The sequence below is a fragment of the Sus scrofa genome, chromosome 7 (genome assembly GCF_054392235.1).
Source record: "Sus scrofa isolate SSC_HxYL_T2T_F1_AM1 chromosome 7, Sscrofa_HxYL_maternal_Yorkshire_Landrace_v2.0, whole genome shotgun sequence".
Classification (NCBI taxonomy): domain Eukaryota; kingdom Metazoa; phylum Chordata; class Mammalia; order Artiodactyla; family Suidae; genus Sus; species Sus scrofa.
Window position 1 is genome coordinate 77,685,799 of NC_139389.1, and position 288,358 is coordinate 77,974,156.

Below are 288,358 nucleotides of genomic sequence, written 5' to 3' on the forward strand. Positions count from 1 at the left end.
AAGAAAGAAGATGTAGAGATTTTTAACATGACAGGTGACTGAGAGGCATTTGTGGATTGTGAGCAGATGAGTGATATACTGAGATCTGAAGTTAGATCACCCAAATGGCAATGTGGGTGGGGGATAGACTGGAGCAGGGGATTTGGGGCAACTGATATTACAATATTCTTAGCAAACAGGGTGATGACTACAGAGATAAAGGAAAAGGAAATAAATATTTCAGGCATAATTAGGAGCCTGAACCAACAAGACTTAGATGGATTGGTTACAGGCAGTGAGGGAGAGAGGGGAATCTTAGTTGCATGCTTGGATTCCTTTGCCAGCATAGGAAACATGGAAGAAAAAGAAATTTGGGAGGAAAGATTAGTTTTGGACCCAAAGAGTTTCAGGTTCTTAAATGTTCCATTATGGGTACAGAAGTTAGATTACATTATAAATTCTAGGAGTTCAGAAACTATGTCAGTTTAATCACATAGTTCACCCTAATGTTGGTGCTTGATAAATTCTTTTGATGGTATTGATAGAACACCACATTGCCAATACTGCACTGCCAATTTATCTTGGGGAACCCCTTTACAAGAAGCATGTGCATTTATTTACTCACTCCTGTGGGGGCTTTATGACTAGGTTGCCCTTTAGTTGAACATTATCTATTTTTGAAGATGCTGTTTAAAATTGATTAGTTCTCTGACCCGCCCACTGAAATCACCCAACCTATTGAAGAAGCAGAATGGGATGTGGATTATAGGGTTTCAGATAACACCAAGTCCCTAGTGAAAGGTATGTTATTTCATTGCTTTGTTCTGCTTTTGGAAAAGTGTAGCTGTGTTTTCTTTTCTCCAACTGTATAGGTCACAGCAATTTTTTTTTCCACTGGGAATTACAAGCTATACGGAAGATTTCCAGAGTAGAATCAGTCTCACAGAAATGCTAAATACAACTAATCAGGGCCTAGAAGGTACACACAGAGGGTAATTACTAGGTTATATTTGGGTCAGTACTAAGGTCATTTATGAGATACAAGAAAACAGACATTTTGCCTTTCTGCAGGGAAAAAAATGAAAATATATTCATTTTTTTGCTCTGCAGTATATGCATTAAAATGGGTGAAAGGCATTTTGGAATTTCATGTGCATATGTATCTGTGTGTATAAGACAATTTTAAAGAGTAACCTGAAACAATGCACTGTATTCAAAAGAATATTAACACTGGTAACAAGAAATTGCATAAATTTATGCTTATAACTAATGTCAGAAATAAAAAAATAGGACTCTCATGCTTAGCTCAGTAGGCTTTCTGCTACTAAAAAGTTATTCACTTGATAAGCTTAAAGCCATCATTGTACAACTATAAATAATGAATTCATGAAAATAGAACACGACTATAGTGGATCTTAGTTTTCACAGCTTTCGTGGATTTTTCAGGGCTTCCCTATTATAAACACCACATGAGAAGAAATAATGTTAACTCAAAGTATAAAGGTAGGGTAGATATTTAGGAATCATTGAAGATAGTGAAGGTTATCAAATGGGTGAATTACGGTAATGGACTAAAAACAAGAGCCAAAAAATATCTTCTTCACACATTCCTATGAGTGATATCATCTACATCCATTGCTTCATCCACCATTCTTATAGAAGCAGATTTCATCCCGCCTTCTCTCTCTAGGTCAGACCTTCTCTCCTGAAGAACAGATCCACAAATCCAATTGCCTTCTATATCTACATCAATTTCTGTCTAAATCCATAACCCTATCAATCAGTGTATTTACCTATGTCTATATTTATAATGTGTTCAAAGTTAAGCTCTTTATCTTCTTGCATAAACCTTTCCTTTCTGATGAGGTTTCTAATAAATCAAATGTTCAGTCCTGAATTGTTATCCTCTTCTCTTATTTCTCTCTCATTGCTGGTGTCTAAACAGTCACTTCTTAGAATAATTTTCCTTATAAATATCTATGGAAACCATTCCTTTTATCCCTTTTTTACTGCCACTATTTTAATTTGGGCTTTCATTATCCTTCCCCTGAAAGATTCCAATAATTTATTAATGGGTCTCTCAGCTTCTGGTCTTTTCTGTTCTTCTCTCTTTAATCCAATCCTTGAATCTACCAGAGAAAGTGTTTCAAAACACAAACCTATATGATCCAGCAATCTCACTTCAGGGCATATATCCAGAGAAAACCATAATTACAAGATATACATGCATCCCAGTGTTCCCTGTAGCTCTATTTACAATAGACAAGACAAGAAAACAACCTAAATATCCACTGAGAGATGAACAGATTAAGAAGACATGGTACATATATACAATGGAATACTACTCAGCCATAAAAAGAATGAAATAATGCCATTTGTAGCAACATGGGTGGACCTAGAAATGATCATACCAAGTGAGGTAAGACAGAGAAAGACAAATATCATATGAGATCACTAACATGTGGAATCTAATAAAAACTGGTACAAAAGAACTTACAAAATAGAAACAGACTCAAAGATTTTGAAATTGGAGTTCCCGTCGTGGTGCAGTGGTTAATGAATCTGACTAGGAACCATGAGGTTGCGGGTTCGATCCCTGGCCTTACTCAGTGGGTTAGGGATTTTGCGTTGCTGTGAGCTGTAGTGTAGGTTGCAGACTCGGCTCAGATCCCACTTTGCTGTGGCCCTGGTATAGGCTGGTGGCTACAGCTCCAATTGGACCCCTAGCCTGTGAACCTCCATATGCCGTAGGAGCAGCTCAAGAAAAGGCAAAAAAAGACAAAAAAAAAAAAAAAAGATGTTGAAATCAAATTTATGTTTACCAAAAGGAAATGTGGAGCAAGGGGAGGGATAAATTAGTGGGTTTGGATTGACATATACACACTACTATATATAAAATAGGTAACAAGCATCTACTGTATAGCACAGGGTAATCTATTCAATACTGTATAATAACCTACATGGGAAAATAATATGAAAAGAAATGGATAAATGTATAACTGATTTACTTTGCTGTACACCTGAAACTAACACAAATTTGTTAAGCCAACTATATTCCAATAAAAAGTATGTAAAAAAAATACAGATATGGCCATGTAACTCTTCTCCTTAAAACCCCAGTTTGCCTCTCTTACCTTCAAAAAGTGACCATTAATTTCTACTTCTCACATAAAACAGAGGCCGTTAAGTATGAACTTTCTTAACTCTTACTGTGTTTGTTTGTATTTGCACTAATCCCATCTTTGCCTCCTCAATTTCCTTATTTTTGGCCAAGGGCAAACTCTAGGCCCATGATCTGTGTCCCTTTGCTTTCTGCCTTCTTGGGGCCCTCAACCCATAATTGATAGCCAATTCTCCTCATCTTCTACTTCTCTACAGCCTTGCTACCCTTACCACATAGACATGCCCAAGTTTTCCTGATCAGAGACAAACAAAAATCAATCCTTAGATGCAATAGTTGAAACAGAACTCACCATTTTCCCACACCATCTGTGGTTAAATGTTTTTGTCCTTCAGAACTCAGCTAAAGTTATATTCCCTGCCCCTATTCCCACTCTCTGCTATCATGTCATCTTGAATATTTATCAAATAGTTTCCATATCATAGTTAAGTATTTGCTTGCTTATCTTCTCTATTAGACTGTAAACCTCTATAGGAACTGGTATTATATCATTTTTACCAGCAATTAAGTAGTGAGGATAATTGTCAAAACATAATCTCAGGTCTAGACACACTTATTTTTCTAAAATTTCAATTTTTAGCTCTCTTTTTGTCAGAAACTAAATAATCAATCAGGTTTCTTAGCCCAATTTATCCCCCCCCCAAAGGCTGTGTGTAGATGCCAAGCAAGTTATGAGGTATTGAGATGGTGGTATTAGGGCTTGGGATATGTTTTGTCCCATGTTGCCCAGGCTACATTCCCAAGACTCCTCACTCCTGCCTGATCTGAATGATTTACCGTGCATTCATACGGCTATACCCTCTTGATCCAGAACACAAGCTACTCTGACTTTCTCTATCTCTTCTTAGAAAACATTTAACTGGAGTTCCCATCATGGTTCAGTGGTAATGAACCTGACTAGTATCCATCAAGACGTGGGTTCGATCCCTGGCCTCGCTCAGTAGGTTAAGGACTTGGCATTGCTGTGGCTGCGGTGTAGGTCGGCAGCTGCAGCTCTGCTTTGACCCCTAGCCTGGGAATTTCCCTATGGCATGGCTGTGGCCCTAGAAAGAAAAAAAGGAAAAGAAAACATTCAACTGGAATTTCTCTTGTTCCCTTTCTTCTCTGAGATTAGGACTGGGGTTGAGCAGAGAGTAGGATATCTTCTCAGGAAATACCAATGCCTTGGTTTCCTGAAGCATTGATAAATTAGGAACTAAGTTTTCTTTCTTTCTTTTTTTTTATTATTTTCTTTTCTTCCCTCTCTTCTCCTCTCTCTCTCTTTCCCTCAAGGAATCAGTGTTTAGATCAAATTGACTTTGACCTCTTCTTCCAAATCTGTTGGCATAAACTCTATGCTCTGAGTCTTTCAGAGATTAGTGTTTAGAAACCCCAAATCCTAGTATAACAGTATATGATTTCTACTGCAAAAATCAGAATACCTAACTAAAAGGTAGCCTCCACCATAAAAGACTTTAACAACCTCACATAAGAGAAGGTTCAGAGGTAGGGACAATTCTTGGGTTGGTTTACAGCATAGCAGAGTCAATAATGATTCAGGTTCTTCCTTTTTCTCTGTTCCCCTATATTTTGTACATTGGCTTAGTTCCAACATTGGCTTGTTTTCTCATGGGCTCAAGATGGCCACTTCTCTCTCTTATCATTAAGGAGGAATATATATCACATTATACTTTTAGCCATATGAAGACATTGTAGGATCAAGTCATCCATGGTGTGGAAGTGTATATAAAATGTTTCTAACCCTATCAAACAGGAAAATTAAATGATCAGGGCAACTTCAATATAACAAATTACATAAGCATAAACAACATTTCTAGATTTGTCTTAAATCTGGAGGTCATGTATGAAGGATGTTATTTAGTTGGTTTACAAAAAATTTTCTGAAAAATACACGTTAATCAACTGCTATAAATGCTGAGAATGTATACTGGTAGTATATAATAGTCAACAGAATCACCAGAAAAAAATAAAAAAAGGAGAGAAAGAACTTGTCTAATATATAACCTTGAAGCCTTAAGCATCATGAACTCATGCTTCTATGTGAAGGTTCAAATGTCATGCTTTAATTTAAATAAATACACTGGTTTTCTGGAGAAAACTTTTACTTTTCTGGAGAAAAGTAAACTCATCAGCTTACTTGGTTTATGATAAGCTTGTCCTCACTTTTGAGTACTTACAAAGCACTTTATTTGTATCTTTTAGCTCTCTTATACTCATCCTTATCTCATCGATGACCAACTTACAGGTTGCCAAGCTAGGCCCTGTAGCAGCCAAAAATCAAAGCATCTGATCTCTTTTCACAATCACATTGGATCCCTGGATAGCTATGTATTTTACTCCAGAAGGAGGAAATTGTTTATATCTGGCTCTCCTCCCTCCTTGTTTGCATTATAACCAGAAAATTATGCACCCTTGAGTTGAACCAGCTCACAAAATAACACATGAGTAATGATAGTTGGCTCTTGTTTTTCTTTTTTAATTTTAAAGGACATAATGTGTGTTATCTCAGAGAATGTCAGTTTGCTGATTCAAATTTGGCCATGTGGTTGAATCCAGCCATCCTTTATAACTCTACTTTTTATATATTTTAAATTTCTTTCACATTCCAAATAGCATAAGTGAATGCACTTTCAAGGCCAAAACTGGGATTTCTGCTTGGATTCTTGTTGAGAACTATTCCAATCTCAGAACGAGCTTCTGTAGGCCATGACCTTTTTCTTCATATACTCCAGAATCTTAAAATCTGCAGCATGTGGGATCCTTACATATCACCTGCCAAGGAGACTGTCTAGCTGAGAATGAACTCAATGCATGTATTTTTATAAAGTTTCAAAAATGAGCTCCTAATATTATCCTTTGTCAATCACCTACTTATTATTTGATTTCTATAGTACCTTTTCTCCAAAGCACTCAATATATCTTAAGCACATGTTACAATGCACTTTAAATAGGTGTTACCAAATTTGGCATTACATATGAGAAATAGTGCTAAAATTATGAATTCCAGCTGCAGATCATTCAAAGAATGAAAGGAAATTTAAGCATCATTAAAAAATTTATATATATGTATAAAATAAATAATATGTTTTTTTTTCCCAGTCCTGTTAACTCTGTCAGAACCTCTTTCCAAAAGAATTGCAGGGTTAGTTTTGAAACAGTGAATGTTACCTAGAAATACAGGCGCTTAACTCATATTTGAAATGTTAGGCACTTTTCTTGTTTGCAAAGGTTCTGATGTTTCCTTTGATTTCTACAACTACAACAATAGCTATTTCTATCTAAATGTCAAGTGACAGGCCCATCAGGCCCTAGATGTTTATTAGGTAGGACTTATAGGGGTTTCCAACTCTTTTGCAGTTAATATGCTATTTCTTTTCTTTTTGCCATCAGTGTTGAAGCCTGAATACAAGGGAGTTGTCATCAATGAGTTCTGTCCCCTCGACAGCAGAGGGAGTAGAGTGTGAGGGTGATGGAAGCAATTACTATCTCTCTCTTCTTAGAAGAGGGAAATAAACACATTATAATCTTTAAGTTAGAGGTAATTCAAAAAGTCAGAGGCAGGCAATGCCTTCTAATTTAGAGACATTTTCTCTTTCTTTGCCACTCCTCCCCAAACTACAACAGTAATAAAAGAAACCCCACAATCAAAGAACCAATTCCAACCTCCTCATCCTAGAAATCCCAAATTGGGGGCTTTAGTTGCATTCTGCCCTGTTCTTTTCTTTCCTCTCCTTTTTACTCAGGTGGATTGCTTTCAGTTGGGGCAGTCTTCATTCCACATGAGCTTTGAAATCATATCCTTGGATCTGTATAGAACGGCAGTAGTTCAAAGTATTAGTAGCAGCCTTCCATAGTAATGCTGCCATTAGATCAGTATGACTATTCTAATGTTCTGCCTGTGAGCATGGCATGAATTTTATATTTGGAAATAAAATCCTCCCGGGATACCACAAAGCTGCACGCTGGCCTTGCCCCTTCTCGCAGGCCGTTAGGATTGGCTGCCCTACCTCTGTCTTGTGTTACGCAGGAATAAGTCCTGCCGTGATTGTTTCACATAAGAGCCCCTTCAATTTGTTTATAATGATCTGAATGATATTATTAGGTGAACAAAGCCACTCAATGGTGACATTTATTAACCAGTCATATCATCTGTGTTTAAATCTCATATTACATTTCAGGGAAATTGTGTGAACCTAACTCCAGTATAACTTTTCTTTGGGGACCACTGCTTTGTATTGAGTTTGAAATAAAATAGAACATAGAAAGCAGGTTTTATTTCCAGAGAGCATTTCACTTAAGAGGTTTAGACTGAGCCAGATTATGTATAGAGGCCCACAGAAAGGTGGATGCTGGAACTCTTCAATCTAGTACTGGCAATATGTCTACCTGTATGAGTTTCCGGGTATGATTTATTTCTAAAGAGGGATACAGGAATTGAAATGAACAGTACTTGGGAAGTAAAACAGAGGTGTAATGGAATGAATGGAAGAAAACCATATCTATAAAAATGAAGTACTTGTGTGTGGGCTTTGTGTGTGGGAGAATGATGGATATGCTGTGACATCTCCACGAGGATGAGTGTGCATTTGTGGGAAAATGCCTGTTGTCTGGGAAGAAGGTATGCAGATATTGGTGGCTGTGGTTAGGTATGTGGGTGAATTAGAATGTGGAGAATTTAGAACATGATTGAAGGAATCTTCTTGTGGTCCAGCATGTTAAGGATATGGTGTTGTCACTGCAGCAGCTCAGGTTGCTGCTGTGGCGCAGGTTCAGTCTCTGGCCTGGGAGCTTCCTCAGGCCCTAGGCGCAGCAAAAAAAAAAAAGAAAGAAAAAAAAAAAAAGAACATGATTGAAGGATGATAGCCTGTTTATGTGAGAATAAGGAATGCTGGCATGTGTGTATTTGAATGATCATGAAATTATGTACTTGAAAATGTTTTTATTTTGGAAAATCTTAAATATTACCCAAGAGTAGAAAGAATAGTGTAACAAACACTTATATACCTATCACTCAGCTTCAAAAATGAACTCAGAGTCAATCTTGTTGTATCCACACTTCCCCTTACCCCCTTACTGCTTTGTTAAAACATACCATATCTTTACATCCATATCTATAGCTGTTTTACAAAAGATAAAGAATCTTTAAAAAAATCATAAATGATGGTACCATTATCGGACCTATAAAGTTAATAATTTCTTAGTATCATCAAATACCCAGTCAGCTTCCAAATTTTTCTGATTGTCTCATATTTTTTTTTTTTATCATAGGTTTGTTCAAATCAGAATGGCAACAAGGTCCACACATTACATTTAGTTATGTCTCTTAAGATTTTTTCATCTTTATTTCTCTTATTTTTATTCTTGTGATTTGTTTATAGAAATAAGTCTTTTTCTCTTATAGAGTTACCTACATGTTGTATTTTGCTGACTGCATCTCTTTTTTATTTCCTATGAGAGAGTAACTGGATTTAGAGGCTTCATCTAACTCAGGTTTGATTATTGACAGGAATACATTGTAGGTGGTATGGTGCACTTCCACTGAGGCACATAATATATGGTTATCTCTATTTTGGGGGAAATTAGCAGCCTCTTTATTGCCTGGAACCACTGTCATTAAGAGTTTGCAACATGGGATTTTCGTTATTTCCTTGCTGAGCTATGTCTACAGAGAGAAACTTTTCCTTAACAATCATTATTTCTCACTGAGGAACGGTTTACAGAAGAAAGGCGAACTAAATGCTTGACTGTCTCTCTTTATTCAGGTGGTCTCCTAATATTCTCTAAGATCAGTGAAGTTTGTTTTTTCTAGAACCATTATGAATGTATGGATTTTAACATATTTGATATGTTTCAATTCACAGCACTTATCATCATCATCATCATTACTATCATTTTTGATGATCAAGTTGTTTCATCTTTGGCCAGTTGGAGACTTTCCAAATAGGCTCCTTAGTTTTTTGACAAAGCAGTGTTTGAGAACTTCCTTGCCTTTTGGCATAACTGGATGTTCCAGGCTCAACTTTCATATTTCCTATACAATGCCCAGAATCAACCATTTCTGTCTTTTCTTTTTTTGTGTGTCATTTTGCTGTTTCTTGGGCTGCTCCCGCGGCATATGGAGGTTCCCAGGCTAGGGGTCGAATCACAGCTGTAGCCGCCGGCCTACGCCAGAGCCACAGCAACGCAGGATTGTTAACCCACTGAGCAAGGGCAGGGACTAAAACTGCAACCTCATGGTTCCTAGTCGGATTCGTTAACCACTGCGCCACGATGGGAACTCCCAGAATCAATTATTTCTTTAGGAAATCTCGGTTCCTTTTAGTGGGAAATGGAAATTAGGGGTGGTCATCACTTTCAGCTTGTTTGTGGAATTGTTTGCATTAGGGCCAGTATTTCTGAAGGACAGTGTGTTTATTCAAGTCATATTTGTTCAGTGGTGATATTTACAATTGTATCAGGATATTCTTTGCTGGAGAGAAGCGTAAATCTGATCCAATCTGACATGAAAGGGATTTCCTTGGTACAACCACTATGGAAAACAATATGGAGGTACCTTAGAAAACTACATATAGAAATACCATATGACCCAGCAATCCCACTCTTGGGCATATATCTGGACAAAACTTTCCTTGAAAAAGACACAAGCACCCACATGTTCACTGCAGAACTATTCACAATAGCCAAGACATGGAATTAACCTAAATGCCCATTGACAGATGATTGGATTAAGAAGATGTGGTATATATACACAATGGAATAATACTCAGACATAAAAAAGAACAAAATAATGCCATTTGCAGCAACATGGATAGAACTAGAGACTCTCATACTAAGTGAAGTAAGTCAGAAAGAGAAAGGCGAATAAATATCAGATGATATCACATATCTGGAATCTACTACATGGCATAAATGAACCTGTCCACAGAAAAGAAAATCGTGGACATGGAGAACACACTTGTGGTTGCCAGGTGGGGGGAAGGGAGTAGGAGGGACTGGGAATTTGGGGTAAGTATATATGCAAACTATTGCCTTTGGAATGGATAAGCAATGGGATCCTGCTGTATAGCACTGGGAACTATGGTAACTTGTGATGGAGCATGATGATGTGAGACAAAAGAATGTATACATGTATGTGTGACTGGGTCACCTTGCTGTGCAGTAGGAAATTGACAGAACACTGTTAAATCAGCTATAATGGAAAAAATAAAAATCATTATTTAAAGAAAAAGAAAGGGAATTTCCTTTTCTTTTATGGCCACATCCAGAGATGGCAAGAAATTCTCTGGAACCACTTGAACCTTCTAATAGAAATTAAGACTGTTGGAAAGGGAAGGAAGGAAGGGAAGAAATGGATGCTGGAAAGGAGCCAACAAATACCCACTATTACAATACAGTATTTTTTTTCTTTTATCTATCTATCTATCTATCTATCTATCTATCTATCTATCTATCTATCATCTATTCAGCTCTTCACGCTATCTGAGGTACTATTTTAAGCATTAGGAGGCAAAGAGGAATAGAGTTTAATCTTTGGTCTCAAAGATTTTGTAGACCAACAGAGGTAGACATATTGCCCTTGCAACAACCACGAAAAAATGCTATACAGGGTCTAGTGAGGTCCCAGGGAGGAAGTAATCACTTCTCTTTGGGCAGCAGTCTTTTCAATTGCAAAGATTTCATGATTCTGTGATTACTTCATGATAGATTTATTATATTCCATGGAATCTACATTGGGAGGCTCAAATATTGAAATATTATGAAAATAGTATTCTTCTTAGTGATAGATTCATCAAAAAAAGTCTTTCCCATCTACAGTAGGAAGCTACCAGCCGTCTAAGAACTAATGCAAGGGATTCTTTTCCCACATGGCTCTTCTAGAGATGAAAGAAACTCATGATGTTAGTACAAAGCTGTTTGATCTTTCTGAGTTGGTTCAGATATCGTCAAAATGTTATGTATTTATAATTAAAAAGAAAACAAGAGGCCAAATACAGATTGTTCCTTTGGGCTGACCATTTATGTAGGCACGCTATTTTGAACTACACTGCTATGACGTGAATTACAACAGAGCAGAATTTGGATGAACATTTCTTAATCCCATCTAGGCAAGTCTCATTTTATTTATTTATTTATTTATTTTTCTGTTTTTTTTTTTAAGGCTGCACCTGCAGCATGTAGAAGTTCCCAGGCCAGGGGTAGAATCGGAGCTGCAGCCGCTGGCCTACACCACAGCCATAGCAACGCTGGATACGAGGTGCATCTGCAAAGACCTTCACCATGGCTCACAGCAACGCTGGATCCTTAACCCACTGAGTGAGGTCAGGGATAGAACCTGCATCCTCATGGCTCCTAGTTGGGTTCATTAACCACTGAGCCATGAAGGGAATGCCCAAGGCTCATTTTAAAGAGCAAAAAATGTTCTCTGTGGAGAAGTCTCATAGCAAAATCTCTGGATAAAGGCCAAGTGATCAAAAGATCATCAACAGAAAAAAATTCAAAAAAGTGTGATCTAACTTAGTATAGATGGTATGGAAAAGAGACCACTAACTAATTTAAAATCAAACATATTTCCAATTTCTCTAACTAAATACCATTATGAAATACTCTAATGGTGGTTACATTTTCTATTTTATCAGCTGGTTTGAGAATCTAACAACAAATTACAATCACAACTTACAGTATAAAATAACAACTTCATCTTTTAAATCCATGAACTACTTCTTAATCATCAAAGTGATCCATGAATTCCTTTCTCAACCTACTTTCATCATTAAAATGGTTGGTACTTGTTAATTGACCATACCCCGCTTTAGTACCCTGTTCTCATTTGCTTTTATGATTTATTAACAGTATCTTAGAGACCCACCACATTGTACTGCATAAGGCTTACTGTGGTCAAGTTTGCCCTTGAAAAAGCCCTGAGGGGATAAATAAACAAACAAAGCCAACAATCTTAAACCCAAACCTAATCATCTGTGCTGTTTGATGGGGCGTTCCTGATGTGGAGCATTAGTACTGGCTGAGAGTTACCACAGAGTACAATTGTTTATGCTGTGCCACTGTGTAGAGCAGACAATACCACACAATCAAAGCCTTCACATTCAAACAGACATCACACTCTGTAATTATATTTGTCTGACAGATTATTATAATTGTACATGGCAGGTAGTGTAAAGCAGCTTCTTTTTACAGCCTAAATAGTGTGGCATATTCTGCATACTCTAAATCAACCTTGCAGAAGGTAAATTATGAAAGCTAAATGCATGTTGAGTGTTTTTATTTACTTTTCCAGTTAGCATCTTATGTGGTGCTAGACAGCAAAAGAGCATTACCTTATTTGCTGGGTAGTATTTCACTTAACACTTTGTTGTGCAAAGTTCCTTTCTAGAAGACAACTTCTTTCATTTTGGCACACTCAGGGCTGCTCTGGAAATGATTATGTTTAGTTCTTTTCCTCACACTCAAACTGACCAAACACCAGATCAGCCTGTGCTAAGTCAGAAGGAGGATAAGATGAATTTCTTAAAAATTTTTAAAAAATTATTACAAACGTAGTTCTATGGCTTCTTTAACAATAAGAATAAAACCCATTTGTGGAAAGGGCCATTTAGTTGTTTGCAGAATTTAAGAACTTTCTGATAGCCTTCTAGACAAGGAGACATGCCTTATGATAGAGCTTTTTAGTGTTCACAGTGTCTAATTTGCTATTCATCCAGGTAAATAGGAGGATTACATTTCTCTACCACCTTGCAGTTAGATGGGGCCTTGTTGACTAGTTTTTGCAATCGGTTTTAGGTGGAAGTGATGTATGTCATTTCCTTTACCCATGTGGACTTAGCAGCCTGAGACCTTCTAGGGCCCTCTTACCCTACTGGTGACAGAGGAGTCTGCATGTAGCAGAAAGAGCACCTCTGTCAGACTCAACCTCTGAGTAGCTGAAGTTGACCACTTGCAAGCTGGGTTTTTCATTTGTTACTTCAGCACTTCAGCATAATTTAGCCTATCATGACGGAAACATGGCTCTTCAATACCTGATTTTTCTAAGTTGGTCACATTTTACATTAGTGATGTTATATCAGGTTGTCATAGATTCTATACTATGATGATTCTGTTCCAAAAATATACTTAATAAAATTATAAAAGTTACTACACATTGAGTGTGTGACAGATATTGTCACTGTGTAACTTTTGCCTACGATGTGGCTAATCCTCATAAAAAATTAGAAAATGAGATCTCTTAGATTAAAGGCAAATGATTTTCTTTTCTTTTTTTTTTTGCTTTTTAGGGCCACACCTGAGGCATGTGGAAGTTCCCAGGCTAGGGATGGAACTGGAGCTGCAGCTGCTGGCTTAAACCACAGCCACAGCAACGCTGGATCCTTAATCCACTGAGCAAGGCCAGGGATTGAACCTGCATCATTAAGAATACTAGTCGGAATCGTTACTACTAAGCCACAGTGGGAACTCCAGCAGGTAACTGATTTTTAATGTCCATGCAGGGCTTTATTGTTCAAAATCAGTCCTGTCTAACTCTAAAATCTGTACTTGTTCCATTTCACTATACTGGCTCATGTTATTTATTCCCTGAAATAGTGAAATAGGTTAAAAAATAAAAGTATAAAAAGTAAATATGGAAAAGTAAAGCTATTTATATTTCCCAACATTTATTTTTTGCCTGTATTGATGTGTGGGGTTAGATGCTGTATATGGCTAACTTAAAAAACAAAAATAGTGTTATTCTAGGACAAAGACACGAAACATATATAAATGCATTCAAATAAAATGGCTGGTATTTTAAACGATCCATCCAACGGTGGAATTTTGACACATTTGCCTATGAACTTCTTGGATGTACTGTTAGGACTGAAGTCAGTGACGTGTTCATATCTATCTGCTATAGCATATAACATATCACATGTTCTAACCCACTTGTGATAGTTGCTGCTACCGAAGTCATATTCACATTTTCCTGATATCTCCAAGTTTGCCCATGGATCTAGTTTTTCATTTAGAGGATAAACTCACTGAGGAGTTTTTTAAAGTCAGTTTATTATTAATTCATTCACAGACACTCTCACCACCAAAGTTTTCCTGAAATAACACATCAAAGTATAAAAAAATGCAAAACTCCACATTCTGCTTTATGTATTATGCTTCTCCAATCTGTACTATTTGATATGAAGCTGCCCCAAACTGCCAAGTTTTCTTTTATGGTACCCTGCCCCTGGCTTCATTTGATTAGATTAGAGATGGAATTCTAATTTAAGGGGAGTCAGTCCACAGACAGCAAGTCATAGGTAATTTTGGCCTGGTTGGAAAGACGATCTGGGCCAATCAGATTCATTTCTAGGAGTTAAAGATTAAAAAGAGTCTAAGAAACAAACAAACAAACAAACAAACAAACAAAAAAACCAAAACCCCTAAGCCAGTCTTAATGGTAACCAATATATAACAGAACATATCTGACTCCCCGATTTGTATGGAGAAGCAAATATTATAAACTTCACTAGCGAGGAACTTCCTACAGTGTCCAAAGGTAATATTAAGTTAGGGAAGGTATGTTCTGACTGAGAGTGGAAAGCACTTTAAGGCAGAGAAAAAATGTTCTATGGAAGGTGCAGCAACAACTTAACAGTTTATGAACATTAGATCACATTATGAAGACAATTTCTCTTACTTTGGGACATGGAATCTGCTAAACTTTTATCAACAGCCTAGAAAGTGGGCCAAGAATGATCTGAGCAGATACCTGGATCTATGACTTCTGCTAGAAAATGAGCAGCCTGGTAGCATATAATTGTACTTATAGTTCACATTTTTAGAAAGAGTTTGAAAATCTGACTTCGACCCAACTGAGGAGATTAAACGATTTAGAGAAAAAGATTCATTAAAAGTTAGAAATTATTGATGTGTTTGATTCAAGCATCTTTATTACTTGCTTTAAAAAAATTATGGTCCACACAGTTGGAGAAAAGTCAATAGTTGCTCACATTTAATTTGATAGCCCACCACAGAAAGCTTGATATTCAGAAGTGTGGAGGAATTGTACTAGATAGACTGAGAGCCAGAAAATCAGATTGTGTGTTCAACTCTGTTTAGAACTTTGGTGTGGCCTCAGCAGTCATTCATTCTTTCTTTCATGTACTAATTCAATTATCTATCAATCTCTAACCAGGATATTTGGATTTGAATTCCATCCCTACCACTTACTAACTGTGAGACCTTAGGCATATTACTTAATCTGTTTCATCATTTGTAAGTGAGGATAATACCATCCAACTCATAGTACTGTTGTGAGTATTAAATACATAAATATATTCAGAGAAGAAGTTAATATGCAATAAAATTTGGGTTACAGGTGAGACTAGGGTAAAGCAGGGGAGCCATCTCCAATGAGAAGTTTAAGGTGGCCCTTATAAAACTCTGAGATTGCCTCCTTAAATCTTGTCCCCCAGGTCTCTCCATTGTCCTACTCTAGTCCTGATCCTAGGTTGAGGTATTATTATTCATTCATTTATGTATATTTTATTGTGAAAAGGCATAAGGAGGGTTTGGTATGCACACAAAAGCAGGGATATTTAGAGTTCCTACCCTATGAGTTTTTATGAATATCACATGTGAGATAATTCACATAAAGAGCATAGCACAGTGTCTGGCATGTAGTAAATAAACGTTAGCTTTAAAAAAAAGAACGTGATGAACTAGGTAACCTCTAACTTTGCCTTCCACCTTTAAAAGTCTGTAGACCTAGCCAGTTAAAATGTAATTACTGATAGCTGCCTTGAAGAAAGGTGGTATGAACATTTAGCAGTGTGACTCTGTGGGGGTGGGATTATTATAGAATGGAGAAAAAAACATGTTCTCAGTCTTTAGGGGCTCACAATCAGGCTGAAAAAAGGCAGGTGAATAAGTAAAACATATTCTCATACATATGTAACACCACTATCTATATCCAAATACACTTTCCATGGGGAATGGCATGATTTTGAGATGGAACTCTTTGGAAAGCTACTTTTCATTCTAATCAGTCAGGAATTATTTTGAGAAGGTGGCCAGCTTTGAGTGCTCTTTGAAGTATTCACTGGGAGAGGGCCATTGTTTAGTCTGATGGGAGTTTGGAAGGACTGAAGGCTGGGAGATAGGATGGATGGAATGTTAGGTTTAGAGCTGAATCAGTGAAGAAATGAGAAGGTAAAAGTGGACATACTAAAAAGTGAAATGAGTGGGTAAAGGAACACCTTTTAGTACGAAGATATGCAACTGAGGTCTTGGATGATCTTGATGTACAGGTACTAAAACTTCATGGGGAGGTGATGAAACTCTTAAAGACTACTAATGTAACTGCTCATTTGCCCATCTCATTTATCAAGGTGAGCCTCTTGGCATAACTGATATCTATTAGCTGTTATCTAAGGGCCCAAAGAAGTATAGAACTGCTGAAAATCCTCATGATTTGGCCTGAAGTGGTACAGACTATACTTCTGTTATTAATAGAATTTCTTGTTATTAATTAGTTAACAAGCTGAAAAAAAGTCACGTTCCACTCAAAAGTAGAGTGACATTTTTATATAACATAAATTAAGTACTGCTTCTGATATTTGAAATTATAGGAAAAATATAAACATTCTCTGGTAGCTTTGGCTTTGAAATAAGGACATACCCAGTGTGGATGGTTAAATATTTCTGCCATGGAATATGGCATAGTGCAAATTTATAGAGTAAGTGCTCAATAAGTAGCTGGTGAATGAATCAACCAATAAATTAGAAATGTATTGGATTGGGTGGAAATAATTGTATAGTGCTTAAATGTGTATATTATTTCATAATTTCTTCTAAGGATGATGTTGCAGAAACAAATTACATGAAGCACACATTGTAGAATTATAGAAGTAAAATGTTAGTTGATGTAGATGCAATTATTTTGAGGGGCTTTATTTTGAGGCAAAAGAGAGTGTGTGTGTGTGTGTGTAACATATCCTTAAAATTACATGGAAGTCAGTAGAAAACTCTGAGTTACTACATTAATTCAGAAGAGTCAGAGGCTTTAACAGCTGCATAATGCCTTGTGAGGAGTCCAGATGGACAGCCTTAGGTATTCAAAAAGAATTTTCTATAAATTCATCACCATCTTAATTGAGTTGTGAGGCCAACCCAAATGTCCAACCACCGGCAACACAGTGTTTCTTATGGAATATTATGTAGCTATTAAAGTGTTACTGTAGTTGGAGAATATTTAATCACATAGAAAGTTGTTAAAAAGACATTACATGAAAGAAAAAAAAGAAGCTTAAAAATCAGTGTGTGCCAGATTAACTCATTCAAACATGCACAGAAAAGGCCTGGAATAATGAGAACTAAAATCAATAACAAAATCATTTCTGATAGAATCATTGATTTTTTTCTTCATGCTTGTGTGTATTTTTGATTTTTTTAATAATGGAACTAGAATTTTAAAAATTCTATTAAATCATTTCTTAAAATGAATAAGAGACCCAAAAGGACCTGCTAAAATTGGAGACACTACCCTCTGTTTCCATGCTGAACTCAGTGTCAACCTCCAGGTGCCTCTGATCTTAGCATTACCTATACCAATGATTCTCCTTCTTGCTTGTACATGGATTTAATATCTCCTGCTATTTTAATACAGTCACATCCTACCCAGCCCTGAATTTTACTCCATGAAATAGATTTATGGGCTAGATACCACACGTGCTTTCTGGTACTTGAGTGTATTTTTGGTTACTATGAATAATCATGAGTACAGCTCATAGTAGCCCCACTCTGCTCCATAGCCTTCAGTAAAACAAGGGCCATCTCTGGAATAATAACGCCATATGGTCTATGAAGATAATACCTTTTGTTGATGGATGGAATAAAAGACAGAAAGGTCAGAGAGAAGACTATTATAAAGGACCATTTCAGAACTGACCAGGGCGTGCAGAAAGGTCAAATTAGGCTGCTTGGCATTTTAAAGAAAATGATTTGTTAGCTTAATACAGTATAAGTACCACTGTCAACACATACAGTGTTTTAACATTATGAGCTTATTAAAATAGTAAATTGGTGGAGAACATTCAAATCTTCACACAATTATGCCTGAACCTAATGTACAAGTGAAAATGGATGATGGTAATAACATCATACAACACTGGAGACAATTTCTTAGCCTGCAGGTACAAAAAATGTTACTGATTGCCCGAGCTTTGTGCCAGCTCCTTTTTATCTGTCTGCTTGCTGTTTTTCATTCAAATTATAACACCTTTTCCTGCAAGATAAATTAACAGTTTTTTCTTTTTTTTTTCTAGTTTTAAGTTTAGATCCTTCGAAAAGCTTAACATAAAGTAGAGTCATTAGGCTTTGGTAAGAGGCCAAATTTAGGCAAAGCAGATACAGAAATACTTCATGTAAAATAAAAATTCAAAAATGGGATGCATGCATGGAGTTGCCTGATTGCTGTATTTATGAGGGCCTGCAGGTTTGTTTTAATTTCTTTCTGCATTCATGAGGCTTTGCTTTTATTTTTTTGCTGTCCTCTCTCTTACTGTGAGGGCTTTGCATTTGGGTTTCATTTCCCCTTCCTGGTCCTTTTTTAAGGAAGAAATTAATTTTTTTCTTATCATTCACTAGATTTTTTTTGAAAGGTGAAAAGTATACTCTCAGGCAATCATTAATTTATCTAAGGCAGAATTACATCTTCCTGACTTTGATGAGGTATAGGTGAGCATCTTGGTTTTGAGGTACAGAATAGAGAACATGAAAGAAGAAAGTTGGTGAATAATAACTAGTTGGAGCCCAAGGCTTCTCATTTCAGAGGTATAAAGGCCCACACAGCAATGACTTTCAAACAGGTATTGTCTTTAAAATGTGTGTAGGGAAGGCAGTTGGGAGGCAAATGTTATCCCAGGTGGAGGACATTTCAGTTCCTTTCCTGACAATTAGTTGGATATGCTGCTATTACCCCAAAGTTCTAAAGGATCCATATATAAATCAACATGTATTATTAAATATCCACTACATGCAGTGCAATCACTTAGGATACGTATATAAAAGCAAGATGAACAGTACTGCTTTCAAAGTGTTTGTAATCCAGATGCATTAATACCATACCATTTTAAAAGACTTTGAAGATTTATTAATTTGATGCTCACTATAATCATAAAATGTAGGAAAAGCAGATATAATGATTTTTAATTTATAAATAATAAAATTGGCTCTTATAAATGCTAAGGATCACACAATTAGTAAGTGACAAAGCTGGGACCTGATGTCAAATCACTTGATTGTGAGTCCGGCCAGCTTACCTGGGATGAAGGTTCTCATCTGGGATGAAGTGGGGATTAAAACTACTGAGGTAATATTTTAAAATGCTCATTACAGGTGCCTTCATACATTCCAGCATGCAATCTTAGGGTTTACATAACCACTGTTTCCTCTACATGTATTAGACTATGGGGGAGGGCGAAGTGAGATGGGTGGGAGGACAGTCTCATAAATGTAATATTTAAATATATATATGCATTTCTTCTCAGATGTTTTTAATATTCCTGCTTTACACAGCTGAACCTACCTATTAAGAGGTACTGAGGTAAATATTTGCAAGAGAAAAGATAAGACTATAAGCCAGGGTACAGTAAGTATCACTTGGATAACATACAGGGGGTTGCATTTTTGTCCTGCCTTCTATTTGAAAACTTGTCTTTATATCTCTGCAATACCTGGTATAGGACCTTATTTTATTAGCTTCCAAACAAGTTTTGGGCAAAATGAATACAAGTCTTGATGTTCCTTTGGAATCTGACATGATCAGGCCCAGACCCTAAATTAGTTCCCTTGAATTGGGGACTTGCTCCAATCACTTGGGATTTTTCTCTAATCTGTAACAGTTACACTAATCGGATTTAAAACTGACTGAACACTTTTATTATAGCCTGCCAGAGGTATGCATTAAAATTTAACACTGTTTCCTCTTTGAACAGAAAGAAAGTACTTATGGTGTGATTATATAGGATTAGAATTTTTCATTAAAAAGGGTTTTAAACACTTCAGCAAGTAAAAGGCAGAATCCTATTTAATGAGTTTTTAAAGGTAGCAAAAGTAAGCAAAGTTTAACAAAACCGTTTTTCCTCCCCTGACATAAAGCCCACCTTTCACTGTGATGTACCATGCATAAATCATGGCCTTATGACTTGTAAAGGATTGCCATTTGCACAGAGCAACAAAAGACAAAGCCTGTTATAAAACGATGGAGAGATTATACAGAAATCTAAGAGCAGATCAGAATGCTTCACAGCCTTGAGTTTAGAGAATATCTGAATTATAACTATAAAGTGATTTTATACAGCCCTCACTTTGAACTGGTGGAGGTACTTGATGGTCTGTGATCACTGTAAGAGGCTTACTGCCTGGATTCCAAAATAAGTTCAAGGTCCAGGAATATGAAGGCAGTTAATGATGTTTGGAGTCTTCTGTGTGGCTCCCAGTGGTGGATGGCTGCCTGGGACCTTCCCTGTGGGGCATGGCTCTCATGGAAGTTGGCAGATGTGCTGTTATTTAATACTGCCCCAGTTGCCACGTGCAAAAGCAGAAGCCACTTAATACAAAGCCCAGGCCTCTGGAAACAGGAAATCTAGCCAAAATATTTAACCAAGTAATTTTATCACTACCTTTGAAATGGCTATGGTATGCATTTTAGTTTGGTTCAGGAGCACACGTATCTCAAATAAAGAACCTGGGTTGAAATAAATCTACCTCAGATCTCTTTACCCAGTAAGATCTAAAGATTCCATTTTCCAACTATTTCTGAAATAGGAGTTGTTGGAATCTGAGAAAAGCAGCTCAGTGGCAACAGTTTAAGTTTTCTCTGATGTGAACTTTGATAGGAACAGAGTGGCTATTGGAAATGTTGTGTGTACATTCTCATTTATGGCTAATTAGAATTTTTGTGACTGGATATGGGGAAATATGTCATGATGTCAGCATACTGCATTGCACAGTTAATAAGTATTGGCACTAAAGCCACATGTATCATACTTGGAATCACACTTTGATGAAGACGCAGTTTCAGAATTGTTGTGTATACATTCTCATTTATAACTAATTAAAAGTATTTTTTATCTGGTATCTAGGAAGCGTGACATTAATGTCAGGAAAATGTACTACACTAGCAGTTGAATCTCATTTAAGAAAAAAATAGATCACCAATGTGAACTTGCATGCTTCTCGAGGAAGTGAGGTGGCCAGGAAGCTGCGAAGGGAATCCTTTAGGATAGGCCAAACACCTGGGAAGAGGGCAGTTTGTTAGGTCTATCCTGTCTCACCAGCATTCAAGTGGAACTTTTGGGGTAATTTTCTCTCTTTCCTTTTCCTTCTTTCCTTGTTTTTGTTCTCTTCACCCTGTCTCTCTCCACCCTCTATTCCTTCCTCTTTTCTATATTTTTTTCTTTCTTCCTAGAAGCAGAAGCTGCCTTAGTTGCAGAAGTGGAGTGGCTATGTGTCAATGGTTACTGCAGGCATGATGACAGTGAGGCATATCTCCTCTTCCTGCCTAACTAAAGCCTGTAGCATCTAAAACTTTAGGTATTTTTCTTTCTATAATCAATTATAAAGAAATAATAATAACTACAATTTCTACAGCATTTATTATGTGCCAGCCACCACTTTAAAGCTTGACCTATATTTCCCATTTAATATTCTTAATAGCACAATGAAGTAGGTACTATGTTATTATTATCTCCATTTTATAGACTAAGAAACCAATTGTGATAGAGCCAATATTTGGATGTAGTTGTCTAGCTCCAGCGTCTGTACTCTTAAACAATGGGCCAAACTGTCTCTTCATTTTTTGCTTTGTTTTGATATTTACTGATTTAATGTTTCCTGATTATATAATCAATCTATGCTTATTGTAAAACTTAAAATAAGAAAAGTGTGAGGAAGAAAGTAAAGTGCTACCTGAAATCCCATATCCTGGAAATGATTACCATTAGCACATTGGTGCCTGTTCTTCTTTCATCTGTCATAGACATGTCCCTATATTAACATGGTTTTACCTGAATGGAATAATAATATTATGTCATCTGTGTGGGTTTTTTTTTTTTTTTTTTTTGTCTTTTTTTGTCTTTTGTTGTTGTTGCTATTTCTTGGGCCGCTCCCGCGGCATATGGAGGTTCCCAGGCTAGGGGTTGAATCGGAGCTGTAGCCACCGGCCTACGCCAGAGCCACAGCAACGCGGGATCCGAGCCGCGTCTGCAACCTACACCACAGCTCTCGGCAACGCCGGATCGTTAACCCACTGAGCAAGGGCAGGGACCGAACCCGCAACCTCATGGTTCCTAGTCGGATTCGTTAACCACTGCGCCACGACGGGAACGCCTCTGTGTGTTTTTTTTTTTTTTTTTTTTTTTTTAAGTGAGACCTCTTTTTCTTTGTTTCCCTAACCTCATCCTTTCCATTCCCACACCCCTAATCATAACCATGTTTAACAAGCTAGTATGTATCCTTTTTAAAGCTTATATATAAGAACAAATGCTGGTATACACGCTTTACTTACATATAGATATAGGGATTTGAATGAGGCTATTTTTTGTTTTATTTCATATTACATAATTGCTCCGCATCCTGCTTTTCTTTCTTTCTTTTTTTTTTTTTCTTTCTGCTTTTCTTATCAAACAACATGTCATGAAAAGTTCTCACATTAACTGGACTGACACCTCACTCTGTTTAAAGGTTGCATACTATTTCCTTGTATGGTCTATTTTACATACTCCAATAACAAAAGTCTGCCTAGTATTTTCCTTCTATAGAGAGTACTTTAGTCAGGTTTTCTCCTCCAAAGTAACGCCTGAGACAAGGGCTTGCACGTGAGTAACTCATTAGGGAAGCGATCCAGGGATCCGGAGGGAGAGACGAAGGAAATAGAGAAGACAGGAAAGTCAGTGCAAACATGCCTCGTTGAGTTGGTGACTGCTGTGAGCCTTCTCTGAGGGGCCTTACCTACTGAGCCTTAGAACTCTCGGGCTTTTATCCTCTGGCCACAGTCCCGGCGGTGGCGGAGAATTGCTCCTCTGGACAAAACCCGGCGTAGAGCAGGCTGCGCATGCGCAGGTGCTGAGCCGCCCTGCAGACCGGAAGTCAGTGTGGTGCCGGCGTGGTCCAGCTCCACTAGGGCTGTCAGACCGACCGGTGCTAGGCTGGTTGGTGCTCCTGGGGCCGGAGTAAAAGGTGGACTGAGAAAATGGGTTGTCCTATATAGAAAGAAACACCTGTTTCGTCATCCCGAGGATCCACGGTTTTCACGCAAGGGACAAAATCTTACCGTCTGTTGTAACGGTATCAGAAATAATTGTGTACTTCATCTTCCGCACCAACTTTGTACTCAGTGCTTTACGCAGCACATGCCGGGCTTTGCAACAAGTCACATGAGGTAGGTATTTTACATAGGGGACCCGGTAGTGGGGAGTTGGTGCTAGGGGGATGGGGAAGGCCCAGACAGATGGTGAGGGGGAAACCATATGTGCCCTGTTCCTCCTATATTCCCAGAGGCTAGCTGCCTTGCTGCCTCCAAAACCTATGTGTCTTCCATTAAACCAGTGGTCTTAATTTTTTTTTTTCCCCCTTACATACACCCTAAAAGAATTGTGTAAAACTTCTTGCACATTTTAAAGCTGAATATATAAAATTGTTCATCCTGAACTTGAAAGTTTACTCTTTAATATGAGAAGAGAAATAATAAACATTTTATACAATGAAATAAGATGAAGATAGACTATACTTAGTACACTTAGGCAATGTTTGTATTATGATATGATGAAATGAGTTGTTTTAATGTCTCATTAAAACGTTATGAATTTTATAAAGTTTTTATCTGTAGATTTTATTACATATGGCTTAGAAAATCTTGAAAACATTACAGGTACATTTAAAGGAATCAGCATCACTACCCTAAACTGCTTTAATTCTGAGTTCAGAATATTCTGTCATTGGCCAAGCGTCCCTCATACAGAGTGGTGTTTAAATTGGGGGAAAATTAGGACACTCCATGGGTTTAAGGTTCAGCAATTAATCATTATAGGATTAGAAACCCATATATCCCGTCATTCTTTTTTTTTTTTTTTTACTTTTGATATTTTTCCCTCTGTAGAACAATATACCATTATAAGGTTTGGGATGGATAGAGGGAGTTTCCTTTCTTTTGAGACATTATCTTCCTAGATCTCAGGGCCTTTTTAAAACCTCTTGACTACACATTTGAAATATATTCTTTTTCTGACTTTTTAGTTTGTTTTTATTTTTTAAATAGATGAGACATGTTAATGACAAAAAAATTAAGCCACATAAAAGTAGAAAGAATACAAAAACATCTCAAATCCCACCATCCAGATAGAGTAATGTTATCCTCTCCTCTGCCTTTGGCCTGACATTATCTTTTTGTGGTTCTTCTCCTCCCTCCCTTGTCTTTTGGCTAACTCTTCTTTCTTCCCAAGTCTAACTTTATTCCTAAATGAACCTATTAGTTGGGTGCAGAAACTGCTCCCTTGATGTCAGCAAAGATCTCTGCATTCTGTAACCTGTGTTTGTCAGGTTAAGTCTTTTGTTTAAACTTCTAGCTGTGATAACTTGCATGTAGGAAGTCAAGGGCTGGCATTTCTGTCTGTAGAATTTGAGGATGGGATTCTCTTGAAGAACACTTTCTCTCCAGCTTTTTTTTTTCTATTAGACAACAAACAAACAATAGAAACTTTAGTGTGGACAATATGCACATCACAGTAGGTTGACTTTGAAAAAGACTTTGGGCCAGTGTGGTTTGAGGATAAAACCAAACTGAGTACTGATCAAATCTCCCTTATCCCTTATTTCTCTCTATTTGTTGTAGGGTTTTTTGTTTGTTTGTTTGTTTTTTGTTTGTTTGTTTTAGTTCCCCCTGGGGCATGTGAAAATTCTCAGGCCAGGGATCAAGGCAGTGACCCAAGGCAGAGACAATGCCAGATTCTTAAACCGATGCACCACACCAGAAACTCCTCTTGGGTGTTTTTTGGTTTGTTTGTTTTGTTTTTTAATTTGTCTCATTTCCATGAAAGTATATTATGATATAACAAATGAGGAATACTCAAAAAAATGCATTATGTTTCCAAAACTTACTGTATTCTCTTTTTTTTTTATTTTTTGGTCTTTTTGCCATTTCTTGGGCCGCTCCTGTGGCATATATAGGTTCCCAGGCTAGGGGTTGAATCCGAGCTATAGCCACCGGCCTACACCAGAGCTACATCAATGTGGGATCCAAGCCGCGTCTGCAACCTACACCATAGCTCATGGCAATGCTGGATCCTTAACCCACTGAGCAAGGCCAGGGATCGAATCCACGACCTCATGGTTCCTAGTCAGATGCATTAACCACTGAGCCATGACGGGAACTCCCTCATAGTCTTTTAAAGTTGAGTGTACATTGAAACACATATAATTAAATTGAAGAATTAAATTATATTTGGAAACTATTAACTAAAAGGGCCTACCTTTATGTCTTTCACCATAATTCTTAGGGCTTACAACAAAGAATGTATTTCCTTATCTACACGAGAGCAGGGCTTTCTGTGTGTTTCTTCTGAAGTGAAGAGATTTACCTTATGACTTTTGAAAACAATGTAGTAACTAAGGAAATTAAAGGGAAAATCAAAGTGTGGGCTCAGGGTGTGTTGCTTAGTTCTGGGTTCCAGCTGGTCCATGAATTATGAGATGCTAATATACTAAAGGATTAGTCCTTCCTTAACAATGTGTAATCAATTGGGAAGACTTGCTCCACAGGGCCACACACCACTGATTGTCTTGCAGAAATGGTCTCAAGTCACACATTTAGAGTTATTTGGAGAAGACAAATGCTCTTCCCTACGCTTGAATGCATTGAGTCATGCTAGACAGAACAGCTTTCCATCAGTGAGTACATGCCAAAAATTCAGGAGCCTTAAAAGCTGAAGCAATCCATCCCAGGCACCTATGTGCCTGTACCTATTATCTATTTCTGCATAACTCACTACTGCAAAACAGCCACCATTTTATTGTATCTCACAATTTTATGGGCCAAGACTTCAGACATTTCTTCTATTCTTTGTTTGGCATTGCTTGGTGACATTCAGCTGGTGTCTGGGCTAATCTAGTGGCTGCAAAACAGCTTTACTCACGTATTTGGTCCCTTGGCAGGCTCAACTGGGTCCCTCTCCCTTTCCATGTAGTTTCCAGGCCTTGACATATGTTCTCTCTGTCAGAATAGTTGGACTTATGCATGACAAGTAAGTGGAGATGGATGCTGCCAGTCTCTTAAGGTCTAGGCCAAGAAATGGGCTCAGCATTATTTCTCCTGTATTCTGTTGGTCAGAGCAGTCATGGAGCCTACCCAGAATCAAAGGGACAGGATGAAGGGATGTCTCTTAATGGTAGGCATGTCAAAGAATTGGGCACTGTCTTTAATTTGCCATAATGCATTCTTTCCCCCACTATTAAAATCTAGGAAAAGGGCAGAAGGCAAACATGAGGAAAAGCAGCCCCAGACAGACTCCTTGCCTGGACTTTCTCAGCCTTGGGGAAAGAATGGAGGACTTCAGCACACAGGTAAGCTGAAGGAGTGTATTTACTTTAACTTGCAATGTTAAAATACAGTCAGCTGATATTTCCCAAAGTAAGAAGGCTCTGATCCATTTCCTTAACTTGGAAGGCAGCGTGGCCCCTTTGTGGAACCTGATAGTGATAGCTGATGAGTAGGAGCATGGCCACATGGCTTCAGAAAGAGCTTCCCACCACAAAGGGGTGATCCTCCTCACCTTCATCTTCTGAGGAGGAATTGTTCCAAGGTGTGAGGAGGGAGAGAGGGTCAGTAGAGCAGGATAAACATACTAGTTGCCTGCCTCTTCTTATGAAAGGAAGTGGGGGAGTTCCCATTGTGGCTCATCAGGATAAGGACCAAAAACTATCTCTATGAGGATGTGGGCTTGATCCCTGGCCTTGGTTAGTGGGTTAAGGATCTGGTATTACTGCAAGCTACTGTGTAAATGGCAGATGCAGCACTGATCTGGTGTTGCTGTGGCTGTGGTGTTGGCTGGCAGCTGCAGCTCCTATTCAGTCCCTAGCCTGGGAACTTCCATATGCTGTAGGTGTAGCCCTAAAAAGGAGGGGGGAAAAAAAAGCAAGCAAATGGAATTTAGGGATGAATTCTACTATTTTCCTTCAAGATGAGTTTGTGTCAAAAGATAAGAACAGAGAACATTAACCTAAACCAAGGCGTTACCTCAGCATAATTGGTGCAAAAATATCTTTGCCCAATTTCATTATAGTGTTGGGGATGAGAATGTGGTCTCTGAGAGGGGAGGTCAGACTGCCTGAGGTTGAATTCCAAGCTCAAAAGTTGCAGCAGTGTGAACCTGGGCTTTCTTTGGTTCCCTCATTGGTAAAAGGGGAGTAGTCATAGTATTAAATAATAATAATGGTAACAACATGTACTCACTTCATAGGACTGATATGTGCATTAAATGAGATGATGCATGGAAAACCCTTAGTACAGTGCCTGATGCTTAAATGGTTACCACATAGAAAGTGTTCAATAAATGTCAGCTTTTATCACTGTTATTATAGCAATAACCCCCACTCTGGTAGTGGAGCATGAGTACAGTGGGGGACTGAAGAAAGGGAAGGATGAAAACCCAAGTAAGACTTCTCATTCCTCTCTCTCCGGTTATAGCCACTGGGGTATAATGTGATCTATAAACTCTTCTGTCTGTTGACATGCCAGCAAATGATACGTCTCTCTGATCTACTTAGATTTTCAAGCTTAATGTAAGGGCCCAGGTGCTGGCAGCTCGGAGCAGAGAGAGAGCTGGGGGCTGGGGGCTGTCCTGGCCTTTACAAACCATTGCCACTCTAATAAATAAAGCATTCACTCAGAGAGTCTGAGAGCTGGGGAGCCACATAGCGTGCAAATCCAGATCAGTGGCTGAGCTTCTTCCAGGTTGAAGCTAATCATAACTGACATGTTAGAGTAAAACTACTTTATAAAATCAATATTAAATTTACAACCTTTGACATCCTGGGACATCAAAGATAAGGGGGAAATAAGCCATAGAGTAAACAGTCCTCCAGCTATGCCAGCTGCTCAAGGAGGTGGGGAGATGTGGGAAACCAGAAGCCCAAATCATACACTATTAGTCTTGTTTTTATGTCAATATCTTGACATCAATAAAAACATTAAAAAAAAAATCACACAAACATTTACACACAGCTAAGAAAGGGAAGCAACAAGGAGAGCTTCACCAGCCCATCAGACTACCAGAATCATTCCAGAGTGAAATAGTTAGATTCCTTCTCTGACAATGAGACTTGATTTTTCTGGACAGTAGAATGCTGCAATTATGGGGCAAACATCATTTTATGAGGCTGGAAAATCCCCTGCTGAAAATCCTAACCTATCTAGCTAGGGACTATGCTCTAATAAAAACCTGCACCTCTCTGGCAGGTCCACCGTGTAGGCACTAGGATTCAAATATAGTTGCAAAGGACACTTGGAAGAAGAGTGAAACTGTAAAGGTCATCACGAGGTGAAGAATGTGTTTCTCTGAGTGCTCCTCAGTGAGTACTAGATCTCAGCTGCTCAAGTCTGGTTAGGATTCCTATGTATGGAAAAGAGATTTAACTTTTGACCTCTAGAGGCAGAATTGCCATAAATCCTACCAGGAGGAGTGGGCAGTGGCTGAAGACCCTGTAACATCCAGCATGGGCAAGATGATGAAGGGCCTTTTAGTCTTTTGCATCAGAAGCATTTTGTCTCAAGGACTGGTCACAGAACTGTCTTACCTCCACTGTGAGTCTGAGTACCTTGAGTCCATTTTATATAAAATACCAAGTGCTCTAGGAAAGGTGGGGCAAAGAAGACAAGGCTGGGTGGCTCTCCTGGTCTAAGCAGACTCTTCTGTAGCACTTCCTCTTTTGGAAGAACAGCTCAAATGTTTGCCTGGGCTCACCTGCACTCAGTGGTGAATTTGTATTGAATTCAGTGTTGAATTCAGTATTTCCATCTATGAAAACTTTGAGGGGAAAGCAACAGTGCCGTTCTCTCCCCTCCTTGTCTCCCATCTCACCCTCAGAAGTGATGAATTTGACCCTCTCTGCTTTGTGGCCATTGTGAGGTTGTAGTGGTGGTTTTTTTTTTTTTTTTTTTGGCAGAGCCTTTGGATTTTGTATGGTCCTATAATCAGGGACAGGCACATTAAGATCAAACCCATCAGTAACATTCAGTTTCCTTCTCCTTCCTGAATGCAAAACAAAGGTAATATTCTCCATTTAGAATTCCATAGAAACAAAACTCACTGGTCAAAGGCAAGATGATGTGCTTCCTGATGTATATTAATCAATGTGTGGGATCCTATAGCACAATGATTGAGAAACACAAATGCCTCTTGAGTCTGGTATGTGCAGAACGTGAAAAATTATTGCAGTGCATAAAATGATTTTGCTCCTTTGATTAGGCTATAAACTCCATGAATTCCTAGAATGATGTCTGGCAGAGAATGTGTTTTTTGTTTTGTTTCTTTCTGTGAAAGAAATGAATTAGAATTTCCTAGATAAATTGTGGAAGGAAACTTATATCTGTTTTGGACTGAATCTGTGCCAGGTACTGTGGTAGACCCTCTACTTATGCTTTCTTCCATCACTTCTGTATTGGTTTTTTATTGCCATTGGAACAAATGATCACAAATACAGTAGTTTTAAACAATACACATTTTTGGTATTATAGTTCTATAGGTCTGACACAGCTTTTACTGGGCTAAAATCAGGTGGTCAGCAGAGCTGTGTTCCTTTCTGGATGTTCTAAGGGAGAATTTGTTTCCTTGCCTTTCCCAGCTCCCACTGACCATCTGCATTCCTTGGCTCATTGCCACCTTCCATCTTCAAAGCCAGTAATGGCAGGGCAAGTCTTTTCATCCTGCTGTTTCTGTGTTTCTTATTCCACTGCCACATCTCTTCATGACCACAGCTTGGAAAGGATCTCTACTTTTAAGGATTCATATGATTAGACTGGGCCTAGAATAATCTCCCAGGATAAAGAGACCAAACCCTGCCGTCTCTTTTGCTTGTAAAATATCATATGCAAAGATTCTGGGGCATGGTATGTGGACATCTTTGAGGGCCATTATTCTGCCTACCACAACCTTTGTAAGATAGGTATTATTAATTCCGTTACAGAGAAGAGGAAACTATCTCAGAGAAGTCAAGTTACTTGTTCCAGATCATACACTAATGTGATAGAGTTGAGATTCCAACCCAGGTCTGTTTGTCTCTGAAGCCCAGGCATTTCCTACTGTGCCACACCATTTCAAGCCATAAAATAGTATGCTGCTAGATGGGGTTGTCCTTAGGGCCTGGTGGGGTGGGAGCTGGAATAGAAACTTGAAGGTGAAGTCTCATAAGAGACAGGTCAGAGAATCAGGGAATTGAATTCTATTGGAAATGCTCCCTTGGAAGAAGAAATAGATTAGCACTTAAAAAAATAAATTCACTTTTTCTCAGGGAAAAGTTAGGTTAGGAGGAGGGAATCAGATCTGAGACTTAGAGAACTGTCTTCTTACCCAGGGCCTCAGGGAACCTAGAGATTCCATATCCTATGTTGTCCTGTCCCCACTTGGAAAGGGATTTACCAAGTCAATTCCTTCTGAACTGTAGGGATTCAAAATGCTACCCTTTCCAAGAGTTTTGCATATAAATAAGATGCTCCAACCCAAAGGCAACACAGAATTCCAGCGTCACAGAAACTCTAGAATTCTTAGGTTTTTGGATGAGAAGAGGCTGATCAGGGCACTATGAATTGGCATTTGTTATGAGCTAAATTAGTTACTTTTTATAATAGTAGACTTCCAATTATTATGGCACCTGAGTCAGGAGATAGTCTTGGTCATGGGAGCTTTCCAAGTTCCAAATTGGTCACCACCTGTTCTGTATGCTTGAGGAAAATATATGGGTAATAGAAAAATGAAAAAAAGATTGGTATAAAATTCAAAAGAGGAGTTCCTGTCATGGCACAGTGAAAACAAATTCCACTAGGGACCATGAGGTTGTGGGTCTGATCCCTGGCCTTGCTTATTGGGTTAAGGATGCGGCATTGCTGTGAGCGGTGGTGTAGGTCACAGACGTGGCTCCGATCTGGCACTGCTGTGGCTGTGGCGTAGGCCAGCAGCTGTAGCTGCGATTAGACCCCTAGCCTGGGAACCTCCATATGCCGTGGGTGTGACCCTAAAATGACAAAAGACAATAAATAAATAAATAAAATTCAAAAGAAAAAATAGTATTGGGTATTTGCTCATAACATAAAACCAGTGGGGGACATACTTGATTGCATGAAGAAAGGTGGTTTGAGGGGAGCTCCCATCATAGCTCAGTGGTAATGAACTCAGTATGGATGAGGACTCAGGTTTGATCCCTGGCCTCACTTGGTGGGTTGGGGATCTGGCATTGCCACGTGGTGTGGTGTAGGTTGAAGACACAGCTCAGATCTGGTGTTGCTGTGGCTGTGTTGTAGGCCAGCAGCTGCAGCTCTGATTCTACCCCTAGCCAGGGAACTTCCATATGCTGTGGGTGCAGCCCTAAAAAGACCAAAAAAAAAAAAAAAAAAAAAAAAAAAGAGGAGGTGTTTGAGGATTTGGGTTGATGGGGACCTTTGCCAGAGATTAGGTAGGTGGTTACTCTAATAATTGATGCTCAACTTCTTTTCCATTTTTGAAGATTGAAAAATAATAAAAAACCAACCTTCCTGAATTTCATTCTCTATTGCTAATAGGACAGAATAGCAATGACAAAGCACAAAAAATAAGGATATGATTTACAGGTGAACGGGATGGTTCCTATCTCATCTCATTGAACTATTATCTTTTGAAGAGTTCCTTTTTGTGGATTATAAAGAGAATGTAATCACTTTAGAAATCCCCAGAGAGTTTTATAATGAACCCTACTTACATTGTGTTGACACTAATAGTAACTATAACCATGATCTTCAAATCCCCAGGTAGGAGGCAGAGTTGTTGAAATTATAGCATGGGCCAGTAGTTCATTTAAAAACATACTTAAAAAAATAAGCTTTGTGCTGACCAAAAGCCCACTTAAACCAGTTTCACTTACAGGTATGAGATGCTATATTAATAATGAAATCAATATAGTTTAACTCATGAAAAATAACATTTTGCTGACAAGTTTTGCCCCGCTTAGTCTCATACCAAATTAAGAAACTAAGTAAACCAAACATTTATGTGACTGACTCATACTGTGAAAAAAATGTGATCACAGCTTCATATCACAAAACTATTAAGTTCTGTTCAAGTAATTTCCTCTCAGCATTTCCTTTCCTCATTTAAGCTTTCCTTCTTAACCAAAAAGCATCAAATTAGGAAGCTTAAATGACTGAAGTATTAACACTCTCAGGAAAAAAATGATTGCCTTTCAGAATGGGGGGGGAAAACCCTCACTAACCTACCTTACCAAGGCAAATGGTTATAAAGTAACAGGAACAGAGGGTTTTTGTTGTTGTTGTTATATTCTTTTCTAATAGTTTGGTTTTTGATTTGAAGTTTCTTTAAAATTAATCCTTTAAAATCATTTCCAGCAGTGAGCAATTCAGCAAGTTCAGAGAACAAAATGGCCAGACCTTTGTATCCTTGAAGATTGGATTTAGACTAGTGGGATTTTATTGAAGTAACTTTTCCTATTTAAGTATTATAAATTATAACTCATATAAATTCAGATAGCATTCCTGTGAATAAATCTAGCACGTCCCTCTATGCAATCTTTGTTTAATTTGATATGCTTTGTTCATTTTCACTGTATCTCTGAATAAGAATGAAATTTTGAAATTTTGCCTCTTCTCAAAATTTATATTTATTTATATATAAACATCCCCTTCACCCCACCACACACACAGAGAATAATTTAAGTGAAGCTGATGTATATTAAGGTGGCAAATCTGTAATACTCTCATTGCAGGTATAAAAAAATCTTTTACATGGAATTTGGACCTCAGTCTTAAAGTTCTAAACACATTGCCCTAGGCAGCTATTACCAATTAACTGAAGTGGGCATTCAAGTCAAAACCTTCATCATAGCATTTAGTTCATAAAATAGAACCTGCTTTAAATACATTCAGCTAAATGGGATGTAATGCAGTGAGTTAGATGCTCACAGAATTGCTGGAAGACCAAAGAAGCTGACTTGAGGCCTAACCTCCAGGGCTGACTCCCAGAACAGTACAGAACTGAGTCCTCAGTTACTCTGCTGCTATTAGAAATGGAAGGAATCAGTAAACTTCAAATGAAATTCTGTAGTTCCAGAACACACTGCTATAGCTGCAACCCAAGGGTCAGAAACCTGGGATCTGAAGGCACCAACACCACCCAGGAAGCTGTTGGCAAGATGGGGAACAGAGAATATGACAGCTCCCCCTACTGACGTAGCTGCCCTTTGATACCCAGGAGGCTGGGGACTGGATTCTGGACACAAAGCAGAAAAACCTCATGCTACCACGGCCTTTCTTGCCATCTTTTAGATATGAGTAACTTAATTTGGGGAAGTGTAGTTTGTGTGCAGAATCCTCACTTCAAGAAAGCTCGAGAGATGTAGTTTTCAGTCTCGGAAGGCATGTGACATCAGAACGTATACAGAAGGTACATCCTTGTTGAAACCTATTTGTTCTGTCTCTTCTTATTGGAGCCTCATTGTAAGGAGATATAGAACTTGTATAGAGAATAACAGGAAAGTTTGAGTAACTGGCTTTTCTTAGCAGATATGCCAAAACTAAGGGGATTTGATCCCTTCTACTTAGAGGATACAGATAGTGACAATTTTAGCTTTTTATATTTAATTTCTCCTTTCTTCTCATCAAGTCATTTTGCTCAAGAACTTAATTCTAAAATTAAGCAACTTGATGCCTTTGAATTACTTAGATCTTTGTATCTGCTGCTCCTGTTTTTTTCCTCTCGCAAAAAGAGAGGGTACTTCCTATCTTTGTTTATTACCAGAATTGATTAGGGACTAACTAGCTCTGTAGTATAGTAACAGCTTACTAATGTTCAATTAAGGCCACTTAATATAGAGCAAAAATAAAATGCAAAATAGGGAAATATATATGAATATATTACCCAAATATATATTTGGCATAGAATGTGCTCTTAATCTAAAGTTGTCAGCAACATCCATACTCTCCTAAGAAAAAATTTGATTCAGTAGGAAGCAAAAGAGTACAAGCACAGCATTGAAAATATTTTGACTCTGTCATCCATCCATTATGGCCAGATGGGTAAAATGGCTAACTTTTCTCAAGTACCCAAGACCTTGATTCTCAAGGCATTCCTGTAAGCATATGTGATAGGATCACCATGGTTACACAACGTGTTTCAGTCATGGTATAGAGTAGAACTCAAACCCAGGCCTTTGAACTCTCAGTAAAATTGTTTTCTGCTACACTAAGGAAGATCACTATTTTTCTTCTTAGGGGTGTGTTGGTATACTTTGTAAACAAGTATTTAATTTAATACACCTAGAAAAGAGGAAATGGCTGAAAACAAATACCCATGAGCATACTTTTACTTTTGCAATTTTACATAACTGGCAGAGGGATAGTTATATGACTTGCATCGTTGGAATATGAGTTTTTAATCTATTTTAAAGTATAATGTCCATTTAGACACTACAGTTTAATGGCCATTTTATTTTTTTTAATGTTTAACAAAATTTTTATACTTTTCTTGGTCTTTTTTTGGGGGCCACATCCATGGCGTATGGAAGTTCCCAGGCTAGGGGTCTAATGGGAGCTATAGCTGCCAGCTTATGCCATAGCCACAGCAACACCAGATCTGAGTTGTGTCTGCAACCTACACCACAGTTCAGGGCCATATGGGATCTTTAGCCCGCTGAGCGAGGCTGGGGATAGAAACTGTGTTCTCATGAATACTAATTGGATTTGTTACTGCTGAGCCATGATGGGAACTCCTAATAGCTACTTTAGAGCAACTATTCATTCCTATAGGAAATATCTCTTTTATAGGAAAAATGTATAAGGAACATGGCCATGGAGTTATTTTTTTTAACCAGAGTCTCATTGTAGTAGGCTCACCCACTTGTTTGTGTCCCTATGCAACTATTCCTTTCAAGGCTGCTCTAAATAGCTCTCTCCAGTCCTGTCTTCTTTCTTTGGTATCACCCTGTAAAGCTTCTTTTCACTTGCTACATCTTACAGGACCCAACTGCATTTTAATAAGTTCTATGTCTAGTCACACTTACCTCGTACTTGGTCATAGGGCAAGCACATTATCACACAGCTTATCATTCCAATATTCTTTTAAAGTGACTTCCTTCTGAAGGCAGGTGGGTGTGAAGGGAGGCTCCTCAGTCCTAAACTATTTGATGTGAGAATGAAATACATCTTCTTTAGGTTATTAGGTCCCATGAAAAAAGATACAGTTTTTAAGCATAGGAGAGTTAAAAAACACAATGGAGACAACCCAAACGATTTTCACAAAGCAGGGCTAGCTTTGAATATAAAAGGTAAATCACATAACTGAAAAAACTATCAGAAATATTTCTATGTTTACATGTTATTTGTTTAAGTTCTTAAACTATCTCTACTCTGTTACTCCCTCTTTCTTTGTCAGGAAACTCCACAAAGAAAGTCACTCAAATAAGTTAACTTAGAAAAATTTCCTTGCTTTCATTTTTTTTTTTTTTTTCCTTTATGGTAAACATAGCTTGCTTACAAGTGCTCTCTCTTTAAAAAAGTGTCTAGAAAGAAAGAAGTAGGATGACTAGCTTTAGGTCAGAAGTCATTTGCATCCAAGAATCGAGTAAGTGCCTGATAGTTAGTAGGAATGAGATTCTGGGAGATGTGATAAATGGACCAAGGAGTGCTCTCAGGTGACAGTTCCTGACGGGTTATAAGAACACATCATGTCCTAGTTTTTGGTCTCTGCTAATAATCTATTGTGATGTACAGCAGGTTCTGATATACAGAGTAATTCAAGTGCTCTTCTGTTGGGCATATGGTGCTTTTAAGAACACTCCAAGGGTTGATTTGACTGCTCCTGTTGATAAAGGATGGCACAGTGGGAAGAAGGGAACAAGCTATGGATGGTGCGTGGGATTCAGAGGAGGAAGGGATTCGTATGAGAGCAGAGCTGCTAAGGAAAACAACATGAAGTGACTTAATTAGAAAACCAGTTTTGCCATTATTTAAGTTGAGTTCCTGCAAGTGTCACTGTTTCTTATGGTAAAATCTAATGATACATAAATATATGCATATATATGTGCATAAAATATGTATATTATGTACATGTGTATTTTATGTATTTAAATATGTATGCACATATACATATGCATATAATAAATAGCAAACTCATGTGAAGTAGCAAAAGGACAGGATTTAACCCCAGCTGTTGAACTGGGAGTCGGGGGGAAATAGGAACAAAAAGAAATAATTCTAGAGGAAACTTTTTGAGTAACAGAGAAAAATTTTCCAGGAAACATGGCTTGGCACTCCTTTTTTTCCCTTTTAAAGACAGGGAAAATAATACATTTTTCTCATAGTATCACCAACAGATCCCATTCATTGGCAAAAGGAGTAATTTTTGTATATAAAGTTAACAGGGTAAGTTTACACTTGAAGAGTGTCCCCCCAGAATTTTCTGTTATAGGATTTGTGTAATATCAAGCAGAATCAGAAATGGTTAGAACAGTAGGAATATGGCAGACCAAATCTGTGCAGTTGTAGATATCCCTAATGCCAAATTTGAGTGATTTCAGGCATAGAGCTTGAGAACACTGCAGTGAGGCAGTCAGCCCTGATGCAAAAACTGACCCAGAACCAACCAGGATGGAACAGAGGGAGAGGACTCAGGACCTCATAGGACTAAGGTGTCAAAATGAATATGCTTAGAGCAGGGCCATGGTAGATATTAACTAGCCATTCGCACCCAATGTTTTTTAAAAAACATGGCTGTCCAACATATGGTCTGTGAACCAAATTAATCCTGTCTGACATTAGATTGCAATTCACCTGTGATTTTGAAGAAAAAATATTTCCCCCAATTATCTAATTTTTCCATCCTAACCAGCTGACAAGCTTAGCTCTTAAGCTGACTGCTGCTGGGTTTTACACAGAAGGCTAAGATCAGTAGTTGAAATTGAAGCCAAAGTCATTAGTTACATACTTGTGGGTTGTTCAGTTTTAAATCTGTACTATCATGTTGTAAAATTTAGATATTTTAGATGATTGTGGAATAAAGCAAATTTAGCAGAAATAAGAGACCACGCATGCTTGAGTTGAGATCTCTATTCAGTAGACTCACTATTACTAGCTAAATAAGTGAGTAAATAAGTAAATGATGTCTACTGTTGAAGACATGAGTGTGCTCCTAGATTAGAAGCAGAGAAGAAAGAAAAGGGGAGATAAACTTAAATGTCCCTTTTATGCCAGGAATGGCTCTAGGAGTTTTTTATTTCTTTCTTCTTATAATGCCCCCCAAAAGCCCATGATACAGCTCTCCACCTTGCAGACAAGGAATATAAGGCATAGAGAGCTTACTTATCTTGACCAAAGTTCTACAGTTTGATGAGGAGCATAGCCAACTCTTCAAACCCATGATTCTCAAGTCTGTATTCTTAATTATGCCTATATATTATTTATATTTTGTTACATGTGTATTATGGATATATTAGTTGTTTCTTAAACCTTAGGTAGTTTAATTAATTAATGTAAATCCTAGTCTTCTAAACTATAATTATAAAGCAACATAAAATGTTAATGAGATCATCAATAACTTTATTTATTTAGTTTTTTTTTAAGGGCTGCACCTGTAGCATATGGCAGTTTTCAGGCTAGGGGTCGAATCAGAGCTATAGCTGCTGGCCTGCACCATGGCCACAGCAACAAGGGATTCGAGTTTCATCTGCGACCTATACCACAGCTTGTGGCAATGCCAGATCCTTTACCTACTAAGCGAGGCCAGGGATTGAACCCATGTCCTCATGGATACTAGTTGGGCTCGTTACCACTGAGCCATGATGGGAATGCCTATCAATAATTTAAAAATATATTATTACATGTAATTTTAACAGTATTCAATGAAGGAATATTTTTGTTCTCTAGAAAATTATAAGTTGAAAGAATTCAACTAAGTTATTAAGATGATTACCTCAGGGAGTTCCCACTGTGGCTCAGTGGATTAAGAACCCGACATAGTGTCTGTTAGGATACAGGTTTGATCTCTGGCCTCACTCAGTGGGTTAAGGATCCAGCATTGCAGCAACCTTCAGTGTAGGTATAGATGCAGCTTGGATCTGGCATGGCTATGACTGTGGCATAGGCTGGCAGCTGCAGCTCCAATTCAACCCCTAGCCCCTGCATGTGCAGCCATAAAAAGAAAAAAAAAAAAAAAAGATTACTTCAGGGAGTTAAGTTAATGGGTGACTTTTAGTTTCTCCTTTTGATCTTTTTGTATGTCCTCTTTTCTGTGATGTTCATAGATCACTTTTTCTAAGGTATCATTATGTAGAGCCACCTGAAATAGATGGATTCAAATATAATTGTAATGACCTTCTTGGATACCACTAGTAAACCAAAAAAGCATATCTTGCTTGAGCAGTGTTTAATCCTTTTTCAGTGTTATTTCTTAAATTTATTTGGTCAATGTTCTCATTTCCAAGTTCATTTCAAGGACTTTTGTACTCAGTTCAATTCAAAAGACTTGTTTAGAACAGACTATGTAGAATGTGGTAAATGGTAGGCTTATATTTGGTCCCAATTTTTAACTCGAAGCTGAGTATCAAAAATACTAATTCAGCCTTATGAGATTTTTGGAAGTTATACATATGTTTTATCCCAAAGTGTAGTGCAGTCATTGATGCAGGAGCTCTAGGGCTGGATGGTTTAGGTTGAATTCTAGTTCCATCATTGGCAGGTGTATATGTGGTGAAATTTTAAATCTCCCATGGCTTTTCTGAGTTTTTTTGGTCAGATGGGACTAATTATGGTACCTATACCTCTTAAGTGTAAATTAAGTAAATTGATATACATAAACCATTCAGAATGGTGTAGGATACTTAGTAAGCAATCAATAAATATTAACTATAATTTAGCCCAGATGGACATTTATTACAGTAAGGAAAGAACTAGCTCACAAATTTCTACAAAGAGTTGTTTTATATAAAAACTAAATAAATAAATTGAAAGACTAGATTTTCTCACACTGCACTTAGAATGAAATAATTTGAAAGCACATTATCTATCATGTTGAACTCATGTTTGATATCTATACCTTACCTCCAGGCAGGAGGTGTCTCTATAGGAAGTCTGTCCTGAGCCCCAGGATGTGAGAGACCATCTTATAATTATATTTTGTTGTCCTCCTTTTCTGTGTTAGGTAATATGCAATGGTTATCATGAAGTTAGTATTACATCTTTGCTTTATTTTATCAGTAGTAGAATGTTGAAAGTGTGTGGGAAGAGTGCAGGCAGTTGGAGGTTTGGCTTTTGAATGCCTAATGATAATAGCTGCCAATAAATTGAGTGCTTTACTATGAGCTAGCACTGATAAAAACAATGTCCAATGGTTAATTTAATCTTCTCAGTAAACCTAATACATGCCATCATATATGTATTTTACAGATGAGGAAACTGATCTCCAGAAATTAGTAATACAACTAAGTAAGAAATGAAGCTGGGATTAAAATCTAAGCAGTTAAAGATAGGTCTGTCTTTCCTGTCAGCTCCATCTGGTCCAACAATGAACATAGTAGAAAAAGTGAACATAGATACTGACTTCAGGCACAGAGGGATGATATTCAAAATATTCACCAGCTGGTCAGCTCAGGCACAATTCTGGCTAATAAGAACGGATGCCAGCTGTGAACAACTGTCATGGCTCTTTGGGTGTGAACTGTTTGAATATCAGCTCTAATTTTTTAGGGAAAAAATTAATTGTAAAACATATCACCCAAAGTCTTCAAAAAGAAAGTTGACCAAACTATAAGCAGTCACTGAAGACCATGTCAAGTTTAATTTATAAAGCAGGTGAGTTCCTGCTCCTGCTACACACATTCTCACTTACCATCAGTATATTTGCAAGATGGTAGAATTTTTTGACTATCTTCTTCCCCTGAACAATGCTGATCTCCTTGTTGGTACCATGAGCCGGTGGTATCCAGGCTTAGGGTGGAAAGAATGGTCTCGAAGTGACTCTTTTTTTTTCCCCCTCTAAATCCATCTCACTGCCTGTCTAGGAAGAATAAGAAGGGATTTTTATTTTAAAGTCATTTCCTTGATCTGGCTTCTGTTTGGTATTATATAGATAATAGATGATTAGTTTAATGTTACATATCTGGGTGGCTAAAGATACTGTCCACCCAGAATCAAATGATAAATAAGTTAGTGGACTCCTCCTTGATGCACTTTGATAAATATACCCAGCTTTAGAGCTGTTACTTTTACTGCAACAGTATATGCAGACTTTCCTAGGAAGGTTTTCCCCTTATAGTGGATAAACCAATTGCTTCTGGCACTTAGAGTTTGAAATGTAAGATTAAGTCATAGAAGCAAAAGCATCTAGGTCCTGGTCCTGGACCTGCTTCTGACAGGCCTTGAGCAGGACAGCTACTATGTAAAACAGTTCCTCCCCTCAAGTGCTGTGAGACACTTTAATGACATCAAGCACATAAAGCTAATACTTCCTTTCTGGTACACCAAGAACAAAAATATTGAAATATTGGGAATTCCTACAGTCTCTCGACCCTAGAAAGTGAAAGCACCATAGTCCTTAAAAATACTTACGCGTCTTTTAGAATTTTTGTTTGTTTGTTTGTTTTTTAGTTATTCTTATATCCTTGGGGAGAGTTACTATACTGTGTAGCCATAATTAAGATAACCACTGTGATCTGGTTGCTGCCTTGTGTCTCCTCTCCATTTTGTCCACCCAGATATGTTCCTGAGGCTCAGTTTGGCATGCCTCCCAACTCTACCCCTGTCAGAAGGAAATTATATTTAGAGTCCAAGAAGCTTATTTTACATTTATAGCTAATGAGGTACATTTCTTTGTTTCAGTAAGGATTCTCCCATTCAGAGTTTTGGATTCCTTTATAGTTTTTGAATAAAATGCTAGACCCCAGCATTTACACTTCAATATTCATCTGCTTAGTTTTCTTCCTCGTCATTTTCTTTTCTTTTCTTTCTTTCTTCCCCCCTTTCTTTCTTCCCCCTTTTCTTTCTTTTTTTTGTCTTTTGTCTTTTTAGGGCTGCACCTGTGGCATATGGATGTTATCCAGGCTAGGGGTCTAATTGGAGCTGTAACAGCTGGCCTACACCACAGCCACAGCACGCCAAATCCTTAACCTAGTGAGTGAGGCCAGATACCAAACCCGCAATCTCATGGTTCCTAGTTGGATTCGTTTCCCCTGTGCCATGATGGGAACTCCCACCTTGTCATTTTAAATAGACACCTATAAATGTTTTAATTTTTGACATTTTCACCTCCCAAGTTGCAAAGTACCAGCAGCCACAATAATTTACTTTACCAGGCATCCAGAAACAGAAAGAAATGATACTTCTTTTATTATTGCTACTCTGTGCATTTTAAATTCCTAATTTTCAACTTTTGAGTGTTCTTTTTTATTAATTAAAATTACTGTGGGCTTACATGGATGATGATCTCGGTTTATGTGTGGTGGAATGGTGGAATATACAATGAAAGCAACAGATAACAGGAGAGCCCTGAGGGACTCTACGTAGGCCAGAACAGCTCATGGAAGATAAAACAGAAAAAAAGTGCACTGGAAGCACAGTTTAATTTTGTCAGGTTCTTGGCACCTGGTTTTTCAATTAATGCTGTTTCTTGAATTTTGAAAGAAATCACACACATTTTTGCTCTGAGAGCACTTAGAGCAAGAACAGCATCACCCATATCTAAAAATATTTCCCAGTGGATAAACTGTTAAGAAAACATGTTTGTGTTCACACTTTGAGTAGCAATATTTACTATTCAGACTCTGTACTTGAATTTTTTTTTTTTTAAATTGAGTAACCAATTTGGCTTTTTTGAAATGATGACCAAAATCAGGGCACTGGGTTAACATATTTATAGCCAAAGCAAAGGATCAATAATTTCAAAACCTTGAAATTACCTCCATTGAATCAGCTTATGTTGTACTGAGTTCTGTTTGTTTTAATTCAAGAGCGCAATATTTCAGGAGGAGAACATCTTAGAAAGTAGTTCCTAAGAACCTGAAAGACAATATGTATTTGATGATATTTTGAAGCTTTAATGAAAGCCTTTTGCATTCATTAAAACATGAGTTCAGACTGTTCTAGTTATGTGGATGGTGTCTGATCTGATGGGTTTAATTAATGCCACTATTGCTTTTCCCTAGTCAAACTTATTCACATTCAGTGTGTACTTTTTATGAAAAATTTTTTTCAGGATAGACCAGATATTTGGGGGGTCATTGAAGTCAGATAACTTAATGACTTGATTTACCAAGTTTTTACTAGGTAGCAATCAACTATTTTAAGTGTTTACCATCAAGCCTATATTTAGACTTTTGACTTCTTTAGTAAGTGACTCGTCTTTAAAAGAGGACAATTTACCCATTCTGGACAGTTGTTAAGGATCAGGGAAACTATTGCAAATAGTTTAATTTATTGTTTTCTGGCAACTTTAGAGTACGGTTATTTAGAGTAGGACATTTAACAGAATTTTTTTTGCAGTTGTTTTTGTTTTTATTGCACATATCATCACTGATTTTTACTGCTTAACTGTTCAATGTCTAGCTCATTCAATGCTGCCTGATTTAAAAAAAAACTACTTTATTTCCCTTCACTTTGCTGTCGTGAGATGATTTCCATGAATGATAAAACCGAGGATGTTTGAGAGACAAATGCAGGAATATAAGCTGGATTGCTTTTTGACACTCAACACCTTGATGTGGTTTCTAGGTAACAATAGCTGTCTATGGAGTCATTCTTGATCCCAACATCTGAAGTGTGGGGGGGCCTGGGGGGGCTCCCATGCAACGTGGGCTGGTCAGAAAATTGGGAGCAAATTGGTAGTTAGTCATCATTTCCTTTTTCTGTTGTTTTGGGGAAGAATTTTATCTGTTTCACCCCACTTTAGAGAATTTTAGAGAAAGGATATTTCTACATCATTTAGCATGGAAAACCTTTTGACATAGTTTATATTCAAAATTCTGTATGCTTCCTTACATTATTTTTCCCCAACATTGGATTGCACCAGGATTTGTGCTAAGTTCTGAGAAACAGATGGAATGTTCTTCTACTGGTTTACATCTTCATTTGAAAATAAATTTCTGAAGGGAATAATTAAGATTAATTGATTAAATAATTAAGAGTTCAAGCTATCATGAACCCTTCATGTTGCTTTTAAATGGCAGAAGTCCATTTAACATGTTTTCCCCCCTTTTGTACTTCCCAGTCCCTCCCTTTGCCCACCTTTTTTGAGGTCAAACTGAGGTAGTAGAACAAGGAAAATGAGAAAGGATTGCAAGTGTTCAGTAACATGGCTTCAGCACTCTGCATAAATACAATAATAGACAAGCAGGGAGCCAGAGACCCAATGGCCAACTTCTGGACTCTAGCCATTCTTGTCAAGCAACTCTAGCAAACCAGAGGCACAAAGTCAATGTTCTTAAGTACTCATCAAAGACACTAGAAACAAGCTTTGAAAACTATTCTTCCATTCTTGCTTCTTTTCCCTTTCTGTCCATTCCTTATTTTTGGCAGGTACTTTTATTTTTCCTTATCCTTTCTGTCTAAGATGCAGGTTGCTTGACTTGGAAGGGGTTAAAAAACACAACAAGTGAATTTTTAAGAGCAAGGAGATGAAAAGAATGGCCATAGATTAGGAAAGAGATAACTGGGAGAAACACAGTTTGTGATTCCTTCTTAAACTCTGAGAGTCTTGATCAGGGAAGAAATAGTGGCTTCAATATGCAGAAAAATTTTAGTTAGGACTCTGGAAGTAACAAATGATACATCTTAATGTTCAGAAAATGTTAGAAATTTTAAAAATAAAAATAAAATACCTTAGTTTCATATAGTAACATGACAAAATATAATCAGATCATCTATTAGAGATAGGAATAAATGGCATGCATTCCATCATAAGTACCAGAGATCTATTGACTAATTAGAAAAAAAGTTAAAGGGCCTTAGTATGGCAACATGACTTTTTTTTTTTTAAGTATTGTGCTAGACATTTTATTTTTTAAAATTATTTTATTTTATTTTTTGTCTTTTCTAGGGCTGCACCTGCAGCACTTGGAAGTTCCCAGGCTAGGGGTCCAATCGGAGCTGCAGCCGCTGGCGTACACCACAGCCACAGCAATGCAGGATCCGAGCCATGTCCGTGACCTACACCACAGCTGATGGCAATGCCAGATCCTCAACCCAAGACCAGGGATCGAACCTGCAACCTCTTGGTTCCTAGTCAGACTCATTAACCACTGAGCCATGAGGGGAACTCCACTTTTTTTTTTTTAACTCATTTATTTATATATATATATGTTTTTTTCTACAGTACAGCATGGTGACTCAGTTACACATACATGTATACATTCTTTTTTCTCACATTACGTTTTCCATCATAAGTGACTAGACAGAGTTCCCAGTGCTACACAGCAGGATCCCATTGCTAATCCATCCCAAAGGCAACATTCTGCATCTGTTTACCCCAAGCTCTCAGTCTCTCCCAGTCCCTCCCCTTCCTCATTGGCAACCACAAGTCTATTCTCTAAGTCCTTGAGTTTCTTTTCTGTGGAAAGCTTCATTTGTGCTGTATATTAGATTCCAGATATAAGTGATATCATCTGGTATTTGTCTTTCTCTTTCTGACTTACTTCACTCAGGATGAAAGTCTCTTGTTCCATCCATGTTGCTGCAGATGGCCTTATTTTGTTCTTTTTTATGGCTGAGTAGTATTCCATTGTGTATATATATCACATCTTCCTAATCCAATCATCTATCAGTGGACATTTAGGTTGTTTCCATGTCTTGGCTATTGTGAGTAGAGTTGCAATGAACATGCGGGTGCATGTGTATTTTTTAAGTAGAGTTTTGCAAAAAAGAAATATAATAGGATCAGTCATCCAATTTATTTTGTATGCTGTCAACTTAAAACAGAAGTAAAATAAACATTTCTGCTAAAATATATCATCACAAAGGGACAATGGATTGACCTAATTACTGGCTCTCTAGTGACATGGGGAGTAGTAACTTAGAACTTTACTTCTTCTACCTTCCCCCCATCTTTTTGAGATGACACTTGAGAATCAATAGGTCTTTACAAAGAATAATGTACTGATGGTGAAACACTTTTCATTCCACTAAATAGTTTTTGAAAATAGAAATTCACTAGAACTGATAATTTCAGAGATCCTGATGCCAAGAATGGGTGACATCAGCCAGGTTTTTGTGGGAATATTGTCAATGGCTGTTCAGGCTTTTGGGGTTTAGCCAAAGCCAAAACATGTTCTCCATGCTGTTGCATTTTACGTTTGGTTAGTCTGACTACATGCTCTATAAAAGAGGTGGAAAAGGCAAGGGATAATCCAACAATGGGAAATAAAGTATTTGACTACTATTCTCTGTATGGTAACCATCTTCAGGGTATATAGTCATAGAAAAATGATAGAAACATCAAAACAAAAATAGGATGAGAAACTCTAAGTAGGCTCAAGAGTGGACCTTTATTCAGTTCTGACACCTGTTCAAATGTTTATACCTACGAGCATCATGAATAATGCCATATAGTGTCAATTATTAATCTTTGTTGAATAAGTGAGTGGCCAAGCAAGGACACAAGCTTGTCTAACTCACTAAAGGAGCTATTTGCTGAGCCATTTGCCTGGAACTACAGGAAAATGAAGGAAATAAATGTAAGATATGATATCTTTCCTTAAGCTAACATCTGCCTCTGAGAAATTTGGGGGGTGGTCTGTTGTCTTGGCTTGATTTGATTTTTCACCCTTTTTGCACAATCCAAAAGTACTTGATTTATGCTAGTAATGACAATGCTAGTAATAAATGACCATTTCCCCAAACCACCCATACATACATTTATTAAGATATTAAGTAGGATTTTTTTTAACATATCACAGCTTTGAAATAGCAGGCACACATTAGCTTGAATCTACATGTTATCTGGATATGGAACTCAACTATAAATTTTAGGTTTGTATGGGGATTTGAGAACCCATACAAAAGGAAGGTTCCTTTTCTTGATGAAGCATTATTATTTTATCTACTCTTGCCTTGCATTATTTTCCTAATTTAAGAGGGCAGCTTTCCATTGCTTCCATGCATTTCATTTCATAGGATAACCAATTAGGGAGATGAAGGGAATATTTCTTTATGAGGAGGGAGTTTGTGCAACTAAATCACTTATCATTAGCCATCATAATGTCTTTGAAAGTGTAATATTTTGAAATGGACTCCTTCTTTGGGAAACTGCTTCTTCCTCTCAGTTCTTTTAACTGCTGCTAGAATCTCAAAGATAAATGGAATCTCTTCATTTTTGTGATTTTAAATCACAAAGTTATGTGATTAGATGAAATACCACTTACCTTTGAGCACCAGGAAGGCACTTGGGAATTTATCTGAAAGGACTCAGGAGGGAGTTACGTTAGGTATGGCGACAGTGCTAAATTCTGCAGTCAGGATGACAAGGTTGTAATGTCAGTGAATCTAAATTAAGAGTTTACATCTGTAGAGATTCAAACACACATAGAGAGATGCTTCTGGTTCTCTGTAGTTAAGAGTATCCTGCCAGAAACTTATATATAAGTTAACCAATGCCTTGGGAATGAATAACCAATTACTTAAGAGTCATTTTATTCCCTTGCTTGACCAATATGTGTAAGAATATATTTTAGATTGACTTCTCATGTTGAATCATTTCAATAGTATGAATCCATTCTCAAGATTACAGTGAAACTTTATTCTTTTCTTTAGAATGTGTAGTTTCCATAGGAAAAGGTAAATAATGCACTCTGTATGGATTATAAGCCAATTCAAAGCCATGTAAGTCTCAAGTCAAATCCAGTTACTATTCTGAACACATAAAGAGATAGGGTAGGCAGATGGTAGGTCCCAAGACTATAAACCTTTAATAAGAGGAGCTCAGAGGGCTTATAAATAACTCAAAGAAAGTAAGAGTTTTATTCATATAACAGGAATAAAAAGAAAAAAGAAGGAATATGGTGAGCAGAATACAAAATGACTCATCAGCATAACTTTGACTATAGTATTGTGTACACCGGTTGCTACTTAAGTTTTGAGCACATGAACACTGCTGTGAGTGCACATGAGCTTTTTTTGACCTGTACGGGCATTGTGATAAATTACCTTACAAGTACTTGATAAGAAAACTTTGTCATTGTAGCCCTAGAGGTAATATTCAGACCATGAACTGAAAAGACCAGGAAGAGTCCTGAGAGAATGAGGGTCAGGTCCAGTTGTGGATGCAGAATGAGGTTAATAGCAGAATGCCCTGGAGATCTGTACCAGAAAAGATTTTTGTTGTTGAATATATTTATTAACCATTTATAAGATGAGGTGAATAAAGGAGTGATATTATTCAATGACCCCAAATTTTCAGTCTGATAAGGACCACAGGGGACTCCAGCAAGACTTAACCAAACTAGGTAATTGGACAATATGATGAAGATGAAATTTGAAACAGGCAAGTGTGAGGTGATGCACATCTGAAAGAACAATTTAAGCTAATCATACACAGTGATGGATATTGAATTAGCCATAACCTTCCAAGAAAAAGATCATGAGCTTTGCTCAATGTGCAACAGTCCTAAAAATAAGTCACTGGAAGAGGAGTGAGAATAATGTGGAAAATATTAAGGTGCCATTATATAAATTGACAGCCTTGTCTAGAATATTATGTTGAGTTTTTGTCACCTCATCATAAAAATGGAATGGAAGAAACAGAAAAATGCTCTGAAGGCCAGCTAAACTGATTAGAAATATAGGATAAGCTTCATTATGAAGGAAATATTTTTATGCCACATTTAAAGATCTCCTGTTGCAAAAATCCTATAGTGATATAAAAGACAGGCATTTATGACTCTCAATAGCATCTGAGGTATGCCCATTAAAGAGAAAATAAGCACTCACATTTTGCACTGTAGTTTCTAGGCTTGAGTAATCAAGACATTTTTATCCTCAAATAGTGTCTTAAGTCCACTGAAAGTACTGTAAGTTGGTGGCATCTTTTGGGGAAAAAAGAATATCTCTGTAGAAAACCTCTTTTATCTGGGCCATATTTGATGCTTATCTGTGCTTCACTATTATAGTGATAATTGGTGTTCTTAATGATGATTGTAGGTCACTGCATGATTCTTAAAACACTTTCAAAATCAGAAAAAACTAAACAACCAAAAGCACAAACAAGTTTTATTCAATATGACTGAATGAATAAAATCTGACCTATTTTCCTAAAACTTAGGCACTGATTTTTGGTCAGTATACTAATTTACTACTATAATATTTATTCAGCACATTCCATCCTTGGTCATTAAAGGTAAGTTATTGTAGTTGTTCTCTAGTTTATGTCTAGCCTGAGAACTCCATCCAAGTTAACAACACAAATGAGAAAAATATAAAACAACACAAATGAGAAAAATATAAAACAACACATGTGACTAAAGAAAGGAAAGGTCAGGCACTGATGCTTTTCTCTCTGGTGTGGGGATGGGGGAGTGAGGGTTTCTGTCTCCATTATTATCTTTGTATGTACACATACAGCCCTCTGACTGTTAGAACTTGCTTTGGAAGAGGAACTGAGAAACAATTTACAAGATGAGCTCAAAAAGAGCTGAATCTAGTACTTGGTAGCAGAAGTAATAATCAAGTTGGGCTGACTTAAGAGATGTTATGATTGTCTACACTAGCTTGGCTCATACTTTCTTTTCTTGGGAATTCTCTTTATATGATAAGCGGCATCATGGGAATGGTTTCTTCCAGAATGACGCAAACTCTTTTTTTCATTTGTTTGTTTTTTGTTTTTATGGCTGGACCTATGGCATATGGAAGTTCCTGGGCCAGAAGTTGCATCACAGCTGCAGCTGGGGCCTGTGCCACAGCCATGGCAGCACCAGATCTGAGCTGCATCTGCGACCTGCACCGCAGCTTGGAACAATACTGGATCCTTAACTCACTGAGTGAGGCCAGGTATTGAATCTGCATCCTCACATAGAGAACATCTGGTCCTTATCCTGCTGAGCTATCCTGGGAACTTCCAGAATGATATAGACATTAATGCTTCAAAGGGTGCTCTCTAACCAGCGTGTAAGCTCAAACCATCATTTCCATAAACTAGATGGAATGTATTTCATTTGTTTTTCTGTCTCTAAAATATCATCTGGGTTACTCTTAAAGATATAATGAAGACCAACTAAGTAAGAACAAGCAGAGGCCATTTATTCAGATGTTGCTAGAGTGAGAGATTCTGCCACTTCTGTCATTTGTGTTTTGGCAAAGATTTATTTATTTTATTTATTTTTAAAATGATTTTAATTTTTTCCATTATAATTGATTTACAGTGTTCTTTCAGTTTTCTGCTGTACAGCAAAATGACCCAGACACACACACACACACACACACACACTTTCTTTTTCTCACATTATCTTCCATCATGCTCTATAATAAGTAACTAGCAATAGTTTCCAATGTTATGTAGCAGGATGTAATTGCTTATTCATTCCAAAGGCAATAATTTGCATCTACTAACCCCAGATTCCCAGTCCATCCCATTCCCTTCCCCTTCCCCTCCCTCTTGGCAACCACAAGTATGTTCTCCAAACCCATGAGTATCTTTTCTGTAGATAGGTTTATTTGTGTTATATATTAGATTCCAGATATAAGTGACATCATATGATATTTGTCTTTCTCTTTCTGACTTACTTCACTTAGTATGTGAATCTCTAATTCCATCCATGTTGCTGCAAATGGCATTATGGTTATTTTTTATGGCTGAGTAGTATTGCACTGTGTATATATACTATATCTTCTTAATCCATTCCTCTGTTGATGGGCATTTATATTGTTTCCGTGTCTTGGCTATTGTGAATAGTGCTGCAATGAACATACCAGTGCACGTGTCTTTCTCAAGGAAAGTTTTGTCCAGATATATGCCCAAGAGTGGGATTGCTGGGTCATATGGTAGTTCTATATTTAGTTTTCTGAAGTACATACTGTTTTCCATAGTGGTTGTACCAATTTACATTCCCACCAACAATGTAGGAGGTTTCCCTTTTCTCCATACCCTCTCCGGGTGTGGACTTGTTACAATGATGGCCATTCTGACTGGTGTGAGGTGGTACCCCATAGTAGTTTTGATTTGAATTTCTCTAATAATCAGTGATATTGAGCATGTTTTCATGTGCTTGTTGGCCATCTGTATATCTTCTTTGGAGAAATGTCTATTCAGGTCTTTTGCACATTTTTTTCAATTGGGTTGTTGGTGTTTTTGCTGTTGAGTTGTGTAAATTGTTTGTATATCTTAGAGATTAAGCCTGTGTCAGTTGCATCATTTGAAACTATTTTTTCTCATTCCGTAGGTTGTCTTTTTTTTTAAATTTTTTTTTATGGTTTTCATTGTTGTGCAACAGCTTGTCAGTTTGATTAGGTCCCATTGATTTATTTTTGTTTGTATTTCTGTTGCCTTGGGAGACTGACATGAGAAAATATTCATAAGGTTGATGTCAGAGAATGTTTTGCTTATGTTCTTTTCTAGGCGTTTGATGGTATCTTGTCTTATATTTAGGTCTTTAAGCCATTTTGAGTTTATTTTTGTGCATGGTGTGAGGGTGTGTTTTAGTTTCATTGATTTGCATGCAGTTGTCCAGGTTTCCCAGCAATGCTTGCTGAAAAGACTGTCTTTTCCCCATTTTATGTTCTTGCCTTTTTTGTCAAAGATTAATTGACCATAGGTGTCTGGGTTTATTTCTGGGTTCTCTATTCTGTTCCATTGGTTTGTATGTCTGTTTTAGTACCAATACCAACTGTCTTGATGACTGTGGCTCTATAATATTGCCTGAAGTCTGGGAGAGTTATGTCTCCTGCTTGGTTTTTGTTCCTCAGGATTGCCTTGACAATTCTGGGTCTTTTGTGGTTCCATATAAATTTTTGGATTGTTTGTTCTAGTTCTGTGAAAAATGTCGTGGGTAATTTGATAGGGATTGGATTGAATCTGTAGATTGCTTTGGGTAGTATGGCCGTTTTTACAATATTAATTTTTCCAGTGCAGGAGCATGGAATATCTTTCCATTTCTTTACATCCTCTTTAATTTCCTTGATTAATGTTTTGTAGTTCTCATCATAAAAGTCTTTCACCTCCCTGGTCACGTTTATTCCCAGGTTATTTAATTTTTGGGGTTCAATTTTAAAAGGTATTGTATTTTAGTATTCCTTTTCTAATATTTCAGTGTTAGTATACAGAAATGTGACTGATTTCTGAATGTTAATCTGATGTCCTGCTACTTTGCTGAATTTGTTGATCATCAGATAGTTTTTGGGTTGAGTCCTTAGGGTTTTCTACGTATAGTATCATGTCATCTGCATACAGTGACTGTTTTACCTCTTCTCTTCCTATCTGGTTGTCTTTTATTTCTTTTGTTTGTCTGATTGCCATGGCTAGGACTTCTAGTACTATGTTGAATAACAGTGGTGAGAGTGGGCATCCTTGTCTTGTTCCAGATTTTAGTGGGAAGGCTTTCATCTTTTCTCCATTGAGTATTATATTTGTTATGGATTTGTTGTAAATGTCTTTAATTATGTTAAGGAATGTTCCCTCTGTACCCACTTTGGTAAGAGTTTTGATCATGAATGGATGTTGAACTTTGTCAAATGTTTTCTCCACATCTATTGAGATGATCATGTGGTTTTTGACTTTTCATTTTTTAATGTGGTGTATGACATTGATTGATTTGGCATATGTTGAATCATCCTTGTGTACCTGGGATGAATCCCATCTGGTCATGGTGTATAATCTTTTTTATATGTTGTTGGATTTGGTTGGCTAAAATTTTGTTGAGGATTTTTGCATCTATATTCATCAAAAATATTGGCCTATAGTTTTCTTTTTTGGTGCTATCTTTGTCTGTTTTTGGAATTAGGGTGATGGTGGTGTCACAGAATGTCTTTGGGAGTTTTCCTTCTTCTTCAACCTTTTGAAAAATTTTAAGGAGGATGGGTATAAGTTCCTCTTTGTATGTTTGGTAGAATTCACCTGTGAAGCCATCTGGTTTGGACTTTTATTTGTAGGGAGTGTTTTTATGACATATTCAATTTCATTTCTAGTAATCGGTCTGTTCACTTGATCTGTTTTTTCTTAATTCAGTTTTGGCAGGCTGTAAGTCTCTAGAAAGTTGTCCATTTCTTCTGTGTTGTCAAATTTGTTCGCATACAGTTGTTCATAGGATTCTCTTATGGTTTTTTGTATTTCTGTAGTATCTGTTGTGATTTCTCCTTTTTCATTCCTCATTTTGTTTATTTGAGTTTTTTTCTCTCCTCTTCTTGGTGAATCCAGCTAGAGGTTTGTCAATTTGTTTACCTTTTCAAAGAACCAGCTCTTGGTTTTATTGATTTCTTCTATTGTTTTTTTCATCTCTATTTTGTTGATTTCCTCTTTGATCTTTATGATTTCCTTCATTCTGCCGACTTTAGATTTTGTTTGTTCTTCTTTTTCTAATTCATTTAGGGGTTGGGTTAAGGTGTCGATTTGAGATTTTTCTTCTTTTTTGAGGAAGGCCTGTATTGCTGTGAATTCCCTCTGAGCACTGCTTTTGCAGCATCCCATATATTTTTAGAGGTTGTGTCTTCATTATCATTTGTCTCGAGGTATTTTTTAATTTCCTTCTTGATTTCCTCATTGGCCCATTGGTTTTTTAGTAGCATGTTGTTTAGTCTCCAGGTGGTCCATTTTTTTCTCATTTCTTTTCCTGTGGTTGATTTCTAGTTTCATGCCATTGTGGTCAGAGAAGATACTTGAAATAATTTCTATACTTTTAAATTTGTTGAGGTTAGCTTTGTGCCCCAGGATGTGATCAATTCTTTAGAATTTTCCATGTGCACTTGAGAAGAATGTATATTCTGATTTTTTTTTTTTTTGGATGTAATGTCTTGAAAATGTTGATGTCTGCCCTCCTTGTGGCTGAAGTTGGTAATGGGGCTTGCTGTAGGCTTCCTGATGGAAGGGGCTGATGCCTGCCCACTGGTAGGTGGAGCTGATTCTAATCCCTCTGGTGGGTGGGGCTTAGTCTCTGGATGGGATTAGAGGCAGCTGTGTGCCTGAGGGGTCTTTAGGTAGCCTGTTTACTGAGGGTGAGACTGTGATCCCACCTGGATTGTTGTTTGTCCTGGGGCTTCTCAGCAGCTGACTGATGGGTGGGGCCAGATTTTCCCAAAATGGCCACCTCCAGAGAAAGGCAGCTGCTGAATATTCCCGAGAGCTTTGCCTTCAATGTCCCTCCCTCACAACAAGCCACATTCAGCCCTGTTTTCCCAGGATGTCCTCTAAGACCTGCAGTCAGGTTTGACCCAGACTCCTATGGAGACTTTGCTTTGCCCTGGGACCCATTGCATGTGAAAATCTGTGTGCGCCTTTTAAGAATGGGGTCTCTGTTTCCCCCAGTCCTGTGGAGCTCCTGCACACAAGCCCCACTGGCCTTCAATGCCGATGCTCCAGGGGCTCTTTCTCCCAGTGCCAGATCCCCACACATGAGAGTTTGATGTGGGGCTCAGAACTCTCACTCCTGTAGGTGAGTCTCTGTGAACCAGCTAGTTTCCAGTCTGTGGAGCTTCCCACCTGGGAGGTTTGGGGTTGTTTATATCACGAAATCGCCCCTCCTGCCTCTTGATGTGTCCTCCTCTTTTTCTTCTGGAGTGGGATGTCTTTTTTAAGGTTTCTGGTACATTTGGGTGAAGATGGCTCAGCCTTTAGTTGTGAATTTTGTTGTTTTTAGGAGAGAAGTTGAGCTCCACTCCTTCTATTTGCCATCTTAATCCCATCTCCCTGAAAATGTGATGAAATCTAACTTTTCTATTGTGTCCTTTAGGATCTCTGTTGCCTTATTGATTTTCTGTCTAGAGGATCTGTTCATTGGTGTGAGTGGTGTGTTAAAGTCTCCTACTATGATTGTATTCCCATCAATTTCTCCTTTTATGTCTGCTAGTATTTGTTGGAGGTATTGGGAACTCCTATATTAGGGGAATATATATTGACAATTATAATATCCTCTTCTTGAATGGATCCTTTAACCATTAAATAGTGTTCTTCTTTGTCTTTTTTTATGGCCTTTGTTTTAGAGTCTATTTTTTCCGAAATGAGTATTACAACTCTTGCTTTCCTGTCTTGTCAATTGGCATGAAATATCTTTTCCCATCCCCTCACTTTCAATCTATACGTGTCCTTTGCTCTAAGGTGAGTTACTTGTACACAGCAGATTGAAGATTTTTTTTGCTTTTTTATCCAATCTGACACTCTGTGTCTTTTGATTGGAACATTCAGTTCATTGACATTTAAGGTGATTATTGATAGATATGTATTTATTGCCATTTTAAACCTTGTTTTCCAGTTGATTCTGTGTTTCTCTTTTCTTCTTTCCTTTTTTTGGTTGGATGGTTTCCATTTATTTTTATGCTTGAGTACTTTTCTTTTCCACTTTTGTGATTGTAATGTTCGGTTTGATTTGTGTTTGCCCTGTTTTTTAAGCATGTTAGGCCCTTCCTATATCTGCTTGCTTTAGCTTGATAGTCATATAGGCTCAAACAAATCATTAAAATAACAAAAGAATCTATTTTTTCTTACTTCCCTTGCCCACACTATATGATTTTGATGTCTTTTTTTTTTTAACATCTTCATGTTTATATCTGTATGCTGTCTTATTTAAGTGACTGCTTTACAATTGTGGTTTCCTCCATCCTAATTCTTCTTTTCTCTTTTTTCTCTTTTTTAATTTAGAGAAGCCCTTTCAGTATTTCTTTTAGAATGGGTTTAGTATTTCTGTACTCTTTTAGTTTTTGTTTTTTGGAGAAATTCTTTATTTCCCTTTCTATTTTAAAGGATATTCTTGCTGGAAAGAGTATTCTAGGTTGCAAATTTTTTCCTTTCAACACTTTCAATATATCTTGCCACTCCCTTCTGGCCTGTAGTGTTTCTGTAGAGAAATCAGCTGATAGCCTTATTGGGGTTCCCTTATAACTAATGCTTTGCTTTTCTCTGCTGCATTTAGAACCCTCTCTTTATCTTTAACTTTTGCCATTTTTGTTATAATATGTCTTGGTGTGAGCCTGTTTGGGTTCAACTTGTTTGGGGCCCTCTGTGCTTCCTGTATCTTGATATCAGTATCCTTTAGGTTTGAAAAGTTTTCAGCCATAATTTCTTCAAATATATTGTCAATTCCCTTTTCTTTTTCTTTTCCTTCTGGAATTCCTTTTATGTGTTGATTGGCCCTCTTTATATCATCCCATAGGTCTCTTATATTGCTTTCATGTTTTTTTAATTTAGTTTTCTGCCTGCTGTCCTGATTGGGTGATTTCCATTATTTTATCTTCCATGTCACTAATTTATTTCTCTGCATTATTCATTCTAGTCTTTATTGCCTTCAGCTCAGTTTGTTTCTCTGCAAATGAATTTTCTAGTTTTTCTTGGCTCCTCCTTATATTTTCTAGTTCCTTTCTGAGGGAATCTGCATTACTGTTCATATCCTCTCTTAATTCCTTTAGTATTTTCACTATTTCCCTTAGGAATTCAAAGTCTGTCAGATTGCAGAGGTCTGTGTCATTGTTCACTGCTTTAGGTGAATTCTCCTGTTCCTTTAACTGGGAATGGTTTCTGTGCTTCTTTGTTGTGCTTGTGTTTTTCTTTTTTCTGTGAGTTTAGGGGAGCCAAACTGTAGTCCTGTAAGGCTACTTCTATGCCAGAGCACCGCTTTGTATTTTTTTTGGGGGGGGTTACTATTTATTTTTGGTGTGGGAGTTTGAAAATTTGCTGTCTCTTTCTTCAGTGTGAGCAGGCTGTTATTCCCAGGATGCTCAGTGTGTTTTCAGAGAGAAGGAGGTAATGGGTAGGGCTAGCAGTCAGTGCTTGGTTTTTGGGCTCTCAACAGCAGCAAGGACCTGTGGTATAGGCTACTCCTAGTTGCAGGGACCTGGGAAGTGGTAATAAGCTCTAGGTAGATCTTCAAGGTGACCAGAGCATTTGGCAGTAGCAACAGCAGGGTGCATGAATTGCCAGGGGAGTGAGAGCAGCAACAGCTTGTGTTTGATTGTAATGCCCTCCTCTGAGGTGATTGGAACTGAAGGTGGTGCCTGTTCAGGGACCCCTATTGGGAGCAGGCCATGACCATCTCTAGAGTCAGTGATAACTGTGGTGGTTTTCCCCCACCACCTGTAGACCATGCATGAAGCAACCCGTCTCATTTAGCCCACATATGAGGTGCTATACAGGGTGCTCCTAGTTGCAAGATCCTGGGAAGTGACAGAGATCAGTCATGTGGGTACTTCCCAGAGCGTTTGGCAGTGGCAGCAACAGGGTGGGTGTGTTCCTGGGGGTGCGAGAGCACTGACAGGTGGTGTTTGGTCACAATGCCCTCCTCTGTGATGCCCTTTAGGTGAATGGGGTTGCAAGTGATTTTTTTTCCAGGTATCTCCAATGGCAGTGAGCCACACTTGCCTCTGGAATCAGGGATAACTGTGGCGGTTTGCCCCTGCCGCCTGCAGACCATGCAAGAAGCACCCTGTCCCACTTAGTCCATGCAGGAGGTGCTGTACCAGCTGCTCCTAGTTGTAGGGTCTTGGGAAGGGACAGTGGCCAGGTGTCTGGGCACCACCCAGAGCGTTTGGCAGCGGTAGCTGCAGGGTGGCTGTGTTCCCAGGGGAGTGAGAGCAATAGAGTATGGTGCCTGTATGCAGTACCCTCTTTTTTTTCTTTTTTGCTAACCCCTGAGGTGACTGGGGTCACAGGTGGAGCCCACTCACAGGCCCCCAGTGGTGGCAAGCCACGCCTCCCTCTGGCCTCTGAGATGACTGCCACAGTCTGCCCCTGCAAGAGGCACCATTCACCTTAGTCTCCTTATGCTCTTAGTCCACACAGTAGGTGCCTGGCCACTGGTAGCCTGCACAAGAAGTGCCTAATCTCCCCTAAACAAGCAAGAGGTTTCTGGCCATCTGTAGCCTCTGCCGAGCTGCTGTGCCCTCTAAGCCCATGGGAATTTACACTCTGGAGCAGGGAGTTTCCTATGGCTGCCTGTCCTTCCTCCTCCCCCCTCCCCAACAATGGCACCTTGCCTCTCCTGAGGATCCGGACCTGGTTCCCTCTGCTGTGGCTTTCCCCTCCTTAGCCTGTGGCACACTGCTTCTTAGCCCCTCATGCCATCCAGTCCTCTCCCCAAGATTGATCTCCAGTGCCTGATTGTCAGTGCCCACTCCCCACCCCAGCGTCTCAGGCTGTGGTGTCCTGGCTGGTGCTTCAGATGATCTGTGCAGCTCTCACTCTGCTGTGCTGTTCTCAGTCCAGCTGCTGTGCTTTTCTTGGAGACCTTGAGGTCCTGCTGACTGGGCTGATCTTTCATCAGTTAGGTGGCTTCCCAGAAGGTGGGTTCCTTTTCTCCTTCACAGCTCCCTCTCGGGAATGTTAATCCCATCCTGATTCCTTTTCTCTTTCTTTTTTTTCTTTTCTTCTACCCAGTTATGTCAAGAGTTTCTTGCCCTTTTTGGAGGTTTAAATTCTTCTGCCAGCATTCAGTTGATGTCTGTGCGAGTAGTTTTACATGTAGATGTGTTTTTTTTGATGTGTTTGTGGGAGAAGGTGTGCACAACCTCTTACTCCTCTGCCATCTTGCTCTGCCTCCCATATACCATTTCTTCTGAATCCTGTTGTTGTTGATGGACGTTTAGGTTGTTTCCATGTCTTGGCTATGTGAATAGTGCTGCAATGAATATGCGGGTGCATGTGTCTTTCTCAAGGAAAGTTTTGTCTGGGTATATGCCCAGCAGTGGGATTGATGGGTCTATGTATAGTTTACTGAGGTAACTCCATACTGTTTTCCATAGTGGTTGTACAAATTTACATTCCCACAAACAGTGTAGGAGAGTTCCCTTTTCTTCACACCCTCTCTAGCATTTGTTATTTATGAACTTATTAATGATGGCCATTCTGACTGGTGTGAGGTGGTACCTCATAGTAGTTTTTTTTTATCTTTAATTAATTAATTAATTAATTTTTTTCTATTGTACAGCATGGTGACCCCATTTCACATACATGTACACATTCTTTTTTCTCACATTATCATGCTTCATCATAAGTGACTAGACATCGTTTCCAATGCTACACAGCAGGATCTCATTGCTAATCTATTCCAAAGGCAGTAGTCTGCATATATTAACCCCAAGCTCCCAGTCCATCCCACTCCCACCAAGTTTGATGGTATCTTGTCTTATATTTAAGTCTTTCAGCCATTTTGAGTTTATTTTTGTGCAACCACAAGTCTGTTCTCCAGGCCCATGATTTTCTTTTCTGTGGAAAAGTTCATTTGTGCTGTATATTAGATTCCAGATATAAGTTATATCATATGGTATGTGTCTTTCTTTTCCTGACTTACTTCACTCAGGATGAGAGTCTCTAGTTCCATCCATGTTGTTGCAAATGGCATTATTTCATTCTTTTTAATGGCTGAGTAGTATTCCATTGTGTGTATATACCACATCTTCCTAATCCAATCATCTGTTGATAGATATTTGGGTTGTTTCCATGTCTTGGCTATTGTGAATAGTGCTGCAAAGAACATACCAGTGCATGTGCTTTTTTTTAAGGAAAGTTTTGTCCAGATATATGCCCAAGAATGGATTCCTGGGTCATATGGTAAGTTCTCTATAGATTTCTAAGGTATCTCCATACTGATCTCCATAGTGGTTGTACCAGCTTACATTCCCACCAGCAGTGCAGGAGGGTACCTTTTTCTCCACAGCCCCTCCAGCATTTGTTATTTGTGGACTTATTAATGATGGCCCTTCTGACTGGTGTGAGGTGGTATCTCGTGGTAGTTTTGATTTGCGTTTCTCTAGTCATCAGTGATGTTGAGAATTTTTTCATGTGCTTGTTGACCATCTGTATATCTTCCTTGAAGGACAGTCTGTTCAAGTCTTTTGCCCATTTTTCCATTGGGTGATTGGCTTTTTTGTTGTTGAGTTGAATATAAGGCAAGACACCATCAAACTCCTGGAAGAAAACATCGGCAAAACTTTCTCTGACATCAACCTTACAAATGTTTTCTCAGGTCAATTTCCCAAAGCAGCAGAAATAAAAGCAAAAATAAGCCAGTGGGACCTAATGAAACTGACAGGCTTTTGCACAGCAAAGGAAACCAAAAAGAAAACAAAAAGACAACCTACAGAATGGGAGAAAATAGTTTCAAAGGATGCAACTGACTAGGGCTTAATCTCTAAAATATATAACCAACTCATAGTTTCGACTTGCATTTCTCTAATAATCAGAGATAGTGAGCATTTTTTCATGTGCTTGTTGGCCATCTGTATATCTTCTTTGGAGAAATGTCTATTCAGGTCTTTTGTCCATTTTTCCATTGGGTTGTTGGCTTTTTTGCTGTTGAGTTGTATAAGTTGTTTGTATATTTTAGAGATTAAGCCCGTGTCAGTTGCATCATTTGAAAGTATTTTTTCCCATTCTGTAGGTTTTCTTTCTCTCTCTCTCTCTCTTTTTTTTTTTTTTTTTTTTTTTTTTTTTTTTTTTTACGGTTTCTGTTGTTGCGCAAAAGCTTGTCAGTTTGATTAGGTCCCATTGATTTATTTTTGTTTGTATTTCTGATGCTTTGGGAGACTGACCAGAGAAAACATTTGTAAGGTTGATAACAGATAATGTTTTGCCTATGTTCTCTTAGGAGTTTGATGGTATCTTGTCTTATATTCAAGTCTTTCAGCCATTTTGAGTTTATTTTTGTGCAAGGTGTGAGGGTGTGTTCCAGTTTCATTAATTTATACACGACTGTCCAGTTTTCCCAGCACCACTTGCTGAAAAGACTGTCTTTTTCCCATTTTATATTATTTTCTCCTTTGTCGAAGATTAATTGACCATAGATGTCTGGGTTTATTTCTGGGTTCTCTATTCTGTTCCATTGGTCTGTATGTCTGTTTGGTACCAGTACCACACTGTCTTGATGACTGTGGCTCTGTAATATTGTCTGAAGTCTGGAACAGTTATGCCTCCTGTTTGGTTTTTGTTCCTCAGAATTGCTTTGGCAATTCTGGGTCTTTTGTGGTTCCATATAAATGTTTGGATTGTTTTTTCTAGCTCTGTGAAAAATACCATGGGTAATTTGATAGGGATTGCATTGAATCTGTAGATTGCTTTGGGTAGTATGGCCATTTTTACAATATTAATTTTTCCAGTGCAGGAGCATGGAATATCTTTCCATTTCTTTACATCGTCTTTAGTTTCCTTGATTAATGTTTTGTAGTTCTCATCATATAAACCTTTTGCCTCCTTGGTCACATTTATCCCCAGGTGTTTGATTTTTTGGGGTTCAATTTTAAAACGTATTGTGTTTTTGTTCTTTTTCTAATATGTCAAATAGCATAACCTTTGAGTCAAGTTTTGGTGTGAATAATGCTGTCTTGAAAGTTGTGGTAACAATTTCACACCACTAGGCCATGGTTTTCAAAGCTGTTTCAGGGATCCTAATGATATTCTAACAGGCCAAAGAGACTTATATGCCTTAAGTGCCCTAGCTTTCTCTGAGGGATACAGTGTAAACCAGAATGATCTTCATTAGCAATAAAGAACCCTTGATTGATGGATTTTACAATATTTAGTATCATAGGCTGAATGGTATTTGAGCCAGTAGAAAGAGCTAATTTTTTTTTTTTGAGGTGTTAGTACTGACATTTAGCCACGTGTGATATACTAACACAATTAACTAAAATATACTGTTTCTGAAATGTGCTACAACCAAATGCACTATATTTTTCATATGATTTGCAATTTCCATGGAGAGCTCATTTGGATTACGTTTATAATATTCATTTAGCAAACTCCATTAGCAATGTTTACAGGTGCTTATGGATCTGGTAAATGAGTTTGCGGATGTGCTGTGAACGAAGCTAAATGCATCCGTTTGTGTATGGGATCTAATTCGTAAACTCATTCCAATCAGGTAGGGTGTATAACACATTAAACTCTAACCTGGGAGTCTGGATTCCTATATAGTTCCTACATGGTTTCTTAATATGACTGAATTGATTAACCTTTTGTTTTCTTGATTTTCCCTGATGGAGAAGACTCATTGAAAAACTGGATTAACATGAACCACTGAGCATAATAATCTTCAGGCCAACAAACAAGCAAGTAAACAAGTAGAAACACAGAACAGAGCGATGTTTCATTCTCTTCCTGGTTGTAAATTAGGTTTTAGTGGAAGACTGTTTTAGCACACTCAGGTTTTTAGAATGTTTATCACATTAATGAGAATGTTAACTTTCTGAATTATCCTGGTGACCTGAAAAGCTTTCTGCATCTTGCAAAAGGGCATAACCTAAACACTGCAAGTGTTCATATTTGGAGTGGCTGATTCTTTGATGGGCAATGTCTAGAAGCCTGTTAGAAAGGATAACAAAAGTCCTTTGTTAGACCATTGATGAGCTGCATGAACTATGGATTTACTAATTCATGAGATCCAAATTTCTAGGTCATTGTTTACACTAGGCCAGCATAGGCATGGACATGTGGGGCCTGGGGAGATAGTAGATCAGTGATACCCAGACCTGTATAGATCTTCCAAGATTAGGTTGAAAGCCTATAATAATAATAGCTCACATTTATTGATGTTTATAGTAGGCTCTAAGCACTAATCCTTACAACAATCCTGTGAAATTAAGTATTATTTTTATCTTTGACAGTTGAGGAAACTGAAGCTTAGAGAAGTTAGGTAATGTATCCTAAGTTCATATGGCTACAAAGCAGCAGTGCTAGAATTTAAACTCAGGTGTTCTGACTCCAGCCCCCTTGCTCTTTATCACTATATGGCAGATAACTGATATTTTCCTTAGAACTTACATTGAGATACAAATCTGGCTGGAAATAGAAGAATCAGCAGTCTTTCCCAAGGTTATGCCCTTGTTCTTTTGTATAGAAGTTCTAACTTTGGTTTACTGAAGACATAAAGTAAAATTCCCCATCTTGAATCTTGTAAGTATCCAGAAATTTGAGTCATCTTTGATATGATATGAAACTTATCAAACAGTGCCCTCCAACGAGGATATTTTCTTGTCTTTTTTAAAATCAAGTTGGAAGTTTCAGTTATTATTTAAAATTTTTTTTTCACAAATATAGTTTTTTTTTTTTCATAGAACACAGATGCTCTTAACTCCCTAGCAGTCACCATCTGTACCTCAATTTACATTTCCCAAAACACTGGTGACATCTGTTTAAATGCCAATCTCTTTCCAACTTAGTAGGATTTTAGCCCAAAAGTGATATTCTGTGAGTGATTTGGAATTTCAAAGTTTAACTGATTTTAATCAAAATGCTCAATGGCTACAGGTATGCAGGCTTTATCTGCCCCTTTTTTGAAGGTTTCCGCAAAATAGAGGCAATATTGAAAGTGGTTTGTCATTTCCAGGGGGAATGTGGGATCATTTTTGCCAGGTTAGGCTTTTAAGTTATGGAAAACAGAAGGGAAAGTTTCCAAGCTGTCATGGAGAGAATTCTGGGTAACTAGGAATTCTCCTCAAGAATCACTGCCCCTGATTCCTTTCCATAGGTTGATGCCCCTTTCATGTGGGGATCTCTGACTTTCTTCAGTGAATCATTATGTGAAGGGAGGCTTAGAAAATATGTCTGGGGATAGACACAGTATGGGAATAGGGATGAAGGCTGGTTCAACAACGGGACTGAGATGTTTTGCACTGTGGGATACTTTTTTTTTTTTTTTCCAAAGAACATACAGGAGTTATGACACTTAGTGAGCATTACTCCTTCATGGTAGGTACCCAGGGAAACAGTAAACTTAATCCAGTGGTGCTATAATTATTCAGAACATTCTTGGAGTTACTTTGAAGTCAGGAGCACATTTTTGAGGGGAATTCTCAGTGACATCAAATTTTTATTTGAGAGAAAATTTGATTTTTTGAAAAACGCAAACATCTACATTTTGGAATGAAGTGTTGCTATAAAGTGGGTTTAAGGGGGCAAGTTTTCTAAGTGGTTTACAAGTTGATTCTAAGAAGGCAGTTTCCAAAGATGAGCTTTAGAGAAATGGTAAACAATGGAAGCATCAGGGACTAGCTTTGTAATACCTTGAAAAGAATTCTTTATTTAGAAGTATAAATTTGGTCTTGTTTGTTTGTACTTTGAAATCCAACATATCTATGCTTTAGATCTGGCTTCATATATATTTCAAATGTGTGACCTGGGTTATGTAACCATTTTAGGCCTTGGTTTTCCCATGTAAAACAAAATTAATTATATAGTATCCACCTGGTGGCACTGTAAAAGTTAAAGAGAGTAGTGTCTGTAAAGCAGACACCAAATAAAAGTGATGCCACCTTATATATACCCTCCAGGTAGATATATGGATTCTAATCTCATTGGGTTGCAGCGTGAGATATTAGAAGGAATTGGAGCTATGTTATACCATTTGTTTGGCTATAATGGTCCTAGGGAAGTCATTTAACTTGTATAATTCTGACTTCCTTCTTTGTAAAGTGAACATAATAGTACTTCTCTTTCTAGATTTTCATGAATGTTAAAGATAATGTACATAAATAATTTAGAACAGTAATTATGATTATTATGGAAAGGAATCTTAGGATAATAACCTTTTAATGAGGTTCAGATTGTTCTACAAAGATGATAGCAAGTTTAACATGTACTAATACTTGCATTTTAAAACTGACAAAAATTTGAGTTACAGCTTGGGAATTTTTCAAGATGGAGATATCTTTGGGTATGGTTCCCTCATACCTGGACTTGTTGGCTTCTAGATTATCATAGGTTGGTTTGTCCTACTTGAATCTCCAAATGGATTTCATAGTATTCTTAGTATTATCAAGGCCTTAGTTAACTGTGGAGCCCAGTGGAATATCACTTCCATGGTTAGAACTTTTTCCTTAACTACTGTCTAAAGCCTGGGAGAATAGCTTCAGTTGTGAAATATTTAAATGCATCTTTTAAAATGCAAATAAAAAATTTTAATAGAGCTCGGGCATTACTCTCTCCCAATTATCAGCATTAAATTTTCCCAAGAAATTCTTTTTTTTTTTTTTTTTTTTTTTTTTTTTGCTTTTTAGGGCCTCACCCGTCACGTATGAAGGTTCCCAGGCTAGGGGTTGAATCGGAGCTGTAGCCCCCAGCCTACACCACAGCCACAGCAATGCCAGATCCAAGCTGAGTCTGTGACCTACACCACAGCTCACAGCAACACTGGATCCTTAACCCACTGAGTGAGGCCAGGGATTGAACCCATGTTCTCTTGGATCCTAGTCAAGTTCATTAACCACTGAGCCATAATGGGAACTTCCAAGAAATTCTTATAACAAAAGAAAATCAGACCCTGTAGCAGCATCTATCTTTCAAGAGAGTATTCATATTTTCAATTTATTGGACAGAAATGTCTCAGTTAAAACAGGATGTCTGACTCATTTCTACAGCCAAATATTTCTGAAATAAAAGTTTGGAGTTACAAAAAAAATAAATCCAGTTCAATTCTGAAATAGGCTTAAAACTTGCTGATTTAAATCAAACCAAAATGTTTAGAAAAAAATCTGTAGTTAAATAAGTAGTTTTCAAAAAAGATTTAAGGGAATAGAATGTTTTCCTCAAATTGGATCTTACAAAGAAGTCCAAAATGAGAAATGGATAGAAGCAAGGCAACTTGAGTTAAAGAAGCAAGAGCTCTACCCTTCACTCCCCTGATTTCTCCTTCCTTCCATCCTCCATCTCCTATGATCATATGACACCTTCCCAGAATCCTTGGAGTTCCCAGAAACAGTTTGGGATTCCCTGGTCTAGCTGTTCATTTGGTTTCATCTATTGGCTTTTTAAACAATAAAAAAATAAAAAGGCGGTCTTTCATGCATCACACTTAATCCTGTCAACTTGAGGAGGCAGCGGACAGATGTGTTTATACTCTGACAGCTTAGTTCTCCCTGTGTTGCCCAGTGTTTGGGAGCAGAGGTTCTGAAGATAGATAAGTCTGTCTACAAGTTCAATTTCTGGTGGTGGTGAAGTTTCTCCTGGTTGAATTGGCCGATTTTTTCTAATGACTTTCAAATCACAAGGACAGGTGCCCCAGTCTTAAAAAGTAGCTCTCCTGGTGTTGGCTGACATTAGCCATGCTGACACTTTGTCAATGTACATTGTCAAAGTGGGGTGGGAACTTGAATACTCTTAGAAAGAACACTGACTCTCTGCAGCATGTTCTATCTGGTTGGGAAAGATTGTTTTGCCCTTGGTGAGGCAGGAGATGGCAAAATGTCACCATGACATGACCTCTGTCTCATGCCCTATAAAGTGTTGATGTGGCTTGCACCGATTCTCCAAAGTGTCATTTAATTGACACCTGGATTTTAGAATCCAACTGCCAGAAATCATCCCACTCAAGGAGTATAACTGAAAGTACTGTATAGAGTGATAATGCCAGACTACAAGGTAGATAGAAATTGCTTGGGACTGATACTTCAAACTGGCCTGAGAGCGTGAGACCTCACTGACAGAGGGAGGGGATGGTGAAGGAGATGCTGACATAAATAATGAACTGAGCTGCTGGTTCATCACTTCCTGGCTCAGTGCTAGTCAGAAACCTAGAGGTTTATATCACAGCCCCTAATGGGGCATTCGAAGAGAGAAGCCTACAGCAGAAGTCTATAATTTCAGTACCTAGTGTTAAGAGGAAGGTGACTATGGCTCTACTTTCCTTTGGGCAGTTAACTTAACCTCTTTAATTACACCTTTATTCTCACTGTTGTACAGAAAATTCCAGTTTTTCAAACTGCTGAAGGGCTAGGTTTTTTAAAAAATTGTTTTCCCAACCCATCTATAGACCGATGCTTTTGTAATATATCATAAAAAAAGAATTCATAGAAATACTTAAAATTTTCATTCCTAAATTCATAATATAAAATTATGCTGTCAAGTTGCTTTTAAAGTTTTTAGACATTTGCTCTCAATTTCTGTAGTATTTTATTGCAGATCAGTAGCAGTTTATGGACTGACCTCATTTGTAGACCAGACTGAGTATCATTGGTACAAACGCTAATGGTACTCACCTTATGTGGGAGTATAGAGGCTGGACAAAATAGTACATGTATTTGGGAACCATTTTCACAATTTTTGTATTTCCTGTAGGTTTAACCCTTGGAAAGGCATTTACTACCAACCCCTACTTTTATAAAGTCATAACAAAGAGGTTTTCACAAAGAATACACTGGAGGAAAGAGAAGGAGTGGTTCAAATCAGCCTCCCTTGAGAGACTAAGAAATGGTAGTTCTTGAAACACCAGATGAAGGTTCAGGTTTTGAAGCCCATCCTCTGGCCAAGTATAATACCTGGAACTGCTATTAAAAATGTGAACTGAAGACCTCCCAAACAGGCCTCCAGTTTGGGGGAGAGTCATGCCTGTAGCATGGTCAGCATGATGCGCCAGCGATTAGGAGGGTTCTGGCTTTCATTTCCCTTGCCAAAGCTACTGGGCAGCTGAGCAGCACAAGATTTAGTGCTTGGGCTTGAAGGCACACAGGCTTGGGTTTGAAGTCTCCTGCTTATTGCCAGTGTGACCACAGATGAGGTTATTTATGCTCTCCAAGCTCCGATTTTCTTCTGTGTAAAGTGGGGACTAATAATAGTGCCTGCTTTTCTTAGGGCTGCTGAAAGGATTAAATGAAATAATTCCTATTAGTACTCCATAATTTTTGAATGAGTAATGATAGTTATAAGGCCAGAGTGAGCAGTTCAATTTTAGCCAAGCTATACTAGCACATGGCCAGATTTTACTTGGCATTGTGGACCAAAGGGGTCGCTCTCTTGGACACAGTAGAGGAAAAGAACCCAAAGCCTCAGTACACCACTTTTAAAAGGTTTCTGACCCTTAAATTATGACTTTCCCTATAGCTATCTAACACTCTCTCTCCTTCCCTTCACCCCAGCTGTGAAAGAGATGGTTATAATATGGAAAAATGAATCAAAGTCTTGAATACATCAGCCAAGGTGAGGAAAACTGCAGGGGTTGAACAGGAGTCTGGGGAAGTAGCAGCCCCCTTTTTTCCTCTGTCTTATACAACATGCAGAGAATATCCATGATTAAAATTCTTAACACGATTTCAAAGCATCGTCTTCCTAGGTAGATGACACGCAAAGGCAGGCATGGAGTTTGAGGAACCATCTGACTCAAGTGGCTCGTTTGTAGGAGCTTGAGTAACACTCCATAATGAATTTGCTATTTACTTATATAGCAGTGCATTCATTTGGCATTAATGTTCAGGCCCAATGTACAGTCATAGTTATTTTATTTAAATTCAAGCTTTGGTACTAGACAACTAAATTACTGCAGAAGGAAAGTAACATGCCAGTTTCAAAGTGCTTATTGCCACACTGTCTAGTAGCTGAAGAATAGAAAGAAGATATGAAAAATAAGATGAAACTATAAATGCTAACTAATGATGACAATGATGGTGATACTAATAATACATTTTATTTGAAAGGCACAATTAGCAAAGGAAGATTTCCTGAAAAGGTATTGGCCCACAAGGGGTGAATATAAGTTGCAAAATGGCCCAGCAGCTCTCAGATTTCATCAGATATAAATTTTGATTTAGCTTCAATAGGCTTTAACTCTCACCCTACCCTCATCCCCAAACTCCTTAGTCATTTCTAGGGTCCTCAAGGCCAGGTAGTGTCTTCTATGTACCCTAGGATGAGCCACTTCAGATGTTTTTAGTCTCCTTGTCTAAGGATCTTGACATTGACCCTGTCCTGGTGGTCTCTGTAAGAATCCTTTCCTGCCAGTACATCTCCCCTTTCTGTGGGAGGCTGTCTTGACCCTGCAGGCTGTGATCTGTGGCAGAGCTGAGATGGTAGTTCATCACATGGTCTTTCATAAACCTAGATCTCCCATTTTGTTACAGTAAACTCTCTTATAGAAGCTCAAAATCAGGCCATCAGGCTGCATTTTGTGTATGAGGCAGGAAATTGGATAAAGATAGAGATGGTGCCATTCCCTGCATCAACGTCTGACCCCTCTCAGGGACTCTCTAGGCAGTCCCTATGAATAGTACTCACATTCATAAACATTGGTGGAGTGGAGAAAACCATCCAGTTTCATTCTCCAAAAGCATCTAGATCCTGGCTTCAGTCCAGAGAAGAGCACCCCAAGATAAGAAAAATGAGTAAGTCCTATCTTATCATTTATACCTTCACATGTATGAGTTTCTAAGATACTTTTCTAGGCACACACTTGAATAGCACAATAGTTGTTGAATATTGGTTGCCTGAGATGGAAAGGATTGGAGTCAGGGATAAAACATTTAGGGCACTAAAGCTCTGATGACTTTTTTTTTTTCAGGTCTGCACTTGCAGTATAGGGGAGTTCCCAGGCTAGGGATCAATTTGGAGCTACAACAGTCGGCCTACGCCACAGCTGCAGCCACAGCAACTCAGGATCCAAGCTGCATCTGCCACCTATACCACAGCTCATGGTAATGCTGGATACTTGACCCACTGAGCAAGACCAGGGATTGAACCTGCATCCTCATGGAGCCTAGTCAGGTCCCTTAACGACTGAGCAATGACAGGAACTCCAGCTTTGATGACTTTATAGTTGTACTTTAAGATGGCCCTGCTCGCTCTCACTATTAGCAAAATTTAAGACAGTCAGGGGGCCAGAGTTCCTCCCTTTGTTATCACCAAGGTCTTTTTTTTCTTTTTCTTTTTTAAGCTATGACTGTGGCATGTGGAAGTTTCTAGGCCAGGGATTGAACTCATGCCACTGCAGTAACAATGCCAGGTCCTTAACCCACTGCACTACAAGGGAACTCCATCAAACTCCTTTTTTTTTTTTTTTTTTTTTTGTCTTTTTGCCATTTCTTGAGCCGCTTCCTGCGGCATATGGGGGTTCACAGGCTAGGGGTCTAATTGGAGCTGTAGCCACCGGCCTGCACCAGAGCCACAGCAACGCGGGATCCAAGTCGTGTCTGCAACCTACACCACAGCTCATGGCAATGCAGGATCCTTAACCCACTGAGCAAGGCCAGGGATCGAACCCGCAACCTCATGGTTCCTAGTCGGATTCGTTAACCGCTGAGCCAGGACGGGAACTCCCCAAACTCTTTTTAAAGACTGATTTCGCCCACTCAGGGACTACACACTTTAACAATTTTATTTACCAAATAGAATTATCAAAGTACTGATTGCTTTATTTTCCTTGTTTATTAGGATAAGCTAGGGATAACTGCCAGTCAGAGTTTTTGATTGACATATGATAGCCAGGGTTATTGATTTACTGTAATGCCATAAAAATTAAACAAAACAAAAAGAAGAAAACCTGCTGTGTATATTTATGTTTATTTTACTTATGTATATATTTTCCATTAAGTTTTCAAAATACTACATGTAATTCACAGATGCCTGTTCTGCCTTTACCTAGTTTCTGAAAAATGCCAAAATTTAGGAGAGCAGGATGGAAAAACTTTCTGGATCTACTAGGGTTGGTATATGGCGAACCATGTTGGCAGGTGGTAATTGTAAAACGGAAAAGAACTGAAATATAGCAAAACCAGATGGCCTTACGTGGGAGAGATTTATAATTAGACATTCTCTAGGCCACAGTTGATGGCCCTAAAACAAAGATAACCTCATGAACCTCAAAGCTTCAAGATAAACATAGCTGAAGAAACTGTTAAATTTTAACAATATCACCTATACCTTCCTCTTCATATTTCCATCAGTACGTGACTAAGACCCTACTCCTTACATATATAAGAAGCCCCTTGCCTGTACAGCGGGGAGCCTGAGTCTCCTCTTGACTCTGTGCTCCTGGTCACTATGCTTGGTCAATGAGCTTGCTTGAGATTTCATGTTCCTTGGTCTTTGGCCTCTTGTATTCTAACATATGTCATGCCTTTGGAGACTTTTTGTGGTTTTTGGAATTCAGCCAACATTTTAGGATGAATGATAGGGGGTACACGTACTTCTTAGGTATGTTCTGGTTTAAAAGTTTTGTCCAAAGAGCTGATGGCTATTTTCAAGCAACCTGCAAGACTGGTTGTTTAGCAGACTGTCTTTCTAACTATCACGTTTTATTTATGTTTTCAGCCTTGACACCACAGAACAGATATTGGATTAAATTGGTTCTACCCAAAGTTATTGAGCTGTATGGGCAGATTCAACCTGTGTGACACTCCTGACAAGTCCTTTATTCATAAATCTCTTAGCAAAAATAAATATACCATTTTAGTGAAATGTAGGGGCCTGAGGAACTATGTGGAAGAACATGGGTATCACTTCAGCTGTTTTCGTAGGCACCTGTGTTAAGTTCTCATCTGCATTTGCCAAATGGAAGAGTGAAAGTAAAATTAATAAGTTCATCAGTTGGCCTCCATCAGGGAGATGTCTTTTCAGGTTTTTGTACCCTATGAGCAGCTTTGAGGACATTCATCTATTAGACTATACCTACAGAATCTTAGGTCATCATTAGGGTGATGATGAAAACAGGGTATAAAGTGGGAAAGTAACTTAGATTATGTTATTTTAGAGAGGAGAGTAGATCCATTAAATTACTGACTCTTTGTAGTTAATTAATCCAAGTAGGAGACTTCCCATATGAAAGGTTAAGTTAATAAAATATATGTACCATGCAAATACACATAGAAGACTTTTTGTAAGCAGTCACGGCTCAACTGCCTATTTAAACCAAACATACATTTGATTGTTTTTAAATATTGATGCCTTTGCTGTTATTACAAAACACTGAGTAGGAGTTCACACAATGAGGGCGACATGTGAATGTGTCAAGCTAATGTCAAAACAACAGCCTTGAGCAGCATCGCAGTCTGACAGGTTTCAGAATGGAGTGACTGCTGACTGGACTGCTCTGAGGCTGAATTAGGTCTCTCCTCGTAAGGACTTTGCTATTTTCTTGGGTGTCTGCAGCCTGGAGTCATGTCAGACTTTACTGATTGTACCCCTGTGCAGAAAGGGGGGCATGAACTTTGCCAACAGGAGGGATGAATATGTATAGTGTTTTTCTTTTGGATCAGGCTGACTGCGACCTCTGCTGAGAGGGATTGTGTGACAGTATGCTTGACTTTCTTAGCATGAGACCTGCCAAATAAAGCATCTAGGTTGCACCTCTTATATAAGGACAATCAGCCAGCCAAGGCTGTGCTTTTGAGTGCCTAGAAAGTACTTCTTTTACTGTAGGGCCACTGAAAATCCTATTTCCTTTGCCTGAGTAGTTTTGGCTCACTCTGTACACTGATGCTGACATCTACCCATGGTATAAATCTTGGCCGAAATGTTGTTTCTTCAAGAGGCCTTCACTGATTTCCCAAACTAAAGGACTCTTTAATATATGCCCCCATATCATCCTTCATTTCCCCATTGTAGTAATCAGGGTTCTCCAGAGAAATAGGACCAAGAGGGTGTGTGTGTGTGTGTGTGTGTGTGTGTGTGTGTGTGTGCGCACGCGTGCACGCGCGTGTATGAGTGTGGAGAGGTAGAGAAAGAGAGGGAGAGGTATAGATTGATTGATTTTAAGGAGTTGGCTTACTTGGTTATGGAGGCTTAGAGACTCCAAAATCTGATGGGGTTGGTTGGCAGGCTAAAGACCAGGGAAGAGCCACTGTTGTATTCAAGTCCAAAGGCTGTCTGTTGGCAGAATTACTCTTTAGTTTGGGGAGGTCAGTCTTGGTTCTGTTAAGATTTTCAACTGATTGGATGAGGACTGTCTAAATTATGGAGGTAATTTGCTTTGCTCAAAGTCCACCAATTTAAACACTAATCTTATCTAAAAAACATTCCCACAGAAACATCTGGAATAATGTTTGACCAAGTATCTGGGTACTGTGGCTCAGCCAGCTTGACACATAAAATTAACCATCACACTCATATATCACTGTCATATCTGTAAATGTTTACATATGTGAATGTTTACATTCCTCCCTAGGCATGAAGACATAGACTATGTTTGTTATGTTTTTGATATGTTCCCAAAACTCAGCACATGATCAAACACAGAGTAGACTCTCATTGAATATTTAATTGAATCATTATTTATTCAACAAATATTTAAGTACCTATCATGTGCCAGGTGCTGCTTTAGTTGCCTGGCGTAAGCAGTAAACATAATAGGCAAAATCTTTGCCCTCTTGGAGCTTCCATTCAAGTAGGAAAATCTAAAAGTTGAGTTTTTTTTTTTTTATTTTTTATTTTTTGACCAACCTGAGGCATGTGGAGTTCCCAGGCCAGGGGTCAGATCCAAGCCACAGTTGTGACCTACACCATAGCTGTAGCAATGCCAGATCCTTAACCCACTGTGCCGGGCCAGAGATCAGACCTGCTTCCCAGCACTCCAGAGATGTCACCCATCCCATTCCACCCATAGCAGGAACTCCTAAAAGTTGAGATGTTTTAGCAGGGATGTGACCTCATCTGATTTTTGTTTTAAAATGTCACTTTGATTGCTGTGTGAATGGTCTTTTAGGGTGGGAGGGGGGAATATGGCATCAAAGACCAGGTAGAAAGCCCCATTGCGTGAATTTAGGTGAGATGTGATGGTGGCTTGGACTAGGCTGATAGGAGAGGAGGCAGTGGGGAGGGTTCAGATTAGGGACATATACTAAATGTACATATCTCCATAACAGAGCTTGCTTTTTGATGTGGCTGTGCAGTATGTGTGGGAGAGAAGTCAGTAGTGAGGCCTAAGTTTGGGGTCCAGGTAACTTTGAGAATGGTGTTTCCATACACTGTGTGGGAAGCTTGCAGGAGGCGCAGGTTTGAGTTTGAAATTAAGACTTGTGTTTTGACTGTGTTGAGCTTAAAGTGGGTGTTTGATATCTGGCTGGAGAGAGTGAGAGGGTCATTGAATATTGAAGTCCAGGTGGAGGGAGATGCCTGTCCTGGAGGTGTAGACTGCCCTGGGATGGGGGATGATCATGCAGGAAGCATGCCGGGATATGAAGATAACAGTTCCCAGGACCACGCTCTTGGACACATCATCCTCCAGGGTTTGAATAGAGGAGGTAGATGTGATAAAGGGACAGAGGAGAAACGGGCCTCAGGTGGGAGGAAGAGCAAGAGAATTTGGTGGCTACAAGCCTAGGGGAAAAAGTGTTCTAAGCAATAGGCAGAGATCATCTGTCTCTGAAGCTGAACAAATGAATTAGGCCCTACAGTCTGTGAAGCACTCAAGTAACCCAAAGAATTATGAGACATGATACTGTGTTCTTGAGCCTGTTTGGGGCGATAAGTCACTCACATTTGGCCATTTGGAATATTCCTTGAATGTTATAGTGGAGAAATTGGCTGGGGGAAGTAGGATAGCAGGAAGGGATTTCTTTCTCTCTTCTAGGATTAACCACCTTGAGAGAAGGGAGCAACTGTGTTTGCTTATTTTAGCATTTATTGAAAGCCAATTATGTATGGGACATTATTTAACCCTCACAATAATAATTATATGAGTTAGGTCTGAAAGTCAAGCTTTCACAGCAGTTTTACTTTCTTCTTTGTCTCCAGTTCCATTGCAAGAAGCAACTTATGTACTTGAACTGAAAAGAAAACAGAGAGGTCTGCTTCAAAAAGTATGCAAGAGAAAGAAATCCAAAGTTCAGATTTTTTTTTCTGTGATTTCATATTAAAAAATTTTTTTTTGGGGAATATGATTGACAACAAAGTTTTGTTAATTTCAGGTATATAGTAAAGTAAATCAGTCTCTCTCTCTCTCTCTCACACACACACACACACACACACACACACACACATCCATTCCTTTATCGTTTCCTTTTCAGATTCTTTTCCCATATCAGTTACCACATAGTACTGAGTAAATTTCCCTGAGTTAGGCAGTAGGTCCCTGTTACCTGTCTCTTCCATATATTTTGTAGTGTGTATATACCTCAACCCTGTAACTTGTCTCCTCCCCCATGTTTCCCCTTTGAGAAACATAAATTTGGTTTTGAAATCTTTGAGTCTGTTCTGTTTTGTAAGTTATTTTGGATCAATTCTGTTCGATTCAACGTATTAGTGATCTCATATGATATTTGTCCTTCTCTGTCTGACTTATGAAGTTCAGAGTTTCAATTTAAGATTAGTAATAAATTGAGAACAGAGTATATCAGTGGAATATGGGGCTGGTGGAGGATAAAATATCATTAGGAGCTAACATTTATTAAATAATTACTGTGTGCTAGCCACTTGCTGAATACTTAGCATTTACTAATTTATTTAATATTTACGATAACCTGAAATAAGCACTATTACTGTCATTCCCAAATGAGGAAACCGAAGCACTGACAGATGAAGAAAATGGTTCCAAAAAATAGCTTATAAGTGATTAAGCCAGGATTTTGATCTAGCTGTCTGGCTCCAGAGTCTGCATGCATAACCATTATGCTCCATTGCCTCCGGTAACCACATGGGACAACCTCCAAAACAAGTGTGAAATGGTATTGGCTTCCGGGTCCAGTTGAAGGTCAAGAGAATGATGAAAGCTATCATGGAGGTGGAAGCAAGATCTCTGACATTTGATGGATGACAGAGAAGACTATAAAGTCTTTTTAATAAATAGAGATCTCTGAAGGGGTGAATGGTGTGTGCGCGTGTGGTATGGGAAAAGCAGTAAAGTCTGTCCACGCCTGTCAAGGTGTTTTAGTAATGCAATTGCTGCTCTGCCTAACATGTGCTCTGATACTTTGAGGTAGAGTACAGAATTCTTGAAGGAGGCAGGGTGATGACAGCTGAATTTCCATATTACATGAATAAGGGTTTCTCTGAGACAGGAATAATACTGACAGCTTGGTCCATCTTAGTTTTTTCTGAAAATTTCTAAGCATGGTCCACAAAAAATCTGTGCGGTTCTATTTTGATGTAGTTATCAAACCAGCAGGTTGATAAGATTGCTAAGAAAGAATGAGAGGAATAATAGGGAGTTCCATATAAAGAAGAAACCAGGGACACCTACTTGTTAGGAATTGGCATCGCCCCTCCTGCTTTTGTCCACTGTTGCTTCCCCTCGCTGTGACTGGGCAGGAAGGATAGAGTCCACCTTCCTGGGCTGCCATTCCTCAGTCCTGATGCCAAGAGGTATGCCTGCCTTGTCTTTTCTGTATGGCAAGCTTGCGGAAAAACGAGAACAGGCCTCAGAGGACTCATTGCAGCTAAACAAGACTCTATTGCCATATCAAAGAAGATAAAAATCATGGTCTCCTCATATCAATGTATGAAAGAAAAAAAACCCACTTAGCTATTTATTTTTTTAAAACAGGGAAAAGAGCTTAGATGGTTAACTAAGTGTTACCAGAATTTAAATAGGTGATAATTGCAAAAGAAAGTCTAAATGGGCTTTTATTTTACATTGAAGAGTAAAAAAGCCATTGGTGTTCAGAATCATAACCCTTTGTCTTCCAACATGCAGCAGAATCGTTTGGACTTCTGAAGAGCCTGACCTATGTTGGGTTGAACTGACCTAGCCATGATTTCCCCCAGGTTCCTTTTATTCATAGACAGTCTTCACTTGAGCCTCTGGTACTACTAACAGAAAGCGCTAATTGTATTCCGCAACAGCATGTGCTTTGATATGATGAGCAAGTGGATGCCTTACTCTATGGTGGTATCTTTAGTACAGTTCAGCTGACTTTTTTATTGGCCTCTAGCTAGATAGGTGCATGGCAGTCTCAGTCCTTAAACAGGATAGAAGGTCAATTTTGCTTCTTAATCTCCCATGCTTACTGTGTGTGGGGGAAGACAAATGTACAAGTAGTTTTGGCATAAGGCAGAAATGTAGGTGCATGCTAAGTGCAATGAAAATTATGTGTAGTGATAATATAAGAAAATGCTGGGAGCATTCATATATTTAATAAAATTCTATGATGATGGACCTATAACATGGGAGTAAAGACGAGGCTTGAGGAATATTTGGCCGAAAATAACTAGTATTGGATACATATCATACTTATATTTTGGCTGCACCTATGGCATGCAGAAGTTCTCGGGCCAGGGATTGAACCTGAGCCACAGCATTGACAATGAACCACAGCAGTGACATGCCAAATCCTTAACCAGTAGGCCACCAGCGAACTCCAGTAATTTCTCTAACCTAATAATAGCCAGCAATTTTGAGTGCTTATTATGTGTCAGGCCCTGTCCTCAGTGGCTTATATAGAATATTCTATTGAATTCTCATACTTTTTGAGATAGAAACTGTTATTGCTCCATTGACAATTAATTAACATGCTGAGAGATTAAATCAATTTCCAGTGCCACATGCTAGCAACGGTGAAGCTGGAGTTAGAAACTGGGTTTGACTTTCTCTTAAAAGAACTCCATGTTGCACTATTCCATATCTGTATGTATGGAATAGATGTATCAAGATGCACTGATCCCTAGTGAGAAATACACTCTGTCCCAGTAAGTGGTCAGAGTTGTGACCCCAATCTATTTATTTTTCTTCAGATTTCCTCATATCACAAAAGAAAGAAGTTGTCTTGGGCCGAAATTTTTAGTTTTTTTGCGGTGATGCTTTTATGCTAGGAATGGCACTGTTAGATACATGAACGTGATCTGGGTATGAGATACTGTTACCCGATCCAAGCTTTCCCCATGGCAGGACAATAAATTGAGAGTCAAGGTGTTGGGGCAAGAAATAGTGACTTTATTCAGAAAGCCAGCAGGATGACAGCACAGTGGACTAGTGTCTGAAAGAACCATGCACAGGCAACAGAGCACAAGGGTTAGATATAAAGGAAGAGATCCAGTGTGGAGCCAGGTTTGTTCTTCTCTGTTGCAGTACTGGTTTTGGCTATTGATTTTTTTGGTAGCTCATCCGTGCAGAGCCTGGGAATTCTGGAAGAAGTAGGGCATATAGCAAACAATGTGGTAGCAAGTAACAAAAGGAAAATTCTATAACTTCCTTCAATTAATAAAATATAGGTCTTCAAATTTGCTTAAAACAAAAGTAATTTATCCTGTGAAATCAGATTGTTATGATCATTATACAACTGTAGATGTGATAAATTCATTTGAGTAATAAAAAAAGTGAAAAAAATAAAAAAAATAAAGTGGAACATTTATTTATTTATTTATTGGCTGCACCTGTGGTGTACTCAAATTTGTGGGCCAGGGATCAAACCCATGCCGCAGCAGTGACCCAAGTCACTGCAGTGACCATGCCAACACTTAGCCTACTGCACTGCAGGAGAACTCCAAAAGTCATTTAAAATGTAATTCTGAACATGAAGGTGTGGAAGGATGTCCATTGGAAAAGTATTGCAGTATGAGATTTGGACTGACTGAACACTGTCATTTATAAAACTGACTTAGTTGTGTCCAGTGCTGTCTGAGGATATGGTGAGAAGCTTCTCGCTAGTTCATGCAGAAATTATGAGGTGGGTTAGTGGCTCAGCCTTCAACATAAAAGTAGTCTCTGGTCTGCCTGTAAGTCAGTAGTTCAGGATTTACATTTTAACTTTGCCAGTAGTTTACATTTGTCAGGTTCTCTCTGTTTCTTCCTCTGTCCAGTGGATGTGAGAGTGCTCTAACTGTGACTTTGGAAATCATGGTTTATTCAGTTTAGGTCTTTTTACTGCTTCACTGCATCAGCCACTGAGAGGAAGATCATCCTGTGGCCAAAAGCTCAGCCTCGATATGCGAATATCAGTACCTATCCACCCACAGCATTGTTGGGAGTTTTCAGTGAGGTAGTATGAAAGCTCTTTAACCAGGTCAGAGTACCCTTAGTGTGGTGTTAGGTGCATTGCCTATACTAATTTATGTTTATATAGCATCTTCACAGATTTATGTTGTTTTATCCTCACAGCACCCCCTGAAGTAGGAAAAGAGACAGTATCAAACCTGTTTTACAGATGGTGAAACTGTGGTCCAGAGTGGTTATGTGACTCATTGGTAGTTACAGAGTAAATGAGCAGAAAGAACCAGAACTGGACCACAGCTCTCCTGCTAGTTACCTTCCTCTCTAAATGTGACATATTTTTAGAGTAGTTTTTCAGATGGCCTGAAAGCAAAAAAAAAAAAATTTTTTTCCATTTAAAGCAGATTTTTGTAGACTCGAATTGATTATAGTAAGGGCTATTCAGGAGGTAATTCCTCTTGGTATTTGATTTTATTTTTTTGATGGGCAATTGCATTTTTTTTTTTCTCTGCAGTAGGAAAATATTACTATTGTAAGTGAGGGTTGCAAATGTGAAAACAGGCTCTCAAATGAAAATCGTACGGGGAACTTAGCATTCTGAAAAGTATTTGAGTCATTATGTTGGAGTTCTAAAATTGAATCAATGCTATATTTAATAAGACACAACAGGCCATGAATTATTGCACATTAATTCATACCCAGTGTGTTGCTAGGCACATGGCTAAAAGCTTAGTGCAGTCAATGCAACTAAACATGAATACACCATAATTCACACACCAGAGGGTCCCACTGTAATTATAAAATGCTATTATAAAGGGTTATTTTAAAATATTTGTATATGTTAAGTTTTATATCATGATATATAGTGTTCTTATAAATTCAGCAGCTCTCTCCCCTTTTCTAGTTCCCATAATTCTAAGATTTTCATGTTACATCCTGGATCTCCATTTTTCTTCAGTAGACTCCCTGAGATTAGAAATCTTATCCTGTAGTTTTCAGTTTTCACTTGAGAAGAAACAGAACTTTCTCTTAAACAAGAAGTTCATGCCAAGTTGTGTGGAGCAATGTTTTAAATAATAGGGAATAGGAAAAGGCTAGAAATTCTATGGCATTTTCATTGAAAAGAAAATGATGGTCAGGATAGTGGGTGTGGCTGAGTTCCTAGGAGGATGCTGTGGGGCACTGAGGCATGAGAAACAGAAGGAAGCCCTGATATTGCTAGTTCCAGATATCACCAGGAGGCTGGTTAAGAGTAAGTTAAAGGCATGATTACTTTCGGCTGCTTGTATTTTTTAACTTCACAAACTATGGTTTTTGGTAGGAAGATTGCATTTAATATTGGTAATTGTTGATGAGATACTTTCAGGAAAATCCAAAACATTTGCATCCTCAGGAACAACATGGGCATATTTCCAGTGACCCAGATGTGTAACAGAGGTTGGTGGGATTCTAGAGCAGAGAGCTCTGAGTTCTTACCCTCATGCCTAAACATGTTTCAAAATAAATGTTGCTGTAATGTGTGCAGTAAAATTTTATTTTTACATAATGGTTTAAAAATTATGGTATTTATGAAAGAGGAAATGGTTGACAGGATCATAGGAGATTTTTATGCTTTTATTGATACTTGTCTTGCTTACTTCGTTCAAATGAATAAGGAGAAAATTGACCTTTCACCTTCAATCATTAGTCAAATAAGATTTTCCTTTTAATAATTACATAGAAAAAAAATCCTGACCTCTATTTTTTTTCTGAAATCTATTTTGTTCTTTCTCTACCATATTAAATTGTAATTTTATTGTCTATATTATTATTATTATTAATTTCATTTTTTTAAGGGCCACTCCTGCTGCTATGGAAGTTCCCAGGCTAAGAGCTGAATTGGAGCTTCAGCTTCCAGCCTACACCACAGCCACAGCAATATGGGATCTGAGCCCCATCTAGGACCTATATTGAAACAAGAGTGAATGTTCAATTTAAAATTATCACAATTAAAATATTTCTTATACAAATTGAAAGAAGAATATTCAACATAGGATTCCTTCTAAGTCCTGCCCTTATGGGCATTAGTAGGTCGAAGGCTTTTAATCATAACGTGTATATAGACAGTTTCTGGTTTATGAATGGCTTGTTTTCCAAAGTCTGTTGTTTCTTTTTGAATGTTCCACAGATGGGAGAACCAACTAGAAAAAAAAAAGTGCCTGTTAAATCCATATGCAGCTAAACCACAGTACCATTTGAGCTCTTATTTTCCACTACTTCTAAGGAAATGTGTTTCAGGTTAATAATAATGAAAATTTATAAAGCAGCTTAAAATGTCCAAATTGCTGCATATGTTTTGTCATTTAATCCTCACAATAATTGTATAAGAAAGATTTTAATTGTGATAATTTTAAATGTGTGTTCTGCATAAGGTCATACAGTCAATATATGGAGTCAGAATGGAATCCAGGCTTTTTGTCTCTAGATGCTGTCCCCATTCCACTTACCATGATACATCTTCTAAGTGTCACCTAGGATGTTGAGGCTCTAGGGACTATGCTGTAAGCCTCAACCACTGCACCTAAATTGGGTTTTTCACTTTTCTTACCTGAATTTTCTGGGTTAGCACCTATTGCTCTTGGCCCTAGAGTTCCTGTTATTCATTTATACCCAATCCTTGATGCTTTTCTACTTTAGCTGTCCTTATTAGATTTGACCTGTAGCTCACTGGGGTGACTTTGATTTTTCCTCTCTGGCAACTAAAGTCCTGTTTTAATCCGAAAGATTCAAGCTCAGCATAGAGTAATAAAGACAATTATACTTAATGTCAACAGGGGCTTCTCCAGCTTTGATTCAGAAAGTTGGCCATTATGCCAGTGGACTAAATAGATTCCTGGTGTCACTGATGAATTTAGGGAAAAGTCACATCATCACAATTATAGCCATATGTGAGGTCCCCACTCTTAATTCAGAGCACCAGTGCATAAGCATATGATTTAAAAGTCCTTTAATTTTTGATCAGTCAAGAATGGAGAAATATTAGGTGCTGGGTGCCAACTGAAGATGCTATTCTAACAAGGCACATTCCTGACATTAAGAACATTCCAGGTTCATAGTCATCAAGGCTGTGTTTTTTCCATACACCTCTTAGATAATGTAAAGATGACTTAACTTTCAGTTGTCCAAAATGCCATTTTGGAAGACAAGTAGGGTGCCCAGCAGCCTCAATTAGCACAAATGAAGATACATACCATTAAGATAAAGAAGAATACATGGCATGTCTGTCTGACTAAAGAAATGCCAGTGATGAAGGCAGAACTGTGCCACTAGAAACAAGGGGGCCGAGGTTGCCTTCAGGCCCATGGAGAGTTAATATTAGCCCTCTTCAGACATGAAAAATAATAATTAAACACTGCTTGTCAATTAATGCCAACTTAAAGAAAGGCCCTACATTTAGATTAAGTGAGGAGCATGGGTTGCTTGAGAACAGCAAGAAAGGAGGAGGGAAAAGGGTATAAAATAATGGAAGAGATAAGGTAGAAAAAGAGAATAATTAAACACACATGTACTTTCACAGAGTTGGGGCACTCATATTTCTAATTAGAATTTCAATGCAGGAGCCCAATTTAACCTTAGGGAGTCTTTATATTCATGTCACTGTTGTACACAGCAATCAATTCAACTCTGGCATCTTACTTGCAAGTTGAATTTTCATATTACATTAGTGGAGTCCCAGTCTCTTTGTATTTTTAATGGATATTTTCTTTTTTAGAGCTTTAGTATGTGTTTTGTCTTCTAGAAAATTCTATGCTGAGAGGAACAATAACCATTTAGATACTGTAATTCAAAAGAGTCAGGGGTTTCTTGACATTAACCCATTTCTTTCTTGACAAATGCAGTCATGGTACTTTTGGAATCATCCTCAATCATATCTGCTTGAGTGAATTTAGAAGAATTATCAATGTATGTTCAACAGAACAGCCTGGTGCACTCGGCAGTGGGTGGTAATAAAAGAATCTGGAATTTGTCTCCTGTGACTGGCTAGTGATTAACAAGCCACCTCACAATCGAGTTCTTCCCAGATGTTTGAAAAGGCATTTTGATTTTGTCCTCCCCTTCTGTTGTCTTCAGCAGATTCACGTTTAACTAGCAATTTCTAATTTTATAGCATATTACAGAACCACAGCCTATTGCTCTATATAGCTGAAAGGTCAGTAGTTCTATTCTTCCATCTTACCAAATAGAAAATTGAAGTTAGAGAAGTTAAATATTTCCCCCAAATCAGATGTTTCAGTAGGAAGTGATTTTAACTTATACCATGTAATGTAGAACTCAGCACATCATTAACTCCTCTCAAGCAGAAATTTATGATTTCCATGCTGTTACTTTTTGGACAATTTAACACTCTTTATTGGGTAAGATGTTAGCTTGTTTGTCTCTGACAACATGAGTAAGAAGGTATTTTGTCCTGACTCCTGCTTCTTCAAAGTCCTGATTTTCATCTAAGATCTCAGAACGTAAATGTGTGTTGTCTTGTTCATCTCAATATATACATGGATTTGTCTGCTAGCAGTATGGGGCCAGAATCAGGAACCAATATAGACCATCAGTGAGGCTGCCAAGTTAGAGCAGTGATAGTCTGTAGAAAGGTGCATCCTGCATACCTGGGTGTCAGCCATAGATCTAGAACAAACAGATCTATCTGCTATCCTGATTGTGAGTCAGGATAGCAGATAGGAACTGATGGGGAGATTGGCAATTAACCCATGACACCCTCAATTTATCAGTCTAAAGAGACTGAAGGAAACATTAATCATTACCTGGATATGTGTGCTAGGCAGCAAGACATAGGCAGGGCTAGTGCTGGATCCAAGCGTTCAAAGAGTTTACAAATTCTAGTGAGTCAAATGCAAATTAAAATAAAGATTTGAAGAAAATGTTGCAGAGGAATGAATGTAGTAAGTTAAGTCAGACAAAGGACAGGGGAAGACTTCATGGTAGAGACATCTGAGCTGAGCCCTGGGGGATAAATAGGAGTTGGAGAGGAGATGGAGTGGGAAAGAGGAAAAAAGAGTAAGATAAGCCTAGCCAGAACTTGGAAAAATGCTAGGCCATAATTAAAAAGTGTCCTAAGAGGAGGTGTGTGTGCATGAGTGTGTGTGTGTATATATGATAAATTCATGAAGCTGTATGGGAAAACCTTAGATCATTTGATTTCAGTAAATAATAAGAATCACTCAGTCACAATTATACTTTAGTATAGTACCTGCCAACAGTATACCAAATTAAATAGAGAAAGAAAAGTCAATTATGAAGTTAATGAATAAATTTAGGCTGGAGGTAATAAAGGTGTGAAAAAAAGATATGATTGCTGGAAATGTAGAGGAAATGGATTCAAGAGATAATGTAAGATTTGCAGTTAAAAAATTACTTATAATCCAAGTGAAAGAGAGTGATAAGGAAGAAGGGGTTATCAAAAATGACTGATATTTCGGTTAATATGAGGCATTAACCGAAATAAGGGAAAAACGAAAGTTTCAGGGGTTTTAAAAAAATGACTACTTACCCACATACGGAAGGATGGAACTTGAATCAGTAGGTATTTCCTTCCTTGTCCAACTCCACTTTAAGTCCAGTCACCTCTGCCATACCGAGGAGTTGTTTGTCTGTGACATAGATATGGAAGGTGTGAGCAAGGCCTCTACCAGGGTTGGAAGGAGAGAAAGCACAAAGTCTTGGTCTCTCTGGGCCTAAAGAGATTCTGCAGATTGCAGCAGAACACTCAGGAGTGATGATCAGAATGGTGTGCATTCTGGAGAGGGCTCAGCTTGGATACCCCCACCCACTTCCTGAGAAAGGGCAGCAACCTCAGGAAATGGTCTTACAAGCTTCTAGGAGCTGAGAGGAAGTGAGTTAGGTGAATGTAGGCACTGTACTTTGGAGGCTGGAGGAACTCTACCCTTGACTGCAGGTGAGAACGGGGAGATGAGCATCTTTCTTTCAATGCCCAGGTATCAGACTGTCAAATTGACTACTGTAGAAGCAGAATACTTCTCTTTAGGGCATCCCAAACTCTGGATATGAGGTCTGAGAATGATTTAGAAATTGGCAAAGAGAATGAGGGGATTAGAAGTGATAGAAGAAGAACAGCATTTGGCATATGTAGCTCCTAAGAGCTCTTCTCGTAGGAGAAGTAGAACTGCTAGTGGAGACTGAAAACAACTTGAACAGAAAATAGTAAGAGATCTTGAGGCTCAAATACAATATAAAATTTCTCAAATTCTTGGAAATAAAAACTCAAAATTTTCAAATTAAAAAAATCAATACATGAATTGAAGAAGATAGTACCATTGAATTTTTTTTTTAAATTTTTTAAATTGTTATTTCCCCAAAACAGTTTTTTTTTATACTGTATAGCATGGTAACCCCATTACACATACATGCATACATTCTTTTTTATCCCATTATCATGCTCCATCATAAGTGACTAGACATCGTTCTCAGTGCTACACAGCAGGATCTCATTGCTTATCCACTCCAAAAACAATAGTTTGCATCTATTAACCCCAAGCTCCCAATCCATCCCATTCACTCCCCCTTGGCAACCACAAATCTATTCTCCAAGTCCATGATACATGAAAAAATGCTCAACATCCCTGATTATTAGAGAAACACAAATCAAAACTACCACGAGATACCACCTCACACCAGTCAGAAAGGCCATCATTAATAAGTCCACAAATAACAAATGCTGGAGGGGGTGTGGAGAAAAGAGAACCCTCCTGCACTGTTGGTGGGAATGTAAGCTGGTACAACCACCATGGAGAACAGTGTGGAGGTACCTTAGAAAACTATACAGAGAACTACCATATGACCCAGCAATCCCACTCTTGGGCATATATCCAGACAAAACTTTCCTTAAAAAAGATACATGCACCTGCAAGTACCATTGAATTCTTAATCACCTGGAAAATTAAGTAGGGAAAAAAACCACCTCAGAATAGAAATGAGACGGTAGAGAAAACAGTAGAGAAAAGATAAGTGATTTTGGAGAACAGGTACATGGCACTCAAGATACAAATAGGAGTTCCAGAAGGGGAAGTAGGATTCACTGGGAAAAAGGCAATAATTAGACAAATAATAAAAGAGAGTTTCCCTGCTTTGAAGGGAGATTTGAGCCAGAGATTGAAAGGGCTCACTGAGTTCCTGGCATGATTGTCAAGGAAAAAAAAAAAATGTCGTCCTAGCCCCAGAATCTCTCTGCGCCCAGAGAATAAAAGAGAAGTTGTATTGACTCCCAGAGAGAAGGGACAAACTTTTAAAAATAAATGAGAGTCAAACTAGCAATCAGACCTCTTGTCTACAACATTGGAAAACACAACATAATAGAGTGAAATCCAGACATTACCAAGAGAAAAAAAGAAGACAATTCAAGAATTCTACATCTAGCCAAGATACCCCTTACTTGTTTGGGAAAAAAAAAATAACCCCAAGGAGGTATAGAATTCAGAGAATGTATTGTCTACATACCTTATGTAGGGAGAATATCCAAGAAAATCTCTAACAGAGAATTGAATAATTGAGTGAGAGAAAATGAATGTAATAGTGTGTGTACTGTGTGTGTGTGCATTATTGTAGCATAATGGGAACATATAGTGTAAGCGATAAATCAAGATTCTTTAAATAGAAGTAGTATGACTAATAATGCAAAACTTTAGGATTAAGGCCTGGCCTGATGGGGTGAGGAAAGAGGGAAGTAAAAGTATTCTAATGAACATTGACTTTCTCTAATCAGCATAGATCCTGTTTTATTTATAGTTTTGACATTTGTTTGTCATTACTTTTTGTATATAATTATGATTTTAAAAATATTGCATTAAAATATCATTTATTTTGATTGATGAGTTCTTTTGATACTCCCTCACGTGCCTTACTCTAGTCCCAGCCCTGGCAACAAAAATAAGGAAATGGAAGAAGAGAAAACAGGAGAGCCACAAAGCCAAGTAGGAGCAAAGTTTTAAGAAGGACATCAGTGGAGGTGGCATAGGATACAGTCTTTGTGGAGTTCATAGGGTTTTGTGCTAGGCCAACTGTGGTATCAGCTGTAGTAATTTAGTAGAGGTAGAGTCTAAATGGGCAGTTAGGAAGTGGAGGCCACTGGTACAGAGAATGATTAAGCAAGGTATTGCTTTTATAAATGAGAAAGTCACTGGTTAACAATTCCGATAAGCTTTTGTACTTGAGAATGACATTGTGAAAATTTTCTCTGAAGAAAATCACTTGGACCTAGGGGATCACCAAAAGCAAACAGCTCCTGCTTATCTTTGGCTATTGAGACAGCTCTGGGATGAAGATGGGCTTTGAAAGAAACTTCCTAGGAAGTCCATGTCTCCTTGGATGTCTCATGAAAACAACATGGGCTTTCAGAAATCACTGTCATCTCACTCTCACATGGATAGGCATGACTGCGGAAAATGCTATGTTCTCCTTTCTTATACATCCTTCATTACACGCATGCGCTTCTGAAGGAATAAAAATAGGGAACTTAGGCTCTTTTTTTTAATGGCCCTCTAAGACCAGACTCCATTTAGGACCTGCTCTTCCTGTACACACTTTGAGAAGGGTTGCCAAGGAAACCTGAAACAAAGACGACTTCATGCACTCAAAGCAGGAAAATGCATCAGCACTTCAGATCTTTATGCATTATTGTGGATTGACGGTCTCCTTCTTTTCTCTAACTGAAGCTTTAAAGAACAGCCTTAAAGCACTTCACTTTTTTTAAAAAAAAAATCTAGGATACAGTTGATAGGGAGTTTTTCTCTTTATCTTTTGGCTACTTTTCAAGTGTTTTTGCCATTATTTCACAGTTTATATATTCAAAAGTAAACATTACAATAATAGCAACTCTTCATTTGAAAAAAACGAAAAGCTTAAAGAAAATGTAGTTTTCATTCCTTATTGATTTCTATAGCACCACCTTTAACAAGTATCACTATAGTTTCTATGTTAATTTTAGAACTCCCAAGGCTAGTGTAACTGTCAGTAGAACAGATCTGTTGCTTGTCAGAGTATATAACCCAGTAACCTGCTAACACCTTGTATACAATTGGCTAGTAATATGAGTTAATTGTCATATCTGAATAAGGGTCATTTTTAACACTGCAAATTGATATATCTCATTAAATTATCTTTTGCATCATTTTATTAGAACAATAAGAATGCACTGTATTAAGCAAGAGTCTTTGAGGGGAAATAAAATCCTGTTACTTGACTAGTTATGTTTACAATGCATATCTAGACAAATATAAACAGATTTTTCACTTAAAAAGGGGTATATTGTATAAGCAAAGGGGTAAGTGGGTGGCAATGATACAAAACTAAGGAGGAATGAAGGCATATAGAGTAAGAATGTCCATTTGGGGTTTGGAAAGAATGGTCACTGAAGTAGAATCTGAATCTGTGTGTGTGTGTGTTTTTCCAAAAAACCACATTTAACTTTCCCTGTGGTTGTCTTGTTCTGAAAGGCACTGTTTTCTTGACTGTACCTTGCTTCAAGGTATTATTTTTGAGAAATTACACAGCCTCCAGGGAAGAGACGAATGTGATGTTGTGAGAAGCAGAGGGACTCCACACCAGCCACCTGAGTCAGATGGAGGCAGCCCAGAGAGGTAGTGCTTCAGGACGTGTGGCAGCTATCATGTGATAATCATATCCTTGGAGAATCACAGATCCAGAGCAGTACCTCTTGCCTCACAATGCCCTAGGGTGTGATTATCTTATGATAACCATCTTAAAGATGTCTTTTTTGCTCAATTAACACATACTTCCATGAAAATGAGCTATCAAGATGAGTTACAAAATACAGATATTTAACATGACAGGTTAAAATAGTGCAATGTCTTCATCTAATTATTGCAATTTGCACTCTGGACAAGGAATACTACTTGGATGAGTGACTCATCTTGCTAACATGTATAGGTTTTGTAATTGTATATGATTACCAGATTTCTTCATATTGTGCAAACTCTGTATCTTCACCAATAGAGCTGTCTTTTTGAAAGACAAACCCAGGCAGGGTTTATGTAAGCATCTTAAGCTCCCATCAATTTGTTCTGTTTGGACCTGCCCTTTTACAAAACTTCCCCAGGGATCCCAATACATTTTCTCATCCATTCTGTGGCATGCAATGAGAAGGAGCCAGGCCATTTGCTTTTTGAATATTTGCTGGCACAGAGTAAAACACACTTGTCATGAATGCACATGGGCTGGGAATATTTCTTGAGGATAAATGGGTTAGCAAAATGAAGAAAAGTTTGTGCATTGTTTAAGAAGTTGGTACTGATCTGAATTCCTTCTGGTTCCTGGCAGAGTGCTATAATACCTCTATGGACTATGAGTTCAGTCCTTGAAAGTGAGCAGATCCATTCAGATAATCTTTATCTTTCTTACAGCTTTAAAATTCTGTGCTTCTGCTATGCTTCTGCAGTGAAAATACATCTGATCTCCTGATAGATGAGGATTCCAAATGGTTAGGCCTTTCCTAAACTGTCTGTGGAAGTAGTTCTTAACCAGAGACAGGGATAGATGACCATGTCTGGAGATATTTTTGATTGTCATACTGAGGGGGAATGTTAGTGTCATCTAATGAATAGAGGTCAAGGATGCTGCTAAATATCCTACAATGCATAGGATACCTTCTCCTTCCTCCCCTCCCCCCCCAAAAGAATTATCTAGACCTAGATGTCAGGTGGTTAGATTGAGAAACCTTGTCTAGGGTAAGTTCCTTAACAACTCTAATCCTTAGTTTCCTCATCTGTAAAAAGGAGATGATAGTACCAACCTAATTGACTTTCTGTCAGGATCCACTGAAACAATGCACATAAAACAGTTAGCACTGCCTGACATGTAATAAAAACTCTCTAAATTTCATCTATACTCATTAATTTAAAAATTAATAGTGTCAATAATATTTTAAAATATAGTTGCTATATATTTGGAAGAAAAATTCTTTTAGTTTTTCAAGGACTATTTAATCAAGTAAGCCAACAACTTGAGAGGCTTCCTGGACCTCCGAAACAGTCTATCGCAGGTGGTTCTTATGATGTGGGCCCTGGACCTGCTGCATCAGAATCACTTGGGAACATGTGAGAAATGCAGATTCTCCAGCCCCATTCATAAATTGATGGTGGGCCCAGTAAACTGTGCTTTAACAAACTGTCTAGGTGATGCTGATACAAACTGAAGTTTGAGAACCACTGTTCTCACATATACCTTGGGAATAATTCCTCAGAGCAGGGACTGGGTATCATCCTTTTAATTACTCCAGACACCTGGTTGAGTGCCTTGTCTGTGGTAGGTACTTGGTGACATGATTGAATGGGATGAAAAGCTAATTCATAAACAGGACCTGATCCTACATTTTTGACAATTGTCCCTGCAGCTTGTCATTGACTGATGTTGACAGACATAACTGAGTTATACCCCCAGGCCCTAATCTTTCCCTGTCTGCCTGTACCAGGTGTAAGGCAGCATGCCTGTGGGCTAAAGAGGCCACTTGTGCTTACAAGTTGAGACCTGCCGACACAGCTCAAGTGATCCTACACCTTAGTTAGGGACAAACAGAGGGAAAGGTTTCATTACAAATAATTAAACTCATATGCAACAAACCCCAGAGTTCAACAGACCTACACCTGTGGCTGTCATCAAATCATTCCTCTATTGTTTATATTGGAAGGATTTTACAACTCGTGGACAAGTGTTTTGGGGTTGATTATATGTATATTTGGATTAATGATATAAATCTCATTTTCTGAATTATCTTTTCAATATTCAAAATTGAATGACCCTGAAAATATAAATCACATTGTAGAAATATGGAACCAAGAAGGAAATACATTAATTTGAGCTTAAATTCATCCTCAGATTGGTTGCAGATATATAGAAGAGGGATTCAGATAATCATAGTAAGACTTGTTGAGACCCCAGTGGTATATGGGTCAACATGTCTTGTGGTAGGTTTTTAAATTATAAACATGGAAACTAAATATGAAGATGGCAGCATATTTGGCAGATAGTTTTTAAAAACACATTTTTAAAAAGTTTCAGAGTTCCCATTGTGGCTCAGTGGAAACAAATCTGACTAGCATCCATAAGGACACAGGTTCGATCCCTGGCCTTGCTCATTGGGTTAAGGATCTGACGTTTCTGTGAGCAGTGATGTAGGTTGCAGACATGGCTTGGATCTGGCGTGGCAGTAGCTGTGGTGTAGGGTGACAGCTGTAACTCTGATATGACCCCTAGCCTGGGAACTTCCATATGCTAAGGGAGCGGCCTAAGGGAAAAAAAAAAAAGTTTTTACTACATAAATTATATATAACTTATAAAGCGTAATTATAAACTAAACACCCCCAAGAGGCTACCATTACACTTAAGCAGTAGACTATCACCAGTGTTATTGAGGCTTCCTTTAAATCTCTTGTTCATTGCAAACCCTGGCTGCTATCTGTCCTTCATCCTGGTAACACTGTACTGAATTGTGCTTAAAAATAACTTTAATACATATGTATTTATCCATAACTTATTTTTAGGGCTTGCTTCTTTTTGAACTTTGTTACAAATGATGTCACTCTATATGCATTCTTCTGTGGTCTACTTTTCATTCACTATTATTCATAGTTGTGAATTCTCTGTTGAATTATTATAGTCCATTTTGTGACTGTATTAAAGTTTACCCATTCTCCTGCCCAGTTTCGGATTATTTACTAGTTTTTTTTTTTTTTTTTTTTTTTTTGTCTTTTTGCTATTTCTTTGGGCCGCTCCTGCGGAATATGGAGGTTCCCAGGCTAGGGGTCGAATTGGAGCTGTAGCCGCTGGCCTATGCCAGAGCCACAGCAACGTGGGATCCGAGCCGTGTCTGCAACCTACAGCACAGCTCACGGCAACGCCAGATCCTCAACCCACTGAGCAAGGACAGGGATCGAACCCGCAACCTCATGGTTCCTAGTCGGATTCGTTAACCACTGCGCCACGACGTGTTTACTAGTTTTTGATGTACTAGTACTAATTGGAAAAACTCTCTTGCTTGTGTATATAAGCCATCCTCCTCACTGGGAAAACACAGTAGTTCAATCAGTTCTTTAAACCTTGGAGTCCAAGGCACCTTCCAAGTCCTTGCTTTTTGGTGACTTGTGCTCTTTATATACATGTATTTTATCTACTAGATGTGAGTTCTTTGTGGGAAGAAATATGTCTATTTCTTTCCTTTTTTTACCTAGCACCTAAGTTAGAGCTTGACCAATAGTAGATGCAGAAGTGGGAATGGTTGTAAGCTGCGGAAAAGCAACTCAAACTAGATTCATTTTTTTTTAGAGGAATATATTAGTTGGTGTCCCTGAAAAATCTCAGAGATGACCTCAAGAAACTTCAAATCTCCTGTCATCACAGCATCCAGCCTCTAAGAAGAGAGAGACTCTCTTTGTGGCTCCTGCAGAAGTTTTTGTATCCACTCTCAATGGCTTGAAGTGGCTCATTTGCTCATCCTCGTACCCATGATTGTGGTTCCAGGTTATGAAATACTATGAGTTCCTTATACTCAGGTCACATATTCCACCCCTGGGATGCAACCCAAACTGTCTTTGCTAAAAGTGGGAATAAAGAATTTCTCTCCAAGCAAAATTAGGGGGCCTAGAAGTAGAGAAATGGGTGTAAAAACAATAGATGTCCACTATGATAGATGTTTGATAAATTCTAGTTGAATTAAAGTGAGAGAATAAATAGAAAAGTAAATTTAAAAAAATCACAGAAATACAGAGTTCCTGTTGTGGCTCAGGAAAAATGAATCTGACTAGTATCCATGAGGATGCAGGTTCAATCCCTGGCCTCGCTCAGTGGGTCGGAGATCTGGCATCATAGTGAACTGTAGTGTAGGTCGCAGACACAGCTCGGATCCTGTGTTGCTGTGGCTGTGGTGTAGGCCGACAGCTATAGCTCTGATTCGACCCCTAACCTGTGAACCTCCATATGCTGCAGGTATGGCCCTAAAAAGCAAACCAACAAACAAAAAACCCCACTCAAATAGAATTTGATCAGAGGCTATAGGGATTTAGTAAGAATTCGGTTTATCAGATGATCCAAGGGACACACTTACAATGGAAGTAGAGAAAGGGAAAGGGAAAACAATAAGAATTATGATTATTTTAGCAAAGCAAAAATAATTATGATTATTTTAGCAAAAACTCTGGGGCTGTGGACTGAGTTCTTTGGAGATGCTAGAGGTAATGAGACAATTAAACAAGTGGCCTGGAATGGCAAATAAGTATTGGTGGGATATAGAGAGAGGTTAATAGAAAGCCTAGGCTTAATGGGATTCATTTGGTGTCAAGAAGAAAGTTAAATATGTAGAAAGAGGGAGGTACAAAGAGTGCAGGGGTTACCAATGCCAGTTTAAAGTTGACACATCCAATTAGATTTCATTGGAGGAAATGATTTTTATCAGTTTCAAATTCCCTACTTCAGGGATGTGAGAACCTTTCTCTTATCAAAGAGGCAGAAGATTAAGGTATAAGAAATATTTTCTTCTTGAAGTAATAATATGCAGTGGCTTAAAAAGAGTTACGTGCAAGGCATAGGTAGTTATCTCTCTAGATATCACCATCATCAGCATTATTTGGTAATAAACATAGAACAATCTCTGCATCCTTAAGCATAGATGTAAGAGGTGCTTCTATAGTTTAATTTTCATAGATTCAGAGCGTGAACTTAAGACCAAGTTAAGTCTTATATTCAGAGGGGGTATTTATGATTTCTCCACAGTGAGAAAAAGTCATGAAAAGCATAGCAACTTAAGGAAGAATTTGTCTTTCTCTTAAAGCTATGGATTTCAATTAAGTGGGATTTTTCATAGGAAATAAGGTGGTACTTAAGAATGGATGGACGTACTGGGCCTGGGTGACTCTCACATGATATTGTCCACTTCTCACACCAGTTGGTTTCTTCTTACTTTCTAGCTGTTTGTGCTCTTTATTCAATGGGATTTCCTAAGTTTCATTCTTGGAGTCATTTCTCTTTGTCTCCTCCTCTTTCCCAGAAGTCTTATCTGTTCCTTTTTTCTTTATCTATTATCTCTATACAGATAATATCAGATTGTCATCTCCAGATATACAGTTTTGAGTGCCAGTAGGATGTTCTCTAGATACCTTAAGCGCAATATATCCAAAGGCAAGCTTTCTCAACACTGCATGAGAATTGCTTATTGTGGCTTTCCTATTTTATTTAATGTATCAGAGTTTCCTAGACTTGAAACAGAGTCATCAGTCACCTTTTACAAATACTAATATTTAAATTATTTAATTTTTATCATGAATAGATGAGTGAACCTTTCTTCCCTTTTTCATTACTATTGCTGCGGCCCTAGCTAAGTCTCTTACTACTGCTGGTCTCCCTTTTTTGCCTCAGATTTTCCTCACATCTTTTCTATTCTATCATTAATCCATCTTTTGCACCAAGACCAGATTAATTCTCCTAAAATGCAACTCAATTTAACCTATGTCAAGGTTAAAGGCAAGAACAAAAAGCAAAATCAAAAACAAAACTTCATTGGCTCACTACTTACTGTGTAATTTAGAATGAACTCTTCGGTATTTGATTCTCTCTCCAATAGACTATCAATTTGTTTTTCTAATTTTATCTTTTACTATCCTCCTGTTTTTGCCTTCATTCCAGCCAATTATTCATCATTTGATGCACATTTTCTTTTACCATGCCTTTGCTCTACACAGAATGTTAATAGCTAAGTCTTTTTTTAAGACTTACTATGTTCCAGGCCATAATCTAAGCACTTGTGCATAGTAATTATTCTAAGAGGTATGTATTATTACTAACTCAATTTTTTAAAATAATGAAATCAAGATAGGAGAGTTTAATGACTTGCCTTAAATCATATAGCTGATTGATAGTAGAATTGGAATTGGAATCGCAGGGAGTGCCCATGCTCTTAGTCACTATGTTCTTTTTGCTTCTCTTATCCTAACCATGCCTCCATGCCCATAAAAATCCTCACCATCCATCAGGGCCCATATAAACACTGCTTCTTCAGACTATTTTGGTCTTCACAAATACTGGTGATTTTCCCATGCTTTGAACAGCATAGCAATTTGTTTTCTACATTTCTCTCACTATGTATACCGTGAATGGTAATTTAGTTTCTCTACTATTTTAATTCTTCAAGTAAATAGATAAGATCCTGTTCTTGCTCTCAAGGAGGTCATAGTCCTGTCTCTTGAAGCATCTAGCAAAGAAATGTCTGATATTTAATTAATGTTTATTGGCATTAACTAATGAAACTGAAATCAATAAAAGACTCATTCCTAAGCCCTGAAATCAAGTCAGATAAACTTAAAATGTTTAATGCACTTTTTTAAAAATTCAAAATTATTTGTGATATCATATAGTTGCCATCCATTTAAGACAACATTTTAGCATTACTTTATATTGAATTTCAATGCGTTTCGACTTTTAATTCCATACCAGAGTTATTTAGCAGTTCAAAATTATGTATAAAATAAGGGGATTTACTCTGATTTTTGTTAAATCTTGCTAAACTTCACACCTTTACATAAACTTCAAATAAAGCATTTTTGGAAACCCTTCCAGGAAAAAAACTAAGATAGGTTAAACACTTGATTTGTTCTTTGCTTTATAATACTTATAATACTTACTGACAATAAAGCATTTTTTGGAAACCCCTCCAGGAAAAAAGCTAAGATAGGTTAAACACTTGATTTGTTCATGGCTTTATAATACTTACTGACAATCTTGTTCATGGCTTCAAGTCCTTTGAGACATACTTTTTAGAGAGATTCAGTGCAATAAATATTTATACTTGTTTGGATATTATGTAGAATAAACACAAAAGTTTTTAAATTCATTTTTCAACTTTATGTGTCACCATTAACATAACAAATTCCGGAGTTCCAACTGTGGCGCAGCGGGAACAAATCCTACTAGGAACCATGAGGCTGCGGGTTCGATCCCTTGCCTCTCTCAGTGAGTTCAGGATCCGGTGTTACCCTGAGCTGTGGTGTAGGTCGCAGATGTGGCTCGGATCTGATGTTGCTGTGGCTGTGGTGTAGGCTAGCAGCTACAGTTCTGATTCGACCCTACCCTGGGAAGTCCATATCCAGAGGGTACAGCCCTGAAAGGACAAAGACAAAAAAAAAAAAAAAAAATTTCCTACAAATCCATTAGCAGACTGGGCCTTCAGGTTCAATTTAAGCCCTCAATATGGAGCAAAGATAGAAAATAGCAGAGAGGAGTTCCTGTCATGGCTCAGCGGTAATGAACACGACCAATATCCATGAGGATGTAGGTTTAATCCCTGGCCTCACTCAGTGGGTTCAGGATCTGGCATTGCCTTGAACTGTGGTGTAGGTCACAGACACGGCCCGAATCCTGCATTGCTGTGGCTGTGGTGTGGGCTGGCAGCTGTAGTTCCAATTCGACACCTAGCCTGGTAACTTCTATATGCCTCGGGTATGGCCCTAAAAGACAACGCCCTCCCCGAAAAAAAGATGAAAATGGTGGAGAACCAGAAATCAGTTTTTCAGACGAGGGTACCTAATCTCCCAAAGGTTAAGCCTTCATTTGTGGGATTTGCCCTAATCAGATCTTTATTCTGTCTCCCTACTTCTCTTATTAAAAAAATTAATATTTAACTGTGGATTTTCTTCCTGGAACTGTTTTTTTCAGGTAATCAGAGTATGTATATTTCTGTTTGTCACTCCATCTATAATGAAAGTGGAAAATGTTTGAAAGTTGCCAGGATCAGTGGGATCATTTCCTCAGTCCCATGCTCCACTTTGTGGATCATGAAGTTAGCCTTAAATGCACAGTGAGCAGAGAAGACAGTCACTAAGGTAGGATGCACAGTCATGCTAATAAGATTGCCATTAACACAAGTTGAAGTTGAGATTTCTGCATGTAAATGAGGTAAGAAGCAATCAGGCAGAATCTACTTGAAATCAATTTGCTAGAGGCTCTGGGTATCTAGTAAAATTATATTCTTTTATCAATGGATTTTAATTTCTAATTTTGAACAGTTTCTTTAATAGTAAAGCATGTATGTGAACTTTGGCTACGGTGAATCAGGCAACATTTGTATTAGAGGGTGGCTCCCTTTTCTAGAAGTTGTATTATTGACCCACAGCTTTAAAACTAAAGATTATCATAGAGTCTCTCAACTACAGAATATTCTGGCTGAAATTACATTTAAGTCTGTCCTTTTAAAAGAAGAGACCTTTAGAGATCAAGACATAGAAGAGATAGAATCGAGGAGTAAGTTTATGGCCAGGAATAGTTTTTTGTAGACTAACTCACCTGTCTGGGAAAGTCATCCTTTACGATGGAGTCTATAGATTGCAGTGTGCTCTTCACATAATTATGGGTAAAGGGCTCTTCTTGGCCAGTTAGGTCAGTAGAATCAAATTAGGTCATCAGTAGATGACAGATGTCATGCCCAGTTCAGAATGCCATTCGGTTGATGGTCAGTATGCCATTACAATATTTGAAGACTCCAATACCATATAATGGAGTTGCATGTTTTCTATATTTTCAAATTAAATGTGTCAGTTTTTTTTAGCTTTATTAGTTAATTTTATTTAGGAATATATATACATGTTATATATGTTATATAATAATATCCTATTTTTCCTAAAGAGAATTTTGTTTGAATAAATGAAATAACGTAAGAAGATGGTGAATCTTAAAAAAGTTACATGGATCCAAAATATTAACTAAATATTTTAATCATAAACATGAGTGCTTCCTAGGAACAATGATTTAATTTCATTCAAGTCAATTTAACGTGTGTTTATTGAGTTCTGACTAAGTGCCAAATAGTGTATTAAGTAGATACCATGATGCTGAGCATCGGCAACTTTGCAGTAGGGGAGAAGGCAAACATTTATAAAGTATAGTGATGCACAAGGAATTTATTATCAATGTATGTAATTGAATTAAATATATTTAGCATTAGTCTTTGAAACTGTTGTCAGTGGAGGGGGTCTTGGTCATCATTATAGCAAATATAAGAACATTGAGTACATGGCAGTTTCTCAGTAAGTGTTTGCCAAATGAAAAAGTGACTGTCAGTTTACTACCTAGTGGGCATAGTTAGTCTCAATCATTTGTAAAACCAAAAATCATTGTATCTTTTTGAACCTTGACACTTTTTATAGAAAAACAAAGACAATAGTTATTATTCTTATTTTTAAATTTTTTTTTTTATTTTTTGCTTTTTAGGGCTGCACCCACGGCACATGGAAGTTCCCAGGCTAAGGGTTGAATCAGAGCTGCAGCTGCCGGCCTGGCCCACAGCCATAGCAACGTGGGATCCAAGCTGTGTCTGCGACCTATACCATAGCTCATGGCAACACTGGATCCTTAACCTGCTGAGTGAGGCCAGGGATTGAACCTGCATCCTCATGGATACTGGTCGAATTTGTTTCCCCTGAGCCATGATGGAAACTCCCAATAGTTATTATTTATTTAGTGTTCATCCAGTGTCAGGCATTATGCTGATAGCTTTAAATATATAGTCTTATTCACAGTAAGCCTGAAAGGTGGATGCTTTTTTTTTTTTTTTTTTGTCTTTTTAGGGTGGCAGGTGTTACTTTATAGGTGATATAGTTTAGCAAAGTCCAGTAACTTGTCTAAGATGCCATAGCAGATAAATGGAAGGTTTAGGATTTAAATCCAGGTTGTCAAACTCCAAAGCACACTCTCTTGACTGCTACAGAGTAGTGGTTAATACTCATTTAAAAAGTCCAATAACTTTGAAGAAACAATTTATTAAGTCTTCAGAGTTTTATTTCTATAATAAAAATTACTAAAAATTATGTTGAAAGTATTTTAGTCAGTGATACAGAATAGTATTGGTGTTGGCAAAGACTCTCAACCCATCTGGTTGGACAGGACAGGCTGCAGTCTCATTCCCACAGTGCTGGACAGGAGTGTAAATTTAACTGGGGAGCAGAGTGTAAATTTTAACCGGTGGGGTTGGTAAGCCCAGGCACATTTACAGAAGAGCAGGGCCCAACATGGGTGTTTACCTTTGTGGGGAGACATGAAATCTCTATAAGCACAACCAAGACAATTGCCCCCTTTTTTTAGCCTCCTTCTGGCTTTGCCATACCTTTCCTTCTTGGCATGACTCTTTAAATGATGGCTCACTCCTTCTACATTAATGTAGAGCTGTGGGGGTGCTGTGAGGTTCTAAAATTTTACGAAGGTGGTGGCAGGTGTAGGAGATACTGGTTGTAGTGCTGTTTCTTTCCTAGTGTACTTGCATCTTTAGCATCATTAGGAGAAGCCCAGCAAGACACAGTAGGACTCTGTGTGAAATGGTCACAGCCAAAGAGTTCTCCTTGGGACAGAACTCTGAGGCAATGCATAACTTAATTAATAGCACTCTCTGCTTTCTCTCATAATAGGATGCCCTCAACTTGAATTAGTATGGTTTAGTGAAAAAACCTTCAAGGCAGGAGGCTTTGGTTTCTGGGGCATTACCACTAACTGGATTAGTCACTGTACCTCTTTAGGGTTGTTTCTTCATCTGTGTCATGTGTGAATTAGATTAGATGATTTCTAAAACTCCTCATGACCATTGGAAAGATAAACTGAAGCTGGAAACAAACTTGCCTTAAAGTGGTTTCAAGTAGCTTTGCCAGTTTATTAGCTGTGTAAATCTAGGCAATCATTTTACAAACACACATACCTATACACACATAATATGATATTGGAATATGAACCTTACTCTCTCTACCTTGTAATGTTGTTGTAATGATCAAATTGAAATAATGTTAATGAAAGTATTTCGTAAACTGTGAAAGTGCTTTGCAAAATTAAGGTACTCTAAAAATTTTACGTTTATTCTCCTAACCACACATTCATATTGTTTGTGTAACTGGAATATGTTATTAGATAGTATTTGAAGAGCTAAGATTCAGCCACTCTCATTTTGTCCTAAGTCCATAAAACAAGTTCATGGACATATTAAAGTGTCAAGCAACACTCTTGACAAATAGTGAAATACACTCCTATACATGATAAGGTCCAATAAATCCATGTAAAATCTGATGAAAAGAGATTTAAAGAATTTCTGAGAGTTTAACATTGATATTCCATTTAGCTGTTCACATATATAAAATGATGTTAAATGAAGTATACCTTTTTTGGAAATCATTAAAGAATGTTCATTTTTAAAGTAAGGCATTATATTAGAGAAAGGAGAGGAAAAGTTAAAATGATTTGTACAGGGTGACAGAATCTGTAAATTTGCAGCTTAACCCACATGAAACTGAGGCATATGCCTGTGATACCTGCTCATTTCTTTCATTGTATTGGGCATATTCTCAATTTTATATTGGCTTAGCAGTAGTCACATTTACTCTTTTCTATTACACATCTTTATGTTATTTTATTCATATGTTAAAATTATCCTTGTCGCCCACAGATTAATTTGGTACATGAATGTGTACTTGTTTGAGCATTTATAAATAGCAGATATTTAATTCTTGCCATCCCCAATAAAGACTGCTACATTTTTTTTTTTTTTTTTTAAATAATGGCTCTACGCATGGCATATGGAAGTTCCTGAGCCACGGATTGCATTCAAGCTGCAACAGAGGCCTATGCCACAGCTGTGGCAACGCTGGATCCTTAACCCACTGCCTGGGGCCAGGGATCCACATCTGCAGTGACTGGTGCTGTTGCAGTCTGATTCTTAACCCATTGTGCCACAGCAGGAACTCCTCTAAATTCTTTTCATGGCTCTAACTTGCCATGAGGAACCTAGGGCAGTTACCCAGGACATGGACGTGATGGTTGGAGGTCAGCAATTGGAGTGACTGATTATCCCTCTTCTCTAGGTTCTAAGGGAGACAGAGCATTGTGATGGCAAGAGCATGGTCTGAATGAGACCTGAGTAAGTCTCTGGGTCTCAGTTTCCACATTCACATAACAGGGGTGTCAATTGTTCCAAGAGGCCTTTGAACCTAATTAGGAAGTAGGGAAAAAAGAGAATGTAATGGTTGGTGGTGGGACTGAGGTGGGTGATGGAATTGAAATTGTTAAACTCACTGGGTTTGAATCCTGACTCCACACACTTATTGCAGTGTGGGCTTGTTATTAACCTCTTGAACCCTCCATTCCTTCGTCTCTAATAGGATAAGGCAATAACTCCTTCACACAGTTGTTACAGGTAAATGAACCAACTCTGTAAAGTAGTTGGTTTTCAATAAACTGTAGCCATTATTGTGTGATCTTAAGCAAGTTATTTAACCTTGCTGTGTGTCAGTGACTTCACCTGGGAATAGGACCAATATTGATTTATTGTCTTTTAGGGCCGCACCTGTGGCATATGGAGGTTCCCAGTCTAGGAGTTGTAGCTGCCCGCCTGTGCCATAGTTACAGCAACACCAGAGCTGAGCCACATCTGTGACCTATACTACCAGCTCATGGCAAGGCCAAATTCTTAACCCATTGAGCGAGGCCAGGGATCAAATCTGTGTTCTCACGGATACTAGTCAGATTTGTTTCTGCTGATCCATTACGGGAACTCCCACATTATTGATACTTCACTAAAATCATTGTTTTGAGAATTAAATTCACCAATACATGTAAAGGATTTAGAACAATGCCTAGCATGTAGCAAATGTATTTAATATTAGAGGAAGAAGGGAGAAACTCTAATCAGCAGCATCAGGGAGGGTGGCATTTAGATGAAATAAATTAAAGGATAATTAGGATTTTGATACACTGGAAAAAATATGGTCATTCAGCCCATAGGAAAGAGCACTAGCAGAAGAATCCCCTGAAAATTGTGACGCATTGGGTGACCCTTGTTTTTAATATGTGGCAGGAACATAGTAATTATGGGCATATGTGGTAGAAGATGAAGTTGGCATCAGAGCTTGGGCCTAGTGTGGGGAAGATTTTGAGTGTCATGCTCTTATGTTTGCACATTTTCGATGGTTTCCTGGTTAGGTAGTTTGATTTCCAGCCTTATCATAAGATGTTGAGCATCTTTTCAAACAAATATCATCTATTTTCTTCCTTCTTCTGTGCACCTTTGACATGTTGTACCTAGAATATTTTTTTTGCTTTTTATTGCGGCAGGGCATATGGAAGTTCCCAGGCTAGGGGTCCAATTGGAGCTGCCGCTGCTGGCCTCTGCCACAGCCACAGCAATGCCAGATCCAAGCCACATCTGCAACCTACACCACAGCTCATGGCAACACCGGATCCTTAACCCACTGAGCAGGGCCAGGGATCGAAACTACATCTTCATGGATTCTAGTTGAGTTCATTACCACTAAGCCACAACATGAACTCCCTAGACTATTTTAATTGTATAGAATGATATAAAATATCATAGAATGTTTTAGTTATTTGTTTTAAATATATCTCACTTCTCCACTAGACCATAGGTAACTTGGAGGCAAGAACCACCACCAAATCATATTTATATAAACAGCACATAATAAACCCTGGGCCCAGTGCTTTCTTGAACAAGAGGGCCAGGTTCCTTTCAGTGAGACATCTAAGCTGACTGAGACTGGAGACTGGCCTGCAGGATTTTGTTTTGTTTTGTTTTTTTAGGGCCACACTTGTGGAATTTGGAAGTTCCCATGCTAGGGGTCAAATCGGAGCTACAGCTGCCAGCCTCTGCCATAGCCACAACAACACAGGATCTGAGCCACATCTGCAACCTACACCACAGGTCACAGCAACACCAGATTCTTAACTCACTAAGCGAGGCCAGGGATCTAACCTGAGTCCTCATGGATACTAGTTGGGTTCATTACTGCTAAGCCACGATAGGAACTCCTGGCCTGCAGGATTTTGATGGGAGGTGTATGAGCTAGGTCTTCAATGTTGGATCATTAGGCAATGAATAAACACATTTCAAATTGGTCAGAATATACCTGATACACACCTAAGTAATTTTATTACTTCACTATTCCTTTAAATGTCTTTTTTTTTTTTTTTTTTTAGGATGACCCAGAATTTTATTACTTCATTTGTGTGTGTGTGTGTGTGTGTGTGTGTATGTGTCTTTTGTCTTTTCTAGGGCCTCATCTGAGGCATATGGAGGTTTCCAGGCTAGGGGTCTAATCGGAGCTGTAGCTGACGGCCTGTGCCACAGCCACAGCAACACGGGATCTGAGCCTCATCTGCGACCCAAATCACAGCTCACGGCAATGCCTGATCCTTAACCCACTGAGTGAGGCCGGGGATTGAACCTGCAACCTCATGGTTTGTAGTTGGATTCGTTAACCACTGTGCCACAATGGGAACTCCTTATTACTTAATTATACTTGCTCAATATACTCAGTAAACTCAATATGCTCAATAAAGCTCAATAAACTCAATGCTGAATCTAGGCCTGGCATTTTCCTTATTACTTCTTTATTTAATCAGTATTTTTTCTTCTTTTTTCATATTTTAAATTGAAGTGTCATTGATTTACAATGCTGTGTTAGATTCAGGTGTACAGCAAAGCAGTTCAGTTATACATACACACATATATAGATATAAATATATGCATGTTGCTTTTCATAATCTTTTCCCTCATAGGTTATTATAAAATATTGAGTATAGTTCCCTATGCTCTATAGTAGATTCTTGCTTGTTATCTATTTTATGTATAGTAATATATATATATATATTTTTTTTTTTTAATCCCAAACTCCTGATTTATCCCTCTCCCCTTGGTAACCATTAGTTTTTTTTCTATGTCTATGGGTCTATTTCTGTTTTGTAAATAAGTTCAAAATAAGTTTGTTTCAGTTTTTTTTTTTTTTGGTTCCACACATAAGTGATACCCTATGATATTTGTCTTTCTCTGTCTAGTATGATAATCTCTGGGGTCATCCATGTTGCTGCAAATGGCATATTCTTATTCTTTTTCATGGCTGAGTAATATTCCGTCTTATATACTTACCGCATCTTCTTTATATATTTTTCTCTTGATGGACATTTAGGTTGCTTTGATGTCTTGACTCTTGTAACTATGCCACAGTGAATATTGGAATGCATGTATCTTTTTGAATTTTAGTTTTCTCCAGATACATGCCCAGGGGTGGAATTACCCAGGATAATATTGCCCAGGATCATTTTTGGATATTGAAAATTCATTACATTCCTGGGATAAGTCCCACTTATTCTTGGTATATGATCCTTTTAATGTATTGTTGGACTTGATTTACTAGTATTTGGTTGAGGATTTGTCTATGTTCATCAGTGATGTTGGCCTATAATTTTCTTTTTTTGTGGTATTTTTGTCTGGTTTTGGTATCAGGGTGATGGTGGCCTTATGCGTTTGGAAGGTTTTTCTGATATAGTTTCAGAAGGATAGGTGTTAAATTTTCTCTAAATGTTTGATATAGTTCGCTTGTGAAGCCATCTGGTCTGGACTTTTGTTTGTTGGACTTTTTAAAATGACAGTTTCAATTTCAGTACTTGTGATTCCTGTTTATATTTTCTATTTTTTCCTGGTTTAGTTTTAAAAGATTGTATCTTTCTAGTAATTTGTCCATTTCTTCTGGATTATCCATTTTATTGGCATATGGTTGCTAGTAGTAGTCTCTTATGGTCCTTTGTATTTCTTTGGTGTCAGTTATAATTTTTCCTTTTTCATTTCTAATTTTATTAATTTGGACCCTCTTCCTTTTTTCCTTGACGAGTCTGGCTAAAGGTTTAAAATTTTGTTGATCTTTTCAGAGAATAAGCTTTTAATTTCATTGATCTTTTCTAATGTTTTCTTTGTCTCTTTTTCCTTGATTTCTGCTCCAATCTTTATGATTTCTTTCCTTCACCTAACTTTGGGTTTTGTATGTTCTTTCTCTAGTCCTTTAGATGTAAGTTTAGGTTGTTTATCTGAAATTTTTCTTGTTTCCTTAGGTAAGATTTTATTGCCAGGAACTTCCCTCTTAGAACTGCTTTTTCTGTGTCCAGCAGGTTTTGGATCATTGCGATTTCCTTGTTATTTGTCTCAAGGTTATTTTTCATTTCCTCAGTGATTCCTTGGTAGTTTAGTGACATATTATTTAGCCTCCATGTGTTGTGTCTTTTACATTTTTTTTTTCCTTGTAGTTGACTTTTACTTTTTTTTTTTTCTTGTAGTTGACTTTTACTTTTTTTTTTTCTTTTTTTGGCCATTCCATGGCATGAGGAATTTCATTGGCCAGGGGTTGAACCTGCACCACAATAGAACCCAAGCCTCAGCAGTGATAATGTCGGATCCTTAACCCTTTGAGCCATAAGGAAGCTCCTTGTAGTTGATTTCTAATCTCATAGCATTGTGGTTGGAAAAGATGCTTGAAATGATTTCAGTTTTCTTAAATTTACCAAGGCTTGATTTGTGGCCCAGCATGTGAGCTCTCCTGCAGAATGTCTCATGTGCACTTGAAAAGAATGTATATTCTACTGCTTTTGGATGGAATGTTCTATCACTATCAATTAAGTCCATTTGGTTTAATGTGTCATCTAAGATGGACTTAATTGATAATTGATATTTTTGGTTGTAGGCTTTTTTATTTAATCATTTAAAATATATCAAACTACCTCCTCCTGGCTTGCAGAGTTTCTGCTAAAAAATTATCTTATAGCCTTATGGGGATTTCCTAGTATGTTATTTGTTTCTTCACCCTTGTTGTTTTTAATATTTTCTCTTTATCTTTAATTTTTAATTTGATTACTCTATGTCTTACCATGTTCCTCCTTGGGTTAATCTTGTATGTGACATTCCACACTTCCTGGATTTTGATGACTGTTTCCTTTCCCATGTTAGAGCAGTTCTTAGCTTTTATCTCTTTAAATATTTTCTCAGGTCCTTTCTCTCTCTTTTCTTCTGGGTCCCCTATAATGCAAATATTGATGCATTTTATGTTGTCCAAGATGTCTCTTAAACTGTCCTCATTTCTTTTCATTCTTTTTTCTTTATTTTGTCCCATGGCAGTGATCTCCATCACTCTGTCTTCCTACTCACTTATTTGTTCTTCTGCCTTTTTCTTCTGCTATTGATTCCTTCTAGCGTATTTTTCATTTTATTTTTTGTATTCTTCAATACTGATTGTTTCTTATATTTTCTAACTCTTTGTTAATAACTTCTTGTAACTTTCCACTCTTTGCATTAATTTTTTCCCCCAGATTCTTGGATCATTTTTACAATCATTACTCTGAACTCTTTCTTGGGTAGATTACCTATCTCCAGTTCACTTAGTTTTTCTCGACTTTTATCTTGTTCCTTCATCTGAAACATTTTCCTCTGCTGTCTTATTTTGTCCAAATTTCTGCTTGTATTTTATGTGGAAGGATAGTTATGTTTCTTGACCTTGCAGAAGTGGCCTTCTGTAGGGAATGTCCTGTGCGTCCCAGGAGTACACTTCTCTCTTGTCACCCAAAAGCAAGGGACCAGCTGATCCCAGGGGAAGTTCAGACCTTTATTTGTGGACTCAGTTCCAAAGGTTATGGGCTTGATTCTAGAGCTTGCCTCTGGTTGGTGAATTTGGTATAGAGGCTTATGCAGTCTTCCAGGTGAGAGGGGCCAGTGCCTGCCCACTTATGACTGAAGCTGGGTCTTGGCCCTCTGGTGGGCAGGGCCATGTCAAGTGATGTATCTAGAGGTATTAATGAGCTCATGAAGTTTTTTGGCAGCCTGTCTACTGGTGGGTGGGACTGTATTCCTGCCCTGTTGGTTGTTTGGCCTGAGGAGTCTCAGTGCTGGAGCCTACAGGCTGTTGGATAGGTCCCAGTCTTGGTGCCAAAATTTCAGTGTCCAAGAGAGCTCATCTTGATGAATACTCACCAATACATCCACCACCAGTGACTTTGTCCCCAGAGTGAGCCACAGTCACCCCCTGCCTCCTAGGAGACCCTGCAAGACCAGCAGGTAGGTCTTGCCCAGGCTCCTATGAAGTCTTGTTTTTCCCTTGGGTCCTGGTGCAATGCCTTCCAAGAGTGATGTCTCTATTTCCCCTAGTCCTTGTGTATGCCTTCCAAGAGTGATGCCTTTGTTTCTGCCAGTCCTTTGGCGCTCCTGCAATCAAATTCCACTGGCCTTCAAAGTCAGCTACACTGAGGGCTCTTACTCCTGATGCCAGACCCCAAGCCTGGGTGACCTGATATGGGGCCCAGAACTCTCATTTCTGGGTGAACTTCTGCAATATAATTATTCTCCATTTTGTAGGCCACCCCCCAGGGGGTACAGGGCATGATTATTTTGTGAGTGCATCCCTCTTTCCATCTCATGGTGGTTTCTTCTTTATATCTTTGGATGTAGGGTATCTTTTTGGTAGGTTCCAGTCTCTTTTGTTAACAGTTGTTCAGTAGTTAACTGTGATTTTGCTATGCTAATGGGAGGAAGTAAGCACAAGGTCCTTCTACTCCACTGTCTTCTCTGGATTCTAAATTTCATTTTATTAATTTAAAAAATGTGCATTTTCCATTTATCAAAAGGAATATTAGTTTCATAATATAAAAATATATAAAGAAGATATTGAAAATATGCTCCTTAATTTCTCTACATAGATAGCCCCTGCTGATATTTAAGAAAAATAAAAATTGTTAATGTATGTATTTAGAAATTTCAAAATGATTGGAAAGGCACAAAATGAAAAGTGACAGCCTTTCCCCACTTCTCCTTCCCGAACCATAATCATTTTTCTCCAGATTAACTACTGTTAAGTTTTTGTGATTCCTTGAATTACTTTAAATAATATACAACATGTTTAATGTGTGTTTCAATAATATGTATTCTGTTATTTTAAGAAATAAATTTTTTCCTCAGACAAATATGTTCACAATTAAATTGTGCATTTTAATTTTGATGACTCTAGTTAATATGACATGCAAGTCCATCAATGAATATACATTATCTTAATTGACTCTTGCTATTCTGCCATTACCTGGATTGAAAGAATAGTCTCAGGAGAAAATAATTTCTTCAGTAGTTACCTTGTAAATATAGAGTATTCAGTGGGCTCAGAGTTATAGTGAACCTCTTTTTAACCCTTATCATTCTTCTAAAACTGACTTTGAAAATAACATGTAGAATTTGAGTTAAATATAGTTTTTATACCTGTGAACAAGTTGGAAATAGTAACTCTGTCTTGAGCCAAATCAGAATGACCAGGTTTGAGCAGGCAGATTTCTCTGGTGGTAACCACAATGATTAGTGCCAGGGGGCTTGGGAAAACCTTCTCCCATGGAGAAGTAGCTGATTAGTAAGATAGAGGACCAGAAATAGAGAGATGAGAGGAGCCAGGGGAAAGGTGTCATCAAAAAGTTGCCAAACTAAGGTAGGCTGGATGCTTGAAATCAAGACAGAAGCAAAGAAGAAGCACAAAAGTCGAAATGAAAATTGTTGCTGAATCTGGAAGCTAAGTGACCCCTTAGGTAGAAGTGGCTCAGGATGCTGGCTGACCCTGCCTTGTTCTAATGGATGTGGGCAGTGACACAGACTTTTTAGCTAAGGCTATGTCTCCCTCCTCCCTTCATTCCATTCTCTTCAGTTAATCCTTAAACACCAGTCATTATGCTGGTCCTAGTGAGAAAAAAGATGTAACTTCTATCATTGAAGAGCATACAGAAAAAAGGAAAATGAGTGGAATGTAGTAGAAATATACTTGAGCAGTGCATTTTTTATTGATTTATTTATGCCAGACATTGAGAAAGTAATGGTCCTCTGGTGAGTAGACAAATATTAATAATTATTACCCAGAGAAATGTGACATTCTAATGACATTCTACTTAATATTTTGAAGAAAAAGTATGCAGCTGTGTAAACATATTTTAGAAGGCTGATGAATCAGGGAAGGCTCCTCAGAGAAAGTGATGTTGTCATTTCTTAATTTATGCAACTGTTCAACATAAATCCACATTTTGATAATTGCTCCATAATCATAGTGCTATAAGACAATAGTGTGTATTATGGTTAATGCAAGTAAGTACATATCAAAGGCATTTAGGAATTAAACCTGAGAATAATGTTTTCCATTAATATAATATTGTTTAAATAATTTCATTAAGTGAAAAGTTTTTCTTATGATAGAGATAATTAATTGTTAGAAAGCAAGTCATCTGTATAACGTCAAAGGAAAAATTGTGCTGATTTCTGAAAAAATTAAAAAACACTTTAATAGAGAATCCATAAAAATGGAAATAAAAGGCAATATAATAAAGCAGACAGCTACTGTAATTACTCCTAGAAAAAATTTACATCATTTTAAAAACCTTATATAGGCTTCTTCATAGAATTTGAAAATTATGAATTTTATCATTAATCCCTCTTTAATCCCCTCCATTTACAAATGGTGAATTTGAGAGACAAAGTTTTTTTTTTTTTTTTTTTTTGTCTTTTTGCTATTTCTTTGGGCCGCTCCCGTGGCATATGGAGGTTCCCAGGCTAGGGGTCGAATTGGAGCTGTAGCCGCTGGCCCATGCCAGAGCCACAGCAACGCGGGATCCGGGCCGTGTCTGCAACCTACTCCACAGCTCATGGCAATGCCGAATCGTTAACCCACTGAGCAAGGGCAGGGACTGAACCTGCAACCTCATGGTTCCTAGTCGAATTTGTTAACCACTGCGCCACAGTGGGAACTCTGAGAGACAAAGATTTTAATTGACATGTTTCTACCAATAATACAAGTCTAAAAATATTTCAAAAATAACTTTGAGTCATTTAAAAATATAACCCTGATTTAGGTAAAAATTTTCATCTTTTCAGGTACACAAAAAATGTTTAGAAGTTGAATCTGCGTTATAGTTCTGCATTAAAAATAAATGGACTTAGGGAAAGACAAATACCTTGATATCCTTTATATGTGGGAAATTAAAACAAGTGAATAAATATAACAAAACAGAAACAGACTCACAGAGTAATTAGTGGTTACCAGTGAGGAGAGGGAAAGTGGGATGGGCAAGATACAGAGGGTTAAGAGGTATAAACTACTATATATAAAATAAATAAGCTCCAAAGATATGTTTATTATCATCACAGGGAATGTAGCCATTATCTTATAAAAACTTTAAATGGCATATAATATATAACAGTTTTAAATCACTATGTTGTATACCTGAAACTAATATAATATTATAAATCAGCTGTACCTAAATAAAATAAATTAAATAAATGGGGTTAATTTTATATAGTCTGGAAATTAAAAACTTTCTACATTAATCATAGTGCAGAATCATTGATTTTACAAATAAGGGAGGAAAAGAGTTGATTTCTTCAACAATATTTGGTATACATTAGAGAAAGCTTTGTATATTTTATGAGGAATGAACAATTACCACTTTGCATAAAGTGTAGCATTATCTAAAGCACTTCTTATATTTACTTACATGGTTCTGAGAGATAGTAGGAGAAAGAAAAGTGAGGTTCAGGATGGGCCGAAGTGTTAAGGGGACTTCCAGGGTTCTATTATGAGACTAACTATAGTGTACTTGTCCCCACAACCCAATGTAAATTGCTGCTGTTATAGCTGTATGAATATGGTGGAATATGGGATGTTAACAGTTTTTTTAAGACTCTGTAGAAAGTGAACCATGTTTAGTTATACTTTTAAACATGGAGATTTGATATTGATATCTCCCAAGTGAGATCAGAATATTTAGTGACCAAGATGTCATTGGAGACTAATAGCTAACATCATACTTGTCTGTGAAAGACTGAGTGCTTTCCCCCAGGATCAAGAACAAGGCAAGAACTACTGCTCTTATTACTTCTGTTCAACATTATACTGGAGATTCTAGCCAGGGCACTTAGGCAATAAAATGAAATAAAAGGCATCCAGACTGGAAAAGAAAAATTAAAACTATCTCCACTTGTAGATGATATGAGCTTGTATATGGAAAATCCTGAGTAATTCACTGAAAACTATTAGAACTAACAAATAAACTCACTAAGATTGCAATATGCAAGATCACTATACAGAAATCAGTTGTGTTTCTATACATTTGTAATAAATAATCTGAAAATGAAGTTAAGTAAATAATTCCATTTACAATAGCATTAGAAAAGAACAAATACTGAGGAATAAATTTAGCAAAATAAGTATAGAACAAAATTCTGAAAATCAGTAAACATTTTTGAAAGAAATTAAAGAACTAAATATATGGAAAGATATCCCATGTGCATAGATTAGAAGATTTAATATTGTTCACATACAGTACTCTCTAAATTGACTTATGATTGACACAATCCGTATCAAAATCCCAGTTAACTTCTTTGCAGAAATTAGCAAACTGATTCTAAAATTCATATAGAAATTCAAGGAACCTAGAAGAGCCAAACACTCTTGGACAAAGATTGTTATATTGCTCATATTTCTCGATTTAAAACTTACTACAAAGTTACAGTAATCAAGATAATGTAATACTAGTATAGGGGTAGTCCTATAAGTCAGTGGTATAGAATTAAGAATCTAGAAACAAGGAGTTACGTTCGTTTATGGTCAGTTCATTTTTGACAAGGATGTCAATGCAGTTCAGCATGAGAAAGAATAGTCTTCTCAATCACTGGTACTGGGCAACTGGTTGTCCACATGCAAAAGAATGAAGTTAGATCCCTACCTCCCTATAAAAAAGTTAAATCAAAATGGATCAAAGACCTAAATTTTTACAGCTAAAACTATAAAAAATGTTAAAGGAACCTGGCTAAATCTTTGTGACTTTGGTTTTCACACTGGTTTCTTAGATAGGACATAAAAAGCACAAGTGGCCAAAAAAATAAATTGAACTTCATCAGAGCTAAAAATCTTTTTGCCTCAAAGGTTATTATCAAAAAAGCAAAAAGACAACTCAGTGATTGGGAGAAAATAAATATTTATAAATCATATATCTGATAGGGATTTGTAGCTACAAAATGTAAGGAATTCTTACAACTCAACAACAAAAAGGCAAACATCCCAATTAAAAAGCAGGCAAGGAAATCTGAACAGATACTTCGCCAAAGAAGTTATCCAAATGGCCAATAAGCACTTGAGAAGATTTTCAATATCATTAGTCATCAGGGAGATGCAAATAAAATCTAGTGAGATACCACTTCAGTTACCCTGGGATTGTTATAATTAGACAAAGAAACAAAGAATAGCCAGTGTTGATGAGGATGTGGAGAAATTGGAACCCTCTACATATGTTGCTTGAGGGAATATGAAGTGGTATTTTTATTTGGGAAAACAGTTTGGCTGTTAAACATAGAGTTACCATATGACCCAGCAATTCTATTCCTAGATATATACTGAAGAGAAATGGAAACATGTGTCTATACAAAAACTTGGACATGAATGTTCATAGCATCCTTATTCATAATATCAAAAAGTAGAAACAAACCAAATGTTCATCAGCTGATGAATGGATAAATAAAATGAGGTAATATCTATACAATAGAATATTAATACATCAATAAAAATAAATGACATACAGATACTGTAACAACATGAATGAACCTTGAAAACATTATGCCAAATGAGAGAAACTAGTCACAAAAGACCACATATTATATAATTCCATTTATATAAAATATCTGTAATAGGCAAATCTATAGAGACAAAGTAAGTTAGTGGTTGCCTAAGACAGATTAGTGGTGGGAGAAAAATGGAAAAATGACTGCTAATGGGTATGAGTTCTTTACTAGGAGTAATGTATTAAAACCATTGAATTGTACACTTTAAATGAATTTTACGTTTTGCAAGTTATATCCTAATAAGGCTGCTACTAAAAAAAAAAGGACATTGGACTATTCTAGCAATGATAAACAGAATTTTTGTGATATAAGAAGGAGATATATATGGCTTAAGCACTACTTTGGTGGATGCAGTCTGGATCTTGACTGCTTTTTGGCATAAGGAGGCTGTTGACAGTTTCCCCTCTGAAGCTTCCTCTTTCAGTTTCTTTTCTTTTGTTTGGATTCTTTGAATTCTTTGAACACATGACAGAAACCAGCTTAAGTTATTTAGCTCAAGAGAAAAGAGGGTAATACATAAAGATATAGGTGCCTCTTATAATATCCTAGCAAAGGTTTACAACTGAGTCTCAGAAAAAAACCAAGAAACAGACCTTGGAAAGCCATCAGGGTTCTAGGAAATGCTCTTCCTTCTTTATCTCCCCCTCTCCTTTTCTCTTTCTCTTTGGCATGATTTTCTCTGTTCTCAGTCCACAAGGTGGAATTTGCGCATCTTTAAGCTCCCGTCTTACCCATTCTCATTGTAGTTACACACAGAAATTTACTGACTTTTTCTCAGTCTCATTTCCAATTTGAAAGGATCAGGAATCTAACTAGTCTGTCTCAGGTCACTTGTCTTCTTTTAGTTCAGTTAGCAGTGGTATTGAGGTGAGATTATACATAAATGTTTTCTGGATGCCACTTTAATGAGTCTGGGGGTAGTTTGAGAAAAGGCAGTGGTTTGTGGGTTTAGCAGATATTTGAAAGGATGTCTAGCAATATTAATAATGATAATAAATAATGATGATAGTTCAGGTTATTGAGGACCTGCTTGTCTCAGCACTCTGTTAGATGCTTAACATCCTTTAGCTCATAAATCCCTGTAATCCTTTGAGGTCATGTCATTAGTCCCATTTTATAGATGAGGAGATTGATACTCAGAGAAGTGAAATAACTTGCCCAAGATTTCACAAAACTGACTCTAGTCCTCTATACCATGATGCCAGTTCTCAAGAGCCCCATCCTCCTAGCTTAGCCTATCTCAGCCTGCCTCTGACTTTCTCCTCTAGCTCTGTGAGGACACAGGGAAGTGGAGAAGACAACATTAATAGTTCATCTGTTTCCAACCATTCCAAAGCTTAGTGGCTTATGATAACAATTTATTGTGGCCTCATCGTTCTGTAAATTGATTAGGCTCAGCTGTAGTCTAACTTGGGTTTCTCTTGTGTGATTGCCTTAAGATGGTGGCTGGGGATGGAGTCATTTGAAGGCTTGACAGAGCTGAACATCCAGAGTGGTTTCTTCACTCAGGTGTCTGGTGCCTCAGGGCTTTTCCATCTGGTCTCTTTCTCCAGCACAGGAGTCTGGACTTCTTATGATGGAGGCTCAATGCTCCATGAGGGAATATCTCAAGAGTGAACATTCTAAGAGAAAGAAGGAGGAATTTGCAATTTCTACTAAAGGCTAAGTCTGGAACTGGCACAGTATCACTTATTCCATATCTAGTGGTCAAAGCAGTTATAACAACCAGATTCTAGAGACCACGTGAATGAAGGTGAAAGAAAGGAATTATAGAGGCCATCTTTGGAATCAAGCTACCATGATGTTAAGCAAGGAAGTAGAGGTAGAATCAGCATATTAATAGGAAACTAATGGATGTGACAACATAGGGTCTTTTGAGATGAACACAGTCTTTCACATGGGGTCTGCTGTTTACGCCTGCCTTGGCATAGCCAAGGGAGTAAATTTTCAAGAAAACCTTTTTAAAGACACAACTCCCTCAACTCTCCTTTCATAATATTTCTTGTTGGCAAGACATAATCCCTTAGGTGGAGATAGTAGTTTTATCCTCTGATTTGCGGCCTGCTTCTGAGCTGTCCTGTGGGCATAAATATCTGAAGAGTATGTAAAGCTAGGCTGCAAGAGCCAGAATCACTTACTCAGTTCCTCTGTCTGCAGATAAGCCATAACAACGTCATAAATAAAGCATTTCAGTAGGGGTCCAACCTATTTTTAAAGACTTCAAGAAGGGAAACTTCTACAAAACCTTTAGGAAATACATTCTCAGATACAATAGTTCTTTATGTGTGACCTAAGCCCTTCATGCCATGTGTCAGTCACCTCCCTGAACCCGTCTCTCTGTGCTTGGGAAACAAAGCACTCACATACCTCAGAAGGAAGTTATTTTGATGAACTAATGAATGGTTACAAAGGGCTTTGAAAATACAAATTGCTGCATAAATACTTAATGTCTATATAAATACCTTTGTTACAGCCTGAGGGGGGGCTTAGGCTTTTTGAAAGATTTCAGCCTTATGGAACACCTGAATAGCAAAGATAAAGCTCCTGCTAAGTGAGGATAAAATGATTCTTGCCTCTATTATGTATATTATTTATTGCAAAGGCATTACTAAAATAGAAACAAGGCAAATTTTAAGAGAGGATAAAAGTATTTCATGGTTTCCTTAGATTGTAAGCTCTTTCAATCAGGTCTGTGTTCAATACATGCTTTTAAAAAATACCTATAACTCACAGGTATTATTGGTGTTGAGAAATAATGTGCAAGTGCTTTCCTGCGTAAGATGTTTTCTCGGGGGAGTAGAGAGATGGACAAAAAAATTAGCACTGTATTTTGACATAATTTTCTTTTTTTTTTTCTCCTCTTCCATTTATAAAGCACTATTTCAAAATGAGGGAGATGATTTGGAGTGTGCCTTCCCCAAAACAAATTTTTTAATACTTAGAAATTGCAAAAAATGGTTAGGGATTGTATTCAGTAAGATGTATTTCTCTAAACAAATTAGTTTTACCCATCCTTTTCTGCTGGTAGGGGCTAAAGGAAGAAAGGGATGTATCACACATACAGTTGGAGCAGAGAGCCATCCTACGTCTCTGCTCCATGGCAGCCTTTTCCTAGAATTATTAGTAGGTCAGCAAAGATAAGGAATCATTTAGGCTCTCAGGTTCAGAAGAATTAAATGGAATAGAGGTGAATAGAAGAGGCCAAGTGTTTGTGTGGAGAATTGTTTAGGAAAAGATGAAAAGAAAGCTTTTCCTAAAAATTTGCTCCCTGGATGCCTTTACTGATTGGTAGAGAATGCTTTGAGTCTCATCAAAGAGAGAGAGCAGTGGAGATGGTGGGATGGACTGTTCTTCCTGAGGCTGAAACTGAACCAACAGATCTTTGAGCTTCTGCCTGAGGAGGGGGAGTCTGGTAAATCTCCTTTTATCCTTTTTGTCCCATAATCCAAGATGGTGGGAAAGCTAAATTAAGTGAATTGATGCAGACTGCAATCAGATGATCAGTGTACTATCTCTAGGACAGTGTTTTGGAGAGCTGTTTTGTAATTAACCTGCAAATGACATATTCAGATTTGATTAATCTCATGTGGTCAGTAGGTAAGCTTGAGTTGAAGGTTATCATTTTATAATCATCAACAGGCACTTCTCTCATGTGTTTGCAAGAGAGTTAAATGTTTAAATAATAGAAGTGGCAGAAATGTTAAGCAATGCTATGGTCAGAGATTTGTCTCCATTTCATATATAGAATGTATAAAATGTTTCACTCCATTTAATATAGAGAGACATTGATTTAGGTTCATGTTTACATATTATGAAATCACATGTGTATGTATAAATATGTATATTATATAACGATTTTATAAATGTGTCTATGTGTATATATGCAGTGGTACATGTATACATATTTATGATAAAATGTCATCTAATTCTTTAGCCAGAGGGATTTAGTTTTCATGTGGTCTCTAACCTATTCCTTTAATTGCTGTACATGATAGATTCCAAGCTATAGATTATTTCCTTTTGCATTGGTAGATTACAGCTCAAATCTAAAGTTTAAAGATTTAATTTTCTGTTGTTCTTAATGAAATAACCAAAGCAGCAGCTCCCTGTGGTGGGATATGAAAAGTAGTGTATAGATACCTACTAAAACATTTGCAGACCTCCTCAGTTTTCTGTTTTTAATGTGATGAAAATTTGTGCAAATAACAAAGAAAGAATGTCATGGTAACAAAAACATTTCCTATACATGTATTTTAGAGGGAAGCTAAATCAAAGGTCTTCAAAGAATTACTAGGGTTCTTTCTAGGAGGTTATTGACAAATATGTAGTTTGTCTCTGGAGTTTGTGCCTCTTTCACAGATTGGTGTATTTGTGATCCCACCGGCAGAATAAGTGTCTGTAATTCATTTCTCCTTGTTAACTAGTGTGCCTTTGTGTGTAGGATGATTGGCAGCAAACTCGGCTGAGTCCCAACGGATGAGCTTGTTAGCAAAACCCTAGCATCCTATCTCTAATAAAGCATATCAGCAGTACATTTTGTCCTATCTATTAGCCTCTCTGTTTCTTTTTTTGTGAAAAGCTGAGTGTCCCTTTGAAGCAATGACAAATAAACCCCTGAACTGAAGTGCTAGGCTGCCTTACGGACAGCTGGATAGTAAATGTCACACCGTGTAGAGAATGCCTATTATCAGAGTGAGCCATTTGTTCCCGGCCTTTCAGTATCTTAATGTAATACAAAATTGCTAAATCAAGCCCCATGTCTGTGACAGAACATAATTAATGAGAAAGCAGGAGCCAATTCAACACTCTTTATTGGGACCTAATTGGCTCAGGCAACAGAGTTGTCACTCAACAAGAGACTTCCTTTAAAGCAATTTTGTTCTTGGTTGTATTACAGAGCCTATTAAATTGTCCCCTCCTTGATCACACAAAGAAGTATCTGCATGCAATAATTAGCTTTTCCAGGGGGAATTTTTTTTAACTCATGCAATACCGGATCATTTTAAAACTGAAAAAAACACGCTGGCTGTGGGGCTGTGCTGCCATACTGAGCAGCACTATAGGCTGTTTTCCAGTCGGCTGAGGCACCAGGAAGCTGTGCTGCCGAAAGATGAAAAGGAGCCCCAAAGAAAAAAGAAATGTGTTCGAATGTGGACGGTGGGAGGATGGTAGAAGGAGTGGGTAGAGGAATTACTTTGTTGGGTAATCACAGCTCACTTCCTAGTCTTCAGCCAAAAGGAACAATAAAGGAATAACTCTAATGTACATATTTAAATGCATGGTTAGTTTTTGGTAGTCATACCCAGCTTACTTTGGAATGAAAACTAACAGAGCTGTGGCAAGGGGGGTAGAGGTTAAACATATATAGAATTGTGAGGAGGAACATTAGTTCATCTGACCATATCACAGAGTTTTATGGGCCGTACGAGTTCAAAATCTCTACAAATTTTTAATAGCATGCAATTATTTATTATATTCAAAATTTTACTTTTGGGAATTACATTCTCTCACTCCCCCTTATTTAACAGGCCTCAAGATAAATTTATTTTTGGTACCTATACTATTGTTATAAAATTGTTTTTTCTTTCTGTCACGGTGTCATAGACTTCAAATAAATGTATGCTTTCTCCTGTTAAGTTTTAAGACAGTATGACATATGGTGATTAAAGACTGTAGAGAACCCAGATTACAGTTTACACTGGGGTTTGCCTGGATTTGGGCGAAAAGGACATAGCTGGCTAAGTTTGAGGTAAAGCAAATGAGGAAGTTGTAGAAATTATATTTTCAAAGGTAAGAATTAAGGCAATAAACACTAGTAATAACAGCAATAACAGTAAAGTTTGAAAAATGCCACAGTTTATTTTAGAAAAAAATTTTAAGGGTTGGTTGAGGTGATAATATTTGGAGCAGTCTAAATAAAGGCCGTATGTGGCCCCTTTCTTAAAATAGTCATCAGTATCTCCCTCCTGTGCCCCCCCGGAACAACACGAAGACTGACTCCTTTGCCTGGCAGCAGCCTTTGGTTGGATTCAGAGAGCCGCTTGTTCTGGCATTGTTACTTTCCTCAATGTGAAGGTGTCTGATACTAGGAGAGGAAAGAAGGCAAACCTCTGGAAGAAGGAGAGCCGTGTTGTTCTTGCTGTGGTGTGCTGTGTGGTTTAGAGAACGTTCACAGCTGCCGAGATCCCGGGGTTGTGCCACAGCAAGGGCGTTATTATGTGGTGGGCGCTCACAGTGTCGCATATTTTAGATTTTCTAGCCTTTGCCGGCATGTTAGCTCTATCGGTTAATTGTCATTTATTCAAGCACATAGAGAAATTGCTGGGTCCCCCCTGCCCTACCTACCTCTAAACAGTGAGTCAAGTCAGATTCCTGAATACACTCTAAATGTTTGAAAAATATTAGTTGTTATTCCACAGGGTAATAGAATCTAAAACTAACAGCAATACAAAAATATTAGTCAATAATGTCCTTTCCCAGGTGACTCTTGCACCTTGTGAAAGCATACATCCTCAACAAAGATTTATTAGACTAGTCAGGGAACACATGATAATGATAGCAAGAGCTGCCAGAATCTAATTTGCTTTAATTAATCATTTGCTTCATAACACGGCAATTTTTCCCCCTCCCCCTTCTTTTTTTTTAAACTGTCTAGATTATTTTAAAACATTAGATATTACACTGTGGATGGCTGATGAAACTGAAATTGAATGCTGTAAAAGTTAGATTAAAAATTCATTTAACAGTATAAACATTTTAGAGTGCAGAATGGTGCCGATTAGGTCAAGTGTGTATGGAGTGATAAAACAGTCATGGAGCTGAGAGAAAAAATATTGTCAGAGGGCACTCAAACAGCTGAATTTAGTCTAATTTAAATGTTATAGCAGACAAAAAAATCATTAACTAGAAATCCTATTATAATTACTCTTTGGTATTTTAGCAACACAGACTGGTAAGAAGTCAGAACCTAGGTTTAAACACATTTATTCATGTAACTGTACAAACAAGCTTTGGTTCTGACTGGAATTAGTTCCCATGGTTAGGCCAAGGGCCCTCAGTGGAGTGCGGAGGCTGATTCAAAGGCCACTTTGCCTGGCCCTCTTAGGAGAATTAAATAGACTATCTCAGATTACCAGGAAAGCCTTGGATATTCATTATGCCTTTCTAGGCAAAACACTAGTGTTCAGAGGTCTTGCATTTTGCTGATGCCTTGAGGGACATTTTCAGCAATTAATTCTTATCTTTGTCTTCGTAAGCCTCCCCTATAGTTGATTGGCTATATTCAGTGTGATTTAGTGCAAATTAAGTATTCCTATTTCTCTGACTTTCCCATCATCTGTAGGATAATCCTAACTACCCTTGGATATCATCTAAGGTACTCAGTGGCTTGGGCCCTTCATATGTGTATTTATATACAGCCTTATTCTCGCTCCTATTCCATCCCCACCCAAACTTCCACTCACTGCTTGTAATCTCAATTACATCCCACTAACTCAAGTCACTATGCCTCAATTTGAATGTTATTCCTCAGACAAGCTTTGCCTCATTCAGTTACATAGTACTGACCTTATAAAGTTGCTATGAGAAGTAAATGAGTTTATTTAGTATGAGCCTGGTATATAGAAGGCACTATGTAAGTGTCAGCTATTATTATTATAAGCACTCCCTTTCCTGTTTGTACAATGCTCTCTCATGTCTACCATATTATGACAATGTTTTGCTTCCATGGCTTTTTCCTCACTATATTATTATTATTATTATTATTATTATTTTTAAGCTTCCTGACTTTATTTATTTATTTAGTCTTTTTTTTTTTTGAATTTTTTTTCTAGGGTCGCTCCCGCGGCATATGGAGGTTCCCAGGCTAGGGGTCTAGTCGGAGCAGTAGCTGCTGGCCTACACCAGAGCCACAGCAATGCAGGATCCGAGCTGTGTCTGCAACCTACACCACAGCTCACAGCAACACCGGATCCTTAACCCACTGAGCAAGGCCAGGAACCGAACCCGCAACCTCATGATTCCTAGTCAGATTCGTTAACCACTGTGCCACGATGGGAACTCCCCTCACTATATTATAATTCTCTTGAGAATATTTATTGATCATCTTTGGATTTCCATCCTAACACAATGTTTGGCTCCACGTAGTAGGTGCTCAGACAAAAGTGGGTGTTTACCACAAACTACTCTGTCATCTGGTCACTGGCCGATTTTTAATACATATATAGGACTTTGAGTATTTTCCAAAGAAATAGACATTTTACAAGGTGTATAACATTTTTTTCTCAAGCAAGTTTTCATACTGCTTTCAGAAATCATTCTAGAAACTCATAGGAAAATTAGTACTAGGATATTACAGCCCTATTTCTTTTGTCCAAATAAAAAGTGGTATTCTCTAGGACAATCAGTTCATCAACTACTCTGTTAAAATTGATAATCAGCATATTGGAATTGTTTTTAAAAGTTCATCCTGTGACTTGGCTGTCACTAAAAATACTCAAAAGGCATTTCCCAAGATGAATTCAGCAGGCATGAAGTGAGATTTTTTATTCCCTCACTGTGGTTCTTTGGTGGAGACTGTATTCCAATACTCCATTAAATTTCTAAGTTCTAGGATGTCCTAAAAGTAAACATGCTACTCCTTTTCCTTTGTCTACTCCATAGACTTCACCTGAAATACAATTATAATTTTATTTTATTTTATGTTATGTTATTTTATTTTATTTTATGTTATTTTATTTTTTGTCGTTTCTTGGGCCGCTCCTGCAGCATGTGGAGGTTCCCAGGCTAGGAGTCCAATCGGAACTGTAGCCACTGGTCTATGGCACAGCCACAGCAACACAGGATCCGAGCTGTGTCTGCCACCTACACCACAGCTCACAGCAACGCTGGATCCCTAACCCACTGAGCAAGGCCAGGGATCGAACCCACAACCTCATGGTTCCTAGTTGGATTCGTTAACCACTAAGCCACGATGGGAACTCCACAATTACAATTTTAATTGTGGACTAATACAGCATATCCTGTTAAGATGAGAAAATGAGAGCTAAGAGCCCTATCCTGATCCTCAAGGATGTTTCAGATTAGGAAAATCACCTAATTTGGAACGTTGAAAGGGGAAGAGCATTGACATCTCCTGCTTCACCAATAGTGGAAAGCCTTTTAGACTTTTATGGTCAAAAAGTCAAAGACATGTAGTTCTTTTCAAGTTCCTAGCCCTGAGAAGTCAGGATGTCCAGTGGAGCTCAAGGCGCATCTTCACAATTGAGTCACAGCAAGTTTTGTGCCAAGAAATAGGGCAGAATTAGAGAGATTTGTGGGTCTCCTTGCAATTTTCTCCCCTAAAATACAAGGGGGAAATTACAAACTGGTATTGATTTGACTGACTTCTTTGAATCTCACTAAAATGATATGAACAGAAAGGAATGCACTTGGTTCAAAATTTCTTAACATTGAAAATGGGGGGTGGGGAGTGGGGAGTAACTCCTGTAGTCCCACAGGGAGCATTGTAATCAAAGAGAGCTCTGAACAATGTTAGAAGGGTCTTTATGGATCTCTAACTCCCTGGAATATGCACTTGCAGAATTGGTTAAATGAGCCACCATACTCTGGAAAATATGAATAGGTTGTAAGATGCTCAGTTTGATTTAATGGCCACCCATGGACACTTCCATACGCAGAAGGGAGTGTCACGTTCAGTCTGAATAAAGCTCTAAAAATCAACTGCTCCATTTGGCATTGTAGCTGTATTTTAATGTCCTCTTCAGAATTCTCCATTATAGTAACATCTCTGCAATCAGTCTAGCATAAAAAGGGCTGTTTATAATAAATTGGTCAGCCTCTTATGTGCCTATCACTCCTGATGGGATAGGGAACGATAAGATTGTTCCTGGTTGACTAGGCTGTAAGATTTTCAGTATTACCAGTTGTCTCTCTCCATTTGCACAAATGATTTATTTCAGGCTTTATTTCTGTTTTGAGTCTTTGTTTTCATTTTATCTCATAATTGTCCTGGGAGAGGGGGAAGGTAAATGGTTCTACTTGTGACGTTTAGGTCTTTGGGAGCCATTTAAGTGAGATGTAGTTTAGTTTACGAATAAGCCAGTAAGTGAAAAACAAAATTGTTCAGTCTTTTGTCATCTTTTCAATTAGAAGACCTCTGTGACATTTGTGAACAATAGTGCACTGAACAGGAAATGTTGGCAGAAGTAGAAGTATGCCATTGATTTCTATGAATATTCTGAGGTGGAATAATCACATTGCCTTGATAGTGCATAATAATCACCCAGTACATAAGACCCAGGACCTTTGGAATCACTCAAAGTTTTCATTAGAGAAACAGCAGTCTTTTAGACTCACTATGGTGTACCTCAATGTTGAAATTGCGTATTACAGGTTACGCTCCTGTAAATAAAGGACATTTTGTTATGCCCACACTCAGATGCATTTCCTACTGTGATTTCTTTACCATACCCTGCTGTGACCTATTGCCAAATACAGTGCATTATTGGTGAGCCTTTTTTATCTGAACTTGATGTCTGTCCAGAAGACAAAAACACTGATTAGGTAGGAGGTTAAAAGTCCTTCAGGAACTGAGAGATTCTGGACCTTAGTTACAAACTGCAGCTTATTCAAAAAGACATCCTGTCTTGAGGGTCCTGTCTCATTCATCTCTAGGAAGCATGACTTCCTTCTGGATTGAGGTTTAATGGGAAATGACCAAACATGACTCTTGGGCTAAATTTGTAGAGGTCACCCTGATTTAGTTTTAAAAGGAGAATCAATTCTAAGGCAGTCTTTTGCCTTTATTTCTCTTGGAGGGTTCTACAAGGGACTCAAGGATGGCTCACTTTCAGAAAGACTTGGGGAGCTTATTAAAGAGAGGCAGTTTCCCTAGACTTTGTTCCTGTTTCTCAGCGCTTCTCCTCTTTACTCAACGTGCACAGAATAGCAATCTCTCCAAGAGATACTGGTGTTCTGAGTTGTCACGTAGATGAGGAAACATTTTGTCTTTTAAGAAAGTTATTGTCCCTTGTCATTTCTTAGATATAGGTAAGGAACTCTATTGTAAGATGGCAATTAGAACTCTTTAATTATGAAATTTTTTGGTGAAGCCAGTCAACAAATATTCATAATGACATCAACAATTTACAGTTTCATTTATTGTGGGTCCCCTTTATAAACATTCTCAAATGTTGTGTACACTTTGCATAAAGAAATACAAGTTCATAACTCGCCAAAAGCCACTTTGTTGACACTACTTGAGAGTAAGCTTCTGAGTTAGGCAGTCCTGGTTCTGCCACTTGTTTAGCTACATGAGCTATTTGCTATTGTTATTCTTTATATGGTTACAAGTTCATTGTTTTTTCCACTTTACTGTGCTACCATCCTCAGCTCATTACCTTACAAATTAACTAAAAGAAAGAGAATATATTTTCTTAAATATGTACCCCAGATAATGAATTTTAAATCCTGTTTTGCAAAGAACTGTGGAAATTATAATTAATTTTTTAAAAGCAAGAAAACTTGCTCCAAAGACACTCAGTTCTTCAGTTGTTCTCTGTTGGCTAAGGGAGCAGATCTTATCCTTTCACTCTACTAAAAGAGAAAGGCACTGTTTTATACCTTCTGTATTTGAGTCATAATGGAATAATGACATTTCTATTAAAGAGTCAACACTATCTAGAAGTAAAGTCTGAAGATGACGAGTTTTGGATAGTCATGCTTAATATAGAGCATTGGCTTTGGAACAATAAACATTTTTCCTTTTTTGCTTTATGACCATTCTCTGATTAAAGTCCGGGAAAAATATGTTGAACTGTGAAGTAATCAAGGATTAAGAAATTGAATATGACCAACATATCCAGCTGTACCTTAGAGAACACATACACACCCGCACACATATGCACACACATACATAAAACAAAGCAAAACAAAGAACAGTTGACTTTCAGTTCTGTTCATTAAAAATCCATTTATAATTGTACATGTGCAGAAGGGCTGCGAGACTGAAGTGATACCTGAGAGAGGCCTGGGAATATGTTTGCACTACATTACTTGGACTGCATGATAATTGAGAGCCATTGTGACTGAACACTTTATGAGTTTGTTTAATTTGTCACAGTAAATAAAGCTTTTTTGATGCAAGTTAATTAGCTCTCTTGTGTTACTGCACATCAAATGTAATTAACAACCAACTGCCAGTGTGGGGTTGCCCTTGTGTTACATGGTAATAGGGGGAAAAACTTAACTGGGGCTGGATTAAGTAAAAGATATACTGTTGAATCATTGAATCAATCATCCTTCTGTCTGCTTAAATTTGGATGGACTAGAATCTAGCGGGAAAATATCAAGTCTCATAAAAATCTCATGTATATGCCAGGCCCACATTTATCACCATGTTAAGTAAATTCAGCTAAGTAAAATTCCTACCACTTCTCAGAGTTCAGTTTCTCCTTGATTAGCATTGCCTATTTATCCTCTGTGCTTGGATCTTTCATTCCCAGTCTCTTACCTTTATTTAGCTTTGACATTTTATCTCCCTTATGATAGGTGCTGCCATAGCTAAGGCAGAAGTGCTATTAAATAATGACTAAGAAGGAATTTGTTTGAGTGAGCAGAAGAAGATAATTGAAAAAGCCATTCAGGAGTTCCCGTCGTGGCTCAGTGGTTAACGAATCTGACTAGGAACCATGAGGTTGCGGGTTCGATCCCTGGCCTTGCTCAGTGGGTTAAGGATCCTGCGTTGCTGTGGGCTGTGGTGTAGGTTGCAGACGAGGCTCGGATCCTGCATTGCTGTGGCTCTGGCGTAGGCCGGCAGCTGTAGCCCTGATTAGATCCCTAGGCTGGGAACTTCCATATGCACGGGTGCAGCCCTAGAAAAGGCAAAAAGCCAAAAAAAAAAAGGAAAAAAAGAAAAAGCCATTCAAAAAATGGCTTCATAATAGCATTCTCATCTAGTTTATATTTTGATAAAGTGTTCTTCCATACTTTTTCAGTTTTTCCTAGGTAAAGTTAACACAGACATCAGACAGCCTTGATTTATCAAGGAATCAAAAGAAAGTTAGGAAGACAAACATTTTTAAAGGGATGCAATAATAGTAGACTCTCCAGTTGCCTACTGTTTATATTTTAAATCACTAGGGAAACAATTAAGATGAAATAAACTTGTGAAGATATATATATATATAAAGTTTATTAGAGTAAACTTTTCCCTCTCACCACCACTGCCCTTTCCTTCATAAAGAGGGAAGAGTCTATGCCAGTTTCTCTAAATAATAACACTCTTTTAGAGAGTAACAACTTAAGTAGAAAGGGAAATTGAATAAGTGGAAGACCTTGGTTAAAACCTGACTCTGCCACTAACCAACAGTCTGATGACCTGAAGCTACTCACCTTCTCTGGGATTGTTTCCTTATAGAAATAGGAGTTTGATTGAATAGTTTTGTGGTTGTCTTCAAGATATAAAATTCTCTGATTCTATGGTCTCTGTCATGCTCTTCCAGGAAAACCTCTGGTTTCATTTTTTTCCCTGTCCCCCCTCCTCAGTATTTTTGCTGACTGGCTTTGGCAACAGAGGACATATTAAGTCTAGCTACTCAAAAGTCAAATAGAGCTGTGTTTGGGTGAGAGCTGGTGATTCTGCCTGCACTCATTTATTAAATGAACACTTTCTATAAAGTAGGTTCTGGGACTCTGAAGATGAAAATGATCTGGATAATCCTTCACATACATACTTTAAAAGCAGAAAATAGGGAGCTAGTTAAATAAATTATATCTCTCTATTCATAATGAATTATTTAAAAATATTCCTACGTATTTTATGTCTATCTATCATCCTTGGGCTTTTCTTTCAATGCCCTACATATTAAATACACTGAAACAAACAAGCAGGCCTAAACTAAGGCAGAGGGAAGAAAATAAAGCTCCATTTGAGCATTTCATCCTGAAATGACTTTCTTTGCTAAGAGTTGTTAAGAATACTCACCTTATTTTCTTAGATTTGAAGATTCAATATGAAGAATTACATCATATATGTAATTCATTTTTACTCTTTCAAAATAATCTTTTTATTAATTACAAAAGTAACAATTCTTATTTAAAAAATAAACTATTACAGAAATATATGGTAGAAAAAATTAAAATACTCCATTAATCCATTTCCCAGAGATGATCACTATTAATATTTTGGCTCATATTCTTGTATCTATTGCTTGCTCCCTCTCTCTCCCCCTCTTTCTATCTCCATTTCCTAGTTAAAATGTATTATTATGTCTTTTTACATATATATAATAACACTTTTAATACCTAAACTTGATTTTTTTTCATAGTTTATATTGGCTCTAGTTCCTTGTATAATGATCTAATTTTTTAAACAACTATTTTATATTTTATTGAGTGGACTAGGTTTATTCAAATGATTCACTAATTGATAGATAGTTTGGTCTTTTGTTATTATAAATTATGCTTCATAGTATTTTTAATAATGTTATTATTATGAAGAGTAATAAACACTGAAGAACGTAGGAAGTGCTAGGCAGTTTGTTACATACTTAATAGGCGTTATTTCATTTAATTCTCAGAATAATCTTGCAGATGAGGACAGTGAAATCTAGATGCACTGTGTAATTTGCCTACTAATGTCACATATTTAGGAAATTAAATGGAGCAGTAATTTCAACCCAGGTCTGTCTGATTCCAAAGGTAGTGCTCAACATTCACTCAGAAAATATTTTTGTATGTACATTTTTTGTATATTTGTGTTTAAACGCATATGCATTTATAAAGATAAAATTGCTGGGAATCAAGATGGTGGTACATTCACATCATTCACATCATAAAGGTCTGAGAAGGACAAGAGAGAGTGAAAGGGACAGAAAACTTATATGAAGAAATAATGGCTGAACACTTCCCTAATCTGGCAAAAGAAACAGACATTCAAGTCAGAGAGCCTGGAGAATCAAAACAAAATAAATCCAAAGAGCTCTACACCAAGACACATTATAATTAAAAAGTCAAAAAGTTAAAGATAAGGATAGCATCTTAAAGGTAGCAAGAATAAACAGCTAGTTAAGTACAAGGGAACTCCCATAAAGCTGACAGCTTAGTTTTCATCAGAAGCTTTACCGGCCAGAAGAGAATGGAAAAAAAAAACTTGCCAACCAGGAACTTGCTATTTGGCAAGATTATTATTTACAATTGAAGGAGAGACAAATAGTTTACCAGACAAGCAAAAGAGACTAAACTGGCCATACAAGAAATGTTAAAGAGACTTCTTTAAGTGGAAAAGAAAAGGCCATAACTAGGAATAAGAAAATGTATGAAAGAAAAAAAATCTCACTGGTAAAAGGAAACATTTGGTAAAAGTAGTGGATCAACCACTTTCAAAACTAATATAAAGGTCAAAAGACAAAGATAATAAGGTAAAATATAATAATTAATGAAGGGACACACAAGATTAAAAGTGTAAGATATTTTGTCCAAAACATAAAACGTTTGGATGGAGGGAGTAAAAATTTAGTGTTTTTAGAATTCATTTGAACATGAATGACAAAATAGACTGCTACATACATAGATTGTCATACATGAACCTCATGGTAACCACAAACCAAATCCTATAATGAATACCCAAAAAATAAAGAGAAAGGAATTTAAACATAACACTAAAGAAATTCATCAAATCACAAAGGAAGAAAGAAAGAGAAGAAGAAACAGAAAAGAGCTACAAAAGCAAATAGAAAATAATAATCAAAATGGAAATAAGCACAGACCTATCAATAATTACTTTAAATAGAAATGGACAAAGTGCTCCAATCAAAAGACATAGGGTAACTGAATGGATTAAAAAAAAACAACCCTGTCTGTATGATGCCTATTAAAGACTCACTTCAGATCTAAAGATGTAGACTGAAAGTCAAAGAATGGAAAAAGATATTTCATTCAAATAGAAATTAAAAAAAAAAAAAGCTGGGATAGCAGTACTTATATCAGATGAAATAAGTAAAATTTGACTTGAAATGAAGGCTGTAATGAGACAAAGGACATTACATGATGATAAAGGGATCAATCAAAAAGAGGATGTAACACTTGTAAATATTTGTGCAACTAACATAGGAGCACCTAGGTATATAAAACAAATATTAGCAGACATAAAAAGAGAAATTGACATTAATACCGTCTAAGAGTAGGGGACTTTAATACCCCACTTACAGCAATGGTTAGATCATCCAGACAGAAAATCGATAAGGACATACTGACCTAAAGCGGCACATTAGACAATGGATTTAATAGATATAGTCAAAATATTGTATTTAAAAACAGCAGAATACACATTCTTCAAGTGCACATGGAACATTTTCTAGAATAGATCACAGATTAGGCCACAAAACAAGTCTCAGTAAATTTAAGAATACTGAAATCATATCAAGCATCTTTACCAACCATGACAATTTGAAACTAGAAATCAGCTAACTATGAGAAGAAAATGAAAAAAACACAAATACGGAGACTAAACAACATGCTACTGAACAATGAAGTAATCAAAGAGGAAATCAAAAAATACCTTGAGACAAAGGGAAATGGAAACAAGACTTTCCAAAATCTATGGGATGCAGCAAAAATTGTTCTAAGAGAGAAGTTTATAGTGATACAGGCATACACACACACACACACACACACACACACACACACACACATAATGGAGTACTACTCAGCCATAAAAATTAATGAAATCTTGCCATATGTGACAACATGGATATTCATGGGGTATGATAAGTGAAACAGAGAAAGACAAATACTTTATGATGTCACTTTTATGTGGAGTCTAATAAACAAAACCAACAAAACAAAACAAAACATTGACTCATAGATACAGAGGACAAACTGGTAGTTTCCAGATAGTAGGAAGATGCTATTGGGTGAGGTAGAAGTAGGCAATTAAGAGGCAGAGACTTCCAATTATAATAAATAAATAAGTCATGGTGATGTAATATATGGGATAGGGAATATAGTCAATAATATTATAATAACTTTAAATTGTGACAAGTAGTAACTAGATTTATCATGGTAATTGTTTTGCATAAAAATATGAAACTAATGTAACACTGTATGTCAATTATACTTTAATAAAGAAGGTAAAATTTCCAAGTCATAGAATATACGATATTTGAACTTAAACATGTATTTCAGATTCTCCTTTAAAGATTTTTGTCAGTTAGCACTCCCAGTTGCAAAAAAACATAAGCAGTATTTTTTTTTATACTTTTGCCAGAATTGTGTAGCATCACCTTTCCCCCCAATTTTACAGTCAAAAAAATAATTTTAGTGTTTCAATTTGCTTTTCTTTAACAGTTTACTCTTTCAGTGACAAAGATTTACAGTTGACATTTGAACAACATGGGTTTGAACTGCGAAGGTCCACTTATTTGGAAATCTTTTTCAATAAATATACAGTTGGCCCACTGTATCTGGGGGCCTTAATCTGATCACAGACTTTATACATGATCCATAGTTGGTCAAACCTGTGGATTCATAGTGTAGATATGGACAGAAAACTATGGGACTTGAGCATACACAGATTTTGGTATACATGGTGTGTCTTAGAATCAATCCCCTGTGGATACTAAGGGATGATTGTATATTTAATTCTCATTTTTGTCATCATCTGTTTAAATATGGCTTATATGCCTATAATCTCTCTGTGTTATAGAAATTACATAAAATTCTCCATTTAAAAAATTTTCAATATATCATTTTCTCTATCATTATATATGTCTAAACTTCATATATATATTTAAGTATATCCCCAGTGCCTTTGGAATTCTGTTGCAAGCTGAATATGACCCAATACCATGCTATCAGCAAGTTCCAGTTATTCATTCCAAGAATCAGTCAGGGTCACAGGGCTTGGGCAAGGAAAATGACAGAAGAAAAATGGGAATAGATCATTTAAAGCTGACTTTTTTGTATAAAAATCCTGGTAGTTCTGGGAAGAGAGGAAATGACTTAAAATAACATGATGTCTTTAAAGGAGGAGAAGATTGAAGGGAAAAAACTAAGAAATAACTTTAAAAGAGTAGATGCTCAAAATAATTTTGTTAAATAAACATTTAAAAGTTCTTCAGAAAATATAAACTGGTACCTAAAATTCCATTATAACTACAGCATTGATAGACTGTAGGTATCTGAAATGAATTTGTGCTTCAGTATTAGGTCAAATGCATATGTTCACTTATATACACTTTAATTCCTAGGAATGTAGGCATATTGCTTAAGACTTTTCTGATTGAAATGTACTCAATTCAATTGATTACAGTTGTCATTTGAGGAATAAGAAAGATAGGATCCATTCTACCTCATTAAGAAAAGCAGGCTCCTATTTCCTGTTTTTTGTCTTTGAAAGTTACCTGCTGTCATACATATCTTTGTGGAGGCAAGAGTTTTCTTATTTGTAAAATTCTTGTTTTCTATGAGTTTACTCAAAAAGGACTAAAATAGTGATATTGCCCTGTTTATTTAATGCATTAAAAATGTAGATAGACAGAAATATAGTTGGTCAGTTATACTAGCTGAGTCCTTAAGGAATCTGAGATTAAAAACATGACCAGAAAGCACTGGGAAGGTGTACAACAGAAAACAGGAGACAGTTAAAGGAAAGAGGAATATATTGCACTGTTGGGGTAAGAATGGAAAGGGATGGCTTTTTATAGTTTTACCCCATTGTCAGAAAGCTCTGCTACAACCTGCAATTTTTTTTTTTTTTTTTTTGCCATACTTATGGCATGTGGAAATTCCTGGGCCAGGAATTGAATCCGAGCTGCAGCTGGGACCTATGCCATAGCAGCAGCAACTCCAGATCTTAACCCACTGTATTACAGCAGGAACTCAACAACCTGCATTTTGAAGAAAGTGATTAATACAGTTTGGTGAGTGTATAACACAGCCATAATATATTGTTCAAAGGGGCCTGCTGAGGCAACATATAGTGTTGAAAATGTGCTGTTTCTTAGTAATAATAGAGATTACCAACGTTGCCTTAAAAAAAGTAGGCTTGGCCAGTGATTAGGCTAACATTAGTACCTTTTCCTAATTGCCAGAACTCCAACTTTTCCCAAGAGCCTCTGGTGCTTAAACTTTTTCTTCTTGTTGTTTTTGCCTTGTTTGGATATTTTACTTTTTGCCAGGGATTTTGGAAATAAAGAATGAAGGAGGAAGAAACTCTTGGGATTACAGGGGCAGGAAGTTGGATTGTGTTTTTCTTTCAGTGATCATTTCTTCTCTTTTAAAATGAAAATATCCTATATATCCAATATTTTCATGTGTAATGTTTTGGGATAGGGCAGATATGGCATGGTAAATGTCTATAGAATGTGACAGACTAGGAGAAAATGGACTTTGAAATTAGACTGCTTCTGGGGATGTGTGGTTCTGGAGAACTCTGCTACAGGAGTAAGTAATGATTTAGCCTAGCCAGCAGAGCAGGTTTCCACAGGTTTTGGCAGCAAATAGATGGTAATTCAAGTACGAAGTTGGTGTTGGAGCGGGCATTCACTATGAAGCCTGATGGCAACCTGGGAAAATGAGACAATGGGAAATCCTGAATGCCAGTTTGGAAGTCAGTGATGGGAATCCTCTTAGCAGGGAGTGGCAGTGCCCCAGACGCTGGACTGAGGTTAAAAAATAGGACTCAAGCCCTCTGTAGAGAAACTTGCATGAAATGACCTTTGCCCCAAGGGATTTTATTTTCCTGGCACTGATAAGATTCCTGTTTGGAAAGTGGCTAAGTTGTTACCAGAGAAGAAAAATAAGGAAGCAAGCATGAATTGTTGATTCTTCCAAAGTGGGTAGCAAAAACAGCAGTAGCAGGTAGACACTGCAAACTCTCATCTCTAATGTAACAGCGCACAATTCCCTTGACAAGAGACAAAGCAACTGCTAGGTTTAATGTGTCTTTACATGAGCAAATGATCTCGCATAGTAATACTGCACCGTGCTGACAATCCTTTATGAATACAGCAGTGTAACGCCGACAGTTAGCTAACAACAGAGCTGCCTGCCCAGATAGAAGGTTTGGAACCACACGGGAGGCACATATTCGATTCAAGGTAATTCTGGGGAAATGTGGAAAGGCTGACATCTGGACTGTCATGCAAAGCAGACACATTTTGAAACACAAGAGAAATGCCGTCTGAGAGGTCCTAGTGAGGCTTCCAAATTGTCATCAAGAGCTTGCTGAATTTTCATAATTTTAATATGGAAGCAAAAAAGATCACTTTAGAGAAGTAGTAGGAGGTACTTGAGATAGATGCATTTATTTATTTACTGAATATTTCTTGTGTGTGTGTGTGTGTATTTTTTTGTTGTTGGTTTGTTTTTTTAGGGCTGTACCCTTGGCATATGGAAGTTCCCAGGATAGGGGTCAAATTGGAGTTACAACTGCAGGCCTACATCACAGCTCACAGCAATGCTGGATTCCCGACCACTGAGCGATGCCAGGGATTGAACCCACATCCTTGTGGATACTAGTCAGATTTGTTTCCACTGTGCCACAACGGGCACTCCCAATTTACTGAGTATTTCTTCACTACTTTCTGTCATCCAAGTATTGTGCTAGGTGACAGATAAACAGACATGAATAAGACAGTCCCTGACCTCAAGTGGTTATTATCTACATTTGGAGAGGGAAATAAGCCACCAGTTACAGTGTACTGTGGTAATAAGTAGGAATTAAGATTGCTATTGGAGCTGAGATAAAGAGCATTTAACCATGTCTGTATGTGCAGGCATGTGTGTATATGCATGTATGAAGGGTGATGTTGATCAAAGAAAGTTCCCAGGAGAAGGGGGTATTTGAACTAGATTATAGGTAAGTAAAAATGAGTGAGAAGAATGGGAGAGTGGGTGGATAGGTGGGCATTCCTATTGGAGGTAAGGATAGATTCAAAAGCTCAGATTCATAAAAGGGACACTCATGGAGAACATGGTGTAAATAGTGCTGGGAGAGATGGTGGAGATATGGAAATCAAGAACCGCCAAATGCCTTATTCATTAGCACCTTTGCGGAGCCTTTATTGATAATAGAACATGCAGAACTAAGAGGTAACGTTCTTCTTTCATGGAAAAACGTAATCAGATTATATATAAAGCATTTCCTGATAAAAAACTGGTTAGACCTTAGAGGAAATTATAGGGGAAGATTAAGAGGGTTCCTTCTCTGAAAGATGTGATGTAAAAGGTAACTAATGAAAAGTGCTTTCAACTCTGATTTCTCTTTCTTTCCAAAACTGACTAAAAGGACTGGGAAAAATTAATGAAGGGGAAGGACACTGTATGGAATGCAATTACAAAATTCTGAGAACTATTAAGGGCAGGGAAACATTATGACATTTTATATAGTAGTGTTCCAATGTCAAGATAATGATTGTGGCATAATGGATTAAAATTATTTAATAATGCTTAAGCATCTGAACTATCTACAGTAAATTCGAACATGCTATCCTTGTAACCCTTAGAAACAGGGATACACTCAGTTCAGGAACCTGACACTGAAGCAAGCCCAGATCATTACAGACATTTAGTTGGTCTTCAGCAGTATGTCCTGACTTCCAGTGATCCCCCTGTCTTATATATTGTCTTCAGCTGTTTGTGATATGGAGGGCTCTAGTTCACTAGTGGTAGACAGGCTCATGTCTAGTTCTCCTTCAACACAACTTAACTCATATGCTAACTTTATCAAGGTTTTGCTTTGACATTTACATCCTGCAAATTACATGCAAAATGTAAACAGATATTTTTAGGCTAGAAATGAATGTCACATTAGTTTTCGAAGTACATTTCTCCATTCCTTTTTTGCTTGTCACATCCCATTGATACTAGGGGAACCAACATTACCAGAGATAGCAGCTGGCTCAAATTAGAATGCCATGCAATGTCATCTCCATCTGGGAACATGGGAAAGTATAGATCATTTCATAGAAATTATCAAATGTTGGAGTTAGTAAGGGTATTGGGAATCATCTCATTCTTCATCCTCAACTGGCAGATGGGGAGACTGACGTCCTTGTTCAGAGCCCTACAGTAATAATAGACTATAGAGTTAAAATTTTTCTAAGTGCTAGGCCAACACTTCTTTCATCATTAAGAATACTTCTTTTCTTGTGGCTTGGCTATTTTAGAAAACTCTTTGAAAAATATAAATGCTGTAAAAAGTGTTATTTAAAAACATTGTATAAGAAAAGTTACACTGAATTAGAACTGCAAATACACTTATTAAAACCTCATGTATTTGGTTGCATTTTACCCACAAATCTCACAGTTCAGTAACCTCTGCATGTGCTTGCTTGCTTTCTTTCTTTCTTCCTTTTTTTTTTCCCCTCACTTGATCTAGTCTGAAAGCTATCAACCTGGCTAGCAACTCATCATGATAATTTGGTTGGCAAAGGCCATCAGGCAAATCTGTGTCATTAATGACTTAAACATGTTGCTGATTACAGAGCAATTCTACCTATTTCTTGCTTTGCCAATGTAACAACCTTAAGAGCACACAGGAAAGTAGTAATCTTCTCATGTAGAGATGATAAAGCAATGTCTTAGAATAATTAAGTGATTGGTTCAAAGTCATGGAGCTGGTATATAGTAGAGCTGATCTAGTACCCAGGCTTTCTCACTCTTGTTTGTACTTTTTTCACCTGACCACATTATTGTCACATCATTACAATCATCATCATTGCCACCATCAACACTAACACCATCATCATCATCTCCATCATCACCATCACTTAACTTTTTCTCATTCTTTTTTTAAGAACAGCAGATTTTTTTTTTTTTGTCTTTTTTTAGGGCCTCCCCTGTGGCATATGGAGGTTCCCAGGCTAGGGGTCGAATCAGAACTGCAGCCACCAGCTTATGCCACAGCCACAGCAATGCCAGATCTGAGCTGCGTCTGTGACCTACACCACAGCTCATGGCAATACCAGATCCTTTAACCCACTGAGAGAGCCCAGGTATTGAACCTGCATCCTCATGGATGCTAGTCAGATTTGTTTCCACTAAGCCACGACTAGAACTCCAAGAACACCAGATCTTGATGTGTAACAGCATCTCTTTCACTATATCATTACTCCAACAAACTTGCGTCTTTGTTGCCTAAAGTTTAGCTAGGTGGCTGCAGGGAAGATGATCACACCTTTTAGGAACCCCATCCTACCATTAACTGCTCAATAGCAGTCAACACTAGGATTGATGTTTAATATGAATATTAATTTAATTCAATCAAACCATACTTCCTAAAACATCTGAAGAAATTGCTTAAATTTTTTAGTTCCAAGTACAACAGTGAAAATTTTGATGGCAAAATTAGCAACTCAAAATAGTTGGTCTTAAGCAACTATATTCCTACCTTCTTCAAGGAGTCCCATTACTCACTGCTTGATCCTATGTATCATAGTGTCGTCTAGGCTTATGTGCAGCTTCCTAATCACTGAACTTGCCCACTTTCTGTGACATACCTTCAGACTCTCTGTTTATCATTTTACAGCTAACTAATTAGTATTTATGGAAAAGGGCTAGAGGAAAAGGATTTCCTACCCAAATCGAGGCCTGTACTTTCCTACTCAAATCAAATTTACTTTTTAAGAACAGAACCCTTATGCTTTTATCATTTTCTTCGTTAGTAACTCCACTGACAGGAAAATATATAGAAACGTGTACTCTTCATATCACTAGTATCCACTGATCTGCCGAAGACTGACGGACTCCAGACAATAGATTAAAGTGGGGAGGGGGAATTGAGTAAAGGTGATCAAAAGATACAATCTCCCATTTATAAGTTAAATAAGTTCTAGGGATGTATGATATATTTGAAAGTTGCTAAGGGTATAGATTTTAAAATTTTTCAAGGAAAAATATCTGTAACTATATGAAGTGATGGATGTTTACTAAACTTATTGTGGTAATAATTTCACAGTATATACATATGTAACATTCACTATCACTGGGGGAAAAAAAAAGATTAAGCAGAAATACATGGGAAGTATCCATTGACTTAATCAAATAAATCTCCCTCCCTTCATTTCTGTTTTCCTTCCCTCCTTCCTCTCAGTACATATTTACTGAACATCTGTTCTGAATATAGCAAAGTATGAAAATGATAGGAAGCTAACAACCTAGTTGGAAGACAAGTCTTACGCACTGGGATAGGGTCAGGATGTGGGAGAGAGAAGGACTTTGTCATTAAATAAGTTTGGGAATGTCAAGTTATCAGGGATCCTAAACTTAAATACCTTCAGAGGCCAGGTTGGTCATATAAAAGTAGAATGAAGACAATAGGGAAAGGTGACATCTTCAGGCCACAGGTTTGTACTTCTGAGTTAAAAAAATCAATGCCACTGGGACATTAATATCCTGAGACAAAGAGTTTTAGAAAAGCTCTTGCAGAAAGTGGGGAATCTTTGAAGAATTCTGAGATGGATATAATATCATTAAAGCCATGTTTTGAGGGAGATTGAGAAGAAGGCAGAAGAATCAATGTGAATTAACTGTAGTTAGACAGTGTATACCAGTTAGTGTTAGATAGTCCTGGTGAGGGTCTGTTATCCATCTGTAGCTATTAATAGTATGCACTTTCACTCTCACAGGTGCCCTGATTTAGACAGTAAAGATCACCCTAATTAGTGGGCTACATCAGCCATCTCTTCAGTGAATAGTGCCCCTGTTCACAAGAATTCCAACAGGCTCCTGTGAACATTTAAGATTTTTTTCTTGGTAGGAAGCCCTTTATCCAGCCATGGTATGTCATAGTTTAGATGTGGATCGAGAGAGTGCTCACACCAAGAGAATAACAAAAGTTCCAAGGTGTTTTGTTGCTGGAGTGATGGTAGTAAGACTGACAAGTTTAGATACTGGTGTATGTTGATATAATCATAGAGTAATATAGAGGAGGACATTTATCAGAGAAGGCTGATTTTATCAAGGGAGTGGGTTGAATGGGGGGAAGGGATTGAATGGGGGAGAGGGGATGACTATGACTTTTTTGTTTGCATACCCCTGCATTGGTTGAATTATTATATGTAAGTATTACATTGGTAAAAAATTAGAGACTCAATAAAAATATTTTATAAAAAGAAGGCTAGGTTCCATATCTTGTGATATACTAATAGATTTGTACATATGTCATATATAAGCACATTTACATTGTCATGTCTTATCTTCTTTGTGAAGATGTTATGTTCATTCTTTTGCAATATACTTAATCTTTAGTTCTTAAGGACTAAAAAAGTGGAATTCTATATCAATGATTAGATAACAAAATCATAATAGTTACCAATACTATCTGGAAAACACTATATCAGATAACATCTCTGTGCCTTAGTATTGTTCTTGAAGGTGGATGTTATAATCACATTTTACACATGAGGAAATGGCTTCAGAAATGCTCAATGACTGGTCCAAGACTACACACAGTTTATACTAAGTGTCAAGTTGGAATTCCCACCCAGGTCTGTTTCAAAGCCCATGCAATTATGAGTAAACAGTAGAAGGCATATGTAGCAATATTAGATTTAAAAATGCTCAAACATGGGGCCTAAGTACAACTATTGGTTATTCCAACAGGTTGCACTGGGAAATATCAAAAATAGTTTGGAAACTTCACTTTCAGTGCTGTTTTACCTATAGCCTTGGTGTCAGGTGAATGGGTATAGATGTCATCTGACAGTGTTTAGTCATTGTCAAACAGAAGGCTCTTTTAATGAAATAATTGTTATCAGGACTGGATGCAAGTTTATATTTTTTCTTTTTTTGATATCTCAGAACACATGGCTATTAAGTTATTCCCAGGGTAGTACTACTATAAGCATAATGTTCATAACATTATAGCCCTCCCTTTCAATCTTTTATCAAATGCAAAGTATGTCATTCATAGAGTCATGGTTTACAGACTATTTGTGATCACACATGACTGTGAAACTCCCAGTGACTTTCAGTCCTGGTTTGTCAACCACCATGATGTTGGGAAAGTCACATATAATTTTGAACTTTATTTCCTTCTCATGTAGGAACTATAGCTCTTCAAAATTTTCCTTTCTTTCAAGCATTTCTGGGAGTCCCCAGGGGAAATTTCATTTGCTTATGAACCAGCCTAGACCACAGTTTATTTTTATGCTTTTTTGGTGAATCCTATAGCTGGATCTCTGATGCTACCATTCCCTTCCCCAGGCTTCTGCCCCTACTGCTGATCTATTTCTCCACCAGGATCCATGTTCCACCCTAAGTCACGGTTCCCTGCTTGTTATAGTGAAATAGTCCATGTGAATGGTTCCCCTAGAGCTGTGAAGTGCATGACCTGTGCATGTATGACAAAACCTAGTTAAGCCTAAACTACTAGTTTGCTTAACATGCCCAGACATGTCTGAATCTCCCACTATGATAGCAGAAATGATGAATGTTTTCTGCAGATACAAGTATAAATAGTTGTTACTAGTACACATATTAATTTGTCACAATTTACAAATCTTTATCAAGGGACATAGTTTCTCCTGGTTGAGGAGAATTCTTCATCATATGTGAACTGAGTGGGTTCTGTCACATGCCTCACATGGTAGGTAGATTAAAAACATTTCACTGCCCCTTAACAACCTTGTACTCAGTGATTATCTAATTGCATATGGATCTACATAGTTAACCCAAGAAACACGTGGATCCAGAAAGATCATCTCTATAGAAACAGTATTGCTGTTCCATTTTCAGTATTTTGAGGCTGAGAAGGTTTAAGTTCAATGATAAAAATTAGAAAAGAGCAAAAGAATAAGAAAGCATAGCAAACAGATTTTACGTATGTATATATTAATGACAACACATATACAAAGGTTAGCCTTAGAGCCTACTCTAAAGAGCTAAAGTTATTGCTGCTTTAAAAAATAAGAACAAAAAAACAAATGTGAAAACTTTAAAATTAAATTCCAACATTTTCAAACAAGTGCTGCCTGGGAGATCACGCAAAGCATCCAAAGCCTAAATTGAATGTATGTTGGCAAGAGTATCTTCACATCTCTCTAAATAACTAGCTAATACAGTCAGTATTTTGCACCTCATTGAGGGCTGGCACTTATTTGCAAAATGTTCCAGTCAATTGTCAACTAAAAAGAATGAAGAATTTCAGTCCTTTTAGAGGGGGAAAGGCAGGCAGAAGTTTTCTCTTTTCCCAAAGAATGTTGCATTGCAAAGACTGGAATTCTCTAGGGGCTCTTAAGACTTCTGTCAGGTGTAATCTAGCCCTTCAACATTTTTTAGGAGAAAGGCAGAAATCAACACAAAAACAAAAGATGAAGCTATTCAAAAAAGAGATATAGAGGCACCCATCTCTAACTGCTATAATTTGCAATAATTAAGCATTTTATCTATTCTATTGAATAAAGTTTTATAGAAAGTCAAATACAAAACATACAAAATATTCTAAATTGTTTCTCTTTTCCTTATTCTTTTGCTGAGCCTCTATTTATCTGACTAAAACAAAAGTTCATTAGTTATTCAGCCTTTCATTTAGTAGTTTATTTAAGAGCAAGGCAAGTGATCACAAAAAAAGTATTAGCTGCACATCTTAGCAGTCAAGGAATATATAATCTAGTAGAGGGGAAGAGACAGTACTGAAACTGTTATAATACAGGATAGAAAAGAAGAGCCATCATCATGAAAGAACAAGGGGCTGTAAGTGTCTAAAAAAAGAATGCATGAGTGGAGATTGGTATCTCTCATTTTTTGAACCCATCTATGTTTCAGGCATTGGTGTCTTACACATTAAATCGTGTAACAACCCTATGTAGTAGGTATTATCTCCATTTTATAGATGAAGAAATTGAGACTTAGAGGTCAATCCATTTGATTAAGTCCTTGCAATAGATGATAGGGCTGATATTAGAACCCTCAGTTACCTCTGACTCCAATTTCTGGCAGGAAGGCTTTAGGGGATCCTTTATAGGAATTGGGGCATTTGCACATATTCTTGAATTGAGGTAGTTTTGAACAGTGGGAGATGAGAGCAAAGCTTATTTCTTGAAGAAGAGATAGTGTGAACCTAAGAGTTAAAGTTTGATTGGAGCCCAGGGCACAAACAGAGATTCTATATCTATTAAGTTGGGACCTGTAGGTAGTTTATGAATTGAAAACTTGGTAAAAGTGGGGGAATCATTAAAAAATAAAATGTTAGGTTCGTCCAGAGGAAAACAAGACTTCGCTCTAGAATCTCACCCAGCTCCTGGAGAGACATGACTAATGTTAGGGAAAAACAAGACTTAGCTCTAGGCTCTCCCCTAGCTTCTGGAGAGATATGACTAAGACATGAGTAAGTCTTCCCCAAATCATGTGACCCAATCTTAAAGACTGCCCCACTACCCAAGAGAATGTCTAAACTTCTGTTCATATCCTACTAACAATTCTCCCAAACTGATTGGTCTGTTCCTTTTTCACCCTATTCACATAGTTTGTTGAAAGTACACAGATTGGTCTGTTCCTTTTCACCCTATTTACATAAGAAATGGCCAATCAACTTCTGCACAGAAACCCCATTTCTTGGCACCCACATATAACCCCCCTCTTCAAATGGTTGGCGGCTGATCTCCCCTTGTGAGTCAGCCTGGCAGTATACTCCACTAATAAAGTCTTTTATGCCTGAACTTGGGTCTCGTCCTTTCGGCCGACCTTACGCAAAACATGGGGGCTTTTTATTTTAACATAAGATGTACAGGCATACGTGTATCTACCAGTCTTTTCCTGAAGAGCCAGATCACTTTCTTGGAGTATCAGTCTGCTGATTGGAAACCCTGCCCATAACACACCATTTTATGCCTGATTTAATATAAACAAGTTCGGTTTATTTAATGTGGAACAAACCTGGGAGACTCGTGAGAGCAATCTGAGCATGATGTCTTTCTGTATTTTTATTACTTATTTTTTCAATTTGTTATAGCTGTATTGCCCATTTTTAATTTGACATCATTCTTTTATTAGCTTTTTTTTTTCTAAAATCCAGCGTACAACTCAGTTTTCATAGAAACAGTTTTCTTTCTGTACTCATATTCTATAAATTTTCATGTTTAATTAAATCAGATAATTGCAAGAACAAGTAAGACTGGCATAAATAGGTTTGGACAAGCATATACCTAATTGGTAGGAGAAGGGCAGGGATGTACTGTATATCTTGCTAGCCTGAAGTGTTTAATCATCTGTGTTTTACAGAGGCCATATTTTACACAGGGAAGGGAGAATATTGATCTTGTGAGTCAATTAAATAGAATTGTTTTAAGAGAACTATTGTTGCAATGGAAAAATAGGAGATATTGTCAGATTTTCTAGGGCCTTGAATAGAAAGCTAAGGAGTTTAGTCATAATTATTAGTTTTGGGATTGTCATGCTCGGAGCTATGGGTAGTATAGATACTGCCTAGTGTAGAGAAAATAGAGGAATTTCTAAGTGTGACAGGAGAAAAGGGGATAAATTTGAAATATTTGGAGTGTAGAATAAGTAGGACATGACGATGGATTAGATGTGACTGTGGTTGTCAATGTGCCTTTCTTATAAAAGTGAGTATGTAGGAATTTGTCGCTCAAACATGGGAATACCAGGAACTTAACTAGTGTTTTTGACTTTTAAATTCTCTTTATTTATTGGCCATGCTCATGGCATGTGGGAGTTCCCAGGCCAGGAATTGAACCCGAGCCACAGCAGAAAAAAAAACACCAGATGCTTAACTGCTATAGACCACCAGGGAACTCCCTTTTTTTTTTTCTTTTTTTTTTTTGTATTTAGCTTATTCCTTCTGCAAACCATCCAAGTGGTTGCAGTGGTATCTATTGCAGTAACCCTCTGCCTATCACTGTGTACAGCCTCTCCTGTATTTAGCACGTTGTGTATTATTTCCAGGTTATTACAGTATATACCTTGTTGCATTTGATACTAAAATGCACTTTTATTTATTTATTTTTTGCATTTTTGCATCTCTGAAATCAGAATGCCTCTTAAAATGTCAGTGCCTCTTGACCTATGTAATGACTCAAAATTTAATTGGGTGCATGGTTTTTCTTTTAGAGGTTCATAAAGTAGCTATGTTTCATAACCAATGTCATCTCACCTCCTCAACCAGTTTACAAATTCCAGGCTTCCTTTGTTCTGTATTATTTATAACCCCTTGCACAGTGGCAGGGACACAGTAGACCTTTAGTAAATACTTGTTGACTTATTGTTAACTCAAGTTAGAATCATGGTAAATAGATTAGTAAATAAGATGTTGTATAAGGATGTAGAAACCATAATATCCTGAGCTTCAAGGAGACTTCCAAAATCTCTTAAGGAGACTAATAAGTGTATACAGAATCACAGTGTGAGCAAGAATTGATTTTTAACTCATTTGACTTAACGTAAAATAATTGTCCATTGTTGATTAGATCTCATAACGCCAAAAGAATTTTTTGATCAAGTGGGATTTATCTCAGGGATGCAAGGATTCTTCAATATATGCAAATGAAGCAGTGTGGTATACCACATTAACAAACTGAAGAATAAAAACTGTGTGATCCTCTCAATATATGCAAAAAAAGCCTTTGATGAAATCCAACACCCATTTCTGATAAAAACCCTTCAGAAAGTGGGCATAGAGGGAACCTACCTTAACATAATAAAGGCCATATATGACAAACGCACAGCTAACATCATTCTCAATGGTGAAAAGCTGAAAGAATTACCGCTGAGATCAGGAACAAGACAACGATGTCCACTCTCACCACTACTCTTCAACATCATTTTGGAAGTCCTAGCCACGGCAATCAGAGAAGTAAAAGAAATAACAGGAGTCCAGATTGGAAAGGAGGAAGTAAAACTACCACTGTTTGCAGATGACATGATACTATACCTAGGGAATCCTAAAGACTCTACCAGAAAACTGTTAGAGCTCATCCACGAATTTGGCAAAGTTGCAGGATACAAAATCAGTACACAGAAATAAACAGCATTTCTACATACTAACAATGAAAGAGCAGAACAGGAAATTAGGGAAGCAATCCCATTTACCATCGCATCAAAAAGGAATAAAATACCTAGGAATAAACCTACCTGAAGAGACAAAAGACCTGTACTCTGAAAACTATAAGACTCTGATGAAAGAAATCAAAGATGACACAAACAGATGGAAAGACATACCATGCTCTTGGATTGGAAGAGTCAATATTATCAAAATCACTATACTAACCAAGGCAATCTACAGATTCAATACAATCCGTATCAAATTACCAAGGACATTTTCCACAGAACTTGAACAAAATATTTTAAAGTTTGTTTGGAAGCACAAACGACCCAGAATAGCCAAAGACATCTTGAAAATGAAAAATGGAGCTGGATGAATCAGGCTACCTGATTTCAGACTGTACTAAAAAGCCACATTCATCAAAACCATATGGTACTGGCACAGTGGAATAGGGTAGAAAGCCCAGAATTAAACCCACGCACCTACAGTCAACTAATCTATGACAAAGGAGGCAAGAATATACAATAGAGAAAAGACAGCCCCTTCAATAAGTGGTGCTGGGAAAACTGGACAGCCACATTTAAAACAATGAAATTAGAATACTTCCTAACACCATACACAAAAATAAACTCAAAATGGATTAAAGACCTAGATATAAGACCAGACAGTATAAAACTCTTAGAGGAAAATGTAGGCCAAACTCTCTCCGACATAAACGACAGCAGCATCTTCTCAGATCCATCTCTTAAAGTAATGACAATAAAAACAAAAATAAACAAATGTTACTTAATTTAACTTAAAAGTTTCAGCACAGCAAAGGAAACCCTAAACAAAACAAAAGGACAACCCACAGAATGGGAGAAAATCTTTGCAAATGAATCAACTGACAAGGGATTAATCTCCAAAATTTATAAATACCTCCTACAGCTCAATACCAAAAAAACAAACAACCCCATCAAAAAATGGGCAGAAGATCTAAACAGACAATTCTCCAAAGAAGACATACAGAGGGCCAAAAAACACATGAAAAGATGTTCAGCATCACTCATTATTAGAGAAAGGCAAATCAAAACTCTGATGTACCACCTTACACCAGCCAGAATGGCCATCATCCAAAAGTCTACAAACAAGAAGTGCTGGAGAGGGTGTGGAAAAAAAGGAACCCTAGTACACTGTTGGTGGGATTGTAAATTGGTGCAACCACTGTGGGAAATAGTATGGAGAGTCCTCAGAAAACTAAAAATAAAACTACCATTCGATCCAGCAGTCTCACTCCTGGGCATCTATCCAGAGAAAACCATGACTCCTAAAGACACTTCTGTTTCCAGTGTTCATTGCAGCACTCTATACAGTAGCCAAGACGTGGAAACAACCTAAATGTTCATTGACAGAGGAGTGGATAAAGAAGATGTGTTACATATACACAGTGGAACATTACTCAGGCATTAAAAGGAAAGACATAACATTTTTAGCAACATGGATGGACCTAGAAATTATCATGCTAAGTGAAGTCAGTCAGACAATGAGACACCAGCATCAAATGCTATTGCTTACATGTGGAATCTAAAAAAAGGACACAATGAACTTTGCAGAGCAGATACTGACTCACAGACTTTGAAAAACTTATGGTTTCCAAATGAGACAGGTTGGGGGGTGGGGGGATGCACTGAGGGTTCGGGATGGAAATGCTGTAAAAATTTGGTTGCGATGATTACTGTACACCTATAAATGTAATAAAATTCATTAAGTAATTAAAAAAAGAATTAACTCATTTGACTTAATATTAAAATAATTGTATATTGTTGATTAGATCTCATGACACCAAAAGAATTTTTGAAGGAGGCTATTTAATTTTCCTTCTGTTCATATTCTTATGTGTGAATATATTAATTACTGGACAAAAAAAAGTAAAGAGAGAAGAAACATTCGTATAATAAATCCATACAGACTCTACAAGACAAAAATGTTTTTAATGAAGTTGACTGCAAGATTTGTCCAAAACGCCTGAAAGAAAAGGAGCCAAATATCTGAGGATATGTATGTTAAAAGGCACAGTGTGTATAGGCAAAGGCACTGGGCTGGTTAAGCAGTATTCTAAGGATGACAGTCAAAAAAAGGCATGGGTCATCTAGTAATTTCTTCAGTTTTCCAACCAAAATATAGAAGTTGCTTTTCTTAGGAAAATTAATGGGTGATAGAAAAACATTTTAAAATTCTCTGCTGATATAAATCATTAATGAAAATATAGGAGTACCCATTGTGAGTCATTGGGTTGAGAACTTGACTAGTGTCCATGAGGATGCGGGTTCAATCCCTGGCCTTGCTCAGGTGGTTAAGGATCTGGTGTTGCCATGAGCTGTGGTGTAAGTTATAGACGAGGCTTGGATTCCATGTTGTTGTGGCTGTGGTATAGGCTGGCAGCTGTAGCTCCAATTTGACCCCTAGCCTGGGAACTTCCCTGTGCCACAGGTGTGGCTCTAAAAATAAAAAAAAAAAGAAAAAAAAAAAAGAAAAAAAGAGGTAGAAAAAGAGTTTCTAATGGAGAGATATTTGCATCATCTACAAATAAAGGGAACAAAATAAAGATTTAGCACAGTGTTTCCAGAAGGGAGCAATGCTTTTGGAGTCTTGAGGACAAAAAGTAAGTGATTACAGTGGGTATGGTTTGACTCTTCATCTCTTATATTACAGAACTTAAAACATACTGGCCAACCAAACCACATTTACAAAGTGCATTTACCTTTCTAGAAAAATCCATAACTTGTAGGGTGTGAACACACCTTTCACCATGAGTAGGGTCTTTGCTAGTTCTGTTAGGAAAATGATAGTAGAAATAAAACCGTAAAAATAAAATCTTTAGTAAATATGTGTTTAGGGAGGCCATACATAGTATGGCATTGATTTAATAATGATAAAAAATAAGAAATCTATTTTGTGATTTATCCTAAGAATTTCACTTTGAATTGACTTTTTTAGGGTAATTAAGGATTAAATAATGCTGAGAAATCAAAACATAGCCAATTCTTGAGTATTGATGTGAATAGATGGTTTATTGACATAATTAGTAACAAATTTTAATTTCCAGTATATACTGTAATATTTCCCAAACTTTGCCGCACATTGGAATTACCTGGGAATCTTTAAAAAATAAATTCTGTTTGGCCCTTACCCTTAGACATTCTGAAATCATTGGCATGAGGTATGACCTGATCATACCTTTCTGGGCCATTCTAATGCGCAACAGAGCTTAGGAGTCATTATATTGCCTGTGAAAACAAGCTTTACCTACTTTTTGTGTAATTGACATAAGAACTGTTCGCTATTTACTATTCTCTGGCCAGGCAGAGAAACCTTTTGCTATGGAAACACATGCCCTTTGCAGAAAGGGTAGTTTGTATAGAGAGGCACTTTTGCCTGAGTGGGTGAGGCCTAGACTAAAAGGAGAATGTCCTGAGCATGGAAGATTATGGGAAAGAGTTAAAAGGCCTTGATGCAGAATGAAGAAAAGGGATATTTCTCCCTTTCCCGTGAGTTTAGACTTGAACGAGACCTCATTAATTTGCTTGTATTAATCTTCTATAAAATGTATATCCATATTCAAATATCAGTTCAAAATACATTAAAAGGTAACTTTTGATGATTCTGAATTATTTAGGCCTTGTGGAATAATCAGAGATCTATTTTCTGAACGTGAAAAACACTTCAAATTCTTGATCATTGCAATCACTACTCTAGGTAGATACATATTACATCTCTGTTGTCTTTAATTTCGATGATTCTCTGAACTAAAACTTGTTGTAATACTACCCTTCATAATGGCCCTGACTATTCTTTGGCTAGTTCTGTGATAAAAAGAGCAAGACAGTAATTTCAAGCTGTATTTCCTGCATGACTCTGCTTTTGTGACTTTATCGATCCTGACATTATCTGAACTATTTCCTCCTTAGTTTTGGGATATCAGATGAGTTATTTTACTATCTCTTGGAGAATAACATCGATGAACTATTTTTGTCCAATGCAGCATAAATTGTTTTTGTCCACAGTGGATTCCACCCAAAGAAGGCAGACTCTGATTACTGGTTATTAAGCTTTTTTTCCCCTGCTATATGTCTGAATGGAAACGTGGCAGGTTTTCCTTTGGGTTTCAACAAAGTGTTTTCTCAAACTGCAATGAAACGAGTTGATTGAAATGCCTTAATAACAGTGGTGGTTGTAGATTGTTGCTACTTCTTGATAAAACAGAGAAATGGGGCTATTTGAAATGAGGGTAACTTTGGGTGAAAGGATAAGGCTTTGAAACCAAAGATCAGATTTGCTGTCAGTCTAAATCTAGCTAATAAATGATCAGCATTTGCTTGATTGGAATCCCCATAGACAGGATATTAGTTTCTGATCTCCTGAGACATACAAGAAACATCTCAAAATGAAAATAAAATGCCAGAGCAGCACTTGTGTTGGGTGGTGTTTGTGTTGGCTGTGCTTATGCAGGAGGAAAATGTCTTCTTTTTCCTGCTCAGGAGCATTCCCAATCCATTTGGGGTGATATTTAGTGGGGCTAGTCATCAGCCTAGAAACGCATAAGGGAGAATGCATTAGCCACAATTTGTCTTGATAATGTTCTCTTCACTCGTTTTGTACAAGACACTGATGTATTCCAAAGAAGATCTCCTTGCTAGGAGTGCTGATAGCAGTGGTCTCATTAGACTTCCTGAAGCACTGAACTGGACACTTTTCTTAGTGATGTGATATAATTGTTTATTCTCAAGTCTGAAGCCAAAAGAGTTTATCTAAAATTAATGAGGCACTTTTTGATAAGATAATATTTTAAAATCAAAGTCTTAGTGTCTTGGGCATCATGTAAACTGAGACTAAAATCATAATGTGTTATTTGAATAAGTGCCCAAAATTATGGACAAAGGTCATTTCTCTATCCCAATAAATTGGATTAACTCTATATATTTCTTTTTGTTTTTGTGTTTTTCCCCTAAATGTTAATTGGCCACTTACACTTGTCTTTTTTTATTGTGGTAAAATATACTTCACATAAAATTTAACACTTTATCCATTTTCAGTCTGCATTCCTATTCTTTGGTGTTAAGTACATCACATTGTTGGGCCGCCGTCACCACTATGCATCTCTAAAACAATTTCATCATCCCAAACTGAAACTCTCTAGCTATTGGATAAGAACTTCCCATTCTCCTCTCCCTGCAACCCCCGGTAACCACTATTCTCTTTCTGTCTCTATGAATTTGACTATTACAGGTACCTAATGTAAGTGCAATAATAAAATATTTGTCCTTTTGCATTAGAAATTCTTTTTAAGCATCTGGTTTCATAAAGTCATATGGTCATCACCGTTTAGACCAAGAAGAGATCAATTATGCCAACCTACTTTACTGGATAAGGGAGCTAAGTACTAGAAAGTTAGCGGATTTCTCTGCTGACTTCTAGACCACAACATTTTATCCAGTTTAAGATATTACATTAAAACACTATTTGTACCTGTATTCACTTTCATGTTTGTGCTTATAAACATCTTTTGCCCATCATCTCTCTGCTAGTACTATATTACACTCTCTATAATGATGTTGAATATAGCTAATACTTATTGAGTGCTTATTCCCATTTGACAAGCTTAATGCTGAGTGTTAAGTATGTATTGATGTCATATAGTCTATACAACATTTTATAAGGTAGTTACTCCACTTATCCTCATTTACAGATGAAGAAACTGAAGCATGAAAGGTGAAGTTGTCTCCACTAGGTTGTATAGCTAGTAAGTGGTAGAACCAGGACACACAATTTACACACAATCACACAGTTTACCTGGTCGATATATAATAAATAAGAATTGTTTTGCTAAAATGAATTAGATTTGGGCAGTCTTTTAAAATTAAGGAAACCGCATATGAAATTTCTATTTTTATACTTTCATCCATTATGTTATTTTCATTGGTAATTCAGTTCCTTAATATGTAAAATGATTACCCATTTAGCATCATCAAGGATCATACTAAAGTGGTTAAATAACAAGAGTTTGCAGTAACATTCTCATGTGTAAAATACTTTTAAAAAGAACCATATTTGATTCCCATCTGCATTTATGTATTTGTTAAGTATCATTATGCATATGGGTGAGGCATTAAAGAAATTAGCGACAGTAATGCCTATGAGAATGTATAGCACCAAGTTAACCACAAGTGTAGGTAAAGTAATTCTCTGATGATGCTTTTAACCCACAGGAATTTAAAGTTTTGCATTCTAAGTCCACATTCTCAGAAAAATCTTCAGTACCTATCAGGCGATAATTTTCTATCTACTTTATTTTGGTTCTCTTCTTGATTTGCTCTGAGTAGAAGCCAAATCTACTTTCTGTATGTCACTCTTATGGTTTTCTCAGTCTCATCCTACAGTCCAAATAGTAAGGGTCCGTGGAATGCCTGGCCAATCAGGAGAATGTAGCTGAGCCATTCTCAGCCATGAAGTTGGCAGAAGAGGTTATGGATTATTCAGTGTTTGAAAATCTCTCTCTGATAAGGAGTCAAGTCTTCTACATCAAAGTGGTCAGTAATTAGAATTCCAGTAGTCACTTTCTTGCTGGTAGCTCTCAACTCTATAACAGCATCTCCAAACACCATAGATTTATCCTTTGTAATAGGTGGTTGGAGTGGATCCTGCTGCAGACAGCAAATAATATTTAAACCTGAATGAGAAGTCTTTTAACCTCTAATATTGGTCAGTGCTTTTTCCTTACTCTGACATTTGTACTAGGACTGGCTCAGTCCAGGGGCCGAGGAAGACATGATCTTCATGCCTAGGTTCTTTAGAAATTAACCTCATGGCTGAAACAGCTCATCATCAGACAGAACTTTTAGATTCTCAATTTCTACTGCTTACTTTCATCCTGTTCTTCATAGTTATATCACAAGGCTCTAGATGCATGCCTTCATCTACTACCTCACAATTGCTTTCTTTAAAATATTGTTGCCCGATGATTATATCCCCCACTTAGTCATCATAATTTTTATATAATGTATATATTATTTATAATGTGTCATTTTCCTTTATATTGTTACATTGTAAACATGCTGTGTTAAAATATGTTAAATTGGTTTAAACAAGTTTCCTTTTTAGATGCCTTTAATTTAGCTCAGATTGGTCTAAATCCACGAGGAACCATATATTAAACACTCTTGAATAGCTTCTATGAAAAGAAACTTAATTTATGATGTTTAGTATTATACATTATACAGTTTCTTTATTTTTCACTCAGTTCATCATGCTGTGAAAATTCATGAATATTTAACTATTAAATGAAATGCAAAATTTTCATTATCATTTTATTGAAAACTTGACATCTTAAAATACCATACATACCATTAGTATTCTAATGCATTGTCACCTTATTGAAAAATGCTGCTAAAAAACAATACAGCCATTCAGAAAAAAAAAATTTTGTCCGCCCAAGGCTATTAACTATAGTTCTACACATACATTAGTGACAAATAAGTGAAGCAGCCAATGCTCACAAAAGATGTCACTAAAATGCTAGGAAACAACTGTAACCATAGAAACCATCTCACACTGCAATCTGAACATCTTTTGTCAGTGTGTGACTAGAAATGAGATGCTTAAAATCATTAGACTATCAAAAAATCTGAACATCTCTTCATTGAAATTTACATATTTAAATATTTTGAAACCTGCAAAAACTTCAACATGATACTTCTATAAAATATTGTTTCAGCTCCTAGCCCTCAACTATCAGTTTAGGTATAACAACAAAAATTATACATGAAGACTTACAATTTTTCCCCCTCTATCTTTAGGCTACATGCATTGTCTAAGGAGCCTAAACAAACACCCCGGAGAACAGAGGTTGGCTCCGAGGGCTGTCTACCTTCCTGCTCTAAATCTTCACAATGGTGCCATTCTTCACCTTTCCTTTCTCTTTTGAACAATCGCTGGCTTAAATTGTACCTGTTCCAGCAAGATAGGTTTGCAGGTTTCATAAGCCTTCATGACAGTAAGTACAAAATTGTCTTAGATAATGAGATATTTAAATAAAGGATTTGACAAACCAGTGTAGGAGAGCATGAGTTTGGATGAATGTGGAACAGCCTTTGCAACCCTGGATATAGAACTGACTTTTTTCCCTTGTCTTCATCATCTCAGAAACTCCTGAAAGGTCTGCTTCTCTCTCTGAAGGCTTTGCATTTAAGGGGCAATGGAAGCCATTTTCCTTGAAACCTCCATTTGAAACTAAACCTCTGTTTGAAACTAAAGCTAAAGCTAAACTAAACTGCAGCTCCTTGAGCAGTCTAGATTATTGAGATTCTACTGTTTCTAAATCACTCTCCCTACCCCCTTCAGTCATCATTCTCAAAACATTTTTGAAGTCCCCACTGCATGGTAGGCACTGTTATAGGCACGTGAGAGACATCAGTGAACAAAGTCTTGCAGAGCTTACATTTTAGCAGGAGGGGACAGACAAGAAACAATGAACAGAACAAATAAATATGATGTCTATAATATGGTATTTTTTGAACACTTTTATGTTGCAGGCATTGTTCTAGGATTTTAAGATCCAGCACTGGACAAGGCTAGCATGCTCCTGCTCTTCTGGAGCTTTCATTCTAGAGGAACCCTAAAGAAGTATTTAGGAAAAACATGAATGCATAGATAGGGTGCCTGATCTCTGAGGCTTTAGTATTGGAATCATTAAGGAGCACTTCTGTCAATCCATACTGTAGGCAGTCAACAGGACATAAATAAGGAAGCTCCATGGAATAATTCTCAGTGGTTGACCAGGTATATAAAATAGTGTTAGTTGTCTGTTCATTTTGTCCCATCATACTTTTTATTTTCTGATTTCCAAATGCTCTTTTCCATAGAAAATGAAAACCTCATTCTTCCCAAGTAGTTTGTTTTTCCACTGCCAAATTATAATAGTCTTTCTTCCATAAATCTGTATAAATCAGGCTTACCAGAAATTTAAAAGTAAATATGTAACAAGTTAAATATATATTGATATGAACCTATATCAATACACACAAAAAAGTTTTGAATACTTATTATCTGCTTAGCATCATACCAAAAAAGTCATCCACATTCTCACACTTAAGCCTTGAAAGAGCTTGTCGAGGTGAAAATTCTGATCTTCAGTTTCCAGGGGAGGATTAGAATCGTACTGTTGTCCCTCAGCTTCCTGGACTCCCCAGATATTACAATATGTGCTCAAGCCCCTTATAAAATGACCTTGGACTGTCAGCTTCAGGCAACTGTGACAGATGAGGAGCCTTCAGATATGGTTACCATAAGGTAACTAGCCAAAGGATACGTAGCTAGTGACTGGTATTGCGGGACTTGAACATAAACCTATCAGACTTTGCAGTCTCTGCATCTAACCATCATTTTTGAGTCAGGGAGAGAGACTGAGGGAAATACCTTGCACCTTGTCATAGCCATCCTAGAGCATCTTTTACCTCCCTGTGGGTGGTTCCTTTCTACACATGACATTCCAGTGGGTTAGGGGTCAAATCAAACAACAGAAGTCTCTCCTGATAGCTCAGTAATGACCTGCTATACACAAATGGTTAGAAATCTTAAGGTTATAAAGGACCAGGAAGATCTCTAACTCCTTCATTTTATGGATGAGCAAATTGAGATTTTAAGTTGATGTGAATCGCCTGATTTAACTCACTAGCTGGTTAGCAGAGCCAGGTCTGAAATCAGAAATTCTGCCTCCCATGCATATCTATTGCATGTATGTGTCGGTACAAATATGCAGATAAGGAGCACAAACACTCACACAGAATAAATGCTCTCTGTGTAGATTGACTTCTCAGTGTGCTTGAATTTAATTTCTAGTTTAAATTTTACTTCTGGAATAACAACCTTGTTTTTTATCTGTTTTCTTTAAACTGCCAACTGTAATGTCACAGGCAACCTTGATTCATGGGAGGGCACTGGAGGCGGATCTAGAGAAATGACTTTGAGTCTCACTCATCAAACCTCTGTCTCTCCCACCCCCTCAGTCCCTCCCACAGAGCCTATACTGTTGTTATACTCTGCACCATTCCAAACCCTTATGTTGAGAAACAGGGCAAATTCACTTGATAGTGTGAATTCATTAGTGTTTTGAAATCTATGTATTTTATACATATATATATACACACATATATATATGCACACATATGTACATATATTCTATATGTGCATATAGAATATATACATCTAGCAAGAAGGCTCATACATGCAATTTCATTTTTCCTTAAAAGTATAAATGTGTATCTAAATAGTTACTATACCTTTTGAGATAATAAGGAAGACAGTGCCACTGAGTTTAAAGAGATCTGTAATGACAAATGAACAAATTAATAAAAATTAAATAAAAATGGTATAGCAGCTTACTCTTTGCTACACTATGAGTAGGTTTCTGTTGCATTCCTCAGTCATCAGAATGATATCAAATCTAAAATGTAAGTGCTTTCTGTCCACATTACAACCTAATATTCAGCTCTTTGCTTTTCTTCCGGCAACCTGCTGCCCACCCATCTCTAACTGAGGACAAGAAGCACTATTAATCATTCTTTTGCTTATTATGGAACTGAAATTTTCTCAGAGCCTCTGGCCCCCCAGGGCATTGGGAACTTGCTCAGGCAGACCACCCAGGATTCCACAGAGAAGTGGTCAGTCTGAATGAAGGCGATTGGTCTCCTGCTCAGGTTTCTGTTAAGACCCATTAACTCTGCCTTGACGGCACTTCAGAGCATTAACTGCTTCCTTCCCAAGTCTTTCCTGGCTCTAAAGTTTTTGAATGTTCCAAAGAATTAGTGCTATTATGGGCCCAGCAGTTCTGGTTCTGATGAGAGAACACCACCCCAGAAAAACTACAGGGTAGGATCCAGGTCAGGGCCAAGAAGTTCCAGCAGATACCCCTTAGAAAACTGAGAAGTACTCTGTATTATGGAATTGAAGATACAGCTTTTTTTTTTAGGGGCTTTAGGAAGACTCCTCTGATATCGCAATGGCTCCCTCCATTTGTTTTCCAGTGACTGAAAATTTGCTATGTCTTTTTACCTAAGATCTTACCACCTGTGAAAGTGAAAATACTCTTGGGAGAATGAGCATATCAAGACTTATGAATGAAGTAAACCTTTGAATGAGAGAACTGACCAGATTCATTCTAAGTACGAGCTTCGATAGAAGTCGGTACAAGAAGAAAGGGAGATTGGATTTGATGAAAATACTTAATAAAGGTTAGGGGAAATTAAGGACTTTAAGAGAAAGAGCAGAGAGCACAGGAGTAAGAGAACAAGCACCAGTGAAGAGGGAAGGGGAAAGAAGGAAAGGGAAGGAATGAATTTGTCCACAGATGTGGGGTAACTAAGGGATTGAAATGGAACCTCTCTGTTTCCTGCTGTGTCACATGAAGCCATGTCCCTTTTGGCTTCAAGTTTGCTTTTCCGTAGTTGTATTTTCCAAGTAGCTATTGAAATAGTGTTGTGAAATATACCAGGAGCTATTTCTAAGTTGTGGTTCTAGTGTAACCCATAGGAATTGTTTCTAAAACTCTGGGGGCAAAAAAGACCGTATCTCTTATTTTTCTTCAGAAACACCTATATTCCTCTTTTGCATCTGTTCCTAGGGATTTACACAACCTAATCAAGTTGTAGGTCTGATTTCTATATCCAAGGAGGATAAATTTGGGCTTTGGTTCCTGTGATGCTACACAGTGTGGTTATTAACAAGTAAGTCCTTTCATTAACCTTAAAAATGTTTGTTGGTCATCTTTGAGAGAGGATGGAAGGAAGATGGAGAGAGAAGACTAAGCTTAGAATGCCTAGGATCATCCCAGAGTCATTGCTCTTAGGGCTTGGCTCTTTCAGTCACATACACAGGTGTCCCCCAAGGTACCCACAACCCCAGACACACTGCATCAGTCTAGTTAGCCCCTCCTACCAAGGGCCTGATATATCTACCCTGTCTTTTATGTGGATCTGTCCTGTAATCATTGGGTAAAATTTCCTTCTCAATTCTTGAAATCTGGAAAGTCTCCTTACATCCCTTTCTTTCACAATAAAGCTAACCATTCAGTTTCCCAAGAGGAATTCCAATCCTACCCACTTTCATCAATGAGGTGGAGTTGGTACTAAATTTTGTAGCTCAGAGGTGAATTATCCTCGTAAGGATTATCAAAGAGACCTTTCAGCATCTCTTCTCACCATAGCTTAGGAGAAACAACCAAATTTCAGCAGGCTATCCCTTTACTCTGGGTACTTCCGTGGTCAATTTTGTTAGTAATGACCTTGAAATCCTTATGGTGGCACTTGAGTAGATATTAAATTTGAAGTGCTCCAGTGAGCCAGGCTTTTCAATTTTAGTGGCTCTTTTTAAGAATGATTGATAGCATGTTTTTTGTTTGTTTGTTTGTTTTTTGTTTTTTTGTTTGTTTGTTTGTTTTGTTTTCCAATTGGAAGAGATTTGAAGATTTTCCAATCTAGGGCTAGCAAATAGACTTCAGAATGATGCTAATTTCCTCTCCCATGTCATACTTCACTAATCAATCATAAGACTCCTTCCTGATGAACTCCTATTCAACCTTGAAATCCTTCCCAGTGTTACACTCTAGAAAGACACTCCCAATTGATCAGAATTGATAAGCAAGATGAAACCTATTTGCCATCCAGATCCATCCTGGTCTCCTTTCTATTTGAGAGAGAGAGAAAGAGAGAGAGGGAGGAAGGGAGGGGAGTGAAGGAGGGAGGAAGGAAAAGAAGAATAAGTGCTTTGCCAAGGTCATATAAGCTTTTTTGGTATCATTAAGTACAATTTCGGTTATGCCAGCCTTTTACACTTTAATCATTTAATGTTAATAGTTTTCACTCCACAGAGCTTATATTGTAGAATAAATTCTCCCTAGAAACAGTCTTGTGTGATAAGTTTGCATCATTTTGCAATATAAAGAATATGAACCCCATTAGAATGAGGGTCTTTGCAGTCATTTAGTTTCCAAACAACTTCTCTGTCATTGAGAACAGAGCCAATAATCCCACAGACTCACAAACTGAGAAGTGATGGTATGATTAGGTTTCAGTTCTTTAATAATTGTGAGTTCATGAATGCCAGATGGGCTCAACTCTAAACTTTCAGTTGTCACTCTCAGCAGAAGAGGCTGAAAAGGGTCAAGTGCGTAGGCTCATCCTTCAGTTATTTTGGAATTAATGGTTCACTTAGGCTGGATCTGCATAATGCCACATCACCTCATTGAACAGTGAAAAATTAGGTCAATCACCTAGCTATTTTGATGCCCAATAAAAAGTCATCAATGTTTCCATTGTGAGCATTAAGCCTAAACTGTGGAAATCAATTTAGGTATGTATGAACAACAAATACTGATCCAATAATACTAATACATGCTATTTAATGAGTACCTTTTGTAAACTGGGTTCAATGCTAAGCACTAGCGCTTTAAACATATTCTTGTGTAAACCTCACAACAACAGTATGAGGCAAATGCTATTTTCCTTGTTTTAGATATGAGGAATCAGAATCACATTTGTCTTTTTTATTTAAAATGTGGATTATATATTTAATAAAAATATTCTTTTATACTCTGGTTAACTGTAAGCCTAAGGAGTTTCTATGAGAAAATTGATCAAGTATTAGGGTCTTGACATGCTCTTAGTGCTTTGGTTTCTAAAATTCTTTATGGTAAAGAGTGAATTTAGAGAAACAGCCTAGAGATCTGGAATGCTGAGGTCATTCAGCAGAATTGAGACCTTGGTCAGCAAGGACTCTTTACTTTGAGACTTCCATTTCCTGATACCCACATGACTTGAAACCACAGTGACAGATTTAGATCCTATTTGCATTCGTCCTCCCATTTAGAGGAGCTGTGTCATATTGGTGCCATGGAAGAAAACAGAGAGGGTAGTCTAGATATGTCACTTGCCAAGATCATCCATAAAAAGGTACATGATCCAGGAAAGTTATGCTACTTATTGCCAACCCTTCAACATTTTTTATACACATGAAATGACTAAAGTAAACAAAGAGGGAAGCCTTGCAGGGAAAAGAAGTTGAAAGTAGTCAATGAGTAATTTAAGAGGAGGAGCATGAGAAGTAGTGTGCCAATCATTTTAATATCTGTAGATAAAATCCCTCATTTACACCAACCAGTTGCCTCCTTGAGGTAGCAATAAGTTCTGGGAGATGAGGCTCCCTCCAATGTTTGGAGCTCAGATAATAGCTCAGCACCTCCCTCCCCTTTCTTGACTACATACTTTAGACATAGATAAATCTACATGCCACATGTATTTCTTGGTCAGGACATGGGGAAAATGCTGTGAGGAGAGATTTGTCTTAGCATATAAGGCTTATCTGAGATGGCATATAAAGCCATCTCTCCAGGCATGTGCTTTGGAGAAGGGCATGAAGATGGTAGTAAGTATTGTATGTGTGTGTAAAACTTCTCAAGGCCAGAAGATGCAACTGAAGGAAGAAAGAGTAGGCATGCAGGTAGGAAAGGGGAAATATCACAGAAAATAGAAACTAGACAAAGACCTTTATGACACTGAGATAGATTCTTAAGAAATATTTGGTCAGTATAGTTGTTTGGCCAGGGGGAACAGACAAAAAGTGTCTTCTTCCCTTCCAGATCAAATCCAACTCCCTAGCAGTCTGAGAGATGCACCCAGTATGGGCTCATTCAGAGTTTTAGAAAATCTTATCTTCTAGTTGCCTAGCATGGAAAAACCAGGGATCAAAATATATCAGCATGATAAAAATGATATATGCAGGAGTTCTTCTCGTGGCTCAGTGATTAAAGAACCCGACTAGTATCCATGAGGATGTGGATTTGATCCCTGGCCTCGCTCAGTAGGTTAAGGATCGGGCATTGCTCTGACCTGCAGTGTAGGTTGCAGATGCAGCTCGGATCTGGCATTGCTGTGGCTGTGGTATAGGTCGGCAGCTGCAGCTCCAGTTTGACCTGTAGCCTTGAACCTAGGCTGGTGCGGCCCAAAAAGAAAAAAAAAAAGATATGTGCAAACATGGATGTTTAAAACTCAGATGCAGATTCTTATATTGATATAGATTAATTACCCTGAAAGTTAGAGAGGACTGCTGACATGGGTCTATTCAAAGAATTGTATCTCAGTGGTCATTGTGTCTCAAGTGCAGTTGTGATTCATTTGCCAGGAGATTTAGCCCTTGGCTAATGGAAAGGAACAAACAGGAAATACAAGTAAGTTATCAAATAAAAATATTTCAAGTGTTTTTCACTTAAGAGGTAGCTCAGTGATCTATAAATTGACTGAACTTGGCTTGGTTTAAATTTGCCAAATATTGTCATCATCTTTGACTCACTGATGCTATACGAAGCTACAATTTTTCCATCATGGGCACATGTTCTTTTGGTGGAGATAAATGCTCTTTTTTGGTACTTTTCACTCAGCTCTTAGCTTTTCTTTCTACTCAGTGTTTTTCTAAGCATAAAGTTCAACCACTGGAGATTTCACTGACAGCTAAGTGCAGTCATAGTCTTTGGAGGATGGAAATAATTAAACTAGATTATATTCATATTTCACATCTTTTTATAACTTCATATACTTTAATACACCCACAGCGACAGGTAAAAGTGAGTCAAGATTTCCATAAAGAGACATTTCACCTTGTGTCTAATTGAAAATGCAAAATAAGAAGTGAGTTTTAAAGATGAAACCACAGAGGAACAGAGGCTCTGGCATATGAATGAGTTTGCTCCTCAGAAACATTCATAAATGAAACTATTGTTTAATATTATAAAATCTTGGTCTCTTTGTTGTTGGGAGGGGTAAGGGGATGGATATTTACTAAATGTGTGATCTTGGACAAATATCTCAATGTTCTCAGCTTAAGTTTTCTCATCTGTGAAATAAGATTGGATTATGTTATTTTATTATCTCCTGTGGTTTTAAAAGTCCATGGTTCAGTCACAGAAATGATAGAAACGTTCTGCATAAGAGCTGAGTGCCCTGGGAGGAAGCGAAGTTTTCAGAAGGTGCCCTAGTTTACTTTGTGATGTTCCTTATTTATCTTGTTCTGATATAGTGATGGGAATACTCATGTTTATAAGGAACAGAATCACTCTCCTTTGGACAGACCCTGATAAAATTCTTATTCTCTACCTTAGTTCCCTTAGCAGCTCAATACATGACGTGTGTGAGAGATTTTAGCTTTTCTCCATTTCACATTCATGTTTTTCTAAGGGCAACCTTAGTGTGTTCTTGAACAGAGTGAGTGAGCCCCAGAGAGTTCAGAGCTTGGCAGAAAACAAGGAAGCTCACAGAGATTCTTATGTGCCATAAGAGAGAAGCTTGGACCTCTTAGCACCTTATTAGGAAGGTGATGAAAAGCCATCAGTAGCTTTTAATGAGAGGAGAGGTAGTGAGAAAGAAATGATCTGATTTGTGTTTTAGAAAACTCCTTGCTTAAAGTAGAGAACAGATTGGTGTCGGGATAGCCCACAGTAAGCAGTGACCAGTTAGGATGCTATGGAAATAGTCCAGGCAGATGATGAAAAGGAAGTAAAAGTAAGACTAGTGAATACTGAGAGACAGGGGGCGATGACTACAATAGTAATTTAGGGCATAGGACCACCATGTGGAGGGTCAGGGAAAGAGGGACATTAAAGATGACTCTCAGGTTTCTATTTTGGGAAATGGGAGATGGTGGATTTTGGGTAGAGAAACTAATGGGCTCAATTTTATGCATGATGGATGAAAGTATAGCAGGAGCAGTTGAAAGAGAAGAGTAGAGGGAGGAGGGGAAATGTTGACTTTAGAACAGAGAGAGAAAAAGAAACCCAAGAGATGGTGGAGGGCTGTGGGCTTCACGATACTTCTGGGGGCTCTTGTCATCTGCTGCCCTTGGTTTGCTCAGCTGATTCAACAAACACTTTGTACCTCAAGGAGCTTACAGTGTGGGAGAAATAGACAGAGAGAAATAATTACAACACCATTGGATGAACTAGCATCTTGATTCTCTCCATATTCCTAATACCAGGCATTTGCCTGGCAAATGGTAAGCCACTTTATATTTGTTGAATAGATGGATAAATAAATTAATGAAGTACTATAATGAAAGTTATAAAATATGACATAAGACTGTTGAGAAAACAATGAACTGTTTTTGAGTGGAGAGTAAAAGTCAAATATTTAACAGAAACCATGGCATTTAATCTGGGTCTTAAAGGTAGAGAATGTCTGAGAAACAGTTGAGGTAATGGGAACGCATTTGTAAAGACGTGTGGTATTAAAGTGAATCTCTTTGTTTTGAGCTCTTGGAGAAGGATGTCTTTTATAAAGACTGGTGTTGAGCTTTATTTTAGCATGGATTATCACATAGGGTTTTTTTTTTTCTTAAAAAACATGCACTCTTGAAAATATGCTTCTATTTCATAGTTTGCAGGTCTGCTATATTATTATACACTGCATAATGATGTGCACAGTTCCCCCCACTTAAATGAAACGGAAAATAATTCAACTAAGTTATTCTCTCAATCAGTGAGTGAATGATGTAATGATGTTCTTGTGTGGAACAACATCGTCAATACTGAGCTGTAAACCCTGGTAATATTTAAAGACCTTAGTTTGGAAAGAATGTGTACTGAATTAGGTTTTTAAAACTTCTGTTAATGTTTTTCAATAAACTATAGAACTGGAGTGATAAATATGCAAGTTTTGAGCCTTCCTCCTTTTAGCCTTCACAGGCTGTAGTCTAGAAACCTGTCTGAAGGTATCAACATTCTGATTCTTCTTGTAATTTACTTATACAAAAGAAGAGAAACAAAATTTCCTAGACTATTCATCATATATTTTCCTTTCTTCAGTCAAATACTGGTTAATATGTTCTACGTGTCACGTATAATGTTATGTGTCATGGGGAATATTCTAGCTCCCCAGGAACTTTCAGGCCACAAGGAAAGACAAAGTTACCCCAGTGAAAAACAAAAACCAATCAATACCCAAAATTTGTCATTCAACTTTTTAAAGCTCAATAGAATTCCCAAAGAAATAAGTTTTCCTTTTAGTCACTTGCCTTGTTGCATGTTGGTAACAAACACCTCACTATGTCCAAGAGCCTACTGTGTATCTCTGAGAAATTTATATTTTATTTATCTTCTGCTCTTGGATCATGACTTACATGCTGATTTTTTTCAACAGTTGCTTTTATGAACATTTTCAGTAGAAAGACAACAAACAGACATTTATCAAATACTTGCTGTGTACTCCTTACCTTGTCAGTTTAGATTGGAGAATTCTGAGATGAAAAAGACACAGCCCCTGCCTTCCAGGTGCTTTATTTGGGAATGAGAAGAGTGGGAGTAGGTTGGGAGTTTAGAATAAGTACTCAAATGACTTGGCTCTAGACAGAGTAAATTAAAAATCTTAGAGGAAGGACACAAAAATGCTGTGGGTGAAAGCAGTAGCTTCTCAAAGCATCAGAAACAATAGAAGTGAAAACTGTCTGTGTATCAGCTACTGTGGGAAATAAAAAGGCAGAGGACATGGTCTCAAAGTCTTCATAGAAATGAAACAATAAAAATAAGATCTCTAAATATTTTTTGAGTGGATCATAGAAACCTTCAATTTACTTGTTATAAAACATCATTGTATGCCTTGAAAGGCTCAGTGAAATATCATATTTGATAAGCCTTTCCTACCCATTGCCTGAGCTCATGACCCAGGGCAGTTGTCCCTTTTGTCAGAGTTAAGCATTTCTCTGGGGGCAGATAGCATGATGATCCTCTCATCTTTGTAGAGCAGTAACAGCTCTTATTAGTGCACTGCAGCCAGTTCATTTATTTTTTTTTCAATTCAGTTTAATTTTTATTTTATGTTGGAGTGTACTTGATTTCCAATGTTGTGTTAGATTCAGGTGTATAGCAAAGTGATTCGGTTATGCAGATACATATATCAGATTCTTTCCCCTTATATGTCATTACAGAATGTTGAGTAGAGTTCCCTGTGCTGTACAGTAGGTACCTGTTGACTATCTGTTTAATACAGTAGTGTGTATATATTAACCCCAAACTCCTAATTTATCCCTCCCTACCACCTTTCCCTTTGGAAACAATGAGTTTGTTTTCTAGGTCTGTGAATCTATTTCTGTTTTGTAAACTAGTTTATTTGTATCATTTGTTTTGGCTCTACATATTAGTGATATCATATGATATTTATCTTTCTTTGGCTTACTTCACTTAGTATGATAATCCACCCATGTTGCTGCAAATGGCATTATTTCATTTTTTTATGGCTGAGTAATATTCCACATATGTACCATGTCTTCTTTTTTTGTTACTCTGTTGATGAACATTTAGATTGCTTCCATGTCTTGGCTATTGTAAATAGTGCTGCAATGAATACTAGAGTGCATGTATATTTTCAAATTACGGTTTTGTTCAGATATATGCACAGGAATGGGACTGTAGGATCATATTATAGTTCTATTTTTAGTTTTTTAAGGAACCTCCATTCTTTTCTCCATAGTGATTGTACCAATTTATGTACCTACGAGCAGAGTAGGAGGATTCCTTTTTATCCACACCCCCTCCAGCATTTATTGTTTGTAAACTTTTTGATGATGGTCATTCTCACTGGTGTGAGATGATGCCTCATGGTAGTTTTGATTTACATTTTTCTAATAATTAGTGATTTTTGAGCATCATTTCATGTGCTTTTTTGTGTATTTTTGGGGGGAATGCCTATTTAGATCTTCTGCCCATTATTTGATAGAGTTGTATGTTTTTTTGGTTTTGATACTGAGCTGCATGAGCTGTTTGTATATTTTAGAGATTAATCCTATGTTAGTAGCATCATTTGCAAATATTTTCTCCCATTCTGTGTGTTGTCCTTTCATTTTGTTTATGATTTCCTTTGCTGTTCAATAGCTTTTAAGTTTAATTAGTTCCCTTTAAAAATAATTTTTCATTACTCTAGGAGGTAGATCCAAAAAGATATTGCTGTGATTTATGTCAAATAATGTTCCACCTAAATTTTACTCTAAGAGTATTATGGTATTCAGTCTTACATTTAGGTCCTTAATCCATTTTGTGTGTATTTTTGTATATTATATTAGAGAAAGTTCTAATTTTCTTATTTACATGTAGCTGTCCAGTTTTCCTAGCATCACCTATTGTATTGACCGTCTTTTCGCTATTGTATATTCATGCTTCCTTTGTTGTATATTAATTGTCTATAGATATGTGGGTTTATTTCTAGGCTTTCTATCTTTTAAATTTTTTTTTAATTTGTTTTTTCATTGTTATTTCACAAATACAATTTTTTTTCCCTCCTGTACAGCATGGTGACCCAGTTATACATACATGTATACATTCTTTTATTCTCCCATTATCATGCTCTGTCTTAAGTAACTAGACATAGTTCTCAGTGCTACACAGCAGGATCTCATTGCTAATTCATTCTAAAAGCAACAGTTTACATCCATTAACCCTAAGCTCCCAATCCATCACACTCCCTCTTCCTCCCTGCAGGCAACCACAAGTCTATTCTCCAACTCCATGATTTTCTTTTCTGTGGAAAAGTTCATTTTGTAGTATATTAGATTCCAGATATAGGTGATATCATATGGTATTTGTCTTTCTCTTTCTGACTTATTTCACTCAGTATGGGAGCCTCTAGTTCCATCCAGATTGCTGCAAATGGCATTATTTCATTCTTTTTAATGGCTGAGTAGTATTCCATTGTGTATATATATACCACATCTTCCTAATCCAATCATCTATCAGTGGACATGTCTTGGCTATTGTGAATAGTGCTGCAATGAACATGCGGGTGCATGTGTCTTTTTCAAGGAAAGTTTGGTCTGGGTATATGCCCAAGAGAGGGATTGCTGGGTCATATGTTAATTCTATATATAGTTTTCTAAGGTACCTTCATACTGTTCTCCACAGTGGTTGTGCCAGCTTACATTCCCACCAACAGTGCTGGAGGGTTCCCATTTTCCACACCCTCTCCAGCATTTGTTATTTGTGGACTTATTAATCATGGCCATTCTGACTGGTGTGAGGTGGTATCTCATGGTAGTTTTGATTTGCATTTCTCTTATAATCAGCGATGTTGAGCATTTTTTCATGTGTTTGTTGGCCATCTGTATATCTTCTTTGGAGAAATGTCTATTCAGGTCTTTTGCCCATTTTTCCATTGATTGATTGGTTTTTTTGCTGTTGGGTTGTATAAGTTGTTTATATATTCTAGAGATTAAGCCCTTGTCAGTTGCATCATTTGAAACTGTTTTCTCCCATTCTGTAAGTTGTCTTTTTGTTTTCCTTTACTGTGCAAAAGCTTTTCAGTTTGATTAGGTCCCATTGGTTTATTCTTGCTTTTATTTCTGTGCTTTGAGACTGACCTGAGAAAACATTTGTAAGGTTGATGTCAGAGAATATTTTGCCTATGTTCTCTTCAAGGAGTTTGATGGTGTCTTGTTTTACATTTAAGTCTTTAAGTCATTTTGAGTTTATTTTTGTACATGGTGTGAGGGTGTGTTCTATTTTCATTGATTTGCATGCAACTGTCCAGGTTTCCCAGCAATGTTTGCTGAAAAGTCTGTCTTTTTCCAATTTTATGTTCTTGCCTTCTTTGTCAAAGATTAATTGACCATAGATGTCTGGGTTTATTTCTAGGTTCTCTCTTCTGTTCCATTGGTTTGTATGTCTGTTTTGGTACCGGTACCACACTGTCTTGATGACTGTGGCTCTGTAATATTGCCTGAAATCTGGGAGAGTTATGCCTCCTGCTTGGTTTGTGTTCCTCAGGATTGCTTTGGCAATTCTGGGTCTTCTGTGGTTCCATATAAATTTCTGGATTGTTTGTTGTAGTTCTGTAAAAAATGTCCTGGGTAATTTGATAAGGATTGCATTGAACCTGTAGATTGCTTTGGGTAGTATGGCCATTTTTGCAATATTAATTTTTCCAACCCATGAGCATGGAATATCTTTCCATTGTCTTTAACTTCCTTGATTAATGTTTTATAGTTCTCAGCATATAAGTCTTTTAGCTCCTTGATCAGGTATATGCCCAGGTATTTGATTTTTTTGTGGTGCAATTTTAAAAGGTATTTTATTTTTGTATTCCTTTTCTAATATTTCATTGTTAGTACACAGAAATGTGACTGATTTCTGAATGGTAATCTTATATCCTGCTACTTTCCTGAATTTGTTGATCAGTTCAAATAGTTTTTGAGTTGAGTCCTTAGGGTTTTCTATATATAGTATCATGTCATCTGCATACAGTGACTGTTTTACCTCTTCTCTTCCTATCTGGATGCCTTTTATTTCTTTTGTTTGTCTGATTGCTGTGGCTAACACTTCCAGTACTATGTTGAATAATAGTGGTGAGAGTGGACCTCCTTGTCTTATTCCAGATTTTAGTGCAAAGGCTTTCAGCTTTTCTCTATTAAGTATTATATTTGCTGTGGGTTTGTCATAAATGGCTTTGATTATATTAAGGAATGTTCCCGCAATACCCACTTTGGTAAATTTTTAATCTTGAAAGGATATTAGACTTTGTCAAATGCCTTGTCACTCCTGCAGGTCCAGACCTCCCAGGTTCCCTCTGTCATGGCTTTCCACTCCCCAGCCCTTAGCATACCTCTTCCCCCACGCATGGTGCTTGCTCCCTAGTCCCTTAGGCTGTCTCCACACCGCCAACCCCAGCCTGCTCCCAGAGACTGACCAGAGCCTAAGCCTCAGTGCCCTGTCCCTACCCGAGCATCTCAGGCTGTGGTGTCTGTGCCAGTGGTTCAGATGATCTGTGCATATCTCACTCTGCTTTTCGGTTCTCAGACCTGCTGTTGAATACCTCTGACTTGGCTGATCTTTCCATTGGTTAAGATGCTTCCTAGGGTGTGGGTTCCCTTTCTCCTTCACAGCTCCCTCTCAGGAATTCTAGTCCTGTCCTGATTGCTTTTCTCACTCTCTCTTTTTTTCTGTTGTTTTACCTGGTTTTATTAAGACTTTCTTACCCTTTTTGGAGGTTTAAGTTCTTCTGCCAGCATTCAGTTGATGTTCTGTGCCAGTCGTTTTACATGTAGATGTGTTTTTTGTTTTTTGTTTTTTTTTTGATGTGTTTGTGGGAGAGGGTGAGTGCGTCCTCTTAATCTTCTGCCATCTTGCCTCCTCCCTCTAGGCTTTCTGTCTTGTTCCATTGATTCCTATTTCTGTTTTTGCACCAGTAACATACTATTTTAATGACTGTAGCTTTGTCATGTAGTCTGAAGTCAGAGAGCCTTGACTCCTCCAGCTCTGTCTTTCTTTCTCAAGATTGTTTTGGCTAGTCAGGGTCTCTTGTGTTTCCCCACAAATATAAACTTTTTTGTTTTAGTTCTGTGAAAAATTCCATTGGTAATTTGGTTGGGATTTCATTGACTCTGTAGTTTGCCTTGGGTAGTGTAATCATTTTGACCATATTGATTTTTCCAATCCAAGAACATGGTATTTCTTTCCATCTGCTTGTGTTGCATTCAATTTCTTTCATCAGTGTCTTATAGTTTTCAGTGTCTTATAGCCTTCTCCTTCGGTAGGTTTATTTATAAGTATGTTATTCTTTTTATGTGGTGATAAATGGGATTGTTTCCTTAATTTCTTTTTCTGATCTTTTGTTCTTAGTATATAGAAATGAAAGAGATTTTTGTGTATTAATTATGTATCCTAAGATTTTACCAAATCTATGGATCATGCCTAGCAGTTTACTGGTAGCATCTTTAGGATTTTCATCTATAGTATAATATAATCTGCAAAGAGTGATAGTTTTATTTCTTATTTTCCAGTATGGATTCATTTATTTTTTTCTTCTTTGAATGCCATAGCTAGGACTTCCAAAACTATGTTGAATAAAGGTGGCATGTGTGGGCATCCTTGTCTTGTTCTTGATTTTAGAGGAAATGCTCTTCACTATTGAGTATGATGTTAGCAGTGGGTTTGTTATATGTGGCTTCAACTATGTTGAGGTAGGTTCTCTCTATGCCCACTTTCTGGAGGTTTTTTTTTAAATCATAAATAGGTGTTGAGTTTTGTCAAAAGCTTTTACCTTTCCCATCCTCTCATTTTCAGTGTATGTGTCCCTAAATCTGAAGTGTGTCTCCTGTAAATGGCTTATATATATGGGTCTTGTTTTTATATTCCTTCAGCCAGTCTATATCTTTTAGTTGGAGGACTTAATCTGATTATATTTAAGGTAATGATCAACAACATATATGTTCTTATTGCCACTTTATAATTGTTTTGGATTTTTTTTAGGTCTTTTTTTTCTTTCCTACCTCTTTTGTTCTCTTGTGATTTCATGAATGTCTTTAGTATTGTGTTTAGATTGCTTTTTTTGTGTGTGTGTGCATATCTGTTACAGATTTTTGGTTTGCAGTTACCATGACGTTTTTATATTGAAGTCTATATATCTATATACAAGATTGTTTTAGATTGCTGCTCTCTTAATTTCAAATTCATTACCAATATCCTCTCCTCTTTTCACAATTGCTTGTTTTGATATATTTCTGTTTGAAAGATTTACTAGTTTTAGTGTATATTTATTTTTACTGTTGTGCTTTCTCATTTGTAAATTTCTTATTTCTAGTTCTTTGCTTTTCCTTTCTGCCTAGAGAAGTTCCTTTAGCATTTATGGTAAAGCTGGTATGATGGTACTGAATTCTCTTAGTTTTTGCTTATCTGTAATCCTTTTGATTTCTCTGTAAAATCTGAATGAGAGCTTTGCTGGATACAGTATTGTTGGTTTTAGGTTTCCCTTTCATCATTTCAAGTATGTAGTGCCACTCCTTTCTTGCTTGCAGACTTTGTGCTGAAAAATCAGCTGATAACCTCATAGGGATTACCTTGTATGTTATTGGTTGTCTTTCCCTTGTTGCTTTTAATATTTTCTCTTTGTTTTTAATTTTTGTCAGTTTGATTAATATATGTCTTGGAATGTTCCTCTTTGAGTTTATTCAGTATGAAACTGTCTGTGCTTCCTGGACTTGAGTGAGTATTTTCTTTCCCATGTTAGGGAATTTTTCAGCTATTATCAATTCAAATATTTTCTCAGGCCTTTTCTCCCTTTATTCTCTTTCTGTGACCCCTGTAATGTGAATGCTGGTGTGTTTAATGTTGTCCCAGAGGCCTCTTGGACTGTCCTCATATCTTTTTATTCGTTTTTCTTTATTGTGTTCCATGGCAGTGATTTCCACCAGTCTGTTTTCCAGCTCACTTATTCATTCTTCTGTTTCATTTATTCTGCTATCGATTCCTTCCAGTGTATTTTTCATTCCACTTTTTATGTTGTTCATCTTTTCTTTAAATCTTCTAACTCTTTGTTAAATATTTCTTGTATCTTCTCAGTCTGCGCCTCTATTCTTTTTCTCAGATCTTGGATTATCTTTACTATCATTACTTCGAATTCTTGTCTCTTTCCATTTCACTTAGTTGTTCTTTTGGGTTTTTATTTTGTTTCTTTGTCTGGAACATATTTTTATGCCATCTAATTTGTCTAACTTTGTGCTTATAGTCTCTGTTCCATGGGCTGCAGGAATGTAGTTCCTCTTCTGGCATCTGCTATCTGGTGGGTGAGCTTGGCCCAGTACCTTTTTCAGATTTCCTGGTGGGAAGAACTGGTGCCTGCCCAGTGATAGGGGGAACTGGGCCTTATCCCTCTGGTGGGCAAGGCTGAGTCAAGTGGTCTCTTTTGAGGCAACTCAGCTTGGGCTTGGGGTGACTTTAGACAGCTGATAGGTGGGACTGTGTTCCTATCCTGTTGATTATTTGGCCAGTGGTGTCCTAGCACTGGAGTCTGCTGACTATTGTGTGGAGCCAGGTCTTAGTGCCAAAATTACAACAGCTGAGAGAGCTCACACCAATCAGTATTCCCTGGGACCTCCGCAACCAGTGTCCTTACCCCCACAGTGTGTCATAGCTGACCCTTGTCTCCCCAGGAGACTCTCCAAGAGCCATGGTTAGGTCTGGCCCAGGCTCTTATGGAATCACGGCTTTGTTCTGGGTCCCACTGCTTATGAAACCTCCAAGAGTGGAGTCTCTGTTTCCCCTGGTCTTACGGAGCTCCTGCAGTCTCACCCTAATGACACTCAATTCAAAGTGCCCTGGGGGCTTATCCTCCCAATGCCAGACCTCCAGACTGGGGAGCCTGACATGGTGCTCAGAACTCTCGCTCCTCTCTGATGTAATTATTTTAGAGTTTGTGAGTTGCCCATCCAATGGCTATGGGATTTGATTATTGTGAAAGTGCCCCTCCTACCATCTTGTTGTGGCTTCTTCTTTGTCTTTGGGTGTAAATTATCTTTTTTTGGTAGGTTCCAGTCTTTTTTGTTGATGGTTATTCAGAAGTTGTGATTTTGGTATTTTTGTAAGAGCACATGAGCTTATGTTCTTTTACTCTGCCATCTTGTCTTTGATCAGGTGGCCAGTTCCTTTCTAGTACTTGCCACCTGCCACCATTGTATTTGTGGCACCTGATTCCTGTTTGGCTCCCTGCTATGACTCCTGAGAGTAAATGTGGTGGCACAAATCTGTGTGGTTCACATATTAAGACCATGACTCATGTGTTTTGGGTAGACAATTAAGCTGTTGATTTGAATCTCTGTCTTTTTATAGGACTGGCCTCCTAGCTATTTCAAAAGTTCTACGGGTCCAGCTTGACATTTCATGCCAGCCTCAGTGGTTCCTGAAGGAAGCTTACAGGTCCAGGAATCTTGGCCCTACTCTCAGGGAGATTCTTATTCAATTGCCCTGGGAAAAAGCTTTTTAAATGCTTCCAGGTAGTTCTTAATTTTGAGAACCATGGAGTGCTCTTTGTGGAATCCTCTGTGTTCCAGCAGCCCTTCCACCCTGGTCTGACAGAGCTTGACTGTTCCTTTAGGAAGAAGCACTATTGTTCTAGTGAGAATCAGGATATTTTGGGGTCAATTTAAAAATATTATATAGGGAGTTCTCATTGTAGCTTGGCAGAAACTAATATCTATAAGGACATAGGTTCGATCTTTGGCCTCACTCAGTGGGTTAAGAATCTCGCATTGCCATGAGCTGTGGTGTAGGTTGCAGATGCGGCTTTGATCCAGCATTGCTGTGACTATAGTGTAGGCCAGCGACTACAGCTCTGATTTGACCCCTAGCCTGGGAACCTCCATATGCCATGGGTGTGGCCCTAAAAAGATAAAAATAAATAAATAAATAATTATACAAATGTTTTACTTACAAGTCAATAGCAACTTGTCATCTTCTCTTAATCCTTCTAATGACAAACATTTCTTGGGTAGCTATTATGCAGCCACTGTCAAAGGTCAGTGAGATGTAACCATGAGAGATTTTCCTCTGCTAATAGGAAGTTCCATGGTATGGTAGAAAGAACACTGGCATCAGAATCAGAAAATCTTTTGTTTGAATGTTGTGTTCACTGCATACCTTCTTGTGTGGCTTTTCAAAAAAATTGACTTCAGCAGGTTAGACTCTCCTGGGCCTTAGAAATCACACCTATAAAATTAAGATTTTAATTGTATTTCATGGTGCTTTGTGTTAGGGCTAAAATTCATACACAGAAACACAGACACAGACAAATATCCATTTACCAATTGTAACCATACTGTGTAGTAGACACTAAGAAGATGCTTTTCTTATTAACCAGCCCCCCAGGATAATTCATTTATAGATGAGGAAACTGAAACTCAGACATTAAACAAATGGTCCACAGTCATACTTGTGGAACGTTGCAGATGTAGATTTATCTGATAAGGTAGTAGATCATTAAAATAATGTCACCCTGCCCCAGCCAATGAATCACACCTTCCTGTGTACACACACCTTTGCAAGTGAAATTATTGCTCCTCCCAGGAGATGGAGTCTGTTTCCCTATTTCCTTGGATCTGAGTTGGCCGTATGGGGGGCATAACATTGTGTGGGTGGTGGAGCTTAGGTCTGGCTACCTCTGCTCTCTCAGCCTTGGAGCCTTGAGAATACTATGCTGTGCAGAAATACAGCTTGGCCTACAGGGGAATGAGAGGCCATGTAGAGGGGAACAAAGATTCCTTGACCGACATCCAGAACCAATTTTAGTACATGTGAATTGGACTGTTCTGGACCTGTCTGCCCTGGTTAAACTGTCAGATGACTCCACCTGAGTGATCCTTGTTGAGACCAGTAGAAGAATCATTCACTCAGCCCTTACAATTATGAGAAATTATCAAGTCACTTAGTTTTGGGGTGGTTTGTTAGGCATTAATACATTAATGAAATTAATACATAATAATATCAATACATGACTGAAACAGAGACCAAAGCTTTTGCTTGTAACCACATTTTCTAGAAAATATGTCCAAAATATATAGTACATCGCTTGGCACATAGTAGGTATTCATTAAATGGTCATTCTTATCATTATTAGATTAGGAAGCAAAGCACACACATTCAGAGATTTCACTAACAACAACTGTAATAAAGACAATGGGCTGAGCAAGGAGATGCTGTGGGAATTTAGGGGACATTCACTTTGGGGTAGGAGGCTAGAGTGGCGTTGGCCCTAGCCCTTAAAGCTTGCAGGCAGTTGATGAACCTGTAGAAATCGCATTGCCCTGCAAAAATTGCCTGCCTTCACTTATGGTCACTAAACTTATAACCACTGCCTACATTTTTTTTTTTTTTACTGCTTCTCCTGTTTTTAATATAAAATAACATGAGCCCCTGCTGTACTCCCCAAAGTCACAGAATTCTATTAAAAAACAAGAGGATTCTATTAAACACAACTGCCACAGGAAAAAAGTTTAAATAGACTATAGGCAATTACTTGAAGGTCTGTTCCTGATTTCCCTTGGGCCGTTTTCTGGAAGGTGCTAGCATATGAGTCAGTGCACAATTTCATGACTAGAAGAGAGGTTATCAAAGGCAGGATATTCCTTTTCTATAGGGAAAAAATAAGGCTGATCAGCAAAAGTCCTTTAAATTCCCTCTCGGTAACTAGAATTATCTTGAATTTTTAAGACATCTTGAAATACTTTAGAAAGGGTTTCAAGTCATCACTGTTTTGATATTGCCAAGAGGTTAGTCTAAGTGTCATTGCCTTTGAAAGCAAAACTTTTAACCAAAAATAATTTAATCATTAAATGGCAATTTGGTCCAATAAGCAAGGGTAAGGCAGTATCAGCATGAATTTCAAAAACCTGCTAAGAGCTAAAAATATAGCCTGCAATATTTTGCAATATCTAAAGTGTTTGGCCTAATGTTGAACATGCTTCATTGTTCAAACCAGCTGTGTTCTTTCACTCTTTCATTTCTATAAAACTAGGATAAAGGCTGTCAAAGCAAACGCAGCAGCAGCAGCAGCAGCATCAGACTTTCTTGCTGAAAAGTTCTGTGTACATAGTACATAGCAATCTCAAGATGGAACTTTGAATGTTTCAAACCAGAACAAAATCTTCATCTAATTATAAGTGAACTATATTAAGCACAAAAGGCAATTTCAAATTATACTGAACAAAGTTACATTTTACTCTTTGCTTTCAAAATGCATTTATCGCAATTTCACAAACTAATTGCAAATTCATTTTGCTTAATTTTCTTAGGTTATTTCTTTTATTGCTTTCAAGTGCTCTGCATATTTCTGAACCATCAGAATCCATAAGAGAGATTTAGAGGGGATTTTTTTTGTTGTTGTTAATTTGTATTTAAAATTGTAGAATAGGAAATGAATCAATCTTTTTGTTTCTTATTCTTGGATTAATTTGGTGACCACTAAACCAGTTCCAGTTATTATAGACACATTCAGAATAGAGGGAGAAAATGTTACCAGTGATGAGTACATTCAGAAAACTAGATTTGGAGAAAGACATTACAGTTTTAGAGAAACTCAAATGGAGCTGTATGTAACTGACTTCCATTTATACCTACATGTCTGCAGGTCTTTGTGTCACTTTTCTTGGGTTCTTAAATAGAGGAGGCTTTCCACTTTCTACCATGGTTGATTATCTACTATGTAGATTAACTGTGGCAAATGTTCATCTAAGGCTGGTTATTTCACTCTGTTTATTGTAATTCCAGTTTATCTTTTTCAATTCCATACTATATCTAGGATAAAACATTTCTAAACTAAACTGTAAAACTCTTGCATTCCAAAGTCTAACACAGGCTGACATATTAAAACAATTTTTTTGTTGTTGTTATTTTGTATTTACAGTCTGCCCTCTTACAACCTTAGTAGGGATGGTGGATAGTGGTCAGTGTGCAGATGTTTGATTTTATTTCAGTATTTTCACAGACAAAGCTAATATCTGTAAAGTTTGAACTCATAGTTTCATGTGGACTTTATTCATAGTTGTTCTAGGAAAATGTCAGTCCCTAGTGAGTTTGCACTCTAGTCTTAGAGGTGTGTGTGTGTGGCGGGGGAGGGGGAGGTGTTGTGGGTATGGAGGGAGGAAGAATCTCTGGTGAGGAGGAGGTGGTGAGAAATAGGGTTAGTTCTATATTTTCTCCTCTGCATTGGGACAGATGACGTGGCTACCAGCATTGGATTTCTAGGCCCATGTGTTTAATAGCGTTACTCTATCTGAGTAAATTGTTTATGTGCTTGCTAATTAATTACCCCAAATAATAATAAGTATGTGTGTTTCATTCTGTACTTTGTGGATTTTAGCAGTTTTAGCTTGAGGGGAATGTCATCAAATTCTAATAATAACCTACGTTTACATACCACCTTCAATACTCTTATATTAAAGGAACCTAAAATACTTTGAAAATCTCTTGGATAGAAGTAAAAGCTATAGATATCTTTCTATAAATGTCCTGAAATATCATCTCTTCTATACTTAAAATACATCATCTTTTCTATACTTAAAATACAGTCATTCTTAAAATATGGCCATAGAAAATGAAAAGTATTATTTCCTTGGTTGGAGATATCCAAAGATTAAATCCAAAGATTTTGGATTTAAGGAACTTGTTTAAGGGTCTAGAGATCAAATTCATGATTATTTTGGTTCCATCCTTACTCTTGCTTGGTTCAGTTTCATATGGCCATCTAGTCTACCATGTATCCTAGAAGAGAGTCCCTTCCCTCCCCTTCTCCCTCTATTCCCTCTCCCCCTTCTCCTTCTCTTCCTCTTTCTTCCTTATAATAAAGTGACCTGATCCTTCCCCCTGCTTAGTTGATAGCCAAAGTTTATGGCTCTCCTGTTAATTAGCAGCTATTGGCTTTTCTTGCTGAAAATATAATCTCTAGCTTTCCATTGCTCAACTCTTAGCAAATTCTCAGCGAAAAGAAATAATAGAATGGCTTGAAGGATTTTCAGATTACTCATTTATCCAGATACTTAAATATTTACTTTTAAGTTCAACTTAAATCACAAGAGATATGGGTAGTTTAAGTATTTTATTTGCCTCTCTCAAGAGATGATGTGTTTCAGAATTTTGTTTACTAGTTCATTTTTCTTATTCAAGAATGGTTTGGGATACCTGCTTTTATTGAGCCATACTTTGCTTTTGTGTCATCCTCTAAATTGAGGGAAATTGGGACAAGGTCATATGAAGCTTGTTCTGTTTGTCACAGGAATGTTACTACAAAGGTCATGATATTATACAGTGTTTTCTTTGTGTGGATCCAAGAGAGACATTCCTCTCTGGTCTCAGTACTAAGAAAGGTTTGGCATCTTTTAGCAACTGTGTTATTTTTATATCATAGATACTACTAATCATATCATATTTTTCTTTGTTTGGCTGCTCACAAGCTCACAGCCAAATTTGTAGCCCACTTCTAGGAGCTGTGCAAACTTTATAGCCTGCGTTTATTAGTGCTAATCATTCTCCTGTCTTCATTTTGTTTTTTCCTACCTTTTTTTCTTTTTATTACTTGCCTCTTATTATTTGAACATAATTTACTGTACATATTTTTGAGTCTATCTCATGTCCTTTTCAACATAAGGAGCAATAGATATAAACAAGCAAATAAATAGCAGGGAACTACGTTCTTTGGGCTCCTGGGAATGCCCGGATGATTTCACATGCAGCTAAGAGCACCTTCAGTCCGTGTTGCCAGGCTGTGTGACATCCATAAATCTTATTCCTGGGTACACTGGGCTTCAGACATTGTGACAGGATATTCTACTCAGGTGTCCAAGAGGAAAAGGTGCTCTGAGCTCAAACAAGTGAATTCCAGTCTCTTCCCCTACCATGTTGGTTACCAAAATTCTTGAAGAATTTAATAGAGTATTTGGAATGAATTCCAATTCCATAAACCCTCTAGTAGAGAGATCACAGGGAGCTTAGAACTGTCTGGTCTGCGTGGTTTATAGCTTGGTGTTCCACATAGAAAGACGTTTTCAGGCAGGAGAAAGGAGGCAGAGCTAGATGCTTAGATGCCTGCATTAGGTTGGAATGACCCCCAAGATGGGAGAGTGGTGGGGGCCTGGCTGATGGAAGAGAGAGCTGGATGGTAAAGACTGTCTCCAGGGACTCTTCTTCATGGTCTAGGTAAAATAATTGCCATCAGAGTTCCCAGAGGTGTCAGAAGCCCGAGAAATGTGTGTGACTAAGGGATTAGCACTCTAGGGCAGGGCATTTAAGGGGGCAGGGATCTCAGGTATTGCCAGGTCCATCAGTTTTAGGACCACTGACTTCAGATTCAGTGAAAGATTCCATTTCCTCCCTTCCATGCCTGGAAACATTTAAGCCTTTTGTAACAGTACAGGTCTGTGTATACAGTTGTTGCAGAAATAATGCTGCAAATTGTAAACATGGATCAAGAAAGTTGCTCTGGCCCTTTCATGTCCTAATTCCTGCCCTATACTAGGGCTCTGGAAAGAAGCTGGTTGGGAACATTTTTTTTTTTTTTTTTCTTGAGTAGGGAGAATGGGAGTTCAGGTAAACAAAAAGGAGATTAGACAAAAAGTTTATTTACTTACATTGACTTTGTCCCCATGTGTGAAGTTTTGTCCATGTCTCACATCTAATTTTACTCTTAAAAATATGTGTGGAAAAAGAAGAGAACTGCACGCCATCCCTGACTCTCTTACCAGTTTCTTACCAGAGGGAAAAGAGAACATTTTATAGATAGAAGTGATTTGCTAGAGCTTAGCCAGAAAGTAAAGTAAATGAGATTGGGCCATATGAGAAACATTTTGAATTTCCTGAGAGAAAATGATAAGGTAATAAAAGCTGAGATCAATCTAGAAAGTCTGGCCAGAGTTGAGGATTCCTCTGCTTAGCCTCAACAGCTATGTTTTTCAGTCCTTGTGAGAATTCCAAGTGACAGCAGGGAGAGGACTCACCTGCTCAGCAAACACCATGCAGTGGTGGCAATAGTGACAGTAATGGGGGGGTGGGGGCGTGGTTGTCAGTGAGAGGTGAATATAGATCTGCAGTCTATATACCTGGGGCTAGCTGGAGGCCTTTAGCCCTGTCCTCTGTTTACATGAGTCAGAGTTCAGAGATTTTTTTTGGCTTTCTGCCTGATTTTGGAGAGGCCAACCAGACTAAGTGTGACTTGCCAGAAATTATTTTTCTAGGATGCAGTGTGGTACAGTGGTTAAGAGTGTGGCCCAGGATTTGACTTCTGGGGTTTGAATCCCAGTTGTGTGACTGACCTTGGGCAAGTTCGTTAACCTGTATAAAACTTATCTAGTGCCTGAGATGTAGTAGTTATTCCATAAACATTTTCTAGACTCGGGTCTCTTGATTCTTGCCTACTACTCTTTTGTCTGCTAAATGGGGCTCCCTTGTTGACTAACAGATCTCCTTGAGAGTTGACGGTGGGTAACTGACTGTCTCTGCTGGTAAAACCTTTTTCCTTATAAACCATATCAATTATATCGGTCACATGTTTCTTGTGAATTTGCATCCTTAACTCTTGACACACTGATTTTTTTTTTCAATTTTCCTATTGAATTTATACGGTGTCTTCACAATAAGCATGATCTTGCTTGAAATGCATGTAATGAATAATCTTTGTATGTAATTTATAAGCCAGTTATATTTCTTTTGGCCATATAGCTTTTACACCAACTCACTTTTGAAGACTAATCTCAATTTTCTTAATTGGAATCCTGTTAAAAATGGAACACTATTGCGTATATTTTGTTGGCAAGGAAAGCAAGGAACAGAGAGGATCAGTGAGCTTCCTGAGACCAAACAGTGACTGAAGTGTGGGGCATGACACATGGATTATCCACAACTTGACGCATTACTGTGGCTTCTTTTCTAGTTGTTATCGCAAACCAGTGTGAGCTGATCTAGAGGCCTGATGGCATTGCATGAGGTAGACCATAAAGCCTACTAAATTCTCTTTTTTTAGAACCCAGAGATAATTATTTCTTTTCCCTGCTTCTCTACCTTCTATTTTTGTGGCAAGGGAAAGAATTAGAAATTAGACCTAGCAAGGCCATCTGGGGCTTCAGAAAACAAGTCAATTGTTTGTGTTTCCTTCACTTCAGAGATATTCTGAGGGTTGGTACACAGCAGCCTGGAAGAATGAAGGATCCATGGACCATCTCATTTCTGACTCAGTCAGCCAGCTGGGTGTTGAGACTATTTCCATGGCTTCCAATCCGTCAATGCTTGAAAACATTTACTACGGAAAGGATTGCTGGCTCGGGGAAGACATTTGTCTAATTCGGCAACAGCACTTTACACTGCATTTCCAGATTATGCCTCTCCTTGAAAATGATCTATTACAGGAGCAGTTTATAAAATTAAACACTTGTCATTATGCAATGCAAAATTCATGAAGCAACCAAATGTCAGGGATCTACATATTTAAAAGATGGGAGCTTTAGCATTTCTTTCCTGGCAGGGATTCTGAGCAGTAAAAGGCCCAGAGAAAAACATAGCTAATCACAAAGCTGTTTTGGAACGGGCTAAACCACTCCTTTTTGGGACCTTATTTTCCCAGTGAAAAAAGTAATTACTTCTTTAATAAATATTTACTGAGTATCTACTATATGCCAATCACTTTGCAAAGCAGGGGGCAACATCAGTGGATATAGGCAATATTCCGGCTCTCATGAAGCCTACATTCTAGTGAGTGGTGGGGTGCAGGGAGTTAGATAGTAAAGGAGTAAACAAATAAATGAATGAGAAAATTATACTTTTGATACACTAGGTTCCCTCCCCACCCACATACACTATTTTTTTTTCTGTCAGAGAATCTACAGACTACAGTATCTTCTTTTAAAATTACCATGGCCAAATCACTTATATGTGAACAGTAAACACTAAGCAATTATGGGGTACAGAATGCCATCCTAGATTCAGAAATTATGGAATACCACAAGGTGAAAAATAAGCTAGCTGTCTGCAGAGAACATTTCTTTGTTAAACTATAAACCACACTGTTGGCAAAACTAAATATCATACTGTTGGGACCCTCTATGCCACGCTCTCTCCCCTTACAGCTTCTCTTCTAGCTCTGTAGGAAAAAGGAAGTAATAAACACCATCCCCAGGTTTGGCCTGTGATAGAAGCAGGAGCATTTGGCAACTTAAGCACTTGTTTGAAGTCCAAGACTTGTCCATTTTATGCTCATGACAAATACTCCCTGCTATAGGGACCAGTAACTCATGAGTCTGCTCCTAATGACTTTTTCATTGGGAAGCACACTTACTTGCCATGATTCTGCTTGGGTACCAGTTGTACTAGGTGGAGGCCCGTGAATATGCTAGAGCCTTCCCCTCAAAACTCTGTTGTCACTCTGTTGTCTGATCACCAGATCACTTCCAAGTTGCCAGTTGTGTCATGACACTGAGACCCAGCTTCTCTGGCACTGCCGTTTTGGTGCCAGAAACTTTTCAACATGGAAACATGGCTTTGACATAATCCTTTTAACTTTTGATTTTCAGTGTTTTAAAATATGCATCATGGTGAGAGTAAAGGGTGTAGTAAGAGTCAGGGATGTTGGTTTCACATGTTAATTAGTAGTGACACAACGAAGAAAACGGTGATTTTGTATATTGAAAGTGCCATTTGATGTCACAACAGCTACATCAAAATGATTATGTCAAAGTGAGTGCATCTTATCACAGTGTCAACAGTTCTTGGAGTGTCCTCTTACGTTGTCTTCACTACTCATCTAGGGCATGATGGAGGAGGCCTCGTCCAGGAAACTCCTTGGTCTGAAAATGATATGAGCATCCAGTCTCCACAACACATCACATGTTTCAGACATCACGAGGCTCTCCTGTTGAGGTATAACATCACACATGTCTGTCAGAGAGCAGGGAGCAGCCACGGGGGTGATGAGACTAGCAGGCTATAGCCTGTTGGCAGGCTTTTCATGAATATCTATAGTTCCCTGAAAGTGAGACCACTGACAGAGGATCTCAGCGTAGAAAATAGATCAGAGACAAGTATGACCCATCTAGACTGTGATCAGGGACAAGGGTATTTTGAGAAGTTGAAAAGACCTAGTGTTTGGAAGGATTGAATGAGGCATCCCAGGGGGAGACTGTTGAGCACAATATTCCTGTACTGAGAATGCCACAGAGATGAGTTTGACTGGAACTTGGGACATGTGTCAGGAGCATGTGTTTGAAGAATGTGGGATAGAGTTGGGAGAGAGTACATGAGGATAAGAAACTTGATGTGGTATTGAGAGGCAATAAAAAGCTATTACGACATTTTAACAGGTGAGTTACCTGACGGCATAGTAGTTGAAAGACAATAAATTATTTTAAAAACAGAATAAGTGAAGTAGAGAAGAGAGGAGAATGATTCAAGAAAAGGGTGGAGACATGGTGCCAGGATGAAGAAAAGAACTCAAGAAAGGGAAACAGAATTAAGCCATTTGACTTAGGCTAATTTCCTTTTTGGAAAATAATGAGTTTACAGACAGGATTAAGTAGGGAGTGCCTAGAGAAGCCATGAAGATTGTAACAGAACTAAGTTTAAGAAGGACAGAATCAAAGTTGGAAGGAACTTAGAGGTCAGCTATTGTGATGACTTCTCCATTTCAGGAATCACTTTCAGGATCTGTAGGCCTAACAGATATTCACTTTCCCCTGTTAGAAGGGCACACCCTAATTTGTAAGGCAGTAGATTCCATATTTGAACAATAGGATATTGGGTAAACAAATTGTTCATTTCACTGAGATAAAATGTGAGAAGATACAAGTACAGAAAGTAGAAATTTGCTGATAGCAGGAAAGTGCAGAGGGCTCAAGTCTCTATAATTAACTGGAAAGAGAGGCTTATACACATTTAAAGGACAAGAAAAAGGAGCATTAGAGAGTCTATAGCGAGAAGGATGACAAACCCTCTTAGAAGTCAGAGGCAGGAAGTGATCAGAGGCACAGATGGAAAGGTTATTTTCTTTTTATTTATCCACCCACTAACCGGTGCCTAATGCAGTGCTTTTAGCGTAGCATGTGTGCAGTAGAGAGATGTGCTGATTGGTTAAATAAGAAAAATGTTTTTGAGATCCAGGAAAAGATAAAGGGAAGAATTCAAAATCAGATCTGAGATCTAACTAGTGATACAAGTCGTGTGTGTTAAGGGGGAAGAGAAAATTCAGAAGCGTCACTTTGGGCCACTCAAAAGAAAATGGCTGCTGTTTTAGACAATTTTAAAGACGATGATTGAAAAAAAATAAAGCTCTCTGACTCCATTGCATCTTCTCTCAAACTGAAGTAATAGGCAAGGCATTCAGATCAAACCGTTCCTCCTGGAGGAGGAGACATGCCAACAGAACCTTGGCCAGATGGGAGCTGTAGAAAGAGGCTCAGAGGGGCATTTTATTGCCCAGTCAGTTTGGATTTAAACCAGGTGCCTCCAGGGTAGAAGGCCAGAGCTTTGCCAGTCAAGAGCAGGGATGTAAGCTGCCGTTGTGTGAAAACAAGTTAAGTTGCTTGGTTCCAGGGAATATGGTCCAAGTGTCATAAATGCATCTGTTTAATAATGCATATCAGTAGCTGTTCCAGAATTTGGGCGCCTTTGTTACCTCATTTCCAGAAAAATAAACAAGCCCATGTCTTAATAAAAGCACTAGATGGCAGCATAGGACATCTAATAAACCACCTCTCACCACAGGCTGCTGGAATTTTGACAGATACAAAACGGTACCTGTGGTTTTGTGTATAAAACTGGTATAACTGTTTGTACATTTAAAAAATGTAACAATAAATTAAACATAAGGGAAAGGGGTTGCTAATAAATACAGTGTTAGACTGTATTTTTGTATACCAGGTGACAACAAGCTCGGGCATTCAAATCTGATTTGTGCAGGGGATGGGCAGGATGGAAGCAAGTTGAAGGAGTTGCAAAATGTACATGCTGGGTGGTTATAGCTTCCTTGAGGCTTGTTGATGATTTTTCTGTATGGCTGTATGCAATATACAGAGATGAAAATCTGAGAGGTCAAGGGGTACGATATTTCTAAAAGTTTGGTTGTGAGGGATTCTATAAGGAAGCACTGATCTGTGATTCCCTAACTCACTCTTTGGATGAGAGAAGCTGAAAGTGTAATCTCTTCATGTGTTTTCTTTAAAAGGGACACAAATTATGCCTTTCCATTCTCTTAGATCCACTTATCAGTTTGAAAATGAGCCCCTTACGTGGGCACATTCTAACCTATAGGACTGGGCTCAATGCACACTGTCATCTAGGCTGATTCATTTTCTTGGTCAGAACAGGGTGCAGTCTCAGATGCCAGGACATGGATTTGATATTAGGAAGGCCCAGCTGGCTTGCGTCAGAGAAGAAGGAAGCAAAAACTGTTCTAGGTCATCTGTGGTGAACCTCACTCATTCGCCTTGCTCTATGTAATAAGGATTCTTTATCACTTCTAGGAAAATACTTCAGAGTACAAATCCTAACGAGACGGTCAGAAACATTGTGTTTTTGCTTGTTTTTTAAATTCAGCAGACATTTGTTATCTATTATGCTGGGTAATGAAAGAGGTAAAAAACCAAAAACAACCCCCCAATCCCAAATAGGATGTAACATAAGGTATATCTTATTTATTACAAAAACAATAATAATAGTTACTACTGGCATAAGGTTTATAGCTCATGACACACAGATCCACAATATCTTATTTGGATCTCATAATAACCCTATAGTTTGGCTCTTTTTATAGGTGAGGGAACTTAAGTTCAGAATTAGTAATTTGTAAGATTATAGCCAATACCTAGAACCAATGGATTTGAAGCTAGTCTTTTGGACTCCAATTCTTGAACCCTTTCCACTATATCATAAAACTGTAAAGAAAACGCTTTTCGTATTTTATGCCATTTCAAGCTCTTCTCCTCTTGAAAATATTTTTTCACCTCAAAAATGTGTGAAACTTAGATCAAGGATTTGGATTCAAGTGCTATGATTATTTAGTAAATGATGTTTAGAAATAAAGAAGTGTTCTACTAATGGTAGAATAAAAACAAAAGGTGCTAAGGAAGACCATTCCACTTCGGTTTGTTGTTTTATCGTTTATTTATAGTCAGGACAAATGCTCTTTTAAATATGAATCTTTTTTTTTTCTTTTAATTGAGTGATCATGTAGACTTCTTCTGGTGTAGGAAACGGTGTTTTCCAGATAACATTTCTTTATTTCTTACACCTAAATTTTTCTTCTTTCCTTCATTGTTTCCCCACGGTTGCTATGCTTTACTCTGTAGTGTATACTCAGCACTTTGCACACTGCCTGGCATTTAGTGATTTCTGGTTTATTTGCTGAGTGAATGGAGTAAACAAAAATGGGATTTCCATTTATTGCCCTTACTTGGTCCAGTCCTAGCCAGCCTTTTGCCTCCTTCCAGAGGATCTCTCCATTTTGAAGGTCAGAACCTATCTCAGATCTCATCTACTAATCAAAGCTGTGTCCAAGTTCCTTTAATAGTGTACAGTCCATTGCCACTCAGTCTAGCACTTTTATAGGTTTTCTTGCATTGTTCTCCAGTTGTTTCCTATAAGTGAGTCATGTTTCCCCAATCAGATTATCAGGTCTAGGAGGGGAGTGCTTGTATCAGAGAATATCAGTGTACTTGGTTGTCACAACATTTTGTCTGCTTAAATCTGTAAATTCTGTGTGGTCATGTGTTTCTCTGGTGGCACATCATAGTCTAAACTCATCTGTGAGCACTTTAGCTTGAGCAGGTAGGTGGAGATGCTATCTTTTATGAGGTGGCGCTGCACCAGGTGAAATCATCCTCTTTCAGTGTGGGCATTCAAATCAACAAAGAGGCTGTGTAGCTTTATTCCTGGAGGCTGCTGATTGCCCATTTTAGTGATCTAGGTCCATCATCTCTTTTTTAGCTAGTTGTAAAGGGCCAGTTTTAAACAACTATAGCCAAAATTGGATGATATTACCCAGGAGATGATCAAATGCCAGTATAGCCTCAGAGTCTGGAGGGTTTGAAACTTACAGCCTATGATATAAATCAGAAGCAAATACTTTAAAAAAGTAGTTTGATTTCCTCTTACTTAGCATTCAGTGGAATGAATCATTTAAATATTCAATGTTTTTTTGAACAAGCTTTCAACATAGAGATTAATGAAGATTTTTTTTTTAACCTCCTTTGCTTTCTGTGTTCAGATAAGTTGGCTTATCTGTAGGAAATATGTTGTCATATTTGTCTCTATGGTAGGACTTGAAGTATATTACAAAGTCCACAAATTTTTTCCCTGCTGGCCTACTATAGTTCAATCTTTGGCATCATTTATTTTGGATAAGGCATCACCTCTAGAAAATTTCTATGACAATGGATATTACCTGTCAGAGATCTTAGAAATTACTAACAAAGAGTAATTCATTAAGTGATTTTTCACTCAGCACCCACATCACCACTCCTCCCACCTTCCACACCTACCCTCATTCATATACACATAGAATAAGAAGTAGGGCAGAAAGGAAAATTCTAGAACATTCTTTGTTTAGTTTATACTTTGAGTCAATAGAAATTTGGAAACACCAAAAGGAAAATTCTGGTCTTCTTGTAAGAATACTTTAAATGTTCATTTTTCCCCTTCCTATATTATTGTTATAATTCTCAAGAGATATTGATTTAGAGTTCCTCCTAAGGCTTTATGGATGGCCACAAGAAGACAGAAGTACTTTCCACAGTGATCAGACTTAGCCATCCAAGTCAGTGAGAAGAGACACAGGAATCCAGGTAGGTTGGTGTTCCCAGCTCAGGGATATAGAATCCTCATAGTCTATTCCCAGCAAGGAGTGTGCAAATTCTCTGTCTCTAAGAGTCCTTAAATCCCAGGGACTCTTTTAAGTTTCAATTCTAAGAAATGACAAAAGCATCTCAGCAAATGAGCCCCTGAAGGTGAAAGAGAGAGCCAGTGCATGTGCTCTCAGGAGAGGGGTAAAGGGAGTCTCTCACAGAATAGGTGGGATTGAACCTGACAGTGCAGGTAATTAGCCTGCAAAAAGATTATACCCAAAGCTCACACTTACATTTAGTACCTGCTTTTATAAATGAAGAAAACTTTTTTTTTTTTTTTTTTCCCTTGGGCTGCTGCCACGGCATATGGAGGTTCCCAGGCTAGGGGTCTAATCGGAGCTGTAGCCACCGGCCTATGCCAGAGCCACAGCAACGCGGGATCCGCGTGATCCGAGCCACGTCTGCAACCTACACCACAGCTCACGGCAACGCCGGATCCTTAACCCACTGAGCAAGGGCAGGAACCGAACCCGCAACCTCATGGTTCCTAGTTGGATTTGTTAACCACTGTGCCACGAAGGGAACTCCAGAAAACTTTTTTTGAGACCAGAGATGAGAGGATTAGATCCCTTAGGAACCAGAGCATATTTGTGTGTGTGTATATATATGTTTTTTCTTTTTTTGTGTGTGCGATGTTGTGGAGTTGGGAGGTGAGATCTCAGTTCTGCATTCTCAGTCAGCATCTTGCCAGGTTTGTCTGTGGTTTCTGGTACAAGTGTACCTGGTTGAAGCACATACTGGTTGAAGGCCCCCCTGTCAAAGCCCTCCAAACCATTCTATAACTGCTCTGGCACTGGGACCCGTTTTCATGGGAACTATGCCCAGGAGGGGACATAGCAACCGGAGTGGGAGTGAGGAGAAGGCCTGCATTCCTAGTCCAGTGTCCCAGGTTCTTTCAGTCTTTGTAATATTTGCCTTATTTCATCATTTTGTGTTTGTAAAAACAACCATAGAGAAACTGATAATTTCTTTGTAGGCAATACATCTACAGAATTAAGAGTTACGCAGGGTCAATTAAGTAGTGAATCTTTAAAGCGATTTAGGCTAAACTAAATAATCAGTTGCCAAATATATATATATATAGTCAGCGTTGCCTTTGGTGATGTGCCTGGAGCCAAACTGTTTTAGAGAGAAGAGGGAGAATCAAAGGATTGTGTGTGTTTGGGTGTATGTGGTGTTGTATGGTGGTGGCAATGGTAGTGTGTGTGGTGTGGAGTATATGAATGTGTGTGTGTGTGTGTGTGTGTGTGTCTATGCATGTGTATGGATGGTGAATCATATTCCATAGCTTAATGGAGTTAATGGGAATAATATTATTGTATGATTTTAGTCAAATTATGGACACATTATTGGCATGTTCAAGTATCTGTAGCTCAGTCAAATGAAAGCTGGACTAAACTGTACCTTCAGTTAGTTTACTTTGCTCTTTAGTTTCACCAAGTAGCTCAAATGTTGATAGACCAATATGCAGTTCAGACAAGGTAACATGGGGTTCTAGAAGGGGCTTAGACTTTGAAAACTGGTATTCTCGTCTAAATACATCCTAGCTGTATAACTACCTTAGATGGTTATTATGAAGGAAAAAACTAGGCATCTCAAGAAACATGCTAAGCATATGGCCTTAATTTAGCAAGTTTCCAACAAATGGACCTACTTCTCCTACCTGGCATATTGAGCAGAAACAATGGCTTAGCCCTTTCCTTTTGTCCCTCTCACTCTAGAAAAGAATGTAATCTTTTCCACATTCTCACAAACTTTCACTTTATTTTCCAAATAAAGCTAAGACATAGTAGCAAGATAGCCCTATGTAGCAAATATTTCTGATGTGAGGGAAATGCTTTCTTGTGTCCAGTGTGGGGACTTTAAATTCTGGGCTCCAGCCTTATGGTTCCACTGAGTAATCATGTGAGTTAGAGCAGGAGTTGCAGGAACTCTTAAGTCATTGTTTTCTTCACACAAACGTAAAAATTTTCCATCAGAGGCCCAACTCAAATTTTCTATAGTGGTCCAAAACCATCTCTCATTTCTATGCCTGGTCTGTAACCATCTCTTGCTTGACTGGCATTAAAGTTACTTGCTCTGAAATGATTTTTTCCATGTTAGTAGCATCTCTCCAACCAGATATTCAGCTTTAAGTGTGTATGGTCAATACCACATTTTTCTGTATTATATTCTATAATGAAAATATTTATTGATTGGTGGGAGGCATTGGTGATTTTATTATCTATGGGGTGATTATCTAAAATGTGGACTACTGCATTTGGATCTCTTTCATTTTCTTCTTCCTCCATCACTTTACGTATTATAGCTCTAAGCCCTTGCATCAGACAATGAACATGTCAGAGAATAGATAATCTGGTCTCTTGATCTACTCTTTGATGAAAGAGAATTTGAGAAATTGTTGCCTCAAATAAGATTTTTGTGTTATCTGTGGTTTTACAATTATCTATGCATTCTTTATCACTATTGGCAAGGGCTTCTGGAGAGAACCTCATGAAAACTTTACAAAGAGCCACTATTATTACAGAGAGTTAAGGGTTAAGTATAACATTTGGAATGAAATATAAGTGCTGCAGCTGCTCAGCTGGGTATAATAATATACACCTGATGCTACTTATATTCTGATGTCCTGGTAGCAGCTGCAAAAAATTTCTAAACAAAAAAAGTGAAGGATATTTGCATAACTAATTGCAAGTTTAGTAATTTTTTTATTATTGTTAATAATAAAAAGGAGGAGAAGGGAAAAAAATCAAGGCTGTATAATTGGTGGAACCAGTTAAATGCTCCCTCCCTCCCCTTTTTTTTCTTCCTCCCTCCTCCCCTTTTCTTCCCTTCTTTTTTTCTTTCTTTCTTTCTGTATTTTTAAAGGTGATGGGTGGAGAGAAATAAGAGGAGAGGTTAAAAAGAGTTGTGTATGTCACAAATTGGACAGTTCCATTCTGCAGGTCTCTATCATGATGATAGCTGAGAAAATATTTCTAACAACTCCCACGTCTCCATTTCAGCAGCTACCAACATCACACTATCCTAACACTGGAGTACCATGGGCCAGTCCACACACTATAGAAAGTGCAATGTAGCTGCTATTAATCAACAGCAGATGGCCTGAGCACTGTGGGCACCTTACCCACATGGCACAGCATGGTAGAAATGTGGACTTTGCCAAAACGTTGATGACCTTACATACATTCGCAAAAAGTCAAATACAGTAAAGTCCATTTCCAGGGCCTGAAACAATTCAGCATGAATAACAAGGCTTTCCCTTCTAGTTTTTATATCCTGCTTAATATCACTCTTTCAGCGTTCATTAAGATTGGGCTCTAAAGCTAAGAGGCAACATCACAGGGCCCTTATTGTTCTGTGCATATTAGGTAGACCGCATACCTGCCATGGGATGATTGGTAAGATAGAGGCAGTAGGTCTTCCTCGAAACATAACTTCATTTACTTTCAGCAGTGAAGGCAGTTGCCACTTGCCTGTGCCAACTTATGCTGGAGTCCAGCGCAGGGTCTAGGGAGGCGGAGTGGGTATAGAAGAGAAGGACCATTTCTGGCTTTCTGCTTCTCTGATAATTTCTAAAGCAAGTGCAGCTTCCCTATTATTATGAGATTTGAGGCAAAGAACTGAAAGAGTCTGGCTTAAATTTTTATGTCCTAGAGTGCCAGTTGCTTTTGAAGGAAAGCAGCTGCATTGAGGTGATTATCACTATGTACAATAGAAAAGTATAAAAGTAGAAATAATCTGTCAGGAGTTACCCTGGCTTAATTTAGTATTGGGGAGATAAAATGGAAAGGATCAAGGCTTTAATGTCTATTCTTTATTCTTCCCATCCTTCCAATTCCTCACCCTCCACCCTGTCTCTCTAGAAAACTGTTGTTTACAATGCTTTCAGGTATACAGAAGCCAGCCCTGTTGGAGAGTTCCAAAAATATGACCCCAGGATGTCCCTTTGTGGAGTAGTGAAAGCGAATCTGAGTAAGAGCCATGAAGTTGTGAGTTTGATCCCTGGCCTCACTCAGTGAGTTAAGGATCCGGCATTGCTGTAAGCTGTGATGTAGGTCGCAGATGTGACTATCCCTGAGAGTCATTCCTCAGAACCTCACAGATCTCTCTTAAGAAGAACAGTATCATTTTGGGGGCAAGGAGTAGGCAAATTCCTTTACATATAAGCTACACTAAGCAAAATCCCTCCCCCATTGCCTAGCAAATGTTTTATGGGTTATAGATACATCATTTCACCAAATAAAGCAGATGGAAATCAGTATGCATTTTAATATGTAGGCAGTTTATAATGGGAGAATGACAGCCCACTGTCCATAGGCAATGTAGGGTGACGGGCCTACAATGACTGTCTCCAGAGTCATCCAAACACTGGAGGACTTTCTTTGGCTACTGGGTTACTCTAGGTGGAGCAGCATGTTTTTACCTCTTAATGTATTGAAGTCTACAGTGCTGAGCTAGGTATTTTTCCTAGGATTTAGGAATAGACTGCTTAATGAGGTCTTGGTCATCTCTTGGTTAGGTTGTTCAAGTTGATTACTTTGGTCAAGGGAAAACTAAGGTTATTAAGACCAGTGTAATTAGTTTGCTATGGTGTAGAGAAAAGTACTCTTCATACAAACTATTCCACAAAAGTCTTACCAAATCCTGGTATTTAGTCAGAGGTCTTGCAAATACATTTTGCTAATCACAGGAGGATCTAGGGGAATAATACAAATGGAGTTATCACCTGGTATCTGCAGGGAATTGGTTCCAGAACCCCACTCCCCCTCGCCAACAGGTGCAAAAATCCACAGATGCACAAGTCCCTTATATAAAATGGCATCATGTTTGCATAAAACCTATGCATATTCTTCTGTAAACTTCAGGTCACCTCTAGATTACTTATAATACATAGTATAATGTAAATACTATGTAAATAGTTGTAAATACAATGTAAATGGTATGTAAACAGTTGCTGATGTGTGGCAAATTCAAGTTTTGCCTTTTGGAACTTTCTGGAATTTTTTTTTTGAACTAATTTTGATCTGTGGTTGATTGAATTGGTGGATATAGAACCCACAGATTTGGGGGTGGCTGACTACTTGTAATAATACAGTGCATTTATTAGTCAGCATAGGTGAAGTGCTATAACAAAAAAATCCCAAATCCCAGTGGCTTAACACAGTGAAAATTGACTACTTCCTCAAGTAACAGTTTAATGCAGTTCAGTAGAGTGAATAGGCTTCTTCCACCCAAGATTCTTACATGTTCTAGGGCCTCGAAGTACTCTATTGGATTCTCTGAAATCAGCTAACAAAGAATAAAGAACATGGAGAAGGTACAACCATTCTAAACTGCCTTGGCATGGAGATGACATATTTTTTTCTTCTCAGGTGTTTTTGTAAGAACAAGTCACATGACTGTCTAATTGCAGTAGATCTAGGACATGTGACCAACCATTCTCCAAAGAAAAAGAATGCAGATAAGAGTGAGCACTAGCTATCTGTTTTTCATAGTACAACTCTGCTTTTGCAATAGTATTATCTTTGTAAACAGAGGACAATCCTTTTGTGGTTGCTGTTGTTATGAGATCTAGCTAGGGCATACTGCCAGCCTTATTCCATAATGATTTGTAAAAGAATTGCGGACACAATAGGGTGACTGTAAAATTTTTCTTTTGAATTACCTTTTCACAATATACATTCCACTACTGACTACCACAGCTGGGGATCAATATTTCAGGGTGATAGTGGTAGACTCATGACCAGTCAGATCTTGTCAAGCGAACGTACACCACAGGCCCTTGATCTGAGCCTGGGTAGCTGGTTAAGGGGGTTGTAAATTTCAAGACAGTGCCATTCCCAATTGCAGTGGCACCTCATGTTTCATTTCTAGCTCCTTGGTGAGAGTGTCTCCTCCCACTGGCATGACATTTAGATTGTTTTAGTGGCTCCTAAGATGGGTGTGAGGAGAACGGAAAAACTCCTTTGAATTGTAATCAGTCTGTCTCCAGACGTAACGCTAGCAAAGATGCTTAAACAGCACTCTGTAAAGATGTTAAGAAAATATTTGTAGTGCTTCACACACACCTATAGACAAAAAACAGTTCTTGTTGCTGTTGAAGCAGCAACACTGTACAGCCTTAATTAAAGCATCATCTGACCTGTTTTTTTTTTTTTTTTTTTTTTTTTTTTTTTTTTTTTAATGCTACAGTTGCAGAATCCTGCTGAAGAAAAGGATTAATTACAGATGAGCTGTGTGTCATGATAATTAACTATTGCGGCTTCTCTTATTTGCCACATTCTGGTACTTTTTCCGCTTTAGTACATTCAAGGAATGAGAATTTTTATCACATCCCCTGCCTGCAGTCCCTGATGGATTTGTCACACATAAATTTGCACGGCATACACAAAATATTGAGCCATCAGCATTTTTTTTATCCCTGTGCACATTGGAACAGACAGCAAAGTTAAGCTTGTAGTAGGGCAACAAGATCCAGGTATAGAATAGTAAAGAGATCATGAGACATGGGAAACATGGATTGAGAAAAGATCCTAAAGTGAAGTTGACATAAGCTAACTTTGAAAATATCCAAGCAGATGTTGACAGGAGGCAAATAAATTGAATCCAAATGATCATGATGAGACAACAAGATCATCTGGCTCTGATCTGATTAGGTCTTGGGATTTTCTGCTTAATGCAATGCAAGCTCATTTATTGCCAAGGTCACATCAGGTTGTACAGTTTTCCACAGGATGTAGAATTTCCAAAAGTGCCCATGGAAAGTGGAGCCATAGTCTTAGAAAATGCATAATTTCCTCTGCTTGAACGGATTCTGTTAGCAGTACCATTTGATTTCCTAAGCATGATGGCAAAAGTACACCCATCACCACCTTGCAGTTCCTTTCTGTTTTGGTTTATTCTGAATTCATTAGAGAACTGTAAATAGTTAACCAAAATAACCGGTGATGATCTTTGATTCTGGAGCTTCTCCTAAGAATACTTACTTTGGTGCCGCAGACAGCTCAGGTTATGGCTGCAGCTTCCCTTCCATCACCTCACTTCTAGAATTTCTGAAAATAACCTTCTCACCTTCACTCCTCGAGCTCTCTTAATAGTTGTGTAAGTGTATAATTCTCTGTATGGAATTTCTGTCTAATCAAAATGCCTAGAGTGGCTTCACTTTTCCTAGTTAAACCCAGATTATTAGACATATTTTCTAAAAGCAGAATTCTAATTCTGCATCTGACCAATTTCTGAATAATTCTGTTTTCAGGAAATTTTTTGGCAAATGGTCAAAGTTCTGATTTTCTTGAGATTAGTTATTTTGTAAATAAAGTCTTTTTTTTCTTTTTAAAATTATAGTTGGATTTACAATGTTGTGCCAATTTCTGCTGTATAGCAAAGTGACCCAGTCATATATATGTATATATTCTCATACTATATTCTGTCATCATGTCTTATCCCAAGAGATTGGATTCTTTTAGAGTATAAATTACTTCACCTCTGCTCTCAAAATAACTTGCATATAGGCTATAATATTATCTAGTGTAAATGCCAGAACACACTAATTTAACTGCTAAGAGTTATCCGATCTCTTAGGTTCACTGCATATTACTTTTTGGAACAAGGCAAACTAGATAAATAATAAATGATAAATAAATAATTAACAACCAGTCTTTTGATAATCTAGAAAATATGTTTCCCATATTTTCTAATGGATGATTTAGTTCTACCAAGTTACAAAATAAACCTAACTGGAAAAAGAGTTCTGTGACCATTCGCTAGTCATTAGGATTATGTCTCCCACATGTAAGATGGTGAGAGTCCACTCAGTGCTTTATCAAGGACCAAAATGTCTCAACTATCATATTTGATTATATAAATACATATTTTCAAATAAGGCAACAAATATGAATCATTGAAATTTGTGTTAAAGAATTAAAACCCATAAAAGATAAGGGCTCTACAGCTGATATCAAAAGTCAGGGTTCTGGCTGATTTTCTACTTTATATATAGTGGATGCTCTGCTCTTCTAGATAAACTGAAATTCGACTACACATGCCTTCTTGTACATGTGCATACCGCTGATGGACCTTGGTGGTGGTAATTCAGAATTAGCAATAGTGAACATTTATTCTTTGCAAAATTTAATCATAGGCAGACTTCTTCAGTTTAAACTTAGTTTAGGAGGAGTTCCCGTCGTGGCGCAGTGGTTAACGAATCTGACTAGGAACCATGAGGTTGCGGGTTCGGTCCCTGCCCTTGCTCAGTGGGTTGACGATCCGGCGTTGCCCTGAGCTGTGGTGTAGGTCGCAGACGTGGCTCAGATCCCGCGTTGCTGTGGCTCTGGCGTAGGCCGGTGGCTACAGCTCCAATTAGACCCCTAGCCTGGGAACCTCCATATGCCGCGGGAGCGGCCCAAAAGAAATAGCAAAAAAAAAAAAGACAAAAAAAAAAAATAAACTTAGTTTAAATTTAGCTTAGATAACCACATACCTAATTGATATAGGCATAATGGAGGAACATGGAATTCTTTCCAAAATGAAAAAGGTAAACAATGAGTATGTGATTTTAACATTTTTCTAAGATGCGCTTAGTAAAAATACAAGATAGTAAATAATTTTGGGAGAGACATTAAGAATGAAGATGTGAATGAACCCTAAAAAATCATTTTAACTCTATCATCAGGGCAAGAGTCCTTTGTTCTATTTATACAGCATTTTTGAATAGGATTTTCCTTACAATTGTGTAAGATTCTTCAAGTTTTTATTGTAGCTATTTTGATCTTGATCATTTATTTAAATAAATGTAATTTTAGTATCCTATTTTATAAAAAAGATATTATCCTCATTTTACAGGTGAGAAAACTGGACTTATTGATGCTAAATTATTTATCTGGGCTAAATTAGGTAAGAGTTAGGGCAGGTTTACTAACATCTGGTTCAGCATTCTGCCCACTATACTGTGCTTGTTTTCTCACATATAGAAGAAGAGAGATAAGCCTTATTGCTTTCAACTTTACCCACTTACTTCACTGGTCATGGAGTAGGTTTGGCCAGGCTGGGGATTAAAGAAGGAAATTCTCATCCAGGTCAATAGACCTCTGAAGCTAATGTATGATCAAGGCAATAAACCAGATAAAGAATATAGATGACAGTAAGTCTGTAATGCTAGGAAAATGAAGAGGCAAAAAAAAAAAACAAAAAAAAACAAAAAAAAAAACAACAACAAGCAAACAAAACAAAACAAAATAAAAACCAAAAAGGTATGGTGGCCATAGAAAATGAACTACTCCAATCTCTGGCTGCAGTGATCATAGTTGACTGCCTCAGCTGCTATATTCTAAAATTTGTCACTACATTTACGCCAAAGCCACCTTTTGGACTGGCTGCTTCCAAATAATAAAAGACTACTACAGGAATACTAATATAACTCTACTCTTGATAGACTTGTTCCTGAATGTTACAGGACTTCTCTGACTGACAGCTCAAGGTAGAGGATTCCACTAACAGGGTGATGGCAGTGGAAACGGTGAGAAGTGGTTTAATTCTGCCTATGTTTTGAAGGTATGATTGATAGAATTCACTGACAGTTTGGATGTTAAGAGTACAAGAAAGACTTCCAAAGCTTTTGATCCGAGCACCTTTAAGCTGGATTGTCAACAGAGATGGAGAAGTCTTCAGGTAGAGCATATTTTCTGGGGTGGAAGGGAGAAGATCAGGTGTTCAGTGGTTTCACATGTTAGAGATGTATATTAGATGTCTAAGCATATGTGTCAAGTAGACAATTTGATGTATGAATTGGGAAATCAGGAAATAGTTTTATTTTTGTCATTTTAGGGCCATACCTGCAGCACATGGAGGTTCCCAGGCTAGGGGTTGAATCAGAGCTGTAGCCGCAGGCCTACACCACAATCATGGCAATGCAGGATCCGAGCCTTGTTTGTGACCTACACCACAGCTCACAGCAATGCTGAATCCTTAACCCACTGAGCGAGGCCAGGGATGGAACCTGTGTCCTCATGGATACTAATCAGGTTTATTAACCACTGAGCCATGATGATGGGGTACTCCAGGAAAGAATTTTAGATTAGAGTTATATGTTTGGTAGTCATCAGCACACAAATGGGATTAAATGAAATCACTGAGGAAGTGAGTGAGGACAGAGGATGGAGTTTATCTAAGGACCCAATGGACAGGTAGTCAGTAGAGGAAGAACCAGCAAAAACGCCTGGAAGGAATAACCAGTAAGGTAGGAGGAACACTAGGAGCGTATGGTACTCTAACTGCCTCTGAAACATACCTAAGGAGTTGAGAACATCAGAGTTGCAGACCTGAGCATGAGTTATAAGAATAGCATGGGCTTGTGTTCTTCAATACAAGGGCTTTTGGATTAGTCATGATGTTGAGAGCAAAACCAACATCATGAAGCTTTCAGATAGTATTATGGGCTATGAATCAGTAAAGATGCTTTTGGTTTACTCAAACTAGCTTCAAAAATGGCAGAAATCTTTTGGTAAGGTGAGCTTTGGGTGGGATTTGATCAAGTTGCTGAGTGATGTCAAATGGGATATGAGTTTTTACTGTCTCTGCATTTGATTTTCCACAGTATAGATTTTTTTTCCAAAGCTAGCTTCCCTCATAGTTTCAAAACCCCTGTCAACAGCATCTAGGCTGGTGGCAAGTGCTTTAATCAGTTATTTATGGTGGAACAGATCATTTTTTTTCCTGGCAGAAAAAGAGTGCACTAAAGGTCTTCAAAAGTATCTGATTACATTTGTCCAAATTAAGGTCATATCTGTCCTTATCACCAAGAAGATAAGAGGCTGGACCCATTTAGTACTTTCCCCATAACTGGAGATGGGTCAGTTTCACCAAAATCATGACTATGAGATTAGAAGGAAAGAGAAAATGAAAACTGTCAAGATCCACTGTGGTTTATAAGATAGCTGGACTGGTTGTTAAATGCAGCACGTGGTTGAAGATGAAGAGTTCGGAGTTGTCCCTTTGTAACATGATGAAGAAATACAACAAACTAGTATCTCCAAGACTCAGTGTAATTGGTTCAAGAAAATAAGTTAAATATTCTCAGAGAAAGTGGCTATTACTTCTTCAATGAAAAAATTGTTGTCCTAGGAGTTCCTGCTGTGGTGCAGCAGGTTATGTATCAGTCATTGTCTCTGCAGTGGCACAGGTTTGATCCCCAACCTCGAGCATTGGGTTAAGGAACTGGCATTGCCACAACTGTGGCAAAGGCTGTAACTATGGCCCAGATTCGATCCCTGGCTTGGGAACTTCCATATGCTGCAGGTGCGATGAAAAAAAAAAAAAAAAGTCCTGTTTGGCATGGGATAATTCTCAAACCTGAACTATGTTTGGCATGGGATAATTCTCAAACCTGGACTATGTTTCAGAATTACCCAATCCCTAAGCACCATCCCAAGACTTCCTGAATCAAAATGTCAGAAATGGGCCTCAGGATCTGTATGTTTAGCAAAAACTACAAATGACTCTCATGTAGCCAGATGGGAAGCTTTGGAAACTAGTATTTAAGGCCCCAGCAAAGCCCACCTTCAGTAATAAACAGTATCACAGCTCTGAGCTATGACAACAAAACAAAGTGACAAGATGGCCTGTGGTTTGCAAGTTCCAGTTCCTTTAATATGAATGAAGAGAAAGAATGTCAATGCTCCCTGGTGGCATCTAACTTCCCTTCAGATAGTAAATAGTTATGGTTTCTGCTGGGAATACATGTCCCTCCTCCCTAACACATTCTTTTTAAGCTACTGATGACATGGCTTGATTTATGCAACTTTCTAAGTAAACTGCACTTCAGAGCCAAAGAATTCATTAAGCGTGAGTGGCAATAACCCTACATCCAAATGTGGCTCTCCAATTAGAACTCAAAATTCCTCACAGCTGTTTTCCTCTAGAATTCTTACCATGTGCCAAACCCTATTCTAAAGTTTTACATGTATTAACTCATTTAATCCTCAACACAACCCTTAGAGGTAGGTGTCATTATTAGCTCTATTTTATAAATGAAGGTACAAAGAGCCCAAGTAACATTACTACCTTGACTCAACTAGTCAATGGCAAAGTTGGTTCTAGGACTGCCATGATGGGCTAGTGTTAGCAGTAGGAAGCCTGAGTTTAGGAATGTCTTTCGTGATAGCAAACATGGAGGCCACCTGCTTATGAAATAATGACACAGTGTCTTGATAAATTTTGGACATGAGGGAGCTATCCAGATATCCAGCTAGTATCATTTGGGTCATTAGCATATTCCATAGTGACCCCATTAAAACACAAATGGGAGGGATCAGGAGGCATGCCTAACAATGCTTACCTATCCTGACAGTCTGTGATTTGACATTCAGTGTAATCAGATTTTGTATTGTGAAGAGACTTCTAATGACATTTTACTGTATTTCAGATGGGGCCATTTTATATATGTTGCAGGGAAGAAGTGGAGGAAATTTGAAGGTTGGGATCAGATTCATACCAAAAGGAATGGATTGCCAATCAGGGCAACGTAAAGGAAATCTGAAAAGAAGCAAGCAAACTTGAGGCAGGCAAATCTTTGCTAATGCAAATTGATTCCTGGAGGGCTTCCAGGTCACTAAGGCTGGGCGATTATCTCTCCTGTTGGCATAGCTTTAGATAATGAATGGCAACCATTAGACGCAGAGTGAAAGTTGCTTGCCTTTTGGACACTTCTACAGCATATGCTTATGGCGTATTTAAATAACAGGCCAAAGAAAAATAGAACTCATTTAATTCAGAGGAGCTTGTTGGAAAATGCCAACTATGACTTTCTATTGATTTTATTGAAGAGTAACACTGCACTTCATTCTAGAAATTAAGGTGGGTGGTTCTTTGGGTTTCTGATCTAGGAATTGATTGATTTATTGATCCATTGATTGGTTGCTTGATTCATTCATTTACCTAACATATCTGTTGACCAAGGGAAAAAAAAGATGAGTTAAAAATGGTTTAACTTCTCCAGAAATGTCTAGAAGGTCATGATCAAGAAAAAAATCTATTTTAACATCTGACATTGCCCTGAACAACTGAGCAAAAAGCCTTTTTTTTATAGCCTTAGCAGAATAATGGTCATTTATCCCCACCAAACAAGACTGACTTTGCTTTTACTAACTAGATGTTCTCCTTACCATTTTTCAATTCAAAGCATAATCTTTTTCTTTTTTTTTTTTCTGTGTTTAAACCAATCATAAACACTTATGATTTTTTCCATTTAGTTTTCTCCATTTACCCTGCCTGTTCTAGGGCAACTCCTTGCCAAGACAACTTGCTTACGTGTTATTGAGTATACTGGGGCCAGCAAGTCACTGTTAGTGTCTACTGCTTAATAACTACCATTTAGCAATGCACTAATGGCACACAAATGGCTCCCAAACATTGTATAATCTAATTCTCACCATAGCCCTGAGGAAGGTACTCTCATTTCTGTGTGAAAGATGAAGTATTTGGGGCTTAGAGGATTAAATTACTTGCTTAAAGTTAGGCTACTGGTAAGTAAAAGAGTGGAAGTTTGAAATCCAGACTCCTGTGGCCCTAAATCCTTAATCCTTCATGCTTTACTAGAGTTTTACCAACAGAGTAAGTACTTAGAAATTCGTTTCACTTTATTTGTCTCCTTTTAAGGTAATGGACATTTTATTTATTCTGGCTGACTTTCCACAATTATTTTCCAGTGTGGTGACTCATTGATAAGTCTCCCATTTGGAATTTTTCTTCATAAATGTTGAAATTGAGGGCATTGGCCTCCAAGCACCCTCATTTGTATTCAAGGGGAGACATATAGTCTCTTTTTTATTTCTCCATCTCCCTTTGTGCTTTTACTCCTAGTTTTTCCTGCTTTACTTTCATTCTTCTCATTTGGTTATTGTCTCTACCCCTTAGTTCTATTGGACCTCAAAGAAATGTATTAAGAAGAAACAAGAAAAAAACCTTTAAAATGCATTTTTTGATAAGAATAGGTAAGAGTTGGTGGGAACATGTATCCATGTTTATTGTCAGCTACCTGTAGGAAATTCTGGTGTGTGTGTTGTCTTTCAATTAAATTATATGTTTCCTAAGCTCATGGACATGTTTTAGAGTCAGGCATGGTTTTATTTTATCCAGATTTAAATATTAGGTGGAAATTCAGAAGCAAGGTGGAGACTTAAATAAATCACTTGGTGCAAGAAATAGTTTCCTTCCATGTGGTCTTTGCACTTGAGGTTGAAGAGATACACTTCAGAATACTGTATAACTTACAGGCCCAAATAATATTCTAAAAATAGGAAATTTGGTGGTACATGCCATCTAAATGCACAGGCTAAAATGAATATAAGTAAAACTACTCAACAGCTGTTACAAGTGTGCTGCTATAAAAGAGCAACATAAAAAGATGTCATTAGAATGCAGGGCTCATCCCAGCATATATCACCACATCTCTCATCATCATGTTTCCTTCCCCTCTTCTTTCCTCATGCTGGATAAGTGTAGACAACTCAGTTTTATTCTTTACGTAAAGAAACTCTGAAACAAAGTTTGGTTCTCAGACCAGGGCAGAACCTGTTAGACTCCAGTTCTCCTTTTTATTGTGAAATAATGACATTTCTAGGCTATTACTTTTCAGTAAGGTCTTAGGAATCTTTATTGCTTAATTGGGACATACCAAGTAGATGAGAACACTCTTGAAGAGATATTTTCTCTACATATATATATTTTTTTTCAGCTGATACACTCCATCATCTATGTTTAAAATTTAGACATTAACTTCTCTCTCTTCTAAATCTCCCATTCACCCCTTCCTGTTTAATCCCACTCTTATTGCTTTCCTCTTTCATTGTCTTCAACTCATCTTCTATCCAGGTGATCTCAATCATAAGCAAATATAATCTGTCACTCTTCTGATAAAAAAAAAGGCAGTGGTAACCCAACATCTCTCATATAAAATTTAAAATTTTTAATATAACCTGCAGAGTACTTCATAATCTACTTCCACCTCTGTGTAATTTTCAAGTCTCATGTCTTGAAAACTCACCACATCAAACACCCCCTTTATTTTGCCAAACCAGACACTGGACACTTCATGAGTATGCTACATTTTCTCACTGCTCTTATTTTTGGCACTTGTCATTCCTTGGGTAATGGCATTTTTTCCATTGCCAGCTTGGTGAGATGCTCATCATTTATATCTGGTCTCTGGTAACCATTCCTCTCTGCTCTCTTAGCCCCAGGAGAACAAGTGGCAACTTGCACAGCTTCCACTGTTGCTTATCTAATTATGTTGTTTGGGAGATTTAGTTCATTCATGAGACTCCTTGAAAATGGGATTTGGAGCCTTTCACCTTTGAATCTACAAAACCTAGCACAGTGCCTATAACATAAAAAGTACTCAGAAGGATTTTTTTGCAGGGAAATAATAATTTTGAATTCATCTGGAAAGCATGAACCTAACTCAGCATATTGATGATTTTATAAGAGTGAGTTTAGAGTTGGAATAATTCATGCCTCCCCAAACAAAATCATGAAGATGCCTGACATGTATATACTGGCCTATATATGTCAGAGGGTATGTAATGGCTCTTTGTCCCAGTTTGAGTGTTACTAAGATTGATCAGAGGATTCAGATTATGATAACCTGAACTTTCCATTTAAAGGTCCACACCAACCTCTCTTCCAATGATGTCATATATTGGTGATTATTACCTAATTTAGTTGTTTCATGAGCAATTACAGCATGATTTTTAAAATTCTAGGAGTACCTATTGTGGCTCAGCAGAAACAAATCTGGCTAGCATCCATGAGGACTCACTGGCCTAGCTCAGTGGGTTAAGGATTTGGCATTGCCATGAGCTGTGGTGTAGTTTGTAGATGCGGCTCGTATCTGGCATTGCTGTGGCTGTGGTGTAGGCTAGGAGCTATAGCTCTGCTTCGATCCCTAGCCTGGGAATGTCCATATGCTGTGGGTGTGGCCCTAAAAAGACTAAATAAATAAATAAATAAATAAAATTCTATCATTCATTGCACATTTATTAGCTGGAATTCTTTAAAAAACAAACACCTTTTGATCTTCGAATATGGGAGTTTGGTTATCTAAAATGCAATTCAGACAAGAAAGGGAAAATAATGCTTAATTATTTATTGACAAATTTTAGAGTAAAGAATTGATGTCCAAGTTACTTTCAATTGTATGCAGTGTACATACTTACTTTTGAATTAATTCCTGTTATTTAGTATTATGCAGTGTCCAGAGTATATAATATAATGCCCCATCTTCCATTCTGGCCATAAAATCCTCAGCCTTTGATTTGTGTTACCCCTTTAGTATCTAGAAACTGTGTAATGATTTTCAACACAAACCAGTAACTGATTCCTTATACCAATCAGCCAGTCAAGTGCAGCAAAGTAAAACCCAATTATCTTAACACCTGGCACCAAAATTCCTATGAAGCGAAGATCAATCTCTGCTTAGGAAAAAAAATTTTGATGAATTGCTTGGGATAGAATGAGAGACAGAGGAAGTGAAAGAGAAAAAAAGAAGCAAGCTAATATGCAAGAATGTAGAACCCAATGGATAAAATTAACTGAGTAACTTTTTAAAAAACAGGCATACCTCATGTTTAATGTTAAATGTTATTGTATATGGTATAAACTATTGTCACTTCTCCCAAAACTTTAGTAAAAGCTACTAAGTAAAACTCAAAAGTATGATACAAGGGCATAAAATATTAATGCATTTTAGGGAGAGAAGAAGCAAAGGAAAGGGGCTAATTTTTTATCTGTATCAATATGGTATAAACAGAGACCATCAAGGTAGAAGAGTGAGATGATTAAACTGAATCAGCCAAGCAGAGAAAGGAGTTGAAAGCCCAAGCTCTGAGAACTGGTTTGAAGTGGGTCTCTTGTAGACAACATATATACAGGTCTTTTTTTTTTAAATCCATTCAACCAGTCCATGTCTTTTGGTTGGAACATTTAATCCATTTATATTTAAGGTAATTATTGATATATATGTTCTTTTTATTTTATTTTATTTTATTTTCCCACTGTATAGCAAGGGGATCAAGTTATCCTTACATGTATACATTTTTTTCCCACCCTTTGTTCTGTTGCAACATGAGTATCTAGACATAGTTCTCAATGCTACTCAGCAGGATCTCCTTGTAAATCTATTCTAAGTTGTGTCTGATAACCCCAAGCTCCTGATCCCTCCCACTCCCTCCCTCTCCCATCATGCAGCCACAAGTCTATTTTCCAAATCCGTGATTTTCTGTTCTGTGGAGATGTTCATTTGTGCTGGATATTAGATTCCAGTTATAAGTGACATCATATGGTATTTGTCTTTGTCTTTCTGGCTCATTTCACTCAGTATGAGAGTCTCTAGTTCCATCCATGTTGCTGCAAGTGGCATTATGCCATCCTTTTTCATGGCTGAGTAGTATTCCATTGTGTATATATACCACTTCTTCCGAATCCAATCATCTGTCGATGGACATTTGGGTTGTTTCCATGTCCTGGCTATTGTGAATAGTGCTGCAATGAACATGCGAGTGCATGTGTCTCTTTTAAGTAGAGCTTTGTCCGGATAGATGCCCAAGAGTGGGATTGCAGGGTCATATGGAAGTTCTATGTATAGATTTCTAAGGTCTCTCCAAACTGTTCTCCATAGTGGCTGTACCAGTTTACATTCCCACCAGCAGTGCAGGAGGGTTCCCTTTTCTCCACAGCCCCTCCAGCACTTGTTATTTGTGGACTTATTAATGAGGGCCATTCTGATTGGTGTGAGGTGGTATCTCATGGTTGTTTTGTTTTGCATTTCTCTTATAATCAGCAATGTTGAGCATTTCCTCACAAAATCAAATACCTTGGAATACACCTGACCAAAGAGGTAAAGGACCTATATGCCGATAACTATAAAACTTTAATCAAAGAAATCAATGAAGATGTAAAGAAATGGAAAGATATTCCATGTTCATGGATTGGAAAAATCAATATTGTAAAAATGGCCATACTACCCAAAGCAATCTACAGATTCAATGCAATCCCTATCGAGTTACCCATGACATTTTTCATAGAACTAGAACAAACAATCCAAAAATTTGTATGGAACAACAAAAGACCTAGAATCGCCAAAGCAATCCTGAGAAACAAAAACCAAGCAGGAGGCATAACTCTCCCAGACTTCAAAAAATATTACAAAGCCACAGTCATCAAAACAGTGTGGTACTGGTATCAAAACAGACAGACCAATGGAACAGAATAGAGAACCCGGAAATAAACCCTGACACCTATGGTCAATTAAGCTTTGACAAGGGAGGCAAGAACATAAAATGGGAAAAAGAAAGTCTATTCAGCAAGCATTGCTGGGAAACCTGGACAGCTGCATGCAAAGCAATGAAACTAGAACACACCCTCACACCATGCACAAAAATAAACTCCAAATGGCTGAAAGACTTAAATATATGACAGGACACCATCAAACTCCTAGAAGAAAACATAGGCAAAACACTCTCTGACATCAACATCATGAATATTTTCTCAGGTCAGTCTCCCAAAGCAATAGAAATTAGAGCAAAAATAAACCCATGGGACCTAATCAAACTGAAAAGCTTTTGCACAGCAAAGGAAACCAGAAAGAAAACAAAAAGACAACTTTCAGAATGGGAGAAAATAGTTTCAAATGATGCAATGGACAAGGGCTTAATCTTTAGAATATATAAGCAACTTATACAACCCAACAGCAAAAAAACCAATCAATCAATGGAAAAATGGGCAAAAGACCTGAATAGACATTTCTCCAAGGAAGATATACAGATGGCCAGCAAACACATGAGAACATGATATATATGTTGTTATTGCCACATTGTTAGTTGTTTTGGATATGTTTTTGTAGGTCTTTTCTCTTACCTTCCTCTTTTATTCTCTTCTTTCGTTTTTTAGTGACTATCTTTAGTTATATTTAGATTGCTTTTTCTTTTGTGTGTGTGTCTACTGTACATGTCATTTTGATATAGCAGTCTGTATTTATACATGATTGTTTTAAGTTACTAATCTGTCACATGCATTTAAAATATCATGCATTTGTCTTCCCCTCCTCAAATGATTACTGGTTTTGATATCATATTTGTATGTGGATAATTTTTCTACCTTTACTATATATTTGCCCTACTAATGAGCTTTCTCCTTTGTAAATTTCTTGTTTCTAGTTTTGGCCTTTTCTTTTCTGCCTGGAGAAGTTGCTTTAGCATTTCTTATAAAGCTGACATGGTGCTGAATTTCTTAGCTTTTGCTTGTGTGTAAAACTTTGGAGTTCTTCACTGAATTTGAATGAGAGCCTTACTGGGTAAAGTATTCTTGGTTGTATTTTTTACCTTTTATCACTTTAATATGCACTCTCTTTCGGCCTGCAGAGTATTTGCTGAAAAGTCAGCTGATAACCTAATGTGAATTCCCTTCTGTGTTTTTTGTTGCTTTTCCCATGTTCCTTTTAATATTTTATGTCTGATTTTTGTCAGTTTGATTAATAGGTGTCCTAGCATGTTCCTCCCTTGGGTTTATCCTATATGGGACTATTTACATTTCCAGGACATGAGTGTTTCTTTTCACATATTAGGGAAGTTTTTAGCTATTAGCTCTTCAAATATTTTCACAGGTCCTTTCTCTCTTTCTTCTCTTTTTGGGACCCCCTACAATATGAACATTGGTGTTTCTAATGTCCCAGAGGTCTCTTAACCTGTCCCTCATTTCTTTTCATTCTTTTGTTCTTTGTTCCACAGAAGTGATTTCCACCAATCTGTCTTCTAGCTCAGTTATTCATTCTTCTGCTGCATTTATTCTGCTATTGATTCCTTCTGGAGTATTTTTCTTTGTAATTCTTTTATTGTTCATCTATGTTTGTTCTTTAAATCTTCTAGCTCTTTGTTAAGCTTTCTTATATCTGCTTGGTCTGTGCCTCCATTCTTTTGCCCAGATCTTGGATTTTCTTTATCACCAGTACTCTCACTTCTTTTTCAGATAGATTGTCTCTCCCCACTTAACTTAGTTGTTCTTTTGGAAATTTATCTTATTCTTTCTTCTGGAATGTAGTTCTCTACCCTTTCATTTTGTCTAACTTTCTGTGTTTGTAGTCTCCATTCCACAGGGTGCAGGATTGTAGTCCCTCTTGCTTTTGGTATCTACTCCCTGGTGGGTGAGTTTAATCCAGGGGCTTGTGTAGGCATCCTGGTGGGAGGGTGCTTTCCCACTGCTTGGTGAAACTGAATCTTGTTCCTCTGCTGGTTAAGACTGTGTCAAGTGGTATGTTTAGAGGTGCTGTGGGCCCAGGAAGGCTTTAGGCAACCTGTTTTCTGATGACTGAGATGCTCTTCAGCACCTTGGTTGTTCAACCTGAGATATCCCAGCACAGGAGCCTACAGGCTATTGCTTGGGATCAGGTCTTAGTGCCAAAATGCAATCTCTGGAAGAGCTCACGCCAATGAATATTTTCTGGATCTTCCACCAGCAATGTCCTTGCCTGCATGGTGAGCCACAGCTGACCCCTGCCTCCCCAGGAGACTCTCCAAAATCTGCAGGTAGTTCTAGCCCAGGCTCTTTTAGAATCACTGCTTTGCCCTGGGCCAGTGCACATGAAACCTTGTGTGTGCCCCCCAAGAGTGGAGTCTCTGTTTCCCCTAGTCCTGTGGAGCACCTGTACTCTAGCCTCACTGGCCTTCAAAGCCAAATGGTCTGGGGACTCCTCCTTCTGATGCCAGACCCCCAGTCTGTGGACAGTGAAGTGAGGCTCAGAACTATCACTCCTATGGGGGAACCTCTGTGATAATTATTTTCCAGTTTGTAGTTTGTCCACCCAGTGCATATGAGATTTGGTTATATTATGGAATTGCCCCTCTTATTGTCTCATTGTGGCTTCTTATTTTTCTTTGAATGTAGAATATCTTTTTTGGTAGGTTCCAGTATTTTTTGTCAATGGTTGTTCATATTTAGTTGTAATTTTGGTGTTTTTCTGAGAGGAGGTGAGCTCAAGTCCTGCTCTACTATCTTGTCTCCTTTCCCCACTGTGAGGCATTTTATTCATACCAGTTTCCATTAGAGTAAGTTCAGGATGGCTTCTCTCTCACTGTGGATGTAGTCTTGGATTTGTAATCTCAGGCTTTTATGCTTTTCACAAGATGAGCTGAACCAGTTTACTGCCTAAGTTCTTACCTCCCAGGTTAGCTGCTCTGACTGTTCTAAGAACAGTGAATACAAAGCCCTGTTTTAGTGTTCATGTTATTTGTACTTTTAAGTTTTTTGAAAGCAAACACTTTATGTTTGAAATTTCCTTCCACTTTTCTCTAATTCCCATGTAATCCATTAAAGCTATTAATGTAAACATAATCATTAAATAATAGAAATAGGCTCTAGAACTTCCAAATATAAGAAAAGGAATAAAATAGAACATGAGTAGTTCAAAAAGTTCAAAAGGGCAAAGGAGGGCAGATGAGAGAAAAAGAAAGCATAGTCATAGAAAACATAAACAGGATAGTAGTAATAAGAAAAATATGTAATTAGCTGTGATATTTGTTACATAATTTAACTGGGTAATCATTTTAATATTTAATTATATTTATTACTAAGGTATTTGTTGATGCTTGTAGTTTCTCTGTTAAAGGATAGAGATTTTCAGGTGGGGTAAACAATAATATTTATATATGATTTAGAGACAACACTAAAACAAAATGGTATAGAAAGGTTGAAAAAAGCATATCAAAACTATTTAACAAAACTAAAGCATGTATGACAAGACATCAAAAAGTAGATTTAAGGCCAAAAATATTTGATAAACAAAAGTATTATTTTATATGAATGTCTCATAGAGAAGATATAATAACCATGAAGAAAAAACTGCTAAAAGAGTACAAAGAGTACAAAGAGAAAGTAACCTATCTGCATTCACAGATGGAAACTCAATGTATTTATCTCAGAATGTGAAAGATCAAGTGGACAAAAAACTAGGTAAAGATAGGTAAGATTTCAGTAGTCAACAAATTCGCTCGAATGTTATCTCCGTCTCTGTCTTTGTAATCCAAATATAGACACTCCACATTCTTTTCAAACTTTCATAAAAACTATGCAAAAAAAAATTAACTGTAACTTATCTCTGTACCCCTTTAATTTCAACATATTCTAAAAAACAGAAATAGTTCAGGCCACGTGCTCTGAACACAATGCAATAAAATTAAAAATTAACAACAAAAGAATAGAGAAAATAAACTAATAATTGAAAATAATTACTTTTGAATAGGAAAGCAGAATTTGGTGGGTAAGAGGGAAGTAAAATTGGATATTCCTTTTTCATAAAATTTATACCTTACTATAGAGACTTTTGTAATATTTCCTGGGTAATTAAAAACTAAAAATCTATTAAAAAAAAAAGTAGTTAGCAAGTTATACCAGCAATGAAAGAAAAGAATCTCAAATTTTTTCTTTATCTTTTATCTTTGTAATATTTCTGTGAATATCATAGAGGTAGGTATTCTAATTTGATGCAATGAGAAGCTTGGGTTTTAACAAAGCAGGTTAAAAGACTAAGTGGCTAAATTGAATTATTTTCTTCTTTTGGGAGGCTTATAGATGAGTCTACCTTTCTTCTAGATGGCTATTTTATAGAAATACATAAACAAGAATATCCATTTGTTTATTCAGACAAGTCAGAACCACAGTATAAGGACAGAATACTGTATTGAAACTTTTCTTACTTAAAATGTAATCCACTCTTATGTTGTGAGCAGAAATCATTTTTTTCAGATCTTTTGTTTACCAAGGACAAATTCTAGCTGCTGATTGAGGTAGGAGAGTTCACTTTGTGCCTCATTCTCTTAGAGGTAAATGCAAGGAAATGATGGTTCTTATTATAAGGTACAAGACCTTTCATTCCTGGGAAGAAATAAGACATTTCTGCATTTGAGAAAGTTTACAATCTATTATTTTGACTAAAAAATCTTTTAAAAATTAATATCTTAAGTATTAAAGAACATATACAATGTTTTTCTTTAACAAAATAAAACATTAAAAGACATCTTTTTAAATTCAAAATGAAATCACGTGATTTAGAAAACAAGTTCAGAGTTCAAATTCCTCAACATATTGCAAAAAACTAATAGTTAACTTTTCAATACTTTTCTCTAGTACCCCACTTTTTGCATTGAGATTTCTTGCAGTATTCAGAATCCTGACTCCTTTCTCTTTGATTTTCCACCAGAAATCTTAAGTTCCTCTCCATTTTATCATGCAGAGCTCTAATCAATCTGCTGAACCCAGATTTTCACACCCATACTGAACATGGGGCTCCATAAAAAACAACAGGCTCTGCATGTAATGTGACCCACGCTTCTTAGAAGGAGTTGGGATTATAAATAACTAAATCTCCATAGTTGACATCTTGTTTTCGCATGTCCCTTTTCAAGGATAAGTTAAAAATGAGGAAGATATTATGCCGCAAACTCTTTTATTTTGAATGGCAGTAAAATTCAAATACTGTATTTTACGTTCCCAGGTACCCCTGCGCTGTGTTACAGAAATATAGCTTTGTTTTCCAAGGCAATCAAGAAACTCCATAGAGAGTAACAACATCAATTCTAGAAGGAAAATAAGGAAAGCACTTGCTGCATATGTGTGAATTCATCTATCAGAATTTTAAATTAAACTTGTTTAGTAAAAGTCATTTTTGTACAACCAGGTCATTTTTATATGTTTCGTACAATGTAAAATAAAGGGAAAAGTCTTACTGTCTATGGCGCCTAAAGTTGCCTTAATTACATTTGCTCCAAGCTTGGGCAGTATAAAAATTAGTCATATCTAGAAAAGACAAATTCATAGAGACTGAAAGTAAATGAGTGGTGGCTGGGAGCTGGTGGTGGCCATGGTAAATGGGCACAAGGAATCTCTTTGGGGTGATAGAAATGTTCTAACAATGGAATGTGGCAATGGTTGCACAACTCAGAAAATTTACTAAAAATCTTCTTATACCTCGAGAAATCTGTTAAAAATTAGTCATATGAATGCCAATCTGAAAATATGATTTTGAGCCTATACCAACGACTGCTTTAAACAGTTTTACCTTTTCAGTGGTAAATGGATTTTGGTAAGTTGGATTTTGGTAGACGTCTGGGATATTTTCAAGTGCACTCTTTTTATTACCTGGAAACTCCTTGCTGAGAATCTGGTCAGGATACATTGCATTGGTGACTTCTGGAGACATTCTCTTTGTACTGTTGGATTCCTTTTGAACTTTAGACTAGATTCCTCTGTTGAGGTACCATTTTTGGTGGCAAAGTTTTGTTTTTGTTTTTGTTTTGTTTTTTAAGGAGGCTAGGAGAAGAAAGCCTGTGATTCTGTGATTTATAATAAGAAATATATTTGATCTTAATGGCACAGAGCTCCTTGGAATTTCCTAAGTGGTGAGAGAGATCAGGTGTCTGTTGTTATGTTATTGCGGTGACTTTTGGAATGTCCCTAACTCTTCTAAGAATTGAGGCTGACTGCTAGGAGAACCAACCAGGTGATTAGAGGGTTGGAACTTTCAGTCTCCACACCCACTCCACCACCTCTGGGGAGGGGAGAGACAAAGTTCTGAGAGAATCTCAGTGCTAAATACCTGGAGGTGTGGGGAGAGACACACCTGGAGAGGGCATGGAAGCTCCATGCCCCTTCCCACAGACCTTGATTTTTACATCTCTTCCACTTGGCTGTTTTTGACTCATATTCTTTTATGATGAACTGGTAATCTAGGGAGTAATACATTTCTGAGTTCTCTGAGCCTCTTTAGCAAATTAATCAAGTCCAAGGAGTGGGTCCTTTGGAATTTCTCATCTGTATATGGCCAGTTGGTCAGAAACACAGTGACAACCTGAACTTGTGATTGACATCTGAAGTGGTTGGGGTTGGCATAGTCTGTAGGACTGAGCCCTTAACTTGTGGAATTGAACACTAGCATCAGAATTGAGTTGAATTATAGGGCACCAGGTTGTTGTCTGAGAATTGCTTCATGGTATGAGGAAAAAAAACTTCCTCACATGTTGGAATTGTTGGAATAGAATCTTAAAACCACATCTCTAAGATAGGAGGTTTGAAATCATCAAACTCATTGACAGCACAGTAAGATCCAACAGGAAACTCTACGCAGAGCTAAGAATAAGTACTAGAAATGTATTAAGATCTGAGCAAGAATCATCAACACTGAGTAGACACCTATTTGTACATAGTACCAGTCTAAAAGGAGTACAGTTAGACTGGTTTTGGACTCCTGAAAATTTGCCTTTGAAACCTAAGATAATTTCCAATTCATTTCTTTGAACTGCCCTCTTTTTTTCCCCATTAGTTCCTTTTGCATGGTCTAGCTCACTGATCCTGATTTGATTCCTACCCCATCCCCTTCCCTTCTCTTTACAGCTGTTTCAGTAATATTTTTCTAGCTGTCTATTCTACCCTTCTCTCCCTTGGTTTCATCTTTATCTCTTTATTTGATTCAAATGGTAAAGTTGTTGGAGTTTAGAGTGAAGGATTTTGCATTTGACATCCTTTATATCCCTTCTTGGGGCCTGTTTGGGAATCACCTTCCCACACATTCTCAGTGTAACATGTGATTGTTGCTAGTTCAGATCTAGAGCTCTGATGAAATCTAAAGGGTAATCTGAGGGGCCAGCTGGTCTTAAGATCATGGATGACCAACCTAAAAGTAATGCTTGGAGTCAGGACCTAAATAGGTCCCAGAGGCTTGGGTTCCATTGAAAAGGGAACATCTTCATGTTTTCCAGCTGTCCCAGCCCTTAGCAATTCCAGACTCATGGGGTTTCTTTCAAGAAGCACCTGTTTGCATTGTAGTCTGAATTTGTAGCAAATTATTTCTACACAGTTGGAGATAACATCAAATTGGCTCTTTTACCAGGCACGCTGGACGGGTGCATTTGGATTTTGTAGATGTTTGTGTGTTCTTGTAGTGTGAAAATGCCTTTATTTAAAACAAATACATTTTCCAGCTCATTATTCCACAGTGTGAAGCCCAATTCTGTTAAAAATAATTACAATGGCTGAATTATTTTGCTAAGAAAAACAGGTACCCACATGCCACTACGAATTCAAACTTTTGTTTCTAACAGGCTTTTGATGCATCATCCCAGGATATTGTGGCTTAAAAGTTTAAAGTATGTATTTATAGGATCATTATCATAAATATTTTTACTGATTTGATGATTAAAAATCTTTACCAATACTTACACTACATATATTTCACATCCCTCTTTGATTACATCAGAAGGGAATAAAGTTTTTTTTATTATTCTTTTTAAAAATTCTTAAAAATATTGAAACATTAGATGCTGTAGTCTTGTTGGGAGGATAATAAAAGGTTCATCTTATGACATGCCAGGTCTGTGTGCATGTGTGTGTGAGTGAAAGTTTATTTTGCTATGGGAAAATAAGAGTTAAAATCCAAATATGGTATAACTTAAAAGATGCGGAAATTTCCATTCTCACACACAGTCTGACGCCTTTATATCCATGAACTTCTACCTTGAACTTCAAATGAATAAGCTTCTAAATTCTTTGTCCATATTTCTCTTTGTCAGAACTACATAAGGCACATTTTCATAGCTTGTTTTTCCCTCCACGTGTAATTGGAAGATAATTAAAGAATAGGCCGATGAAGGAGATCGTTAGGAAGAGAGAATCGAATGCTTGGTTCACCAGAAATGTTTTTCAGTGTCTGAACCTTCATGTTATTCAAATAATTGGAGTCGATCATTAATTCACAACAGCTTTCTAAGGTTAAAGTGGTCGTGTTTTCCAGGGAGACTGGAAAATTCCTCTAGGCAAAAAAACTTTTGGCAGTAACTGTTTTGGTGTGCAACAAGGTTTGGATTTGACCACATTGGCTCTCCTAGAAAAGGCACTGGACAGAGAGACGTTCTAGTTTCTGTAGGTACCTTTATGCCTTTTCCTAGCCCTCAAAGATGCTATGAGATGTTGGGAAAATTCTACATTTCCTAGCCTCCTCTTAGTGATTTCACAATACACTTTAACATACTAGAAGTTCTAAGTAGCTTGGCACCTTATTTAACTTTAACCCAAGTTTCCCAAACTTACATGATCATGGTACCCTTTTTATATGGAACATTTATTAACATTCTTAGATTTCACAGAAAGAATGCTTTTTTTCATATAATGAGCTTTGCCAGGAAGATTTCCAAAACTGTCTCCTGAGATACAGGTTATGATTGGTAAAAATTATCATATGTAGTGGTATTGCCAAGAGTATTCAAAAATCTTAGAAGATGTGTGAAGAAGCCCTGGGAAATAAGGAAGATGTAACAGTGAGTATAAGAAATATTTAATTCAGTCTCAAATTTAATTTGGTTTAGGCTTTTCTGGCAGGGCTGTTATTCTAACTTCTTTTAAATGTGTCACAATTTGTTCTTGAGATATAAGTTAATGTTTATAGAAACTATTTTACACGTGGAACATTCCTGGAAAGTAAGGGACTGCTTCAATATTTGTGTGAGTTCAGTTTTAGGGGAAAAATAGTCCAATTTTTATTATTATTTATTTATTTTTATTGAAGTATAGTTGATTTACAATTTTGTGCTAATTTCTGTTGTACAGAAAAGTGGCTTCATTAGACACATATATATGTTCTTTTTTATATTCTTTTCCATTGTGGTTTATCCTAGGAAACAGGATGTATTTACCTGTGCTATACAATAGGATCTCATTGCCTATTCATTCTAAATGTAATAGTTGGCATGTGCCAACGCCAAACTCCCAGTCCATCCCTCTCCTTCCCCACTCCCTCCTTGGCAACCACAAGTCTGTTTTCCTTGTCCATGAGTCTGTCTCTTTTATGTAAATAGGTTCATTTATGCCATATTTTAGATCCTACACATAAGTGATAATGTGATATTTGTCTTTCTCTTCTCCTTACTTCACTTAGTATGATAAGCTCTGGTTGAATCCTTGTTCCTGCAAATGGTATTATTTTGTTCTTTTTTATAGCTGAGTCCAAAAATTTATACTTCAGAACTATTGCCATTCCTGCCTTGGCACAGTGGGTTAAGAATTCAACTGCAGTAGCTTGGGTCACTGCAGAGGCGTGGAGTGGGTTTAGTCCCCTGCCCATCACAGTGGGTTAAAGGATCTGGTGTTGCCACAGCTGTGGCATAGGTCATAGGTCAGCAGCTGTAGTTCTGACTCAATCCCTGGCCTGGAAACTTTCATATGCCGTGGTGAGGCCATAAAACAACAATAACAACAACCCACCCAAACAACTATTATATTTAATATATATTGTTTTTAAAAGTTTAAAATAGTAGTGTTTGAATTCTTCCTGTCTCTGCCTTTCTCTGAGTCCACTTTCATTTTGTGTATTTTAAGAGCAATTCGAAATCACCTCCTGTGTACATCATCGTGTGTTAGGTGCTGCGGGGGGAATAAAAATAAAAAGAAGGCATAATCCCTGCTAATTAGAAAAGACATCATGTTGGATTTTTACACTGGCTAGGTAGATTTGGCTACATAGAACAAAGAGAGGGAGTTCCTATTGTGACTTAGCGGTGATGAACCCAACTAGTATCCATGAGGATGCAGGTTCGATCCCTGGCCTCACTCAGTGGGTTAAGGATCTCGTGTTGCCATGAGTGGTGGTGTAGGTCAGCAGCTACAGCTCTGTTTAGACCCCTAACCTGGGAACTTCCATATGCCATGGGTATGACACTAAAAGACAAACAAACAAACAAACAAACAAAAAGAACAAAGAGAGGAGGTATGTTCTGGGTAGGAGATTCAGCTGAACAACAGAAGCAGAACGAAATGTCATCTCACCCCATAGTCAGCTAGCCCCAGGAAGCAGAAGGAAAGAATGCAGGTCGCCTTGCATCAGGTAGTTACCAGCTCTTAGATGTATGGCTGTGCACACTCACTCAGAGGGGCATGACCTCTTATCTGCAGCCAGAGTCCCTTCATTGTTTCTATAAGGATATATAGCTTTGACTCAGTTTAGAACAGTTCAAGTACAAGAGTATTATTGAGGTCTGTGAGGATAATTATTTGTGAAAGTGGATTGCCATAGGGGAAAAGTCTACAAGAAATTTAAAGCCTGTCCCTCTGATGGATGTGATGGCAGCTTTATGCAGGATGATCTATCAGAAGGAGCCTGTTCCAGAGCGGTCATAGTTATGTTAATGAAAACTCTTTCAAATGGTATTTGTGGGACCTAAAAGGAGCTCCTGCTTCAGTCTAGTGAGGGAAGGAGAATATATTGGATTGGCTAAACACCTAGATTCAAGGTCCTCACTGGAAAGTTGATGATGTTGTCCCCATCCTGGAAAAGAAGAAGAGACAGATGTTCTACTTTTCTAAATAAATAAACAAGTCTTTTTATTTCTTCTGTTGGGAAATTTATCTGGTTTGGGAAAAGGTAGGAGGGGAATAAAAAACTGGAGGAAAAAGTAAGGAAGGGTCAGACTGGTTTATGGCTGTTTGCTTGATGCCAAGTTAAGCTGATAGCACAGATCACTTCTCACTTTCCTTTCCTGAGGTGCAAAAGGGGCAAAATCAGCTACTTTCTAGTGACCATTAGACTTGAAAGTTCAGGGAAAGTACACATTAAGGAATATTATTTCTAGTGAAAGATTAACGAAATACTACTCACTGACTCTGCTATGTACCCACTTTGTTTCTTATGTGCCGTTATGAGGGACTTAGCCAATTAACTAAGAGTTACTCTACAAGAATTAACTAGGGCTTTGCAGTCCAAAGATAGAAAATCCCCAATAAGAAAAATAGAATAATTTAATTTCTATTGAAATTAAGAAGCTTTGGAAATTTTTCTGATGTTTTCTGTGATTTTGATGTGTCATTTCAAGTACAATCAAATCATGGATTTGCTGCCATGCCTAGATCAGTCTAAGATAGCAACATAAGTGCTGCTTAAATGAGTCAGAAAGGTTTAGTTTAATGTTAAAACTATCATCTCTCTTCTTAAAAGTATAGAACTGGTACTTTAAATGCGGCTGATAGGGGATGCATGACAGTATAATTATTCTAAAGGAATGTTAAATTGGTATATAGGTACATCTAAAACACAAACCTGAAAAAAAAATGCACTTCAAAAATACAACACAAGCATGGAAATTCTATATTTACACTTTTTCCAAGACATTGAAAACTCATAGACCGCAATTAGAGATCTAATAGGAGTATAAATAGTTCAGCTTGTTTGGTTAGAATCATTTAACTGCTTTACTTTTTATATTATACTTTATACATTTTAAGACCTAAAATGTATAAGTAAGTATAGCGTCATGTATTAGAAAGTCTCAGTGATAGGGCCTGTTCAAAAATTAGCCCAAATATTGAGTTATTTCAGTCTCCCAGAGTAGAATATACAACTCGAGGGCCACAAAGACCGGGGTGTAATCTTTGGAGCCAGGAGGCTGCTAAACAGTTTTTAAAGTGTGGTCTGACTGTGGAAACCTTGGGAATTGGTCATCAATTGGCTAAATAAACCTTTCCTTCAGACCTTGCCTTGAGATGCCAATTATAAAACAGCGTGGGCAGTGCTACATAGAAGTAAACAGAGAGTACTATAATAGCTCCTTGAACATTTAGCTCAGGCTTTGGGGGTGGGGGTCAGCAAAGACTCCTAAGGGAGGGCTTATAATTTCATGAAGTATAAATGTATAACAAGGGAGATTGTTATCTAAGTGTAGAACAACAAAATGTGAGTTACTCCAAGTGTTCATAAATGATAGGATCATAGTACAATAATATTACTTCACATGTGTGTAGAGTCCAGTTTAATAATTCATCTACAGGATTATTCCATACCAGCTGAATGTTGCCTACTTGAATATTTCCTGATCTCTTTTCCAGACACATGGTAGGATTATGCTTCCCTAATCCTTTGAACTAAGTGTAGTTGTCAGACTTGCCTTAACCACAGAAATGTGAACAGAATTGATCTGTGTTGCTTCTTGGTGGGCGTTTTAAAAGCTTGTATTATAATTCACCTTCTCTTTTCCCTACTTTGACAAGCCAGAAAACCTGTGGCTAGATGAGATGCTCCTCAACTGAATTTTGAGTGACTAGAGAAGCAGAGTCACCCTGTCAACCCATAATGGACATGTGGGGTGAGAAGTACATTTTTGTTGTCTTAAGCTACTGAGATTTTATTTATTTATTTATTTATTTATTTACTTTTTGGTAATTTTAGGGTTGCACCTGCAGTATATGGAAGTTCCCAGGCTATGGGTCAAGTTGGATCTGTAGCTGCTGGCCCATGCCACAGCCACGGCAATGCCAGATCCGAGCCACATCTGCTACCTGTACCGCAGCTCATGGCAACGCTGGATCCTTAACCCACTGAGCAAGGCCAGGGATTGATTCTATATCCTCATGGATACTAGTCAGATTCACTTCCCCTAAGCCAGGATGGGAACTCAAAACAATGTAATCTTATCTTCCCTGAAGGATATATACATCATCCCTCATTGTTCTTATAAACTCTTATGGTACCTGCTAAAGGAGATTAGTATAGAACATGCAGAAGCTTCCAATGCTTTTTCTTTTTTAAATGGACATTATTTTTCAGAGAAATTTTATGTTCACAGCAAAATTTAAGGCACAGTGATTTCCCATATGTCTCCTGTGCCCACATTTGCATTGCTTTTCCCACTATCAAATGACTTTGTTAAAGTGGCACCTTTGTTACAGTTGATGAACCTACCTTGATCCATCATAATCACCTTAAGTGCATAGTTTACATTAGGGTTCACTCTTGATGTAATACATTCTGTGGGTTTGGACAACTGTATATTGACATGTATCTACCCTGTAATGTCATACAGAGTATTTTCATTGCTCTAATAATCTGCTGTGCTCTGCTTATTCCTTCCTTCCTACCCAAACCCATAGTTACTGATCCTTTTACTGTATCCATTGAATGTCATATAGTTGGAATCATACAATACGTAGCCTTTTGAGATTGGCTTCTTTCACTTAGTAATATGCAATGAAGTTCCCTCCATGTCTTTTATGGCTTGATAGCTGATTTCTTTTTAGTGTGGAATAATATTGAATGTACCACTGTTTATTTATCCATTCACTTACTGAAGGACATCTTGCTTGCTTCCAAGTTTTGCATTTATGACTACAGCTGCTGTAAACATATGTGTGCAGGTTTCTGTGTAGAAATAAGTAAGTTTTCAACTCCTTTGTGTGAATACCAGGTAGAAATTGCTGAATTATATGGTGAGTGTGGGTTTAATTTTGTGAGATAGAGCAAAACTGTCTTCCAGACTGACTGTGTTTCCACAAGCAGTGAATGAGATTTCCTAATGCTCTGCATGATTGCCAGCGTTTGATGTCAGTTTTCTTGATTTCGGCCATTCTCATATATGTATAGTGGTATCTCCTTTTAATTTGCTTTTCCCCCATGACATAAGATGGAGAGCACCTTTTCATATGCTTATTTGCCATCTGTAAACCTGCTTTGTTGAGGTGACTGTTATGGTTTTTGTCCCATTTTTTAAATCATGTTGGTTGTCTTCTTACTTTTTGAGAGTCCTTTGATATTTTGAATAACAATCCTTTATCAGATGCGTCTTTGTAAATATTTTTCCTAGTTGATTACATGTATTTTCATTCTCTTGACAGTATCTTTTGCAGAACAGAGATTTTTAATTTTAGTGAAGTCTGGCTTATTGCCTTTTTTTTTTTTTTTTTTGTGCATTGCTCCTTTGGCATTGTATCTAAAAAGTTATTGGCCTACCCAAGGTTATCTAGGTTTTCTCCTATGTTATAGTCAGAGTTTTTTAATTTTGTGTTTTACATTTAGGTCTATAATTCTTTTAGGGTATTTTATATGAAGGGTGTAACATATGTGTCTAGATTTTTTTTTTTTTTTTTTTTTTTTTTGCTTGTAGATGTTGAATTGCTCCAGCACCACTTGTTGAAAAGACTATCTTTGCTCTATTGTATTGCCTTTGCTCCTTTGTCAAAGAAAGCAACTGACTATATCAGTGTGGGCATATTTCTGGGTTCTCTACTCTGTTCCATTTTCCTATTTGTCTATTCTTTTACCGATTCACATGGTATCGATTACTATAGCTTTATAGTAAGTCTTGAAGTTGAGTAGCATTGGTTCTCTCACTTTGTTCTTTTCCTTCAATATCATATTGGCTATTCTTGGAATGTTTGTGCTTCTAGTACTTTTTGTGCCTGGCATCCATTGTGGTCCAAAGGCCTTTTCCAAACTTCTTTCCTGATTATTGACTGCCAAAAAGCTAAGTTCTGGCTGAGTTAGTTGTTCCTGTAAAAGGGATAGCCATTGACTCCAGATACAGTCCAAATGAGCCAGATCCACAAGAAGCATTTAAGTAATAATAATTCAAGTCCAATATGATTTTTGTTCTAAAATGGGATGATCAGGAAGTTCCTGTCATGGCACGGTGGTTAACGAATCTGACTAGGAACCATGAGGTTGTGGGTTTGGTCCCTGCCCTTGCTCAGTGGGTTAACGATCTGGCGTTGGCGTGAGCTATGGTGTAGGTTACAGATGAGGCTCGGATCCCACATTGCTGTGGCTCTGGCATAGGCTGGTAGCTATAGCTCTGATTCGACCCCTAGCCTGGGAACCGCTGTATGCCACAGGAGCGGCCCAAGAAATGGCAAAAAGACCAAAAAAAAAGGGGGGGGGGGACGATCACAAATTATAGTTTAAAATAATCCAATAACCAATTTGTATCAGTGTATTTACTCTCTAGGAAGGTAAAAATGCAATTTAATTTTCCTATCAAGCTTCATGACAGTTGTGCCTTCCCAGGCATCATTATCCCTGTCATTCCTCATGGTCCAATCAAAGGCAAAGCCTACATGTCATTGCTTCAGAGTTCCTCCATTATCCATTACCTAGTTCCTCCTGCATTGCCAAGGCCAGGTTCATATTCTTTTTATCACTTTCTGAATAATTGTGTCTGATTCCAGTTTTTTAGGCTCCAGAGAACATACCCTCTGTTATTTCTTTTCTAAATTAGATATGGATTTTTAGTTAAAAATGGATTAAAAATAGGATTCATATTTTGATAAAGTTTTAGATTATTTTTTAAGCTCTTCATTTTTATTTAATTTTTTATAATTTTTTCATTATAGTTGATTTACAGTGTTCTGTCAATTTCTACTGTACAGCAAACTGACCCAAACATATATATATTCTTTTTCTCACATTATCCTCCATCATTTTCCATCACAAGTGACTGGATATAGTTTCCTTTGCTATATAGCAGGATCTCATTGCTTATCCACTCCAAATGGTATAGTTTGCATCTATGAACCCCAGACTCCCAGTCCATCCCACTCTCTCCACCTCCCTCTTGGCAACCACAAGTCTGTTCTCCAAGTCCTTGAGTTTCTTTTCTGTGGAAAGTTTCATTTGTGCCATGTATTAGATTCCAGATACAAGAGATATCATATGGTATTTGTCTTTGTCTTTCTGACTTACTTCACTTAGTATTAGAGTCTCTGGTTTCATCCATACTGATGCAAATGGCTTTATTTTTTCTTTTTTATGGCTGAGTAGTATTCTATTGTGTATATATACCACATCTTCTTAATCCATTCATCTGTCGATGGAAATTTGGGTTGTTTCCATGTCTTGGCTGTTGTGAATAGTGCTGCATTGAACATACAGGTGCATGTACCTTTTTCAAGCAAAGTTTTGTCTGGATATATGCCCAAGAGTGGAATTCCTGGGTCATATGGTAGTTCTATATTTAGTTTTCTAAGTTACCTCTATACTGTTTTCCATAGTGGTTGTACCAGTTTACATTCCCACCAACAGTGAAGGAGAGTACCCTTTTCTCCACACCCTCTCCAGCATTTATAGTATCATACAGAGTATTTTCATTGCTCTAATAATGGAGGAAATCACAATTGGAAAGCAATCACTTAAATAAGCCAGTATATACAGATCAGAAAGGAAAAAAAAAAAAAAAACTATTGTAAAAGTGATGATAAACACAGAACAGCAAAGGTACAAACATGAAGATGTAAAAAAAGGACTTCAGAATCATAAAATGTTGGGAAGGAAAGTAAGAAAATCTAGACTCTTTTTTTTAGAATGTGTTTGAGCCTATATGACTATTAGACTAAAGCCAACAGATATAGAAAGGAGTTAACATACTTGAAAAACAGGGCAACCACAAATCAAACCAAATATTACATTCAAAAAACCAAAAAGAAAAGGACACAAGCATAAAAGAAATGGAAATCATCTGACCAAAAAAAAGAAAGGAACATGGGGGAAACATAGAATCAACTGGAAATCAAGGTTTAAAATGGCAATAAATATATATTTATCAATAATTACCTTAAATGTCAATGGACTGAATGTTCCAATCAGAAGACACAGAGTTTCAGATTGGATAAAAAAGCAAGAGCCTACGATATGCCGTCTACAAGAGACTTACCTTAGGGCAAAGGACACAGGTAAGTTGAAAATGTAAAGTAAGGGGATGGTAAAAGATATTCCATGCCAATGGAAGAGACAGGAAAGCAGGAGTTGCAATACTCATTTCAGACAAAATAGACTTTAAAATGAAGGCCATAAAGAAAGACAAAAGAGAACACTATTTAGTGATAAAAGGATACATTCAAGAAGAGGATATTACAGTCTTCAGTATATATGCACCTAATATAGGAGCACCCAGATACATACAACAAATATTAACACATAAAAGGAGAAATTGATGGGAATACAATATTAGTAGGAGACTTTAACACCCCACTCATAGCAATGGACAGATCCTCTAGACAGAAAATTAATAAGACAACAGAGATCTTAAATGACACAATAGAAAAGTTAGACTTAATGGACATTTTCGTGACATTACACCCCAAAAAATCAGAATATACATTCTTTTCAAGTGTACATGAAACATTATCAAGGATTGACCACATACTAGGGCACAAACTAACCTCAACAAATTTAGAGTATAGAAATTATTTTAAGTATCTTCTCTGACCACTAGTCTCACTGAGTAGTATTTCATTGTGTGTATATACCACAATGTCATGAAACTAGAAATCAACCACAGGAAAAGAGAAAAAATGACTACATGGAGACTAAACCATATACTACTAAAAAGCCAATGGGTCAATGAGGAAATCAAAAGTGAAATTAAAAAATACCTTGAGACAAATGATAATGAAAACACAACCATTCAAAATCTATGGGGTGCCACAAAAGCAGTGCATAGAAGGAAGTTCATAGTGATACAGGCCTTCCTCAGAAAAGAAGAAAACTCTCAAATAACAACTTAATCCACGAACTAAAAGACTTAGCAAAAGAAGAACAAACAAACCCCAAGGTCCAAGGTCAGCAGAAGGAAGGAAATCATAAAGATCAGAGAGGAAATCAATAAATAGAGATTCAAAAAACAATAGAAAAAAATCAATAAACCCAAGAGCTAGTTCTTTGAAAGGGTAAACAAAATTGACAAACCTCTGGCCAGACTCACCAAGAAGAGAAGAGAAAGAACTCAAGTAAACAAAATAAGAAATAAAAAAGGAGAGATCTCAATGGATACTGCAGAAATACAAAAAACCACAAGAGAATACTCTGAACAATTACATGCCAACAAATTTGACAACCTAGAAGAAATGGACAACTTCCTAGAGACTTGCAGCTCACCAAAACTGAATCAAGAAGAAATAGATCAATTGAACAGACTGATCACTAGAAATGAAATTGAATATGTAATGAAAACACTCCCTACAAACAAAAGTCCAGGACCAGATAGCTTTACAGGCGAATTCTACCAAACTTGCAAAGAAGAACTTACACCTGTCCTCCTTAAACTTTTCCAAAAAGTTGAAGAAGGAACACTCCCAAAGACATTCTGTGAAGCCACCATCATGCTGATCTAAAACTAGACAAAGATACCACCAAAAAAGAAAATTATAGACCAATATCTTTGATGAATATAAACACAAAAATTCTTGACAAAATTTTAGCCAGTGGAATCCAAGAACACATTTTGATAAATTTTTATGTCTCTTCTGTTATTTTCATTTTCTGGGCTCATTCTCCCCTTAGCTGTTGGCATTAGTATTTGAGCTTCTTGTTCCTATCACATAGATGAATTTAATTAAAAATTTAGTTTATATGGGAAGACATTTGGGACATTGTACTCTATGAGTGATATTCTTTCCCATATTGTACTAGCAGCAGAGTAACAGTAAAACAAAAACTGTAACCTAAAACTCAGTTCAGATTACATTTGTTTGAAGTTTCTTCAAAAACTTATTGGATTCCTTATTCTCACAGAATAAAGAAATTCATTGATATCTAAGTTTACTTCTAACTTTACCTCTTAGTTTGTCCTTTTTAATGTAGAAACTCTTATGATTCTCTTTTATATTTTGTATAGTATAGTATATATTCAAAATAAAAGTTTTCAGAACTGATTTTCTGAATGAATTATTTATCTTAATGACTCATATTTGGGTATGTGAGGATCTGAGGTTATTTGATTAATGAGCTGATATTGTAATGAACTTTTAATAAAATATAATGAATATCTGCAGTTGAAAAAGAACAGTGGTCTCAGACTAAGCTATTCAGTCATTTATGCACTGAATCTCATGTAAATTTAATAGAGGGCTAGACCAAAATGTCGTGTATAGCAACAACTTATTCCAAGGTAGTGAAGTCCAGTAGAAAAGGTGTTTCACATAAATATGGTAGTGCTACTAAATCAATTAGTCAGAGAATACCAGAAATCCTGTATTATGGAACATGCAACATTCTCTTTGAGTCCTAGATTTGCCCATCTTGCTGATAAAACGGGATTAAAACAAGACTGAAAGGGAACATAGTTGTTTCTGAGAATCTAGGAAAAGTATTTTATAGAAGGTGGGATTGAGTCAACCCTTGAAAATTGGGAAAGAGGGAACAAACTAGGGACAGTCATAAATAATTGAGAAGGCTTTCTGATTGGAATTCATGTTAGGTAAGATTGAGTAGATATATTAAGCTAGAATAGAAGAAGCTTGCATAGCAAAAAGTTTGAACTCTATACGCAGGGCCAATACTTCTGAACTGGTGCCAAGGGTGGGAAGAGGAGGCAAAACTTCCAGAGAGCTTCTTAAAACTTTATTGCCTTCTCAATGCCTCATCTCTAAGATGCACTGAGTAGTTTTGCTGTAGTGAGCCACTGTTATTGATGGAGTGCTTAAATTGTTTTTGGCAAGAACAAATATTTGAAAGCTACTGCTGTAGGCAATTAGGAACCATTGGAAGTTTATAAGCAGAAAAGTTTATGCCAAATAGTTATATAATCAAATAGTGACCTTCATACAGTGTCCCAAATCCATCCTGAACCTCTTTCTCTGACACCATTAAAGAAATATTTGACAGATGGAAGTAATAGAGCCTATACGTGTCTTTTTAACCTATTTATGACGTATTAGGGAGCTATAACCAGCACAAGTTATGTTGAAAGTATTTTCATGCACATTATAAATTCTGTGTTCATTTTTACCTCTTAATACACAGATGATTTTTGTGTACATTCTGGGTAGATGTCATCAAATGAACTCTATCTCAGAGAAGAGGTATGGCCACCATATAATCCCTTTTTAAAAATAAACGAAGAAGTGTTTCTTTCCATCTGTTCTAAGTGTTGCACCTGAAGTCCGGATCTGAGGCTGAAGCCTGCCAACATTTACATGCTGATTAATCCTATAAAATTTGATAGAGTCATTCCACTACAACACCTGGAATAATTGCATAGTTGCTGGCAAAAGAGAGCAGAAGGTACTGTTAAATCTGCCACTCATGGTGTAGTTAATAGTTCCCCAGAAATTGCACTAAATACTGGAGTCCTGACCTTTTTGTTTATTCACAGCCCATTTTCTTTGTATTCTTCTTCCTTTGATTTGATTGTTTGTTGCTACATTTAACAACAACAAAAAGAAGAAGCAAGCCACCCACACCAAAATCCTCCTTTCATCCATTAAAATTAAGCATTAATAATAATAGAGGCTGAGAGAACAGTGAAGCCTCTGAATCCTAAAGCACATCAGTAAAATGCAGGATGAGCCTCTTTGCTTCCCTGTGCCAACTGGACCAAAACCACAGTGCACGCTAGCCTGGAAACAATTCTTGTGTTAGAATATGTTAAATTGTCATTCTAGAATACATTTTGATTTTTAAAAAATGTTTTATAAATGGTGCCTCCATTCTCATAATAACTCTGAGAGCCAAGAAAAAAAAAGAAAGGATACAGCCGTTTTAGTTTTCCATTTTATCAATAGAAAACTAAGGCATGAAATATTTGTAACATTTTCCTAAAGTTAATTCTGTTTGAATATCCAGATAACCTTTGGAAAAAACCAGTGCACTGGTCCACATAAATATGTGGCAAGATGGAAAGTATATAGATTTTAGAATAACACCTTGGTGTGTTATCTGAGCTTGTTGATCTCAATTTTCTCATCCATAAAGCATTAGTAATAATGTATATACACTTGTACTCAGTATAGATTAGTCTTCTCACTATGTATTTTGCTCAGTTGTTACATTTTCTAAATATGTAAACTAGTTGTGAAGTATGCGTTGTGTAAAAAGTGCTAATAATTTATTAATGCCTATGAAAACAGTGTTTACCTTTTAATAATACAGTTTTTTATTTTAAAAAATTTTTATAGATGCAAATTTATATATATATATATATATATATATATATATATATATATATATAATGATTTTTATTTTTTCCATTATAGCTGGTTTAAAGTTCTTTAAAAAATTAGCAAATGGAATAATTGGGCCATTTATATAGATGAGAGATGCCTGGAATTATTTTTAGAAAAAGAAGATCATAAATAAATAAAATCATTTAAAATGATTAAAGATAAAAATTTCACTAGACTACAGCTGTCTGAGTTCCTTAAAAATAATATTTATTGTGTTTGTTTTTTGATTACACAAAAATTCATTGTATGAAGAGTGGAAAATGTAGAAGAACAAAAAAGGAATTGCAGTTATACATGATAGATTGAAGAAGATACCGTTTTTCTTGAAAATAAATTGCCCAACATGTCAGTAAACACATTTTAAAAGACATAAAACCTCAAGGACACACCAAAGGAAAAGGATGTGACAACAGGCAGAGATGTCAATAAAATTTTGGATGATGGGATGCAGATGGTTTGGTGCTAAATAATTTAGAAGAGTGAGAAAGTAGAAATGTAGTTACACATAAGGGGGGAAAAAGGAAGAATTAAAACAAAACTTAAGAGTTTTGAGCTTCCAAGTGCAGGATTGTAGGCATATAAAATGTTCAATAGTCTAGGGCAGGGTAGGAAAAAAATGGGAAAATTGCTTTGAAATCAACATAATGAATACATAGATACTTAGATTTCCTCATCCCTGCAGAGGACACCTTTTGCGGAAAGGTTAAACCAAAGAGACTATAGATCCAAGATACAGCTGAGGTTTGAGCTAGATTAAGTATAAATCTGTATTGAAAAACGTGCATTTCTCACGACTATGTATAAAATAGATAACTAACAAAGACCTACTGTTTGGTCTACTCAATGTTCTGGAATAACCTATATGGGAAAAAAGAACGGATACGTGTATATGTATAACTGATTCACTTTACTGTAAACCTGAAGCTAATACAACATTGTAAATCAACTATAACCCTAATAAAATTTTAAAAACATAGTTTAAAGATTAAGTAATGCAAAGCAATTTTACAGTGTATACATAGAAACTTAGAAAAACACTCAGCAAGTTGGATAAGGATTTATGCCCAAAGATGTTCAAAGCTAATTAAAAACTGCCCATTGAAAGTATAAACCTAAATGTTTATGTGATTCTTTGAGTGTGTGTGTGTGTGTGTGTGTGTGTGTGTAGATCCTTAATATGGACTATTTTACCACCATTAAAAATGAAATTTTTCAAATTACAAAAGAAAAATGTTCCTTCTTACATTTTAGGCTACATAATGTGGAAGGACTTCCCAACACAAACATTCTTGGCATCTTACTCTATTTCAGTCTCCGCCTTTCCCATAGAGGAAGTGAGCGTTACTTGATTGTTGATCATTGTTTTGTGACTGGGAGGATCTTACTCATCAGTCTTTTTTCTTCTCTCTTGGTGTGGTGTGGTGTAAGACAGTGATTATGGGTAAGTGAGCTTGCTCTGCAATGCTAAAACTTCCCTAAGATATGCTGACAAAGGTCTAAATGAGGGATGGATTTGAGAAGGCACATTTGACCTCACATTCAAGCCATATGCTTCTAACCAAGCAGTGAGAAAGATATGTGGACTTTAATCTCTTAAAACTTTGGTAGAATTTTGGTGTTCCCTTCGTGACTCAGCAGAAACGAATCTGACTAGTAGCCATGAGGACGTGGGTTCAATCCCTGGCCTCGCTCAGTGGGTTAAGGATCTGATGTTGCTGTAAGCTGTGGTGTAGGTAATAGACATGGCTCAGATCTGGCGTTGCTGTGGCTCTGGTGTAGGCCAGCAGCTGTAGTTTCGATTCGACCCCTAGCCTGGGAACCTCCATAAGCCTCTCGTGCAGCACTAAAAACTTTGGTAGAATTTCAAGGCAACAGAGATGTTATTAATTGATTCCCTAAATATCAAACAGCTTGTATCTTAAATTAAAAGATTCACAATCCCTTCTCTCCACTTGACTGCCAGAATTTGGCCATTAGCATGATGGTCTTCAAAGAAAAGATGTGTCTCTGGGGGGATGGACCAAAGAAAAAAATACCACATGTTTTGGCATTTTAGGGTCTCCAATGTAATGGCCGGATTTTTGGGCATTCACCTGTAGTAATACCCAGTAGTCAATAAGCCTGTTCAGGCAAAAAGATTTTCCAGTCATTATTTTAGTGCTTCATTCTTAAACATAAATTCAGAGTCAAGGGATTTTGAGGAATGATTATAATATAAAAGATAAAGACAAGAAGAAAAAGGATGAAAGAAAGGATTTTCAGAGAAAATACACATATCAGAAGAAAACTTCACATTCTGTGTTTAGTATCCTCAAAGAGAAAATAAATTATTCCATGAAATAAGAGTAGGATGTTATAAAAGGTGATATTCAAGAATAAGGCACAGGTCTTAGAAATTAGAAATATGATAGTGTATTAGTTTTCTATTGCTACTGTAATAAATTACCACAAATTTAGTAGCTTAAAATAGGACAGGTATTGTCTTATAGTTCTGAAAGCCTAAAGTCTAAAATAGGTCTCACTGTATTAAAATCAAGGTATCATTAAGACAGAATTCCTTTCTGGAGACGCTAGTCGAAAATTTTTTACCCATTCATTCCCTTTCATCTTCAGGTCCAACGCTCACTTCCTCTATGGGAAAGGCGGAGACTGAAATAGAGTAAGATGCCAAGAATGTTTGTGTTGGGAAGTCCTTCCACATTATGTAGCCTAAAATGTAAGAAGGAACATTTTTCTTTTGTAATTTGAAAAATTTCATTTTTAATGGTGGTAAAATAGTCCATATTAAGGACCTGAAGATGAAAGGGAATGAATGGGTTGAGTTTTCATCCCATTGGATTACTCTGATTCTTAACTCCTCCACCTCCCTTTTTCACATTTAAAGGCCCCTCATAACTACATTGGGCTCAACCAGATTATCCAGGATAATCTCCCTGTTTTAAAGCCAGCTAATTAACAACTTTAATTCCATCTGCAATTATAATTCCTTATCATGGAACATGACATGTTTATAGGTTCAGTGATTAGACTGTGGATATCTTTGGGATGGGACATTAGTCTATGTACCATAGATGGCAAAAATTAAACAATCTCATTGAAAGACTGAAGATAAAATTGTAGAAATAGCCCAGTCAGTAAAACAAAAAGACAAAAAAGATGAGAAGTAGGAGAGGAGAAAAATTGAAGACATTTGAGAAGCAAGTCCAATTAATAGAAATTCCAGAGGGAAAATACAGGAAAAAGAGACAGGATGGAATTACTTTAAAACAAACAAAGTAATATAAGAAAATTTCCCAGAACAAAGAGAATTGAATTTCTGATTAACCGAAATTCCAGAAAGAGAATATAGAAAGTATTTATAGGAAGAAATTATCAGAGGAATAACATAAGAAAATTTCCCCAAACTTCCCTAAAATATTGAATTTCCAGATAGGAGTCCACCCAGAGTCTAACAGAATGTTTGGGAAAGAATCACATAATATTTCATACAGTTCAAAATACTATGGGTAAAAATATGTAAAAGTTTCCAGAGAGAAAAAAGGTCATATACAAATTGGCTTTCTCTAATGAGACATTCTCTAAAACAATATTGGAAACTCAAAGAAAAATAATACTTTCTGAATTCTGAAAGAAAATAAATCCATTCTGAAATTCTGATCCTGAAGAAGTTGTTAATTAATAGAAAGAGTTAAAAAATGTTTTTGCACCTTCTGTGCCTCCTCTCTAGAAAAGCAAAGTAAAGATTTGAAAATGTGTCAATGAACTAAGGAAGGAAGAAACAAGGAATTCAATAAAGGGAAGCCTCAAAATACATGGTGAAGAGAAGTTCCCTGCTGGCTACTATGAGTGAAGCACACCCAGGTTATAGTCAGTCTGCATGAAGTGAAAGGACAGAGGGTTTCTGTAGCAATTTTCCCAAGAAAAAATATTTTAAGGGAAGAACGATATATTACCTAATGCATTCTCCTTTAATGGGAGGAATTTGATATGTCTGTCAAAAAATCTAGACCTAAATTAGAATAAATACTTTGAAAAATAAGCAAATGAAACAAGGCAACTGACAACTCAAGTAAAAACAAGAAATTGTAAAGAAAGCAGACATAAAGATTATAATCATTTAAATCAGTTCTAAGTAGTATTTATATAACAGTGAAAACACTAAATGCAAATTTAATTGACTCATTGTTGTATAATTATTTGGGGAAGATGGGGGATATATGTAGGTATATAGTTTAAGATAGTTAGGCTTTTTTTTTTTTTAATCTTTACAGCCATACCTGAAGTATATGGAGTTCCCAGGCTAGGGGTCAAATCAGAACTGCAGCCAATGGCCTATGCGCAGCCACAGCAATGCCAGATCCGAGCCACTTCTGCAGCCTATGCCGCAGCTTGTGGCAATGACAGATTCTTAATCCTCTGAGCAAGGCTAGGGGTTGAACCCACATCTTCTTGGACACTATGTTGGGTTCTTAACCTGTTGAGCCACAGTGGGAACTCCAAGACAGTTAAGTTTTTATGTTTCATAATAAGTCAAAGAAAATATCAAGGAGCTCCCATCGTGGATCAGTGATTAACAAACCTGACTAGCATCCATGAGGATGCAGGTTTGATCCCTGGCCTTGCTCAGTGGGCTAAGGATCTAGCATTGCTGTGAGGTGTGGTGTAGGTTGCAGATGCACCTCAGATCCCACATTGCTGTGGCCGTGGCCTAGGTCAGCTGCTACAGCTCTGATTGGACCCCTAGTCTGTAAACCAACCTCCATATGCCACAAGTATTGCCCTAAAAAGACAAAAAAAAAAAAAAAGTCTATAATAGATACTTAAAGAATTTTCAAAATAAAGTTATTATTTTGAAAACAAGATAAAGAAATAGTTTTAAAAATTAAAGCGATCAGGAATTCAGAATGTTGGGGCAAATTACAACTTAGGTTTTTATACTATCTTTGAGTAATACTTTTAAAAAAATAAAAATTAATTTTTCTTTTTTAGCTGTTTAAATAACTCTTTCATTCACTGTGCTCCAGCCGCACTGCCCTTCTTCTTGTTGCTTGAAAATGATACCTTCCCATCCAAGAGTTTTTATAGGTTTATGATAATCTGTTTTTCAGGAACATATGCCTTTAGAAGATTTCCAAATCTTCCTTCATAATATTCATCTTTGTGATCAATCATCACCTCCTTAGGGAGGTGTGATGAAGTAGAGATGATTGAAATTTTTGATACTTCTCTCATCAAAGGGATAATCTATTTCTGCTTATCCTGAATCTGAGATGGGCTGTGACTACTTGATCGGTAGGCTAGGTCAGTAGTGATGCTATGCCAGTTCCAGGCCTAGCTTATTAGAGGATTGGCAGCCTCTACCTTGGTCTTTTGGAGCCCTCAACTTCCATGTAACAAGTCTGACCACCTTGATGCCACCATTCTGTGAGAAGCCCAAATATAGAGGTGTGTAAGTACTGGCTTACTTGAACTCATCTCCCTGCAGGGGCAGTGGAAGGCTCTCTTCGGATAGGCTAGGAAGACTCCCACTGTTGAATCTGTTCATTTCCATGTGATACCTCTTGTGTGGATCCTCATCACAGCCCTGCTCTTCCAAATCTTCTTGCATCTACCTAGATAACACTCTCTCCACTTTTCTATTTCCTGACCATCCTGGCTGCTCTCATTTTTCTGTCTTATAAGAGAGTATGTGTTTTCACATATTTTCTATCCATGCCTCGTTTCTGGCCAGATCTTTAAGCCTTTTCCATTAAGGGCTTACACTTTTTATTTTCAAATAACCAATCCTCAAAGTTCTTCAAAAATTCTGGCTATTACATTTATAAAATATCATCTTGCTTTGAATTAGCTGACCTTGGGAGTTCCCATAGTGGTGCATTGGAAACAAATCCGACTAGTATCCAGAAAGATGTGGGTTCGATCCCTGGCCTCGCTCAGTGGATTAAGGATTTGGCATTGCCATGAGCTGTGGTGTAGGTCGCAGATGCGGCTGAGATCTGGTGTTGCTATGGCTGTGGTATGGGCCAGCAGTTGCAGCTGTGATTAGACACCTAGCCTGGGAACTTCATATGCTGCAGGTGCGGCCCTAAAAAACAAAAACAAAAACAAAAACAAAAAAAGAAAAAAAGAAAGCTGACCTTTTAGTTTTTATTCCTGCCATAATGGACAAGGAAAGCCTCTGACTCAGTAGGCTAAGGACAAGGTTATAGGGTAATGGTATTTACAAAACATATCCCACTATATTATCATGCTGCAGAACTGGAATATGAACACTGCATACTTAGTAGCTGTAGATATATTAAAGGAAATAGTATATGTGTGCAGAAGCCCCTAGAAAGGAACATCTGATAGTCATAGATGGAGAAGAGGCATTTATGTGGTAAGAAAGTGATAATGACTTCACCATTTCTCCAGAAGTGAGTTAATGATTATATTATTATATTTTAGGAGTAGGAAGAGATTTTGTGAAAGTTAGAAAATATAATATTTTTCCTTGGTTTGATAAGCCAGAGACACATCCAGAGGAAGATGCCCTGTAAGATAGTGTTTTTCAGACAGATTGGACCATAGGCCACAGCAGTAAATTACATTTTGCATTTTGACACAGGGCATACAGATATAAATATCAAGCTGAAACTAAAGTGTCACAAAACAGTACCTATTCTTACTATGTGCCATACACCATGCTCTTTTTTATTCTAATGTAGTATGCTCTAGTTTATGCTGGTTGTGATCTTCTAAATGGGTGTTGGGACCCGGTCACTGCTATAGACAGTTGTGGTTCTAGAGCTTATGGTGGATATAGAGTTTTAACAATACAACTTACCAGTGATCAGCTGCAGGAGGAGGCAAAATCACAATAGTGACCAAACTGGGAGCACCCAGATTCTAAAAGCTGGTAATGACATGTCTTTTCCTTGCTCATATGGTTCCTTTTCAGATCATGAGTCAGTTTTAGGAGTCCAGAAATCCTTTTCCTATCTGGTTCTTCATCCTTTTCCAATATTTTCCATGTTCTTTTATGCTCCTCTTACCTCCTTCTCACTAGTCCACACACTAGTGCACAAGTAGTAGTATATCACAACCAGCACAAATTAGAGTAGACTAGGTTAGAATAGAAAACATCAGAGTGTATTGCACATAGTAAGAATAAGTACTGTTTTGTGACACTTTAGTTTCAGTATCCTGGCTCCTAAGATCCTTGGAGAGTCCCAGTACCTCTGTGGAAGGGCGTCCATAGATCCTGAAAGTATATCCTCCTCTTCTCCTAGAAATAGGCCTAGGCTTTTTGGGATTCCTAATAGTGGAGTTGCTACAAAATAAGCACACTTTTTTCATTATTGTTGTAAATGCTGACCATGTCTCATAAAAATATTTAATGTGTTATTATGCTAATACTGTCTCCACAGCTCTTTACTGTTTTGAGGAAAATTTATTCCCTGTTCATGATATTTTCTTCCTATGGAAAGGCTAGCTTAACAATGCTGGCCTCTTTCTGTCCCTTAACTCTTTTCTCTATAGTGAGAAAAGAATGAATTCTAATTGTCATTTCTGGTAGCAGAACTGGGCACCTGGGCATGCTAGCTCAGTTCCTTTCTCTGCCCATCTCTTAGGGCATCTTGTCTCAATCTCCATGTTGTAAAGGAAAGCCTGTGATTCTGGGAAGTAAAATCACCTCAGTGAAATATTAGGACCACATGCATTGGCTGAAAGTATTGAAAGATTGACAAAGATTGGAATTTAGGGAGCAGAAGAGTGCCCTGAGATTAAAACTTCTGGCAGGACCTTGATCAAGAGACTTTAGGATTGTGTGATATTTTATAACACAATCCTAACTTCTGTGTTTTTAACTTGGCTGATAGGCCATCTCAGGTGTGGTAAGCAAGTACAACCAAGGCAAAAATGTGATTATTGGAAAAGAAGAGTTTGTAAACATATCTTTTGGACATTTGCAGAAAGAATAATCCTTAGTTAATTTACTTTGTTTTTTCTGCAAAATCTAGGGCTAGGACTTTAAAGGCAACTAAGTTATTTGTTCTAGAGCATACCAGTGTGTGCACTTCTAGCTTTGATTTCTTTATTCCAGGCCCCTTGGCAGCTCTGAATCCTGTTCTTTTAAGTGATGGAGTTGAAGCAAAGGAAGGAAAATAGAAGGGATATATAAATTCACGTGGCTCATCCAAAGTTTCCAAACCTACCTCTCACTACAAAGTCTTAAGGTGGTTTTGAGTTGTTACAGATATTGGGTCTGACCATGGCATCAGAATTCAGAGACCAAATTGCAGATTGTCCCATGGAAACGTGGATAGAAATCATAAAAAATAAACCACAAGAAGAATTTGAGTCTTTTTAGAGAAAATATAAAAGGTTTCTTCTTGGGAAGAAGCAAAGAAGCTCCTCGTAGAAATGATTGTGAACCTAAAGGCAATTAAAAATTCTTGGCATGGAACACAAAGTCTGTAGATCATAAAGGAGGAACTGCAGTGATTTCCAAAGTGTGTTTCAGTCTTACTGTTAGAATAGGAATGGTGGAAGTATAATAAGTATTTATGCAAGAAAAGGATTAAGATCTTTGGCTGGACAGAGATGAAGAAGAAAATGAAATATTGAAGCCAGTATTGACTGTAGGGTCACAGCTGTGTCTAACTGCATTAAGAAGAACATTATCACAAAGGGACATCTGTTTTAGTAGTTGTTAGTTACTGCTAAATCAGACATGGTGGTAGGACCCAGAGATACCCAGTAGAAGAAGACTGGCAAGATTTTAGAGAGCAGACTAGAAGAGACTCTACCAAAGGGAGCCAAACTCCAGGAAACTATAAAAATTTCCTTGATATCACAGAAAGTCCATTGTAAGAGAAATTGGGCTGCTACTACCTCCAAGAGAGTGGGCCAGCTCAACTAAATATCATTATAATCTAGGCATAGTTTAATGGAGAAATCTACAAAAATGTGCACTGCTGTTGGAGATACAAAGTAAGGATGGACATATGGCCAGTGGATAATTTTGACAAACTCAGAACCTACTGATTTCATGTTTCTCATTATGGAGGATCCCTAGGCCACGAAGCAAAGAAAAAAATAAAAGGAAGGAAATCTGACTCTCACTTCCAACAAACAATTCTAATTTTCATGGATTCAAGAAGGAAAGACTCAAAGTATGTAAAATTATTGGAAATGGGTTTCCCAAAGGGGATTGTAAGATCAGAAATAAGAGGCATATCTAACTACAATAGCTGAAGTAGAAAGAAAAGCTGCTGAAAGCTCGAAACATTCCAAAGGTAAGGAAAGTTAGCACCAGGAAGAGCCTGTGACATGAATATTGATCTGCCCTAGAATATTAGGGGTTCAAGCTTTTAAAATCATAAAAGCAATTCAAGAACTTTTTGAAGTGTTTCTCCGACTGAAACTGGTGTGAGGATGAGGGGCAAAATTTCAAATTTCCTACCCTAATGCACAGTTTCTCATTCTTGTCATTATCAGTGTTTTGGGAGGAATATTTCTTGGTTGTGGGGTAGTGTCCTGTGCCTTTTAAGGGGTTTGGCAGCATCGCTGGCCTCTGTGCCGTAGGTGCAATTGGCATACCTCTTCCTCCCAGCCTCCCTAGTTGTGAAAATCTAAAGTATTTCCACATATTTAGCATTGTTAAATGTCCCCTGGGGGCAAAATCATTCCTGGTTAAGAACTACTGACCCAAGCAATTCCTGTTATAAAAGGTATGGATGAAGCTAATGTGACACAGAATGGAAAAGAATGCATGCAAGACATTGTGGATGTTATAAGGTAGAGCTTGCCTTCAGTTCATCACTGGTGCAGTAGAAACACAGAATCCAAACAAAAAAATGAAAAGGGGAACACAGTGTACTAATTCAGAACAGCATCTCAGATTTGGCCACAGGGCTAAATATCCCGTTATGACAAATGTTTAAACTTTGCAAGAGGACAGGATTATCTCAAGCAATTTTCTATGAGAGATGAATGCATAAGTGTCACCCTCAACCCATACTGTTTCCTCCAGATATGATAAATGCATAGTGCCAAAAGTAACCTCTCTGTGGGGGAGTTTTCCCATTATGTTGAATTTTTGAAGTTGTAGACAATTACATTTGCCATAGATGGCTGGCATCCTACTTATGTAGAAACCAAGATTTTCTTTATCTATCTGCCTTCCCTCAGATACTGTGCGTCTCTGCAATGGCCTTTGGAAATGTTTAAGTCCTTTGTCTGTGAAAATAATTTTGCCTGAAAGAATTGCTTAGGGAACGGGGATTATTTCATATTCCAAATTTCACTGAAGATGGGCCAGTGCTGTTACTATCTTGGTCTGTAACACTATATATCTTAGTAACCCTTTGGAATTTTGAAAAGTGAGTCTCATCAGAGATTTTGAAACAATAGATTCAGCTTCACAGCTCTAAAGGAACTATATTTCAGCATTAGAGAGTAGAAACTGCTGTGCCTCAACCAAAGCTTCTCATAGAGAATCTCGTAAGCCGAAACTGAACAGAAGAAGGCTGACCTCAATTTAACTTGAAATATTTGTAATTTAACTTTCAATTTAATTTTCATTTGTGCTTCAATTTTATTGGATTTAATTTGTGAATACTTTGAAAGTGAGGTACATAAGTGTTCACTTTCTTAATTTTTGAGAAATAAATAATGGAAGAGAGTTTGTATTCAAATTTGAGGACTCATTGCTGTCATTTTATTATTAGAATATCTTTGATCTTACTGTAGAACCTTTGATAGTTATATTAATGTGGCTGGGAAAAAGTTGGAATTAGAATAGTGAGAGTTAGGTTATGGATAATAGAGTAGTCTTAGAAATTTTAACCCATTGCATGTTTCTGATCCAGTTCAGAGCATTTTGGAAGTAAAACTATGCTGACCTAAGAAAATCCAAAATAGAGCAGTTGTGGCTCTTGGGAAATGGTCTCTTGAAAATGACTTTATCTTGCTGTGATAGTGTGCTACAAATCTCCTCTCTTGGAAAATAGCTCCATTTCTGGTTAATCACTGGCTTAACAGTTACCCAATGGGTTTAGAGACTGAAAAGCCAAGTAGAGTTGAGTGGGAAAACATTTGTTCTTATCTCCTCACATTTGCTTTATATGGAGGGATGTGTATTTGTGCAGCACTCTTACGCACTTCTTCCTGGTAATGGTGATCTGAATTCTGCGTGGTGATTTGTCAGAGGAATCCAAGTCCCAGCTCTGCCCCTTCCTCCCACCATTTTCTCCTGAGCAAGGTGCCCTGAGGAAGCTCTGCAGGAAGCTCACTTTAGGTGCACTCCTCTGTGTTCTCAATCTGACAGTGGTAGGGTAGACTCCCATGTGGAAGGGCTGATGATATTTTGTGTCACTTGTCTTTTCTGAGGTTTAGTCATTATGCTGGTAGTCATCTTTGTCCTATTCCTCGTCTGTCTCTAAAGTGGTTCAGAATTCAGGACAGGAGAAAGGTTTCAATTTATGAGCCACTTGAAACTCCAGATGGTCCTCTTACCCCTTAGGGAAGGAATAAAGGGAATAGGGATACAAAACTCCATCCTACCACCCACATCAAAACTGTCCCTGAGCCTTTTTCTCCCTGGCTTCCTCTCCACAGGTACTCCCATTTAAGCTAAAAACCAAGCTAAATCTCACCCTTAGGATAATGACCAAATGCCCAATTATGTGCTCCGTGGCAGACATTACACTGTTCAGAAGGTGGAGGAAATGCTTTGGCTGTGATCTCTTCACTTTGGGATTATTCTTATTTCCTAGAGGATTGGCAAAGTATCTCCCTATAAGAGTTATTTCAGAGATTTTCTAGCTCATCCTCTAGTGCTTCTTCATTATACCATACTGTTTAGTAAAGTCTGAGAATCCATCTTTGTATATTTCCTCTGCTGAGTGACATGCACAGAGGTGTTCAATGCAGTAGGTCCCAATAGTACATTGGCATCAGGCTATAAGCCAACAGTGCTTTAGAGAAGTTCCCTAATAGCTGAGTAAATAAATTCTATGGGACTCATAGGTGCACAAAGCATAGTTTTATGAAGAGGCCTCACCTTTACCACTATCTAGCGGGTGGTTTTGTGTAGTCACTAAATAACTTTGAATTTCAGTTTCCCAATGTGTTAAAAAAAAGATAATGATATCTACCAAAATATGTATGTTAGAGTAATACTGTAGATGTAAAAGTGATTAAAAAGTTGAAAGATCATAGGAATATTATCTATCTGTAGTGTAACCACTGCCATGGAAGACTAAGTCTCTTGATGATGGATGTTTGGTGAATGACCTTTTTGTGAGTGATCCATTCTGTTGAGTTAGCACTGGGAACAAAGTAGGCACTCCAAAATACCTCTTTATATGATTATCACACTACAAACAGCCAAAGGATCCAGCTTTCTGCAGAATCCAGTGTACTTTTCTAAACATGAAGGAGTAACCTTTGGATAAGCCTTATTTTATTTATTTATTTATTTATTTATTTTGGTAATAGCAAAACAGTCAAAACCATGTGTTTATTTTGCTCAGTCTTTGATTCTGCATTGCTGGACACTGCTTTGACTCCCCTCTCTTTCAGGGAAGAAACACTTGGCTCATAATAGACCTTTTCCTAGACCAATGTCTGATTCAGTAGGATGGGATGAGGCCCAATATACTATATATCTAACAAGCTCACAGATGATGCTGATCTTATTGTTCTGTGGGCTCACTTTAAAGGCAAGTCTGTCAGAGGAGATAGGCAGGGAAGTTGGTTGTTTTTCTAAAAAGGACCTTAGGGAAGAAAGGAAAAGGGAAAAACTACTCTTGCAATTAATTTGAAATTGATGAAGTTTCCAGCAGGAATGGGGGGTGGAGTGGAGCAGTGTTGTTTCTATAGCCTAATACCTATAGCTTGAGGAATGTTTTGGCTTTCTAGAAAACTTTAAGTAATTCATGAAAAAACAGATACTCACTGACCAGATTTGAAGAATTCTTCATATATTTTAGAAGTTGGAAAGAGTTGAAAAATATGATGCATATTTTCTTGCCTTTTGAGGTCAACTTAGTTGGTAAATAGGAAGGATTGCCTCTCTATGTTATAGTCAGTTTCTTCATCATGAAAACATCTTTCAGTACATGTCATTAATGACTGACTCTGTCATGCGTCCTGTCCAAAGTCTACCACATAGTTTGTATGAGATAGGCCACGTTGTGACACCAACCTTGTCTAGATGGATAACAATATTCAGTCCCTTAGAGACAGCTCCTACCTTGTATGTATGCCACTATTACAAAAATCAAGAATCAAGTGAAATATTTATTTATCTCCCCTTTGATGGTAGGTAGGAGGAAGCCAATATAATCAAAACACCCATAGCTTTTAGCTTTTTCTTTATTCCTTCTATATTTTTCATGATTGTAATCAATGATGAATCTGATGTAGTAATCATCAAAAACGAGATAATGTGCTCACAGTATCAAAGGCCCCCCATTTTTGTAACAAAAATGATCATAATAGGATCTCATTAAATTGGGTCTGTTGAGATTGGGTGAATTTAAGTGACTATAATACATGAGTTTTGGCATGTTTTAAAAAAGGAATTACTTTCCAATATCCACAATAAGCAGGATGAAGCTAAAAGAAAACTTTAATGAATAAATAAGAATACAGTTAATCATTTGATGTTATAGATTCTTCTAAAATATTTGAAGATGTCAGAAAATTGTTCTTCAAAGTTATAATTTTATTGCTTCTTTTCACCATTACCATGTATGTAAATGTTTTGTTTAAAAATAAATTGACCCAACTTATAAGAAATTCTCGTTCTTCTGTACATGCCATGTGATGGAACTGGAAAAAATGAAATTTTATAAACATTACAGTTTGCTTTTCTGTTTGGCCCTGGTTCTTTTGGGCCCTGGGCCTGTGAACATATGCTTTGGTTATATTTTGACCAAGTCAAGAGACCATTTTTAGGTGGCGTAAGAATATGCATGGTTCACTTTCCTTCTTTTCAATCTGAGTAAATTTCCATTACTTTCTTCATTTTCCAGTCTTGTTTAGAAGCAGGCGATGGTATCCCGCCAGATGCTTGCATTCCGAAGTTCTTGTCTATAGGTGGAGCCGCCTATCTGGGGTTTGATGAAAACTCTTTCACTGATGATTCTATTTTCACATTTTTTTTAATAATCTCCCAATTAACTGCTTCAATATGTTTATGAAATTTCTAACCTGATAATACCAACAGGCGTAACATTTGGTGGAGATATTTTGATGTGAGCAGAGCTGGTAGTGGTAATACAGCAATAATTGCCGGCTCATTTACGGACTATTTAGGTCGTGCAGTGAGCCAGATGAGAACAGCTAATGAGCACAGCTTCTTGCTGTAATTAGTTGAACAGTGGTGGCTCACAGATGATTTACAGTTTGCAAAAAAAATCTGTGTATTTACTGAAGTGCTTATGTATTCTGTAAAGTTGTGACAAAGTAACAACTTGGGGATGTTGTGCTTTCTGCTCCCATATCCCCTTCAGAGAGCTTAAACAATAATGCTCTCAGCACCCACAGCTTTGGCGGCGAGTGGTGCAAGTGATACCTGGCTTCAGGTTTTCTTTTTGCCTGTTTCTCACCCAGTATTTCTTTCACATCCCACAGTTTCTTTCACATGCCTCTTTAACAATGTGGTAGGTACAACAAAGCATTTCCACAGCTTTTACATCATGTCTGCTGAAAGGTGAGATTGTTTGGTAGTTAGATTTTAAGAGCCAGGCAGCTGAAATAGTTGCAAGTAACTGCAGAATATAGTGACCTGTCTTTAAAAGGTCAATTCTGCATTTCTGGGAAAGACTGTGGCCAGAAAGCTATACCATAGCAAACAGAAAGTGAGTCTATTATTGCAGATTTGGAAGGGTCTCAGTTTTTTTCTTTCCACTTTTTAGGGCCACGCCAGTGGCATACGGAAGATCCCAGGCCTAGGTGTTGAATCAGAGTTGCACCTCACGATCACATGATCTGAGCCATGTCTGTGACCTACACCACAGCTCATGGCAATGCTGGATTCTTAACCCACTGAGAGAGGCTAGGAATTGAACCCACATCCTCATGGATACTAGTTGGGTTCAAAACCTGCTGAGCCACAACGGGAACTCCTCAGACTAATTTCTTTTAATTCTAATCTTGGTGCAAATGACTTGTTGAAGTCTCTGGTCAAACTTAAACATTGCCACCCCTCACTTGCTAACCCTACTCTGGTCACTATGGCAGCCAGAACTGACTGTCTTGTAGAGAAATCCCACTGAAGGCTGAAGGGTCTTCTCTCCTTTTGGAATCAGTCTGGTGGGCATTCCAGAAAAAAAGAAAAATAAAGGAAAGAAGGAAGGAAGGAAGACAAGAACCCTAATCTCTTGAAGCATTTAGTTAATCAGAGAAAGCAATTAGAAGGAATGAGTATCTCTTGGGCTATCTGAATTTTTTTTTAAAGGTGGATTTTTCAGTTGCAACAAAAATCTTGCTAAAGGGTACAGTTCCAAAAAGTTGTTTATGACTCCTTTTGTTCATAAATCCTGAATAGTTCTCTACAAGTGATGGCCTATACCATCTTTTGCTGACAAACAGAGTTGATAAATTTTGTTCTGGCTTAGATTTCTATCAGCATGAGAAGTGGAGGGATTTATTAACTTTTTGAAATTGGAAAATGCCATTTAAAAGAAAATACATGGAACTAGAAAGTAGGGGATAATAAGAAGTGTCTCTTGACAAGACTGGGCAAAATTAGGAGTAAGGAACTCAGAAATAGGTCTCTACTTCTCCAGTGTGAATAAATGGGGCTTTCTTATTAACACAGAAAGCAACAAAGTCAGTTTTGTTCTTATTACTCTTCTACTCTTACATTCTTCTGTCTTCATGTTCTTTCTACCTGGGTGCTTGCATTAATTTCTGTTAGTGTATCAACAGTGAAAAAAATCCATCCCCACATCATACTCTGCCAGAAAGCAGAGACTGTGGTCTTTTTAATAAGTATTAATTGATGACCAACTCAGGGCAGATTCATCCTGGAAACTTTATAAGACATAGAATGGTTTAAATGTAGTCAAAAAGTCAGAAGGATATTAACATTTTCTGTTGATAAGAAACTGTCTAGGAGTTCCCGTCGTGGCGCAGTGGTTAACGAATCCGACTAGGAACCATGAGATTGCGGGTTCGGTCCCTGACCTTGCTCAGTGGATTAACGATCCGGCATTGCCGTGAGCTGTGGTGTAGGTTGCAGATGCGGCTCGAATCCCGTGTTGCTGTGGCTCTGGTGTAGGCCAGTGGCTACAGCTCTGATTCGACCCCTAGCCTGGGAACTTCCATATGCCGCGGGAGCAGCCCAAAGAAATAGCAAAAAAGACCAAAAAAAAAGAAAAGAAAAAGAAAGAAACTGTCTAGTGCTCCTTTTAATGAAGTGTGCTTGTTTCGATAGCCTAATGGCACCTACTTATTTCCTACTTACAAAGGCAACTTTCTGTTACCGCCATCTCTCAGGAAAAAGAATGCAGGAGACATCCGGGCCAACTTCGTAGCAGGAACATGGCACTGCAAGAAGTGTTCTAAACCCCAGGCAATGGAAATGATATGCTCTGAGCAGAGAAACCCTTACTTTCTTCATCTGTAAAAGGCAGGCAGTACTAGTCACTATGAGAAATTAGAGAGGATTGAGTGGTGAGCATAGTGCCTAGAATGTAGTAGCTATTCAATAAAAGGTAGCCATTATTCTCATTAGTAATAATTATTATAATAGATATAACTTGCTAGAAAAACAAGCCACTCTCAAAAAGTTGCTGAAGTGTACTTTTATGACAGTGATGTTCATTTAAGAATTATTAAATATTCTTTGAATAAATTCTTTAACAAACCGGATGTAGGCATGGAGTGAACCATTGGAAAGACATGTTAATTGGTGGCCTGTAAGGGGTGGCCTCAATGTAAGGAGAAATGAGATTCACACCTCAGAGACTATCTACAACTCATAAGAGTAATGGTGAAAATGTCTAAGCAAATTTTCTGCTACACTAACCTCCAGTAATTTTTTTCTTTCACTTTTGTTAGTCTTTTCTGACGTTTTACTTAAAAGTGTTAAACTTAACACTATTCTTTTTTTTTTTAAGTATGCAGCAGCTAGCTTTCAACTGTTTATCATCTGTGTATGTTTGTCCATTAGGTTCCTCTTTCATACTATGTGTTTCTCCATTTATTTGCCTCGTTACCCAGAAAATGTAATATCAGGATTCTATTGCTCCAGTTAATTGTTGAACAGATCTAGCAAAAGAATTTGACAGGAGAGAGAATTTTTCCTTTTTATCCTGATGCTTATTAAACACAAGCTTGGTTATAAATCTTTAAGGCAGTTACTGAAATTAAACTTAATATGTGAGCATCTTGGACCAGATCCCCTTGGACTTCTCGATTATTGTAACACAGAATTGTTTTTCTCTGCATGCATCTTCTAAGAGTATGAGAGGCCACTGTGTAATCATCTTAAGGGTCTGAGAAAATTAACTAAACGTGTAGGAGAAGAGAGTGTCATAAGTTCATTAAAGATGAAAAAAATTGGAACTCTTACGGCACAGCACTTTAAAGATCTGGCCTTGTCACTGCAGTAGTTTGGGTTGTTGCTGTGACATGGGTTCAAATACTGGCCTGGGAACTTCCACATGCTGTGAACGGGGCCAAAAACAAGATGAAGGGAGTTCCCACTGTGGCTCAGGAGTAACAAACCCTACTAGTATCCATGAGGATGAGGGTTGGATCTAAACCTGTAGATCAGTTTGGGAAGAACTGACATCATAGCAATGAGTCTTTTGAACAGAATGCAGCATATCTCTCCATATATTTAGGACTTCTTTAAATTCTCTCATCACTGTTTTCTACTTTTTCTTGTATAGGTCTTATACATCTTTAGTCTAAATACATCTCTTTCATATTTTTTTATTTGTAAAAAATATTTATATTAAAATTAAAAAAAAATTTATGGCCACACCTGCTGCATATGGAAGTTCCCAGGCTGGGGGTTGAATTGGAGCTGCAGCTGCCACCTATACCACAGCCACAGCAACACGGATCTGAGCTGCATCTTGATCTACACCACAGCCTGTGGCAACCCTAGATCCTTAGCGTACTGAGACCAGGCATTGAACCCACATCCTCATGGATGCAATGTCATGTTCTTAACTCCCTGAACTACAGTGGGACCTCCTCATATTTTTTACATAAAGAGTATTTTTAAAATTGATTTAATTTTAATTCCCATTTGTCTGTTACTGGTATATAGCAATACAGTTTGTTTTTGATTACTGACTTTACATCTTCAAATCCTTCTAAACTCATTTATTGGTTGCCTCTTTGGAAATTTTCCTAGGATTTCCTATGTAGACAGTCATGACATCTGCAAATAAATAAGGTTTTACTTATACCTTTCTAATCTGCATGCTTTCACATGCACTTGCATGTTCATTGCAGCTCTATTCACAATAGCCAAGACATGGAAACAACCCAAATGTCCATTAACAGACAATTGGATTAGGAAGATGTGGTGTGTATACACAATGGAATACTACTCAGCCATTTTTAATTTTTTTTTTTCATATCTCATTGCACTGTTTAGGACTTCCTGGACCAAGTTGAATAGAAGTCATTGGAGCAGACATTCTCTCTCATTCTTGATCTTAGGAAGAAAGCAGGAAGCATTTCACTGTAAAATATGTTAGTTGTAGCTTTTAATGTATATGTCTTTTATCAGGTAGAGGAAGTTTCCTTCTATTCCTAGTTTGCTGAGAGTTTTTGTCATGAATGGATGTTGGGTTTTGTCAAATGCAAATGCTTCTATTGAGATGATGATTTGGTGTTTCTTTTTTAATCTGTTAATTTGGTTACTTGCCTTGGTTGATTTTGAATGTTAAATCAATTTGAATTTAAATCAAATTTAAGTTAAACCAACTTGAATTTCTGAAATAAATCATACTTGGTTGTGATATATTATTCATGTTTATATTTTTGTATTTGATTTGTTAACACTTTGGGGACTTTTGCTCTACAATCATGAAGGATGTTGGTCTGTGATTTTCTTTTCCTATAATGTCTTCTTCTGGTTTTGGAATGAGAATGAGGTTGCCTTCATAGACTGAATTGGAAAATGCCCCCCTCTTTTAATTTTTCTGTAAGAGTTCATGTAGAATTGGTGCTTTTTTTTGGGGGGGGGGCTGTATCTGCAGCATGCAGAAGTTCCCAGGCCAGGGATTGAACCTGTACCATGGCAGTAACAATGCTGGATTCTTAGCCCAGTGCACCACAAGGGAACTCACACTTCAGGTTTTTTTGGGCTAGTGTCAGTATGGTATGTCATTTTCAATTCTTTTATTTTTAATCCTTTGTTTCTTTTTTTTTTTTTCTTTTTTAGGGCGATAACTGTGGCATATGGAAGTTCCCAGGCTAGGGGTTGAATCAGAGCTGCAGCTGCTGGCTTATGCCACAGCCAAGCAATGTGTGATCCAAGCTATGTCTGAGACCTACACCACAGCTCGTGGCAATGCTGGATCCTTAACCCACTAAGTGAAGCCAGGGATCAAACCCACATTCTAATGGATACTAGTCAGGTTTGTAACCTGCTGAGTCACAATGGGAATGCCTACCCCTTTGTTGCTTTATATTAAAGTACGTTTTCTGTAAGCAACATAGTTTGGCAACCTCTGTCTTTTTGGGGGGGGGGGGGCACACTTGTGGCATATGGCAGTTCTTGGGCCAGGGGTCAAATCCAAGTTGCAGCTCTGACCTATGCCACAGCTGTGGTAATGCTGAACCCTTAACTCAGGGCACTGGGCTGGGGAATACACCCATGCTGTCACAGAGACAATGCCGTATCTTTAACCCACTGTACCACAGCAGGAACTCCAACCTCTGTCTTTTAATTGGAGTATTTGAACCATTTACATTTAATATTACTTTTGCTGTTATTAGATTTGTCTCATATTGCTATTTCTTTTCTGTTTTACCTGTTTTTTGGTAGCTTTTCCTTTTTTTCTGCCTTTGTTTAGATTGATTATTTCTTGTGATTCTGTTTTATCTCCTTTATCAGCTATTTGTTCTGTTCTTTTAGTGATTGATTTAGGTTTCTTTTCAAATTTATTTATGCATCTTAATTTCTCACTGATTAAAAGTGAAATACATTCTGTAGTTATCAGGTTGACAAAAATTAAAAAAGGAAGAATGTGAACTAATGTAAATATGAAGAAATAAACATTCTCTTACATTTTTGGTGGAAGTGTGAATTAATACCATGTTTCTGAAGTATAAATTTGCCAGTAGTATCAAAAATTCTAAGATAATCCCTTTGACACAACTGTTATACTTCTAAGAAGTTAACTTAAGGGAAAAAGATGTGTGTATGCACAAAGGTATATGTATAATGATATTTACTACAGCATTCTTTGTGATAGTAAGATATTGGAAATGCTAAATATCTAGAAACATGAAGGTGATCCAATAAATTATACTGTAACCATTTTTTAGAATATCATACTATCATTAAAATGATGTTTTAGATCTCTAATTCTCCATAAAATGGTTCTCACTCCCCCTCATATGTATGTATAATTGCAGAATAATATGTAGTATATAATCTCATTTTTTGTTTGACAAACCCCGTACTTACGTGTATTTACTCTAATGAAAGAATGTGGAAGTATATCAGTGCCTATCCCTATGTGAAAGAATTTTATCAGTTTTACTTTAATACTTTAATGTAATCATGAATTAATTAGGTAATTTGTTTTATTAAAGATAAAATTTAAAAGTGACAGCAGCAACTACTTTGAGCTTAATTTTCCTATTATTTAGTTATTTCACCAGAATGATTGAGTTGATGCTATTGACTATTTGCCTTATAAAAATATTGGAAAAATGTTTTGAAATGTCAGAGACCGTATCTAGTTCCATATTGATTTAGGATGTTTTGCATTATGTTATATGATTAAATCTTTTAATAGCATTGATAAACATTCTAAAATGACAAAGAAGCAGTTTGCAGCAAAGTAAGGACAATATAGCATCACATTATTAACTGAGTATCAAATCCCACTTGTCTAGAGTAATGTAAAATGAAATCATCTTTTACAAAAAATAATGGGAGAAATTCAAGTCTTTGGTTTCATTTAGTTTGAGTATATAACCTAGTCCTCTGGAGTTGCTTCATCTTGAAAGGGTGTAATTTTCTGAGACATTCTCTGATTTTGCTTGTGTTAGAAATATCTTCAAGAAGCCTTTTCCAGTAAGTTTCACAGTTCTGCTTTGAGATTTAGATAGATGTATCATTGCTTAAAGGAGGTAAAATTTAGAAGACAAAATAAACTGAATTCTGTTGAAACTTATGTTTTAATTTTGTTTCATACTTTCTTCGTCAGTGTTTGGGACATGCAACTTCTTTCTCAAGGGGATTTATTTTCCAGTTTGCTTCTTTATCTTTTTTCTCATGAGAAACACCTGCAGCATTTCATGAAATTTATTGCCCTTATATATTTTCAGATATTTTTTTTTCTCCTTTAAATAACTGGATTCATTTATTATGTATAAGTTAGAAGAACCAACTTGAGACTTTGGTTTATATATCAGTAATCTTTATCTTTCCATGAATTTCCATTGTAGATTTGCATTATTGTTAGAATACATGAGTTTTTCTGAGGAAATAAGAACTTTTTTTTCCTTTTTAGTGCCCCACCTGCACCCAAGGCATATGGAAGTTCCCAGGCTAGGGGATGAATTGGAACTACAGCTGCCAACCTACACAGCCATAGCAATGTGGATCTGAGCCGCGTTGGCTGCCTACACCACAGCTCATGACAGCACCAGATCCTTGACCCACTGAGAGAGGCCAGGGATCGAACCCTCATCCTCATGGATACTAATCAGATTTGTTTCCACTGCTCCACAATTGGACCTCCAATGAGAACTTTTTTCCTTTTATTTTTTCTTATTTTTGGTAAGGGAAACAAGTTATCTTCAGGTGTAAATTTCAACGTAAATTGGAAGAGATAAATATGTAATATGCCACAACTTGACAAGTGCTTTAGACAGTTTTTATATGGAATTAATCACAGGTAGCACCGAGAGTAAATAAGAAAATATAACAGAAATTTACAAGATGGCTTGCTATTAGAGGACTTTGGCTCTAGAGAAATTAATATACAATAAAACATGATGGACTATTGTTTGAGTGTCTGTCAAACTACTGTTGAAATAACTTTCTCATTGCATGTAGTGGATGCCCTGATTAAATCTGAAAATAAGAAAAGGGTGAAATTTGGAGCTAGTGCCTGGGATCAACAGATATAACATAATCCCATTTTTAAATTTAAAAAAACTGAGGAAGATTATATATCTAACCCAGTTCATTTTGTCATTCAGCGAATATTTATGGATCCTATCTGCCAAGCATAAGGAAACTCAGTGAACAGACATGGCTTCTATGTTTAGAGGAGCTTAATTCCTAAACCATAAATGGCTTCCATCTCAGAGTATTCTGGGTGATTTTTAATTTTTTTTTCTCTTTTTGTCATTTTAGGGCTGCACCCGCGGCATGTGGAGGTTCCCAGGCTAGGGATTGAATCAGAGCTGTAGCTGCCAGCCTATACCACAACCACAGCAACGTCGATCCTAGCCCAGCCACATCTTCGACTTACACCACAGCTCACACCAATGCCAGGTCCTTAATCCATTGTACAAAGCCAGGGATCCAACCCGCATCCTCATGGATACTAGTCAGGTTTGTTAACCACTGAGCCACAACAGGAACTCCAGTTATTTTTAATTTTTGTGCTCCTCTATGTTTTAAAAAATTTTTGTTGCTGAAAATATTATTTCAAATAAGAAAAATGAATAAGAATTATATTTTTTAAAAGTGGCCTCAAGATAAATAAAATCTATCCAATAAAGTTGTTATTCACTGAGTTCTAAGCTCTTGCTTCTAGTCTGTGCTGTGCCCTGCCGTCTTGAGTTTGCTTATCTCATTTGACTGTTTCGACTTGGTTTCACCTTTTTATTCTCCCAACAGTCATTTGACTATTTTGATTTGGTTTCACCTTTTTACTCTCCCAACAGTTGATTCATGGTGATATACTTCCTGCCTCAAAATTTTGTATATTCTCTTTTTCCAGCTTTGTAACTGTCTTTATCAATAGATTTTTCTTATTTTAATTCCTTTATCTCTCTCAGTTTATTTTGGCCTCATTCTTTAAACTGGCCATCATAGAGCACTCAGGAACTCAAACACCAAAACTTTTAAAAGAAGCTCCTTGAGGAGAGGGATCATGTCTGGTGGTTTTGTTGATTGTTTGCTTTGTGCTTTTATTTTCCATCATGGCAGACTCCTACCGAGCACAGTGCATCAGGGGGAATGTTCACATTTGTGCCAGCATGTGTTCACCCTGATTTTAGCTCATCTCTTTCTCCTTGTCATTTGGCAAATGGAGTAGTATTAGTTAGTGGTCATCGAATAGCCATATGCCTCCTACATTTTCCATCCTCCCTTTCTGTGAATTTGTTGTCATGTGACTGCTTGTAGCCGATGGCTACCGAGTGGAAAGTATATGTGTCATTGCTGGTCATTTTAAAGCCTCTTGTACCTCACTCTCCTGCCTCTGGTGACCTTGGGAGACAAGAATTTCGGATGGCAAACCTACAAGATGGAGGCTGCTCAGATCACTGAGTCAGGATTTGGAGAACAGCCATGCAGAAGAGCAATACAACCCACATATAAAGTGTAAATGCAAACATTTACCGTATTATCTCTGAGATTTGGGATTGTTGGTTACTGCATTGTAGCCTACCTATTATTACTAGCATGGAAATTATCTTTTGTTGATTTTTATCCATACTCTCTTCTTCTTAAAACACTTTCCCCATCCTTTCTATATCACTGCCTAGAAAAAGAATGGTACACTTGAGACTGGGGAGGACTTTGTCCACAAGTGTCATCAAGAACATCTTAATCACACTCAGTACCCAATGAGGATTTCATTAGTGTTAAGTTTAATGACATTGTCAGAAGCAAAGAGTTCAGCTGTTGAATACATCTTACAAATTGCTATAAGCACAGTGCTATTTAAGTATATTTAATGAAAGTTAATAAGAAGCATGCTATCTGGGATGAAAACTTTTCCTTTAGTTTATCATAATGGCCACTCAATCCAGACTGTAGCAGACAATTCTAATTATGGGCTCATAATCTTGGATTTTTAGGATTTAAAAAAATGTTAATTTGAGCCTAATTATTGAATGGACAACCTAAAAGGTGCCACTTTTGTTTTTATTGACTCAGAGTTTACAGAGAAAATTAAATAATAAAGTGCAAACCTATGCGGAAGATTTTCTTTCACTTTTTGCCAGCAGAGTAGTAATAGAGCCAGCCGTTTTGAGGCAAAAAGTAAGATACTCATTGAGGCTGCCTTCCATTGCTTGGGCATACAGACCATCTGGCAATGAGAGGGGATGGGGCTCAACGGTCCCTTTGTTAATAAAGTGATTGCCACTGGGAGGAATAATTCTTCCTTTAATTGTGTACCTGTTTGAGAAGAGAGAGCAAATAAAGGGTCTCCCTTCTCAGATGAAAATGATGAATGACCTTGAAGCCTCAGCACTAGTCATCCTTGGAAAACTGGATTCTCATCAACTCTGCTCATTATGAGTTCAGTCTGAGTGTATACAAAGCACCTATTGACTTCAGTGGGAGTTCTGAGGCACAGTTAGTCCTGAGAGAGGTGCTGTTTCTAAATTGTGCGTCCCATCTCACTGAAAGGCTAGAAAATGAAGGCAGAAAAAATGGACACCTCAATTATGAGCCGCAGAATAACAAAAAGCATACAATATGGCTTTCACATCAGTATCAACAATTAACGGCACCCACTGCTTGCAAATGGAAGCTTGTGGTGCTTGGTGTCACTCAGTCACTGATACTATGAAGGAGAGAGAGAAATGTAAAAGAATCTTCCCAGAAATAGATATTTAGTTTACACTTCATCTGAGACTAGTATAAATGAAAGAAAAATACTGGAGTTCATGGAACTTAGATTTTATCAATTGGTATTAATACTTATGATTTGGTGGTTTAATTTTTTTAAACTAGAAAGTACTGAACCAAACTTTATGCTTAATTCTAGGTCTGTTACAGCAGTTATCTAGCAGTTGCTTGGTAAATCCATTATATTATGGCTGTGGGCAATGATTTATTTTTTTTTCGGGTCTTTTTTGGGCTGCACCCATAGCATATGGAGGTTCCCAGGCTAGGGGTCTAACCGGAGCTGTAGCTGCCAGCCTATGCCACAGCCACAGCAACGCCAGATCCAAGCCACATCTGCAGCCTACACCACAGCTCATGGCAATGCCTGATCCTTAACCCACTGAACAAGGCCAGGGAGCAAACCCTCAACCTTGTGGTTCCTAGTCAGATTTGTTTCCCCTGCACCACATGGGAACTCTGGTTGCTGGCAATGATAATGATGAAGATGATGATGACAGAAATGCAGAAGAAATAAGACAGACATAGGCTCCCCTCTCATAGATTTCATGGAATATGGATACTGTAACCCAATGATATTAATTGTATTTTACTAAAGTTTTTTCTTTTTAGTTATGATTATGGTTTCAATACCATCTATGCTATGAAAGAGAATTGCTGCGTGTACCAAAAATCAGATGTTTCAAAATTGTATTGATCCATCCCACTGAGGGTGTGAGTGAGGCAATTGGAGTGGAGTGAAGGGATTTCTGCCCGAGTCATGACTATTCATTGTCACTTGAATCATTTGAAATCTTGAGTGTTAGGAATAGAGTTTGCTATGAAGCAATATCTAAAAACCACTAAGTTAGTGCTCTTTCTATCTGTTTTATGACCAGGATGTTACTTAAGTTCTTTACTTTGGTCTCATAAAAACTAATTTTAAAATCAGCCTCAGCAGAGTCCCCAAACTCAAACTTAAAGGGATATTGACCACTAGTAAGTATATAGTACCACTTAGCAGGTGCATTTTTTATTTTATTTTTTATTTTTTTTATTTTTTTATTTTTTGTCTTTCTGCTATTTCTTTGGCCGCTCCTGCGGCATATGGAGGTTCCCAGGCTAGGGGTCGAATCGGAGCTGTAGCTGCCGGCCTACACCAGAGCCGCAGCAACGTGGGATCCGAGCCGCGTCTGCAACCTACACCACAGCTCGTGGCAACGCCGGATCGTTAACCCACTGAGCAAGGGCAGGGACCGAACCCACAACCTCATGGTTCCTAGTCAGATTCGTTAACCACTGCGCCACGACGGGAACTCCCATTTTTTATTTTTAATGAAAGGTTTTAATGAGATGAAAATCGCAGTAATTTTGTTAGAATGCTAGGTACATTATAAGTGGTCAACAAATTTTTGAATAGTTTCTTTCTGTGTATCATTTAAGTACTGTATAAAGACACGTCGCTTTATATCTCAAATCATTTTCCCTCACCTACCCCCACGGACAGAACCTTTGCATGAGTTGCAAGTACTTTCAGGCACACTGCAGGTTTCTTATAACGGTTAAACAACAACTCTAATTACTATGTATAACTGAAGAGTAATTTTCCACAGTACAGGTGCAGTTACCTGAAATCCATACTCCTACCAAATACTTAACTCCTTTCCCCATGTTAATTTTGTAAGGAAGCTATATATCTTTTAATAATACCCTCTTTTCTTTTTTCTATTTAGAAGGTAATTTGGGCTTTACTTTCCTTGGGACAAGAAATATTCTCAAATCAGTTTGTTCCTGTCAGCACAGTTTTCTCAGACAAAGTTGAGTCTATTGAGAAGGACATGGGCTTTGTCCAGTTGCTGGAATTGACTAACATTTAGTGCAACAGTAATTATTTACTTTTATTTCTTCTGGTCAGAGACCATTAATGCTCTTTACTCAGGACCTAAGTACTTCAATTTGATGTCTATCATAAAGAAATGAGCTCTGCAAAAGCAAGACCTTATTAGTTTTGTACTCTTTGCAGCACTGAGTCAGTGTTGGGGGGAGGGCAGGAAATGGAAGGTCTCCTCCACAAAGGAAAGTTTTCTTTTCTCGACTTTTTGGAAGTCTGACGTAAACAAAATAGTATTTTCTTTGGCATCCTAAATACACAGACACCAAGTTCCATCAGTTTCCTCAACCTTGAAAAAGTCTGAATGCACAACTCTATACACATTTAAAAACATGCTTTGTTAGAGAATTTGTTTAATTTTCAGCTTGGTAATTAGTAATAGAGTGTTAGTTTCAGGTAATATTTAATCTGTTAATAAAAAGTAATAAATAGAAGGAAGAATAAATATAAATGTGGCTTTACAACTTAAAGATGGCCAAAAAAGGCTGCTTTTTTGAACTGATGACCCCTCCCTACCCCCCAAGCTCTAACAAGTGATGCTTCCATCCTAAGGTACCTCTTACCTTCATGGTTAGAATTGAGAAAATTAAATTCTATTCCTGAATTCCATGATATTCCAGCTTTATTGCGTCATGTCTTTAACTTAATAACTAGCCTAAAGTTGTTGTTGTTGTTCTTTTAGGAGGTTTAATCAACTTTATAGGACAGTCTGAATGTCTCCTGATTCTTGAAAACAAAATGACACTGGCCTTTTATGCTGCAGCATGTCACATAATACTTCCCCAGCAGCAGAAATTGGGCGCACCATAAGTGAGGGTTCTTGAATTTGCACACACACACAGAGTTATTAACAGTCTTGTCGGACTTTACAGGGCAGATTCTATGCCTGAGTTTGCTGATTAATTTGTGTAATTCTTTTGCAAGTGTTACCCAGTAGGCTTCTTGGATATACATTAATACAGTAGACTTAAAGTCACATATGCACAACAAAACAAATCATAAATAATGAGATACTAAAAACCAACTGTCACTGAGGTAGCAATTATTGGTGTCTCTTTCTCGCTTCAGTGACTTTCTCCTTTTACCCTGAGACATGCAAACAGAACAAACAATTAGCGAAATAATTGATGATCAGTACCTTCAAAGCTTGTGGTGACCTGGTTTATGCTTTATAAGCTTAATAATGAGAACACCTCTTATTACTGATTAGTGTGCTGCCTGGTGCTCTCTGATGGTGCTTGGGAGGTACATCTGTATCAGACAAAAGGTTTTTATCTGCCCTTTACAGTTAGTTGGTCCCTAATGAACTGAGCTTTTGTCCCTTGCTGTTTTTAGATTCCAATTAAACTTGTTTATAGAATAGACAAATAATTAAAGATGTACTGTTTTCCATGACTTAATATTGTCTTCCAATAGGGTTGTGTTGAAGTTGGTGGCAATTAGCATATATAGTAATGTTTTTAATCATTTATGTATTAAAACACATGCAAAATGTGCCCATGTTTTCTTAGTCTTCTTTGTGCTTGTCAACCCATTCTCTTAACTTGGACTGGGTATGCTAATTACCCTCTGTCAAGCTAGGGTAATTCATCTTTTCCAAGGGAATAAAATTCAGTTTTCACTTTTATGCTTGAGAAAGTCAAAGAATGGCAATTTATTCTGGAGCTTTCAGAACCACAAAAGAATGCTTTAAGGTTATGACAAACTGATTTTATGTTGTGCACAGCAAGAAGTATTAAACAGATAAATAGCATGTCATGTTAGAAATTTTATGTTAGAGTATAAATTCTTACCTCTTCTGTTAAATTTTCTATCAACTTGCATCCCATATAGGTCCTTATGCAAAATACGTGTATGAAATATTTCTTGATCACAAAACCATGGCGAATGAAGGAGGGAATCCGTTTAGTAGCCATGTCATCCCCAAGCAAATTAAAAATTCCTACAAACCCCAGGGATGGTGGAACTGTTATTTCTCTGGTAATCTATAGATACACTCAAGTTCACACTTGTCACAGTTTTTAAACAAATATTTTAGATATGGTTATGCCCTATCAATGAGATAAGATTTTCAGGAAATGTGTGACATTAGCTGCACTCCCATATCCCAAATGTTATTCCATCCACCTGGCAGGCCCTCAAATAAATGTCTACTAATGGTTTCATTTCCCTATCTCCATCCACTTGGTTCTTTGGATTTGGGGTTAATTATTAGTGAAAACTCTATGCCCAGGCCTTCCAGTGGTCTTATATGAACAAGGAGACCCCCTGGGAGGTATTACTTGAGTAGGTGAGTGCTTGTTTTCCTGAAACATGAGTGTGTCTTGCACAGACACTGAAATGGACAGGAAAGCTAGTATAGTCCTTTATCTTTTGAAAGTTAGGATGGTTTCTTTTTGTCTTCAACTGATGAAGACAAGTAAAAATAGAAAATTTACTTTATTCTGTAGGTCCCTGGGAAAGTTGGAAATATAATCCTAGTTGTGTTCTAATTTCTTTTCCTTTTTGTTCTGGAACAATATAATAATCTTAGACATTTTATACAAGGTCCATTTTGGATACCTATCAGTTCTTCAGACTCTAAAACCTGCTACTCTACTATGTAATATAAATGGCTTGGGTGATCCATAGTTTAAAAAAAATAAATGTATTTCCAGTGATGTCTTGAATCTCTGAGATTAATACTAAGTGGCAACTTTTTCCTTATTCAATTATGATCAGTTAAAGTGTCAGATAATCATAACCTACATAATAGAGGACTTCTCAGTAGGTCATGTATATATACATAATTGGAATGGGTATGTAATCAGCTCTTTCTGTTCCTTTAGCAAGACATGCTGATGGATGGCTATAGTACATATAAGTACCAGTGATTAGTAGTCTATTCTGAAGGGATCTCACACATTTTTGCTCCCACAAGATGAGTTGCATGCTTATTACTGAGAGTTCGTTATATTTGCTCTGAAGCCTGGGTGTGTCTTTTGTACTTTTTATTTTAACCACATAAAATTACTTATAATCTTATTTTCATTTTATATCTATAAAATATGAGTGCAAAAAAGAAAGTTATATGTCCGTAACAACTAATTTGAATGCTTTGAAAAAAACATGTTAAAGTTAACTTACTTTAAAAAAAAGTGTTGTAGAATTAGATTTGGGTGAGACAAAGAAATATGTAAAAATCAATAAGGATACTGCACTCAGGTTGCTGTGAAAGCCTCTATTAGTGGAAGAAACCCCAACTAGAACTCATAGGAAATGCACTTGGGATGTGGTTTATGAAAGATAGACCCACATGCAATGTAAAGTCCCACACAGAAATGGAAATTACTTGGTTCCTCATCAAAATATTGGCAAAATAATGCAAGTCATATATTTTAATTTAAAACACTCAGGACATATTCTTTTAACTATCTCCCACTTTACCTCCCTTTTTAGGCTAATTTGAGAACTATTATTCCCATTAGCTTTGATAAGAGACCATCTACTATAGCAAATCAGTAGAATTTCTTTATGACCAGTATTTTGGGTAATTGATTAACTAAACACCTTTGGATAGGAGCCCAGACTCACATTTATTTTCCTGCATTTGCTCCATGGATGATGTTAGAATGAAATAACTTTAGAGCATGGAAAAATATTATTGTCCCGATTTAAAGCATGGTAAAGAACTAAATTGTGGGTAAGCCAAATGATTTATTCAGGATCAGATAATTTATAAAGTGGAGTATCTAGGTGATCTTACACCAGTTTACTCCTCAGAGCATAAATTCTGTACATTTATTTCTGGAACTATAATTTCTTCAAATGGTAGCTATTCTCATTTGCTGAATAGTAGGCTATTGGATTTTGGCAGCAAGTTTCAGGATTTCTCCCATTTATATGCATATCTAGCACAGAGTATGTAAGTGAGAACTAGGCTCTGGGTAACCAACACATTAGCATGTGTGAAAATAGCTCAATTAACACAGGTAGAATGTGAGAATGTCCATTAATTCCTCAGGAAACAATGGCTCATAGTGCTAGGACCAATGCAGGGTCTTGCAGATGGTGTCAAACCGACTGCGTTTGCAAAGACACAATGCAGCATCTGGAGGGCTGGCAAAATCCAACAACTTCAGAGACAGCAAGTCAAATTTGATCAGAGAGACCAACACTTGACCACATGAGTGTCTCAGCTTCCTGGGATGTGTTCCAAAATCCATCCATCTCATCCAGCGTGACAGTCAAAAAAAGTCACACTTCACATCTCTGCATCAAGCCATGTCTCTGACTGTCACACAACTCGGCCTGCCTGACAGAATAAATTTATAGCATTCTCCAATGGCTTCCTCACCTTTTTTTAAATACATAACCTTTTCTTCCCCTTAAGTAAAAGAATATGCATAATAAACGCAATGAGCTACAAATGCAGTTTTTGTGGACAAAGGAAGAGACCAAGGATTTTAATGCTTTCGTTGACTTTAGAAAATGCTTCTTTGCCCACTACTTGTCCCCTCATAGAAATCAGGGCACTAGGTAGTATAACCACCTGAGTGGGTGCAATGTTTAGGAGAAAGAGCTCTTGAGTCCAACTTTCTGAATATATGTAGTCCTTATCTGTTTTCAGCTGCTATGTGCCCTTGGGCAAGACACTCAACGCTTCTGGGTTTAGTTTATATTTTGTTTTTTAATTGGAAGGAGGGTGATAAAAATATCTATCTCTAGAGTGTCATGAGGCTTTTCTACAGGTAGAATAGTTAGCATATTGTATAGAATATAATAAAAGGTTGATAAATGTTATATATTATTTTTAACTCTTAGCTATATGTTAGTTATGGAGCAGTCATGAGAGAGAGAGAGAAAAGAGTGTGGAGCCTATGAAAAAGGCTTTGGAGATGCTTTTCCTGTCTTAGTCTAGGCTGATGGGAGAGGATAATAAAAAGAAACCCTTTGATGGATACTATCAGGGTTGCGAGGGGAGGTGATTGTTATAAAAATATGTACTTTCCTGGAAGTCCCCCTGTGACATGTAATTCCACTATCAGGAATTGGTGGTAGCAGGTGGCCCTTAGTTGAGGACTTAGGGATTCAGGATCCTGGCCATCTTGCCATCTGTTGTGATTAAGTAATAATGATAATAAAACAAGAATACAGACACAATAACCATGTTTTTTATAGTGCTAGACACTATTTTAAGTACTTTTCATGTTAATTCATTTCTTCCTCTCAACTACTCTACAAGGACTTATTCCCATTTCACAGAGAAGGAAACCGAGGCACAGTGATTGATAGAGTCTAAGAGCTGGAATTTGAACTCAGGCAATCTAGGTCTGGCATCTGAGCCCAGACTATGATGTTAAGAAGAGATCTGTTTTCATTATAATCTATATCATTATATTGTGCTATGACTTTCAACTCTTCCATCACTCTTATCCCCCAAAAGTAAGAATTCCAGGGACTGTTAGAAATTTTAAGTAATATTCATTAGGAGTAGGTATAGTAGCATAATTCACTGATATTAGTGGGGCACTTACAGCTTTTATTTTTGCAATTCTGTTCTTCTGGGGGAAAATAATTGAGAGACATTTTCTGTTGGGGATGATTTTGTGTTTAATGAATGACACTAATATTTCTACTAAATCACCAAATCATATCTTAATCTATGAATCTGAGTTCAATCAGGGAACAAAGCCATCAGGGTATTTTGGTTAGAAATTAGAAATTCCTCTCGGAGTTCCCGTCGTGGCGCAGTGGTTAACGAATCCGACTCGAAACCATGAGGTTGCGGGTTCGGTCCCTGCCCTTGCTCAGTGGGTTAACGATCCGGCGTTGCCACGAGCTGTGGTGTAGGTTGCAGACGCGGCTCGGATCCCACGTTGCTGTGGCTCTGGCGTAGGCCAGTAGCTACAGCTCCGATTAGACCCCTAGCCTGGGAACCTCCATATGCCGTGGGAGCGGCCCAAGAAATAGCAAAAAAGACAAAAAAAAAAAAAAGAAAAAGAAATTCCTCTAATCTGTTAGAGGAATTAAAGGCTTTTACAACTTCTGGAAACTCTATGGGGATGAAGTCTGGAGACCTTTCAGGAAGTATTTCAGGAAATCCAACAATGCAGGCTTTGCAGGGAAGCTGAAGCCAATGATCTCAGCTGTGTACCCCACCACAGTGGCTGATTCTTAGTAGAAATCTTCAGAAGTCAAGGACAGATCACACCTCACAGTCTGAGTTTCCAGCCTGCAATCACCACTGGGAAAGGAGCTTCAGCTGGTGAGAGTGCCTCTAATAGACGCCAAGGACTGTGAGAGGGCCCAGGGCTTATGGGAAGTAGAGTTCCAAGCTTCCCTCTACCATGCAGAGATGAGTGCAGATGGGATGACGAGGCTGCACTCAGAATAGTCCTTGCACCACACTGAGGTTTACCCTTAGGAAGTCAGATCACTCATACTCCTACTTCTCAAGAAGACTTTATCCATCCTACCAGGATAGTTATTTTCAAAATGCATTAGAGAGTTAATTTTTTTTCCTGTGATAGAGAAATGGTATAGTATAGAGTATAAATATAGAATATTTATTAACTCAACAGATATTTACTGGTTGCCTTCTTTGTTTAGAATACTGCTTTAGGTAGTCCTTCATTACTAAGTTGTAGGCCTAACACGGCATGTTCAAGTAAGGCTTTGAGAATGAAAAAGTTACTTCTCTATTTGCAAAGGTATTAAGATTTTTTTTGCATCTGGCAGATATTGTAATCATTCTGTGTCATGAGTAGGACAGATGAATGCTAGAGGAATTGGCCGTTTTTAACTTTTGTGGCTGAGGAAGACATTGTTAGACACATGGAATCTGAGCAAGGCTGAGAAAATGACCAGGCACTGCCATGAGCAATTTGATTACACCAGACACTATAGGCCTCACGAGGGTAAGTTCTGTTCCTATTTCTACGGTGCATTGGAGGTAGCCTTGGCTCAGAGAGGTTGTGTGCCAACCCTCGGTTGCCTAATAGCACACACAAATTGTCGGAGGGAGGCCTCAAATCCAGATTAGTGAGATTCCAAAGCTTCTTGCAACCTCACCACACTTAGTACCAGCTATGTTTAAGCTCCAAATACAAACTGAGGTAAACAGAGTTCCCAATGTAAGTTTATATACATGCCAGTAAAGCCACAGGTGACTCATTTTTCACGTAGAAAGTCAGACATAAACATATATTGAAATAATTATGTTTAATATAAGCCTGTCTTTTATCAACAGACCCAATACTATAATTATGAATTAGGGAAACTATAAGGAAACACTTTTGCAGTCAACTCTCAATTATTTATTTGAGTTGAAGTCATTTGTCTATATTATAGTCAGTGGTCCAATTTAGGGAAAAGAACTTTCATTTCATTTATGAGGCAAGCTAGCTCTGTGATTAAGAGAATGGACTCTGGATCTATAATACTCTGCTTCGAATCCTGTCCCCTGTTACTTACTTGTACATGAGCTTCAGAGTTCTCATCTGAAATAATACTACTGTGTTTATCATCTATTGCTGTGTAACAGATTACCACAAAACTGTTCCAGCAATGCAGCTACATCCTGGCTGGTTAATTCTGCTTCAAGGTCTTCATAAGGCTGCATTCAGAATATCAGCAAGAGGGCTGTGGTCTCACCTGAAGGCTCAACTGGATGAGGGTCTGCTTCTAAGCTCATGTGGTTCTTAGCAAGATTCAGTTCTTCATGGACTATTGGATTGAGTACCTGAGGTCTTGTCTAGCTGTTGGCCAGAAGCTTCTCTTAGTTCTTTGCCGTGTGAGCCTCTTCAGTATGGCATTGCTCAAACAACTAAACAAAAAGGGAGCAGAAGATGGAAGCCATGGTCTTTGTATAAGCTAACCACAGAAGTGACATCCCATCCCTTTTGCCCTATTATATTTATTAAAAGCAAGTAACTGTATCAAGCTCATCCTCAAGGAAGGTTGATTATAGACAGATATGAATACTAGGAGACAAAGGTCATTGAAGTCCATCTTAAAGGCTGCCTACCACACCTACCTCATGGGATTGTTGTATGGATTGAGTTAATTTATGTAAAAGATTTTAGGACAATATCTGGAACATAATAAGTGATAGATAAGTGTTGGCTCTGACTATTATTATATGCAAATCTCTGGAATGTTTAATAAGTGAGACTCAGTTTCTACTTTCAAGAAAATGATAGCCTAAGATAGATATGACAGAAAATGAAAAGTACCACAATAAAAGCCCAGATAAAGAGCTATGGATAGTGAGGCGTTTCTGTCGTGGCTCAGTGGTTAACGAACCTGACTAGCATCTATGAGGATGTGGGTTCAATCCCTGGCCTTGCTCAGTGAGTTAAGGATCCGGCATTGCCGTGAGCTGTGGTGTAGGTTGCAGATGTGGCTCGAATCCCGCATTAGTGTGGCTGTGGCTGTGACTGGCAGCTACAGCTCTGATTCAACCCCTGGCCTGGAAACTTCCATATGTTGTGGGTGTGGTCCTAGAAAGACAAAAAGATTTAAAAAAAAAAAAAAAACACAAACAAACAAACAAAAAAAAAACTGTGAATATGGGAGAGAATGACAAAGGTGAAAGATCAAAAAAAGTTTGATTAATGAAACAATATTTGTGCTGAGCCCCAGAATATAGGTCAGATTTCCCTGGGTAAGGGAAAGTTTGCAGGTGGGGTGGGACAGATGGGGAGCTTTTGAAGGCAGTTATGGTAATCCTAAACTTGCAGTGTAATAATATGATAATGCCTATGGGTAATCCAGGTCAATTGGAACATCCAGAACGTAGCACTAAACTAAGAAATAGGATGAGAAGAAGGCTCCATACCTGGTAATTGACAGTATTGGAAAGCAGTCTGATGTATTTGGACTTACTTAATCAGTAATGGGAATCATTGAAGATCAGGAGCTGAACTTCAGGAAGTTTATTATGGCAGCTGGAACCAAGAATGGATTGGGGTGGGGAAATCCTAGAGAAGAGCTCAGTTAGGCATTAAAAATACTTAAGGTGATTAGGGATAAAGATCTATCTGACTTGAGCTGCGTCACTGGTATAGGTGAGGAAGGGGGTGAATCTGAAAGAGGAAAAGTCTCAGCTACTAGTTTTGTTGTCTCTAATATAAGATTAGGTTGACTGGCTTTGAGGACAGATGTAGGTACAAATCCTGGCTTTAACGACTTTTAGCTGTTACCTTCAGTAAATTGTTATAAATTCTTTGAACCTTAGTTTCTTTGTAACAAGAGGATTAAATGAGCTAATGTGTGTAAATATGTATAAAGGATTCAACTTGATGTCCAGCACAGTAAATGCTGAACCAGTTTTCTAACTCCAAGAGGGTTATTATTTACAAACAGAACTATGAGTAGAATTATAGGTCATTATTTTATAATTAGTCACACGTAATAGGTTTAAGTTTTAACTATTATAGTTATATGTATTATGTATGTAATAGCAACAAGAGTTTTATTAATTTATTAATTTATGCCCAGATCTGAGCTGAGTACTATACATGCATTATTTCATTTAGTTCTGCCATCAGCCATATGATATGTGTTTTCATCAATGGCTTCTTACCATTCAGAAAACCGAGGTGCAGAGAATTTAACTTTCTTAAAGCCCAACAGCTGGTGAGTGGCAGAGGCCATGTTCAAACAGGTTTTTGCTGTTTCCCAGGCCTTACTCTTACTTACGGAGCTGCTTTTCTAAAATATAAATGAGTGCACATAAATATTTCTCTTTCCATATATATCTCACCTGATATACACTGTCATTTGTACAGTGGAAGTTGCTAAATCAATACGTGCTTGTTGATGAAGGCCCATCACTCATGTTCCAATTGAGATGATACGGCTGCCATTTTTCTGGCTTCAGACTCTCCTGGCACTTCACCTCCTGAATGATGAATGTGGTTTTACTTCTTGCTATTTTGGCACTGCTAAAGTGCTTTAAAAATGTTCCCTTCCTGACTTCAAGAGGTGATTTACCAAAACGTCAGTCAGAGTTAATTTGAATGATATTGATTGCAGTTCCCCAAGGCCTAGAGTTACTGGCATGTTGTTTTCAGATGTCATATTTTGATGGGAGATAACATTTTAACTGGAGTAGGAAGGGCACGATTTTGGATGAGTCAAGCAGTAAGTCACCAGGGACTATATTCATAACTGTATTACTGTTCTGCTTTTACAGGAGTTGTCTAATCATAGTGATTCCAAGCCATTTAAAATTACCAGCACCCTATTTTTTAATTTAATTTTCTAAAATCCTTCTCCTCAAATTACTCTATACCATGTTTTTCTTAAAGAAATTTCAAATTGGGTTTGCTTTGATGACCTTTTAAAAATTATGCTAATACCAGTGAGATAGTTAAGGCCATTCCAGGGGGTTGCAGTACCAGAATTTGGAAGTGTTGATTCCGTAATTCTATTTCTTGGCTCTGCTTATTCAAAGAAATTTGGAGAATCTGCAGTTCTTTCTTTTTTCCTTTTTTTGGAAAGAGATTCCTTTTGTTTATTTATTTATTTTTGCTTTTTATTTATTTTATTTATTTTATCCCACCACGCCTGTGGGATATGGAAGTTCCCAGTCTAGGGGTCCAATCAGAGCTGTGGCTGCCTGCCTATGCCACAGCCACAGCAATGCCAGGTCTGAGTTGCATCTGTGACCTGTACCACAGCTCCCAGCAATGCCACATCCACTGACCAAGGTCAGGGATTGAACCTGGTGATATTGGTCGGGTTCATTACTGCTGAGCCACAATGGGCACTCCCAAGAGTTCTTTTTTTTTTTTTTTTTTTCCCAAGAGATTCTTCTAAAAAAAAAAAACTTTATTGAGATGTCTTTGATATATGGAAATTGTATACATTTAAGGTTTACAGCTCGATGTGCATGCATATAAAAGGACACCACGATTAAGGTAAATAACTTATCCATCACATGTACATAGTTACCTGTGTGTGTGTGTGTGTGTGTGTGTTGAGATTTGATCTAAGATCTATACTCTTGGAAAATTTCAAGTATAAGATATGTATTATTAATTATCATCAGCAGGCTGTGTTTTAGGACTCCAGAATTTATTCATCCCAAATGACTAAACTTTTTTACCCTTTGACCAACAACTTTACATTTCCTCTATCCCCCAACCTCTGGCAACCACTATTTTACTGTCTGATTTTATGAGTTTGACTTTTTAAGATTCTTCATATAAGTGAAATTGTGCATTATTTGTCCTTCTGAATCTGAGATTCTGTTCTCTGATCCCAGAAAACAGCTGTTGTACCTGGAAATAGTCTCTTCAAAGGAAATCCTATCACCTGCAGCATCATAGATGAACACTGCAAAGTGGTTAACAAGGAAGAGTCAGGTCAATTATTTAGACAAGTGGTTCCTAGACTTTTGAATTTAAAAGACTAGGGAAATTTCTCCCTGAAGTTTTGAAAATCAAATAAATTGAAGCCCTGCCTGTGAGCAAATTTTGAGGATAGCCAAATTTTATATTGCCAAATAGTAAAAAATAAATTTGAAAGAAACCACATCTACCATTAACCATATTATATTAGAAGCAAGATACTTTAATATTTAAAAAGGGATAGGAAATAATTTCAGAATAAGGGTAAGCCTTCCCAAGAAAAGGTAGTTTCAGCTGGCACCTTTATAACAATAGGGCATATGGGTGCGTGTGTGTGTGTATGCCTTTTGTTTCTCATTTTGCCACAGGTTGTACAAACTGTGAGTGATATTTAGGGAAGATTAGTGTTTGTTATATAGAACCATTAGATAGTTACTTCTAGTTCTGAAACAAGAGAAGGAATAAAGGAAAAACAGAAATTGCCAGAAAGTTTTTTTTTTTTTTAAAGTAACATACCTTGAGAGTTCCTGTTGTGGCTTAGTGGTAAAGAACCCAACTACTGTTCATATGGACACAGGTTCAATTCCCTGGCCTCACTCGTTGGGTTAAGGATCTGGTGTTGCTGTGAGCTGTGGTTTAGGTCACAGATGTGGTTCAGATACGGCTTTGCTGTGGCTGTTGCTGGCAGACGCAGCTCTAATTCGAACCCTGGCCTGGGAACTTCCATATGCTGCGGGAGTGGCCCTAAAAAGGAAAGAAAAAAAAAAAAAAGTTACCATAGGTGAGAGCCAAGTACATTTTCAAGTATAAGTAGAACCTGGACTAAGTCTGGGACCTAGAAATGTAATTATTCAATGAAGAAAGCATTTGATAACTATAGGGAGGGAAAAAATAGAACCTGCATAGGGAATGAGATAGAAAAGAAGACGTTGAAGAAAACCTTTGGGTCATGTAATTAATTTAAATTTGTGGTAGTTTATTACTTTTCCTCTAAGTTTTTAATCATGGCCAGAGTAATAAATGAAGAGCATTGATTCAAGAAGCAAAGGGGAAAGCACTGATAAATGGGTGTTCTGAATAAGTAACTAGAAATTTTTCCTTTTGAAAATGCTCTACTTGAAATAAATACATACCTGTCAAGCTTCAAGGTAAATGCACTAACTCTCCTTTATGTGAATTTGTCCTTTGAAGACATGCCTTTCCTACTAAGAAAATGTGATTTAAAAATTCATAATATAGAAAATAGCAAACAGTCATTACAAACTATTCCTGAACACCTGCCTGGGAACAGCAAGGCCAAGCTATACCAGGAGCAGGGAGCCTCCCTTTAAGTCAGGAAAATTATTTGCAAATCACCTTCCTTCCAAGATGTGGCTGTTGGGGTGTAAGGAAGGTTTTCTTCTTTTTAGGTGATCGGTAGCTGCTCTGATTTGGAGGATAAGGCTTTGGAAAATCATGATTGGAAATTGAGTTTCTTCTTGTTGAGCATCCACTACTTTCTTCACCAGTATCATTGAACATGTGTGTTAACCTGGGATTGGAATCTCAAATTAGAATTGGGAAATCTGTTTTCCTTTCAAAAGCAATGTTATTGGTGATAGTTCCATCCTAGGATGGAATAGAAAGGATCATCTAACTCCTTATATAATCTCAGTGCCAGGTCTATTTATTGAACATCTATAAAGTGTCAGTCACAAGTCTGGATCAACAGTGGGCCTTCCCTAATTCTTTTTTAACTTTATGACTATGATGTGATTATTTGTTCTAATTAGCTATGGCCTGTTTTATATATTCTCCTTTAAGACTTCTCTAGCTGGCCTCATTTGAACTCATCATAAATGAGTGTGACCAACTAGTCATATTTTTTGTTTATGAAACAATTACCAATAAAAACAAACATTCTATAAACTGAGATCAGATTGTAAGAGGTTCCTTATTCAGCAGAATTTCACTTTTCTCTTGAACTGTGACTTATAGTGTTACCTATAAACAATTAGAAGACCTCTTTTTTCTTTATTTCTAGTAATGAAACTAGGGGTTTACACTAGACCCCAAAACACAGTACAAAGAAAATAATTATACAGCTATCTTTACCCTCTGATAATGGAGATACCCTAATTAATGAGTGTGGGAAAAAAAGGTGCGTGGGCCAAATATTCCTCTTCTTATCAGGAGATCTTCCATGGCGTGACTGATGCTGGCTTTAAAGAGGTTACTTGGAGGGGTAGATAGGGGGCGTTTGGGGAGATGCAAAGTAAACAGAAGGATATACTCTTCTGTTATAGAAATCACCTTTACTTTCCCCTTTATTCATAGCTTTTTTTGATTATAAAGATGAATTTTGTTAATCTTAAAAATAGTATAATTTAGTATTGGGCAACAGCTAAAGGAGACAGTGAGATAAGATGAAAACAAAGGTTACCTTGAGGTATGAAGGGTGACCAATAAATTGCCTTTTGCTGTATAGCATGGAAGTTGACTATCCATACTCCCACACTTTTTGGGTTTGAATCCCAAGCCTACCACTTATAGCTGGGTGAACTTAAGCAAATAACTCAACTCCTCCAAGCTTCAGATCCCTCGTCTGTAAAATGGAGATACCAACAGTACCAACTTTAGAGGGTTGTCATGTGAATAAGTGAGTTAATATGTCAAAGCTCTTAGAATGAGACTTGGCACAGTGCTTGCTGTTAAGAAGCAGTGTCCTCCAAAGGAGAGAGTGTATTCCTCAGAGACTGATAATCCAAACATATATTCATGTCTATTTTTTTTCTTGTGTTTTTTTTTAATTTTATAATAATTTTTATTTTTTTCCATTATAGCTGGTTTACAGTGTTCTGTCAATTTTCTACTGTACAGCAAGGTGAACCAGTCATACATACATGTATACATTCTTTTTTCTCACATTATCATGCTCCATCATAAGTGACTAGATATAGTTCCCAGTGCTATTTTTATCTTAGCTTTTAAGTTTCCTACTTTGTGTATGTTTTATAACATATACAATAGTTCTGAATATGTAGTATATTTATATATTTATAAATTATATATACATGTACTAGAGGTATATAAATACTTTTCAATTGAGAGACCACTAATATGGTAGTGTCATAATTTTATTTCAAAATCTAATTTTAACTATTTCTTCTTAGGAAGAGTCTTTATGCATAGCAAATTATGTTTTGTACTGAGACTTTGGCCAAACTCATCAGAGCAAGAATATACTGCTTTTAATACTAAGCTAATAATACCACTAAATTTACTCAAAGTTTTCTTTTTCTTCTTTTAAATCATTTTTTCAGAATGTCCTCAGTAGGGCATTCTTCTTTAATTATTATGAACATCTAAATAATTTATATTGATGCACTTCTTAAAGACAAGAAACCATTCTAGGTGTCATATACATTAAGAAATACCTTAATTGGGTATTTTAAAACTACGCTTAACTCCTTTTTGCTTCTCCTTTATTTAGGCTTCCTTCTGTGCATTGATATAGTAATTTCCTGAATTATCTCCTGAAAAATCTAAAGACAGAAGTATAAAGGAATCATTAGGTGGGTGAAGGTTTTCCTTTTCAAGTTGGATATTTGTAAAAATTTGCCTCAAAACATATGTCCCTTTGTCACCCAAACCGCTTTATTACCACTAAAGAACAAACCTGTGGCATCAAATTTAGACTGAAAATTAGCAAGAAGCTTTTTGAAAGCACCTCTGTGGCTACAGAACAAATATATGAAATAATTACTACCTTCAAAAAGTTCTGGAGAGGCTTGCTTTCACAAGATGTCATTATATAAATGATCTTTGGAGGGCCTCAGAGCTCATGATAAAACTACCAAATTGCTTATTAGGAGGCAAACAACAGCTCTGCTGAGATAAGTGTAACAGGCTTAGAAAAGCACATCTACGGCGCAGTCCACCTACACAAATCCAGCTCCTTCAGGAACACAGAAAACACTTTGGAATTCATTAGCATGCAGTATTTACTCAAAAGCTGCAAAAACATTGTGTTTGCATAATTTTATCAATTGTCAATAGCAGTGCTTGCCAACATTCATATCTTTATTGAGATGCAAAATTAAGAGCAGGAAGAAAGTTTGTATCAATATTAATACTGAACTCACTTGAAAAGATGACATTTATTAATAATGCATCTGGCTCAATGTTCACAGTGGTATTTAAAGGCTAAACACAGTCCTGGTGCAGGCAACATTTTTTAGCAAATCTTGTTCATCAGCCACCTTGTAGTTTGGAAATATAGAAATCACTCTTTTTCTGTTCCACAAATGGCTACTTCCTGAAAATTCTCTTGAAATTTGGGATGGGCTGGATGTAGTTAGAACAAGAGCAGTAATAAGGCAAAGATTACAATGCATTAAACATTTTATGGAGAATTGTGTTGGTGCAAAGCATATTAGTTTTAAAAACTATGTTTGGGGAACAGCTGGTGTGGGCTGAACATGGAAACAACTGTTGTAAAACAAATGTTCAGGAATTGCTGTAAACAAGATACTATCTATTTACAGTATGTTTCAATTTTCTTTCTTTCCTTTCTCTCTCTCATTCCCTTATCTATAGCCATCCTGGCCAGTAGAATAGTGAACGATTCTAGTGTGTAAGGGTGTGTGTGTGTGTGGGTGGGTGGGTGTGGGTGTGTGATGGGGATGTTAAATGTACCCACATACATATATATATACACACACACATACGTAATATAAAATATATCAATATCTATCAATCTTTCTATTCTGCTTTCTTTCTTTTTTTTTTTTTACAGTAGCGCTGCACCTGTGGCATATGGAAGTTCCCAGGCTTAGGGGTTGAATCCAAGCTGCAGCCACCGGCCTATATCACAGCCACAACAACGCCAGATCTGAGCCACATCTGCAGCCTACACCACAGTTCATGGTAATGCCAGATACTTAACCCACTGAGTGGGACCTGGGATTGAACCTGCATCTTCATGGATACTAGGCATGTTTGTTAATGCTGAGCCACAATGGGAACTCCTCTATTCTGCTTTCTTAAGTTGGTCTTTTGTGCTCAAAAACTAGAATAGTGATGTTATGGCCATGATGTAAATTGTTGTTAAAAAAAAACCCCACAAATTTACTCACTATATTACCCAGATTCTTCATGACTATTTCTTTGATTTTTATGAACTTTGTCTTTCAATTCATTATGAACACATTATCCACAAAAATTACATTGCTCAAAAGCAACCACATTTCATGTATGACCTACAGTTTGGAACTTGAAATTTGAGATGAAAATGAGGAGGATGCTGAAAACACTTGAAGTGGGGCAGCATCTTGGGTTCTACCTCTCTAGAGTTGATCCACATGAATTTCTAGCAACAGTAAGTACCTTACACCTTCTTGTCCAATTTTCAGTCTGCTTCTAGCCTACTCCTGCTCAGCTGTTCAATACATAAGGAACTCATATTGATGTCATTTTTTTCATTTTAATGTTATTGCCCTTACATGCTTTCCAAAATGATTATGATTATACAGCTTAATTAAAAGAAAATAAAAGAATTGTAGATAAAGTAATCTAATGAAAAGCTCCTTAATGCAATTATTCCTTGACATATAAATTCTTAGAGGGCAGAAGCATGATCTAAACACCATTCATTTTCTTTCACTGCAGACTTCTGGAAATACTCCTCTATTTCTAAAATACACTGGTATTACCACGGCTTGATTCTTAGACAGTAGGTATACTCCTTTTTTAAAATTCACACCCAAGTCCAATACTTCAGGAACCTCACTGGATCATGTTATGCTTCTGGTCAAAGCCCTATAATGGTTGTCTCATTCTAGAACATAAGAAAATACTGCTTTGTTTTAATTTTAGTGACAAAATGCTTTTAAGGAAAGAATGCTGTTTCAGAGAAGTGGTTTTGTTCCAGTTCTCTTTTAACCTTTCATTGCTGTGCTTTGTAATTTTAAGGCAAATCATGTACATTCTGCTTTTTATAAAAAGAGAATAACTGATATTTAGGAATTGAATATTTTCCTCTGCAGTTGTGGACCATTATGTATTATTCTTCACATTATGTATTATGAACTTTGAAGAGTCCTGTTTTATTTTTAATCCCTAGGAAGAACAGTGCAATATAGAATATGATGATTGTTTTTATTATTGCAAGAAATCTATTAAACTATCCCATTGACCTTGAATAGGGTAATCCATTTATTCTCTCTTTTGTTTCAACAAAAAAATCTGATGTCTGAATATTCTTTGTTATAGAGCTTATAATTTAACAGAGCAGGAGAACCCCCCCATCAAATATTGAATATTGCATGCATATGTATTTAATGAAAGAAGAGGGGGCTCACATATATTGTGCTAGGCTATTTACATAATAACCTCATTTAATTCTCACAACCATCTTGATTTACTGGCAAGGAAACTAAGGTTCTGAAAGGATAAGCAGCTGAAAGGCCCAAGGTCCAGTGGTGAGGATATGGGAAGTCTATGTCATTCCAGAAGCCACATTACTTTCATTGTAGTGAAAGTATATTTGGAATTCAGAAGAATAGGGTTAGGAAATGATGTCATAGGGGCCTGTGGGAAAGAAAGAGATCAAGAAGAATTTTAGATCAAGCAACATTGAGAAAATCCTGTTTCATACAAATAAGTATTTGCAAATAGTAATGATTTTTAACTCCTTACCTTGTCTTCTCATATTGCTCTTCAACTAAACAAATCTACAAACTCAAAACCAATTAGAATGGAATTTTGATTCAAAGTTAAATTATTAAAAATATCTATTGAAATTCCTTATTTTGAATATAAATGTATGACTGGAAGCTTTTAGAATTCACAGTTAATACCAAGGTACTTATATGAAGATGTAGTATGTTATGAATTTGCTTATTACTGCTCCACTAACTGTTGCTCTGTGGCAAGGTCATGCGATGAGTTGATGCACCTGCACCTTTCACAGCCCTTATCAAAACAATTTGCTTGGGTCCTCTGGACAGATAGAGTGGCTCCAGAGCTCTGAGGGAGACCTATAAAGAATAAGGATGTGGAAAAAAAAGGAAACTTAGTGTTTTTTTGGTAGGAATATAAATTGGTGCAGCCAGGATTGAAAACACCATGCAGGTTCCTCAAAACACTAAAAATAGAATTACCACATGATCCAGAAACCCCTACTCCTGGGTTTTTATCTGAAGAGAATGAAAACACTAATTTGAAGCTATATATACCCCTATGATAATTCTGTCACTAATTCGAGTAGCCAAGATATGGAAGTAACCTGAGTGTCCATCAATAGATGAATGAATATGAAGATATAGTATACACACACATACACATGCATACAAACACCCTATGGATACTTCTCAGCCATAAAAAATAAAATCTTGCCATTTGTGCCAACATGGAAAGACATAGACGGTATTATGCCAAGTGAAATAAGTCAGATAGAGGAAGACAAATACCATATGATTTAACTCATGTGTGGAACCAAAACAATGAAGAAATGAAACAAAACAAATAGATCCATAGAAACAAAGAACAAACTGGTGATTGCTGGGGGCTGGGAGTGGGTGGATGAAAAAGGTGAAGGGAATTAAGAGCTACAGACTTCCAGCTATAAAAGAAATATCACAGAGATATAGTGTACACATAGGGGATATAGTTGATAATAATATATAGTTGATAATATAGTTGTTACAAATTGGTATGGTGATGGATGTTAACTGGACTTGTCATGGTGATTATTTCATAATACATAAAAATATTATATCTCTGTATTGTACCCTTGAAGCTGATGTAATATTGTATGTCAAGTATAGCTTAATTAAAAGCAAATCAAAGCCCTATTTTTAAAAAAAGAACTGAAGGCCTCAGAACAGTTTTAAATCACTGCTTTACTGCTTTAATGACTCCCAACAAATCAACATGAAGGGTGATGCCCAGAGGAATATGGGGAAAATTTTTAATGGAGGAGGGCATGCTGAAAACTAGCTGGCATGAGTAATGTCTTTGTGACTAATGTGTACTCACTATTAAACTTTACAGGAATCAATATACATTCATCTAAACTAAAACTAAAGAAAGCAGCTACAATTCTCCCAAGTAATGACACATTTCCAATAATTGAGTATACGCAAAGTTGGGGAAAAAGAGCTTTATTTTAAAGTCTACACAAAAATGAGGGGGGAGCTCGAATAAATTGGTTTGACAGTCTGTGTGTAATAGAATTTGATGCAGAATTCATAGGTATATGCTTGTTTTTAATTATCAATTAAAAATATATTTTTAGGAAACAAATTTTGAACAGCTCCTGAGTACTACCTCAGAATTTATAATGTTCTAAGGGACAGAATTTGAAAAGTACTGATTTAGAGCATAATTTTCCTCCTGGAAATTCTCTAAAACTGTTGAATATAGTGGTAAACACTTCGCTTTAAGCAAACAGGGGTCATTCGTGCCTGTTCAACTGCTTTTTCCTAAATCTTCAGAGGATCTCCTACTGCTTTTGTTGACATTAGTAACAGCCCACTAGGAAAGAAACTTTGTGGAGAGAAATGACAAATGTTTTCTTCTAGAAACCGGAAATGGGACACATGTAGAAGGGACTATGTGTGATTAGACAAAGTACTCTTGAATGATTTAAAATACAAAGTTGCATAATTTTTTTTTTCTGTTTCTGAACTTAACTTTTCCAAAGCTGTTTTGGCTATAATAGAAAGAAATACAATAAAAATGTAACATAATAAATTACAGTACCTCCACCTGTATCAGTGATAATCTAAAGTTATTCCATTCAGTTAGGTGATGACTCAGTCACACACGTGTACATTTCTACAAATTCCACTTCATTTTACTCTATTATAAAAAGAATAATCATTTTAATAGAACAACTTGAATAGAAAATTAACTCGAAGAATATGTCCACTTTCAGATTAGATACACCATTGTATACTCTGGCATACATATTTAACAACTTGTCCTTAATATATTAATGGAAAAATTTTTGGTTTTCTTCGATTTAACTTCTAGGAGAAAGAACCAAACAGCCAATGAAAGGAAAAAAATACCTGTAAAGGAAGTACAATAAAATAGAGTGTTGTTCACTTAGTAACTGAGTTTAGACTCTTATATCATCTACTCCAGTTCTGCACTAGAGTTCATCATTACATCTTTACCACGACCTATATGTTGAGAATTTACATTCAGGTCAATGATCCAAAAATACTTCAGTGTATTAATCATCCAAGACATTTTCAAGTAGGTTCACTTGTGATGTTCTTACTAAACAATTCTAGAATATCTATCCATCCATATGTATATTTATGTAACAGTAATTTTTATCATATTTTTATATGTTTTATACTGTATAAGTAGAGCAGAGTTTGGTAAACTTTCTGTCAAAGACCAGATATTTTATACTTTAAGATTCGTGATCATACCGTCTCTGTCACAGCTCAATTCTCAATTTTACCTTTGTGCTCAAAAGCAGCCATAGCCAATGAGTAAATGAAAGGGCATGGTTGAGATCCAGTTAAACTTTTATTTACAAAATAGGCAGTGGGCAAAATTTGATCCTTTATCCTTCTCTGTCAAATTCATCTTTTATAGTTTGTTTATATATATATCCTATTGAGGGATATTTAGGTTTCCAATTTTTACTCTTATCAGCTGCTGCAATAAAATACCCTTGTGTATGTATCTGTTAACTCATTGATTGTTTCTTTATACTAACTTCAGGAATTTGAATTGTTGTCAAAGAGTATACAGATTGAAATATTTGAATCTTTACAAAATTGCTCATAGGAAGAGCCAGGCAAGTTTATACTCATGTGTAGTGGATATGAGTGCTTGTTTCCCCATATCATCCCCAATACTAGGTCTTACTTACCTTTTAAATTCTTTCTCACCCTGCTAAAACATTGATCCCTCATAGTTATTTTGTTTTTTATATTCTCAGATTTTAACAATATGAGTATCTTTTCATTTGTTTATTGGTCATTTAGTTTATTCTTCAGTGAGTTGTCTGTGTAATTTGCCTATATTTATACTGACTTTTTTTATTGATTAATAAGAACTCTTTAGATAATGAAATTAACATTTTGATCATTGATATGTTATAAAAAAATTCACCAGTTTGTTGTTTATTCTTGAATTTCGTGTTTTTCCATGTAGAAGCTTTTTTTTTTTGAAAGTTTTTAAATGTAGATCTTTTCTGTTATTGCTTCTGAGTTTGGAGTCAAGTTCACAAAGGCATTCACCAATCCAAGATATAAAAATATTCTCTTATATTTACTTGTAGTACTTACACCATTTTCCTTTTGAATCTATAATACACTTTAAAAGAATGTTTTTAGATTTTTAGACTTATCATAAATTTACATATCCTGTTTCTTATCATTTTAAACCTCTCTCCTGTAAATGTGGTTACATCCCTTTTCTTAAAGTTATGCACTTGTTTTTTTTCTCTTTTATTCTTTTTATTTATTTATAATGATTTTTATTTTTTTTCCATTATAGCTGGTTTACAGTGTTCTTTACCAGTTTCCTCAACATTTACATATGTTATTTTTCTTTCCAGAAAACCAGCTTTTAACTTTTTCCATTAATTCTTCTTGGTTCTGCTTTGTAGGCAGTAAAGCAGTAATTTATTTACTGCCGCCTGCTTTATGAATGGATCCCTCTGCTTTCTGTTTATTTTATTGTAACTTTTTCCCATCTTGAATTGAGAGCTTTATTAAATTATGTTCAACAGTATTTTTCCTTATAATAAAGGAAATATTTAAGGTTATAGGTCATATCTCATTGTGGTGCATATATAAATATATCATTAGATTTGATTTCTAAATAACCTGAAATGATTAAGCTCCCATACATCACAGTTTCACAACTGATTTAGCTCAGGTCTTAAGAGGTCATGGATCTTTATCTTGATGCAAGTAATTTGGGAGGATGTTAAACAGTTGTCTACATTTGTCCAAACTTTTCAATCTATATTTTTGAGAGCTACACATTTTACCACATGTAAAATATACTTCAATGAAATTACTACCATGAAACAAAATAAACATGAGAACATGGAGGGAATATTTGTGGCATAGCTTTTTAGTTTCCCTCGTTCCATGGAGATGCACAGGAGGAGCAGGTACAGGCAACTTTAAGGTCAGAGAGCCTGAAAACTAGCCCCACTACCTTCTTCAGCCACTGTGTGAGCCTCACTATGTATATCAGTGATCCACACGTGTGCATGTACATTCATATACATCAAGCCAATGTGATAAATTTTAGTAGTTCAAGTTCAATGCAGTTCTAACTTAGCCAACTTATTTATCTTTGGAACACTGTTCCTGTGGGCCTCGTGATCTTCATTCCTTCCACATGAACCCCTACTAAGATTTTTTTTTTGTACAATGAATAATTTTTATTTTTTTCCATTATAGCTGGTTTACAGTGTTCTGGCAGTTTTCTACTATACAGCATGGTGACCCAGTTACACATACATGTATACCTTCTTTTTTCTCACATTATCATGTTTCATCGTAAGTGACTTACTAAGATTTTGATCCATTGATTTTATAACTTCATCTATAGATTAATTTCCGGCAGTTATTATAGATCTCAATTATTGCTGTCAGGCCAGATTATCATTTGGTCCCATATAGGAATTTGTCCTGATTATGTAAGTCAGGAGATTGGGTGTGAGGTTTCAACACCTTATTCTATATGTTCGCCTCCTTGCTAGTTTTGAATTCTGGGAAATTAATTTTAGTTTCCAATATATTAATGATATAATATATTAACTATACAATGTATAAATAATTATAATATGGGAGCCTGATCTTCAGCAATAGTTTATCTTTTGAAGATGTGTGATAAGGAAAAAGTAGGAGGAAATCTTATGTTCAAACTTTGATTTATTTATTCTTTCTTTCCTTTTAGGCCATCCTATGGCATATGGATTCCTCGGCCAGGGATCAAATCCGAGCTGCATCTGCCACCTACACCACAACCATGTAACCTCAGCTGTGCAACATCAGATCCTTAACCCATTCTGTTGGACTGGGGATCCAACCTGCATCCCAGCACTGCCTAAGACACCACTGAGCCCATTGCACCACAGTGGGGGCTCCCAAACTATTTATTTTATTTTATTTTTTGTCCTTTTAAGCCCACACCTGTGACATATGGAGGTCCCAGGCTAGGGGTCAGGTCAGAGCTGTAGCCACTAGCCTGCACCATAGCCACAGCAATGCAGGATCTGAGACACATCTGCAACCTACACCACAAGATCCTCACAGCAATGCTGTATCCTTAACCCACTGAACGAGGCCAGGGATTGAAACTGCATCCTCATGAATGCTATTCAGTTTCATTTCCCCTGGTCCATGACAGAAACTCCTCCCCAAATTCTTTAAACAGAAGACTACATGAAAAGGATGTTTCTGAAATAACTCTCTTGGTCTATCTGAGTTTGACATAGACTTGCTGGCTGGCAGGTGCATGGCTGTGAACCTCAATTTCAGATGCCCCTAATTTTCTTATCTTGTCTGGGGATACTTATCAACTTAACAAGAGACCTTTTCATTTAGACCTTTTCATTGCAGCACAATTTCTAGATCTTATTGCTTAGGTTTGAATTCTGGGTCTGTTACCAACTATCTGATCTTGGGTACCTCATTTAGCGTCTCTGTTCTTCAGTTTGCTTAACTGTAAAGTGGGAACAATATTATTAACAATATTCTTAGTTACTTAATAGGGCTGTTGTGAAAAACAAATGGATCAATTCTTAGAATAGTGCTTAATATATAGTTAATGCTAAATATGTATTTTAATATAAATTCTCTTTACCATTATCTTCCATTCTCAATACATGAATCTATACCATAGATATGTTTTCCTTTAATTTTGTGAAAATTGCTCTTTTTAATGATGTTTTATACTCAATTCTTATGGACATAGAAATTACATTTTTAAGTTGTTTCTTTTTTCATTCAGTAACTATCTTTTAGTTCAGTTGCTCTGATTGTTCTTCATGACCCTTGCCTCTAATAGCAATTGTTGTTTTCATTGTCTTCTATCCCTCTTCACTTTAGTTCTTCTGCAACACTAAACACACCTTTCTGGTGGCAGCTCACAGTCAGAGTATGCTCCCTTACCACAGGCTAATCTTATGATTGTACTTCATCATTCTGGCCACAGTGACTGCTCTAGGCATGGAGTCTCAAATTGAACCAATCATAATTCTTCCTGGGATTTTTACAAGTTTGGGTCTTTTGTAAAAGTTTACAACTGAAAGTATTAGAGTCAAGAGTAACTAGCAGCTATGCTCCCTGACATGAGAATCAAATCCACATGCAGCAGGAGAGAATGAGGCCAAGACATTGTTATAAGCAGAAAAAAATCCATGGTAAGATTCCTGTTGCTGTTCCAAATCCCCCATTTTAGTTATTATTACTAAGACCAGTTATACTTTTGCATTTTGTTTAAATCTAAATTCTCTACCCTTCTCCTCTTTGTCTCGTTCTTGCTTAAGCTAATTTATATTGGATTTTTCTCCTCAGAAAATCTCCTAACTTACAGAATACCTCTCTTTCAAGCAGCCAGTTTTCTTTATATGTTGGGAGATTGTAAAATGTCTCTTCCTATTTACAAATAACTGGTTGGAAGTAATCCTCACGCATTCCATGAGGACATGAGCCATGTGTGCCTTAATAATCACTCCGTCCCCAATGTTTAGCATAGTGTTTTATTCTATAAGATAATTAAGTGATTGGAATCCTCCTCCAGTGAACCAGACAGAAGATAGTAGTTGCCTAAACATGGGTTGAGAGGTTGGCAGGTTGTTTTCTTATGAGTGTACTAAAGATGGCCAAGGTAAATCCTCCCAACAACTGTGCTAGATGAAAGGGGGCTGTGGGGCTTCAGCGGGTAGGAGTTTCTGTCCCCTCACTGCTAACATATCAGTATGACTCCTCTGTAATTATCTGTGTTAGAAACGATGCACCTATTTAGCAACTGGCTGTTGGCATTGGTTGAGCTACCTCAATGGGAAATTTGGAAACAATTTCAAATTATATTAAAGTTGTTAGATTAATCTAACAGATTATTGTTCCAAAAAATATTGTAGATTATTGTTCCAAAAAAACAATAAGTTATCAAGTGTTAAAATATTTTTAGTTTTAAGAAATTTAAATATACAAGGCTGCCCCATTCTGTATAGTTTCATTGATCATGATTTATCATGATTGTAGTATATGTTTCTAGCAGTTATGTTTTTAATCAACAATCTATAAAACTATGAATTCTTCTGAATTGAATCATTGAAACATTAAATAGGAACTAGCTGAAGTAAATCAAACATGCAAGTTTTTTTGCATATATATAATATATATGCTAAAGTTCACCATTTTTCTTTTTTCAATAAAGAAATTAATGGACATAAACAATTTTCAGAAAAAGAATGGAAATTGAATGTGCTGTCGCATTCCTGATATTGGACCATATATTTAAAACAAGGTTCCTCATAATTTTTTGGATATTAAATCACCAAATCAGATCCATTTCAAAGGTTATTTTCTAATTCCAGGTAATGAAGTCATTTTTTTTTCCCCAAGTAAAGCAACTAAAGTAAGCGACATTCTCCTTTCCATGATGCTGCAGAAGCAGAATCCATCACTAACTGCATCAGAGGCACTCTCAGCTAACTAAGCTGAGGATGTGTGCATAGCCTATTGAGTGACTTGATGCTGAAAAGTAAGGTTTCCAGTCAGACCCTAATGAGAAGAGAATTCTTAAGGGGGAAAAAAGAAAATCCTGAAGATACTTGAGTGCACTTGCAGCCAATTAGGAGGCAAACCTAGGGTTTTGTGTTGGGATGATGAGGGGCCCTCTTGTCATACAATCTGATTGTACCAGTTGTTGCAGACTACCTAGCATTTCTCATACCTGACTGATACCAAAATGCTTATGAAAGCTGCCTTCTCTGGAAGTTATGGATACTGGTGTTTCCTCCGAATTATTTTTCTTTCAGTTTCACAATTCAATTCAAACACCAATATGCTTTCTGTCTATACCCACCCTTTCTCCTTTCCTGGTATCAACTGTATCTTTTTGTGTATTAGTGGCTTTGAGAATTTATTAAAGCTATAATCTGATGACACTCAAAGGGGAAGTTGAAATATACTGAATGATGACTTGGAAATGTAAAAAGCTTATATAGAAACAAGCTCTTCCAAGGAGTTAAACTGCGTCTTCTTAAATCAGACTTGACAGACTTAAGAAGTTAGGCTTTTCTAAAAAATTATTGGGGTGATTATTCCAGCGTTCTGTGAAAGATAGACATGTACTGTGTCTGATTAAACACAAACTCCTGGGTTCTCAGCTGGGCCTGTAGCATAAAAGGGAGTTGAACAATAGCTTATGAATTCATTAGAGATGACAGCGACGTTTCTACCAAACGTCTCATCTGTTGTATTTATGAGTCACATCAGTAGAATGAAAACTTTCACCACTTTGTGTAAAAACTTAGGAAAGCAACATACAGCAGCAATTTATAACATGTACACACTCATCATCTGGTTTGTAAACCATTAGATTTGGGCCTGAATACGCTGTCTGACAGATGCTTCCAGCCTCTTAGGTTTTAAACAACAGTTTTCACTTGCCAAAATTCTTACTTCATTGTTATGAACATAACATGAGGTAGTAGCAGCTGGTTCAGGTAAACTAGCGATTCTCATCGACACCTAACAGCGAGTCTTAAATTATGAGCTACCTTCTCAGAAAGTTAGAAAACCTTAGACTGGTGCTTTGAAATCCTTTTCTGGTTTCAATTTCAAAACAGTTGTTCCAAAATTGTTCTTAAATTTCCAAACACGCCAACCACAGAAATACCCAAACTTGAGCAATTCACAGATTATTTATTTTGCTTTCCTATTGTACAAAATCTAAAATTTATGTCCAGAAAAATCTTTTTGACTGTGATAGTATGACTGAAGTGAAGGCAAAGCCAGGAAAACCAAGGACCTGAAATCTGTGGAAAGGACCACACGTTACCATGGATGAGGGATACATCCATTCTGAAATCTAGCATTCTGGGCAGCCTAGGGAAGACAAGAGAAAGGGTGTCTTTTCATATACTTTGTTTCCCTGAGATCAGACTGCAGGAAACAACTGGCTTAGGACAATGGGCAAAGCATGCACTTTTCTTTTCCTTTTTATTTGTTAACATTTTTAAAACATTGGCTTTAAAGACAGCTGATCATGGTCCACTTAAACCAAAAAATAAGACAAAAGTCCCTAAAACATGCTGAAAGTAGGTAGACAGAACAGAGATTCATAGTTGGTAGTTAAAAAAAAAGATGAATATTAGGACCTGATAGTGGTAGGCTTCTCAGTTTTACAAGACATATGTTTTTCTCATGTTTAACTTCTTTCCTGACACACTCTATTTTTCACTGCTGCAGAACAAAATAGAAACGAGACTTATGTTTCATAGAGCAGGTAGCTAGTTTCATCTGCTAACACATCTATATTCGGTTGAGTGTCTGAACAATATTTTCTTTACCTCCGAGGACTTCATAAGCTTTATGAGAGGGCTTGTAATCCTGTGGCACCAGCATATTCATGTCATCTCCCTCCCCTTCTCCCCAAACACTTAGAGTCTTCATGAATGCTAAATTTCCTTCATTTAATTGACTTTTCTTTTTTATGTTCCTATGTTTGTTTTTCCTTTCCACCTCTAGTTTTGGTGAAGGACTTAAGGGCATGGCAGTGGGTAAATGACTCACAAAAAGCAATGGAGACTTAAGGTCTTAAATTTATGAAAAAATCACAGAGTGGAAGTTGCTTTCCACCATATCTCCTTACATCATGCTTTCAAACACAATTAAGATGCTAATTTTTTCTCACAGGTTTATGTGTTTTATATTTCCCCTGTGTTATTACTCTGCCAATTCCAGTTCAAGAACTAACTCAAATTGTACACATTTTTTTTTCTAATCTCCTATTGTTCACCATTCATTTGTGATTTTTTTATGCCTGGTTATTTGTAGAGTACAGATAGAAAACAGTACAATACATTGCTCTTAAACATAGGTAACCAGGTCCCAAGACATTAGGAGATAGAATAACAAATGGTTTGCATGAAATATATTCAAATGCAAAAGATTTATTGCAGTAGTATATGTTTTTATTCCCTCTAATTTGCTTAGAGTGTTAACTTAATGAGTCCATTACTTATTTCATATTTCTATAATGAACATGTAATTAAGTACATTTGTGATGTGCAGGTAATGAACTGATAGGTTCTTTTCTTTGTGTTCATCTGCATTTATCAATGGGAAATGGTCACATAAGTAGCACTATAAGCAAGTGGTTACAGTCTAATTTTTCATAATCATTCTTCTTCTTGTCCATGTCTTTCATTGTACAGACAGTTATCATCTAGGCTAAAGCATTCACAGTTTTTCATTAATGAGCCATTCAATCAAATGTTATATGTACTCAGGTTATAAGGATTTTTAAATTTATTAAATTGTAAATTATAACCTATATACATTAAAATATCTGATTTGAAAGTTATATGAAAGTAATTTTAATCAATTTATTTATATAAAAAGCTTACCATTAACAGCATATTACTAGTCATTGGTCTTTTTTTTTTTTAGCAAATCAACAAAAGTGCTACTACTTAGTACATTAAATTGAGTTAATTTCAAAACTGGTGGGATTTTGTTTTTCAGTTTTCTTTTTGTCTTTTTTGTTCTCCACCCTCGGCATATGGAGGTTCCCAGGCTAGGGGTCTCATCGGAGCTATAGCTGCCGGCATATGCCAGAGCCACAGCAACGCCAGATCTGAGCCTCATCTGTGACCTACACCACAGCTCACGGCAATGCCGAATCCTTAACCCACTGAGCGAGGCCAGAGATCGAACCTGCAGCCTCATGGTTCCTAGTCAGATTTGCTTCCGCTGAGCCACGACAGGAATTCCCTGGTGGGATATTTTTTAGTTAAGACACACATAGCAATTCTGATTCCAAATTTACATCATTGGTGGTAGTTTTCACTTTTAGATTTGTGGTTTCATGAAAGAGAACACACTTTCACAGAGTCAAGTAATTTCAAATAAAAACCGTATTTTTTGCTACAGGGCCACAAATCAAAGGACAATTCTGAGACATATATTTATTTCTAAATTTCAGGGAAACTGTGTTTTCTATAATTCTCCTTTAGCTCTATAAGTTCCATATCAGTATCATCAGTTGGTTTATATTTCACTGGGAAGTTTTTCCTCCATGCACATCTGCTGGAGAAACCTAAATCATGATAAATATTTATCAGGCTGTAAATTACTTCCAAAAGTGATTTCTAGTGACTTCATGGAAGTTCAGCTAAACAGGTGATTTTTCTCCCCTGATGGTGAGGAGAGAATTCCTACAGAGCTTGGGGCAAGATTTCAGAGTCACAGTGTGTTCCTGCAATAGAGATTCTTAGGGCCATGGGAAAAATGGAGGGATATGACCTGAAATTGATGTCTAGGTCAAGCCAAAAGACTTGTTCCAAATAGGTTGTTAACACAGATAGTGAAAGAACCCATGGAAGAGCGGGGTTCCGGGAAAGAGAGGAAGGCAAGAGCAACGAGTAGTAGGCTATATCACATGTTAATTCCAGAGACAGAGTACCAATCCTGTGGGAGGCTTTTAGTATGTTACTACTTACACATGTATTTGTGTTTACTAGTCAAGTTCATTAAGAGGTCAAGATTCTATTTGCCCTTTGCTTAGTCTAGGCAGTTTGAGTTTGTTGTAAAAATTTCATAAATTAATAGAAGTTAATGGTAAAGAGATAAGTCCTCATAATCCATTCTTTTGGTCACATTACCTAATCACCTTTAAACTGAAATTCACAGCATATGTTTTTCTGTGGTACACTGGAAACTGGGAGTATCAACTTCCATTTAAAAAGAAATTTTTGGAGTTTCCTAGTGGCTTAGAGGTTAAGGGATCTGGCATTGTCACTGATGTGTCTCAGGTTACACCTGTGAAGTGAATTTGATCCCTGGCTCAGGAACTTCTGCATGCTATGGGCACAGCCCCCCAAAAAGTAAATATATATATTTTTTTAAATGAAAAAAAAAGGAGTTCCCATTGTGGCTCAGTGGGTAATGAACCTGAATAGTATCCATGAGGATGCAGGTTCAATCCCTAGCCTCACTCAGTGGGTTAAGGATCTGTCATTGCCATGCGCTGCGGTATAGGTTGCAGACATGGCTCGGATCCTGTGTTGCTATGGCTGTGGCTCTGGCCGGCAACTGCAGCTCTGATTCGATCCCTAACCTGGGAACTTACATATGCCACGAGTATAGCCCTAAAAAGCAAAAACAACAACAACAAAAAAAAAACAAACAAAAAAACAAAGTTTTTATTCAATTATAATTGACCTACAATACTATACTAATTTCAGGTGTACAACATAGTGACTTTTTACACATTGCATGTATACAATATATAACATTGTAAAATATGCATATATAATTTATGAAATATATAAAATTTAAAAATAAGTATGTAAAAATATACATAGTTTTTACATTACAAAAAATTATAAAAATAATTACCGTGGCAAGTCTAGTTATCCCTGTCACCAAAGTTATTACAGTATTTTGAGCTATATTCCTTATTCTCTGTGCTGTGCATTATATCACAATGACTTATTTTCAACCAGAATTTTGTACCTTTTAATCCCCTTCATCTATTTGATCCATCCCCCCATCTTCCTCCCTTCTGACAAACACCAGTTTGTTCTCTGTATCTATGAGTCTCTTTTTATTTTATTTGTTTTTTAGATTCCACAAATAAGTGAAATTGTATAGTATTTGTCTTTCTCTATTCAATGTATTTCACTTAAATGAACCTAGAAGGTATTATGCTATGTGTTATAAATGGCAAGATTTCATTCCTTTTTACAGCCAGTACTCCAGTGTATATATACTACATCTTCTTTATCCATTCATCTGTTTATGGACACTTAAGGTGCTTCCATATTTGGCTAATGTAAAAGATATTGCAATTAATATAGGGATGTATATATCTCTTCAAATTAGTGTTTTTGTTTTCTTTTGAAAAATATCTCGAAGTAGAATTGCTGGGTCATATGGTAGTTCTAATTTTAATTTTTAAGGAACCTCCGTACTATTTTCCATAGTAGCTGCACCAATTTAAATTCCTACAAACAGTACATGAGAGTTGCCTTTTCTCCACATCCTTACCAACTCTTGTTATTTGTTATCTTTTTGATAATGCCATTCTGGCAGGTATGAGGTTATATCTCATGGTTTTGATTCAAATTTCCTTGACAATTAGTGATGTTGAGCACATTTTCCTGTGTCTGTTGGCCATCTGTAGTCTTTGGAAAAAAATGTATGTTCAGGCATTTTCTAAATCAGGTTTTTTTGGTTTTTTTTTTTTTCTTTTTTTTTATGGCTGCAGTTGCGACATATGGAAGTTCCCAGGCCAAGAACTGAATCCAAGCTGGAGCTGCAACCAAGCTGCGGCTGTGGCACTGTAGGATCCTTTAACCCACCGCTCAGAGCCAGGGATCAAACCTGCACCTCCACAGTGACCTCAGCCACTGCACTCAGATTCTTAACCCACTGTTCCATGGCAGGAACTCCAATTAAAGTTTGTATTTTTGATCTTTTTGTTTGTTTGTTTGTTTTGTTTTGGATATGGAATTGAGTTGTATGAATTCTTTGCATATTTTGGATATTAACTCCTTCTCAGATGTATCGTTTCCAAATATCTTCTCCCATTTAGTAGGAAGTCTTTTCATTTTGTTGATAGTTTCCTTCACTGAGCAAAAGCTTTTTAATTTGATGTAGTGCCATTTATTTTTGCTTTTGTTTCTTTTGCCTTAGAAGACATATCCAAAAAATATTGCTAAGACTGATGTCAAAGAGCATACTGTGTATGTTTTCTTCTAAGAGTTTTGGGTCTTACATTTAAGTCATTAATCCATTTTGAGTCTATTTCTGTGTATTTTGAAAAAGTAGTCCAGTTTGGTTCTTTCGCATACAACTATCTAGTTTTCCTAGCACCATTTATTAAAGAGGCTGCCTTTTCCCCATTGTATCTTCTTGCCTCTCTTTTCATAGATTAATTAATCTTATAAGTGTGGGTTTATTTCTGGGCTCTCTATTCTGTTCCCTTGGTCTGTGTATCTCTTTTTGTGCTGGTATCACACTGTTTTGATTACTATAGTTTTGTTTGAAATCAAGGAGCACCATTGGTGGCCTTGTTATTTTTTTTTAAAGCATTATACCTTATTTATTTAAACATTTAAAAAAGTAATATACCCACACGTGTACTAAAGCATAAAAGTTACCAGCTTTGTTCTTGTTATGCAAGATAGCTCTGGCCATTTGAAGTCTTTTGTGGTTCTGTACAAATTTTAGGGTTATATATTCTAGTTCTGTGAAAAATGTCATTGGTATTTTGATAGAGATTGCATTGAATTTATAGATTGCTTTGGGTAATATTGACATTTTAACAATATTAATTCTTGCAATCCATGATCAAGGGGTAACCTTTCTGCTTTCAGTTTATTTCATCAGTGTCTTATAGTTTGGGGCTTTTTTTTTTTTCTTTTTCTTTTCCTTTTTTAGGGCCACAGGTAAGCATATGGAAGTTCCCAGGCTAGGGGTAAAATCAGAGCCGCAGCTGCCAGCCTATGCCACAGCTACAGCAACACCAGATCTGAGCTGCATCTTCAACTTACACCACAGCTCATGGCAATGCCAGATCCTTGACCCTTAACCCACTGGCCAGGGATAGAACCTGCATCCCCACAGTTACTAGTTGGGTTCATTTCCACTGAGCTACAATGGGAACTCTTCTTATAGTTTTGAGAGTACAAATCTTTCATATCTGTGGTTAAATTTATTCCTAGGTATTTAATTACTTTTGACACATCAGAAATGGGATTATTTTCTTAATTTCTCTTTCTGGTAGTTTATTATTAGTGTATAGAAGTGCAAGATATTTTTGTATATTAATTTTATAATCTACAACTTTATTGAATTCATTTATTAATTCTCATAGTTTTAGTGTTTTCTATGTATAATATTATCCGCAAATAACGACAGTTTTACTTCTTCCTTTCCAATTTGGATGTCTTTTATTTCTCTTTTTGCCTAGTTGCTGTGGCCAGAACTTCCAATACTATATTGAGTAAACGTTGTGAGAGTGGGCTCCTTGTTTTATTCCTGATCTTTGAGGAAAAGCTTTTATCTGTTCATGGTTGAATATGGTGGTGCCTGTGGGTTTGTCATATGTTATTTTTATTATGTTGAGGTATGTTCCATCTATACCCACTTCGTTTAGAGTTTTTATCATAAACGGTGTTGAATTTTGTCAAAAGCTTTTTCTGCATCTATTGAGAATTTCATATGATTGTTAGTCTTTAGTTTTTTCAGAGTCCAGAATGCTGACCATCACCCCATGGAACCCCACTAGTCTTCAGTTTTTTAATGTGGTGTATCATGTTGTGTGATTGGTGGATGTTGAACCATCCTTGAATCCCTGGAATATATCCCATTTGATCATGATGTATAATCATTTTAATATATTGTTGAATTTAGTTTGCTAACATTTTGTTGAGGGTTTTTTCATGTATGTTTATCAGAGATATTGACCTGTCACTTTCTTTTTTTGTAGAGTCTTTTTATGGTTTTGGCATCAGGGTTATGCTGGCTTTATAAAATGAGTTTGTGAACATACCTTCCTCTCAATTTTTAGAATTATTTGAGAAGAATAGGTATTAGCTCTTCTTTAAAACTGTTAGGCAGAGTTCACCTGTCTTGACTTGGCTGGGAATTTTTTAAATTACTGATTCAATTTCATTGCTAGTAATTGGTCTATTCTGATTTTCTCTTTATTCATGATTCAGTTTTGGAAGAATATGCATTTCTAGGAATTTGTCTATTTCTCCTAGGTTTTCTAGTTTGAACTTCCATTTTGAATTGAATAAGTTACTAAAGCTTTTCTTCTCTTTCATTGTTCTGCCTTATCTGAGATAACTGAACTTAGTGTTTGCAAGCTTAGATTAAATTTCTCAGTGTAAGCAGGAAGTTAAGACCTCTTGTTTTTTGTTTTTTTTTTTCCTGTCTTTTTGCCTTTCTAGGGCCATTCCCGCAGCATATGGAGGTTCCCAGGCTAGGAGTCTAATTGGAGCTGTAGCCACCAGCCTATGCCAGAGCCACAGCAACATGGGATCCGAGCCACGTCTGTGACCTACACCACAGCTCACGGCAACCACGGCTCACGGCAGCGCCAGATCCTCAACCCACTGAGCAAGGCCAGGGATCGAACCTGCAACCTCATGGTTCCTAGCCAGATTCGTTAACCACTGAGCCACAGCGGGAACTCCCTAAGACCTCTTGTTGTACATGCTAACTATGTTAAATATTTTTGGATTCCTTATTGAGTTTGATTTCAATTTCATTTTGTTGTCCTAAAATTAGTGGGTCTCAGGTAGATTTTGATTGATACTTAAGTGCAAATACTCTTAGAGTTCATTAGAAAGGCAGTGCTAAAAAGACATTTGAAATGATCAAAACTAGTTATTGCGGCTAAAATGTAAAGCTGCAAAAGAAAGGAGTTCAAGTAACATCTTGCCTTAGAAAGTTACTGAATTTTGTGAGTTTGAGGGTGCTAATATTTTAGATCAATGTAGGTAGGTGATTTTAATAAATTTTTTTTTTCTGTTTGTGCTTGAGTGTGATTTTCAGGAAACTTTTCTGCTCTGTAGATTCAGGCTTTATTAATTTTTTAAAATTTATTATTTGCTTCTACCCTCTTTATTTCTCTTTCTTCCTTATTCTTGGTTTCTGTCATTTTTATATACAGGTTGGGTGATTAGAAATTTGCTTCCATGTAAATCCTCTTATCTAAAATTATTTTCATTTCTTATCCTTCACTTCTAGATTAATTCTGAAATTTGTCTTCTATTTCACCAAGATGAATTTTCTGTCATATCCAATATGCTGTTTATTGGCCCTCCTCAGGTTTTAGTTGAACACTTTTATTTTATACCTTCATGAAATTTGACATTTCTTAACTTCTTCCTTTTGATATTTGACATATATTTTTAAGAACTTTAATTAGATGTTTTATAAAATATGCTCTTTTTCTTGCAGTAAATCTATTTTAGGGAAGGCATTTCCTCTGCTTCCTCCAGATGGTCTCCTTTTGACTTACAGTATCTTTTACATGTCTTTCTGAGGAAGCCCTACTCTGCCAACTCTTGGTTTTTGGGAGCCATCTGCTCTAGACTACAGCTCATCCACACATATTTTCTGTTTGGTATGGCTGCCTGCTCCATATTCTGCCCTCATTTCTCAGTTATAGGGTATTAGTGGGGTTATTTCAGAGTCTCCTGTACCTGTTTCCCAGGTAATTCACAGTATGGAAGATTACAAATTGGCCTATATTGCAATAGAAATTTCAATTGTCTAGCATACGAGTGGCATTTTCCCCTCATTTCCAGCACTGGTACTAGCATATTAGATTACTCTGTAGTCTTTTTTCATGGCAATTAGGAGGGGAGGTGAGTTAAATCTCTATACTCATGGTTTTCTTTTTCTCCTAAAAAATTGATTTTTAGGCTCCATGAAGTGTTCCCATGCTGAGAATTCTCTTCCTTTATACATTCTCTACATTCCTTCCTAATAGCAGTAGCACATCTCTTCTTCCTCAGTCTTCATCTCCTCTCAGAGGTGCTCAGGGGTGATATCCTATTGCTGCATTATTGTAGAGAGACTGTAACACTGGGATATTTGACTGGGTGAATTGAGAAGGCAACTCGCTCAGAGTTGGAGGGATTCTTCTCCTTCATTGAGAGAGCAGGGGAGCTCTTGACACTTTAAAGAATACTTCTTCCCATGGATACAACTTGATTTTAAGCTGTTCTATGTGATTGAATAAACTGTTGTCAGGAAATTTATTCTACTTCTCTTTATAACTCTGAAGTGACTGAAAAACTGAGAATCCAGGGACACATAAATCTTTAGAGTCTGGAAAAGTCATTGGAGCCATTTTGTTTAAAACCAATGTTTTAGTCTCTTTTTCTTTTGATGCTTTTTGAAATCACATATGTTTGATGATCCGGGGTTTGCATGAAGAATTTGTTTTTTATAAGCCTGTTTCTACAAAAAATAATCAAAAGCAATCAGGCTTTAATTTATTATATGATTACCCAATTGCTCTTATTGTCTGTACCCTAGCTAGCTTCCTGAGCACTTCCTTATCCTTTTAAATTAGTGAAAAATTAGCCACAAGGCAGAGGAACCTAAGTGTTTAAATATGTTTTATTGTGAGCATATCTTTCTCTTAAAGCAATGACAGAGTTTAGCAAAGCTTCTGCCAGTAGAAGTATGCTTGAAAAAGGTGAGCGGATAGCCTAATCAGAACCAAGTGGATATAGTTCTAAATGCAGCGTGTTTGGAGGAAAAACACCTGTGCTAAACCATGGCCCAGCCTAGTGCCCTGAAAAGAAAAGATGATGATGTGGGAAGTAGGTGACTAGGTACAGCAAGAATTTGCTCACATGCTAATGGAGTGGAGCTGATACCCCTACCATCCACTACCCTCAAGTCTTAAGGGGAGAGAGCCTGAAATTTTAGCTCCCATGGCTGGATAAATTCCTTGTGCAATGTCTTAACAAGAGAGGCTTCAGCAGGGTGACTTATGTTGTACCCCAGTCTCCTTTATACTCACTTGTATCTCCAGCTCCTTTATAATTTTTGCCATGCTTATTTGCCAGCTTGATAATAAACCAAAGTGAGAATAACCTTAGCAGAATCTGAATCTATATTTTCAAGAATCTTCTAGCATACATGTGCTTGTGTTTTCTGGTCTGGCTTAATGCCATATAAACAAGGTCAGTTTTTAATGAGAACTTTTCATCCTGACTATTCCACCAGTGATTTCATAAAAAAGCTTTGAGGGCAAAATTAACCATTTTACCAATGTATCAAATTCATCTTGCAAATGTAAACACTATTCATGATCTGAGATTGACAAGCTTACCTCTGCAGAATGCTGAAGATTGTCGTTTTTGGATAGAAAATATCTCATTAATCAGAATGTTAAATAATCTGCAGTACTTATATAATGTGTTATTATTTATCAGTTTTGAGCAGCTCTATTTCCAAAGGGGTGAAACAAAATAATTTCAACCAAGTGAGCATAATATTAACGACAGCAGTTTTATAAATAAATTTTAAATGATGCCAGAAAGCATGTGACAACAAGAAAAAAAATAACAATTCTCCTTGATTTTTTTCCCCTTCAATGTGCAAAACATGCTGCTTTACTTTTATCTACAGACTTTGTTTGAAAATTTCTCAATACACAAGCCAGCCCCATGTCAACAAAGGATGGGTACTTGATTTGGTGCAATTAAAAGATTTTTACAACTTCGACAATGGAGATCTGCAGGAAACCAAGAAAACTGGCGATTCATCAAACAATCTAATTGAA

At 37.3% G+C, this 288,358-nt stretch overlaps 1 protein-coding gene across 1 annotated transcript; it reads left to right on the forward strand.

The window, feature by feature from the left end:
• Positions 1-19,424: 19,424 nt before the first annotated feature.
• LOC146401685 (uncharacterized) lies at positions 19,425-242,596 on the forward strand. The gene is made up of 5 exons (XM_084970558.1): positions 19,425-19,511; positions 23,197-23,582; positions 26,658-26,758; positions 231,695-232,889; positions 242,225-242,596. Exons 1-4 carry the CDS (start codon positions 19,425-19,427, stop codon positions 231,757-231,759), a joined length of 639 nt encoding a protein of 212 aa, XP_084826684.1. The 3' UTR covers positions 231,760-232,889; positions 242,225-242,596.
• The last annotated feature ends 45,762 nt before the right edge of the window (positions 242,597-288,358 follow it).

What these genes read in the sequence shown, in the direction of transcription:
- LOC146401685 (XM_084970558.1), top strand. Translation starts at nt 19,425, where the DNA reads ATGTCAAATCACTTGATTGTGAGTCCGGCCAGCTTACCTGGGATGAAG. An exon ending in TGGGGATTAAAACTACTGAG is followed by an intron (nt 19,512 to 23,196) that starts GTAATATTTTAA and finishes CTCTGGCCACAG; the next exon opens with TCCCGGCGGTGGCGGAGAAT. An exon ending in TTTGCAACAAGTCACATGAG is followed by an intron (nt 23,583 to 26,657) that starts GTAGGTATTTTA and finishes ATTAAAATCTAG; the next exon opens with GAAAAGGGCAGAAGGCAAAC.